This window comes from Podarcis tiliguerta (genome assembly GCF_965153285.1).
Source record: "Podarcis tiliguerta genome assembly, chromosome: 3".
Taxonomy (NCBI): Eukaryota; Metazoa; Chordata; class Lepidosauria; order Squamata; family Lacertidae; genus Podarcis; species Podarcis tiliguerta.
Window position 1 is genome coordinate 39,567,719 of NC_139536.1, and position 263,506 is coordinate 39,831,224.

At 42.1% G+C, this 263,506-nt stretch overlaps 7 protein-coding genes and 3 long non-coding RNA genes across 31 annotated transcripts; 6 read left to right on the forward strand and 4 right to left on the reverse strand.

Moving 5' to 3' along the window:
• The first annotated feature begins 462 nt into the window (after positions 1 to 462).
• Positions 463 to 31,317, forward strand: LOC310673741 (interferon-induced, double-stranded RNA-activated protein kinase-like). The gene is given in 26 exon segments (XM_083432332.1): positions 463 to 1,377; positions 2,764 to 2,882; positions 3,116 to 3,205; positions 4,625 to 4,751; positions 5,190 to 5,284; positions 6,215 to 6,371; positions 7,990 to 8,119; positions 10,615 to 10,920; positions 12,218 to 12,358; positions 13,072 to 13,192; positions 15,006 to 15,256; positions 16,348 to 16,474; positions 17,452 to 17,549; positions 18,885 to 18,962; positions 20,307 to 20,403; positions 21,526 to 21,560; positions 21,725 to 21,796; positions 23,038 to 23,140; positions 23,144 to 23,157; positions 23,862 to 23,987; positions 25,452 to 25,632; positions 26,252 to 26,386; positions 27,146 to 27,244; positions 29,997 to 30,059; positions 30,144 to 31,224; positions 31,269 to 31,317. Coding segments are annotated over 25 exon segments (3,072 nt in total). The 5' UTR covers positions 463 to 1,178; the 3' UTR covers positions 30,252 to 31,224; positions 31,269 to 31,317.
• A 211-nt stretch (positions 31,318 to 31,528) lies between these two features.
• On the forward strand, positions 31,529 to 33,682 carry LOC310673681. The gene is made up of 2 exons (XR_014509184.1): positions 31,529 to 31,875; positions 32,091 to 33,682. It is a non-coding gene; the product is annotated as an uncharacterized lncRNA (long non-coding RNA).
• Positions 33,683 to 34,055: 373 nt separating this feature from the next.
• Positions 34,056 to 46,103, reverse strand: GPATCH11 (G-patch domain containing 11). 2 transcript variants are annotated; one of them, XM_083432263.1, is made up of 9 exons: positions 46,008 to 46,103; positions 43,098 to 43,182; positions 40,736 to 40,962; positions 38,515 to 38,556; positions 38,306 to 38,426; positions 37,271 to 37,361; positions 36,634 to 36,744; positions 35,857 to 35,938; positions 34,056 to 35,388 (listed from the first exon to the last, which is right to left on the reverse strand). In XM_083432263.1, the coding sequence occupies exons 2-9, from the start codon at positions 43,145 to 43,147 to the stop codon at positions 35,333 to 35,335; spliced, it is 780 nt and encodes a 259-aa protein (XP_083288389.1). In that variant the 5' UTR covers positions 43,148 to 43,182; positions 46,008 to 46,103; the 3' UTR covers positions 34,056 to 35,332. The 2 variants fall into 2 exon arrangements, with proteins under 2 accessions (XP_083288389.1, XP_083288390.1); XM_083432264.1 differs by lacking the exon at positions 46,008 to 46,103 and having other exon boundaries at positions 40,736 to 40,984.
• Positions 46,104 to 46,110: 7 nt separating this feature from the next.
• HEATR5B (HEAT repeat containing 5B) lies at positions 46,111 to 94,002 on the forward strand. The gene is made up of 36 exons (XM_083432082.1): positions 46,111 to 46,267; positions 49,301 to 49,467; positions 49,970 to 50,181; positions 51,894 to 52,002; positions 52,516 to 52,665; positions 53,416 to 53,587; positions 54,085 to 54,242; positions 56,101 to 56,350; positions 57,207 to 57,362; positions 57,913 to 58,163; positions 59,058 to 59,169; positions 59,999 to 60,151; positions 60,957 to 61,056; positions 61,680 to 61,789; positions 62,765 to 62,928; positions 63,775 to 63,950; positions 64,863 to 64,968; positions 65,509 to 65,699; positions 66,284 to 66,443; positions 67,959 to 68,148; positions 69,645 to 69,814; positions 71,733 to 71,877; positions 72,862 to 73,101; positions 75,081 to 75,332; positions 78,122 to 78,303; positions 78,859 to 78,927; positions 80,531 to 80,710; positions 81,931 to 82,165; positions 82,835 to 83,095; positions 83,440 to 83,567; positions 84,650 to 84,794; positions 87,406 to 87,678; positions 89,222 to 89,446; positions 90,194 to 90,345; positions 91,718 to 91,931; positions 93,438 to 94,002. Exons 2-36 carry the CDS (start codon positions 49,342 to 49,344, stop codon positions 93,740 to 93,742), a joined length of 6,222 nt encoding a protein of 2,073 aa, XP_083288208.1. The 5' UTR covers positions 46,111 to 46,267; positions 49,301 to 49,341; the 3' UTR covers positions 93,743 to 94,002.
• A 5,935-nt stretch (positions 94,003 to 99,937) lies between these two features.
• STRN (striatin) lies at positions 99,938 to 153,616 on the forward strand. 3 transcript variants are annotated; one of them, XM_083432160.1, is made up of 19 exons: positions 99,938 to 100,367; positions 111,097 to 111,200; positions 113,769 to 113,842; positions 114,863 to 114,941; positions 116,252 to 116,419; positions 121,813 to 121,948; positions 122,361 to 122,496; positions 126,236 to 126,346; positions 130,148 to 130,234; positions 130,753 to 130,896; positions 135,395 to 135,531; positions 137,440 to 137,615; positions 139,013 to 139,060; positions 140,355 to 140,476; positions 140,914 to 141,081; positions 142,594 to 142,734; positions 143,806 to 143,913; positions 146,458 to 146,544; positions 146,634 to 153,616. In XM_083432160.1, exons 1-19 carry the CDS (start codon positions 100,074 to 100,076, stop codon positions 146,801 to 146,803), a joined length of 2,490 nt encoding a protein of 829 aa, XP_083288286.1. In that variant the 5' UTR covers positions 99,938 to 100,073; the 3' UTR covers positions 146,804 to 153,616. The 3 variants fall into 3 exon arrangements, with proteins under 3 accessions (XP_083288286.1, XP_083288288.1, XP_083288287.1); XM_083432161.1 differs by lacking the exon at positions 130,148 to 130,234 and having other exon boundaries at positions 99,941 to 100,367; XM_083432162.1 differs by lacking the exons at positions 126,236 to 126,346; positions 130,148 to 130,234 and having other exon boundaries at positions 99,940 to 100,367.
• A 1,420-nt stretch (positions 153,617 to 155,036) lies between these two features.
• Positions 155,037 to 191,583, reverse strand: VIT (vitrin). Of its 9 annotated transcripts, none has more exons than XM_083432170.1 (18): positions 191,368 to 191,582; positions 179,665 to 179,729; positions 178,984 to 179,046; positions 178,410 to 178,566; positions 176,764 to 176,897; positions 174,532 to 174,606; positions 173,835 to 174,056; positions 172,651 to 172,701; positions 171,321 to 171,359; positions 171,139 to 171,195; positions 170,342 to 170,404; positions 169,226 to 169,273; positions 165,667 to 165,729; positions 161,819 to 161,966; positions 161,042 to 161,145; positions 159,842 to 160,068; positions 158,077 to 158,590; positions 155,037 to 157,497 (listed from the first exon to the last, which is right to left on the reverse strand). In XM_083432170.1, exons 2-18 carry the CDS (start codon positions 179,696 to 179,698, stop codon positions 157,319 to 157,321), a joined length of 2,178 nt encoding a protein of 725 aa, XP_083288296.1. In that variant the 5' UTR covers positions 179,699 to 179,729; positions 191,368 to 191,582; the 3' UTR covers positions 155,037 to 157,318. The 9 variants fall into 9 exon arrangements, with proteins under 9 accessions (XP_083288296.1, XP_083288295.1, XP_083288299.1 ...); XM_083432169.1 differs by having other exon boundaries at positions 191,216 to 191,582; XM_083432173.1 differs by lacking the exon at positions 172,651 to 172,701 and having other exon boundaries at positions 191,368 to 191,583.
• Positions 175,387 to 225,772, forward strand: LOC310673684. The gene is made up of 3 exons (XR_014509188.1): positions 175,387 to 176,041; positions 223,214 to 223,334; positions 225,685 to 225,772. It is a non-coding gene; the product is annotated as an uncharacterized lncRNA (long non-coding RNA).
• Positions 205,428 to 227,158, reverse strand: LOC310673639 (visual pigment-like receptor peropsin). Its single transcript, XM_083432235.1, has 7 exons — positions 225,525 to 227,158; positions 221,415 to 221,620; positions 211,505 to 211,604; positions 210,522 to 210,626; positions 209,017 to 209,240; positions 207,163 to 208,470; positions 205,428 to 207,010 (listed from the first exon to the last, which is right to left on the reverse strand). The coding sequence occupies exons 1-6, from the start codon at positions 225,826 to 225,828 to the stop codon at positions 208,027 to 208,029; spliced, it is 1,383 nt and encodes a 460-aa protein (XP_083288361.1). The 5' UTR covers positions 225,829 to 227,158; the 3' UTR covers positions 205,428 to 207,010; positions 207,163 to 208,026.
• A 797-nt stretch (positions 227,159 to 227,955) lies between these two features.
• LOC310673674 lies at positions 227,956 to 229,819 on the reverse strand. Its single transcript, XR_014509176.1, has 2 exons — positions 229,721 to 229,819; positions 227,956 to 229,593 (listed from the first exon to the last, which is right to left on the reverse strand). It is a non-coding gene; the product is annotated as an uncharacterized lncRNA (long non-coding RNA).
• On the forward strand, positions 229,587 to 261,568 carry LOC310673627 (microtubule cross-linking factor 3-like). Of its 11 annotated transcripts, none has more exons than XM_083432188.1 (9): positions 229,587 to 232,582; positions 234,208 to 234,432; positions 236,549 to 236,707; positions 242,208 to 242,279; positions 243,675 to 244,850; positions 246,654 to 246,851; positions 249,248 to 249,347; positions 250,120 to 251,057; positions 258,036 to 259,074. In XM_083432188.1, exons 1-6 carry the CDS (start codon positions 232,361 to 232,363, stop codon positions 246,783 to 246,785), a joined length of 1,986 nt encoding a protein of 661 aa, XP_083288314.1. In that variant the 5' UTR covers positions 229,587 to 232,360; the 3' UTR covers positions 246,786 to 246,851; positions 249,248 to 249,347; positions 250,120 to 251,057; positions 258,036 to 259,074. The 11 variants fall into 11 exon arrangements, with proteins under 11 accessions (XP_083288314.1, XP_083288317.1, XP_083288316.1 ...); XM_083432191.1 differs by having other exon boundaries at positions 246,682 to 246,851; XM_083432190.1 differs by having other exon boundaries at positions 243,675 to 244,841.
• Positions 261,569 to 263,506: the final 1,938 nt, after the last annotated feature.

Consider the following 263,506-nt stretch of genomic DNA (forward strand, 5'->3'; position numbering starts at 1 on the left):
CATGCGGATAGCAGCCTGCTGCCCGGCGCAATAGGCGCCCTGAAGCAGAGCACCCCGCGCGCCGGGCAGACATCGGCCAGCCCCACAAGCTCGGGGGACAGCAGGGAGGCGCAGCGCCGCCATCCCGCTGTTCCTCGACCTGGTTCGGTTTCCCCGACCTGGTTTTGGGGGGGAAATAAAGGGAAAACTTTTTTCCTTTATTCCCCCCCCAAAAAACTAGGTGCGTCCTATGGGACGGAGCATCCTATGGGACGAAAAATACAGTAATTGTGAAAGATGGACTTTTTAATGTGTACCTACCAAAGTTCTGAGAGACAGGGGTTTCGATATTTTGTATTAAGAAATCCCAAATGTCTGAACAAACATTTAGTTTTATCCTATCTAGAAAGTAAAATAAAGCAGCTGCATCTAATTTACCCTCTTTGGCAAAAAAGAGAAAGGGGGAAACAACTGGGTCGGGTTGCAATTGGAAACAAATTATCAACCCTTAGTGAGCTGCTTCAGGCCAAATAATTGCACCCACAGGACAACTTGCATAAGCACAAATGCAACTTTCTCTCCCTCCTCTCCTTGAATGCCCCTCAAAACTGGGCCTTTTTAGTTCCATCATCTTTGAAAGTGGGAAAGTGGCTGCAGAACTGGCAAACACATTTTTACAAATAAGAATTTAAGTTCTCTGACGTTTCCAAGTTTAGTTCCAAGTTTATGTGCCTCGGATTGAGCCATGAAAGAATGCATTTTGCTTTGTGTTTTTCACCATGTTTATGGTGAAAGTTTGTGTCACAGGGTTCCCAAAGTATCCTAAAAGAAGAAAGGATGCACTCCCATTAATACCATTAGCTACTTAACCTGTCAGAATGGTTTCAGTCTGCTTTTCTTCCCCTACAGAGCCTCTGGTGTTGCAATGTCAAGTGATTTTTCCTCTGAGAAAGCACCCTGCCCAGCCCTCAAATATTGTGCAATTTACATATCCAGAAAATGGGGCTGTTCCAAGTCAGCGGCAAATAAGAACAGAGTTTGCAAACTCTCAGAGGTCAATGAGAGCATAGCGTGCGAGTGTTTGTGATTCAGAATTGCTTCCTCTTCTGCTATATACTTTTATTATACAACTTCTGGTCACGCAGAAGCAAATCTGCCTTTTAAAAGGGGTTGTGACAAGACTGTGGCAGATCAACAAGATGGCCCAGAAAAAGACAAATCTTGGGAAAATAGTAGAGAATCTTTTTGCTACGCTTAAAGTGGAGGAGAATGAGGAGCTGCTGTTTACTTACAGAGGAGTGCTGTATCCAAAACTTTGTAGTCCTGAGACCTTTGAAGCATTGGAAGCCATGGAAGCGAGAAAGGACGATAGGCTGATTGTTGCTTATCCAAAATGCGGTGAGTATCCAGCTTTTAATGGAATTAAAGGGGAATAGATTTGGTTACCAATTGATATCTGACCGCATACGATTTGTATGTTTATTTCCCCCATGTAATCTGGATTTACAGTTTCCCTGTTTTGTTGTGCTTTTCATAAATGGTAAATGGGGGTTTTGTATTAAAGTTTGAACAAGGAAACCAATGTTTATTTGATACCCAAAATGAACTGAAATGGGTCCCAGGTGAATACATTTTGGGGTGCCTGGATTGACTCTTTCCTCAGTGGCTGAGCACCCCACAACAGCCATGAGCAGCGACTCAAGGCCCTCTTTTATGAGGAGAGGAGATGTGTACCCCATAAGTCCTTGGCTACAACCCATCCTCTATTTAACTGGTGAGGCCTCTGAAATTGAAAGGATAGTCTCTTCCAAAGCCAGGCAGCATGTTACCAACAGCAGGTGGGGAGGATGCTGTGGCAAGGCTGGGCTGGGCTGGGGCCAAGTGGGGAGGAAGCTCTCTCACAGAAGAAGAGAGAATAAAAGACTGCAGTCTCCAGGGCCAGCCAAGGCAGCAGCCATTTAATCTGGATTTATCATTTCCATGTTTTATTGTGCTTATCAGAAATGGTTATGGGGATTTTGGAAGCTGCTGAAAACCTACATGTATGAGCACCTGCATCCACGATGAATAAGCTGTCATGTGGAAGTACCTTCTGTTGCAGTTAGAGCAAACAAACCTGTGTTGTTCCTTTTTTAATGGGGGGGGGCACTTTTGAAGGGGCAACTGGAGTATTGGTGAGGGTTTTCTGCTATATGTTGCACCTTTGTGGGAGAAGCAGCTCTTACTTTCTCAAATACCCATGCCCCCTTTTCACCTTCTTTTACTTCCTTTTATCTGCTGGAATTGTCTTTCTGGATCCCTCTCACTTTCTTTTGTGCTTTGTTCACTTTCATCCACCTTGTGCCACCTTCTCTGCCATTTTAATTCACTCCTCTGTGACTCTTGTTCCCACCTAATGTCAACTTGCCTGAAAACAAACAGGATTCATGGGAAAAGTTCCTCACCCTTAGAATGTAATGTGAATGACAACTGCTCTTTGTTGCCCCTTTGTTGGATGAAACATGAAGAAGGTCCTTGGATTCTCCCACAATGAAGCTTTTGTTCCAAAAGAATTGTTTCCCTTCATTTTCAAAGTCTTGACCCTTTACAGTTTGTTTACAGCTTGCATGATGGCGACAGCTTTGTTGTGACTTACCTGGCATCACCTTGTGACCCACCTGCAGGTCCCACTGGTTGAAGACCTACGATTTAAGCCAACTGCCATATATGAACATGACTGTGCATTTGGTTGTGCAGCTTATGCTCTTGTGATTCATATATGTCTCATTTGCTTTTATGTTGCAGGTACTAACTGGGTGCTCCAAATGGTAAATGACATGGTAGCCGCAATCCCAAGTAACAAGGACTTACCACCACTAGAAAACCTACAAATGCTTGAATTTGGACTGCCCACAAAAGTTCAGGTAGGGTAAAGGGGGGAGGGAGAGAGAATCAAAGAATTGTACAACTTGAAGAGACCCAAATGGTCATGTACTCCAAACCTCTTTGTATAGTTTGTTATTCTTCTTCTGTCAATATGTAACTCAAAGTTGTTGTTTATTTCCAATTATAAAGCTCAATAAAAAGAAGCGGGGAAACAACTCCTCTAGATCCTGAAACAACAACAAAGTTAACATTCCTCTAATTCTTATTCTAGGACATGGACAAGCAGCCTTCTCCACGTATTTTTTCTACACATTTTCATTATGATAATATTCCCAAATCTTTTTTTGAGAATAAGGTGAAGGTAAGTGACTAGCTTCACTACTATTATGATTGCCTAATACTCTAACAGCATTTAATCACAATACTGAGTACTTAATATAGGTATCTTAATTTGACAGCTCTTGTCATATTGTCAAAGCAAATTCTGCATCAGTTGGCCTAAATCCAGGCTAATAGAGCATTCCAACCCTCCCTCGGACTGGGTTGAGGATTTGTGTGAGGACTGAGCAGAGTTGGGATTGCTCTCTCCTGCTTTGGCTTAGTTACTCATGACTAAACCCATTGATTTCAATGGGACCTGGGTACTGTACAACTAAATCTGGACCCACTGCATTCTTTGCATAGCTGGAGGCTATCTGTAATCTCTGGAGGCTATCTGTAATCTCTGTGTGAGGTAAGGGACCTTTGAAACTGTTCTCTTCACATGCGGGTCTGATGAGCACAGGATAATGTAGAAAATCTCCTTTCCCCCATCTTCTTCCTCAGAATTTGTTGTTGTTTAGTCGTTCAGTCGTGTCCGACTCTTCGTGACCCCATGGACCAGAGCACGCCAGGCACTTCTGTTTTCCACTGCCACCCGCAGTTTGGTCAGATTCCTCAGAATAGATACTCAGTTTTACTTGGGGGAAATTCCAAAGAGGGAACTATGAAGCAAAAGCCATCCCCCAAGTCTCTCCAAGGCAAAGTGTTATTGGAAGTGTTATCTACTTTTGCTAAACTTTTGCCTTTTGTTGTGTCACTCCCCACAACCAGTTTAAGCGAGATGGGCAAGAACAGACAACATTATAAGGCACCAGCTTTTTCAACATTTCAATTTCAGTTTGCACTGATATGTTACTTTCAGTTCACTATGTCCACAACCTTTGTTCTGGGGATCTCACCTAATGCCAAAATTGCATATACTCAAAACACATTGGGTTCAATGGTAGTTGGGACTGTCGAAGTCATTTCCCCCAGAACCCTGTGCCCCCTTTTAATTTTTCAAAAAAATATTTTCCCACTTGCGTAAAGCTAAATGAGCTCAAGTTGCAGGCTTCCTCTATATAAATACTGTTGACTTGCAACTTGTCTGCGTTTAACTTGCGCAATAACAGCTTTACTTGTATGGTGGCTGGCCATCATGCAATGAAACAAATTAAATGCACACAAGGGAGAGAGTTCCAAAGCACTTTTCCTGTCACACAAAGAGATTTTAAGCTCTCAGCCTTTCTTACTGGGCTCTGGGAAGGCCTCGCATATGGGCTATGGGAGGCTCCTGGGAGAAATTGTGGGAGCCACATAGAGCCTGTGTGAGAGGCTCCCTTCCAGAGCAAGGCACGGAGTTTAAAAGCTCTGCCTTAGGTAGGGGCCAATGGCCTCCTTGATGTGTCAGCTCCAGAAAGCTGTTTGCACAGGGGAGGTTCCAACAAAATCTAATATCTCTTTCTTTCTTTTTAAATAGATGTTGGTAGTATTTCGAAACCCCAAAGATGCCGCTGTATCCTATTACCATTTTTACAACAAAAACCCTGTTCTTCCAGATGTCAGTTCTTGGGATGATTTTTTTCAAAAGTTCATGAGTGGTGAAGGTAGGTTAGAAGTTCTCACTTTCTGTATTCCTGAAACTTCCCTCAAAGTATTTGGGTAGAGCTTCTGTTCAGATGAAAGGCAAACAAGTTTCAGATCACCAGGACTCTTGATTGCAGGGAAAAGCCCACAGTCGATATTTCTTTTACTCAGACTTGCATCATTAGTAGATGTCCTTCAGATAGTGGTGGATAGCCAGACTCATCACTGATGGGTAATGTGAATTTAGGCATCTTTTCAACACCTGATGATTTGTGTACAGATTTTGCATGTCATAAAAATGGCTGGTTTTTATCAGTGTTGGGTTAAACGGAATGAACGAAGTGTTGTATTCTCATTGTAGGATATGTGCAGCTTTTGCCAGCAACTGATGTCATTTTTGTTTTTTATTCCCCCCCCCCCCCCCGGCTATGAAATATGCTGTTTGCATTTCATTTCAGTTTGTTGGAAGTCCTACTTTGACCATGCTCTTGCTTGGGACAAACATATGGATGACGAAAATGTCATGATCATCACATTTGAAGAACTGAAAGAAGTGAGCATTCTTAGAAATCGAGATAATGATTCTGTTGTGAATTCATTTTTCTTAGATGGCCTAATCTAGCTGTATGTGGAAATTAAGACAGGTGTATTGATGGTTGTTGAATTGGTAAAGGGAGAGGCATTGTTTTGCTTTTCTGTTTCTGCTCCCTTTCCCTCCCTCCTCATTGCCTTTAGTTTTCTTTTCCTTAATAAACCTGCAGTTAATAATTCTTTAAAATGCATTCATTTTTGACTGAGGTTTGGAAGTTCTTTCTCATCATGCTGCCAAGTACTTTCTGCTGTGTTTCTGATAGTTTTATATTTTGACTTTTCTTCTGCCACAACTAAGTGTGTGAGTATTGTGTGTGTGTTTTGTTTTTTCCCTTTAGCAGGTTTGGATATTTTAAATGTTTTAAAATTAAAAAATAAATGGCAATCCTGCAGTTCATTAAATACTAAGCACACCAATATGCCAGTCTGATTAAGTATTGTGGTGTAAACTCTCTGGGTGTGCTCATTCACAGGCTAAGTAAGTTTCTCAGAAGTAGTGTTCCAAACTTTTAATCATTTCAAACATTTCTGAGTTAAAAGGAATATAGATGATTGAACATGGCACACTGGAAATGGAAAAAAATGGGTAGCAGATATTTGTGAGGGGAATGCTTTTCAAGGAATATAAGTTACAGAAACAAATAGAAAGTTATAAATGATGCACCTTTGCTGTGACAATGTTTCTGTGCTTCCTTTCACGCTGCACTTATTTTGCTAATATCAGATGCACCTTTTTAGGGCAGTAAAGCACATACCTTACATTTATGAATATATTTATTCAGATGTTTAGCCTGCCCCATTCTTGAATCTTAGGGCAGATTCTAACTTAGAAATCTACCTTTGTACCAAATATATTTATGAAGTCATAACTAACTTTATTGTTATTTTCCAGAATCTTCACGAAGGAGTGAAGCGAATAGCTGACTTTTATGAACTACCTCTGTCTGATGAAATGATTAAGTCTGTTGCAGAGAGCTCTACCTTCCAAGCAATGAGCAGTAAATCTGAAGAAACACATGGTCGGTTTGCTCCTGTCCTTTTCAGGAAAGGTACTACAATATTGACTTTATGCCACTAGTTTGCAATGAATTCTGTTTCTTCCAGTAACACAAGCACCCTCTAGTGGTGCCATTTATGGAAAAAACCAAACCTAGGTCAATGCCTAGAAAATAGTTTTGACCCATTTCCTTCTTTCTCTCTCCCACATATAGAACCAAAGTTCAAAAAAACTAAGAACCCTTATAAAGCCTCTGTAAGACCATTCTCATTTTCTTGCTATCATTAGAACAAGGACGTCTTATGGTCCACAATAGTTTACACATGTCATACTTTAAATAGGCAAATTAGTCTGCAAAAGTGGAAGTTACTTGTGCTGTGACATCACAGTTTTCTGCATTCTCTCCTACCAATGATATCCAACTATGTAGAGCAGACTTCCTCAAACTTGGCCCTCCAGATGTTTTGAGACTACAGTTCCCATCATCCTTGACCACTGATCCTGCTAGATAGGGATTATGGCAGTTGTAGGCCAAAAACATCTGGAGGGCCAAGGTTGAGGAAGCCTGATGTAGAGTAATAGGCATGAAAACCATGAGCCCAGGGCAGCTCATGTTTTATTATGTCAATAATCAAACAAGACAGTTAAAACTCTGAATAGCGGTCTAGGTGATCTGGGAGTTGGTGGTCCTATTGAACTTGAAAGGTTCTAGGTGGACAAGCATAGGACTGCACAGTGGGATAGTTGGAATTCAGTGGGGCTTATTTGCAAGTAGGTTGGGATAGAAATAATGCCTAAGTGCTCTAACTGTAAACCAATTAGCCACAGTATAAATTACTTCACTGTGTAATTTAAACAACACTATTCTTTACAATGCTACCACATCACGTTTCTTTAACCAGAACCATTTTGACAGGGATAAGCTTCCAGTTTTGTTTTTGTTTTTCCATTGGTTTTAGACAACAGAATATTTCCACACATCAAAGCAAGCTTCTCTACTCTTTCTCGTGTTTGCATTTTTCTTGATTAGTGTCAGACTACCTGCCCCCCCTTCAAAAAAAAGAATAGGTTTTTTTAACCTGTTGCAAAGATAGGAGACATCTGCAGCAGGCGAGATGGTTTGAGAGTTCTACAAGTTTACAATATACTGAAATTATAAATATGATTCATTCTCTTATATAGCTACTAGAAGAGTAGCCGGTGCATTACAAGGAAGTTAGAATGCTATTTTTAAAATTTTGCCTTGAAAACATGTCAGCCATCATGCTAAGATAATATATTTTAGGATGCTTGTGTGTGTGTGCTTCTTTTAATTTTCAAAAATCTCTTAGGCTTGTCTTGGGAGGAAAAGCTGTGTTTCAATAATGCTGCTGCTGCTGCTGATGTTAAAGAAACAGAAATATTTAAAAAGAAAACCTTGCAGCTGCACGCACATGCACACATATACCCCGCAAATGTTTCTGTCACTCTTCACATCTCTAAACAGCCCATTCTGATGCAACCTAGTAATTCCCTTCCTTGGTTACTCCCAAGAAAGGGTGCATAGTGTTGCAGAATGACAATACAGTACAGCCATCTGCTTCAACATTCCAAAATCATAAATCTGATCTGTAAACCTCTATATAGGAAGGCATAAAGAGTGAGATTCATTTTTCATTGTTTCTTAATAGGTGCTGTGGGTGACTGGAAGACTTTGTTCACTGAAGCTCAGAGCCGGGAAATGGATGCAAAATTTGAAGAGTGCTTAGCAGGAACTAAACTGGGTGCAAAGCTAAAATATGACCAATATTGTAAATTTTAAACCTTGGATGTGGAGGCTATTATCTGAAGTCTTTTGATTAAGAATAAAATAATGTTTAAGTGCAGGAGACATTTATGAACAGAAAATAAATAAAATGTTCTCAGTCTTTCTTGCTTTAAAATCATGTACTCAAATTCCTAACATACAAAATGGCGACAGCATGGAGATCAACACATATGTGTTATGAAGTATTTCTGGGGTGGTGATCTCTTCTTTAATGGCTTTGTCCTACTTCAAAAGATATGCTGTACTTGTTTTACATTCTCAATCATACAGTGGTTAAGTACTTAATTCGTTCCAGAGGTCCGTTCTTAACCTGAAACTGTTCTTAACCTGAAGCACCACTTTAGCTAATGGGGCCTCCTGCTGCTGCTGCGCCACCAGAGCACGATTTCTGTTCTCATCCTGAAGCAAAGTTCTTAACCTGAAACACTATTTCTGGGTTAGCGGAGTCTGTAACCTGAAGCGTATGTAACCCGAGGTACCACTGCTTTGTGGAGCCAAAACCCACTGTCCCATTTTGGTATACGCAGTCTATGCCAATAACACTGACTCAACTGGCAGCAATGTTGCAAAGATGACTGATGTACTCTCTGCAACATGCTTTATAAGTACTTACTGTATAATACTTAACATTTACCGTATACTTAACATTAATACTCAACATTTACCGTATTTTTCTCTCTATAAGACACACCAGACCACAAGACGCACAAGAGGAGGAAAACAAGAAAAAAATTATTCTGAATCTAAGAAGCCAGAACAGCAAGAGGGATCGTTGCACAGTGAAAGCAGCAATCCCTCTTGCTGTTCTGGCTTCTGGGATAGCTGCGCAGACTGCATTCGCTCCATTACACACACACACATTTCCCCTTACTTTTTAGGAGGGAAAAAGTGAGTCTTACAGAGCAAAAAATACGGTACTTATTTCAACAAAACATCTGTCCTCAAAGACAGCGATCCTAGTCCCACATCTCACAACTGTCTACATGCACACCATACATTTAAAGCACATGGCTCCCCCAAAGAATCCTGTAAACTATGGTATATACCCCACCACACTACATTTCCCAGCACCCTTAACAAACTGCAATTCCCAGGATTCTTTGAGGGGAAGCCATGTGCTTTAAATGTATGGGCTGGATGTAGAATCGCAGGTGCATTTAATTCTCACAGCAACTGGCAAAGGCGTAACTCCTGATAGAAGCTTACCAGGCAGTGCATGAGGGTCCTGGATGTTTGAATGGCCTTCACAGTAACAACAAATGTAGAAAGCTACCATGACAAAGTATGGCAGGTGTGGGGAATCGTTGACCCTCCAGATGTTGCTCCCACCATCCCTAGCCATTGGCTGTGCTTGCAGCAACATCTGAAAAGACAAACATTCCCCGCACCTGAAGTAGGGAAACAAAGGCATTCTGTGCATGCTCAGAGGCACTTCTCTGTATTTCACTCTTTCAAGCTCAGCTCAGATATGATAAACATGTGTTAGGTTTCAGCCTCTAGTAAATCATATCTTAAAGTAAGCCTTGTATCAATCTGGCTTTGCCATTAGATGACACTGACAGGTTTATTTACCAATTCTCACTGACCCAGTTACTAGCACAATTACATTCTGGGACTGATTCTTCTAGTTTCCTTCGCAGTTAGACCTAACAGTGCCATTACAATACTGTATATTACAACCCTTCAAGGCTTGTACCAGATACATATACATTGCAACCTGAAGCACAGTTCTAACCATGTTTAGTCATCCCATTGACTTCATTGGGTCTTACTCCCAGGTTAATTGGGGTTAGGACTGTGGCTTGAGTTGTTCAACCTCTACTGATACACAATTATCATTGTTCATGGTCTTGGATATGAATTTGAAGGCACATGAAATAGCGACATTATGGAAACTGAGACGTGGAACCCGCGAACGTTAGAACAGGAGATCACCTGAGAACCCCAGGTGCAGTTTTTTTGTCCCCCCTGCTCAGTGTCTGCTGTCCTGGGCTCCTTTGGGAGGAAGGGCAGGGTATAAATCAAACAAATAATAACAATTCACATTAGTCGAGCCTTGAAATTGAGGCATGGGTCTGCTCAATGCCAGATTAAGCCACCTGACACCCTAGGCGTGGAAGACAGCTAGGATCCCTAATGCCATTACTCAAGCCAGTTTTGGCAAAACATTCATCCATTCATTTCTATGCTGTTTTATAATTCTAAGAAGAAGAAGAAATCTCCAAGAGGTTTACAGTCCACATCAAACTATCAGAGAAAGCAATGCAAAATAAAACACTGCAGAGGAAAGTCAAGTTATAAAGCAAGCATTCAAACAACTTAATAAAACGAAGACATCACCACAACCGTTGCAAAATAACACTTTATGAAAGGGAGTCAGATAAAGTTGGATGACTAATGATTCAGCCAGGTATGCCCCCCCCCCCCCCGCGATGCCTCTGAACCAGAACCCCTTTTGAGAGGCGGAGTTATAAAATCACCCAAGAAGTCGGGAGGGAACCCTCCTAGCGACCAGGCTGGGCGGTGAGGAGACCAGGCCGGAAGTTCCAAAGCCGACACGTTCCCGTTACGGCCAGCGGCGCGTTTCAGTTTCGATTCTCCGCGGTGGCCGCCTGTGCCAGGGAAGGAGCGGAGCCCGCTTCTTGCAGGGAAACGAAAGCGGAGCAGCAGTGCTTCCCGCAGACGGACGAGTCTCCCGCTCGGAAGCAGTCGTCTGCAGAGGGGGCTCCGCCGCTTTTGGCCCGGACTTGTCCCAAGGGAGAAGCAGCTGCCCACCGACCACCCCGTGGAGCCGGTGAGTACGCCGAGGTGGTCCTGACCCCGCTGACGGGAGGCGTCCAAAAGTCGGGGGCGCGGGAGGAATCCCACCCGATTCCTACTCGTGCCAGCCTGCTTAGTTCCAGCGGGGCTCCTTCCGAGGACGTGGGCTTTGGGCCGAGGCAGGTGGCATCCTTGCAGGGGCGCCCCGAGAGGGGTGTTTCTTGCCCGGGCAGAAAAATGGACTTTGTGGTCCATTGCCCCTTTGCTGCCAGGGAGGGCGAGAGGCACTTCTGGAAGGTTCTTTGCCAAATACCTTTCACGGCCTCGCCCCTTGACTTGGGCAGGTAGGGAGAAGGGCGCGCCGCTGTGCCCCAGGGCAGGCGGTCCTCCTGTGAACAGCATTGCGGCCGCTTTGGCCAGCCTGGGTCCAGGGGACGGCGCGGGTGACCCTGCTTGGCTTTCCCCCTGCAAGTTTGTTTTGGTCACAGCGCCACCAGTCACCGGGCGCTGTGTTCCTTATCAGTTGGTTAACGATGTCTCAGGTCACAGAAAAGCGAGTCAGCGTTTGAGTTAATCTGAACTCTTAGGCTAGATCGATAGAATTGTCGAGTTGGACGGGGCCACGACGGTCATCTTTCTAGTCCAATCCCATGCAATGCAAGAATCCTTTTGCCCAGCGTTGGGCTTGAACCCACCACCCTGAGATTAAGAGTCTCACGCTCTACTGGCTGAGCTATGCCTGCAGCTGCTCAGTAATAAGGAAAGGGAAGGTTGAAAATTGCCTATTGAGAAGTTTGTAATAGAATTCTTCTTCTTGGCATCTAAGGTCTTCTCTGCATTCTTCCCATAGAGCTGCTGACAAGCTTTCTGATAGGGGAATAGGGAGAGTGTAGTAGGGGCTCCTGTGATGTTTAGAGGGAGCAGAGAGAGCCACTCTCCTGTCCCTTTTGGCCCCACCACACGGACTAGCAGATTGGCGCTAGTCTGGGTGGTGGCGGAACAAAAGAAGTGTGAGAGAGTCGCTGTTCATTTCTTTTCTTGGGGAAATGCCTTTGCTTCCACTCCCAGTTTCCCAGTTGGAACGCTTCTGAGCAGTTTCCAGTTCTACAGTTCTTTGATTCTACGATTCTGTGTTTGTGTTGGGCCTCCTGGGGAAGTGGTGGTGGAAACCACTGTTGTGTACCACCAGTGCCATGGTGTGAATGGGGGTGTGGTGTTCCCCACAGTCTCTTTTCCAAAGTGCTCTGGTTTTCCCCCTGGTTTCTGTACTTATAAGGGTGGGTGGGGAGTGTTGTTAATAATACAGTGTTCCTTCTTTGAATTTATTTCAGTTTCCTAGCCTGTACCAAAATGGCAGACAACCAAGCTGTTCCAAGAATATACATGGCGAAACTTAATGAGTATTGTCAGAGAAGACGTTTACGATTGGACTATAAGGATCTTGGTTTCGATGGCCCATCTCATAATCCTGTGTAAGTGGATGAAGAATGTTGGGAAGTGGGGACAGGGAGGAGTGAGGAAATTCACACTTCCCTCCAGGTGTGTTTTATGCAAAAAGTAAACAGTCCTTCCCAGTTTACTTGTGTACAACTGAAACACTTCCTTAACCGTCCCAGTTTCTTGGTCCACTAAGATTTTCCAACTCAAGAGATAAAGCATAACATAGGACCAGGCTTCCCCCACCCCCAAGACCTGACATTGCCTTTTGTTTCTCATTCCAATTATAAGGGTGGGACAAAGTAGTGCATTTTCTGTGTTGTTTTGCTACGTTGTCCCTCTCTTGCAGATAGGTTAGTAAACTATCCTTAGAAGCTGCACTGTTGAACCCTCCTACTCTCCAGTCAGCTGCCTGAAACAGCATCTAATTTAGTAGGATGGCTTACTTGTGGCTCTCCAGATGTTTTTGGACCCTGGCTCCCAAGGCAGCATGGCTGATTGTCAGGGATAATGGGCGTTGTACTCTAAAACATATAGAGGGCACATGCTTGGTGAATGGAGCCTTATAGGACATAAAAGGGAAGCTAGCATTAGGCACACTTTACAAATAATAGGAATGAGAGATTTACAGGAGGAAACTATCCAGATATTTCCCATTTCTGTTTATCCAGCATACAAAAGCATAAAATTCAATCTGCAAGCATATTTTGAGGACTGTGGGCATTTAACTCTCTCTTTTTCATTGCAGATTCACTGTAGCAGTTGAAATAGATGGAAAGCAGTATAGCCGAGCAACAGGTAAAAGCAAGAAGGAGGCAAAAGATCATGCAGCATTCTTAGCTTGGGAGTCCTTACAACAAGAACTGCCAGTAAGTAGACCATAAAGGATACATGTCAAGACATACAAATAATCTAGAAAACAGAAAAGAGCCTTTGATCTTGAGGTATACTAAAAAAAACCCAATCTTTTACTTTGGTACCTCGGGTTACATACTCTTCAGGTCACAGGCTCCACTAACCCAGAAATATTACCTCGGGTTAAGAACTTTGCTTCAGGATGAGAACAGAAATTGTGCTCCGGCGGTGCGGCAGCAGCGGGAGGCTCCATTAGCTAAAGTGGTGCTTCAGGTTAAGAACAGTTTCAGGTTAAGAACGGACCTCCGTAACGAATTAAGTACTTAACCCGAGGTACCACTTTATCTCATTCTGTTTTAACATCTGCCTGAAGCTGCTAGGAAATGCCATCTGTGGGCAGGGGTAGCTGGTAACATTTTGAGCTGATATGGCCGCACTATTTAACCTTGCTGTTTCCATCACAATAGGGTTTAGGAAAGTGTGCCATTGCACATGTGCAGAGTGCCGTTGTCTCCTCCTCTCTTAAAAAAACAACTAGTTATTATCTATGGATAGGGGAAAATACTCCAAATACGATTTTCAGACAAAATTGACTTCATACATCTTATTTAGAAATTCAGCGATACCACATGTGGTAGGTTTTTGAATTAACTTCTATTATGTCTGAGATTTGGGGAAATATATTCCAAGTTTGTGGAAGGACGTGGCTTCATAGCTAAACAGGCATAGAAGCAAAACATTTTAGAAATTCACTGAGAAACTCACAAAAGAACAAAGTAAAAATAATACTGATAGGATTTTGCGACATCCCTGTGCATTTATGGTATACCCCCCACAGGGGTGGAGGAGCTTGATGAAAGCAGATCCATACAGCATATCTGGAAAATACTCTGGAACTGCTTGTGACTCAGATTTGCTCCAATTAGTCCTAACAAATTTTCTGCTTTGAGACTCATGGGAGTGACCTCTTTGCCATAGCTATGTTTCTGGATCAGGATTAGCTGAGTGCTGCAGAGAACAGGAGATTGACAAACCTGCCTTTGTAAAGTCAAGGAAGTGTATAATGTTTGTGGAGCAGGAAAGAGTTTATCTATACTACACTACTACTTCCAGGGGCTGCCTTGGAAGATGGTTTGGAAATTTCAACTATTACATACACAGAATGTCATATAATTCAAATTGCATTACAATAAAATGCAATGTAAGAAGTAAAATAAGCAAAAAAAATGCCATTAAAAATCAGTATTTAATGTGAGCATGCTATGGACCACCTGAATGTTTGAGAACCCATGTCCTTCTTATACAGCTGATGGTGATGAAGGTCTTTCAGGAAGCACTGCCATCTCTTAAGTTGTACAATGTTTCTGGGTCTGTCGATGCATACTATGTTGTCTCTCTTTGACCTGGACCTTTTGGTGCCAGTGTTCTTGCAGGTTGTGGGTGGCGTCACCACCTCTTTTGAAAACCCTTAGTGTTATTCTGCAAGTTTTTCTGTGGAGGGTCCCTCAGTGGCAATTCCAAGGGACGCTGCTTGGTCCCCTAGGTCTTCAGCCTATGGGGAGTTGGGTTCATATATACCCAGTACCAGGTCAGAACTAGGAATGACACGCACCTATCTTGTATCAGGTCTAGCCTTCTGGCCTTTGCCTTGTATGCGTATTGTTATTGCCATGTAACATTGCTAAATAAGAACAGTATTTTGTGGGGCCTGTTGCCAACTTAGAACATGAAACCCAAGGTAAGTACGGACCTCCCCATACCATGTAATAAGGAGGAATTCAGTGAGAAACCTCTCACTGCAAACTGACTTATACATATTGTTTACAGGCAGATCCTGTTTTAAGACCAGAGCAGCCGCTGCCTCCTCTGCCGCCACCACAATATCCTGTTTTAAGACCACAGCAGCCGCTTCCTCCTCTGTCATCGCCACTATCTCAGTCTCCTGAGCCTGCTGCAAATCTGGCACAACCAGCTTCTTCACTTAACTATCTTGGCTTGCTCAATGAATATTCATCGAGAAACAAAGTGGTGGTTCAATATGTTGTGGTTTCTAAATCTGGCCTGGATCACATGCCAATGTAAGTTGTCAATAGTAATTGATTTTTTTTGTTGATTACTACTCTTGGCAACTTTTTTTGGTTAAACCTAAAGCTCTTAGTGATTTGTAGATAACAGTAGATATTTTTTTTGTGGTATTTGGGTGCCAGCTCATACTGAGGTTTTTTTAATTCCGGCTTTTGGGAATGGTCTGTGACATTTAGTAATTTCACCACTACTATGACTACTACTGGGATGTGGGTGGCACTGTGGTCTAATCCACTGAGCCTCTTGTGCTTGCCGATCAGAAGGTTGGCAGTTCGAATCTGCATGACGGGGTGAGCTCCCATTGCTCTGTCCCAGCTCCTGCCAACCTAGCAGTTCGAAAGCACACCAGTGTGAGTAGATAAATAGGTATTGCTGCGAAGAGAAGGTAAACGGTGTTTCCGTGCGCTCTGGCTTCCATCACAGTGTCCCATTGCACCAGAAGTGGTTCAGTCATGCTGGCCACATGACCTGGAAAGCTGTCTGTGGACAAACACCCGCTCCCTTGGCCTGAAAAGCGAGATTAGCAACGCACCCCATAGTCACCTTTGACTGGATTTAACTGCCCAGGCGTTCTTTACCTTTATCTTACTACTATCACTACTATTATTATTGATTAAATTTATATACTGCCCGTCATTTATCTACCACTTTGGGATACCCTGACCTAAATAAAATAAAATGTAGGAAAATGGTATGTGAGACAGGTGGCAGTGCGTTTGAAGTTTTCCATAGCCAAAGAAAGGCTTGAGGTCCCGATGCAAGGGTTTTTATTTCCCTCCACTCCCCTGCAGCTTCCCACGTGCCCTCAAAATGGAGGACCCTTCAGAGATTTTTTGAGCTTGTTCAGGGTGGAGAGAAAATGGAAGTGCCAATCTGCCTGTGTGGACTCTGCTCTGGCCATCCAATTTGTGACTCCTGGCTATATGCTCACTTTTGTAACATGGACACCAAAAAAGTTTTGCTTGAGGTCATTAGAACTTCGTATGGAGATTGGGTTCCTGCCCAAGGTCTATAGGATTGCTGCCTTCGTCTACAACAGTGTATGCTAACTTATTTCCCCCCTCCCCTCTTTTATGCCTTCTAGTTTTCACTGTGTCTGTAAAATTGATGATAAAGATTTTGGTGAGGGAACAGGAAATAATAAACAAACAGCAAAACGGAATGCAGCCAGGCAAGCGTATGAAAAATTGAATGACCAAGCAACTTCCAGGGTATGTATTGCATATTCATCAGACTGTGTTTTTCATGTGTGACATTTAATGTATTTTTAATCTTTATTGGAAGCCGCCCAGAGTGGTTGGGGAAACCCAGCCAGATGGGCGGGGTACAAATAAATTATTATTATTATTATTATGTACTGAAGTTCTCACCCTGGGCCAGCAGGGGGATACTGTAGATAGTTCAGGTCCACATATGCAAATAAGGGATCGAAAGTGACGTTCAGTGATTGGATAGTTACAGAAAATGGTTACTGTTGCGTTCTAGTGGAGCTCTATATAAGCAGGCTGGCTGAACCCTTCAGTTCAGTTCTGTTCTGGCCTGTGAATAAACAAGAGCTGTTTGAAGATTCGCTGTTTTGTCTGATATGTTCACCCACAACTAAACATTGGCGACGAGGATGGGATCAATGGACAACAGAGCACAGCCAGATGCGGCCACCCTCTGAGTGGAGCTGAATCACTGAGCTGAAACACTGAGCGAAATCACTGAACGTCACTTTCCATTCCTTATTTGCATATGTGGACCTGAACTATCTACAGTATCCCCCTGCTGGCCCAGGGTGAGAACTTCAGTACATAACAATTATTTTTAATTGTCAGTGTAGCCATTTTCTTTGCAGGAAGTGGGCGTGTCCTATGAATAGTTTTGCCAGCTCTCACCAGCCCCTGCCTGCAATGTGATGCTTGGTGGGGTTGATGAGAATCATAGAATTGTAGAGTTGGAAGCTACCATGAGGGTCATGTAGTCTAACCCCCTGCAATGCAGGAATCTTTTGCCTGATGTGAGGGTTGAACCCATGACCCTGGGATTAGGGTCTACCGACTGAGATTTATAGTCCAGAACATCTGGAGTGCACTGGGTTGGCCAAGCCTGGTTTAATCCCTTTCATTTCGTTGCCATTGTTACTTTTTGTTGCAGTAGATTTTTTAAATCCACGGTTAAGGTATAATTCCGAATTGTTTTTCAGGCAGAAAGAAGTGCTTCCCTTCCAAATAGTTCTACAAATAGTTCTAGAAATCCATTACCCAGTAATTCCCAAGAATCATCACCAGAGGCATCTGGGACGTAAGTTAAACATTTAATGGTGTCTCTTTAAAGTACTCTTATTCTAATTTTTTGTTGTTGATTTAACAACAATGCTGTACAATATAGCATTCCATAATGAGCAAAAGGGACACTTATGTATAACATAGCCTTGTAAATGGAGAGGAAGGTGTGATTGGTAGCAATTGAAACAGTGCTTTATTAATGGTAGGATCACAGCTGTGGCCCTCCTTCCCACAGGAGGATAGATGGTCCTCTTATTTATTTTGCCATCTTCTAATGTATTTTAATCTTGCCTGTATGTGGATCTCTTATTTCAAGCCTTGTGGTCTAGTGTGTGAACTGGGCTGCTCTTTCACTTTATGCAGTAGTTAAAAGTTCTTCAAATGGATTTTATACCTGCCTAATCTTTTGAGTAGTCCGTTTTTTAGAAGTATGCTGCAGCTGAAAATACTTAAACAAGCTTAGAAAAACCTGTTCGTTATACACTTCAGTTAAAGTTGTTATCCCTGCTTGAAGGTTTTGATTCAGACATTAAATCCATGGACTTACCTTTTTTTTTAAAAAAAAAAAATCATAGCAAACAGCAAAATAATCCTCTGTGCAAAAATAGAAATCTCTTGGAGAATAAAATACAGTGTTGCTGCACAGGAACCTCTGGAAGATAACAATTGCTGAAAAAGGAACATCATAAATGAAATTATTGAAATGTACAGGCAAACCAAATTGTTTTTGTATAATATGTCATATACAGTGGTACCTCTGGTTACGTACTTCATTCATTCCGGAGGTCCTGAAACTGTTCTTAACCTGAAGCACCACTTTAGCTAATGGGGCCTCCCACTGCTGCCGCACGGCCGCGCGATTTCTGTTCTCATCCTGAAGCAAAGTTCTTAACCCGAGGTAATATTTCTGGGTTGGTGGAGTCTGTAACCTGAAGCGTATGTAACCCGAAGTACCACTGTATTGATATTGCATGGAAATCTGAAAGACAGGCAGTATGCTCATCAGCCTTAAGAATAATGGAAATTATGAAAACCAATCTGCTGAAAATGATTTTTGCCTTGATCCATCCCTGTAAAGTGAATGCTGTCCTCATCCTCTCTATGGTTTTCCCCCACAGGATATGCGGAAATGAAGGAAAATAATTAATTAACTTTATAACCCAAACTATTAAATAGAAACTTAAACGGTATTGAAGTGTATTTGAGAACCATTGAGAATTGGTTTTATGTTGTCATTTATTCTTTACTTAAATAGTTTTTGTTCCTTTTTTCCTTTCGTTATAAATTAAAACCAAAAGGAAGAAAAATACTGAGAGAATTCAAAACTGCTGTTTGGAAACTTGTATTTCAGGTCTGCTGAAGAGGCTGTGGACCTTGCTTCCAACAAATCGGATAGTATAGTTTTTCGGAGCTCCGGTATATATTCAAAGTAAGGAACAATTTCAGTGGCAATTTAAAAGTGGAGAAACAAATGGTGCTCAAGGAGAGTCTGCAGACTTTATCTAGTCTACAATTTCTGTCATTTTGGAAGGATTAGGACAGGGGTAGGCAACCTAAGGCCTGGGGGCTGGATGCGACCCAATCACCTTCTAAATCCGGCCCGCGGACAGTCCGGGAATCAGCGTGCATCACTGGGTTATTTGTGGGGCCTGCCCGATGTTTTTACATGAGTAGAATGTGTGCTTTTATTTAAAATGCATCTCTGAGTTATTTGTGGGGCATAGGAATTCATTCATCCCCCCCCCCAAAAAAAATATAGTCCGGCCCACCACATGGTCTGAGGGACGGTGGACTGGCCCACGGCTGAAAAAGGTTGCTGACCCCTGGATTAGGAGGAGCATAAGGAAAGTGTGTGTCCAGGCAAACAAGTTCCTGTAGTTCAAGGATACATTCCAGCCTAGGCAAAAGAACTGGGGGAGGATGTGGAGCAGAGCTACTGAGGGATGTCATCTGGAGAAGGGCCCAAGGGCCAGCTAGTGAGACCGGCACTAGTATACAAACAGACTTCTCTTGACTTCAGAGCATTTATGGCACCTGAAGTGGATTTCTGGTTGTTCAAGATTAGGAAAGACCTGAGTAAATGCACCCCTCCAGGCCTCTTGGAAATCTCCTCAGGCCACATCCCACATTGGCCCAGTTTCACGCCCCCAAGTGTTTCTGCCTGGCTGGAATACACCATTGAACTCTGGTGATGCCTTGTGCTAGTCTGGATGCAGGAGACAGACGTGCATGTATGTGGATAGAAACCAGCTTCCTGCACCAAGGTAACATTTGCATTCCTTGATCTGCCAACTCTTGCCTCTGGTGCTGCAGGCTGTGGGCATGTGGCCCTCCAAAGGTTGCCCAGTAGGAAATGCGCCCTCAGACGGAAAAGCAGTCCCCACACCTAAGGCAGAGGAGATAGTGAATGTGGAAGAGCAAGTGTTTTCCAAAAACGTGAACTAGAAACATAACCTAGGAGAGCCTGGGCACAACTGAGGCCTTAAAGAAAATGCTTTTTTAATGCTAAGTTACACTGTGGTGTTTTTCATATGCTTTGTCTTGCTTGTATAGTTGAGCAGGCTTAAGTAAATATGCTACGCTCACAGGGATCATAATGGGCATGCTTTCTGGCTTTGATACAAGAAATGTGCCTATATTTTATTTGGTGGACCGTTTTTATACTTTACCAAAACAAAAAAAACTGAACTACCTCCCCACCCTAAACTTCACTTCAAGATAGCCCTCCATAATTGGCAGATAATGCTGACATTCGTTTCAAATATTTCTGTAGTGGTACAGATCGGGATTCCAGTTGTAACCATGTAGCTGACAAACTTGCTAATCGGTTTGGTGCCATACAGCTCAATGAAGCTTCTCCATCCTCTCTGGTATGAAAACTTAATTTCTATTGCCATGACAGTATTAACTATTGCTCTTGTTTGTGTGCGCTAAAATATTAATCCTGCTATAATTTCTTATAGGTGAGTACTGAATTGAAATACATTGGTCAGTCTGATGTAATTTTAAGTATACTGCCTTTCTGCCAAATGGCTCCTAGGGTGGTACACCAAGGAAATAGACAGAAGGAAAACTGGCAGGCAACAGTCTGGTTTCCCTCAGTGATGAGCAGGGGATGGGCTCATTCCATTCCACTGGAATATCAGAATATGCCTTATAATGAGTTAGACCAGTGGTCCATCTTGCTCAGTGCTGTACACATTGACTGGCAGCAACCCTCTAGGGTTTCAGATGGGATGTTCCCAGTCCAACCTGGAGGTGGAATCTGGGACCTTCCACATGCCAAGCAAGATGCTCTGCCACTCAGCTACAGCCCTTCCCCAATTTCAGGTTACTGGCCCTCAAGAGTAGTCTGTTCAGTTCCATTTTGTGTGAAATTTTTAAAAGAAGAACACAAAAAAGTCTGTATTTCAATGGTCTGCCTTTATTCACACTTTTAATGTAAAACACAGTTTTTTTCAATGCCATTGCACCCATTTCCCTCTAAAATAGCATTTTCTACACATCTTTTGCCTAAAATAGGTATTTTTGTGTGCAATCTTTGTACACTGAAACGTCATTGCAAAGTGTGAAGAAGTGTGTAATCCAAATGGATGTTTTGTTCCAGTCAAATTCAGGCGCATCAGGTCAAGTCAGTCCATTACAAGAAATGGATCAAATCAACTTCTACATCCCTAGCTAAGGGGCAAAGTGCAGAAGCTATAAAGCAGCTAGTCACATGGGGTTGATTTTTCTGAGTTGTTTAACTCCTCAGATCTGGGAAGTTTGAGTTGAGGTCTGTGGAGCTCCAACCAGTGGGAGCTTCCTCCTAACCAGGACCTTGTATGGTTCAGGAAACAGGAAAAATTTTATTGACTTGCAGTGGTCCTGTTTTTGAACTCTGATGCCTGACAATAACTGCATTCTGATTTTGAGTGGTGTTTTTGAGTTTTAAGCATTTGGCACTGTGGTAGAACTTCAACATTAATTGTTTCTTCTTGATTTTGCCATAGGCAAGTCCCAAAGGTTCTGCTGTGAGACCTAAAAAGTATGTATTCATCTTTTGAAATGGATGCCCTTCATTCAATTGATTTATCGGTTAGTTAGGGGAAATGATTTAACATCTTAAAGTAAATGGGTACTTACAGATGTTCTTGTGTTTACTGCTCAAGTGTTACAAAGTTTCATTTCCATTTTTTTTTCTTTCCTAAGAAGAGAGACACCATTGGCACCGAAATTTTCAAAGCTGAATCGAAAGCAAAGCAAGTACACCATCAATGAAAAGTAAGGGTAGCCTTCAAAAGTGCTGCTGGTTTTTTTTTTTTTTTAAATAAGTTTCACCGTTTAAATCTTTGAAATTTGAATTGAATTGAGACTACGTGGAAAGATGGCTTGTGAAGTACTGACAAAAATGCAACTAGTCGTGTCCATGTTAGTGGTAGCTGGTGATTTTAACACACGCATTGGTCCCTGTCCAAGTACACACAGACCTTTCCATTTGCTGTCATGAAAAGGTCTGATCAAATTACAACAGCTGATCTCCTTTAACAAGCTGGTAGTTTAATTGAGGGACACGGGTGGCACTGTGGGTAAAACCTCAGCGCCTAGGACTTGCTGATCGCATGGTCTGCGGTTCGAATCCCTGCGGCTGGGTGTCCAGGGTGTGCCCGGAAGTGTCTGCGGACAGCCCTGGCTCCCGGCCTATAGAGTGAGATGAGCACACAACCCTAGAGTCTGGCAAGACTGGCCCGTACGGGCAGGGGTACCTTTACCTTTAGTTTAATTGAGTGACTGTTTTCTGTGTGTGAGCTATGCTGGTGTGTGTTGTTGTTTTTAATATTGTGTGTTAGGGTTTTTTTTGTTTTGTTTTTACTATTGATTATTGATAGCTGCTGTCAGGGAACTGCCATCAGCTCAGAGGTGAGAGATGGAAGGGCAGTTGTGTTATAGGGAGCCTCCGAACATCTTGCGAAGGAGTTCCTTTTCTGGAGAGGAGGAAAGCCCCACCTCCAGTGGAGAAGAGGGGCAAGGACCAGAAGATGCTAGGGAGAGCCTTAACACCGAGCCTGAGCAAACTGGAGAGGTGGGAAGCATGCCCTTGCCAGCGCCCATTCTGCGCAGCAGTCTTCGGCGCAGGGAAGGGCAGAAAAGGCTGGGGGTGATGCGACTTTTATGCTGGGAGAGGTACAAAGACCAACCACTCCCAGATTCTGCTAGCGATTGAGCCAGCCATGAACTTATGACGCTCTTCACTGTAAATGGTTTGCACCAAGAATAAAGCCTGGAAAAGGCAGGTCGGAGTCTTGCCTAGTTACTCTCGAGCAACCACAGCAGCATCTGATAGCTGCCTTGTGCATTCCATGAATGACAGCAAATAGACCCACTTCTAGTCTGCTTGGATACCTTGGCATGTGTGCCTTTATTTCATCATTAAATTAATAATTGTTGCGGCTATATTGCCATTGTAACACCTTTCAAGGATTTTGACATTTAACACTAAGACTTGCCTTCATTTTTGGAACCAGGTTTCTGGACGAATTTGAAGATATACAGAAAATTAAATCTGGTGGATATGGAACCGTTTTCAAGGCAAAACATTTCCTTGATGGTCGATTATTAGCTGTCAAATGAGTCAAGCTTCTTGTGTAAGTTATCTTGTGTTTGCTTATTGTTTTATTTAAGCTAATTTAAGCTTTAACAATTTGTGCTGTTTTCCACAAGTGAAATTATTTTAGTCCTAATTTTAGAGTTACTGTGGAGCACTGTTAGTCAATATTTAAAAGAGTTAGGCTCAACAGTGGCTCAGTTGCTAATGCAGGAGTAGTCAATGTAGTGCCATCATCCCTGAATGGGAGTTGAAGTCCATCAACCACTGTGCTAATGCATGAACAAGTGACTGGGTTAAGGACATGCCATTTGCCTTTCTGTTGCTGGGCTCTATGTTGTAATGAGAATAGATATGGTTGTATCCAACTAAATTCTATTCAGAGTCGACCTAAGCATTCCAAATCAGAAGCCCTTTTTTAAAAAGTGGTCTAAAAATAATCCTCTTTACAGCACAGGCCACTCTCAACTTAAGCTGGGGTTACGTACTGGGTACAGCATGTAGAACCAAAATCGCATATAGTCAAAATACATTGGGTCCAGTGGCGGGTGGCATTGCCAAAGTCTTTTTTGCCTGCCCCCTGTTATTTTTTATTTTAATTTGCCACACACATAACGTTGAATGGGTGCAGGTTAAATGCATGTAAGTTGTGAGTTACCTGTTCACATATTTAGGGTTTGTTTTGCATACATTTTTAACAATACTCTTTTCCCCTTCTGACCCCCTTCCCCCGCCCCAAACCAGAGGAGAAGAAGAATCCAAAAAGGAAGTACAAGCCTTAGCAAAGCTTGAGCATGAATATATTGTTCGATATTATAATTGTTGGATCGGGAAAGATAATATCCCATCGCCAGAGGATAGTGATCAGAGGTAATTCCGCTGCATAATTAGAATCTCTCTAAGGTGCAGTTTGAAAGCACCCTTAAGTGCAAGTAGATAAATAGGTACCGCTTTATAGCGGGAAGGTAAACGGCGTTTCCGTGTGCTGCGCTGGTGCAGGCTCGCCAGAGCAGCTTCGTCACGCTGGCCACGTGACCCGGAAGTGTCTTCGGACGGCGCTGGCTCCCGGCCTCTAGAGTGAGATGAGCGCACAACCCTAGAGTCGGACACGACTGGCCTTCGGGCAGGGGTACTTTTACCTTTAAGGTGCCATATATTCTTGTTTTTTGCGTAAACCAGGGGTGGATAAGATTTTGGCTTTATGGGCCAGATCAGCTTTGTGACATCCCATGTTGATAGTCGTGTTCTCTTGCCCACCTGTCAGAATCACTTGCATAGGGTTCAGAAGTGCCTGAGAATCAGCTGGCTGTCAGGCCTGTGCTTAGCACTCAAAGGACTGAGCAAAAGGCTGGCAACTCGCTTTCTCCTCCTCCACCGCCTCCCACTAGCTGACGTTTATTATTTTTTGTGGGTGGTCATTTTTATTGGGTTCCTATTCTAACTTTTGCATTGTTAATGTTATTGCCCTAAGACCCTTGGAGGCCTTTATTTAAAAATAGAGACAAATTAAAGACATAAATAATAAACTAAGCATTTTGGCAGTGGCTTCACTTTAGGACCTGGCATCTTTTTATTTATTTTATTTATTACTATATTTTGCTTGTCAGTTCACTGCCTAACTCTAAGAACAGTTGTAGCTGTAGGTAAATTCTCTTGGTCCCAGAATCATTTCCCATAAATAAATATGATGGTGCTAGGATCCAACTCTCTCACTAGAGGCCCTGGTGACCTCAGTGGCTAGGCGTACATTTTACCAGCTAAACAATAATAATAATAATAATAATAATAATAATAATAATAATAATAATAATTAATAATAACTTAGACTGAGTTTTTAGCAAACATGAAAAACTTAAAACAAATCCTTATTTCATGATGAATAGTCTTTAGAGACTATAATGTAACTTAAATAGAAAACTATTTTTAGAAATATTTTTCCTCCAAAAGCATTTTATTTTAAAAATCCGATTTATTTTTTTTAAAAAATCCAATTTAAATTTTAAAAAAACTTTGATTTTTAGCCTCCCTGCTTTGCTGCCTCCATTTCATCCTCATTGTGCCATCCAGCATAGATTTTCCAGGTAGTTCAGGGCCTCTTATAGTCTGGCCCAAAGGAGGTGGCAAAACTGATGGTAGCTGTCTCTGACTTTGCAAAGTGTTTTGAGGATAAAATCGCTTGCACACCCCACCCCACCCGGGATCATGACTGCTGTTACAGCAGATGAATCTAAAGGGTTACAGAGCACTGTTTAGTCTTGTTGTGTTGGATGAGTTAGTAAACCTTGAGGATGTGAACAAGGTGCTTGGATCAGTCATCTGTTTTATTTTTTGCAGGGTGGAAGCTGGCTGCCTTTTCATAGTGATGGAATATTGTGAAAAGGGCACACTTAAAGATTGGATTAGTAAGGAAAGTGCAAAGGAAAGCTATCATGAAGATGCCAAAATTAAATTCCAGCAAATAGTGGAAGGGGTCGCATATATTCATTCTCAAAACTTAATTCATCGAGATCTCAAGGTATGCAGATGTGACAATTACAATATCAGGTGTGAATGATAAAAAGTAAAATATGAACTATTTCATTCCTTTATTTCTCATAAATGGCAAATGGTAAGAAAAACCTCAGGAGAAATTTTTGGCATAGCATCAGTTTTTGGTTCCTCTTCTTCAATTGTCATCCAGTATTGCTAGGTTGGGTCTATGTAGGCTTCTCAGTATTGCAAGCAGCATGAATTCCACATGGAGGTAATTTCAGACCAACACTTCTTCATAACTTCATTACTTTTAGATCAATACTACCTCATCTCTTGCCGTGGCAAGGTATTTTAAAGCTGACCCACTTGTTTTATTTGCTCTCCTGCTAATAATTCAATTGATGTATTTATTTTATTTTATTATTTCAGTTGTTTTGGGGGTGGGCTTAATCAGGAATATACTTCGAGTACAAGGTAGACGTTTTCATCTGGAGGGGAACTTGAAAGGCACAGCAGATTCTTTAAAAAAGCAAATAAGAAGCTGAGGTGGTTCAGACCCTGCAGGATAACTGTTGAGTAGACCATGATGACTCACCCAGAGTTTAATGACTTTTACATCTGAATATTTTGTTTTTTTGTTTCTCTCTCTCCCCTCCCCCCAGCCAATAAATATATTAATGTCTAGAGACAATAAAATAAAAATTGGTGATTTTGGGCTGGTAACCACAGGTGTAGATGACCATTCAGTACAGCGAACAGAAAAGAGGGGAACAGTACTATACATGGCTCCTGAACAGGTAATACGTTTAATATTGGATCCATGCATTTGCAATGGCACTTTTCTCCAAGGGCAGTTGTAAATTTGTTCTGCGTACACAAGTACACACTCATAGTGACATCATCATCATCACCCCCACGAAAAATGATTATGCCCCTGTGGAGATGGCAATACCGAATCGGTGGCACATGCCCTTCTGGCTTACCCTCTTTATAAAGACTTGAGGAATGAGATTATCACCCCTCTTTTATTGCCTATTCTGGGGTGCCCAACCACTGCCACAGTGTCCTTTCTCTTGGCAGAGCAAGATGACAGCAAAGGTTGCAAGGTTTTTAGCTGGGGCAATCAGAATAAGACCCACTATTTGACTACTGATTCAAAACCCTAAAAAGTATTTTATATAATTGACTTTTTATTTCTATTCTTTTTATATCGTATTTATATCATATTGTTTTATTGCTATGGCCGATGGCTGCCACAAATAAAGATTCATTCATTCATTCATCACCATCACCACCCCATTATTATAACAACAACTCCTCTAAGTTAAGTTAGACTGAGAGGGAATGGCCGTCTCCAAGTCATTCTGCTAGCTTAATGACTGAGTGGAGAATTGGGAAAGAACCAACTGCCTTGATCCTGTAGTTAGTTTTCAGGAAAAAAAATGTCAAAATGTGCTTTGAAGTGCATAAGGCCTATATGCTTAAGCTCTATGAAAAGTTCCTGTTAGAGAGCATGTTCTTATGACCTAATGTGTTCATGTTTGCATTCTTCACAGGTGGGGAACAAATACGGAAAGGAAGTGGATATCTTTCCGTTAGGATTAATTTTATTCGAAATGCTTTACACATTCCAAACTTATCATGAGAAACATGAGGTAAATCTGAAAAGTTTTGTTAACAGCACATATTTTTTCCTCAGAAATGTATAGAAAATATGTATGCACAACCAGGGCTCCAAAAAGTTGAGTGGGTGAAAGGGGCAGGACAGAAGGATGAAGGGGCATGTTCTTGTGTCTATGCATTCTTGCTAATGGACAGTGGTCTAGAAAAGCTGACCTCTTGGCGCTCCTTCCTTCATTGTCTGGGGAATAGGGGGACAGGGGAAGTTTTGCTGGGGAGAACAACCAACTGGCCGCTGCCTCCTCCATCCACTTACCACAGAGCACACAGGATGCAGGTTTGTTGCCTTAGATGCTGGCAGTTGTTTTGCGTGATACAAATGCAGCTTATATAAATGGTACAGTGGTGCCTCGCAAGACGAAATTAATTCGTTCCGCGAGTTTTTTCGTTGTGCGAGTTTTTTCGTCTTGTGAAACACCACTGCATTTAAACACTAACAACGGCGGGGAGGGGCGGGGAGAAGCAGGACAGCTGCTGCAGCCGGTACCTCAGACTCACCCGCGCCTTGTGGCCACCGCGCGACGCGGCTGCTGGAGGGCGGCGGGGCTCAGGAGCGCAACTGGCTGCAACGGCTCTCTGAGGGGAGCGCGCGAGGGGGGTGGGCAGCGGCGCGAGGCAGCCGGAAGGTCGGCCGTCAGCCGGAAGGTGGGAGGGAGCCGGAGGAGCGGGGAAGCGAGCGTGCGTGCGTGCAGTGACCGTCGCCATGACAGGAGAGGCAGGGTCGTTTTGTCTAGCGAAGCAAGCCCTTAGGAAAATCCGTCTTGCGAAGCACCTCAGAAAACGAAAAACCCTTTCGTCTAGGGAGTTTTTCGTCTTCTGAGGCATTCGTCTTGTGGGGTACCACTGTACATCTCCATTCTAGGTTGCCAGAAAGTTGCTTTGCTCTTGTCTTTCTTGCTCCTGCTCTGTCACTCCCTCTCGCAGATGCACACCATGAGAGAGCAGGCCAGATAGAGCTTGTTGTGCAGGGAGATGAAAGGCATGGGTTTCAGATGCATTGCCTCCCCCTTCCCAATTTGAGACCAAGAATCTCCACTACACCCCAGCCCATAAAGCACCATGGTTTTTAGCAAGCAAATTATATTTTTAAAAACCTGTATCTGAAAAGTATTATGTTTAAGGTTACTGCTTTCTAAAGAAACCCAAAACTTTTCAGGAATTGCCACCAACTGGCCTGCTCAAGGAAAGGTTTGCTTCTATAAATTCAAGAGGCTGCTTCTGAGGCGTGTGCCTTTTTGCAAAAGGAACCTCAATCCAAATTTATTACCAGCCTTTCCTCCTGTTGAGGAATGGGAAATGCAAACCAGCCATTCACCCCTTCCTTCAAACAGTTCCTTAAGCAATGTTGTTTTACTAAATTGGAAAATGGAATTGAGACATTGAGAGTCTGCAAGTGCTCCAGCTGTTACGGAGTCCTCCTAAAGTTTCTCATTCTGCTCCCAAATGTTTTTTGAAAATGAAAATGAAAAATATCCCATTTGCAGACTTTGTTGTAATCATTACCTCTCCCTTCAGGCATTTTCCTCACTTGATTTATGAATGTGATGAAGGGGCAATGGCAGGCTGTGCCCCTCCCTTTTCATGTGTCCTTTGAATGCCTGAATGAAGCCCCTATGAGTACACACGAGGGCCCTCCAATAAATGTGTGGCATGAAGGAGTTCTTCATGTTTGTTTGTTTATTTAAGAAAGGCTCCCTCAAACTCGACCCTCCAGATGTTTTGAGACTACGATTCCCATCATCCCTGACCACTGGTCCTGCTAGCTAGGGATCATGGGAGTTGTAGGCCAAAAACATCTGGGGGGCCAAGTTCGAGGAAGCCTGATTTAAGACCTTTATATACTGCTTTTAATTTATAAATTCACACATCTCAAAGTAATTTGCTCTCTCTCTCTCTATATATATATATATAAACTAAGTTAAGTAACAGTGAGTGGAACAAGGGTGTTTATGTCTTCGGACACCAAACATTAGGGGTCCCCCCCCCCCGGACTCTTAACTCATTAGGAAGTTCCTTAACTGTTTCAGTATTCCAGATGTCTTGAACCCCAACTGAATCATGAGTTGCTTCCTTCATGTATCACTGCTACAAAGTTTTATCAAACTGCATTGAAACTTGGGGCATTGTGTGTTTGTAGGGAGAACAGGGTAATGAAATGCAGAACCTTCAGATACAGTGGTACCTCGGGTTAAGAACTTAATTCGTCTGGAGGTCCGTTCTTAACCTGAAATGGTTCTTAACCTGAAGCACCACTTTAGCTAATGGGGCCTCCTGCTGCCGCCGCGCTGCCGGAGCACGATCTCTGTTCTCATCCTGAAGCAAAGTTCTTAACCCGAGGTACTATTTCTGGGTTAGTGGAGTCTGTAACCTGAAGCGTATGTAACCTGAGGTACCACTGTACTTTGCAGTAAGTGCTGTGAGTCCCTGTTGCTGAAAGAACCCAGGCTTCATTTTGAAGAGAGCCCTTTATCCTTTTGGCATATCCCAAACGGGTATCAGTGATATTACTACACGATATTGGATGCTCCATTCCATGCAAGAAGAACGAAGTGTGTATGCACACTCAACTCCTGTTCCTTTATCCCATGTACAAATGTGGAAGGAATTCAGTTTTCCATGTTTGGGAACTTGGGCAGCTGTTTCTGTCAAAATGGCAGCTTTGAACTTGGCCAGTGAAAATTGCATCACGCGAGGTATTCTTAAGTGACACTGTGTATTATTTTTCAGAGATTCGAAAAGATAAAGAAAGGCGAATTTCCAGAACTGTTTACAAAGGACTTTCCAGAAGAGGTATACTGTGGCAAAGCATTTTTTATAGGTTGTCTTTTCCATGCTTGTTGTTAGAGTTTTAAACAATGTCTCCTTTGTTTGCAGGTATCTCTAATTAAGAAACTGCTTTCAAAAGTGCCATCTGACAGACCATCGGCACCTGCCATTTTGCATATTTTAAAGAAAAGGCAGTATAGCCCACACACTTGTTAATTAATACCTGTCCAAACACAATTGCAGAATTTTGGTCTAAAGGTAGTGGTTCCTTTTGCTGTTGCTAATATTGAAAATCTTGTCTGAATCAAAACTGTGGCACCTGGAAATTTAACTCTGGATTGCCTCTTGCTATATGTTCTTCTGTGGCCTTTGAGGGGAGCTGCAGGGTGCTCTTGTGGAGGCAAAATTTCTCTGAAGCCAGAACTAGACACCTCTGCCTTGTATGTGTGGCTGTCTTTAAAAACTGTCCTGCTTTCTCATGGGAGGCTCAGCCTCAGTGGCTGGAAGCCCATTTTACAAGCTGTGACAGATATGGTCATTCCTGGACTGAGAGAACTTGACCGCAGTGGTTCAGGCATTGGTGACTTCAAGGTTAGATTACTGCAAGGTTAGATTACTGCAGTGCACTCCTTGAACTTGATTCGCAATATGCTGTTAGTGCACAATGCCATTGCATGATTGCTAGCAGGAAGAGATCCTCCGCATAGAACAGCTTTGCTCAAAGAACTGCACTGGCTGTCCATTTACTACCAGGCCAGGTTCAAGGTGTTGCTATTAGGGGCAGGATCACCTTTCAAGAATGCTCCAATCTACATTAACCCGCACTGTTACAGGTGCCTCATAATACTTATAAGACATCAATCTTTACTGCAGCGGCACCTTCACTTTGAAACTTGCTGCCTGTTGACATCAGGCAGGTGCCTTCATCACATTCTTTTTGGCATCTGCTTAAAACACATTTGTTTACGCAAGCCTGTCCAGATACGTAGAAGCCACATGTGCTTTCTCTCTTTTTAGGTATGGGCTATTTTAAGCAACTTTTCAATGTTTTTAAATACCTGTGCTTTTTATTGAGAATTTTAAAGTGTTTTATTTCGTTTTTTTTGTAAACTGCATAGAGGTTTTCTTACAATCAAGTGGTATATAAATTTTGTGGTGTTTTTTTTTTTTTTTTTTTAAATACGGTCTGGTTTTCAGCTGAGCTGCAAATTGTTTTATTTGGTTTCTGCCAAGGAGAGTTCTTTTACTTTTTATTTGCAAGATTAAGTGTTTGTTTCCAAAATTCCAAAATTTTATTGATGGGTTATCGTATACATTTAATAATTACTAGTAATAAATAATAAAGGAAAATAATATGAGTGACATAATATGAGGCTTTTGAAGTAATAGAGGTTTTGGAGCTCTCTCTGCTTGGAAGCCTGTGTTAAAAACCTAGCTGTGTTTTGGAGCTCTCTCTGCTTGGAAGCCTGTGTTAAAAACCTAGCTGTGTTTTGGAGCTCTCTCTGCTTGGAAGCCTGTGTTAAAAACCTAGCTGTGGTTTGGTAAGACATAGGAAGCTGCCTTACACTCAGTTGACCCATTGGTTCATCAATATTGTCTACTCTGATGAGCAGCGAGTCTTGAGGGTTTCAGATGATGTTTTCCCAGCCCTGCTGGGAATTGAACTTGGGACATTTTTTGCATGCAGAGCATATGCTCTGCCCCGAGCCCTTTTTGTCTGGACACTTGGCTTTTAAGCGGAAGGATGATAAAGGGAAACCTGTTTTTCTGTCATACTTAATTCCTTTCCTGCAATACAGCCTAGAAAAAAAATGGAAGGTATCCAAATCAGAACTTTGTTGTTGTTGGAGAGCCAGTGTGGTGTAGTGGTTAAGAGCGGTAGTCTCGTAATCTGGGGAACCGGGTTCGCGTCTCCACTCCTCCACATGCAGCTGCTGGGTGACCTTGGGCCAGTTACGCTTCTTTGAAGTCTCTCAGCCTCACTCACCTCACAGAGTGTTTGTTGTGGGGGAGGAAGGGAAAGGAGAATGTTAGCCGCTTTGAGACTCCTTAAAGGGAGCCAAACTCCTCTTCTTCTTTTTAAAAAAATAATGATTTGGGATAATTGTATTCATAAAAAATATTTGTATACCACTGCATCATTTTTCACACACACACTGGTACCTTGGTTTGTGAACTTAATCCGTTCCATTAGTCCGTTCTTAAACCAAAACCATTCTTAAACCAAGGCACGCTTTCCCTAATGAGGCCTCCCGTCGCCGGTGCCCTTCTACCATTCAGATTCCGTTCTTAGACCAAGGTAAAGTTCTCAAACCAAGACACTAGTTCTGGTTTTGCGGAGTTTGTAAACCAAATCATTCTTAAACCGGACTGTTCTTAAACCAAGGTACCACTGTATATCAAAGTGGTTTACAGCAAAAAATAATAATAGAATAAAAACTTAAACAGACATCAACTAACCATTGTGGATGGATGTCTTGTTAAATGTCTTCATAGGAACAGAAACATTTTCAGCAGTCGTTTAAAAGTTGGCGGGATATTCCACAAGATTGGGCTGATGGCTTTTAAGGGGTTTCTTGTCAAATGAGGCTTACCAGCTTGGGGAACAACCAAAGATGCTCTTGCAGGTGATCTCAGTGATTGAGCTGGGATAAGAGCGTTCCAGGCAATCCCTGAGGTACCCTGGACCAAAGTTGTTCAGGATTTTATAAACACGCAAGAATCCTGAGCAGTAATGGGAAGCCAGTACAGTTGTTTAACAATGCTGTGTTGTGTGCTCTCAAGCAGAGCCCCAGCTGGAGCTTCTGAACCAGACCTAAGGGCAGCCCCACAAAGAGCAACATTACAGTAATCCAGCCTTGAGGTTACCAACACATGGGCTACAGTAGTCAGGCTATCCCTGTACCTATGAATAGCCATAGTTTGTGAACCACATGAAGCTGGTAAAAGGCACTCATAGCCACAAAGGATGCTTGAATCTCTGGTGACAAAGATGTGTCCAGGAGTATCCCCAAGCTACATGCAACCCCATCCAGAACTAGTGACTTCCCAAACATGGGAACTACCCATCCAAAGAGCCCCTGTCTTGCCAGGGTTCATATACACTTTATTGACCTCATCCAGTCCACCAGTGCATCCAGACAGCAGTCCAAAGCTTTCAAAGCCTCCCTTGATTTGGATTTTACAAGCCATGTGAAAGTAACTTGGTGAAATTTACAGAGTTTGTGCTGTGAATAATTCATTGCAAAGGGATGTTTTTAACAGCTAGGATTTGATGAGTTTTTTATACCATAAAGCTGCAGCTGTGTCAACTTACTCCTGAGTAATTCCATTGCACCTAGTTCACAGCTTTTCGGTGCCATCATCCAACACTAGAGGAGAATATTCACATTGGATTCCGGATGAAACCGAATCTATTGTAAATCTTTAACTTGAATTCTTTCATGGAACTTTGTAGTGAATATTAAATTTGTTTTTAAACCACTGGTACAGTGTTAAGAAGCACATTTTACAATATAATTTTTCAACCGAAGCATGTATTTCTCACATCTTGGGAAATTGTAATGTTTTTATTGTGTATGCATGGCTTATGCTACTGTTCAATAGCTGCTTTCTCTTTCCTAATAAATGGCGTGCATTAAAAAGTCCCCACATTGTTCATTTCTTTTAGAAGCTACATGGCATACAAAGGGAGAGGCATGTCTGTATGCAGGAAATATCTTGCCAGCAATCCTTCCCTTAGAATTAGCCTACATGGAGTTTGATTACCTTCAAGCGCCTCTTGGCCATGCACTTGAACAGAGGCACCTCTTGAGTGAAAATCTTGGTTAAAAATCTACCCCTGTGCGCAATTAGTAATGAAGATACCAAATGCAGCCAGTAATAGGTGCTACACTATGACTGCTTAATGCAGAAAAATTGTGTTCTATATAGAGTCTGGCAGGTGGTTCACTTTTAGACTACCGAGAAAGGTACAGTGCATCACACTGTATATAACAGAAAGGAATCAAACTGCAAGGAGACGGGTTATTTCCTTTTTAATGCACACTAGAACTACGTGCCACCCTTCTGCTTACATTATTACTGTCACCAAGTTCTTTCTCCTGATAACTTGAGGCACAGTCTAGCCAAACCTGAACACTTTGGCAAGCCATTGAGCGTTTCATCTACTTGAAACTTCCCCACTGAAAAATACAACACTTCTACTCAGGTGTAAGGGCTACTGAGTCCAATACAGGTTACTTCCATGTAAAGCTAGCGGTCTGGTTCACACTTTACCTTAATGTTGGCTTGATCATGCCATTTTCCATGGGCAGTAAAGTGGATTAACCTTAAATAGAAGCCCATCAACTAATTTAGCCAGAAAGGCATTTTTAAAAACCTTTTAACCAAAGAACCAACTCAGAAGAGAACGGGAGGATGGCAGAGTCAACATCAGATGGACTAACTTGTAACTGCCCACAGAAAATATCATTAGTTGCCACCTCCCGTTTCAGTACAGCTAGTTATTTTTGTTTTCAGTACTGTATGGGGTTCTCAGTGTGCCTAGTATAGTATTTATACATTTGAGCCAATTTGCAGGTTAGTAAAAAACCCCAGATATAAATCTGTTTAGACATATACATACACAACAAATGCATTCAGCTGTAAATAGTGATACAAACACCCATAGCTACTGAACAGTTCAACATTAACTGTTTTAAGCCTTCACTGACATTAGGAAAATGGATTGAAAGACCTTTGGTATAAAACACTGAAAATTACAAAACTGAGCAGTTTGGTCAACAGTAAAAGGCATATTTTGAATATTTACACTCAAGGTCAACAGGACATACTCCTAAGTTAGTACATGAAGGATTTTAACCTAAGTGTCCTGATCTTATTTCTGGCCTCTATATACACATTTTGGATCTTTTCAGCCCTCCTCTTTTCTGCACTAGATCAGTATTCCACTTCTTCTATAATTGATTGGGGTGTAAAGGAGCATCGACCCAATCCTGTTTGCTGTGTTTTTCACAAAAATAACAAATAAGCTTTTTTTTTGTTTTTAAGTACCTAGAGTTCACAGCTGACAGTCAACTGATTATGCAGCTCCTATAAGATCTTCTTGGTGTGTAGCTCCTTTCTATCCATATTTCCAAGTGAACAGGACTTCAGCACAGTTCCAGTGTTACAATATATACATAAATACATTTCAAAAACCTTTTCCCTACAAAAATATATGCAGTCTTCTGAACTGTTTGATATCTTTATGCTGGAGCGATCTTGCAGCATTTACTATTCTTGCTTTAGGAAAGTTATTCATGGTCTGCAAAAGTGTCTCCAGGACAGTTTGAGGATAAATCTTCTTTATCTGGAAGATTTTTAAAAAGAGCATTATACAGTTGTCACAAGAAAAACACACTGGACTGAGATACTAAGCCTTTTGGGGAGAGAGAGCTGTAAATTAGAAAAGATCAAACAAGCCATACACAATGATACTAAACAGGTTGTTGAAATTAGTTGCAGATCTGGCCTGCAGTTATCAAGAACGGGGGGGGGGGGGGGTGTTTCCATTTATGGTGAGCATCCTCAAACACAAGTACATTAAGAGCATCATTTCTTTTCCTCTTGCAAACAACTCCAAAGAAAAAAATTGGGAATACAATAAGCTTTAAGGTTCCCAAAGAAACAAATTTAGGTTTATATTTCATGGAGGCTTTCGTTGTGCAAAGGTGACTCATGCATCTTTTGGCCAAGGCATTAGATACTGTTAGTTTACATTAACAGACCAACTAAAGAAGAGGGCTCAGCTGTTATTAATACCTGGTATTTTTCTTACCATCATAGGTTGTTCCACACCAAATGCAGTAGAGGTGTTCTTCCCTTAGATACGCTGTCAACATGATTAACTTTTCTGATTCCTGTGTTTGACAAATGAAATACACCTTTAAGCACAAATGGATTATGCATTAATTTTAAAATTATTTTAGCTTATTAATTTAGACCAGGGGTCGGCAAACAAAGGTCTGCGGGCCAGATCAGGCCCAATTGCCTTCAGGATTTGACCTACGGACTGTCTGTGAATCAGCGTGGGGATTCTGCTCGTTTGGGCTGCGCCATTTCCCCCCCTGCGCCATTCCGTTCCCCCCCACACACACACATCGTGGTGGTGCCTCCTCCCTCCCTCCTCGTGGCTTCTCCCCTCCCTGCCTAGAGGAGGAAGGGGGTGGGACTGAGAAGAGCTGGCCCCTCTCTGGAGTCAGCCCTTTCACACTGCTCATCTTCCCCCCGCCACTGCCCTGGTGCGCCTGTGGGCAAGAGAGCAGAGCGGACGAGATCGCTTTGCCTACCCACGAGAAGCAGTGGCAGCGGTGGCGACGGTGGTGATAGCCCCTGGGAAGTTAAGTTCAGCAGCTGGGGCTGGGGGGTGGGGAGGAGGACTACTTGCCCCCCCTTGCCGCTTCTTCCAGCTCCCCCGCCCCCATGCCACTTCTCCGGCCCACCACAAGGTCTGAGGCACAGTGGACCGGCCTGCGGCTAAAAAATTTTGCCGACCCCTGATCTGGATTATTGAAGTGCAATGCAGCTTCCAATGGTATCTAAACTCTACACTTACGTCGAACTCATCTTCCTCTTTTTCTTCCTCCTCCTCCTCTGCATCCACGTCATCTTCCTTTTCCTCCTCTGGCTGTAACCAGAACCACATCTCTTTGGGGGATTCAAGGCCCTTTAAAGCAAAAGTTTGGCAGTAACAACCAACATACCCCACCCCATCAATTTCTTGGCAATTTGGAAAGAGAAAAAGGTGCAACTTTGCACACCTGGAAAAGCAAAATGCTCAAAAAATAACAACAGAAGCAGTCTCAGAACTTGTTGCATACTCAAACCTGAAAAAATGAAAATGCAGCACAAGGCATTATAGCAAAGGTTATATTAGCATTTTCAATTCACTGAAGCAGTAAAACATTTTCTGGAAAAGATGGGGACCATGTCTATGTTGTATGTAGTTCTTAGACAATAAAAACAGGAAGCCAGGCAGGGAAGTAAACCAGAAGAGAGTTGGTTCTTTTTTGCTTTCAGCCTGTCAATGCACCACACTTGACTTACGATGACGTGGGTGGGTGGACAAGCTCGTAAAAAAGTTGGTCTGGTAGGTTACGAATACTTACTTTCAGTAAATGATACCCATCCAAAGTCTTTGGGTCACAAAGGCACAAAAACATTTGAAAGAAATGTTTTTTTTTTAAACTTACTTTCTGCATATCTAGTTGTTGACAGGCTTTCTGACTTTTCACAAGGTCTCGTTTTACTTGAAGTTGCTCCTGTTTGGTCTTCAATCTCAATCTTAAAAATAAAATGAAACATGACTACCAAGAAACATAACTTGGACTGGTTGAGATATTACACTGATAGAAGAGAAGAAGAGGAGTTTGGATTTGATATCCCGCCTTTCACTCCCTTTAAGGAGTCTCAAAGCAGCTAACATTCTCCTTTCCCTTCCTCCCCCACAACAAACACTCTGTGAGGTGAGTGGGGCTGAGAGACATCAAAGAAGCGTGACTGGCCCAAGGTCACCCAGCAGCTGCAGGTGGAGGAGCGGAGACGTGAACCCGGTTCCCCAGATTACGAGACTACCGCTCTTAACCACTACACCACACTGGTGTATATGTATCTATCAATTTGTTTTGTTCACCATCGTGGGAGTTGTACGATGGGCAGTTTAGAAGTGCTACAAACCCAAATACTATATTACACACACCTTTTGGAACCCAGATCACTGTGAGCAGCTCCCATCATCCCTGATCTTTGACCATGCTGGCTGGGGCTTGTGGGAGTTGGAGTCCAATAACATGTGGAGGACACTATGCTAACTACCCCTGGTGTAGTTCATACTGGCAATACCTGATGGTGATATTTGATGGAGTAGCAGCCTAATTTGGTATGAGGCAGTTTCTTATGCACTGTGGGAAGGATAACCCCACACAGCACTGTTCCTCAACCCAGTGCTCTCCAGATGATGTGGACTCCCAACTCCAATCAGCCCCAGTCAGCATGGCCAATGGTTCTAGAAACCACTATGCTGGCTGTTGCTGGCCTCAGTTGACTGGAAGAAATTTTCAGAGTTTCAGACAAGAGTCTTGTCTGGCCGTATCTGCAGAGGTCATGGATTCAACAGGGGACCTTCTGCATGCAAGCACGTGTTCCACCATGAAGCCACAATCCTTCCCATAAACAATACAATTCTTATTTGCAAAGAGAAGACGAGGAATGAAGCCCTTGAACGTTACTTGAAGAGGTCAGCCGTCTGCTCCTCCGCTTGTTTCCTCATATGCATTTTTCTCCTGTAGTTTTCCAAGTTTTCTTCAGCTTTCCGTTTCTTTACTTCTTCATGGCCAAGCCCACTTCTGCCTGTTCCAAGTTCAAAGCGCTAGTTAACACATCAAGAGGCACCGTGTTTGAACTTTAAAACATTAAAAAGGAGAGAATGGACACAAACCTGTGGTAATGTTCAGAGGAATAGGCTCGACAATCCCCTTTCCTGCAGAAAACAAGAGCAGTCACGGTTGATAAAAACACACATGCTCATCACTATTAGACACATTTGTGTTCCTTTCATCACAGGAGCTCAGAGTGGCTTGTAATGGGGTTCTCACATTACAACAAACCGTGTGAAGTGGATCAGACCATGAGTTAATGACACACCTTAGGCTATCTACTTGGCATCTGAACAGAGATTTGAGTCTAGCCTAGTTAAAGTGTTTTGCACAGGTTCTCTGTATCTTTCATGTACGTGCATCATTTCAAACAACCAGAGAAATGAAATTTACTAAACAGATAACAGGCCTTTGCCATAACTTGAAAAAATAACTATTATATGATTCTACATTAATGTTGTAGAGTAATTCCCCTCAAGATGTAAGTTATACTGGTTCTAACCTCACAATAAATTTATGTTACTATTTCAAGATTTTTAATTTGCTTTGACATTCTGTTAATTAGCACTTCCTGTCTCCCAGGGAAAATATCAGGGCAAGAGGAAGACCAGCCGGGTCCAAACCACCAGCCAGAGAACAAGCAGCTCCAAGGAGATTGCTATTTCCTCCCTTCCAGAAAAAATACTCTGTTCCAACTGCTAGTTGGGCCTGGGACTGCAGAACTGAAGGGAATAATATTCCGGCCCAACCACTGGCCAGCAGACTCAGGACTGCTGATTCGTTTGTGAATCTGAGGTTTTTTTGTTTATTATTATTATTATTATTCCACCAATCTCTCCCTCTTCCCTAATTTTTTTTGGGGTGTGTGAAGTGGTGACTCACCCCCCCCCCCCCAGCGGTAATTCCAGGGTCCCCTCTTACAGGGGATTGCACCTTTATATGGGAGTCACTGGCCATACACTGAAAGGTTGTCAGCGAACTCCCCTGCATTGCGGGGATATGGGGTGGGCTGCCAGCATACACAAGCATCTTGCTGTGCACCCTCCCATGTCCCATCCACCCTGAGGAGCCCCAGTACCCCCAGCTGGGGGTCTGGGAGGGATACATGCCCAATGCCTAAGCCAAGGTCTTCCTACATCTGAAAGGTTTAATAAAGCTGTGGCCAATTTTTAATTCCATAACACGTTGTCACGGGTCGTTATTCCTTCTGGTGGTCTCTCAGGGCTGGGGGGTCTCTGCCTGGGCACGCAAAACACTCTGTTCCAACTGCTAGTTGGGCCTGGGACAGAACTAAAGGGAATAATGTTCTGGCCCAACCACTGGCCAGCAGACCCAGGGCTGCATATTTGTGTGTGAATCTGAGGTGCTGCTGCTGGTGGTTGTTATTATTATTATACCACCAACCTCTCCCTTTTTATCAAAGGGAAGGAAGAAGGGCAATCAATGAGATAGCATCCTTTAATATATATTTTTAAAAAACCTTCCTTTTTTATATGAGGGAAGCTATTTAGGGTGAACCAAAAATGTCTTACGCAGCAACTTTTTTTTTGTTCTTACTTTTACACAAAGAAAGGGGCTCCGTCAAAGTCTTTCCGTAAAGGCACCAGGGCACTCACATACACACACCCACACAGGCAGAAGGGGAGACGGAAGGAAAGAAAAAGAGTTAAACAACAGGGCAACATTTTTTGTTCTTACTATGAAAACAACCCCCGTTTCTTCTTTCATGGGGGTAAGGAAGGGGAAAGGGGGTTCCCAGCAAGCCCCAAGCCAGCATCTCTGTAAATCACACCTACTGGTCTGTCATGTTGGCCTGCTGAGCCGGGGCTTGCTGCAAAATCAAAAATAGTGCCATATTTTCCCGTGTATAAGATGATATTTTTTCCTTAGAAATAACAGGCAAAAATTGTGGGTCGTCTTATACATGGATAGCGGGGGGGAGGGGGGGGCAGCAGCCAGCAGGATTGGCAGCGGCGATTGGGCATGTGATTGGTTGCTGCGGCAAGGCCTGCTGATGATTGGTTGCGGCAAAAACTGAACGATATGTATTGAAAAATCACCCAGGTCTATTACACAGACATTGCCATGATCTCTCAACCCAAGAACTGTTTTAATTGGATTGTTTGTGTATTTTAATTTTATATTTTAATGCTTGTGTTCATTGGTTTTTATACTTCTAAACCACTTTGAAGCCTATTTTGGCATTAAAAGGTTTATAAAACAACAACCATAATAATACCATGATACAGTCTTATTCAGAAAAAGGGAAGCTGAGAAACTCACCACTTTTGCCAAGAGGTTGACCACTTTTATAACCCATCTTCTGAAGCATAGCAAAACCTTTATTCTCGTTTCCCAAAGCAATGTTTAAAACAGTATCACGTTGTTCTTTCTCCTGCTCTTTTATACTCTTTTGCCGACTTCTCTCGTTAGCTTCCTTTTGTTTTTCTTCTTTCTTAAACACTTCCTTTGTACGCCTCAGCATTGGCATGCCTGGTCTGATGTCCTGGCTGAACAAGTCCAAATATCAAACTATTATATAGCAATTACAGAAATAAATAAATAAATAAAGTTTTAAGAGCGTTTTCAGTGAACCACATGTAATGCTTAACAGTACATCCCTCAATGTTTTATGGGGCTCACTTCCAGGTAAGTGTACATAGATTGCAAGGTTAATACAGTTTCCAAACAGAATACCACCAATCTATTGTAATTATCATTCTTGCAAGAAGAATATGTTTCTCTTTTCTTCTGTGAAATGGAACAAGGATAGATTAAATGGTACGATAAAAGCCCCACACAGTGGTATTTCTGTTGCTGTAATATGCTCACAGAACACACTGGTATATGAAAGGCATGGCAAGGAAATTGAAGGGGAAACCTAGGTTGAATCAGTAGGGAGTTGTAATCCACAGTAATATATTCTGGAATATGTGTGGGAAGCTTTTGGCCCTCCAGATGTTGCTAAACTACAACTCCCATCAGACCCAGCAAGCATGCCCAATGGTCAGAGATGATGGGAGTTGTAGTTCAGCTACATCTAGAGGTTCAAATGTTCCCCATACCTGTTCTAGAGGCTGCTACCTCTGTGCTAGGTCTTACTGAAGGAGACTATAGAAGGGGAATATATTAGAGGCTTACCAGTTCATTCTCCACAAGAAAGGGCCGTGGGAAGAGCAGTGTTGAGAAAGAGTGTAGTCAAAGAGTTAGTCTATGCAGGGATGGGCTTAAAATGGCTTAGGTGGCAGTCTGAATCTATTCCGCCCTCCAGTTCAAGTTCATTTTCCTGGATTTAGAATAAGCAATTCCTATGCCAGTTTCATGGGCCACTTAAACATACTCCTCAACCACTTGAAGCCATGTAGCTTGGCTAGAATCATTGAGTTCAGTCACTGTGGCACAGAGGCAGGTATCCTACATTATATGAGGGTGCCAAACCCAGGAACTGGATAGCTCTGAAATGGCAAGAGGAAGGGTGCACAGTTCAGCTTTCAGTCCCAAATGTCACTGGTCATGTTTGATCAATCATCCAAGACTTCACAAACCATGGTTTATGAAGCTGTAGACAAGCATCATGGCCATGCATCATTCCCTTGCTCCACCTGATTATCCTTCCTCTAGCTGTGCCCCAGCTTGAGCACAAAGAGCCTGGGTTGCAGTAAGCCACAGTTCCTGATACACCAGAACTAGGAAGCTCTGGCTTAAAGCAAGCCAGGATCTTTACACCTCAGCCAGTATGCAGCCAGAGAGTGCAAAGCGATGGCACTTGGTTTATTCTTTATAAGGTTTTGGATGATCACACATATGCAGCCATTGTACCTCTTGGAAAGACCTTTTCTCTGGTTTCCCAAAAAAATGATACACCCAGTTCAGAGATAGATAAGTGAAATCTAAACTACTTCTGTGCTAGGTGTTCTTGGAGCAGAAAAGGGGACTATACAAGAGATTAACACTCTTCTTGTCCCAAAGAAAGGACTGGTGGGAAAGTTGTTGGTGCAGAAAAAGAGTGGAGCAGTCAGTACAGTTAGTCCATGCAAGACGGAGCTGTTCCGCCTAGCCTTCGGTCCGGGCCCAATTTGACCCCCCTCTATGGGACTCTGTAAATTACCTCTGTGGCCCATTTATCGGGTCATGTGGGACCAACATGGATAGCTGGCCCTGATGAATACTTGAGGTTCCTGACCCCTATGGTTGTAATTCATGGGCAGTCATTTAATTTTATCCTGATTCTAATTTTTAAGCTGTATTTTAATCAGTTGTTTGATTGTGTTTTCATGTATTTGATGTTAGCCACGCCGAGCCCGGTCTAGGCCGGGGAGGGCGGGGTATAAATAAAAATTTACTTACTTACTTACTTACAATGGTGTGCTAAAGGAACTGACAGAAGTCAGAACAACGTTTGCATGTGGTTTGAGACTGCAAGACCTGGGTCCCCAGATGGCCAGCTCTAGTCCAACAACAAAAGGGGACTCAAGGATGAAGAACCCTCTTCTAGGTGATATCAACTTGAAGCATTTTAGCCAGACCTCTTACTCAAAAAATAATTGAAAAGTTCTGTATCTGAAACACCACAAATAGCTTCAATTATTAGTGCATGTGTTAGGCACTGACAAGTTTGATAAGTTTAGAAAAATATTGCACTTACTTAACATTAATAAAGGAATCAGACATGTAGTCATCTTCTTCATCACCCATGATTGGTATTAATACTCCACTTGCAGACCTCTTGCCTATAAACAATATTTTTCTAGCTTTTAGAATGCATTGAAAATAGCTAAAGTTTTCACTGATTTTTGGAGGGGAAATTATTATTATTTCATGTAGAGTACCATATTTTTTGCTCTATAAGACTCACTTTTTCCCTCCTAAAAAGTATGGGGAAACGTGTGTGTGTCTAATGGAGCGAATGCAGGCTGCACAGCTATCCCAGAAGCCAGAACAGTGAGAGGAATTCCTCTTGCTGTTCTGGCTTCTGAGATTCAGAATATTTTTTTTCTTGTTTTCCTCCTCCAAAAACTAGGTGCGTCTTGTGGTCTGGTGCGTCGTATAGAGCGAAAAATATGGTATTTATATCCCAACTTTCTTCCAGCTTGTCAGACTTACAACAATTAAAAACATTATTATAAACTACAAATTAACAAAAACAAACTGTGACTTTGTTACAGCTAATAGTTGCCACAATTTTCAGAGTGCTCTGGTGGGAGGAACAGTAAGCTGTAAGCTGCCCAGAATGGCTGGGGAAACCCAGCCAGATGGGCATGGTATAAATAAAAAAATTATTAATAATAATAATTTCATTTAGTGTTCCTAGAAAGAGAGCAAACTTTAGGGGCACTGAACCTTTAAATTAATGTGGTGGCTCAGTTAGATGAAATCCCACCTAGAAACAACTGAAAAGCAAAAGCAACAAATAGCCTTGTGGCACCATAAATACTAGAAAAATTATTATGACTGATGCCCAACATCATCATGCCAGTCAGGCTGCTCACCCCAAAAGCCTTATACCTCAAGTGGGATTGTAGCCTGACACATACAGCACAATTCTGTGTTTATCTAGCAAGTGAACAAGTCCCCACTGGATTCAAGAGGACTCGCTCCCTGCTAAGAATGCACATTAGCAAAGAAAAGGTGCCATACACAGCCCCTCATGATTACCCCAGTCTCCCCATATTACCGTATTTTTCGCCCTGTAGGACGCACTTTTTCCCCTCCAAAAATGAAGGGGAAATCTGGGTGCGTCCTATGGGGCGAATGGAGGCTTTTGCTGAAGCTTGGAGATCGAGAGGGGTCGGTGCACACCGACCCCTCTCGCTCTCCAGGCTTCAGGGAGACATCCGCAGCCTAGGCAGCCCTGCGGGAGGTCCCGCAGGGCTGTCTAGGCTGCGGATAGCAGCCTGCTTCCCGGAGCGTCGGGCGCCCTGAAAGCAGAGTTCCCCGCAGGGCTCCCCACGCTGCGGATAGCAGCCTGCCACCGGCACGCGGGGCACCCTGAAGCAGAGCGCCCCGCGTGCCGGACAAACATCCGCAGCGTGGGGAGCCCTCCAGGAGTTCCCCGCAGGGCTCCCCACGCTGCAGATAGCAGCCTGCCGCCCGGCGGGCGGGGTGCCCTGAAGCAGAGCGCCCCTCGCGCCGGGGATACATCTGCAGCATGGGGAGCCCTGCAGGAGTTCCCCGCAGGGCTCCCCATGCTGTGGATAGCAGCCTGCCGCCCGGCGGGCAGAGCGCCCTGAAGCAGAGTGCCCCTCGCACCGGGCAGACATCGGCCAGCCCCACAAGCCTGGGGGGACAGCAGGGAGGCGCAGCGCCGTCATCCCGCTGTCCCTCGACCTGGTTCGGTTCCCCGAGCTGCTTTTGGGGGGGAAATAAAGGGGAAAATTTTTCCTTTATTTCCCCCCCAAAAAAACTAGGTGCGTCCTATGGGACGGAGCGTCCTATGGGACGAAAAATACGGTAACTGAATGTAATAAGAGTCCTGTCGAATCAGATGAAAGGTCTATATTCTAGCCTAACATCCTGCTGTGCATAGTAAAATAACAGAACAAGCTTGCTTAAGGACTAATGCATTAGTATCATTATTATTAATTCTTAAATTTCTATACTGCCCTTCATCCAGAGATCCTAGGGTGGCTTACAACATACCGTATTTTTCGCTCTATAAGACACACTTTTCCCCTCCTAAAAAGTAAGGTGAAATGTGTGTGCGTCTTATGCAGCGAATGCAGGTGGGAGGCTCTGTCAGCACTCCCTTTAAAGAGCTGCGTGGAGTGTGTGTGCGGCTCTTGGGGGCTTTTCTCCCTCCTTGGGAAAAGCCCCCAAGAGCCGCACACACACTCCGCACACTCTTTAAAGGGAGCGTGGCTCTTGGGGAAGCCTTAGCCGTGCGCAGCCTCTCCTGGGCAGGGGATGAAGGCTCCCTTTGCCCGGGAGAGGCTGTGCGCGGCTAAAGAAGAAGCCAGAACAGCGAGTGGGATCCCGCTGGCTGTTCTAGCTTCTGGCTTAGCCATGGGATGAAGGCTCCGCAGGGGAGCAGGAAGCCTCTCCTAAAAACTAGGTGCGTCCAATCGTCCGGTGAGTCTAATAGAGCGAAAAATATGGTACAAACACACACACACACAAACAAGAATACATACTACAATAACAAACAAGTGCAATTACACCCCCTGCACCTATACAGGTGTTATTATTAACAGCATCAGCTTTCGTGAACTACAGTCCACTTCATCGGATACATGAAGTCCTACCCTCTGTGCTGCAAGTACGCACACACACACATATATAGTGGTGTGGAGAACAGCCCTCTCTCCTTGCCGTCCCCCCAGCAACTAGTGTTCAGAAACACACTGCATTTCATCGTGGAAGTTGTATACAGCCATCCTAGCAGCACAGAATTGCAAGGGAGCCTTAGGGTCATCTAGTCTAAACCGCACCCCCCCACACACACAATGCAGGAACCCCACGGCTAGCAGCTGCCCATAGCCTGATCCAAGAAGCTGCCCAACATTCGCCAGCAACACTCAAATCGGTACAGCACCAGCTCTTTATCATTATTCCCTACCAGCCTCCGCGCGCCTCTTCCACCCAGTGAAGCCTAGCCCTCTTGCGTTCCAGTCTCTCGGCAACTGCGCAGGTGCGCATGCGTGCCTTCTACCGGCCAGCTTCCGGGTATGGAATGCGCTTGCGCGGCAGCCGGCGCTTCCTCAGCTGGTGGGGAGAGAGGGATTCGGTTACTGAGCGGTGCGCCATGGCGACGTCAGGTGTTTGCCCCTTTCTGTCAAACGTCGCAGTGGTCTGCGGTACCGCGAACTGTCGGAAGAGGTGGGTCTGGGAGAAGAAGGACTTACTTGCGGGGGGGCAGGGGGGGGAAGAGCCGCTGGGTCAATATTAAGGGATGGCGGTTGGGTGGCGTGGGGGGGGGGGGGACTTTAACTGGGTCCCTGTGAGGAGGAGGGAGGAGGGAACGAACAACGGCGGCTCCTACGGGTGGGCAGCGGGGTCAAGTTAAGGTGGTGCGCTGCTTTCGCGGCGGGGTGCTTCGGCCTTTAGGGCAGGCGGTCGCTTTCGAGAGGGGCGGGCAGGAGTTTTGAGTGGCGGCGGGTTTCCTTATCGCTGGGGCTGCCCTTGACACCAGGGTGGCAGGCCTTGGGGCTGGATATCCGAAACTGCCGTTTCCTCTGACTGGCAATGGCCCCTCTGGGATCTCTTACTACTGGGGGGGGGGGGGGTTTGGGAAGTCGCACCTTCTGCATGCAAAGCGAAGCACACGAGCTGATGGAGCTCCCTCCGAAACTGAGCGGGGCTTTAAAGCGCTTGGGGGCATCCCCAGCAGCTACAGCAGTTTCACACCATTTATGCAGCAGCAAGCATGGGGTTGCTGCTCGCTCTTGCACGCAGCAGGCAGCTGCAGATATTCTGGGCTCTCTGTCGCTGATTCCAATGGTGCAGTTCTCAGTTTATTATGATGTCCCATTCATCTCTCACCCTGTCCTTATTGAGGTGGGAAGCGATGAGCAATAGAGCCTTTTCAGCTGCAGTACTCCTGGCAGTGGAATCCTCTCCCGGTAGACATTTAACTGGTACTTACTCCTCCTAGCTTTCAGGCACCCAGTGACAGGCAATTTCCTTCCTACAATTTTGATGCTTGATGGTTTTATTCCGCCTTCATTGCCTGGCTGTTATTCTCCCTGCCCCTCTCTTTTACTTCCAAGTTTTATTTTGTTCCTATCCTTTTGTATACTGTATGTAAATTGATATTTGATTTTATTATGGTTGTTATTTGACTTGGAAGTTTCTGTGGAGAATATTTTAAATAAATTCAGCAGGGGAATCTGAGATCACAAATTCAGGTTTCACTTTCGTCTGAATAAAATTTTACTTATAGCAGTAGCAGAGGACAGGATTGGAGAGGAATCTCATAAAGTGGCAGCTCCTACAAGAATTGGCACTCTTAAAACATAGTCTTAATATTCCTATCTGTGTGTGACTTCTCTGGCATATCACCTCAGAGCAAGTGAATCAGGCAGTAAATGTGCTTTCCACAGACTTGAGATAATACTTCTGGCCCTTCTGAATGACAGAAATTCCAAATTACAGTACAGTTCTATGTCTACTGAGAAGTAAATCCCATCGAGTTCAATAGGACTTAATTCCAAGGTAAATGAATACAGAACTGCCAAAAAGAGGTTCCATAATCATTATTACTAGCCTGGCAATGCACTCTCTCTCTCTCTGACATTTTTTCCTCCATTGCACTTGATGAGTTGACTACCCTATTATCTTTAGTTAACCCATGTTTACCGTTGATCCTGTGCCCTCCTAATTGGCACCTCTGCTCTTTGTTATCCTATCTTTTTCTTCCTCTCTTCAACATTCAAATGCACCACTGTTTTCCTTATTAAAACAAACCAACTCTTGATCCCTTTTCTAGGTCTGACTACTGTACAATTCCTTCCCCCTCCCCTTTTCATCAAAGCCCTGCTTACTTTCATGAGCTAATCTTTTTTTCCCCAACTCTGTTGCTGGCCCCCATCTGGTCTGCCAGCTGCATGTCACTGCTTTTGCCTCCTCATCACCAAATCCAAAAGTCTCTACTCAGTTCTCTTCCTCTTTGATATCTAGGTACAGTAGATCACTTTCCCCTACTTGTTTCACTTTGCTTTATGTCCTAGATCTCCTTGACTTTGTTTTCAGATGGCTTTCTTTCTGTCTAGTTGATATTTTGGTGTTTCTAGAGGGGGAAGCCCTCTTTGTTTTCTTTCTTCATTGTGGTTTCTCAGATGTCTGTGCTTGTATTTGGCCATCTGCTATTCTGTCCCTATACAGTGTCCCTGAGTAACATTATCACATATCATGGCTTTCAGTACTATGCACTGATGTCACCCACCTCTACCTAAGAAGAACTTTCTTCATTCTAGTACAGGCATAGGCAACCTCGGCCCTCAATATGTTTTTGGCCTGCAACTCCCATGATCCCTAGCTAACAGGCCCAGTGGTCAGGGATGATGGGAATTGTAGTCCCAAAACATCTGGAGGGCTGAGGTTGCCTATGCCTGTTCTAGTGCATTTCTAAGTGTGTCTTTGATATTTCTGCCTAGGTATTGCATCGTTATTTCAAACTCAGTAGCACTCAAAATCGAACTTGGTTCCTCCCAAGCCATCTCCTTCCTCCTTCATTCTTAATCGTTAATAACATCACCTTTCTCTACTGATCAGGCTTGAAGCCTTGGTTTTCTCTATCCTTTGCCCTCCATTTTCATTGCCAAATCATTTCTTCTTTTACAATGTTACAAAAATATGACCAAAAATTCTGGTCCATGCCTTGGTCATCTCTTATGTTGACTACTGCATTCTTTTCATGGCTCTTCTGTTGTCTTGCATTCATCCATGCAGCATTCTGCTGCCAAAATTATTCACTCTGACCCTGTGCATCTTTTCTCCCTTGCTGCTCTCAGTGCCTTGAACTGCCTGCCAGAATGCCTCCATCTGACCACCTTCTGTATTTCCTCCTCAAAATGCATATTCTCTGGCAGCCCATTGGAACAACATCTAATCCCAGTACCCTATGGTAACTAAGCTGAATAATGTGTAATTAAATAGCAGCACATTCTCTTCCTTTTTATCCCTGTCACAATTTCCCTCAACTTCCTCTGTTGTAAGTCCCTTGGTGAAGGACCTGTAAAGTGCAATGTGCATTGCTGGTACTAAGGAAATAATACATCAGTGCAGATACTTCATGTAAGTGTTTGACAATCTGGGATATAATCAAATATTAAGTAAATGAGCTGTTTGTAAACTGCTATTAGGAATAAGAAAATAATAATAATTATTGTTCTATGTTATGTTTTCTAATAGGAAATAAGTACACCTGTAACAAAAGCAGATTTTAGCCAGCCATGGAGCTTGCTCACAGTTTGTTATTAAATGAAGAGGCTTTGGCTCAAATCACAGAAGCAAAGCGACCAGTTTTTATCTTTGAATGGCTGCGGTTTCTTGACAAAGTGCTAGTAGCTGCTAACAAGGTATGCCATGTCCCCTCCCACCAGTCTTTGGTTTTTATATAGTCCCTTTTCATTGAGTTTCATGGGGCTTGCTCCCAGATCAGTGTAAAGGATTGCAGTCTAACTCCATGACATTATTATGTAGTTCACTAATTCATATTTTTAAAAGATCTGATTTGCCCATAATTTGAGATGAATGTTATGTCCTGAGCTGTAATTCCCTTTCCAAGTTTGTTTTAAGTGAATTTGTATCAATAGTTTCAGAGAAATGCCAGAAGCATTTAGGCAAATGGGCCAGTGGATTAGGCCAGTACCGGCTTCATTAAATAAACCACCAAATATCACGAATGTCAGATATCTTATTGAAAAATAAAATGACACATGACGGGTGGTTATAGCTCTACTAGCAAAAATATCCCAGAAATAAAAATACTTGAATAGCAATCATCTGAAAGAATTAAGCATTTGAATGTTGAATTATGAAAATCAGAGCAAATACAATTTTAATTTGTTTTGTTAACAGACGGATGTAAAAGAAAAACAAAAAAAACTTGTTGAACAGCTAACTGGTCTTATCAGCAGCTCTCCTGGGCCACCCACCCGGAAATTGCTTGCTAAAAACCTTGCTGCTCTGTATAGCATTGGAGATACTTTTACTGTATTTCAGACACTTGATAAGTGTAATGAAATTATCAAAAGTAAAGATGATACATCAGCCTACTTACCAACCAAACTGTAAGTAACAGATCACATACAGGACAATAATGTTGTTACAAGTGATGGTTAATTTGTTAATTTCTTAGAACACAGAAGAAGTAGCTGAGCAGATTCGAATGATTTTTGTGATTCATGCTTACAGAACCCTCAGGGGAATATACCTGTTTAGAAATGAATGATGCCTTGAAGTAACAATGGAATCAATTTCCTACTGTTTTTTGTCACAATATTGGTTGTGACAAGAATTATGCAGCTGAGGGTGGAGGGGTAACTGGGAACATAAGATCCTGCTAGATCAGACCTTTTAGTTCAGCATCCTAGATGATGGGCAGTAATATTTAAAGCGGGATTATATAGATGCTGCAGGATATCAGTGGAAGAAAGTGTTCGTTGGATTAGCATTAGTTCGTTGGATTAGCATAAGCATCCACACTACAGTGGAACCTCTGGTTACGTACTGTCCCCCTTACGAATGCTTCGAGGAACGCGGTTCGCTAACCTGGAAGTAGATGCCCCTAGTTGCAACCTTTGCCCCAGGATGCGAGCGGAAGTCGTGCCTCATGTTAAGAACAGTTTTGTGTTAAGAACGGACCTCTGGAACGCATTCAGTTCATAACCGGAGGTACCACTGTATTATTGCAGAAGGAGGGAAGATGAAACAATTCTTTAAATGTCTACTTGGAAATAAATAAATTCACTGGGCCTGTAAATTTCTGAATATATTGCCCACTTCTAAACAAGCTCTGTTTAGTTTTGTCAAATCACTGTGCTGGCAACATGCAGGACTTGATAGTGTATTGTTTTGCATGTTTACTAAGAAGTAAGTCCTATTGGGGGTTTACAGGCAGGCAAATGTGCATAGGCAGGCAAATGCAGATGAGTGCTGCCGCATTCTGGATCTATTAGGTGCAGCCTCTGATGGAGAGGCTTTCTTCCACGTGAAGAAGCCTGCTTATTGTATTTCTAAGTCTAAACATGCCTAAACATACAGAAGAATTGCAAATGTTTTCTAGCTGGATTATCACAAGAAGTTGTTCTTGACTTGGCTTTTGTGCAGGAGGACAGCAAAAATAGAGCTTAATTGAGAACAGTTACATTCCTTCACATGCAGCAATCCAGACTGGATTGAGAACTTAGTTTTTCTAAGTGATTACTGCCAAGCAGTTTGAAGGAAACTAAGCCTACCAATTGCTTGACATAATTTTACCAGTCATTGTGAAAATCACTTAGGGAATTCTCAGGAGCATCTTTTAGGAACTATAGGTTATCATACTATTTGGAATTAAATTCCATGCTTTCAAGACTATTTTGTTAGCATCAGACATGCAAAGTCTGAGAAGACTGCATTCTATGCTCATAAAATACTCTTAAAATATTCCAAACTACAGTTGGTGAACATGCTATATTTATTTTGAAATATGTGAGAAATGTGATTCATTCTTTGGGTGAGAAAAATCCTAATGAGCATGAGAGTAGAAAAACTTAATGAAACTTGGCATTCGTTTTACCTGTCACTTAATTGCTAATCCATGTGAATTTTTACCTTCTCATTTCTAAAACTATATCTGTGGCCAAAATATAAGTTTGTAGTCTCTGATTTCCTTACAAAGTATACATACTACATAAAACTGCCTGCTTGCCTGAAGATGTTTAAGTTTTGATTTGATGCTTCTATTTACTAGCATGTTACCTAGTGAAAAAATACTAATGATGATTTTGCCTTTTTGTAGCACTGCAGTGGCATGTGTTGGAGCATTTTATGAAAAAATGGGGAGAATGCTGGGTAGTTCTTTTCCAGAAACAGTTAACAATCTCTTAAAGTCTCTGAAAAGTGCTGAGGTGAGCGAAAGTGGTGTTGTAAAAAAACACAAAATCATATTTTTCACTCTTTTACATATTTAGTTTGTTAGTCTATTTTGTAAGAGACTAAAACCATCAATTAAGGCTTGGGAATTTTTATTTAAGGCTATTCTGCTGTCTTTTATTTATATACTCTTTGTTTAATTAGGATGGCCATACGTCTGTAATTTCCAGGACATACCTGGAATACTGCAGTTTGAAGCAGTGTCCGGGCGGAAATTGGCAAAAATGTCTGGGAAAACCTGGACGTATGGCAACCCATGTTGGCAGTGTCATTTTTTTGCCAACTTACCATAAAAATACCTCAGAAATGCGTCATGACACCAGTTGTGTGGTATCTCTCTCTTTCATATATGAATTATGAACCACCTCCCTTTGCCCCTCACTTTTTAGATAATTCTCATAGTTACATTATGAAGATACAGAACAAGTTGTTTCTTATTTCCGCTTCATTCTCTCTTTCCCCTTTTCAAATCCCAATGCAATTTGTAGTCACAGGGCCGGAGTGAAATATTAATGAGTTTGCAGAAAGTCCTAAGTGGGCTGGGTGGTGCTGCAGCTTCTTGCCACCGTGATATTTATAAGAATGCGAGATCTCTCCTGACAGACAGAGCTATGGCTGTGCGATGTGCAGTAGCAAAGGTAGGTTTGTATTATTTTACAATTTATAAACATGCAGGGTTTGTTTGTTCACTAAATTTTCTGTTGGTATTTCCTTGGTGTGTTGTATTTTGACATTATTTCATATGTCACACAGTGTGCACAGTGTAGTTAGGATGTGGGTTTGGTGGCTAGCTTATCCAGATCACCTTCTGAAAGCATTTGGGCTGCCACAGAGCAGTTCCCGTCTGAATTTTTTAATACGTGGCATTAATCTTTGTAATGGGACTCTAAATTGTAGCAGGAAGGACTTTTTCCTCTTACTGAGGAAAGAATGTGACAATGTAGCTTTCTTCTCCCTTCAAAGCACTGAAACCTTTTACGCAGGGAGAGAGAAAAGTGGCCTGTTTCTCTATTTTTTCTGGAGCAGAGATTTTTTTGGCAGGGGCAGATTTTAAACTGAGAGGTAGGAGGCAGCCCCCCCCCCCGCAATACATCTGAAAATTAAATGCTACTGAAGTGTTTGTAGACAGGAATTGGACGCTTGTATCCTGTGATTCAGTATTACTCTCCAATCCCGTATCTCATAATAATGTTTTTGTATGAGCACCAATGTAAAGATAGATTTCAGTGTAACCTTTCTGAATGGTTTTTAAAAGTTATTATGCCAATCATATCTCATAAGTGGACTAAATGACAGTGATGATCGTGCTGGCTCTATTCCCAGAGTGGATGGGTAAGCATTTTAGAAATATTAAACAATTATTGGTATGTTCTTTCTCCTGCCCCCAGTGCCTACTGGAACTACAAAATGAGGCTGTATTTATGTGGACAGCAGAACTGGAAAATGTAGCAACACTTTGTTTTAAGGCTCTGGAAAACTCAAATTATGGTGTACGAGTTGCAGTATCAAAACTTTTGGGAACAGTTATGGCTACAGCACTGATACCAAAGCAAGCAGCAGGTATTAAATATTGAATTGTCTATGCAAATATTATTATGTAAGCTGGATATATTTTGTGTACTATTTGCAAATCTAGGCAGGGTCTGGTATGGTTTCAAATTGGATGGTGGACCGTAAGTTGAGATTCCTGAATTGCAGGGAGTTGGACTAGATGATCCTCAGGATCCCTTCCAACTCTACAATTCTGTTATTCTACTATAAAATTGTATTGTGGAGATTGTTGTTGTCTCTATTTTTACAGCTAGCCAAAGTTAAATCAATTAATCTACACAAGGAAAGCATTGAGATAGAAACCCTTTGTGAATGAGTTATGTAATCATTTGTAATTGTCTGAAGGCTTTTACATATATTTAATAATCATTAAACGCTACTAAGTTTTTGTTGCCTTTGTTCCTGTAACAAGGCAGGCTACTTGTCAAAATCACAGAAGTAATATGAGTCCAAGCAATTATTTAAAAGTATTCTATTAAATTAAATTACTATTTTTTTTCTTGAAGTGATGCGCCAAAATGTGAAGCGGGCTACACTGGAAGAGGTTTTGGAACTCATGGCCACTGGTTTTCTAAGAGGAGGATCTGGATTCTTAAAGAGCGGTGGTGAGATGTTGAAAGTAGGAGGATCTGTCAATCGAGAAGTGAGAGTTGGAGTTACGCAGGTGTGTTTGCTCTCTTATTCTTCAGTAATTTTCACAGTGTTGTTATCTCTGCCTAGGCAAGTGCTCAAATAGCTATTGTTCCATAGAAAATGATCATTCTTATATTCATGTCTGTTGACTAAGCATGTCACAAATGTGCAGTTTTTTCATGCCATATAAGCCAATCAGATGAATAGATTTAGCACATCGATAAATAAGTGAGACCTGTACAGGGACGTTTTTACCATTGGGCGTAGTGGCAGTGGAGAGCACCAGGCAGAGAGTCCGGGGAGGGGAGAGTGGGGAGGTAAGCGAGGTGGAGCGGGGGCTTGGTGCCTGCACGCCTCCGGCGCCCGTTGGAGGCAGGAAGGCTCCGGATGCTTTCCCGCAGTCCAGAGTTCTCTCTGCTGGCTCCACGACACACTACCTCCTCGGCTGAGTGGTGTGTGCTTGCATCCCAAGCTCTGCGCATAATAAACGTGACTCTACCACCACTCCCCCCATCCACTCCACCTTGAAAAATCCCCTCGCTCGAGGCTACACGCTGCAACTGCTGCCCCCATCTCCCCTCCCTCCTTCCCCTGCTTCTCCACCACCTTGCACAGAGCCTGCCTCCTCCCACTGCCTCCACCACCTCTGCACTCCTTCACATGAACCGCGTTTCCTTCCCCTGTCCAATCCCCTCCCAGTCATGCTCTCTCCTCCCCCCCCTTCCCCAAGCAAGAATGGTGAGACTCAGTGAGTGCGCTTCTCTGCTGCGGCGACAGCCCAACTCGCTTCGCCTGTCCCTGCCTGGACGAGACCCCCGCCTGCCTCCCTTGCCATCCCCATTGCGCCCGGCTGCCCAGCCCCACATCATGATCCTGCTGCGGGAGCCAATGCCCGGGTGTGTGCGAGCAGCACAGGGCAGCAGCATGAGGACGGGAACAGCCTCAACAACTTTGGGGTCCCAACTCTGGGAAATGGGGGGGCGTCGGAAGGATCTTTGCACCACGGCGCCAGATATGCTTAAGATGGCCCTAGACCTGTATAACCAATTGATGTACAGTCATACCTCGGGTTGAAGTAGTTTCGGGTTGAGCGTTTTTGGGTTGCGCTCCGCAGCGACCCGGAAGTAACAGAACGCATTACTTCCGTGTTTCGCCGCTTGCGCATGTGCAGACGCTCAAAAGGACGTCACGTGCATGCGTGAAAGCGGCGAATCGTGGCCCATGGAGACGCGGGTTGCGTTCTCTTCAGGATGTGAACGGGGCTCCAGAACGGAACTCGTTCGCATCCAGAGGTACCACTGTACCCCCAGCCTCTAAAAGGAGTACCTCTGTGCAGTGCTCCAGTCAGTCTGGACCAAAGGGCCTTGTAGTTCTCTTTTGAGCTTGCAAAGGTTGCCTCCCTCCTTCACACCTCCACAGAGGCCTTAGTCTGCTGTGCTAAAAGATAGAAAGGGATGTGAAAGACCTCTGAGACTCTGAAGGGCTGCTGTTAGACAGAGTAGATGCTTACTGCACTTGTCTGACTGGCAATTCCTGAAAATATTGTTATATTGTGGTGGGAGAAGGGGTTCTCCAGGGTCAGAAAAGGGGAAAATATCCATTTATTTTTATTTCGTTCATCATGAATCAAGGTAAGCGGTGAATCATAATGGTAGTGAGGACAGCGCTTCCAAAAGTATTCCTTCTACTTGTGGTAGCATTAGATAGAAGACATCATATATGTGAATCCATCCCTAAAATATGGTTGTTTTGCCTCAAAATCTTATAAAACCAGGGTCATTTAAGTCTTCTCTTTAGAGTTTCCCTTTGTTTGCCCCTCCCCTCTATTATGGAAATGTGTACAAATCCTTCCTTTCTGTGGTTGTAATATTTGTATTTTGAATTTGCAGGCTTATGTTGTCTTTGTCACAACATTAGGAGGTCAGTGGCTGGAGCGCAATTTTGCTACATTCTTGTCACATGTTCTAGATCTGGTTTCTCACCCTCGGGCAACGCAGACTCATGTAGAAGCGGTGTACTCTCGAAGATGTGTCTCCTTCATCCTCCGAGCCACTGTAGGAAGTTTATTGGGGGAGAAGGCACAGATTGCAGCTGCCAAAGATATATGCCAGGCAATTGGTAAACAGATGAAGGCAGTAGGTAAGAATGTTAAGGTTAAGGTCCAAATCAATATAATATATTCCTGTCCCATAAGTATGAAGGAATTTTTAAAGCTGTGAAAAAAAGGTTTATGACAGATAATCAAACAATATTATGTGCCCTCATAACACTGAAGTGCAGGCACAGTATGTAATAATCCGTAAATACACTCTAAAATATCTAGCTGTGCTGACTGAATATATATTTCAAATGCTAACTGCACCACAGCAATGAAATACAAAAGTATGGTTACTCAGAAGATGAAGAATGTTTAGGACAGCTCACCCACCCCCCAAAAAAATGCATATGCGGCATATGGGCATCAAGCTACTTGTGCTTGAGATCAGAGAGCTAATTCTTAAAAATATTTTAAAACTGGCAGTAAATAGGAGTCAGAACTTGGAAAATCAGTAATCGTGAAGAGAATTTAATGCTTTGGTTCTTTCCCTTCAGTTTTCAGACTCATCACTATTAGACATTTTTCATAAGCTAAGTTTCCATGGTGAAAATATAGAAACAATGGCATATTTCTTGATAATACTTTCTCATTCCTTCAGTAATTATCCGAAAGTAACTCTCTTGTGATGAAATATAAAATACTTGTGATTGAAAGGCGGCTTTTAATGTAGGTTGCCAGCAAGTCATCTGAATGTACGCTAAACCAATCTCTGTTCTGTAAGAGTTGTCTCTTAAATTCTGTGGCATCTCAAACAAACACATGCAGCTCAGTTTCTTAGCTACTGTGTACAAGCAACTCTTGCATTTCTATAGTTCTTTATACTGATACTCTTCTGAATACACCCCAAATTTACAAGAATGCTGGATGACACTCTCTCTTCTCCCACTGCTTTGCCAGAATCAGTTGTGAATGATGCTAATATTGAAAACAAATCAGGAGCAGCTGAAGTTGCTGCAAGTCAGCATGTGATGGTTTGTGCCCTTCAGGAGCTTGGGAGCCTAGTTCAGAGCCTAAGTGCCACTGCTTCACCTCTCATACAAGAGCCTTCTATAGGTAAGTTGTTAAGACTGTAATTTAATATACAGTTGCCTGTATAGAATTGTACTGTTCAGTATCCACTTCTGTCTACCAGCTTACTTGATTACCACTAGATTCTGGCATGAAAAACAAACCCAGCAAGACATTTGAAGATGTAATCTAGAAAAATGCAAGGGCATTTAACTGCCTTTGGTTTCAGCAGAATGTAAGCAATTCTGAGATTCTTTAGCCTGCTCCCATAACAGCTAAACAAATTGCCTAATAAAAATGTATTTGTGTATACAGTTATCAATATAGTTATCAATATAGTTTCCCCATAAGAACCTAGAGTCTGGAGAGTTCTGGTGAATGCCTCGTTGTGCGTTTATTGAAATGAGAAATAAAATGGAAATTTAAAAGCAAAAGTGAACTACTTTTAAATCTCATTCTGTTGAGTAAGATTTTAGACAGCTTAACTTACTATTAAATTGAGTGAAAGGGGACTGAGTGGTATAGAGTATATCCTAGTATAGAAATCCATTATTGATTTCCCTTTAAGACTCACTATTGTCTGTGTTGATTTCAGGATTGCTTGAGACTGTTACTTCAGTTCTTCTTCATCCAAGTATGGCTGCCCGACTTGCTGCTGCATGGTGCCTGCGTTGTGTAGCTGTGGCCTTGCCTTTCCAAGTGACTCCTTTCTTGGACCGGTGTGCCGAAAGGCTCAATAATTTGAAGACCTCACCAGAAGCCGTTAGTGGTTACAGTTTTGCAATGGCTGCTTTGCTAGGTGGAGTTCATCAATGTCCTTTGGGCATTCCCCATGCAAAAGGAAAGGTGAGATACTATGAACATATGTGGCTTTGCATATTAAGTTCAAATCTTAACAACATAATGGCTACAGAAATAAAATGAACTTTGCTTCTGCTGCCCTAATGCTAAACGCATTTACTTGTTAATAAACACCAGTTTGCTGTTGGAAAGGGTCTGGCTGGCTACCTCCTGACTATAAAATGCATTTAAACAGAAGAAGAAAAGATGCTACAGCAACCAGTATAATCACGTGCGGGCCATGACATATCCATGCCAGCCCAGGTGCTAATGTAAGCCCTGTTTGTCACTGTCGACATCATCATCTGCTCTTCTCTTTGGGGGGGCCCCTGTGCTGTGAGTCCCTAAACTCTGACCTCTTGTGTCAATGAGAGAAGAAAATAATTAGTGTGTCACTCCTTACAATACTCTTTCTCTTAAATCTGATTCCTAAATTTCACTATCCTTCTGCTTTCATTTGACTCAAAGAGTTCATTTGCATCCAAACATTCCCCTGGTTAATCTAGGCCACTGTTTCAGCTGCCAGATCCCTACTACCATTTCCCATTCCTTATTTAGTAATACTAGGATTCCTCATTTCCTTGCATCTTTAAAATAAAGTTGGTTTGGGTACCCTATATATACACGGGTTTTTAGTTTTCTTCACTCTTCTGTAAATATTTTATTTTTGTTGAGTAAAGTCACACAGCCATTTTATTCTTTATGCCATTTTGGCGTAACGTGTGTTATTTTGAACCCAAATTGGAAGTGTTATTGCTAATTCCTTAAATAATTGAGAATACTGTTTAAAGATTTCAAAGTATTGTGCCTCCATGGTTACACATGTAAACTTTTGTGTTAGCACGTAATGTGTGATTAGGAATGGGCACATAATTGGTAACAATCTCCTTTTGTTTTCAGATGGTTGTTAGCATTGCAGAGGATCTCTTACGATCTGCTGCACAAAATAGCAGATTGTCTTTGCAGAGAACCCAGGCTGGATGGCTTTTGCTTGGTGCTCTGATGACTTTAGGTATGTAAAACAGTGGCTGGCTTTATCACTGTGGTGTAGGACAGTCCTGGTATTCTTAATAAAGTTGTCAGATTAGTCTTGACAGTAAAAATTCCTTAAAGTTGTTATAGTCAGCAGAATAAACCAAGCTCTTCAGAAGTTCATATTTGTAATTGGGGAGAGGCATGTTTGACTGGCACTTTAATATGTGATGAGAGGCTCGAAGAAAACAAATCTAAAAGAGTCTGTTAAAATATAACTTTCAAGGAAAAGAGAAATTACAGTAATGATTACATTTCTCTATCTTTTGTTTCCCGGTCTTTTAAACATAGCTGTAAGTAGTAGATGGTCTGGAAAAAGACATTTTCTTTTTCTTTCGTCTTGTTTTCTTTGTTTGATTTGGGTTGGAAGCATTGTGGTAAAAATTGTGTCTTAAGGTAATTCCATTTAAATACAAATTGGACTTTAATAAAGAATTGAGAGCAGCATGAAGAAAAATAACAGTATTTTATCAGTTGATAGCAGTTACTATTTTCTAAAGAGTACTTGGCAGCCCAATATTCTTTAAATTAGCTTTATTTGATTAAACTTTTAATGCTAAAGACTAATACATAGTGTGTAAAAATACAAATATTCCTATAATCTTACATCACTTGCATTGGTTACATTGATTAGTGGCTACCTTTCCAAGTATAAATGGCCAAAGTGGCATACAAAATGTGACTTAAAAAAAGAGAAAAGAATAGCACACAATAATGGCAGTGGAGTATTTTTAGTGTCATTTGGTTATTTTTTGTTTGTTTGTTGAGAATTGTTTAAAATCTACAGTAATTTGCCTTCTTACCCTTAGGTCCGTCTGCTGTTCGTTACCATCTTCCCAAAATGTTACTGCTGTGGCGAAATGTATTTCCCCGATCTTTGAAGGAGTTGGAAGCAGAGAAAGCTCGTGGAGATTCCTTCACATGGCAAGTAACACTGGAAGGACGTGCAGGAGCTCTCTGTGGTAAGAATCTCAAAGATACAGTTAACAGTTCCTGAATTATTTCAATCGGTTTTACCTGTAACATTGTGAAAAGATTCATGTTCATATCTGAACGCTAAATGGCCTTGAACAAGTTCCACTTCCAGTCTCACAGGGCCTTGTAAAATGCCCTGAGATCCTTGGAGGAATGCTGGGATATAAATGTCGCAAGTAAATAGTGTATAAAGGTAACGTAAGAGTTTGGCTTATTCAGAAGGCTAAGAGAGTAAAAAAAAATAGGTTCATTCGTAGTGGTACATGTGACTCCTAAGGAAAAGATGCCTGATGAGAGAGACAAGTGGGGTAGTATTTGAGAGCCAGTGTGGTATAGTGGTTGAGAGCGGTAGTCTTGTAATCTGAGAAACCGGGTTCGCGTCTCCGCTCCTCCACATGCAGCTGCTGGGAGACTTCTTTGAAGTCTCTCAGCCCCACTCACCTCACAGAGTGTTTGTTGTGGGGGAGGAAGGGAAAGGAGAATGTTAGCCGCTTTGAGACTCCTTAAAGGGAGTGAAAGGCGGGATATCAAATCCAAACTCTTGTTCTACTATTTGATTCCATCTGTCCTTCCTATAGCAATGCAAGCTTGGCTGAAACAATATAGACAGGTAGCAATAGTGGATAGCATGGGTGGGGCATTGTGGTTCACCTGGCTTCTTGAATGTCTCTGCTGATTAGGGAAAGCATTGGCATTTTGCCAGCAGCTGAACTGCAGTTTCTTTTTGATAGTTAACATTTCCTTGTTTGCTTACATAGTTTAAAATGTGACCAATGCATTTTTCATTATTAGCTATGAGAAGTTTTGTTGCTCACTGTCCCGAACTTCTAACAGAGGATGTTATTCGAAAACTGATGACTCCTATAGAATGTGCTATGACAATGATGTCTCAGTAAGTATAGTTTCCACAATGGTGAAGCAATTTCCCCTCAAAATCCTCTGTAGTCTGCATAACCAGAAAAAGTCAGAGAAGTTCTTATTTTAAATTCAAAATGAAGAAACAATCGACACTAACTTCTTAAAGTTAATTTTATGTCCTGTCTTACTTTTTTGATATTTAACATTTCCATTTTTAAACTAAATATTATTTCTTGTTTTATGGGAGGCACAAATCTTCTTTAAAAATACTTTCAAAAATAATTTATTCTGCATAAAATGAAATTGTGTGCATATCACATAGCAACTCAGGGATAGACCTTGCTTATAACAGTATTAAAACTTAGACTTCAACCTAGTGCATCCTACCAGAAAGGTTACCACTAGCACAATGGGACTTCCCCCCACTCCCCCCCCCCATGTGCTCCCTATGCTGTCCTCAAATCTGTTCTAGATGGTTGGAGGAACCTCCAGAACAGATTTTGCAGGGAGCAGGGGAGTTCTGTTGTGCAAGGGGAAATCCTTCCGCTGATGGAACCTGAGTCTTAGTGTTATGTTGAATACAACCCATTGCATCAACAGTTTACTATGTCATGATTTTTACTAGTAATTAATCTGGACTTCTTTTTAACACAATAGCATTCCCTCTGTAATAAAAGCCCATGGAGCTCATCTGAAGGCTAGTGCAGCAATGGTCCGATTAAGACTTTATGACATCTTGGCTTTGTTACCACCAAAAACATATGAAGGTAATTGCACTGAATTGTTGCTTATTGCTCTTAATGCTTGGGTCCACATCCCTTATATTCTTACGTAGGCTTTTAAAAACTTTAAAGTAGTCACAAAATTGAAAATAGTCACAAGATTGGTAGCATTTCTATGAACAAATAATGTATTTTTCTGGAGGACATTTGGCAGAATCACAGTGCTCACATATACACATCTGCACACCTTTACAAAGATTAGAAATAACCCTATGCAGTAATATTCAGTAATACATATACCAGCTGTGCCTCTAAGCAATGGTCCTGGGTAACTCACAAAAACAATGTAGTATTGCTAATGATATCAAGCAGCAGTAGTCTCCCTGGCCTTGGAGTGCAGGGTGTCTAGTTAATATCTGAAACTTCAGATGCTCTCCAAGCCCCTCTACTCTATACACACAAACAACAACAACAACGTAATAATAATAAATAAATAGAAATAAAAATGTGCACTCCACCCCCAAGACCATTCCGTTATAACTATCCAACTCCTCTACTCTTCTGTTGACTGAACTCCAGCTTGGAGGATAATCACTGGATAGTACCTTTGATTTCTTCAACCCCTGTCTCAGTGAGGTTCAGTTGGAGAAATAAACTACCTGGGAAAGCTTTTACTTTTCTTTCTGGTATTTGGCTGGTTTTCCCAATAGATTTTAGTTTCTTGGCACCGTGCTCTTTGAGGGCCTCTCTGGTAGTACTATAGTAAAGCAGTAGAGTTCTCTTTGCCAGTGGACACTAGAATCGGTGCATCTAGCTGTACAAGACTACCTGACTTTTCAGGCAGGTGAATGTGGGCTTCTCATGGGTTATAGCTTCCCAAGAATAATATTAGTACGGATTTTCCTGTACTACACCATCCTTCTTTGGGAACTATTTCTGTTTCATATAATGCCTGTCGAATCACAGGATGTAAAATGTATTATATTTTGACGTTGTCCCCTTCCAATTATTTTCCTTCAGGGTCATTTAATGCACTTCTTCGGGAGCTGGTGGCAGAATTTACTTTGACAGACAACTCTGCTAATACTACTACATCTCTGCTTAGATCACTTTGCCATTATGATGACAGTGTTCTTCTTGGCTCCTGGCTGCAGGAAACAGACCATAAATCAATTGAAGATCAGGTATCAAATCCTTTAAAATCATTCCCCAAACATCTAGTTTTCTGTCTTTTTCAAGGCTCTTGAGCAAATCCACTGTTGTTATTTTTACAGTGCCCAGCACATATTTGTAATACTTCTCCTGATTTCTAAATATAGAGGTTTAAGTTAGACTCAATTATAATTTGATTTTCCTTAGAGTTATGAAAAATGTTGTGTCTTGTAGAGTTTCTGAGAGATGCCAGAACAGAGTCAACCCTAAACTTGAACTCTTAAGCATGCTATAGCAGAGCAGGCGAAGATGCCATAGAGTTAGAAAAGAATAAAGTCACATAATAAGCATGTTTTTGAAAAAGAAAAAAGGCAATGGACCCTGCTGCTGTTGCTGCTCAAAGTATTACAGTAGGGCCTCTAATAGTATAGTCATGGTGTGTGTTTCCTTTTCATACTTTCGAAATGAAACACTTATATGAGACTGCTTGATCTGTAATTGCCCTTATCATGTGTTCTGTGCAGTACTGGTAACCACGTGACTGGGCACAAGCAAAGCAATTTTACTTGAATTATACATACTGGCTTAAACCTTCCATGGATGTATTTAGTTTGATGAACTAAAGCTCCTTCCATTAATACACATACACTCATGGAAGAACCCATTCCTTGAAAACAAACATCACAGTGCTAAAAGCTAGGATCCATGCCTTAGAGTTGAATCTCCTTTTTTGTACTTGAAATAATGGAGACACTGCAGAAGTATATAGGTTCCTTTGAACAATAATAATTTAGAAACAAAAATCTTTAGAAAATGTATAATACAAAGCGAGAAATGTTACATGTTTATCATATTTCAAGTGTTCTGATGCTTTACAGCTCCAGCCAAACAGTGCCTCTGGAAGTGGTGCTCTAGAACATGATCCATCTTCCATTTATTTGCGCATCCCTGCTGGTGAAGCTGTTCCTGGTCCTCTTCCTTTGGGAGTGTCAGTCATAGATGCCTCAGTTGCTCTCTTTGGAGTGGTTTTCCCTCATGTTTCCTACAAACACAGGTCTGTTTATAACCAGGGTGGCTAACCTTTGTTGGCCTTAGAGCCACAGTGACAACCCTCTTGAACATGCATACACCATGCAAATTAGCTGGGGAGTGTCATTATTGCCTCCTCCTCTGCTCATCAAATGACCAATCAAATGACTGAGAAAAGGCTGACTCTTGTACCAGTACTCAGATCAGGGCGCTGGACTTTGCTCAGTGTAGCACTGTCTAGTTTAATTTTTGTTCTTTTTGCTGCTGCTACCAAAATTAGTAAGATCCCAGGGCCAAGGGGGCAGATTAGGGCCCCTGAACCTAGGTGTAGGCCCCGCAGCAAAGTCTGTTTGTGAATATGTCATTATGGTCCTATTTAATTAAATAGTATCAAGGCTTAAATCCTATTTAAACGTTAGCTATTAAGAAATTTTCCCACCTTTTTAAAAGTTTGTGTTATCTTTTTGATTTATAATCTGCATTATAGAGCATTTATTCAACACTTACTGTTGTGTTCACGCAACGTAATGTTTTCCCTCCTCCCTTCTTTCCTCTCCCCTGCAATGCCACACCCTCCAAAATCTTCTCCAGAGGGTTGAGGTGATGTTAAAAGAGGAAGGAAAGTCACATTATGTGAGTGGGGACAGTTATTGCCAAGCCTAGTTTTGGAGCTTCTGTATTGTAGCAGCAGCAGCAACACTACCAGCAGCTTGCCTGGTGAATACATTTGATGGCACTGTTAGATGAACAAATAGTCCAAGAGCAAATTTCGCTTGAAAACACAGTAACATAATTTGATGTACATTATATCACATTGTGGCATAGTCATTGGCCACACAGAGGCACCTTACAGTCATCACCTTTGAAGCCTGTGGGTTTTATAGCTCTTTTTCTATTACTTCAAGGAATAGCTTTCTCATAATATATGTATTTACAGGCTACAGATGTTGGATCATTTTGCGGAATGTGTCAAGCAGGCCAAAGGTGTTCGTCAGCAAGCTGTGCAGCTTAATATTTTTACTGCTGTTCTTAGTGCATTAAAGGTAAACCTGCTTTAAGAGGTATAATGCTGTCTTTTTGCTGTGTACTATATTTCCTATCCTACTGTAATTATAACAAGGCTGCAGTTGTGAGGCATAGAATGTTAATGTATGCATACCAATTCATTTCTGATCACTATTATTGCGCTAATATCAGTGCCCTCATATCAAAGGATCAGAGGTGCTGAGATAACTTAAAAATGGAGTCCATTAACACTGTTCCATAAACTTGTTATGTGAGCCTTAGTGGAAGACTTTGCACAATGATGTGTCAGAAGCTGTGTCATAGCATGCAAAATATGATGCATCACCTATGCTACAGTTTGAAGGTGTTGTGCCCTTTTTACTAAGTCAAAAAAGCCCCACTTTGAGTGGAAGAGCACCTTTATGCTTCTGGTTATGTGACATCTGTCAAAACGTGTGAAAGCTTAAACCTTTCCCTGACTGGAAATGTGGGAAAGTCATTTGCAGAAACAGTAGTTGTGAATATGGGTATTATATGGTGTGTATCTGTAAATCTTTATATGTTGTCTTCTGTTAAAGGGCTTAGCGGAGAATAAAAGTACTTTAGGGCCAGAAGAAGTTCGCAAGTCTGCCTTGACACTAGTTATGGGGGCCCTTGACAACCCTAACCCCATTCTGAGATGTGCTGCAGGAGAAGCTCTTGGCAGAATGGCACAGGTGGTGGGAGAAGCAACTTTCATTGCCAGAATGGCTCAGTACAGCTTTGACAAGTACGTTGAACTTTTTGCTTGAAGCAAAAGAAGAACTTTGTTTGCTACATCTCATTCCCCTGTGTGACAGGGGAGTATAGTTTTCTATCGAATATAGTTTTTGTAGAATATAGTTTGTTTTGCTATGCATGCAAATATGAAAATGTGCACAGCTTAAAAACTGCATATAATTTCTAATTTTGGTTCTTAATACCTTAAGAAGGAAGTAACACAGCTGTAAGCATTTAAGTGTAAGGCGCTGATTGCTTTTGCCTACCTTGGTCATTTGAAATGTTTTCTCTTTATATGATCTTGAAAAATAATACAGTACACATTTAACTTGTGCACATTCAGCTTTATGGGTGTGGCAAAAAAGGGGGGAATGGGTGGGGTTCCAGGAAGAATGACTTTGGCAATCCCACCTACCATTGAACCCAGTGGGTTTTGACTATATGTGATTTTGGCTTTAGGCACAATCTCTGGAAGGTAACCCTTACGTAAGTTGTGGACTTACTGTATTGGATTGTTTGTCTTTATTTGACATCAACAAAAATGGTATTAGCTACAGATTTAACAAAAATTAAACTTTACCAAAATCTTGATAGGCTGAAATCTGCTAGAGACGTGGTGGCAAGAACAGGCCATTCTTTGGCTCTTGGCTGTCTCCACCGCTACGTTGGAGGAATAGGTTCTGGGCAGCACTTGAAAACCAGTGTCAGCATTCTGTTAGCACTGGCACAAGATGGAACGTCCCCTGAAGTCCAGGTAAAGCAAATGTATAATACTCAGCACAGTATAATAAGGATTATACACTTTTTAATGCTTCATTCTGTATGCAGATGTTTTTAACAATATTATGAATGGCAAAAGAATCAGGCAGAAAATTCTGCAAACTTTTTTTAAACAAAGGTTTCTGAGCATAAGCACCCATGTTTTGTTGCTTCAACCACTTTTCTGTTATAAATAGCCATGCTACCTATTTGGTAAACAATCTGAAAATGTTTCTCAATAAGCGCTACTCTAAGCAGGTACTACGCACAACCCAGCCATACTTTATTTCTCTATTACTTTCTGTTCAACTGTTTCTATAATGAGCTCTAGGTAACGTATATGATCATTGTGTGCCCCTCCCCTTCATACGTTCCAAACAGTCCTGCAAGATAGAATTCTCTTCTAAATGCCTGAATTGGGAGACTGGACAAAGTAACTGGACAAAGTGCTTTTCACCCTCAATAATCCCCTTATACCTTTCTTCCCTCACCAGTCAAACCTGCTTGGATTCAGTCTCCTAAATCTTGTCTCATCCACACTCTGTTCCAGCTGAATTAACTGATAGCATTCTACTTCATTTCCCTACCATGAAATTCTCAAATCTTTCTTCAAGTGGGCATACTTAGAAGTTACACATGCTTATTTCAGTATGGGGGAGCCTGAAAATTATAACACATAGAGTAAAAGCATAATGCTAAAAAATAAAATAAAAATACTAACAGCTTGTTAATAGATAAGTTTAAATACTGTTGCTGTAGATGAAGCACCCCATTATCAAACTCCTGAAGTCTCGGGGAATAAAAATGCCTTCATAATTTGGGTATGCCCACTATTTGTTGAAGGGACGTGGGTGGTGCTGTGGGTTAAACTACAGAGTTCTAGGGCTTGCCAATCAGAAGGTCACCAGTTCGAATCCCCGCGATGGGTGAGCTTCCATTGCATGGTCCCTTCTCCTGCCAACCTAGCAGTTTGAAAGCACGTCAAAGTGCAAGTAGATAAATAGGTACCTCTCCAGCGGGAAGGTAAACAGTGTTTCCATGCGCTGCTCTGGTTCGCCAGAAGCGGCTTAGTTATGCTGGCCACATGACCTGGAAGCTGTACGCCAGCTCCCTCGGCCAGTAAAGCGAGATGAGCGCCACAACCCCAGAGTCGTTCCGCAACTGGACCTAACAGTCAGGGGTCCCTTTATCTTTACCTTTACTACTTGTTAGTGTTTCATTAACGTTAGTGCTGGTGGTCCACTTCACAGAAACGTAAACCATGTTGTGGGCCCTGATGGCTCTGCTTCCTCCCTTTTTAGTTCTGTGGGACATGAGCAGGGTCTGTGCTTCGATTTCCTTAATAATTGTCAGAAAGTGGGGCTTCAGAGTTACTTTTCCAAGCCTGAGAGAGAGAGAGATAATGTGATGAAGACTGGGAACCGCTGTGCTAAAGTGGCAACCATACCCTAGCATAGTCTTAGTGAACTGTGCCAAAGGTATATGACTAACCTGTTAATTATTCTTCCAGACATGGTCTCTCCATTCGCTTGCTTTAATAGTGGACTCTAGTGGACCAATGTACCGTGGATACGTAGAGCCTACTCTGTCTTTGGTTCTCACACTACTTTTGACAGTGCCTCCATCACATACAGAAGTACACCAATGTTTGGGTCGATGTCTAGGTGCTATAATAACAACTGTTGGCCCGGAGCTGCAAGGTTAGTGTACAAAACAATAAAAATGAGGGCCGTAATCCTCCTGTTAAGTTGCGTGCACGTTATATTACACATTTTAAAAAATAAATCCATTTTTTTCCAACTTCCAAACAAAGATACCTAAGACTGCAGCCTTAAAGCAAAATCCTAGTCATGTTTACTCAGAAGTCGGTCCTATTGAGTTCAGTGGGACTTGCTGCCAGGCAAGTGTGATTAGGACTGTGGCTTTAGTCCTGTTCCAGTCTCTCTCCATTTTATATCTTCTGCCTGAGGACATTCTGGTTGCTGGTGTGAATCCTAATGTAGCTGGTGGTGCTGTGGTCTAAACCACTGAACATCTTGGTCTTTCTGATCAGAAGGTTGGTGGTTCAAATCTGCATGATGGGGTGAGCTCCTGTTGCTCTGTCCCAGCTCCTGCCAACCTAGCAGTTTAAATGCATCCCAGTGCAAGTAGATAAATAGGTACCACTACAGTGGGAAAGTAAATGGTGTTTCCAGGCACTCTGGCACTCCTTGTGGAGTCCAGAAGTGGTTTAGTAACGTTGGCCACATGACCCGGAAAGCTGTCTGCAGACAAATGCTGGCTCCCTCAGCCTGAAAAACGAGATGAGTGCCGCAACCCCATAGTCACCTTTGACTGGACTTAAGCATCCAGAGGTCCTTTACCTTTTACCTTCTGGTCAAACAGGGACAACCAACAATAATGTCCAGATAGGTGTGCTATATATAGGAGATGTGGGTGGCGCTGTGGGTAAAACCTCAGTGCCTAGGGCTTGCCGATCACATGGTCGGCGGTTCGAATACCCGCGGCGGGGTGAGCTCCCGTCTTTTGGTCCCAGCTCCTGCCCACCTAGCAGTTTGAAAGCACCCCTAAGTGCAAGTAGATAAATAGGTACCGCTTTATAGCGGGAAGGTAAACGGCGTTTCCGTGTGCTGCGCTGGTGCTGGCTCGCCAGAGCAGCTTCGTCACGCTGGCCACGTGACCCGGAAGTGTCTCCGGACAGCGCTGGCCCCCGGCCTCTTAAGTGAGATGGGCGCACAACTCTAGAGTCGGACACGACTGGCTTGTATGGGCAGAGGTACCTTTACCTTTACCTTTAGGTGTGCTATAAGGCTCCCTTGGCTTCGATTTCTGGTTCCTTTCCAACTTTCTCTTTTTTCTTATATTTTTATTTCTTGGAGTCTCAGCTGCTCTTTTCTTAACATTCTTATTAGTGACTAAATATATCTAGGCTGGGATGCAGTTTTCATGCTCCTGTTTTGGGAATGTTGGTGTTTTCTTGTCTTTTATATGGTTGCTGATATTATTATTATCATCATCATCTACCTTGTGAGACCTATGCCCTATAATCAAATAAATAAAGCTTGTAGCCTTGGTATATATTACATTTTGAGGTAAGTGACAGGATAGAACATTAAATGCATCCATGGAATTGTGACTGAAATAGAAAATTATGTAGATATTTTAGAAGTTGATTTGATAAATTTAAATTTGATAGGTAATGGAGCTACCATTTCCACCATCCGTTCCTCATGTCTGGTGGGATGTGCAATTACACAAGATCATTCAGACTCTCTTGTTCAGGCAGCTGCCATTTCCTGCCTCCAGCAACTTCACATGTTTGCACCACGACATGTTAACCTCTCCAGTCTCGTTCCCAGCCTTTGTGTGAGTATAAGCTATGCCTCTCATTATGTTTCAGTACTATAACATTTATATAGTTGGATACTCGGGGGTGGGTGGGTGAGAAATTTTGTCAAAATGAGCAGTTGTATTCTCCAGAAGTGGAGAACACACAACCTTCTTCACGCATTAACCCTTTCTCTGAACTACCTGACTTCTTAAATAGCCATTGTCCAACCAAATAGTTAAGCTCTTAAAAAATAATATAGGTTTCATTGCAGATTTTCAAGAACATACATACAGAAACAGACAGGTCATTCAGTTATAATCAGCTGTACTCACAAAATAGCAGTAACTAATAACAATAAAGCTTTCAACCTAGCAATTACAGATCACATTGCCATTTCTCCCATGAGTATTAGGGGAGATGAGTGGAGGAGGTAGAAGAGGGGGAGGGAATCAAATTAAATAAAGTTATATGATTCTTATGAAAAGATATGTAGATGTACTTCTTTCTTTTATTTATTAATTGCATTCATATACTGCCTTTCAGCCAGGCAGCCAAGGCAGGTTACGGTTTAAAACATTCCTTCATTAGGAAGAATATATTTACCATAAACATTTGAATGTGTCTCTAAAGCATATTTAAGTTTGCTATAAACAGCAGTTTGCACTTGATAGTGAAGCCGTTGATAACACATCATGTGAACTTCAGCTGCTCTTTGTTGGTTTTCTTCATAGAGCAGTACTGTTCTTAGCTGATAGGATCATTCAGATCAGATGATGGTAAAATACTAACCCTATTCATGTGTTCAAAAGAATGCATGAAGGCATTATTGAGGGGGAGCGGGTATGCACACACTAGTCAAAACAGACAAGTGCCTACACTTGAACTCTGGTAAATCTCTGGTCATAAAGAGATAAAGTGCATCTCTGAAAGGATCACTTTATTGGTGCAAGGGCACAGCTATGGCATCATAAAGAGACATTTTAGGGGATGGGCTGTGGCTTAGTGGTAGAGCGCATGCTTTGCAGGCAGAACATCCAGGGTACAGTCATCCAGGGTTGGGAGAGACCATTGCCTGAAACACTGGAGAATCACAGCCAATCACTGAGATAGATGGTCTATTGGTCTGACTCAGTACAAGGCAGCTTTCAATGACCCTATGTAACAGGGGCACCATCTGGGAGGCAGCAAGAGGCCCCCAAAAAATTCAAGGAGGCATGACACGTCAGCATGTCACGGAGCATGCTCAATTGACCTTGGCATGTCCTGCGGCATGCACAAGTGATGTCAGCATGCCCCACAGCTCCGGCCCCCTCATTTCCAGGGGGCAAGCCAGTGCGCTTGCTATGTAAAGTGGTGCCTCTGACAGTGGAGGTAGAACTTAACCATCAGATGCATTGTTTCTTGAAGGCCTTGTCAGCATCTCTGTTGTCCACGTTCTAGTGTCCAGGCAGATAGACAAATTTCTGCCCTTATAAAGACTTTCAGGCTTGTGCAACCACAAGCCAGAGTTTCTTGAACAAAGGTTGCTTCTATTATACTCCATAGCTTGCTGTGGCAATCACCTTTGTCACACACCTAGAAGCCATCCCATCCCAGCCACTACCACGGCCACCAAATGACCCAAGTAATATGCACAAACAGCACACATACCCCAGGCCCCCTTTTCGCAGCAGTCATATTGAAATGTGTATTTGGTTTCATGTGAACGTAAGAAGAGCCTGCTGGATCAAGCCAGTGGCCCATCTAGTCCAACATCTGGTGTTCACAATGGTGAACCAGATGCTGTAGGAAACCCACAATATGCTAAACTGCTATTTTAATTGATTCATGTACTTTTTCAATTAATAAAAAGATTGGTTTACTGAGTAGTTAATTTTAATTAAGCAACAGTACCTATGGGTTCTTCCAAGTCACCCAGCTAGTTTGATTGCTGATTTATGACTCTGGTTGCAGGTTCACCTATGCAGCTCCCATCTTCTACTTCGTCGGGCTGCGGTAGCATGTCTGAGGCAGCTTGCTCAGAGAGAAGCCGCAGAAGTATGTGAATATGCCATGAGTTTAGCCAAAAATGCTGGAGACAAAGAAAATAATGGGATGAGTAAGTTTTGCTTTGCATGTTTACTTTCCTAAAGACCAAATGAAAACAGCTAATGCTGTAAACTTTTAAAGTGCATTTCCCATACTATATTTTCACCTGCATGTTGTCTGACTTCGTAAAAATGATATACATTTGTTTCATTCTAAAGTATTCACTTTTGACAGTTTTTCTCCAATGGTAGACTATGAAAGTGCACACTTTCCACATACGTTGGCCAGATTGGATTTGCCAACATTTTGAATTGACTTGATTCTGTGTAGCAGAGCTGGGAAAGATGTCTGCCTAAAAGCTTCAAGAACTGAGCTCAAGGCCTATTGTAAATTAGACTTGACAGGACAAGGCTAGAGGTGCCTTTGTTCTAAGTTTGTAGAAAGCTTCCCTTCCCCGCCCCCCTTACATTCTGGTGGCTAACCTTTGGCCTTCCAGATAATGATTTACTGCAGCTCCCATTATTAGACATGCTTGCTGGGATTGATGAGAGCTGGAGCACAACTTCATCTGAAGGGTCACAAGTTAGCTACCTCTGTCTTATGTCCTAAGTATGTAGTGATACAGTTTTTGATTGGGTGACCTTTTTTCTACTGTCGGCCATCAATGCTTTTTTGAGTTAGACTAATTCATGCATATGTTAATTTATGTAAACCTTTTAAAAGGATTTGACTAGGTTGCCCAAATATGGAGTACTTTATTTTATATAAATGATGAAATATGCAACAACTTTGGATGGGCAGGTGTATTTAAACAGAATTACATGACGCAATGATATATAGGTTACTTACTGGTACTTCCCTAGACTACTAACACCTTAGCTTCTGCATCGTTGGTGTTTTAGCATATTAAGTACTGCATTTTAATGCTGCAGATGTCATTGTGTTAGTTATTTGGATCATATGGAGCCATAGATTTTTTAGAAAAATCTCAAGTTGCTATTTTGATGAAAAGAATTCCTGTTAATGTAAAATGCCTTTACCATCTGTTTTGCAGATATGAATTCTTTTGCTCCAGGACTAGGCTCCCGGAGGGATATTCATGGCCGACATCAGGGAATCAATATCACAGAGACTGGACTTGAGGGAGTCCTTTTCGGAATGCTAGATCGGGAGACTGATCGGAAGCTGTGCTCTGATATTCATGATACCTTGGGACATATGCTTTCATCTCTGGCAGTAGAAAAGCTCTCGCACTGGCTGATGTTATGTAAGGATGTCCTTGCAGCATCCAGTGGTAAGTATCTGAAAATGACCATGTTTTGACTCTTGTAATTCCTTTAGAAGCTTTTTATTTAGCAGACCTTTCCATCAAGTATGCTTATGGCATTAAAGGAAGTCATGGTCCAGCCTCTACTGAAGAAAATCTTGTTAAACATCTTGAAACAACAAGTGTTCAATGTCTAATATTTATCTTTTGGGTTGTTGTTGTTGTTTAGTCGTTTAGTCGTGTCTGACACTTCATGACCCCATGGACCAGAGCACACCAGGGACTTCTGTCTTCCACTGCCTCCCGCAGTTTGATCAAACTCATGTTAAGTACTCTTTTGGGCAGTGGCGTCACAACGGGGGGTGGAGCGCCCCGGGTGTCTTGTCTGGGGGGGGTGACAAGAAGGCACCCCACAGGGGCTCTCAGCGGCACGAGCAGCCATCACTCCGCTGCGGCCGCATGTGGAGGATCCTCCATTCGAGGCTGCAGTTGTGAGCAGAGGATCCCGGCGCCATCCATACAGTGCTGGAGTGGCGGCGCCGGGCCCGGCAAACCACTATGTACAGTGCATGTGCGGTTTCACTATGTACCGCACATGCACTGTACGTAGTGACGCTGCCCATGCGCCCTACAAAGCAATGCCCTGCCCCGGGTGTCACGACGCCTTCGTTCGCCCCTGCTTTTGGGTACCCAGTCTTGTTAGATGCATAGGTCACGTAAGTAGTGAGGAGTGCCTTTTTCCAGCTATGACTGGTGCACCAACTGCTACACCCCCACCTAACAAAATTGAACCCTTCTATTCATGCTCTAGTGACCTCCAATAAGGCTACTGGAACATGCTGTAAGGACTAGATGCACAGTAATCTAACTGAGGCCTCATCCATCTGGAATTATGTATTATTGGAAGCTTTTTCCTCCAGGCTGTAAAGGTCAGCCTTTAAAGTTTTATTTAGGTGCTGATTTGTGTTTTCACTAATACACGAGGGCCTCATAATTTCAGTGGAGCCTGAGGCATATTAGAAAGTCACTGCTACAGTGTTTTATAGGTAGCTTAGGAGGTGCTTGGTGGGTTGATAAAACTGTCTTCAGAAGATTATTTATGAGCTACTAATATGCAAATGAAAGAACTCTTGAGTCACTGATCTGTTGATCCAAGTTTCTTCTAGGAACATTTCAAATAGAAATTGGAGCCTGGCTTGGAGCCAGGGTATGAATTGGGCTATTGACATCTCCTGAATTTTGTTAGCTTGTATTAATCAGTGCTGTGGAATCATTCTAGATTCTTGCCAAATATTTTCTTGTAAATATAGTGCCCTGCCAATATTTGTATCATAGGCCAAAAGAATTGTGGTGAGACTTTACATATGTTTTAAAAGGCCCTGATATTGTCTCGCTAGATTGACTTCAAAGCGCCATCTTCATCATTTTTGAGGTGAAAGCATGCATTTCTTACTATGTCTCTTTAGAGAAATACATTTTTGCTGTAAAATACCAAGATGTTTCTGGGCTTGATTGTGAAAAGAACTATAGTTCAACAAGTTTGCCACTGTCATTTCTTGCATTTGTTACCTAGTGTCAGTTTTCCCCAATGCAAGAATAAAAGGTTTGCTATTCCGATATCAGACTGAATTAAATTGATATGTCAGCTGATTTTCAGTGGGTCTACTCTAACAAAATTTAACTATTGTTCATAGGGTTTTAGTACTGTTGAACTGGTTTGGTATTTTTTCTGTAAAAAAGTCATACGGAAAGGTTTTGTTATGCTTTTTTAAAATAATTTTTCAGTGAAAATGAAGACAATTTTATTATCTCAAGCTTCTAGGTGGATAATTTAATACTGATTCTGTTGTTTTATTGCTGGTTTCCTGTTAATGCTGCTTTACTTTGTGTTTAGTATTGCATATAATTACATTTTATTCTTCTTGGGAGATGTCCTGCAAGTTGCTCTACTGAAAGCTGGGATAAAAATGTTTTAAATGAATAATAGATCCTTTCTTATTTTGCAGATATGACCACTACAGCTCCTTTGGGAGGTGAAAAAGATGAAGATTCAGAGAAAAAAGATGAAATGGATGATGATATGATGTTTACTACACTGGGTGAAGAAGACAAAACAAAGCCTTCTGTAGCTCCTCGCTGGGCTACTCGAGTATTTGCTGCTGATTGCCTGTGTCGAATTATCATGCTATGTGAAAATGCAAATAAAGCCCACTTTGATCTAGCTCTTGCCCGTTCTGCCAAACTCAGAAATCCTAAAAGTAAGAGAGACTGGTATCTTTTTTTCTCTCTGTGTGTGTGTTTCTTCTCTAGAATAACTACTTAATAATAGGTAACTAGAGCCCCTTATCTGATTCTACTCTAATAAAATCCTATAGGGCGAACAATTGAAAACTCAATGAGCCTCATCTCTGATCAGGGATTCGGTGTGTGTTTGTTGCCCATGTTGAGGTTTCGGGTGGCTTTTTCCTGCAGATGTAGACAGGTTTGCACTCATACAGAGAGGTCCATTGATTCTGACATTTTTATGAGCAGAGGCATTTTTTTCTCCAGTGGTCATCCTTTTCTAAGATCGGCAATTAAGAGACAGTTGGAATGACCATTAGTCTGTGAAAAACTGTTGTGCCTTTTCATCTTGACATTGACTTGCTTCACCTTTTGCCTGTTGTTGCTGTTGAGGGGTCCTGGGGCAAGGAAAAGTCCATTCTGTCTTTGTGCTCACTCTGCTCCTGGTTGCCTTGTCAGCCAGGATGCTGCTGATATTTCCAGAGGAGGAGGAGAGTGGAAACAGCTGCTGCTAATTGACTTGCATTCCAGCCCACAGACTGAGATAGGAGGGCCAAGGAAGTGCAGACCTTTCTGAGGTTGCTGTGAAGGCATCACCACATTTTATTTTGTACTGTTGAATGTGCTCAGTAGGAGAATGTAAGTAATGTATCATAGGGTGGCAACAGGAATTATATATTCGCTGCCCAGAGTAAGAGGCTGGGTTGCAATGCTTTTGTGTTTCAAAGTTGCTTAATACCAGTTTGGTCCTAACTGGGTGAGAGATGGGGTGATTTGGGAGTGGTTGTGTTGCTGCTTATACAATACTGCATTACCCTAGCTGGAGGTAGGTGAATGAGCTGGTTGTAAACTATACTTAACACAGGCGTATATTCTTGTAGACCAGATGTTCACTTTGTAATAAATAGTTAGGGATTAGCTGTGCATTATCTGTATGGTTGGTGGGAATGCATGAGGTTTGTTTGTATGTGGATGGTTGCTAAGAATGTATTTGAGATATGCTGCTGTGGGGGAGTGTAGGTGCAGCTTCTATTTCAGGCATTTGTGTGGTTGCTAATGCTGTTTTGTAGGGGTTTGTTGTATTTTTGTATACAATTTTAGTCTGTACTTTTTTATGTTTGAGAATTTTGTATTTGATCTTCATGTACAATGTGTTATTTTGACATTTTGTCATGCTTTACGTGATGTTTTAAGCTAGGTTGTAAACCACTTTGAGATTATTCTTATTTAAATAAATGGAAATCATTTAAATAAATAGTGGTAGGAAAACAAAGGAGTAAAAGGGAAAACCAGTTTGTAACCTGAAAGCTAAGCTGCTGTTCTGGGCATAGGCTGTGGCTACTCTTGTAAATATCTGGGAGCTTCAGTTGGTACATCATGATGACGTGGCTCCCTCCATTGGCCTACTATGTTTGGACATTGTTATATTGGTGTATTATGTATGTGTCTTGTGCATATACCCTTCTGATCTCTGATCTCTTATTTCATTTCTTCCTCCCAATGTGTAATTGAAGATATCTAGGGTGAATTAACCATTCCCTGTTATATCTGAACCAGGAAGCTATACTTACGAGATTTGGATGAAACAAGGGTCTGAAACCACAGTTTGAAGTTGGTTTCAGATCATGGTTTGGTCTAAGTCCAGTAAGCTCTTGTTCCTGGTTCAGAAATAATGGGAAATTGTGGCTAAATTGCCCTGGAAGTGTTCAATCACAGCATGACAAGAAGTGAGGACAAAATATGCAGGCACAACCTTCATGCAGATTTTGGTTTAGTGAGCTGAGATATATATGATTGAATTGGATCTGAAATATTTTGTTCTGGCATGTTAGTATTTACCATGAAGTCTTATCAACAGGTGTTCATAATGATTGCTGACTTATATGTCCAGATTCAGATGTGGTATGCCTCCAAATACCTTTTCCTGGGTGCCAAAAGCAAGGAGGTATAGCAGCGGGTTGCAAGCAAAGCAGTTGACTTCAGATCCTGCTTGTGGGCATTTCAGAAGCATCAGATGGGCTACTATTGATAATATGGAATGTAAAAGAATTCTAAAAAAAGTATGTGATACTTACTACAAAGTTAGACACATTTTACAATTTAGATGAAAATAATGTTGGAAATTTTGATTGTCGCTTTTAAAGCCTGCATATTGAAATAGGTCATTCCACTGACTCCTTGTACTGATGATTTCTTTTAGATTAAATAAAATGGTAATAGAATTATCTGCAAAAATCCTATGCGAATTAAGTTTAACATTTAATAAATTTGTGTGTGTATGTGTGTGTGAGAGAGAGAGAGAGAGAAATGCAACAAAGGTGATGACTTTATAGATTGTTATATTTTTCATCTTCTCTCCTCCTGGCATTCTTTCAATAGATTTGTTTATGGTCTGAATTAAGCTTTTGTTTCTTGTGGGAATGAATTGCTCCTTTAATCTAAAATATCCAATGGGTGAACCTTAGAAGTGATCACATGCTCTGTTGTAAACAATAGGCACTGTGAATTTGCTAACTGCAGTTTAGATTTTCCGTAGATGCAGTATTATTATCATTTCAAATCCTATTTTAAGGAGAATAGTTCAGAATTCATGAGAGATATTGGCTCTTAAGGTGGTACTTTTGCTCATTTTTTCTGTTTTGCTTTGCTTAGACTATATCATATGTCTATATTATAATGTAGTTCTTTGGGGTGAAAGATGTGTGTAAGTTTGAACCACGGATGACTTCTGAAACAGTCTGCTTTTTCTTGTGTCTATTTTCAGATGACCTTCTAGTTCTTCACCTCTCTGATCTTATTCGCATGGCATTTATGGCTGCAACTGACCACAGCAACCAGTTGCGAATGGCTGGTCTCCAAGCACTTGAAGACATTATCAAGAAATTTGCAGCAGTTCCTGAACCAGAGTTTCCAGGCCATGTGATTCTAGAGCAGTATCAGGCTAATGTAAGCTTATCTATGTGCTTATGCCATTGCAAAAAATCAGTTGTGAAACGAGATGTATCCCAGCTGAGAATCGCCTTGCTTTTGATGGGCATGAAGAGATCCTGTTTGTCACAGGTGCTCTGTAGGCATGCATGAAGCTCTCATACAGGTCTAGGCTCATTATATGTGAAGATTTACAGCTCCCCCTTTTAATCTTCTTAACCTACCAATTCACATTTGGAAAGTCATAAAAGTTGAGTCAGTAGCCATGGCTAGGTCAGCTTGAATGGTGATGAGCAATTGACTCCCTTTCTCCGTGATTTATAATATTACTACAATCAGCATTATCTGCCATAGCAATTGCAAAACGAAACTTGTGACTTCTTTGGAGACGCATTTGCTTCTAAAATTAGATGTCTTTTTCCACTGAAAAAAATGATTAATAGTGTCTGTCGTATAATCATGACAGTTACGAAGGTTAATTAGCTGCAAAGGTTAATTAATGCAAAGTGTCTAAATTCCTGTTACAAGAGTGGGTGTAGGGCATGGTTTCATCAATTTTCCTTTCTCTCACAGGTTGGAGCTGCTTTAAGGCCAGCTTTTTCACAGGACACCCCTTCTGATATTACAGCAAAAGCTTGCCAGGTACAAAGAAAATCATGGTTGTCAGATGGAGAGAGAAATGAATACTAGCCAAAACTGGGAGGGCGCATCATATTAAGAAAGCATCTTATCTCCTTGTGAATGAAGATAGGCCTGCGCTGGCTCTTAGGACTGGCATTTTTTAAAGGTTTTGCAGTTAATAGTTAGGTTTTGCAGTTCTTCAGAGTAGAGCCAGCTTGCAGCTAGTTGCGCAAGAAGGGGTGCGGAGTGCAAGAGCAGAAGACGAGGAGGAGAGGAATGGAGCGTGGAGCAGGAACAGAAAAGCAGGCGAAAAGGGGGCAGTGGGAGAGGAGGAGAGGGTGCCTGGGCCAGTCTCAGATAGTCCAATGTCTTGCACAGGGTCTGTGGAGGTGATGTGAAAGACTTGTGCCTAAGAACCTGAAGAACCACCTGCCAATCAGAATAGATAATACTGGGATTTGATGTGCAGTGATCTGACGTGGTATAAGTCATCTTCCTTTGATCTCTAGCCAGATAAGGGTTATAAACCCTCTGCATTGTTGCCCTTTCTTTGCCCTATGTGCATTTTCTGGTAAGATCTGCTCAGGGATGCCCACCAGGGACGGGATTGTATGGAGGAGGCATACAGTTCCTTGATTTATTAGGAGAATGAGGAATCCAGTTATATAGCAAATTCATGGTCTGACTTCAAAGTTATTTTATTGTGTTCAGTCATATAAAGGGCAGAAGATCCTTAAACACCCCTGGATTTCCCTTTAGCTAGCAGGTAAACTGTGCTTAGGATGCACCATCTGATCAAGGAAAGAAGAGATGCTTTGGAAGTAGGCTGCTCCCATGATGTACTAGTTTGTGTCTTGCTTTCATCGAATGCAATCACAAGTGTTTATGCTCCCTTGTTATTTGTCTTCAGGCTTGTCTTTCTGGTTGTCTACTTCCTTTTCACTTCTGTTTTATATTTTGTCTGATCTTTCTGGTTTGTCTTATTTCATGTTTTTTTTTTTAATCTACAGTATCATGTTCCTTCTTGGTCCACCCATCATTTTGGGTTGCACTGTTTCTCTCCTGTTCACCATTTTGTTTCTTCACACTTTCAAAAAGCATTTTAAAAACTACCAAAAAAGTTCATTTCCCCCCAGTTTATTGTTCACTTTGTGCCTATGTTTTTGGCCATTTACCCCCCCCCCCTTTTCCTTCATTACATGTGGTAAACTTGGTCTCTTGTTCCTCATAGTACCCAGCCAGTAGTGAATTGCAGATGGTATTATGTAATGCAGTCACATTAATGTTTGTAATTAAAAAGAACCATGAAAGTGTTGCTTAAAACAATTTGTCAGAAAATATTCCTGTGTTGAAAGTTCTTAATTTTTTCTTAAAACCTCTCTGATCAATGCAGATTTGTCTAACTCAATTGTATTGGAATTTCCCATGTTATCATTTGAACATTTTGGTGAGGTGGGCTAGGTTGAGAAATGGAAATTAGCTCTAACTCACGCTCTGGTCTCCATATTTGGGTGGAGTTTTGAGCCTAGACCAAGACTAACTGGTCTCTGTGTAGAGGAATGCTTTCTCTGTGTAGAGGAATGCTTTCTTAAAAGGCAAGCTGGCTGTTTATATTGATTTTTAGGTGTGTAGCACCTGGATTGGAAGTGGCGTAGTAAGCGACCTTAATGATCTTCGCCGTGTTCACAACCTCCTTGTCTCTTCACTGGACAAAGTGCAAACAGGCAAGGGGTCTTCCAGCCAGCTTTACAGGGAGAGCGCTACTACTATGGAAAAACTGGCAGTACTCAAAGCTTGGGCTGAGGTAAATGTTTAAGAATAATAATATAAAAGCAGTTGCTTATTCTTGCTTTTCTGTGGAGTGGAATGCAATAGATGAAAAAATCAGTTGATCTGATATATTGTTTATTACATTGTATGGAAGACATACAACTACATGTAATAACTTAACGGAGATATACTATAGGTGGGGTTGCTGCTCTTTGTAAACATTCCAATAATATTCTTCAGACTTTGAATGCAAGACAATGTATATTGAGGTTATTTTTAAAGGTTTCTAGCTGCTACTTGAAATGTCTATATAGAGGTTAACATATGAAGACATAAAACGATCCATTTATTACATATAATTACATTGCATATAAAAATAAAATAATATGTGAGCTAGCATGATCCAGTATGTGAAGTGTTGAATTCAGAACTGGAAACATTCTAGCTCAGGTGTAGACTTGTTGTATGATCTTAGATAAATCCCTTATCTCAGCCTTCCTTGCCTCTAAGCAAAACAGTGTCAACAAAACAGTGAACTACTTGCCAGGATGAATGGAAAACGGTTTATGAAATCAGTTTTTCTGGTAAAAAATGCTGAAACAATACTTTAACTATATGAAGTATTTCTACTGGTTTTTATATTTGCATAAGACACCTTATTAACATGTTATTTTGTGGTATTCCCTAGAGTTGCTGACATCATCAGCCAAGTTCTCTTTTTATTGTTTATAACAGGATATATTCAGTTGGAGGAATTCAATATTGCACTAAGGCAAATCATTTCAGCTTGCCAGTTCTAGGGGTTCTTCCAACATAAACATCCCAAGCCATGGGAAGCATACAGTGGGGAGGAGTGGGGCGAAAGCCCTATTGTGCAAGCAGAAGTCCTTGCACAGGGCTTCCAGTCAGGACTCATTAGGTGAACTCTGTCCAGGGACTTTGAAACATTCAAAAGTTCTCTTGATCATGACTTTTCAACACCTTGAGGATATATACTTCTTTTAAAAAAGGTTTGTTAAACCTTATGGGTTTGAGAATGGGGTTGAAAGTGTGCTGCAGAATTAATCTTTCTGACATACAATTTGGGTGACCATATTAAGAGGTGTGGGTTTTATTAGTGCAAAGAGCCTAGAATTTAAGGGAACATATATTTTAAGGATGGGTTACATTAATGACACTTAATGGCACACAGAGAAGCTTTATTTGTGTTGTCTGTATATGCTTGTAATACTTTGCATGGATCTTTATCTAAAGGTGTATATTGTAGCTATGAAAATTAAAAAAGAAGCAGAAACTAAACCGAAGAAAGCAGTGAAGAATGATGATGATGACGACGATTATAGCACAGTAGATGAACTGCCACCGGACAGTTTAATAACACTTGTGCAACCAGAGCTGCCCACTCTCAGCCGCCTCTGGTTAGCTGCACTTAAAGATTATGCTCTTTTGACTTTACCAGCAGAATTTGCAAGTCAACTTCCTCCAGACGGTAAGCTGTTAATTTAGTTTAGAGTACAGTTATTATAATAGTTTTGACATGTGGGTAGAAACTTTAAAAGACCAAGTTTAGGAAGGCTGAACAATGTCCATACCCTTGTTTTGCTATCATTTATAGGAAAAGACACAACAGCACATTCCCAATGCACAAAGCATGAGCCTAATTTCCTTAGCTCTGGAGCACTTGAGCCAGAGTTGGAAGGTTTCGCTGACCATGGTTAGGAAGCTGTCTCGAGTTTGTTTTTTCATGTTTGCAGAATCAAATAGTAACATCGAATGTCTGAATGAAATCAAACAGATTGTTCATATCGTCCTACATAACCTCAAACATAGTGTTCTTCACTAAATTTGGTTCCTGCAATAATCTCTGAAATGGAGTGATAAATGAACAATTCATGGATTTGTAATATATGAACTAGCCCAGGATGCCATGTTTCTGGCAGTGGGACAGTCAGAATGATAGACTTCACTGATAGTGAGCCACCATGTGAAGAATTCTATAAGCATGTGAGTTTGGGCCTAGTTTGCAGAGGCATGTTAGCAGAAATTCTAAGATGTAGTTGATATTAGCAAAATATTTAAAATGATAATGCACTTTTTACTCAGTTCCTTTCTGCCTCCATCGTCATGCTGAAATCTAGTGTAATATTTTGCCTGACAGGTGGAGCATTTTACACTCCAGAGACAATTGATACAGCTAGACTACATTACCGGAATTCATGGACCCCAATTCTACATGCAATTGCACTGTGGTTGAATAGTACAGGATTTAATGCTTCTGAATCAACAGAAGATGTGTCGGCAGCAATACCGAATCCACAGAAACGTGCCACATCCATTATGTTAAATCCAGCACCAGGAACACCACCATCCACCAAACCTTTGCAAGAGATAAACAAAGATCGAATGCATTTGATTTTGGGTAATATGTTGTGTTGTTGTTTCAGAATTCTGTGGTGGTGCTTTATATCATCAGGTAGCAATATTTCCTATTTTAATGGACTCTAGCTTTGTGACAGCACCAGAAACAGAAGCATTCTAGCTTTCAGAACTCGGGATGCCTAAGTGTTTGTGTTTCAGCCTGAGACTCTTGACTTGCTGATGGCTGCAGTAGTATTGTGCACAGTCATCTCATGTAAAAACAATTAAAACTAGTGTTTTATGTATGCACAGCAATATGCAATAATAGTTTTTTAAATACAGTAAACCCTTTACTAGTCACTGTTGTTCTGCTTCATCTAAAATCTAAAATAATTTGCTTTTCAGGTGTTAGTATACAGTTTCTCTGCTCTCCACGACCAGAAGAGCCTGTTGAACATGTTACATCCTGTTTACAAGCTCTGCACACTTTATTGGACTCCCCTTGTGCTAGAACCCACATTGCTGAGGATCAGGTATTATCACTGAAGTCTATAACTGCAAACTAGGATAGCCATCTGATTATGCAGAAAGTAAAGCAGATTGCGGGAACAATAAATTAAATGAAGGTTTCATGTATTGGTCATGGAATGGAAAAGTTTGTGAAATTGACAAATTGATTAACATTGACTAATATGTTTTGTCCTGATTTTTCTCAATTTAAATATTAATTATGAGGAAAAAACAGAACCAAATTTGTATTTTCAACCTTTTATTCAATAAATGCCAGCTCAGACATACTGAAACAGGTGCAGCGGTGTGAACCTAATGAACATTTGGGCAAAAACTAATCAAGTTAGCTGAGAGAGTTAAGCATATCGGAATTAAAAATGCTTAACTTTGGCTGAATGATAACAACAGTAAAATGATAAAACATTCTAAAATCATTTCATTAATTCAAAACAGATTAATGACAACCATTAGGCTAGAGTTCTGTGAGGATTGCCAAAGGAGGGAGTCAGGCTGTGCCCTGGCCAAAGGCCTGGTGGAACAGCTCTGTCTTGCAGGCCCTGCAGAAAGATGTCAATTCCCGCAGGGCCCTAGTCTCTTGTGACAGAGCATTTCACCAGATCGGAGCCACAGCTGAAAAAGCCCTGGCTCTGGTTGAGGCCAGGTTGATGCATATGGTTGCATGCATCTGGTTTATGCATTTGGTAAGTGCTTTATTTAAAGTGATGAATGCACACAATACAGTGGTACCTCGAGTTACATAGGCTTCATACACATACACTTACATACACTTCAGGTTACAGACTCTTCAAACCCAGAAATATTACCTTGGGTTAAGAACTTTGCTTCAGGATGAGAACAGAAATTGTGCTCCAGCGGCGTGGCGGCAGCAGGAGGCCCCATTAGCTAAAGTGGTGCTTCAGGTTAAGAACAGTTTCAGGTTAAGAACTGACTTCCGGAACAAATTAAGTAGGTAACCAGAGGTACCACTGTAAGTCTTTCAGATGTAGATTAAATGAGACATAAGGGATTACAGCAAAGTAGGATAACTTTATTATTAAAGCTTATGATCATATGCAACTTTGAAAAAAACTTTTTTTCTTGCTAGCTCCTTGGTGTTGAACTTTTGAGTGTGCTGCATCGACTACTCTTGACCTGCAATCCTCCTTCAGTCCAACTGCTAGTTACTGGTGTTGTGCAGCAGATTGTAAGAGCTGCTCAAGATCATCTACAAGAAAAAAGAAACACTATGAGTGAGATATGTTAACTTAATTTTGGGTTTCAGAAATAATGAAGTATATTAGAACAAAGTTTTGTTTGTGAAGATGGGATATTTCAAACTGTATCTTTCTTCATCCTATTTATATTCATTTTGCACACTTAACAAACCTAAACTAAGTTGAATCATTTAGTATACTTTGATGCATTTCAATAACACAAGAGAATCAAAATATTTCTATATTTCCTTACATTTGTAAAAGGAAACAGCTTTAACACTATTTCACTTGTTAATAATAATAATAATAATAATAATAATAATAATAATAATAATAATAATAATTTATTATTTATACCCCGCCCATCTGGCTGGGCTTCCCCAGCCACTCTGGGCAGCTTCCAAAAGAATATTAAAATACTGTGATACATCAAACATTAAAAGCTTCCCTAAACAGGGCTGCCTTCAGATGTCTTCTAAAAGTCTGGTAGTTGTTGTTCTCTTTGACATCTGGTGGGAGGGTGTTCCACAGGGAGGGCGCCACTACCGAGAAGGCCCTCTGCCTGGTTCCCTGTAACTTGGCTTCTCGCAGTGAGGGAACCGCCAGAAGGCCTTCGGTGCTGGACCTCAGTGTCCGGGTAGAACGATGGGGGTGGAGACGCTCCTTCAGGTATACTGGACCGAGGCCGTTTAGGGCTTTAAAGGTCAGCACCAACACTTTGAATTGTGCTCGGAAACGTACTGGGAGCCAATGTAGGTCTTTCAAGACCGGTATTATATGGTCTCGGCAGCTGCTCCCAGTCACCAGTCTGGCTGCTGCGTTCTGGAGTAGTTGTAGTTTCTGGGTCACCTTCAAAGGTAGCCCCACGTAGAGCGCATTGCAGTAGTCCAAGCGGGAGATAACCAGAGCATGCACCACTCTGGTGAGCCAGTCCGCAGGCAGATAGGGTCTCAGCCTGTGTACCAGATGGAGCTGGTACACAGCTGCCCTGGACACGGATTTAACCTGTGCCTCCATGGACAGCTGTGAGTCCAAAATGACTGCCAGGCTGCGCACCTGGTCCTTCAGGGGCACAGTTACCCCATTCAGGACCAGGGTCTCCTCCACACCTGCCCACCTCCTGTCCCCCAGAAACAGTACTTCTGTCTTGTCAGGATTCAATCTCAATCTGTTAGCCGCCATCCATCCTCCAACCGCCTCCAGACACTCACACAGGACCATCACCGCCTTCATTGGTTCTGATTTGAAAGAGAGGTAGAGCTGGGTGTCATCCGCATACTGATGAACACCCAGCCCAAACCCCCTGATGATCTCTCCCAGCCGCTGCATGTAGATGTTGAAAAGCATAGGGGAGAGGACAGAACCCTGAGGCAGTGAGAGCCCAGGGGTCTGAACACTCATCCCCCACCACCACTTTCTGAACACGGCCCAGGAGGAAGGAGCAGAACCACTGTATGACAGTGCCCCCAGCTCCCAGCCCCTCAAGACAGTCCAGAAGGATGTTATGGTCGATGGTATCAAATGCCGCTGAGAGATCCAGCAGAACTAGGAAACAGCTCTCACCTTTGTTCCTAGCCCGCCGGAGATCATCAACCAGTGCGACCAAGGCAGTTTCAGTCCCGTGATGAGGCCTGAATCCCAACAGGAAGGGATCCAAATGGTCCGCTTCTTCCAGGCGTGCCTGGAGTTGTTCAGCAACCACTCGCTCAATCACCTTGCCCAAGAATGGAAGATTTGAGACTGGGTGATAGTTGGCCATCGTGGCCGCATCTAAAGATTGTTTTTTAAGAAGCGGTTTAATAACCGCCTCTTTCAGCGGGTATGGGAAGGCTCCCTCATGGAGGGAAGCATTCACCACCCCACGAAGCCCATCGCCCAGCCCTTCCCGGCTAGCTTTTATAAGCCAAGATGGGCAAGGATCAAGGAGACAGGTGGTTGGTTTCACTCGTCCAAGCAGCCTGTCCACATCCTCGGAGGTAACAGATTGGAATTGATCCCACGCAATTTGACTAGACAGGACTCTAGCACTCTCCTACCCCGGCCCTGCTCCCATGGTGGCGTCTACCTCTTCCCGAATCTGAGCGACTTTATCTGCAAAAAACTTTGCAAAATCATTGCAGGAGATCATGTGGCCCATACTGGGCCCCGATGTAGCAGGTGGTTCCGCTAAATTGCGGACCATCTGAAAAAGTCTCCTGCTGCTGTTTTCTGCAGATGCAATAGAGGCGGTGAAGAAAGTCTTCTTCGCCGTCGCTATCGCCACTTGGTAGGCTCGACATTGAGCTCTAGCCTGTGTCCGGTCAGCTTCAGAATGGGTCATCCGCCACCGGCGCTCTAGCCGTCTCAACGATTGTTTCATTGCCCTCAGATCCGTGGAAAACCACGGGGCTGTCCGGGCTCCATGCACTTGTGTCACCTTTGATTCTGTATGTACCACAGTTTCTAACAGTAAACAGAAGCTGTCTAGTTACTAAATATTAATGTATACATTTTAAACAGTTTTATTGTTGTAATACTTTGTAGCTATATTTATACTTTCAGTATTTATTATGCATTATTTTGAATCCCTTTCTACATTGTCATCTGTGTATTCCGTATGATAGTCACATTCTTAATACATACTGCCTTTTATGTTCTTATTTTGTAGATGAAGAAGATGTAAAAGAAAAAGAGACTAGTACCATGTTGGGCGAAGGAGGAGAAAGTGGGGGTCTTGTGCCAGGAAAATCTCTTGTATTTGCTGCCATGGAGCTCCTAATGTTTATCCTAGTACGACACATGCCACATCTGAGCACAAAAATGTCAGATTCTCCGAGTCATATCTCCAGCAGAACCCAACAGCTTCCAGAAGAAAGTGCTCGTCTTGTAGCTGCCACAATTGGAATTCTGTCTGACCTGCCCACTCTCTGTTCCCCAGCTGGTAATGCAGTAGATCTTTCTTAAAGATCTTTCTTTAAGAGGTTTTGCAGAAAGTGTATCCTGGATAGTGAAATGAAAGCATGACAGGTTGAAACCTGTTTTTAAAATGTGGAAAGTGTTCGGAGAAATGTTTATGATGGTGGCACAGACAAGCAAAACAGGCTCTAATGCAACCTTTCCCAACCAGCATTGTGTTGGCTGAGGCTGATGTGAGTTGTAGTCCAAAACATCTATTATCTATTAAATTTGTATACCACCCGTCATCCAAAGATCTCAGGGCGATTCACAGCATAATACCCTGCCCCTCAGTGGTTCCTTGAAGGGACAGAATTTCCATTCCTTTAGCACTTGTTTTCCCCGAACTGCAGTCAGTTTATGGAGTACCTTTAAACCTCAGAGATTTGCTTCAGTAGAGCATTCTTGAAATCTGTACGCATTCATTTCAATAAACGGAACCCAGAACTTATTTGGTAAATGAAAAAATGATAGGCAGCTTTGAGTCAGATTTTTAACATTATAGCCATGCACAATCAGCAACGGCTGCTATTAGGACGTAAAGGTAAAGGTACCCCTGACAGTTTCCTGCTTGGCAGGGGGTTGGACTCGATGGCCCTAGTGGTCTCTTCCAACTCTATGATTCTATGATTCTAAGTCCAGTCGCGAACTACTCTGGGGTTGCGGCGCTCATCTTGCTTTACTGGCTGAGGGAGCCAGCGTTTGTCCGCAGACAGTTTCCGGTTCATGTGGCCAGCAGGACTGAGCTGCTTCTGGCGAAGCAGAGCAGCACACAAAAACACCATTTACCTTCCCGCCAGAGCGGTACCGATTTATCTACTCGCACTTGATGTGCTTTCGAACTGCTAGGTGGGCAGGAACTGGGACCGAACAACGGGAGCTCACCCCATCGCGGGGATTTGAACCTCCAACCTTCTGACCGGCAAGCCTTAGGCTCTGTGGTTTAGACCACAGCACCACCCACGTCCCCTGTTAGGACGTAGTTACTTCCAAAATGACACATATATGATACTTTAGTTTCACTAGGAAAGTGAAAGAGTAATAGAGTGCATAAGAAAAGTCCCACAGGAAGCCTGCAAGCAGGTGCTGAATGCAGTAGCAGTCTCTCCACTTGCGATTCCCATCAACTGGTATTCAGAAGCATGTTTCCTCCAACAATAGAGGTAGAACATAGTAATCATGTTTACTTCTATAGTTTGATATGAGCCTCTTTCCCTTTTATTCCACAATGGTAGTCAAGGCACCAGGACAGATTTGAAGCATCATGTGCAATGTTGTATTTTAACACGTGTGGGATGGACACACAAACAAAATCCAGTGGTTCTGGAGTGCATGGATAGCTGTGTGCCTACAGTGGCTTTTCTGTTATATGACTCCGATATGCTTCGTGTGTAACAGTGGGTACTGCCCAGCAGATAATACTTGCTCATGTGAAACACTACATAGAATATAGAACTATGGATCATGCCTATGGTGTAGCATTTTGTTCTTACACTCATGTGCAAGAAAATATGTTTTTTATCTTTCAGGATGCATGACAATTTTGCCCACAGTCCTGTTTCTAATAACTCAAGTGTTAAAAGATACTGCAGTGAAAACAACAGGGAACCATGTCCCCCCGCCAGTCTCCGCAGCACTTCAAGGATTGAAAAGTATTGTAACTCTTCCAATGACCATGAATGAAGAAATACACAAACAGTGGACAAATCTTATCCGCAGTACCTTGGCCTCAATTTTGGAATACCCTCAGCCAGGTAATTTGCATACAAACACAGCTACTAAAAAAATTAGCAAAAGGGACTGTTCTCGTAGGAACCAAAACTGGTGTACTTATTTCAATAATCATATGGCTATTTCTGTTAGATCTATAAAATTAAAAGAGAAAGGAATTAAGGATGCATATGGGGGTGTCCAAATCTTCTTTGGTGTATTAGTACTTCTTTGTAGGGTCCAGCATCCTCCTTTAATGCCATAAAAACCCCATGTTTGTTGAGTTTGAACTTCTTCATATATGGCAAGAGTATTAGGATGCATGAGCAATTCAGTTCTTTTATTAACAAAAGGGGACTAATTTGACAAAATAAAAGTGTGTTGCATATTTTTAATAACAATAAAAAAGCAGAACAAACAGAGGTATACTGGATTATTAAATATATCAATATTTTTAACAATTACATTATTGTGAGTCATTCTGTATGTTGCCTATATCTGTGGAATGTAGTTTTTAAAATCTCATGGGGATCAGAAAATCTTAAACCTACTTTCCAGAAACATATCAAGTGCAATCCTCTTCCATGTTATATCATAGGGTGGTGGTGGCTTTTACCACAAAAAACCTGGGCTGAAAGGGTTGTGCAATAAAACACTATTAATATTTAAATCAGAAATATTATGTTTATTTTCCAGTATTTTCTTACTTTGTAACTGAGCAGTTTCATTTTGCCTGTTTCAAAACCGTTTTAGTATAAGCTCTCATCCTGTTTTCACTGGATTTTTTTCAGAGGCCTCAAGGCCTATTCTGGATGAAGTCAGCATGCTTACAGCTATTGCACTCTTCCTTTGGTCTGCAAGCACAGAAATAATTGGAGTGCAGTCATTACAGAATGGCTGCATGAACAGATTCAAAATGGCACTGAACTCATCTGATCCTTGGGTGAGTATTCCATTTTCGCCCCAATGACCCAGCATTTATTAAAAGTTTACTCTCCCTAAAGCTACCATTTGTGCAGTTAAAAAAACCCTACATGTACTCTAATTCTCCCGTGCATGTAAGATGTTCGCAAGTGGGACCTCATTTACACAACTTAACCTACATATAGCCATATATCAACATAAAAAACATTTCTATTTTGACTTCCGGTTCAAGATTGGTTAATGTGGTGTAACATTTTAACAAACCAAAGCTACCATCTTACTCAAAAAGACAGGGATTCACTTTATACTAGCAGTGCTTTCTTACAGCTTTTTAATAGTAAATAAGTGATACAGGACCTCAAATAGGTAATAAACGTGAGCTATTTACAATATAAAAGTTAAAGGGACCCCTGACCATTAGGTCCAGTCGTGACCGACTCTGGGATTGCGGCGCTCATCTCGCTTTATTGGCCAAGGGAGCCGGCGTACAGCTTCCGGATCATGTGGCCAGCATGACTAAGCCGCTTCTGGCAAACCAGAGCAGCGCACGGAAATGCCATTTACCTTCCCGCCGGAGCGGTGCCTATTTATCTACTTGCACTTTGAGGTGCTTTCGAACTGCTAGGTTGGCAGGAGCAGGGACAGAGCAACAGGAGCTCACCCTGTCGTGGGGATTCGAACCGCCAACCTTCTGATCGGCAAGCCCTAGGCTCTGTGGTTTAACCCACAGCGTCCCATATTTACAATATAAAAACACAAAAATACTTAACAAACAAATAGTAACAGACAAAAACAGTACCACCTCCCCACACATTTTAAAAGGCCATAGATTGTTTAATTGGGAAAAGAAGAATGTTTGTTTTTTGCCTGGTGCCTAAATATATACAACGAAGGTGCCAGGGAAGCCTTCCTGAACATAAATCTGCCAATAGTGATCTAGGAACATTAGCAGTTGATGATACCATTTATAATAAACACAGAGAAAAATTTAGTCGGAATAGGAAATAATTCAGAACTTTAAAAAGACATTTTAGCTAATCTACTATTCGTCTACTATATATCTCTGTTAATTTAAAAAACTTGCCGTGTTACTAACTGATTCCTCAGCAGTAAATGAAGTTTTACCATGTCTTGAATTGTGATTTTCAAATATGGAACAAAATCAATTATCCCAAATTATTCGCACTCTGTGTAGTTCCAGAGTTTGTACCATGACAGATACTGTTTATTAAACAGACGAAATGACCTAGGACATAATTACCAAGTAACAGTATTTCTTGACCATTTGAATTGCCTTGTTTTCACTTTTCTTTCATGAACCGTTATTAACATTGTGATGGTTTCACTACCAACCCTAAACTAACAAAGCAATCTTTTTTTATTGTGATTAGGTTCAAGCCAAATGCTACCAGCTTCTGCTTTCTGTATTCCAACACACCAATCGAGCCCTCTCAACCCCCTATATCCATTCGCTGGCACCAATAATGGTTGAGAAACTGAAAAGTGTAGAGATCAACCGCCCAAACAACAAAATGGAACTTTTAGCAGTCCAGGAAGGAATCAAAGTTCTTGAAACACTGGTAGCTCTTGGAGAAGAACAGAATAGTAAGTAGCTTGAATAATAATTCTCAAATTGTACAGTACCTGCAATAGTTCTTTTTCTAAAGCTAATTGTCACAGTGGGAGGAATGGTTTCATAGACGGTGGCTGGGGAGAGAAGGATTAAACCTACACCTGGTATTTAATTTTAAATACCATACAGCATGATTGCTAATCATGTCATTAATGCTTTGAAGATAGGCTGTAGTTTCCTAGTTCAATGTCACTGCTAACAGATCTAGTGGACTCCCAAAAGCAACATCACCTTCAATTTTAATGAAGAAAAATAAATGCTCCCAGGTTTGGAACACACTACCCTAGAATGTAGGGACACGGGTGGCGCTGTGGGTTAAACCACAGAGCCTAGGACTTGCCGATCAGAAGGTCAGCGGTTTGAATCCCCACGATGGGGTGAGCTCCCGTTACTCAATCCCTGCTCCTGCCAACCTAGCAGTTCCCGGCGGGATGGTAAACGGCATTTCCGTACACTGCTCTGGTTCTCCAGAAGCGGCTTAGTCATGCTGGCCACATGACCCGGAAGCTGTACTCCCTTGGCCAGTAAAGCGAGATGAGCGCCGCAACCTCAGAGTCGGTCATGACTGGATCTAATGGTCAGGGGTCCCTTTACCTACCCTAGAATGTGGCATTTCCCCAAAGTAGTTTTTGGAAATTATGAATTTATAGATTATGGACTGTATCCAATTGTGTCCCTGCAATCACAGAAGATTATTTGATCCAGTAAAGGCTTCCATGAGTGGAAGAGTGAGTCAGCAAAAAATAGCTGCTCCCCTTTCCCACTGTGTGTCTCCACCTCTGCCAAGAAATACCAGCTCCAGAAGATTTGACTAACTCTTAGAAGCAGTGTAGGAGGAAGCCCAGGCAGCTGCAGGAGAAATGGGGGAGGGGTGTAAAATTCACTTTCCTCCCTTTTCTGGTCCCGGGAGATACATTTCAATATATCCCAATCACCTGAATCTGTAATAGGCATGGAACTCTCACACTCTAAAAAGCTAACCTATTTGTTTCAATTGGTGAAGCGGATGTTGCATTATTGATTTTTAAAAACCAAGATGGCTCTCTCAGTGAAAAGGAGCAAAGGCGGTCTGCACATGCACTTGTGCTTCAGAGTGCACGCAGCAAACAAATCTGTAATAGTGCGGGTTACATGCTTTGTGATATGCTATGATAATTCAACAGAATCAAAAAGAAGATATAATAAATGCCACCTGTTCTTCTGCAGGTTATATATTGCTAAATGTAGTTTTATCCTATATCTGCCCCCATGGTAACACAGTACCTTAGGGAAACATTTGGCTGTTCTGGAACTGAGCACAGTGTGGAGTTGCGAGGCGGTCCTAAAAATAGTTCTTCGGCTTTCCTTTTTGGATTTGTATTAGTCAGAAATGGATTGAGATTTTGGAGTTTTTATTCTTTAACAGAAATACGTGAACATGATGCTCTTAGTTCAAGTCCATAATTTTAAATCTGTTCTTTTTTTTCCCTTCTCCTTAGGAGTCCCACTGCTTGCGCTTCTTGTTCCCACCCTTATTTCTTATTTACTGAATGAGAATGCTTTCTCTTCTGCATCTGTGGTCTCAAAAGAACTTCATGAGTTTGCCCTCCAAGACCTAACACGCATTGGACCCCTTTATCCTCATGCATTCAAGACAGTCATGGGAGCAGCCCCTGAATTGAAAATACGGCTGGAAACTGCAGTGCGAGCAAGCCAGGCGAGCAAAGCAAAGGCAGCTGCCAGGCAACCACCACCCACAGTACATTCCACTCCAACAATTAAACTTAAAACTAGCTTTTTCTGATTTATTCTTACTGGAACCAATCATAAAATCGATCACCATGCAATATATCATTCCTTTTGTGTTGCTGAATAGCACTCTGTATTTTTGCATTGTTTGTCTGTGGCTATCCACTAGGGGTTTATGTTCCTAGGTGTGTGTTATAACTTGAAATCTGTGCATTTTAAGGGACGTAATATTATCTATATGTACATAGATTTTTATGAAATGGAATAAGTTTGATCATGCATCTGAGTCTGTGTTAAACTATCTCCTGTAACAAAGTGTTTGTGTATTACTTGGTGGCCTATATTTTTAGACTTTTAGAAATATCAGGTTCAGTGTGTGGTTATAAAAGCTGGGTATATATTTATTTTCCCTGGGCAAATTCACTGATGTGAGGGGGGGGGGGGAGGGCAGGCCTGCCCATAAGGCCAGGTGTGGCAGTCGCTTTGAATGCTCCACTGCTAGCAGAAAAGCAGCACTGGTTTCCAGCAGCACAGGTAAGGGAGGCTTGTGGGGTGGCAGTGGGGTATCAGCAGGGTCAAGCAGCAAAACAGGAAGTGCCTTCCCTGAGGGGGAGAGTAGGAAATTTGTGTACATTAGTATTTATCTAGTAATGTCAGATGCGGTAACACATTTTTGTACTAAACATGCACATACACAATATGTCAAGCCGGTTATGTCATGTAAAAAAAAAAAGAACCACTGGCTATAGCCAGATTCGACAGGGATAGCCATATTTGTCTTGTTACAACAGAAACAAGAAGACATCTTTGGTATATTTTAAGACCAACACATTTATTGTAGCATAATATTGCATTTACCTAAAATCCAGTTTGTCAGATGCATGCTATGGTGGATAGATACCTCTTTGTAACAGGCATAATGTGTGGATATAATTTACAAAAAATACACACAACATTGCAATCAAAACTCCATTGTGAAAAATACTTAATAGAACAAAAATGTGACAGAATTGCACTTCTTTTTGCCAAATGTTCCTGTCAAGACTACTATAGACCAAGATGACCCATGGAAAGACAAACAAGAGGCCAAGACCCTATGTTTCTTTTTTTCCATATTATTTGGTTCTTTACTAAAAGAGGTGTACTCTTAGGCAGCACGTTTATTGCCATTTATATGACACAAACACAGTCTACACTAGCAGCTTGTTATCTAGTACAGAAAGCATTTTCTATAAGGAGATAAACTTGATTTTCATAATACTTCTATGTCTTCTGTTAAAAAAAGGACCAGCAACTGAAACAATTTCATTGAACAACAGAATCTTCTGCTTCACAAAGGAGCCTTGCTTTCCTCTGGTAAAGCTACTACAGGACCATGAAGTGAATGGGCAGTGGATGGCGTTCATTCTCTGCTAACACTAAGCCCCTGTTGTCTGAGCTTTCCACAATCTAGTTTGATCTTAGAAACATTTTCATGCTTCTGGTTGAGAAATGTCTGCGGGCCTCGCACATTACGTAAGATCAGTTCTCTAAGTTATGGATTTTTCTGAAGGGTAGGGCTGTTTTGTTGTCATAGATTCCTGAACTGTTTGCAGTAATAGTGTGGGAGTTACTAAATTATCTTTATAACTAAAACAGGCTGGACAAGATATATATATATATATCTTGTCCAGCCTGTTTTAGATCATATATATATTTAATGATTCTCAAAACTTACGGATCCCTGACAATTTCAAAAATGAAATTGTTATTACCCAACAAGCCTGATAATCTATTTTCATACTTTAAACATACTGAAAGTGTTCTATGAGAAATGTGAACTATTGTGACCCACAATGAAGATAAGAGATGGATGCAAACAGCGCTTGTATAAAAGCCAGCTGGCAGGGGTTTTTTTTTTATATGCATAGAATTGCATCCAAACTGCACAAAGAATGCATGTAGGAGACAGAAGACTGGATATGGTTGTCACAGCAACTCCTGATACCAAAATAGTTTATTGGAAGGAGACTGGTTCATGACAGTGGTAGGCGTAATCCGCTGCCCTTCACCATCTCTGGTGTATAGCTTTGGTCTGTTCCTTCTGATTATGAGACATTATTCCAACTCTGCAAGCTTCCTAACCAAGCTTCCTTCAAGTAGGATGGGGGGGGGCAGGGCTTGAGGCTTATGAACACCCCATCCTACTTGAAAATCTCTGCTTGTCAGAGCTCTAATTGTGACAGCAAAGCACATACTGCAGTACTTAAGCAAACCAACTGTGACAGTAAACATATATTTTCTTAATAAGTGATCATTACGTAATAATTGCAACTCTTTGAAGTTAATTTTGTTTTAAACTTTTAGGCTGTAGTTTTTTGTTTGTTTTTAGTCTAGTAATACCAGTTTTCTACTTATCTCAGTAAAACTAAGAAGAGGAAGAAGAGGAAGAGTTTGGATTTGATATCCCGCCTTTCACTCCCTTTAAGGAGTCTCAAAGCGGCTAACATTCTCCTTTCCCTTCCTCCCCCACAACAAACACTCTGTGAGGTGAGTGGGGCTGAGAGACTGTGACTGGCCCAAGGTCACCCAGCAGCTGCATGTGGAGGAGTGGAGACCCGAACCCGGTTACCCAGATTACGTGACTACCGCTCTTAACCACTACACCACACTGGCTCTACCCTATAAAGTGGGACTATTTGTTGTTGTTGTTGTTTAGTCGTTCAGTCGTGTCCGACTCTTCGTGACCCCATGGACCAGAGCACGCCAGGCACTTCTGTCTTCCACTGCCACCCGCAGTTTGGTCAGATTCATGTTTGTAGCTTCGAGAACACTGTCTAACCATCTCGTCCTCTGTCGTCCTCTTCTCCTTGTGCCCTCCATCTTTCCCAACATCAGGGTCTTTTCCAGGGAGTCTTCTCTTCTCATGAGGTGGCCAAAGTATTGGAGCCTCAGCTTCACGATCTGTCCTTCCAGTGAGCACTCGGGGCTGATTTCCTTAAGAATGGATGCGTTTGATCTTCTTGCAGTCCATGGGACTCTCAAGAGTCTCCTCCAGCACCATAATTCAAAAGCGTCAATTCTTCGGCGATCAGCCTTCTTTATGGTCCAGCTCTCACTTCCATACATCACTACTGGGAAAACCATAGCTTTTACTATACGGACCTTTGTTGGCAAGGTGATGTCTCTACTTTTTAAAATGCTATCTAGGTTTGCCATTGCTTTCCTCCCAAGAAGCAGGCGTCTCTTAATTTCGTGGCTGCTGTCACCATCTGCAGTGATCATGGAGCCCAAGAAAGTAAAATCTCTCACTGCCTCCATTTCCTCCCCTTCTATTTGCCAGGAGGTGATGGGACCAGTGGCCATGATCTTCGTTTTTTTGATGTTGAGCTTCAGACCATATTTTGTGCTCTCCTCTTTCACCCTCAATAAAAGGTTTTTTAATTCCTCCTCACTTTCTGCCATCAAGGTTGTGTCATCTGCATATCTGAGGTTGTTGATATTTCTTCCAGCAATCTTAATTCCGGCTAGGGATTCATCCAGCCCAGCCTTTCCATCCCCTTCATGGATCACTGCCTTGCCGTGGCGAAGGGGCTTGAAGAACTCAGAGAAGCTATGAACTATGCCGAGCAGGGCACCCAAGATGAACAGGTCATAGTGGAGAGTTTGGACCAAACGTGATCCACCTGGAGCAGGAACCGGCAAGCCACTCCAGTATCCCTGCCAAGAAAACTCCATGGACAAAGACAACAGGCATATAAGTGGGACTATAAACTACCCTATAAAGTGGGACTGGATGACTAGGAGAGGCTGACTTAAGCTGTGTCTTTGTTGGCACAAAAATCAGGTCAGTTTAACAATGATTGCACCATAATATGCAACTTGTTGGGATCTTCAGGAATAGTGTTGCATGATCATCTTTAATCTTAGTCTCTAGATTCTAGAGTTAGATATTCCTGACCCAAAACCTCTGTGGTCCAATCCAGCGGGAAGTCTATTTCAACTCAAATATGCCCAATATAAATGGTGAAGGATCAAATTTTAAAGTAAAGGAGGCAAACGAATGCGGGTGTCTAACCAATTACTCCCTGGAAGTCTCTTCTTTTTCCTCATCTGAGCTCCAGAGCAGTAGTCTCTGCTGAAAAAAAGGCACTGCTAAAAGAAAGGCACAGAGCCACATCCTTTGTTACCTTAACAATTCTTAGCTAGAAGGCCACTATCACATCGAGAAGTGAGCCTGGCTGTTTCAGGCAGTGGCGTAGCGTGGGTTGTCAGCACCCGGGGCAAGGCAAGTAATTTGCGCCCCCTAACCCGGGGCAAGGCAAGTAATTTGCGCCCCCCCCCGCTGCACTGTCCCTCCCCCAGATAGTCCCTCGCTCTCTCTCCGTACCGCACCGCACGCCTGGCACCCTCCCCTCCACAGTGGGCGGCGACCCGGCGGCTCGGATCGGATTCGCACAGCCAGCACTGCAGTGAGAGAGAGTGAGTGAGCCAGGTAGGGGCAGAGCGCTGCGAGTGCGCCCCCCCCCCAGATGTTGCGCCCGGTGCGGCCGACCCCCCCTGCACCCCCCACGCTACGCCACTGGTTTCAGGAATTTGAATCCTGAACTCTGAATAGTTGCACTGGAGTGCAGGAGTTAAAATGTAGTTTGCACACTTTTAAAATGTCTTCATATCTGGTAGTACACAAAGGATAAGCAAACCAGAATAGCTGTTATGAATACAACCAAGTTTTTTTAAAATGTAGTATTTCTTGAAAACAAGGTTTAAATTACACAAACAAATATTAGATGCTTTGAAACTGCTTTGAGCTCAGTACTGCAGGAGGAGCTCAGTACTGTGGAGGAGGAGACGAATCCAGGAAATCAATATAGAGGAACAAAAGAAATAAAAATACCATAAGAATATCTCACAGCTGTTCTATGAAGAACTAACCCACAACCTGAAGGGTGGCTGATCTAATCAAAGAAGAATGTGAAATTCTGCATAGGATTGGTTCTCCAGACCTTCTCTTAGTCAAAGAAATGAACAAATAACTAGTGAAGGTTTTCAGTAAAGCGTCTGGATTGGGCTGCATTGTGAAGGGTTATCCTAGTCAGGCTGTGGTTTAGTGGTTAGAGTGTTGGACTAGGAGACCAAAACGCAAAACCCTACTCAGTCAGGAAGTTCATTGGGTGACCTTGGCCCAGTCTTAGCTTAACTCACCTCACAGGGTTGTTTTCTGAGGAGAAAATGAGGAAGAGCCGAGGAGGAGAATCCTGAAGGCCACCTTGAGCTTAGAGGAAAGGTGGATGTAAACACAACAAAGCATAGGCATCATTTATAGACTTGGCAATAAATGTCTTCTGTTTATCTAGGGGAAGAGAGGAATCAATAATCAAACAATGTCTCCATTGGACAGAAGCAGAAGCAGCTGCCTCAGGGAGTCAAGTGCTGGGACCAGGGGCGAGCTTATGAAGGACAGAGGTGTGCGCGCAGCTAAGTGGCCAGTCCTTCACCGGCAGTGGAGGACGCTGTTTCCGCTATTGCCAGTGGTGCAGAATGGGTCAATTCCCAGTTTGATCAGACTCTGTACTGGAAAGGGGAGACCTCGTGTCCTTTGCCTCTGCTCCCATCAACACCACGCCGGCTCCAAACATCGCTTGTAGCACTCGCCTCTTTTTTGCCTAATAGGACAAGCCCTGATTTTAGCTTCAAAGAGGCTCCTAGAGTATCGATAGGTTGTGTAAACAGGGATCAAATACAAGCGTCTGCATAATTACTTTTGTAAGATGCTAGTGCACGTGTAGCCCCCCCCCCCCACTTTTTAACAGATGTTTGCATTTTAAATATCTAAAATCCCAGTGCACCCGACCGTAGACTATTCAGAAGTAGCATGTTCAGTCCTCAAGGAAACTTCAGAGCTTTTAAGTGATATTTTGGGACGGGGCTTTCGCCAGCATATCTTCCTTTCTTCCTGACCACGAACGATGCACAGTCAACCCTCTCCTGTTTACAGCCATTTAATCCTAGGCAGAGAAAACGGTGCGGAAGGGCAGTTACAGAATCCATTTGCGACTAGCGACTTGCATAGAATAGCCTTCGGAGCCTCGCTCTCGATTCCAGAAACCGGACGGGAAACAAAACGAACTCCATTTCCCAGCATGCCCCGGGCCCGCCCTCTCAACGCTCGTTTCCCTCCCTCTGCCGTGTCCCTAGCCGGGCGCCGTAGCAGCCGGCGAGGGCGGCTGTCAGGCGTCTGACGGCGGGCAGGACGCGCCCAGTTTGTTGCTGCTTCCACTGAGACGCGGCTGCCTGACTAGCGGGGCGCGGGCGTCGTCGGCGTCGTCGTCAGCGGCGGCGGCTCCAGGGGCTGCCCGGCGGTGGGGACTGCGTGGCGGCCTCGGGCCGCGGCGACGGCTCCGGCCATGGACGAGCAGGCGGGGCCCGGGGTCTTCTTCAGCAACAACAACAACAACAACGCGCTGCTGCTGCCGCCGCCTCCGGGCGGGGCCGGGCAAGGGCTGGAGCCGGGAGAGGCGGCGGCGGCGGCGGCTGCAGCCGTAGCGGCGGCGGCCGGAGGCTCCTCGGCGGTCCCGGCTCCGGCCTCTGCGGCGCGGGCTCAGTACAGCGTCCCGGGCATCCTGCACTTCCTGCAGCACGAGTGGGGCCGCTTCGAGGCCGAGAGAGCCGAGTGGGAGGCGGAGCGGGCGGAGCTGCAGGTACCGTCCGGCCGCTTTCCCTTCGCCTTTCGCCTCGTCCGGGCCGCCGCCTCTTCTATGCAAACATCTCCACACGCGCGACTCTTCCTTCCCCTTCCCCGCCCGGACCTGTCTGCTGTTCTTCTCTCCTCCCTCCCTCCCTCCCTCCCCCCATTTCTCTCTTCTCCGTGCTTCCCCATCGGTTTAGCCTCGGAACTGTGGAAGAGGAGTGTGCCTCTGAGCATATGCAGAGCGCCTTTGCCTTGAGTGATTATTGTCAGCGCGCACTCGCAACCTGGGGGTTGCGGGGAGGCTTTCTAGCTGGCGGAGTCTTTCTTCTGAAGAAACAAAGCCCTGTGCTAGGCGGGAAGGGGCTAACAGGAGAGCTTCCTTTGACAACTGTTAGCTTGGGTCAGGCTTGCCTACAGGATGTACAGGTGCTTGGTGCCATGATAATATTATGGTTTTGGTCCCAGCAGAACATGAGTTGTGTATGTGCCTCCTTGCTCCACATGGGAATAGGAAAGGAGAGAGGATGTGATCTGGTAGTTGCTCTCCCAAGTACTACCCTTTTGAGAAGGAAATTATTAGAGATTTGTGTGATGTCTGTTACTGTAGTTATCTTTAACCAATATAGAATTGATGTGTCCCGCATGTAAAACAGCTTCGTTTTGGAATGTTGACTCAGTATGTGTGAACATTTTTCAAAGCACATCACATACATTGTCTGAGAAACACTTACAACAGTCCTGTAAAATGGAGTGATATTAATATCCTCAACTGCTGAAGGCAATTTCATTCAAATGGCAAGGGCCTGCTCCCTGTTTCTCTGTGCCCACTCACCCATCTTTCATGGAGGCCTGTAGTGGTTAGAGTGTCGGACTAGGACCTGGGTTCAAATTCCCACATGGCCATGAAGCTCACTGGGTGACTTGGGGTCTGTCGCTGCTTCTCTGCCTAACCTACCTCACAGGGGTGTTGTAGGGATTAAATGAGAAAAGGGAATATCATTTACAGATACCAATTTGAGCTCTCTGGCAAAAAAGGTCGCACCAAAGCCCCACAATATGTTGGCTGAATGGGATGCAAATTTGGCAGTTGGTTTATTGTGGGGAAAGTGTGAGGTCAGTAAGGGTTTTTTCTGATGCGGCATTTAGTTTCTTTGGATGGTGGAAACAGGGCTCCCTATTGTAAGGAGCTGTAGCAAGGTTTATGATTCTTAAGCATTTCAGAAGCACTTCTTTGATGTGTTTGTATCATGTGTGAAAAATCTTATGTCAGGCTAGTTGGTAAAGAAAGTGGAATGGAAGGATATACACATGCATGTTCTGTCAGTATGGGCATACATGTGCAAAATTAGACAAAACCTGCAAGGTGTGGAATTTGCTGCATGTTCTTACATCCTGGGATATTGTGTACCTCAACCTTATGATAGAAGGCTTTAAGATCTCCAAACAGCATGTTCTGTAGTAGACATGCTAGCTACAGTGGGAGTTTTGCTCAGTAGGTGATTCAATTACTGTGGCCTTTACTAGGTATTTCAATTTTTAGTGGGTTCTTAAAAACCTTAAATGTACAAGTGCAACAGGATGAAGATTCCTTCTGCATTCCAGATTGTGCAAGAAGCTACCAACATAACTTGGACTTGGTAGTACAGGCAACTCCCCATTTATGCAGGGATTTCATTCCGGGTCATTGCGTGCTTGCATGAAATTATATGAAATCGGAAACCCATTGGAAAAGTCTGCATAAAGGCCCCCCACCCCCAGTTCCTCCCTTTTAGTGATATTTCAGTGATGTCGTTATGACGTTTCTGGGTTACTTCTGGGTTCGGGATATGTGCACTTGTGCATGATCACGCACGTATTGGTTGCGTCCAAAACAGGAGCTGCCTGTAAATCTTCGAGCCTGAACTTGTCATAGGCTGCATAAAGTCCCTGGTAAAGCCACTTATCTCTGCTGTTTCTCCTTTTTCAGGTTAAGCAAAGGCTGATTGAGCGGTTCATGGTTATCTAATATTGTAGAATAGCCTCTGCTATTATTCCACATGAGAGGCTGTTGTGTCATTTGAAGCAAAAAAATGTGCACTTCACTATCATCCATAGATAGCATGAGTTCTGAGATGCTCATTAGCTATACAGCGGATGGTAGTTTGCCACAGAGATGGTTGGAAAAACAATCAAGGATCAACAACAGATTTGCATTGAAATGGCAAATGTGAATCATGTAAGCAAGTATAAGGCACATTGGGGCAAAACATTGCAACTTCACATATATGCTTACATGTGACTGGCCAGGAAAGACACCTTGCTAAATTCTGTGCTAGAGGGAATTAAGAAAGGAATTGAAAATAAAACTGCCCATGTCATAATGCCATTTTCAAAGCTATGATACAACCACACTTGGAGTCCTGTCCCGTCCTGCTTGCAGACTTCTTCTAGGTATATAGTTGGCCACTGTGAGAACAGGATGTACTTTTCATCTGACACAGCAGGGCAGATAAATGCTAGTATAGGTAGTTGCTAGCTAGCATTTGTGTATGCAGAGAATAAGGTTATAAACCCTTTCTCTCTCTCCATCATTTGCTATATTTTGTTTGTGCTGCTGATTGGTTTAAGTATTTGTTTATCTATTAGATGTTTTTCATAGAATCATAGAATTGTAGAGTTGGAAGGGACCCCAAGGGTCCTTAACTCAAATCCACTGCTTCCTAGCCTCTGGAGTTGGAGAAAACAAGCTTGTTCCATCCTCCGTGTGGCAGCCCTTTAGATATTTGGAGATAGCTATAATTTCTTCTCTTGTCTCGTCTTTACCAGGCTAAGCATACTCAATTCCCTCAACTGTTCCACATAAAGCTTGGTTTTGATCATGCTGGTCACCCTCCTCTGCACACATTCTAGCTTGTCAATATCCTTTTTAAATTATGACACCCAGAACCGGACGCAGTACTCCCATGTGTAGTCTGACCAAGGCAGAATAAAGCAGGAAAGTTATTTCTCTCGATCAGGACACTATACATTTGTTGATGCAACCTAGAATAACATTAGGTTTTTTTTGCTGATGCATCACACTATTAACTAATGTTAAGCTTGTGGTCTACTAAAATCCCTAGTTTCTTTTCACATGTACTACTGGCAAGCCAGGTGTCCCCCATCTTATATTCATGCAGCTGGTTCTTCCTGCCTCAGTGTAGAACCTTACATTTGTCCCTATTGAAATTCATTTTGCTAGTTTCGGCCCAGTTCTCCAATCTGTTATGGTCATCTTGAATCCCAATTTTGTCTTCTGTGGCATTGGCTACCCCTCCCAGTTTGGTGTCATCTGCAAATTTGATGAGCATGCCCTCCACACTTTCCGTCCCATATTGTGATCCTGATTATTTAAGCATTGAAAAGTGGAGGAATGTATCTCCATGTTTGCTCAGTGCTACTGGTTAAGCTTGCTGTAAAGGTGCAGTCCTTTATACATTTACTGAGGAGTAAGCCCCATTGTACACAATAGGTTTTGCTTTCAGAAAAGCCACGGGTACGATTGTGTTGAGACATTACCAAGACAGATAAGTAGTGACAATAGTGCAAAGTGTACTTTCTTATGGGGTTATTGTGTTCGTTAAAATTTCATAGCCCAAAACCCTACAAGGTACTACAATCGTAGCAGAATTAAGAGTCCTAGTCTGTCTGTTGCAAGCTTAGTATTTTTAGTTGCCTTCCTATGATTGAAAGTGTGCAAGTAGAAATAGAAAAAAAATCAAATGTTCCTATTGAACTAAGAAGTGAAAAATCAGGTTAAATTATGTTTCCCACCTGTGAAGAGTAAGTGACTTGCAATTTGTGGAATAGTTATGTGACTAGCTGCCACTTCTCTGGTATTCTAAACTCTGACATTCTAGATTTAGGATAATCTTGTTCAGTGGAAAATTAAATATTACTGTCTGCGCAGGCGAGTAGTGTCATTTCAGGCAGTGACAATAGGGTTTGACTGACATGTGCATCCATGTTTGTGTTCTTTGTATTATGTGCATGTAGGAATATAGGAAACTGCCGACTGAGTCAGACCATTTGGTCCATCTAGTTCAGTATTGCCTATGCTGACTAGCATCAGCTCTCCGGGATTTGAGGCAGGGTTCTCTCCCAGACCTACCTGGATATCCTGGGGGCAGATACTGTACCTACCACTGAACTACATCCCTTCCCCTAATGCAAATAGAGAAATCTCACATGTTATATTTCAGCTTATGCTGTGTTTCTCTTTCACAATTATTCTACATGAGCAAGTGAGACTTAATGGAGTGCTTTCAATATTAATTGGCTATAATCCAGGAATCTCATACCTTGTTTGGTACATTTTGCTGGACTACAGACTCCTATTTTCTGGGGAATGGCAAATCCCCATGCCATATGATCAGTTTTAAAACTTGAGGCAGATGACTTGGAGATCTTCTTATTTCTGGGAGATCCCAAGTCCCACAGGATTTTCTAAATTACCAGAAGTAGCTTTCAGGATTGCTGTGGTTGATTTACTGCCATCATCATACAATGATATTCTTTTGAAGTTGAAGCATCTCTGAGACTAAATGCAATTCTATGCACATTTATTTAGGATTAAGTTCTACTGAAGTGGGCCTGCTTTCTGAGCACTGCATAGAATTTCTCTACCTGCTAATGATTCAAGAATGAAATGGAATAAAGTAACAGTCAACACTGGAGATAGCATCTTGAAAGGTTCTGCTGGAGCAACTGCTAATTGTGCAGATTTTATTTTATTTTCTCCTTGGGAAAGTACATCAGATTGGAAAGGTGACATCTAAAAGTTAATTTTCCTCCTCTAGAAATAGCGCTCTGTAGATTACAGGCAGATGGTACTATAAATGCAGATGTACTGTTTGTCCCGCTGTTTGTGGGAGTGGGAAATTCTCATAATAGCAATGGTTTTTGAGAACACTGCTTGGTTTAAGCAGTCTTTGGTCACAAGTGAATGGTAATTTATGTCTTCAAAAAAAATCTTCTTGGCTGCTTTTGCTTCGGTGACGAGAAAATGAGTTTTTGGTAGAAGTTTATGGCCCTATGTTGGAATGGTGTATTTATTACCGGAGTAGAGCCTACTAACAGTGTTCTCTTGTACACCATCAAGCAAAGGGTTACTTCCTCTTTAGAAAGCAGAACAGAAGACAGCTCATGCAAACGGTATTGCCCTGTTTATTTACTTAATACATTTATCCCCCACTCTTTCACAGAGTAGCTTACAAAAAAAAGGTAAATCATCCATATAAAATACAAAACAACACAGTATCACAACAAATATTAAAAGCACCAGGGAAAAGCACTGCCATTTTCCAGGGATAAATATGTTTTTTAAAAAAGATTTCTTCCACCTGGCAAAAAAAAGACAGCAGAATTTCACCAGCAAGTTGCCATCACTCAAAAAGCCTTCTGTCTGATTACTACCTGCCACACCTCAATCAGCAGGCATATATGAGAAATCCATTCAAAGTTGACTTCCTTCAATGGGCAGGCCGACACTGAGAGGCACTTAAGGTACCTAGAAACTGATACTGTAATTACAACCTTTGACTTTCTTTAGTTTTTTTATTATTTTGAAAACATGAGAAAAAATAGCCTTTTATGAATTCTTTTATAAACTCTGTGGGTGTAGGAAACCAGCACACATTTATCAAAGATAGATTTGGGTTAATGCTTTCCTGTGCTGTAAAAAAATGAAGCAGATTTTTGTGTGTGTGTTTTGTACAGCAGCACATATACTGAAAACTCAAATTGCCATATTGTCTTTGTTTCTCATAATATGCATATTAGGATCAGTCAAGTAGTAATCCTTTCCGTTATTGAATTATTTTGTACTGACCCTTATTCAGACCTGTCCCTCCACTAATGGAACGGCTTCTTCCATTTGTGGAAGGGTTGGAGATCCAGCAGAGGCTCCCAATGGATGAAGCGAGGAGGTGATTTGTATTGATTCCCCCCAGCAGTGTATCCCATCCTTTTCTAGAGGGTCACACAATCCTTCTGAGCAGCACTGTAGGAGAAAGAAGGAATCAGTAACAAGGGCCTTCCCTTTCCTTCATTGAAAGTGTCCCATGAGCATGGCTACCTCAGGCAGCTGATTTTGGGTGTCATGAATGGGCAGGAAGTGGTTAGTTACCTGGTTATTTTTTATTGTGTATGTACTCTGAGGGAGAGGCACTTAATGAAATTTTCTGTCTCGGGTGCCAAAATGAGTTGACCAGCCTTGCACCTTGATGTGGGGTTGAGGTGCTATTTCCTATTCCGCCTGTGGCAGCATAATGTCCCTGCTCATGAGAACTCTGGATCTAACCCAGACTGTTAATTGCTTTTCAGATAAATCTTCAAACAATATAAATGCCTTGCGCAGGTGCTCTGCAAAAGCTGCATTTCGTATGCATAAAAACATACGAAAAGGACTACTAGAATTGAATACAATAAGATTTAAACCTGAACACTTCATTGATCACAGCCCTTTTAGTCTGAGGGGCTCTGAATGCTCTGCAAAAGATAGCAAACTACACTCTTAGATAGGTGGGAGGATCATTGGTTGATCCAAGAGATCATCATGGGAAAGCTGCACTTTGAATAAGCCTTCCACACATGTATCCACCAGGGTAGTTCCAAATCTGCGTCCCTGTTCTTATTGCTAGCTCACATTGGGGTTTCTGTCTGATGGAGGTGCATGCCCCTGTCTAGACCCACCAGTTTTTAAGCACAACTGAAAATGGGGCTTGTATCAGTTTGTGATTTAATGCTGCTCTGGCATATACTTGCTATTGATGTTTTGTTTATTTGATTTTATTTATTAAATTTATATCCCACCCTTCCTCCCAAATGAGCACAGGGTGGGAGACAGTAAGTGATAAAACATATTTAGAACTATTCCAGTACAGATGCAGAATGGGAAAGATGCTATAACCTGAGCAATTTAATGCACTTTCCCCCTTTCCAATGTGACACTTTGAAAAAACACACACAACTACCTGACCCAAGCCAAAGCTGTCAATAAAGTGTGCTCCACATCATTCAAAATCTTGTGTCTTGACTTAAAATGCAAATGTATTTGAAGCTTTTGCATGAACTCTTTAGATCGCAATTTATTCTGTCTTCTGTTTTGTTTTTGTAATCATTGCCTGTTCTAATAATACCACAGTCCTTCAGGCTATATATAATAAACACACTGCTGGCAAACAGCATTGATAGCACTCCAGTCATGTGATTCTCTCCCCCCCCCCCCAACTTTATTGCAGAAATGATTAAATGTCTAGAGCACAATTAAATGCATAGTATGTGCATATGTGTGTATGTATATGTGCACACATGCCTATATGCATTTGGCTAAATATGGAATCTGATTTGGAAAAAAGATTGAGTGCAGCAAAAGATGGCAAAAACCTCAGAAATTTATTAGTCTTACCAGCTCAGATTGCGCAACAAGTTATCAAGACATAAAGTGAAAGCTCTTTTTTTTTTTTTTAAGAGATTTAGGGTGATATCCAACTAAGCCATACTTTTAGTAGTTTCATTGAAACAAAGGGATGATTCTTGTTTGTGTCTCATCTAATCTGTCTTTTTGGGGTTGAAGTTTCTGACTGAATAGCTGTTCATTCCCACAACTCAGACCTTAAAGGAACTAAATGTGGGGTGAGGTTCTGTGTGTCCCAAGTGGCTCCTGGGCCCCAGAGAAACAGTGGCAATCAATATTTAAGTTCGCCTTCACGCTACTTCATCAGCAACATGTTTCAGGCAAATTCCTTGCTATTGATTCAGAGAAAGATTCATTTTCAAATTTTGTGCAGTTATTTTCCAAAATTACTTTGGAAATACAAAGTTGTTGGGAGCCTTGATCTGTGCACTCAAGGCTGCAGCTATTATTGCTATCACATCTGCAGGTGCATGTCTGTCTTAACTGGGCCAACAACTCTTTAAGTTAGAAAGGATGAGAAGAGCACAATGTGCAGTAACAGTTCAGTCCAACCCTGTGTTTATAGAACTAGCAGCATCGTACGTGGTGGAGAAGATTGGAAACACAGTGATAGATCTTAGTTTTTCTTTCTGAGTATCCCCATATGAAAGTGATTTGCTTTGAAAACTGATAGGCCACAAGTTTAACATGAGCCAACAGTGAGTGCAGCAGCAAAAAAAGCTAATGCTATTTTAGGCTGCATCAACGTAAGCATAGTGTCAACAGAAATGTAGTAAAAGTACCACCCTATTCTGTCTTGGTCAGACCACACCAGGAGTCCTGTGTCCAATTCTGGGCACCACAATTTAAGAAGCGTATTGACGAGCATGGGGCCGATGGAGATTGTAAACCTGGAAAGGTAGTCAATCTAGGATAAGGAAAACTCTGATCCTAAGCCCTGGGATATCTTTGGGAGAGGAAAAGGCTTAGCTTACACAAATCCAGAGTCGAGTCCCTAAAACAGTTGAATAGTATCTTGTACAACTCCTCCCAGCAACTCCTGCAGCCAGGCTGGTGCAGAATGTATTGCTCTGCTTTCCTTCGGACTGTATCAGTGAGGTTGAGAAGGAGGTCTTATCATATGGGCAGCCAGGACCTCCATACATGATGTACAGGCTTACGCTCCAGACGAGGTCACTTTGGTTCTGCTAACACAGCAAAAACAACACGAGAGGCAGCAGTTATAGGTTACTGGTCTCTGCAGGTGCTGTGATTCTCCAGTGGTTTGACTTTGGCCCCAGGGGCACACTCCACTGTCTCTTGAGACAGCTGGATACCAACAATTGGCAAGCTAGAATGTGTGCAAAGGAAGGTGACTAAGATGATCTAGGGTCTGGAAACCAAGCCTTATGAGGAACAGTTGAGGGAGTTAGATAGGTTTATCCTGTAAAAGAGGAGATAGAGAGGTGATATGATAGCCATCTTCAAATACCTGAAGTGCTGCCTCATGGAAGATGGAGCAAGCTTGTTTTCTCCTGCTCTAGAGGGCAGGACTGAACCAGTTTATTCAAACTATGAGAATGGAGAGCCCAAGTAAACATTAGGAAGATTTCTCTGACTGTAAGAGCTGTTTGACTCTGTTGGAAGGGAGTAGACTCTCCTTCAGTGGAGGTTTTTAAGCAGAGGTTGGAGGGCCATCTGTCAGAGATGCTTTAGTTGTGATTCCTACTTTGCAAGCGGTTAGACTAGATGATCCTTGTACAATTCTGTGATTATATGAACTGTATAAGGAATGCTGGATCTTAAAGCTTGGGCTGTAAACACATGTGTGCTTTAATAAATGAAATTTTAACGAGACTTTGTTAGATTGTTTTGCCCTTTAAACCTTTGTTTTAATTCTGAAATTCTTAGGATCCATTATTCTTCTCTCCCCACCCTCATCCCCCAAGGATACTGAGCTGAGCGAGATTCTAAGGTGTATTTTACCTTTGATATTATTGAATGAGGTCGGACTGGAACAAAAGGAGAAGACATGCTCTCCCCTGCCCCCCCACCCCCGCGCAGTGACTAAAGCAATTCCGTATCCCTGCTCCATCCCTTCCCCCCTTCCAGGCCTTTAGGAACTGCTGCAACTGACTGAGCGGTGACCTTATAGCCAAGAGCCTTTGCAAAACCTGTTGGTAATGTTTCTAGGGTGTGTGTATGAACTGGAATGTCGCGAGCAGCCTTGGGAGTGGCTGCAAAGCAACCTTAAGGGGCTGTTAGTCCTAGTACATTTCAGTTTGCATTCCTTCTGTTAAAATACCAAATACAGTACTAAATGCTAAAGTCTGATTTGGTTTAGGCATCTTGTGCGCAACCAGGCACTTGATGGTTAGGCCAACCTACTATATTGTAGTTTGCAAGTTTATTACCAGGTTTACAGTTTGCTTCATTATTGCCAGAGATAGACAGACAGCTGTTTATGAAAGCCTTTGAAGCTTGCTTATCACTGATGCACTTTATGTCATGTTGCAGTTAAACCATGTCTTCCCATGCTAATAACTACCTTACCAACGCTTAAGGTTTAGTCCATGGTGCGTTTGCATGTATGGTGATTACGGCCGCAGGCACACCATACATCTGAAGCGCGTTTAAAGCATATGGTTTCTCCCAAATTATTCTGGAAAGGTAATTTGTAAAGGGTGCAGGGAATTGTAGATCTGTGAGGGGTAAGCTACAGGATTCTTTGGCATAAGTCATATGCTTGAAATGTGTGGACACAGCCTAAACTATTGACCATGTGGCATTATAATACCACCTTTTACCTTTCTGTGTGCTAGGACTCAGTTGCTTTTTCTTAGTATAGTGACTGCATCATGTGAAGGCTTTTCCTTTAAACCTACTCTGAAAAGAGGTCTCCTATGGAGCATCTTTGATTTGTATTAAGTATTTCATCTTCCTTCCAATACATTGGGGGGGGGGGGAGGAATAAATCTTTGTTTCTTTTCCTTTCCTTTTAAAAATAGTAAAATATTAATTCCTACCACTTAAGCTTCAAATGCCATCACACCTCTTCAGCAATCTTTATATAGGGAAATTCATGTCAGTTTGGTAAATGGCAGGGCTTAGAGAACGTGAAGTCTGCTGTGGGAAAAGTATGCATTGCCACTGCTTGAGGTACTGCTACTTGCTTGGTTACAAGTGGGCAGACCCTCTATTTTGGAATATAACATGTTGAAGAACAACTTAACTTTCAGATTGCAAAATTGTCCTGGAATGTCTGTGGAGAAGCAAGTTGGTTTTTTCCTTTGAAAACTGCAATGTAAAGTATTGTCTCTTTCAGGCCCAAATTGCCTTTCTTCAAGGGGAAAGAAAAGGTCAAGAGAATTTGAAGAAGGATCTAGTGAGGAGAATAAAAATGCTGGAATATGCTCTTAAACAAGAAAGGTATGTGCCAGTTTTCTAAACCCTGAATTGTTAACTGTGAGTATAGGAACTGCTTCTCAGTTTTGGAAAGGCAACAACACTGACCTTCCGGTTTCTATTCATGCCTTCACCACAAAACAGCCTGTAGCTAAGTGCAGGCTTTTCCAAACTGTTCAGCAGAAAATATAATTTTCCCAAAAACCTCAGCAATACTTAGCTTTATAGATATTAATATTGTTGCCCATCCTTGAGGCTTGACTTAAACTCTTTCCTGGTGAGAGAGAGGGAGCAGAGCCCATGTGTCAAGTTATTTTAAAAATCTCTGGTAAACTAAATGCACTGAGAAGGACAGAAAGTACTGAGTAGTCAGTCTGAAGATGCAGAAAATATAGATGTGGTATGTAAGGAATCAATCAGTTATTTTAATTTCCACAATGTAATTTACGAGTATCTTGATGTGCTAAAATCCACAATAAAATGAGAAGAGGCTAAGTCAAGATGGGAAAGTCAACAAATAAATTACTAATGTGCTTTTAAGCCAGACAGCTGACCAGTGCACTTGTTTATAAGACAATGTTGACAAATGCACATCCTGTATCAGAATAAATCAATTGAACTGCTATATTGATGTCAGTTGAGCTGCTCATTGCTGACTTGCAGCTGAACTGTGTTTGGGAAAAGACCTAGGGCATAATTAGACTTTTAGAAAATTACTAGTCCAGAAAAGGCTTCAAAAAGCACACAAGCTGTTAGGTGATGTGGGAAATAACTAAGAAAAAAATAGACTCATAGAAACCGTAGAGTTGGAAGGGACCACAAGGGACATCGAGTCCAACTTCCTGCAATGCAGGAATCTTTTGCCCAGTGTGGAGCACTTTGCTTCCTTCCCAGAAACTAGGGCTGGATTCAGAGAAATGTCCGCTTCACAGAAGCTTTCAGAATGTGCTCCGTCCAGTTTCCTTCCTCAGTTCGTCATGCCATAGTCCACCCCATTCAACAGAACCCTATAACCATTGGGAGAAGCTGACTTGGCTGCTTGGAGGGGGACACTTTCCCCCCTCATCACGACCCTTTGAAGTAGGAGCTGCTGAGAGTTAGTCAAGGCCACCTACTGAACTTCATGGATGAGCGGAGATTTGAACACCTGTCTCCCACCATTTTCCAGGATGTTGGCTAGTTCTGCATTTTGCATGATCGTTAGGTGACTGGTCTATCTCTGTGTTGTGGAAAACTTTGAGTTGCAGCAATCAAGGAAAATGCAAGCTTTGGTATTGGTGTTCTATCTTTTCTAATGCCTAAACCCAGAATGCTCTAATATAGCTTAGTTTAGGTTTAGTTTATTGTTTATATTCCCATTTATATCCAAAATTGCTGCTTTCTGGTTACCGCCAAACTGAAACTGGCATCACCTCTGTGATAGACAAACAGTTAGCAGTTATGTTCAGATGGTCTCCAGGCAGGAAACTTAAATTGCTTGTGTGAACTCTCAAACTGACCATTTCTTTTGGGGTCATTTAGGGTGACTAATTTTACTGAATATTTTGAAGATGCATAAAGGACACAGTTTGTAGAAGTGGGTGTTTTTTTTAAAAAAAAAACACTTTATAATTTGTGACCCAAAGAGCTACTTTCAGCAAGCCTGTGGACTTGAGCTAACCAAATAGAAATGTTGACTTGGAGCAGCAGATTGTGATGCTGTCATAAACTGCCTCTGTAATTTTCAAGTTCCATTAGAGGGAACTGTTTAATTTAAAAGTTTACTTTCCATGAGAGCACAGAAGTAGCTGCATGGCTCTTTGGATTCTGGCCTATATTGTTGGTCTTGTGAGTAACACATTGATAAATTATTATGCATTGTGTTGGATCCAGCGTTTCTGTGAGCAGAGCACTGATCCCAGGATGCTCCAGCAAGTTGCAGTACTATATCTGTCCTAGTACATTTCAAAGCTGCTCTCATGTATTTCTGTGCTAACATTGTCAGGAGATTGAAATGTAACAATAACCCTTAAAAGACTCCCATCTTTTTAGATGTCATACATGCCCACAATCAGTCTCACTCACTTTCATACCTTAAGTACTATACTGTACTAAAAAAAACCCCAATACCCATATTTGTATGTAGGCCTTTTGGGTTGTTTCTGGTCAGTGCGAGATTAGAACCTTCTCCTTGAGAGCTCCTGCCTCAGTGCTTTTCCTGGCAGCGTTGCTTGTTTATGTCTCTTGGTTTGGCAGCAACTCCTGCATGTTTGGCAGACTTGGTAAGCACAGCTGGATTGGATTTTTCAGGTCTTTAGATTGCAGGTTTGGCAAACTAAACTGGTCCTTTCAGTAGGAGCCGGCCTTGTGAGATTAATTTGCCCATTGTTAGTAATTCATATGTCAAGCATATATGAATGACAAAAAACAACAGCAAAGGCTCATAAGGCTTCTGATGTTTAAAAAAGAATGATTTAGAGAAGGCATTCCTAGGGAAAATGCATGTATTTTACACTGAAGAAACAAGTGGGAGCAAAATATTTTCATGTCCTCTTTCTAAAGGACAGGTAGCATTTTCACACACTGATTTACTCCTTTTCTTTTCCTTTATAGAGCTAAATACCACAAGTTAAAATATGGCACAGAGCTGAATCAGGGAGACATGAAGCCTCCTAACTATGATTCAGGTAAGGGTTGATTTGTGTAAAGGAAAACGAGACTGGGCAAAAGAGAAAAAGCTGCCGTTTTGTGAAATGTATTGACTTAGTCTGATATGTATGATATGTAATAGAAGGCTTTGAGGGGTTGGGTGTGACTACTGGCCCTGCACATCCTCTGTCTCTTCACGTGCAAATCTCCCTCTCTCTCCAATTAAGTCTGTCTAAATTTAACCTTAGCCTTCATAGCTGTCGTCCCCTTGGCTTAAAATGAAACCACCTGTATGCTGCCAGACCCATAATATATAAAACAATGTTAAGGAGGATGCTTATTGTTGGTTTTAATTCTTGTGCTCTCTTAACAAACAGTTTGCTGGCCCTTCTGTCCTTAGTGGGAGATTTAAGGAAAGTTACATTAGGAAAATACTTAGTAGTTAAGTATTCTCCTGTGCTGGCATGCTACATATGCACCCATTGCTTCAAAATTTCCTCATTACCCAAAGCAACTTGGTTTCTTTCTCTTTTTGAGGGAGCGTGAAACTGTGACTAGGTGGAGAAGGTATACTGTTGTTAAACTTATCACAACTTTTTATGTTCCTGTTCTGAATTCTTATGTACAGTTTGCATTTGTTCTCCTGTGTTGTATAGGTCATTGCAAAAACACAGATATACAGTGGTACCTCGGGTTAAGTACTTAATTCGTTCCAGAGGTCTTTTCTTAACCTGAAACTGTTCTTAACCTGAAGCACCACTTTAGCTAATGGGGCCCCCTCTGCTGCCGCGCCGCTTCTGCGCGATTTCTGTTCTCATCCTGAAGCAAAGTTCTTAACCCGAGGTACTATTTCTGAGTTAGCAGAGTCTGTAACCTGAAGCGCATGTAACCTGAAGCATATGTAACCCGAGGTACCACTGTATAGGAATTAAATGTGCAATATTCTATAGATGTAAATAATTAAGAGTGTAACTATTTTATTTTTTTAAGCATGCTGTAATGCACAAGACTGCTTAAGAAAAGCAGGTTTCAAAACTATATTGGTTTTAATATTTCAGATGAAGGGAACGAAACTGAAGTTCAGTCACAGCCAACTAGTCAGCTAATATGGAAACAAGGACGACAGCTGCTCAGACAGTAAGTGACCTAAAAACGGGTTTCAGATGAGGGTCTTTCCTATCTGGGACTGAACCTTGGACCTTTTTCCAGACAAAACACATGCTCTCCTGCTGAGCTATGCTTCTTCCCTGAGGATAGATAGCAAAATTATAACGAAGGCAGGATGAGGTATTGATTAAAACTTGAATAGCTTGTGATGAGAAAAATAGGGTGGGGTTAAAGCGTGTCACACTTGATGGATGGTTCTTAAATTAGTTCTGGGCTGTCCTGATAGCAATAAGGATTGGCTGTGGAAGGCTCCTCCTTCCACTCCTCCCCACTTGAAAACCCCATGTTAAGTGTTCCTGTTTGGAACTTCTGGTTCTAGATTGAGAGAACTGGAACTCCTTTCACCAAGAGCCTTGAGTTTACTGGAACTTACCAGCAGGGCTGGGTGACAGATGAGGGAATTCAGAAGTGTGACAATATTTATTCTTTGTGGTCATTGCAATAATGTTTGAAACCTTTTTGCTCAAAAGTTTAAGGATTGCAAAAAGACTAAAAGCAAATTTACCGTATTTTTCGCTCTATAAGACGCACCAGACCACAAGACACACCTAGTTTTTGGAGGAGGAAAACAAGAAAAAAAATATTCTGAATCTCAGAAGCCAGAACAGCAAGAGGGATCACTGCACAGTGAAAGCAGCAATCCCTCTTGCTGTTCTGGCTTCTGGGATAGCTGTGCAGCCTGCATTCGCTCCATAAGACGCACACACATTTCCCCTTACTTTTTAGGAGGGAAAACGTGAGTCTTATAGAGCAAAAAATATGGTAATCAATTTCTGACTTTATTGTAAGGCAGTAGTCATGTGAAAAGGGAAGCTAGAAGGAAATGCTGTTTGGTAGAATAGACAGTTTTGAGACAACACAAATTCTTATAAACTTGTCTAATGGCCAAGAACGCTTTGGTAAGGCATTGGTTTTGATTGTGGAAAATTTCTTATTAAAGAGTTGCCTATATAAAAGTAACTGTATTTATAGAGAGAAAAAATGGGTTGAAAATGCACGGAGAACTTTTGTTTCTTTTGGCAAGTATAATGAATAAAGTATTGTGTATATGCAGACAGCAGAGCTCTTTGCCTTTCTTGGGGACTGTAGAGACTGGTACTGCAAGAGACAATCCCCTCTGAAACTGGCACAAGAAGATTTGTAAGCCTGTTGTGTCAGCACACAGCTACATTCTTCTTCTTACCACAATCTATTGGTTGATTCTGGGTGGATTGTGACGATTGACTGTAGCATCTTTGCTGACAGCTCACGAGCAATTGGCATGGTTTCTATATATACAGATATCTGCAAGAGGTGGGATACACTGACACCATACTGGATGTGAAGTCAAAGCGGGTACGAACTTTACTGGGTCTCTCAGGTGATGGTCCAGACAGGGAAAATGACAAAAACCAAGAATCAATGGTGAATGGCACAGATGCTGAGATTAAAGAAAAGGTGATGATTGGGTAAGTGCTTTTGACAGTGGGATGCTTCCAGTGGTACAAATTATGCTTCTGAACGTAATGTACTTAAGTAAATTTTCCAGTGGTGTCATATACTGCACCAGTTTATTACATTTCAACTTTGTGTGTATATTTGCTGAATTTTTCATTCTGTTCCTTGTAAGCTAAGCAACTAAATTTGCTTAGTCTAGGAAAATTAGTGGACTCCTCCTTTTTTTTTTTTTTTTTTTTTTTAGTACTTTAGTAGGTTACATCAAGCTCAGTTTAGTTCATTGTTAGGTTTGTGAGTAGCCTGTTCTTCTAAGCAGATATTATGCAAGTCTTGAAAGAAGTGTCATGTCCTGAGATGTAACATGCTCCTTGCATCCCAAACTGTAAACACAGCAATTGAGTGTGCTTTCATAATGTATGTTAGTAATTTTGCTGATGGCTTAGATTTGGAAGGAAACTGGAGGGAGAAAAGACTTAAATTGTTCATATGCACTTTGGGTTCAGGGGATTCCACTCCTGTGGAATTCTTTATTTTTCTTTGGTGACAACTCTGTTGATAAGAGTGTGTTCTTATTTACTATTATGAGAGTAGTTCTAAATCAGCAAGGATAAAAAACAAAAGACAATAAAACATTTTCAAGAGCATTTTTTTTTAATTTGCTGCTTTCTAAGGTGATGTAAAAATGTCATAATGCTTCCTTAAAGAAGAATTACTTGTTCTGTCCATGGAAAATTTTATGCAAGTCAATGTATTTGCTAATGTACAGATCCCAGTGAAAACTTTTGCACTCAAGAGCATCATGTGGACTTGGGATGTATCCTGGAAGATATTGAATCCATCAGTGGAAATATTATCTTGATAGTTTGACAGTTATAATCTTACTCACACATGTTTCATAATGTTTACTGAAAGAAATGGTTCACTACTTCAGATCAGCACACTGGTGCTATAAAAGATAAGTACCACAGCTCAGCATGACTGAACTCAGCAGGGGACACTAAAATAATTAACCTTTGTATTAACATCTAGGATTTCCAGTGTTTGCCGTGGATGTAAAAGATGCACTTTGTCATTAACATATTTGGCAGAAGAAAAACAAATGAAACCGGGTGTAGCCTTGCGTGGGATACCAGTTAGTTCTCATTTTAATACCTGCTTCTTTAGTTTAATGATGTTACTTTTTCCTTTGCAAGTTAAGTAAAAAGTTGGGGGAACTGCATTGTTCTGCTATCTGATGCACAGTGTGCAGTAATAATGCCCAACCCATGTAACATTTCTGATTTTCAAATTGACTTTGAAGCAATGTTGTAAACATTTGTAAATCTTATCGGGTAATATGTTTAAGGTGTTTTTCAAGCAATAAATGCTTTACTTCTTCTTCATGAAAATGCACCTTTCAACTGTCTTGCAAATTGAGTTTTATAATTGATAAAAGTTGTTAGTTGACTCAACTCCAACGTGGAATTCCTTCTAAGAGGTTCATGGTAAAGCTGAAGGTACACAAATATCAGAACTTGTTAAAGGATCTTGCAGTAATAGTAATGTTAATTTTAAAGTTCTCTATTCTAGAAAGCTGAGACTGATTTTTTTTTTATGCTTACATTTTAAGATCAGGGTTGTGCCAGGTATTTTCCAGTTCATACTAACATGCCCAAGGACTAGCGCTTTGCATATATTATTTTCATTTATCTGATTGATTCTATTTATGAATCATTTCCCATAAAATATGTCAGAACATTTCACAATGAGAACTTCAACAATGAAACTAATTAAAAACAAATTCTGTATATAAAAACAATTACAGATCTGATACAGACTGGGATTAAAACCTTGAAAAAGGAAGGTCTTCAATAGGCTCCAAAAGATGATAGAGATGGTGCCTCTCTGTTGTGTAACGGGAGGCAGTTTCAAAGGGTAGGTGCCACCACTCTGAAGGCCTGGTTCCAGACTTCCTGTTGTTATTTGCTGCCTGTGTTTCAGCTAAAACAAAACAACTTGCATGAGCTGAAAACACTTCCATTTGCCCAAGGTGTGACATAGGTTTCTGCTGATCTCTCCCACCCTGGCCAGTAGCTGCAGATTCTTGTATAATATGAAGTGTGCTCTGAGGTCACAAGATGCTGCTCAGGCGGGAGGAAGTGGGAAAGCCACTTTCTTTGAGCAGAACTTTAGGGTTCTATATTGCTATTTTGGTGCTTTCCCCGCCTTATTACTGCCACTTGATGTTCCTGGGACTAACCAAAAGCCAGTCAAGAATCATGTTGTAAATGTGATGACATCACTTAACCAATCAGATTTAGCTGCATTGCAGCATCAGAAAGCCAATTCAATGTGAAGATCATGTTTCCTGATCTCACGTGGAATGGTCTTAGTGATGACATCATGCGACAATTAGATTTGGCTGTGTGACATCACAAAGTTGATTTGCCGAATGCCAGAAGGGGTGCTCTTGTTCATAGCATTATTGGGAATATTAATGAGCACTTAGGCTTATAAATTGATTTAAAGCACAAATAATAAAAGTTGTAGCTGAATACGATTCTCTTCCACATTTGCGCCCTAAGGAAGACCTAAGAGATAAGACCTAAGGAAGGTGTATAGAAAAGATGTAACAAGCCCTTTTCTGTGTAACTCATAAGTATGTAATAGATGAATAAGTGTACCTTATGAGACTTCCTGGATTTTTCTGTGTGATGTTATCTGATTTTCAATATTAAGATTCTGCACATTGTGATATTTCTGTTTATCTGGGCAGTAAACTGTAACCGCATTTTTAAAAGAATTTTGCATTAATCAATGTGATATTTGCTGGGCAGTGTGTATAAAAGAATTCAGAATGTGTTCATCACTTGAGACTTGTATGGGACAGTGAATATCATTTCTTTAGCAAGATTTTCACTTTAACAGTGTTAGTATGATTACTGTTGCTTCATGCCCACCATTTATGCATACCTGCCAGTGTGTAAAGTCTGCATAAAGTGGAGAACAGGATCACTTTGTGTGCACCTATCACTTCCCTGGACTGCCTCATGTTCACATAGATATCTTTACCTAAACTCAACTTCAAATGTATGCGGGCCTCATTGGCATTAGCCTTACCCCTAAAATTATGTGTGTAGGGTTGCATTTAAATATTATATCCAATTCATAGATTCCAAGTAGACATGACTTAGGGGCAGGCAGCTATTATAATAATTTTCTGCCACCACATGCAGAAATATTCATACATCTCTGAAAAAGGTTATATTGTAATGTTTCTACAATATGGTGCTAGTTAGCCACAGAAGGCAACATGTTTTACAACATTTATAGGACACACGATAGCAAAGTTCTCTGGGTGGCTTACAGTTAAATCTGAATGTATGTTTCCAGAACTTTTGAGACACTTAGGCTGCAATCTTATGCACTTTTGAGCATAGGATTGCCTATTAATATATTGACAAACATGCATGGGATTTTTTTCTTGAAATTTCAGATTTTAAAAATTGTAGCCTTTGCTAACTTTCCTTTACATTTTTCTATACCCTGACTGACATGGCATTAATTATGACCTGGCCCGTTTTCCTTGTTTTACTGCCTTTTGTTGCATAATGAAAAATTGCTTGTCTGCACTGCCTTGGTTACCCACACAGCCTCCTAGTATGCTTGAAGTTATATTTTAAATGAAAATGCAGTGTAGAAATAATAATGAATCCTCTCTCATTTTAGTGTTTAACTAGTAATCGGAATCAAGTGATGGGTTAAATAAGAGAGGCTTGTAGCTGGAAACTGTGCACATTTAAGAGCAAAATAACAAATTCTAGATCCAGCAGTGTTTTATTCTCAATTTTCTGCATAGTTTCAGAAAAAGAAACAATACAACTATCTGGATAAGAGAAAATGTATTTAATAGTTACTAAGTGAATGAAGAAAACTGCAATTAGTTTCTTTAGGAAAACCTGAAGAAAGTATCAGTAAAGTTTGGGGAGCTGCAGTTGCGGCTTCATTTATTTTATTCTTGTCCAAGAAGGTCCACCTCACTGTGTGTTGGGAATCTTGAAATCCAGCAAGTTGCTTCTTTTTTTAAAAAACAAAACAAAACACTCCCCCACCACTGTCCCAAGCAGTTATCTAGAAACTGGAGGTTTAAGCATCTAACTATATCAGTGAAGACATTGCTTTCTAATCTCAAGAAAAAAGAAGACAATTTCGGGTATCAATGTGAGAATTGTGATACTGCTTATTAGTAGTGGTTGGCTAGTCTGTTGAAATTCATATATGCTCATTTTCAAAAGTAGTGCTGCTTGTGGTGCTGCGTGTGTGTTTTCTTCTAAAAGTGGATAATTTCAAATTTTCACTTTTCAAAGTGTTTGCTCAAGTGGAGCCCATGTTAAACGAAGTGTGGTAAATAAATTTAAAGAGTTTGGATCAAGAGGTAGCCTTCTGCAAATGGAAGAGCTGGCAATCCAGTGGAGGCTGCCATTCACAGAAAGAGGAAGAGGGGATTCTAACTTCCTGAGCACATTATTAGGGACAGCAGGGGACTCTGCTCATACGATCTCTGGATCCAGCCCAGAATGTAATAAAAGGCCCCTTCACCCTCATTTTTCATAGGAATAGCTGTTAAAGTCTTATGGTTCATTCAAGACTAACGAATTTGTTATGTCACAAGCTTTTGTGAACTCCAGTTGCTTGAATTGCAATCCTAAATAGACAGAGGAGTGTGTATGTGTGTGTATGTACACACACACACATACACATACACACATGTGTAAAAGAAAATAGGGAAAGCTGGAGTTAAGTGGTAATGAAACACATTAATGGAAGCATCTTAGCTTTGTTGAGTAATCAACCACTTGCTGCTGTGGTGAAGTATCACTGCATATTTTGCATACATTTAAGTTCTAATTGAATTATCAGAATATACATTTTATATTTCATTGTAATTTAACTCAAAACATTTACAGTTTTTCCCTTTCCTTGTGTGTGTATACCTTCAAACCGAGAGTTATGCTTTGTGCATTGAATGGAGTGGACTGTAGTCTATAAAAGAGTGTGTACTGTCATTATTTTTAGTCCTGATGGTGCCATGAGACTCATTCTAGTTTTTGTCATGCACCACAATTTATGAATGTGAAACTGAAGTTCCAGTAGCACACACAGAGAGATCGCTTGGACTAATGATAAAACTCTTTCAAACCAATGCTGTGTATAATGACATGGATGCCAAATTTTATATTGTTGTAAATGTTTGGTTTTATTATGAAAATAAATAAGAACATTTATATATTAAAAAGAAATTGTAGATCCATTGGAGAATTATAGCATTTTCCCTATATTTTTTATGCGTTTGGCTTTGTTAAACATAATGAAGAGAGAAAAACAGACAAAATAACCCTTTGCTGCTATTTTAATTTTTATCTAGGAAACCAGATTTGACAGACTCTGCTTCGCTGCTAGAGACATTTAAATTCCTTGAAAATGCTGCAGCAGAATTTAGTGATGAGGACGAAGATGATGATATTGATGGAAGAGAGAGAACAATCATGGACACTTCAACGGTGGGCTGAGAACTCTTAATCATAGAACAAGACTTTCAGTGATGGGATCTTAAAAATCATGATATGGCATATATTCCAATCATGTGTGAGCAAATGCAAGGATTTAATCGTGGCACATTTTTGCAAGTCGGCCTGATAAATAGTATTCTAGTACTGTATTGCTACCTCCTGTCCAATTAAAAGAAGCCTAGCTTGGCCTCCTCCTCTACAATTTACACACGGCTTTGATTAAATTAGATTAAATTCCCTAGTGTTCTAAAGATTATATAGTATATTAGTATTTAAGTTAGATTTAAAGCGAACAGTGATGTATATATATCCTTCTCTTCTGTCCCCCCCCCCCCCCAGAGTGCAGGGATATGTAGAAATAATACAGACACATATGTTTCATTTCATTTCCTGTCCTTCATAGATTGTGAGGAAAAGGGTGCTATCAGATAGCAGTGAAGACCGAGATACTGAAGAGGCCTTGAAGGAGTTTGATTTCTTGGCTACATCCGATGAAGGAGATGGAGAGTCAAGAAGTTCAGGAGACGGCACAGACTGGGGTAAGGAAGTAAAAAGGAATTCTTCAGAAATGCAGGAACTTGGTTAAATGCAAAAAAAATGTAGCAGTTGTAATATTGTTGAGGATATGCTGCTGTAGCGCTGGGGTGACACAAGCCCTGCCAGATCCTCCCCACCTTTGTATTTTATCTAGATAGAATAAATAATTTTATTGAAGTTATCATTTTCTATGAATAGTTTGAGTTAGTTGTAAGATGTAACTTTTAAAACTCTGTTCTGTAAGGAAATTGGCTATTCTTTGGGGATGCCACTAAAACATCATACAAAACCTTCAGACTCCTTAGGAACATGACAGATACAGTGCCTTAGCCATGCAATGCTACGGAAACTGGCTGCAGAGGTAACCCAGTAGGAGAATGTTGTAGGTCATGTGCCTGACATGACTTGTGTTTCACTGGTTGGCCAAGAAGGAAACAACACTTGGTTCAATCTCATTACATAAGAGAACGACCAAGACATAGACCAACTTCACTTCTTGATACTTCTTGGCGTTCAAGCCCTTGGGCCAGAATAAGCCCCACAGAGTCTGCTTTGGCATTAGCTTCATGACTTCAGGTAGTGAAATGGTAGAGTAAAAAAACAGAATGAAATGGCAGACAATGTGAGCCTGTGTCAGGGCAAAGTGGCCAGATGGGAGTCTGACATGCAGTGTTGGGGCTTCCCATTCCTTCTGAAGCCAGTTTTGCATGTTGGGTTCACTTTCATTCTCCGCACTCCCTTTGCCTACCAGACCAAGATTTATTTTTAAGAATGTATAAAATGCTTAATATAGAATATCTGTGAGTGGTGAACAAGAGGACATAAGAATAAATAATATAAGAGCAATCAAATAAAAACTATGAAGCATAATTTAGCTTCTATTGTAAATTGTAGCAAACTCAAAATACAACTGGGGAAGACCAGAGTAAAAAGAGAAGTTTTCAGCAGGTGTCTAAAATGCAGAATATCTGTCTCCTATCTCCTTACATGTCAGTTGTTATATACATTATTTTTACTTGGCACTTCCTTGATGGCATCCTTGATGGCATTTCACTTCTTTCAGAGTGGCCAAATACAAATAATTCGAAACGGGATTGAAATTGTGCCTTTGCCTTTACAATCGGTTTCTGAAGGGTCCATCATACTAACCCATTTCCTGCAGATATTCTTGTAATCCTTTATAAACTCATACCTATCCATATTTACTGTTCCTCTGGGGCTGTGTGTGTGTGTGTGTGTGAGAGAGAGAGAGAGAGAGAGAGAGAGATGCTCTCCTTCCTGGCTGATACTCCAGTTACTTCACTCTTAGCCAGTTTCTGTTGCAATCATGATTGGTTGGTCCTTCTTATCCGGCATTGTTGTTGTAAACTCTGCATCTATTCCTACTTTATTAGCTACTTGCTTCCTGACGATCACTTTTTGCTTAGTTTCCCAGCCTTTCGATTTTGTAACCGCCATTTGCTGAACTTCCTCTGCTCCATCCTGTCCCCACCTGGCTATGTTTTGTTTTTCTTCTCCCACACCTGTTCAAATGGCATAGGTTGAATCCATCATACCTTATGCTCCACTGACTCTGGCAGCCCAATCACATGCATGCTTTACCTGGAGGAAGTCCCACCAAATTCTGTGGGGCTGAATCCTAGGTAAGTATGCATATGCTATGAACGTGAAATCTGAGAGCTGGATACTGTTGTGCATCAGTATTCAGAAATGGAAGAAAGAAAACATATGTGTAATCTATATAGTTTATTAGAGCACGATTTGCCTCATGTGACAAACTGACCTTAGAAACAAAACAACACAACGCTGGAATGGGTTACTTTTCAAAAAGCCACTTGAATGAATTTTTAAATGTGTTCTCACAGGTGATGTATAACCAGAGGTAAAAACACGTTAGGACAAATCAGAATGCCATTTCTACACAATATCTGGGGTTATGTGTAATTATAGCAACTCCCTTCTCCTTGTGACCCTCCCAAAAAGGTAACAACAGGTGGAATGCCATTTCATAAGATCTGCCGAGGTAGCAGCAGTGTTGTGAACCTGACATGAACACAGTCAGGTGGTTGGCACCAGGGACGTGAAACACAAACAATCTGTACCTTTTTTATTGGCTTCTTGCTGATGAGAGTAAAGAATAATAATTGGGGGGTGTATTAGTTTTTGTTACTATGTTATGCATTTTTGTGTTTTTATATTGTAAAATGCCCTGTGATCCTTGGGTGAAGGGTGGTATAGAAATTTTAATAATGATGATGATGATGTTGATGATGATGATGATGTTACAATGCTCCATGTTGGCTTCATTGTAATACAGACACTCTTGTATAAGCAGATGGCAAGTTGCAAAACTCTTCTAAAGTTCAGCCTGCACTTGGAAAACAGTTCCCAAAACGCTGTGTTACATGTCATTACAGAACGTACATTTGAGTGTGCTTTCAGATAGAATCCTTTGCAAGTGTTAAGCATGCTCACTTGGCTTATGCGACACCAGCATGGCGTATGAAAATGTGCCAAGTCCTGTGGTAGACTTTGCTACTCTGAATTGACTTACAGGATCAGTAATGTGGCAGTCTCCAAATCAGTTATTAAATGAACCTATTATTAGATGATACCCCTGGGCTTAAAGTACCTTCATTCCACTTGCTTTCTCATGTTACACTAGTTGGGGGGTACTTGTCATTTTGATGCAGCCTAAGATTCAGCCTTGGTGTAAAGTGTGGTTTGTGGAACCACAGGACCTCTGCGTTGTGTGCCTTCTGCTATCTATAGCTGGTGTAAAATGTCATAATTTGAACTGTATGAATGAGACCAGGTTATTCTTACAGCTCTTGAACACCATTATTGAAAGGAGACACACCCGCATTGAAGAATAATGCCTAGATTTACTGTTTCTGTTACTATCTAATACAGTGGTGTGCCCATTTTCTTACTAAAAAAATTTAGTAATTTATTTTTATCTATGTTGCGCAACATAAGAGAAACCCAGTCAACAGTAAGTGGGTATTCAAAGACTCAAGTAACATAGACAGTGAAGACTGAAAGAGGAAATGTTTGAAGTAATTACAAATTACATTAAAAATGAAGTATTTTCACTCAGAACGAATAAAGGGTTGGGATCAGAACCTGGCTATTGCTAACACCAACCCCCAATTACATTTTTGAAGACTTCTGAACAAGTGAAATAGAATGGCACTTAGGCGCAATTGAGCTGTGGTGGAGCCAGCATTCATATTTTGGCTCAGTCCATTTATAAAGCGGAGAGGGGTGGGTGGATCTTACTTTTAACAGTACAAGCTGTGCAGCGAGGGGAGCACTGAACTCTTTCCCCACTTATGCGTTATCTGTCTGCAATCAGTTGCTCTAGCAGCTTTTATCCTATTTCTGACTCTGATAACAGCAGTGAGCTGAGAACAGAAAAGGAGCTGGAACAACACTGAGGGAAGGCATGGCATTGAGTGGGGAGGGGTTCAGGGCTCTTCTCCTGTTGCTTTGCTAAACAACACTCCCCCTTCCATATGAACAAGGTGAACATGTGAAAAGAAGCACATACCGTTTGGCCTTCAACTGCAGCACTGTTTATTGTTGCCTTAAAAAAACCCCAAATGTATAGATCAGCAACTTCTGCCGCCTTCGGTGCAAAATAAATAAATTACTTATAGATCAGCAGCTGCTGCCTTCTTCAGTATCAAATAAATAAATGACATAAAGAGGATGTTTCATTTGTTTTACTTTGTCTAGAAAAGGAAGACCAGTGTCTCATGCCTGAAGCCTGGAATGTGGACCAGGGAGTAATAACCAAACTGAAGGAACAATACAAAAAGGAGCGCAAGGGGAAAAAGGGGGTGAAGAGTAAGTGGAAAACATTGCACCTTAAAATTCATAAATTCCTGCCTCTTTTCACTTCACCAATACTATCTTTCTTTCAATGTTTTCCTCAAACTACTTACTCTTTTACTTTGCTGCTCCTGACTGCTTTCCTGTTCACAATTACCAGGGGTGGAAATTAATGATACTTAAAATCCAGAGGTGTTGGGGTCATTGCTTTTATCCAGTTGGATAAAGTATTGGGGGGGGGGAATGCTTTTAAAATATTAATATTTAATTTTTGGCTACCATAAAACACTTCTTGTTAAGGTTTGTCCAAACCAGCCAATTTTTGTTTGACTTAGAGACCATAGAGGCTGTAGTTGATTGTGTGATCTCTCCTGGTTTGTACTTCTCGGAATCTTTGTGCAGAACTTAAGGCTTCAGTAAATGATTGCTAATCGTTCCATCTAATTTTTGAAGTTAGTTTAGTCTGTGCGCGCACCCTGTCATTTACAGTGGGCAATGCAACTTGGATCAGGAGAACCATTCAGCTATTTTCATCTACCCAAGCATTTGGGCTTGCATTTGCTTTTATTGAACAGCCTTCCCCAATGCTACCTGGCAAAACGCTTTTGAAACTGAGGGAGACTGAAAAATGCTCTGATAGCATGCAAAAAGTTACTTGCCATGCACAGGCCTTTGGACTAACCTGATCCCATCACTCGATACCTTCAACTGTTTATTTCCCTTTGGCAGCCCTGAGACAACTCCTTCCAAACAAAGCAAACAGCTTTGTATGAAGTTATAAACTTTGCCATCCAGGGGAAATACCTCACACGCCCCCTCAGCACATCTGAGAAGTTAGGGTGTGTATATAGGAGGGTGTACAGTGCATATATTTAGCAGTTGTTGATTTTTTAAAAAAGAAATAATTTAGTTCTGGGTGAAGAAGAGGAGACGTATGTACTGCAAACCTGTAAAGAGCAGCTCATGAGACAAGCAGACAACTGAATCTTTGGTCTGGACATACCCTTAACTAGAAGTGAAAGATAAAAGCAAATTAATTTCTACCCTTGTTTCTTTGTAATGTTTGCTACATGCAAGTCATGCTATCCTCATAATTTGAATGCAGGGCTCGAAATGGGGGGAGGTGGAATCTTACCAGGCTTTTAATAATATCAGTAAGTCCTCATCAAACTTCGCCTAATTCGGTTGAGTGCTATTTTTACACCAGGCAAACAATTGGATTGGTATTTGAAGTTTAATTTCTAGCCCTGTGTGTCATACTTCCTTTCTGTGTTACATCTCTTACAATATAAATTCATTACGTAGAAGCTGTGTGCTCAGAATGTGCAATGCAACCCTTTTGGATGTTTACTATGGAAATCCTAGGTTTATATGTCATACACAGCAGTTGTATTCTGAAAATTTGGGTAGCAATTATATGGAACAAATGCACACAGAAATCAAGATTTACAAAAAACGTGTAAGATGCTTAATTTTTAATGTTAGTCTTCACAAAATTGATTACAAAATTACAGTATTAGCTTTCCCCATTATTCTTGGGGAGGACTTTGCTAAATGCTAGCTTTCAGCATGTTGCAGAGGCTTTTGGTCTGTGCAGCCTTGTAGTGTTAGCACTGTTAAGATCATAGAACAGATAATTTTTCAGCTAAAAAAAATATTATGATTGGATCACAGTACCAAATTTTGGTAGTGTTAAAATGTATTTGGTGATTACTTGTGGGCCTAATGGCAAAAGGCACGATAGAAATTTGTGTGAATACATTTTATATATTCCTCTTTTTTGTTGCTCAAATTGAAATACTCATTCATCATGCATTTACAAACCTGAGAGAAAGCTCACCTAACATCAGCTATTTCTTCCGCTGTGTTTACTATGGTAAACTCTAAAATATGATACCTGGCAAGTTACCTGTATTTCCCCTAGATGTTGTAGGGAGAGTAGGAGATGCAGGTCTCCCTCCTTGAATTTTTTGAGAGTGCTTTACTGAAGCATAACCACTTCATTGATTCCCTGTATTCTACATCTGAGTATTGAAAAGAAGGAAGTGGATAATCCTATTTATTAAGTTTTTTGGTTATGGAAAAATGCTTCAGCAGCAATATCACAAGTAACTTGTCCCTGTCACCTTGCAAACCATTCTTTCAAAATGCTGTACATCGTGTATTCCTCCAAAACATCATTTAATGGTTAGCCACTTTTCTGGGACAATGTCCAGATCTCCTGGCAGCCTGCCACATTCTGTTTTGTTTTAAAACCCCAAGGCTTCTGCCAGCCCACCCAATTCAGCTAATGGGACTGAGACAGGCTTTACTTTGGCCGAATGAAGTCCTATCCACTGATCCTAAGGCCTACTTCAGGAATATTCATTCTCCTGTTCATCGGTGCTGCCCCATAGTATGAGGGGATATGCTCTTGCCTTAGTCATTGCCACAAGATCTAGTAATTCAAGTTCTTTACTAGATTCCTCATTGTGAGGTTTGGCAAATTGCTTTTCCCTTTTCCATTCATTCCTTGCCACCCAAAAAATATCAGAATTTGAGACTTACTACAAGCTTGTTAAATGTTGAGACTCATGCATAGAACATGGATAGATACGTGGTCTGAATATCTTAGGTAGCATAGGCTGCAGGAGTTTATGGCACTTTGCATTAGCGCATGGGCCTCTTCAACTGAATCCAGCCCACTAGCAACATAGGCTGGAGCTACATTGATCTGTAAAACCATTAATTAAAAATAACATTATATATCACTCAATCCATTTTTCCATTGCTGGCGACTCGCAGCTTTGCAGCGCCCCCTGGTGTCACATTTTTATAACACATTTTTAACGTTATAACCTACCAGTGTAGGTTAGTCCCTAGTGTAGCCTGCCAGAGGCTCTCACTTTAAAACTATTTTTTGCTCCCTACCTGAGACTACAAGAACTGAGGTGGGGGCTGCCAAATGCCAAGCAGGTCATGATTGGTGGAATGTGTTTCATTTGTTGAGTAGCAAACTATTGATCAGGATGAGATAAAACTAAAACATGGAGGACTGCATGAAGGTGGTGCTCAATAGAGTGGCATACCTAGCAGAAAAGAAATAGATTTTTAAATTTGAGATGAGGCATTTGTTTTGACTGGAAATTATTATGTGTATAACCAAATTGGGTTTAAAAACCATGCCACTATTCTTTCTGAACTAAAGAGCTAAATGTTTAAACAAGAGTGATGGATGAAAGAATGGAATTTGCTTCCCCCTCTCCCAGCTTTTCCCGATATGAAAAATAACTGGTTATGAATCTTAATTAAATGAAATCAAGTAGCGTTTTGCCATTACAGAAATTAAGCATCTGCTCAGGGCCAACACTCTTGGAAGATGCATCAGTTATGCATAATCTAGAATAGTTTGTAACTGTGATAAATCAGTTATATTTGGTGACAGAAAGGTTAAAAGTGGAAATCTAGGGGCATGAATGTTCAGCTGTAAAGCATATATAACTTTAATGAATGTGCACACCTATAGAATTTTGTATATTTGCAGACAAGCACTTCTGTTATAGTCTTGCGAAATCCTGAATTGTTTGTCTGAAACAAATATCAGTCGTTACAAATCGTTGTTATTATTACGGCAGGATTTGGACCGAATAATTTGAGGAAAGTGCTGTGATTTTGCTAGGCTGTTGTAAAAAGTCCTTGTGAAGTGTGCTAAGTTCAGACCTGTCTTAGAATACACTTTAAGGTGACTAGAAATAGTTATTATATTTAGTAGATTAGGAAAAACGGTTATGGACTGTGGGTAAGATATTTTCCCATTCTTAATTAAACTTACAACAGGAAAAACTACCGAAGATATGTTTCAGCCTCAGTCCTATATAAAACAGTCAAAACAGGGATGTGGGAAAATGATGGAGCAAAATGCAGGTAAGTTTTGAGAAGGGCATGGGTTTTCACCACATGTAGTTTCAGGAAGAACAAAACCAGCGACTCTTGCTTGATTGTTTTTGTTTTTCAATTTTTTAAAAGTAATTGTCATTGTTTACATTGTGGCACGGTCACAGTCCTGCACAATTTTGTGAAAGTTTGAAAACTTGTGCAAAAAATTTAACTCACAAGTGTTACAGTCTTTGGAAAAATAAAATTATTTTTTGTTTTATTTGCTGTCACTTGGATGCATTTTACATTTCTCAAGCAAGTCCATGCAGTGAACAGAAGTGTGTGTGCAAAACCTCAGTTTTCATCACTTCCTTCTTAAAGCACTTCATTTCATGCCATAAATTTAGTTACTGGTGGAAGTAGGAATCATTATTTGACTCACGTTCATCTTTTTCTTTTGCTATAAATAGCACTCATTGTCATTATTGTTGGTGCAACATGTTAGTAACACTACTTTTATTAATGTTTGCAAAACTTTCCCCCCACATTTTGTTGTTTTTGGCCAGGGCCCAACAGGTCAAAACTACAAGATATGCTTGCTAACTTGAGAGATGTTGATGATCTGCCTGGATTACAACAGTCAGCCATGTCTCTTACCAGATCCAGTACTTCACGGCTTATTGAACAAGAAATCAATAGAACAGATGAAGGTGAGGGCTGCTGTGTGTGTGTGTGTGTGTGTGTGTAAGGGGTGCATTAGAGCTATTGCTTGAGAAAACAAGGCCTAATCAGACCTCTCTGTTTGGCCAAACTACACCCTTTGGGGCCCTAAATTGAAAGGGTGTTTTGCAGGCACCTTTGATGGGTTGATAAAGTGGTGCTTGCAAAATAGGGCTTTGGAAGGTGCTTCTGAAGGCCTCTGCAGCCATTGTGACATTCAGGCCCAACAGATCTGATGGCTGGGGAAAATAACAATCTAACATTTTTGGCCAAAAAGGGTCCCTACTCCTGAATTAAAGGAATCTGAACTAGTTGATATTTGATCTTTTGCCTATTTTTCTGTCAGCTTTGTATATGTGTTCTGACGCGAAGATGATTTTTAGATGATGCATGATAACCTTACAAGAAGTAATAATCCTTCCTATGTGAAAACAAAGGGGAAATCACAGAATGGAGCTTCCAACTTTACTTTTTATAATTATTTGTATTACAAATACATATGCTATACACTTCTCTTTAAAAAGAAATCTCCCCCCAATCTGTTGTCCAAATATATGGGGGCATCTTTTTAGCTGATTAAATGTTCTTAATCAGTTACTCCAACTAGGAGTTGATTAAATGCTCCATCCTTTCTTTGTATACATACTAGCCTTTCAGTTTTGCAAATCTGCTGTTGTGCATGGTAATTCTTATGAGTAAAGTGCCCTGGGAAGATCTCAAGACTACTGTGTCCTGAAATTTTTAACTTTGCTAGTATTTCTCAAGCACATGGCAGATTACAGAACCAACTCTTAATGCACCTTACCAGTACATAAAGCAGGAGTGGATTAATGGTAGATCTGGATCTACTGGAAGCTCTGGATGATTTGAAGCAGAGTGACAAGGATTCTGACTAGTGTTGTTGTTTAGTCGTGTCCGACACTTTGTGACTCCATGGAGCAGAGCACACGAGGCACTCCTGTCTTCCACAATGGCAACAAAATGACCTTCTTAAATTATGCTGCTAGAATGAAGAAAATTGGAGGCAAGGAGTATATTAGAAGAAAGAAAGGAAGGCAGGTGGGTGGGTGAAAAGAAGCAAGCAGCCAGGAATAGATTTTTGTGTGGAAGGACTGTGAGCTTACATAAGTTTTGGTGCTCAGAATAAATGTTTGGATTTAGAAGACTTTAATTCTAGGTGCTTATCTTTTACACCAGTCTCTAGTTGATAGATATTGGAGGGGAAAATTAAGCAAAGTCCTGAAAACCTGAAAACAGTTCCCCCTTGGCTTATGTTAAAAACATCACCATTCCACTGTCAACAAGCTAAATAATTGGTTTTCTTTAACATGTCTTCCAAGAAAGCCCTTTTGATTTCATGTTAAACTTAACCTTTCTAAGTTTGAGGGGCAGTTTACACTCGATGAGTATCTCCTGACCAGCATTCAAATGAAGGTACCATTTGTGTAGACCAGCACGTCCCCATGGGGGCTTTCCATTTCAGTTATTGTGGGTGACACTTTTTGAGAGGCTGCAGTTGCAGAAGCTGCAGCTGATTCTGCCTCAGAGGTAATAATGCCTCCATCGTGAACTCTGCCAGATACCGGCCCTGAAATCTCCCGGTTGCCAATTGCAAAGCCACCTCTAATCGTGAACTGGATCCAACTTCCTCTGTTTAAAACTGCTGTCTGGGCATATTTATAAATAGAAAATATGTATTTGTCACGTAATGGCTACTAGTCTGATTAAAACAGCTTCTGCTGGCTGCATTTTAAGAAGTGGATGTAGCACGCTACATGGAACAAGTGCAGCAGAACATTGAACGATCAACAGCCCACATGCTTAAAATATATGCTTTGAAAGACGAAATGTTACTTAGCAACACTTTGAGAAGTGGGGGGAAATCTCCTTTTGCTTGGAACATTTTTCCCCCATCCCACGTTGGGTTCACTCCTGGAAAGGCCTAGGTGGTAGTTTTTCTATGGTTGCTCAGTTGGGTGTCCTGAGCTTTCAGTCTCAGCAATGCTTTGACCTTCACACAATTGAGCTGAAGGCTACCTTCGATTTTTGAATGGGTGTTCGATGTTTTGGCAAGCGTATGGCGAAATTTAGGGCTTTTACAGGTGATCCCCCACCCCTGGCCACCGCCATGTACTGTTTTTACTTTGTTGCATTTTCCTAGCATTCAGAATGCAATCTTTTTATTTTTAGGAAAATACAAATGTGACCCACCCCCTTTTTTGGCCCCATTGAATTTTGGGCTGAATATTTCATTCTCCCTTTGGAATCAATGGGACTACCTGAAAACATCAGAGTGAACTTGGGTCAGGCCCATCTAGTCCAGCACTCTGGTCCCACAGTGGCCAGCCAGATGCTCCAAAGGATGCTTACAAACAGAACCTGAGCACAGAACTCATCCCACCCGCGATGCAACTGGTATTCAGAGGGCGTGGTGGAACTTGGCCTCTATGGCTAGTAGTCATTGATCACCTTTCCCCCTATGAATTTGTCTAATCTTTTCAAGTCGTCAGAATTAGAGGGGCCACCCCTGCCTCTTGTAGGAGTGGATTCCATCGTTTAATAACAACAACAACAACAACAACAACAACAACAACAACAACAACAACAACAATTTATTTGTACCCCGCCCATCTGACTGGGTTGCCCCAGCCACTCTGGGTGACTTTCAGCATATATAAAAACATAATAAAACATTACACCTTAAAAAGCTTCACCATACAGGGCTGCCTTCAGATGTTTCCTAAGTGTCATATAATTACTCATCTCCTTGACATCTGAAAGGAGGGCATTCCACAGGGTGGGCTGAACGATGGGGGTGGAGAGGCTCCTTCAGGTATACAGGGCCAAGACCATTTAGGGCTTTAAAGGTCAGCACCAACACTTTGAATTGTGCACGGAAACGTACTGGGATCCAATGTAGGTCTTTCAGGACTGGTGTTATGTGGTCTCAGCAGCTCCTCCAAGTTACCAGACTAGTTCAACTATGCATTGTGACTCAGTTGGTAGAGCATGAGGCTCCTAATCTCACGGTTGTGGGTTCAAGCCCCACATTGGGCAAAAGATTCCTGCATTGCAGGGGGTTGGACTAATTGGCCCTTGTGGTCCCTTCCAACTCTACAGTTCTATGATTCAAAGTTCTTTCCTGTGTCTTCCAACATTCAATTTCATTGGCTGTCCCTGAGTTCTGAGTGTTATACAAGTAGGTTCCACCTCTCAAATCAATTATATGGATGCCATTCTTTTCTTCCTACTATCCCAAGTTTACTTTTCTTCCCCTTAAAACCAGTGCAATTAGTGTAAAGGCCATCTCCAGACACTTGCTTTCTCCTCCTGCCCCACTGTACATATTACCAGTTTTGTATTGGATCTAGCACCAGTGTTGTGCCAAGAACGCCCTAAAATTTTGCTGTGTGGAAACAATTTGTTAAAATATTTATATCCCCCCACTTGCAAAGTATATTGTAAATTTAAAATAAAACATAAAATACAAAATTATAAAACACACAAAAGAGGAGATGCATAAGATCAGATAGGAATAACAGATATTTTGTAGCAGTATTTTTTTATTAAAAAAAGCAGCACTGTTCATTTAAAATAGTGGTTATAAGATTTAATGGCAACTTCAAGTAAGCAAAATAAAAACTCAAAAAATGTAAAGCAAGTATTAGCTCTTGTACAACATTGATATGAAGATTTAAATTGGATTTATATTTGATACAAATATTTTCAAATAGTTCAACTTTTGTACATACAGTTTGTAGTAGTAGTAGTAGTAGTAATAATAATAATAATAATAATAATAATAATAATAATAGACATCTAAGCAAACTGTAGAGGGTGTACCATACAAGGTGAGCCACCACTGAAAAAGCTCTGCTAAGAAAAATCTTTAGTTGGGTTCTTCTTTCTCTTGAGTTACTAATTTCCATTAACAAAAAATGAATGTCGGTTGTGGTTTTGTTTTGTTTCAGTATTCTTTAAAAAAATAATATCTAAATTACTTCTCACCTTTATGTATGTATTACTTTTTTACTCCTTGCCTTCCTTCAAAGGGGCCGAGGGTGGCAAATAAGTAAATTCAAAAACAATACAATTAAAATATATATCCTTCCCTAGAACTACAAAACACTTGAAGGAATTGGGTGGGAGAGGGGTGGGCATGCAAGAGTCAAATCCAGACCACCGTTTTCCTTTGTAATGAACCAATAGGCCCTGGAAGTCTCTTGCACAAATATTAGTGCAATCAGCCAAACAGTATTTCCTTTTTTAGTGCTGAATTGTTTTGAACAATTCTGAAGAAACCAGCTTCCGAGGTATGTATATTTAAGAACTTTATTTCTGGCAAAAATTGGATTCTGCTGGTGCTGATTTGCGCATGTTAATTTCACTTTGTTTTGTAAAGAGCTTACTCTACTGAATTTCAATTGAACTGCTTATGCCAAGCTTCTGATTGTATGGAGTACTTAACTTTCATTTCTTCTCTTTCAGTGGAAGCCTTAACATTCCCTCCTTCATCCGGAAAGTCTTTCATTATGGGAGCAGACGAGGCCCTTGAAAACGAGCTGGGTCTTGGGGAACTAGCAGGCCTAACAGTAGCCAACGAGGCAGATTCTCTGACATACGATGTAAGTGCTAGTTTGTCACTGTTGCCTCTATTTTTCAACAGGTAAAAATTGTGATAGGAAAATAGGAAGAAGCTGCCTTATAATGAGTCATTGTTCCATCTAGCCCAGTCTGTCTACACTGACTGGCAGAGGCTCTCCAGGGTTTTGGACCAGAGTCTTTCCTAGCCCTATATGGAGATGCTGAGGCTTGGACCTTCTCTATGGAAAGCATGTGCTTTACCACTGAGCTATGGTCCTTTTGATCTACCTTATAGGATTGTTACAAGGACATTTCCTTAAGGTAGGAGTGCTGCATGATGCTCTGAAAGTCACAATAAGCCCAAAAGTCTGGCTCACAGGCTGCTACAGCCTTCCCCACTCCCTCTGTCGCTTCCATGATCTCTGCTTCCTCCTCTGCTTTTTCATTCCCTCTTCCTCCCCACCTTTTTTCCTGATTTTCTTCCGAAACCCTTCCATTGGCACTGTGGCAACAATAGGGCATCTCCTACCTCTTTGCAAAGACTCTTGGAAGCAACATGGCTGGAGTGGCTGCAGTGCCATCTATAGGCAATTCTGACCTCTGCAGCTCAACCATTTGAATGCAGCCGTGTTCCTTCGCTTTGCAGTGGGAGGGAGAATGTTCTTTCTCTATCCTAGGTGCCAGACCTAATAGTATGGTTCCTTTGGTGACCAGACTTCTGGAATGTTGTGTTCCTGTACAATGCGTAGTTTGGAAAAATCATAATTTAACATGTAAGATTAATAAGACATGCAAACATGCAAGAATATGAAAGCTTGCATTCACAAGGGTGCTCTGCCATTTATCTCTTTTGCAATCGATTCTGATAAGTATAATCTGCTTACAGTCCTACAAATGATGTCTATGCTGTGCTGATCCCTGAACTACCCAAAGCTGCCTTAAGTAGAGGATGTTCTTTTACAGGACAATGCTCTGATGTGGCAGTAGTTATTTTAAAATTGGAAGTGGCTGCTCTTTCTAATGCATGGCCAAGATAAATGATTTATTGCTGACCATTTATTGCATACACTTCCAAAAGCTTTTCAGAGGCACTGAATACTTTCCATATGAATTTATCAACTTGTTGGAGTCATCAGCCGAGGCCTTCCTTTCTATCTCACTAGCATTGGTGTCGCCTTGAGACAGGGCTTTTTCAGGAGCAGTGTTCAGACTTATTTTGCCAGCTGTTCATTATTGATTAATGATTGCATTGTATTTTGCTGTTCCATGCTGTACTTGTATTACAGTTTTCATCTGGTATTTTAATGTAGTGATTTCGGATTGTATCTTTCCATTTTGCAAGCTACTTGGGATGAAAAAGTGGAATATATATATGAAATAAATGGTGAAAGCATGTTTTAAAGAAGGAATAAGAATGAAGCTATTTTTGAAGATATTTAAAGAAGCCACCTCTTGTGTGGATGAAATAGTAGGGAGGAGGGCAAAAAGTGTGCGGACATCCAAGAATATACGCAGGCTTTTATGGGAAAGGGGAGGCAAGCATAATAATTCAGAGCAAAGAGAAATTGATGAGAAGAGGGGAAGAGGAAAATGAGGGGCAGAGCTTGAAGTCTATTGATACAGCTGCCAACTGTTCATAAGGCATGCTGTGTATTTCTTGAAAGAGAATGCTTGTCCCCTCAAGGTTCCATCTCACGCTGTTTTGCAGGCAACACTGTTAGAATGAAGAAATGCAGGTCGTGCAGCTCTTGACGGTTTTTTGTTGTTGTTAGTGACTGGAGGGTTAACTTTAATAGGAAAAAACAGTTGCATCTCTATTTTTGCTTGTTACTTTTCCTGCCACATAGTCTGAACTCAGCATTTGATAGCAGAAAAATGAAATACCATCTGTTTTGATAGTCCCCCACCTCACATTGGCTAAACTGAAGCTTTTGTTTTTATTACCACAGATAGCAAACAATAAAGATGCACTGAGGAAGACCTGGAACCCCAAATTCACCTTACGGAGTCATTTTGATGGAATAAGAGGTCTTGCTTTCCATCCAGTTGAACCTGTGTTAATTACGGCATCCGAAGACCATACATTAAAAATGTGGAATTTACAGAAAACATCTCCAGCAAAAAAGTAAGATTGTGATTGTTAAAAGACATGTGGAGATTAATTTTTTTTTTCATTGTAGAAACATGGTAGCAACATAATGACTAGTTTAGGCCTGATTAATCCTCTCAAGGATAAATATTACCTGCTGACTCACTTATTGGGTTAAGGAATATTGTTTCTCTTCCAGAATGCATGCCAGTTGGATTTAAACCTTATAAACATTTATAAGTCTTATAAATGGCGCATGTATATGTATATATGTGATCGTGTATCATATCAAATTATATAAAAGGTCCTATTTAAGTAATAACTTGTTGCCATTATAAGAAAAGGGAACTTACTCATAGTCTTTGGTATTCTCCTATATCTCAAGAATCTTAGGAAGGATCAGTTGGTATTTACAGCAAAAAAGAAAAAGGCAGCTGTTGCTGCAACAAGAATTGCTTGGTTCTGTGAATATTCATTAGAATGCTGCGGGTAGACCAGTGATGGGGACAGACACATGATACTGGTGTTAAAAGACCTGCACTGGCTTCCTGTGTACTATTGGGCCGAGTTTGGGGTTCTTGCGCTAGTGTACAAAACCCTGAATAACCTAGGCCCAGCATATCTTAACCCCAAGTTAATTACTGGGATCATCGGGGGGAAGCCCTTCCCACAGGAAGTTCGACAAACACCATCTCTGCCCCTACTGAATCTTGGGACTCTTGGTCAAAACTGTTTTATTTAAGGAGGCCTTTTCACCCTGAATGCTTCTCAGATGTTTTACTTTGAAAAAAATGAAAATTCTTGAGTTTTTAAGTTTTAGAGGTTTTAATTTATGTTTAAAATTTTGAATATTGTATATTTTGTTGTTTTGTAAGCTTCTTCAAGACCTACATGATGAAAAGTGGGATATACATAAATACATACTGTATATACATACATAAAATAGCTTTGCAATAGCCACATTTTTTGTCTTTTTCCTTACACAGTATATAGGCTATTGGTGGTTGGCCACTGAAATCAGCTCTTGCTGATTCTTCCACAGTCCTTTTTTATTCTTTCTTTGTTTGATTATGATTTTTACAAGGACACTTTGCAGAACAAGAAATGACTGCCTGTGGCTTATAAAAAGTGGGGCAAAGACGAGGAGTCAGGGACACTTAGTGTGCATGTAGAGGTAAAAGTGTTCAAAAGCGTCCTGTCAGTTTAGGCCAGGCATAGGCAAACTCAGCCCTCCAGATGTTTTGGGGACTACAACTCCTATCATCCCTAGCTCACAGGACCAGTGGTCAGGGATGATGAGAATTGTAGTCCCAAAACATCTGGAGGGCTGAGTTTGCCTATGCCTGGTTTAGGCCAACCTGGAAGCAAACTTTTTCATGCCTTAACAAATATTTTCTGAACCTGTGATTCTGCTTTTTTCTTTTTTCTTTTAGGAGTGCCTCTCTTGATGTTGAACCTATCTACACTTTCAGGGCACACAAGTAAGTAAACATTCAGAAACTTCTTTCTGTTATCAGAGAATATAGCTGCAGCACTTGACAGAGTTCTCCTTTTATGGGATAAACAGTGTGTTGACTCAGCCTGTCGAATGGTCATGTGGTTTCTTCATCTTGTGGCTCGAGCTCAGCTCACCACTCCTCTAGTATGCTAGTGAACTCTTCCTTCCAAAAGGGGTGGGGCTGGTAAAAGCTGCAGCCTGGCAATGTAATGGTGCAATCTGAACTGCAGTTCAGCCTCTGGTGAGGCAGATTGCATTAGCCTTCCTTTCTTTTTTTGCTTTTTTCGCCTTCCGCCTTTCGCTTGTGTGGTGCTAGTGTCTTGCTATGTACCACGCGGAGCACAGATACAACACTTACTTACCAAGAGGGACTTAACTGTCTTCAGCATGTGAATTGGAGAGGAACGGCCAAAGAGGTTGATAAGTGTGCAGCAGGGATAGGGAAGGGACAATTTAAAAGTGGTTGAGAATGGACTAAAAAGCAAGGTTATGGCCAGAGCCATCCCACAACAATGCGCCCCCCCCTGAGGTGGGCTGCTGCCACTCCCCCCCCCCCCCGAACGATCAGCATGAGCACCACCAGCACTTCCAAGGCCATCTCATCGAAGAGTTCTTCACAGCGCAAGGCATTGTGTGTGACATGGCCCTGGAGGGCAGCTTCACTACCTCCGGTGTTTTGTTGCAGTATTAGCACATACTGCTTAAATTCTTAATGTTAAACAGTATTCCCTGCTGTTGCAGCAGAGCCGTGCTCTCTGAAGCCACCTCGCCCACAATGCTTTGCTCAGAGCGAGGTGAAGACCAGCACTCAGGAGGCAGCCTATCTGAGTGCTGCTGGCCATTTCCCTGCAGAAGCAAATGCTGTTTTACTTACCACAGCAGCGAGTGAAAGTGGCGCTCTGCAGGTGGATGGCAGCAGTGGCAGATAGCGCCATGGGCTGCTGATGGGGGGGTGATCTGCTGCCAGAGCCCTGTAGCTTATGACCTCATTGGCCCCGTTATGGCAGTTCCGTAAATACCTTGTTGAGGGGATCACGTAGAGGAGGAATGCATGCCAGGGGGCAGAAGGAAAAAATGTTTCCTGTTAATTATGTTGCTTTGAAGGTATACGCCACATTTCATTTTCTTCAGTAATGTTTTATTGTGGATTGTTTTATTGGTGTTTTAATGTGTTGTAAACCACTCTGAGATTTTTTCCCCTTAAAAATATAAAGCAGTATAGAAATGAAAATATTTGAAATAAAACTCCACTAAATCAGTATTGCTTCCTCTTGCAGCAGTCCTGTGCTTTGTGTGGTAATGAGTAATACTGGTGAGCAGTGTTATAGTGGGGGAACTGATGGCCTCATTCAGGGCTGGAATACTACAAACCCAAATATTGACCCTTATGATTCCTATGGTAAGTGTTCCCCTCCCCCCCTTTTTTACAGGTTTCTCTTTTGGCTATGGGCAAGGGAGCACGTTAAAAATGCACAGCAGCTTATTGAATGCAGTGCAATTCACTATGAAAAAGGAAAAACGGTTCTATTCAGAAACAAAATGCAGCTTGAACCGGGTGAAAGAGAAATGCCTGATAAGAGATCACACGAGATAGTTCTGTAATTTGGAAGCAATCTTGGCTTAGGATCCCAGTAATAGGAAAAAAGATATGGAAGAGGGTCATGATGTATTCTTGCTTTGGAGGTAGACTGAGTCAGCAGTCAGTGTTGTCAGGAATTCTGCAGTTAAGGAAGGACTAGAGGGTTTGTAAACTGCCATTAGAGCATCTTTACAGCACTTAATATTTATAAAGAAATCCCATTTCCCCTTGTATTGTGCATTTTTTTCATCCCACAGATCCCTCCGTCTTAAGAGGTGCATTTGTAGGCCACACGGATGCAGTGTGGGGCTTGGTTTACAGTGGAGCACACCAGCGCTTGCTCTCCTGTTCAGCAGATGGCACTATCCGTTTATGGAAAGCTTTGGAGATCTCTCCAGCTCTGAACATATTTAATGATAATCAAGGTATTTAATAAGTCTCCTGGATTGTAACACTATCAAAAGGAACGTCGCTTTTAATTATCCATGCTTCTGTTTATAAGCACACTCTGACATAATTGTGCAATACAGGTAAGTTGATTTTAGTATGCCATCGGGTTTTAGTGGATTCCCAGCATCACTACATTGACGCTTGCTGGGAAAGCGTGAGAGGAGAATCAAAACCCCACTTGCCGGTTGCATTTGTTTTGAAGGATGTGTGTGTTGCAGAATCTCACAACTGTTTTTTTTTATAAAGTAGCCACTGTTAATAGAACATGTTGATTGCTATATTTGGGGCATTATAATGAGAGACTCATTTTTTAAGCAATAATGCAATAGTAAGTTACATAGCAAACCACTATATTTGAATCTTGCTGTTTTCCTTCTGAGGCAATACATTAGAAGTTTTTAAATGGAAAAAATGTACAACTATTATTGTAGCACACACACTGGAGAGCACTGAACACTTCTTCATCATAGATTCTAGGGTTCATGTTTAAGAAATATTTTGGCTTCAGGGAAAGCCTGGGCAAAAAAACAAAGCTTCACAAGATGTCTGAAACAGTTGACAACTGCTTTGCATATGGAAGAATGAAAGGCATTCCATAGTCAGGGGCAATATGAGAAAATGCCTGATTTGCGTCGGTCAGAATCCATTCACTCGTTGGGTATGATCTCATCCGGTGACAAGAGCACAGCATTCTGGGAGGCTGGCATCTCCTCTCTCCGTTTTTCTCTCCTGCCAATGGAAAATGCCTGTTTCCATTCAGGTCACCGCCCTATGATGTGTGATGCATAGTTTACCAGTTTTCATGAGAGATTCTGCTAGATGACATGGGCCTTACAGCAGAGCTGCTATAGCCTAGACCCGAGCTTTCCAAACTGTGTGTCAGACACGTTAGCGTGTCGGCTGCAATGTGTTGTGCGAATGTTCCCCATGCTCTTCCCAGGACTGGAAAGGGGTTAGTTTAATCTCCAGTTTGCTAGTAAAACTGAACTACTGTGTCGTGAAATGATACATGTCTAAAAAGTGTGTCACTAATATGAAAAGTTTCCAAAGCTCTGACCTAGATTCTCTTTCTTGTCTACCTAGAGCCCTTCTGCCTTCCTTTCTGAACCTTTGTACTTGCCCACCCAATATTAATCCATAAGACATTTGTGGTGCATTAGTCAGTATACTAGCTCTTGCTACTCTGCTCTTCTTGGGCATGGTGGGTGCACTGCACATCTCAGGTTACAGCAGGTCCTGATACCTATGTAAATGTAACGGGTTTGAGGATTGATTGGCTCATTACTGAAACAGAGTTCTAATATTCCAACATTCACACATCTGTTTGGACACTTGAGAAACCATATTTCTTGCTTTTACCAACTTGGCTGGAAAATTTGAAATGACTTCTAGATTTGTGCCAAGAAAATGAATGAATGTGGCTGCTTTCAGGTAGTGGCTAATGGACCAAGCTTCCTATTCTTCCTAACACTCTTCTGCTTTTGTAGAGATGGGGATTCCATCTTCTGTGGACATTGTGAGCAGTGACCCAAGCCACATGGTAGCATCCTTTAATAGTGGCCACACAAGCATATATAACATGGAAACAAGACAACGCATCCTTAACTTGGAGTCCAACGCAGATACTAGTATGTATCCAAAGGGGTTATTTCCATGTGTTTTCATTGTTCGTGTTTATATTGATAAAGTCTGAGACCATCATGCATAGAAGGGAATTCAATGAAGTGTACTTCCATTTAGGTTACCGATGTTTGTACCTAATCGTCTTTGATGGACAGCTGGCGTCAGTCCACATGGGACTGATAAATCCAGCCAAAAATGTACTCTATTACAAACAATTCTGAAAGAACAAATATGAGGAAATAGCAGATTAGCTCTCTTATTCTCCCTGACCCTCATCACCCGCTTGCCATGCTTCCTTATATGATCCATAGGTATTTTGGGCTTCCTTAAATATTAGGTTTTCACCATCCCCTATGCAACTGTATGGTGTTCCTGAATTATACGTAGGTTAGTTTGAGAAGCAGGTTGACAATATATTGAATGAGCATAGTAAGGTACAAGTAGATTGAGTGGACTGAACATGTTGGGATTTTTGCACCAGATTGGCCTGCTAAATCAGGTCGTTAGTCTTTCCAATAGCTTATTTCAGAGGTTTTCAACCTTTTTGGGTCCACAGTTTCCTTGACCAACCACATGCTTTTTTGCAGCACCCCTGTGGAGCTCAGGAGCCCAGTTATGCCACCCCTTGCCTGCAGAGCCAGCAGCCCCTCACCCTTTTTCGAACACCCTCCCTTGTGGTGTGTCCCCTCAGCCTCCTCTCTGCTCCCTTCTCCTTGGGGCTGTTCTCTGGGCAGCTGCAGCTGCCACTCCTGGTCTCTGAGCTGCCACCCCGGCCCAAAGAGAGGTGCCTCCTCACACTGCCCCACAGGGGCCTGGGAACCACCCCCTGGCCAGCCCCAGGGGTACCTGGGGAGCTTGCAACAAACAGCTGTGCAAACCTTTGGGAGGCAGAGATGCAAGAGGCCATCAGAGAAAGGGAGGGAAGGAAAGAAGGACAGAGGCCAGTGTTGCCCGTGGCACACCTGATCAGTCAAGGCACCCCAGGGTGCCACAGCACACTGCTTAAAAACCACTGACTTATGTGAATGAAATAATTTTTCTGTGTTGACTGTGTTTGCACTTGTTCATTCCTTTAGCAGTCACCTCTTCTTGCCAAATAAACAAAGTAATCAGCCATCCAACTCTTCCAATTAGTATCACAGCCCATGAGGATAGACACATCAAATTCTATGACAATAACACAGGTAAGCATAATTCTTCCCTCAGTAGATCGTAACATAAAAAAACAAAAATATCATGAAATTGTCTGAAGTCCTACCCATTTAGAGAGAAATTTTGAAATTGAGGTTTGACAGTTCTATCATTTGTAAAACAGATGAGAGGAATACAGTGGTACCTTGGTTTACAACCATAATTGGTTCCGGAGGTCCAGTTGTAAACCAAAACAGGTTGTAATCCAAGGCGCACTTTCGCCGATGGGGCCTCCCCCCCCCCAAAAAAATGGTTGTTATAAAAAAAAGGGTTGTAATAAAAAAATGGGTTGTAATCTAAAAAAAGGGACACACGGTTCCGGGTTTGACGTGGTTGTAATCCAAAGTGGTTGCAAACCAAGGTACCACTCTAAAGGCTTATTGGCTGTGCAGAAGGAATTGGTGTGGCTCAGCATTTGAGTTACAGCTTTAACATCCTTCCCAGCCAATCCCGATGTTTGTCTTTGCTACAGAAAAGCGGATGATCCACAGGATCATGGAGGGAAATTTATGCACCCCTAATTTCCACACTGCACAAGATGGAATTGCTGCCAAAGCTTACAGATGCTTGTGTGTGTTTGTCTTTGTGTGTGTGTCTAAATATGGATGCAGGTGGCGCTGTGGGTAAAAGCCTCAGCGCCTAGGACTTGCCGATCGCATGGTCGGCGGTTCGAATCCCCGCGGCGGGGTGCGCTCCCGTTGTTCAGTCCCAGCGCCTGCCAACCTAGCAGTTCAAAAGCACCCCCGGGTGCAAGCAGACAAATAGGGACCGCTTACTAGCGGGAAGGTAAACACCGTTCCGTGTGCTGCGCTGGCTCGCCAGATGCAGCTTGTCACACTGGCCACGTGACCAGGAAGTGTCTCCGGACAGCGCTGGCTCCCGGCCTCTAGAGTGAGATGAGCGCACAACCCTAGAGTCTGTCAAGACTGGCCCGTACGGGCAGGGGTACCTTTACCTTTACCCCTTCTAAATATCTGAAAGAGGAGCACTTAGACTCTTTACCCTTGTTCTTAAAGCTCCATGTTCTCCATGTTCACCCACAGTGAAGGAAAATATGTAAATCATAACTGTTAGAAAACTTGCAGTCATTTCGATTGGTATCTTAATTATGTGCTTAAAACAAAAACACACACAATGCATCATATTCCAAAGCTAGGCACCGTGTTAATGAACTCTGTTATTTAATTCTATAAATTTTGGTCCAGGTGTTTCCTGCTTGGTTTGGCAAAGGATCAGTAGGCAGAGTTAATACAAGCATCTTTGTTAAACCTGAGCCACTAGATAACTTCAGCCTTGTGACTTGCAAGGTTTGCTTTCAAAAGCTCATATCTAAGCTGCCTAGGAGTTCAGACTCTGTTTTCCGTGAATTGAGCTACCTTTTCTTTGATGTAGCAAACTGAGCTCAGGGTAGGTTTTGCTTTGCACTTGGAACAACAAAAAAGTGGGGGTACATATGAATGATTAGCATACTGTATCAAAGCACTTGTAGAAATCTCTGCTTTACCTCTGCATATCTGCACAATATATGGATATGGCAACTAAGGCAGGATTGGGTCATTGCTTCCATTTTAAAGGGGAATGTTGAAGGATTTATTTGCAAGTATTGAGCACAAATGATGGGCGGTCGTTATCCATTTTGTATCTGATTATGTGAGAATCCACCCTTCTGCAGTTTACTTCAATTGATAGTAACGTTATTCAGGACAGGGATTTCTAAGATATGTGCCAGGACACACCACTCTGCTGTGAAAAATGCTGAAGTGTGCCTTGTAAAAACTCACGCACTGTGATGGGTGCATTCTACCTTTTCTCCATCAGAGTGGTGTGACCCCGTGCATTGTTAATTCTCCCACCCCCATTACTATATGGGCAGTGACATCACAAAAGAGTGAAAAAGGGTGTGCTGGGATGTCGCCTGTACAGGGAACTCCCAGAAGTAGAACCATTACCCTGAAACAACCTGTTCCACCCCTGATTGACTGGGCAAAGTAGGGAAGTGGGATGCAGAGCAGCAACAATCTGTGTGGCAGCTGTAAGGAAGATGCCTGCTTATTTCCGTGGGAGCTAATGAGTAAAAACTCATTTCCACTCTTGCCCCTAAAATCGGCTCCAGGCCCCCAGAGCTGATTCTGAGGGTGTGCAGGGGCTGGAAGGGACAAGAGAGGAGCACATGCATGCGCAAAAATATGTGCAAGTGGAGCTGCAGTGTTGGACCCTTTGGTGTGTTTTTTAGGGTGAAAGTGAATGCTACCTTCACTTTTTTAACTGCGGGAAGGCACCTGAACCAGGTACCAAATTTGGGAAGCTGAGCTCTAGGAAATAACCAGGAAAGTGAAAGTGACCAGCACAGAGACACAGTCAGGCGATCACTTTCCAAAGGGAAGGGGGCTGTGCTCATATTCAAAGATCCTTTGTTTCAGTGAGAATAGTTGCTAGTATGCTTGATATCAATCATTTCCCATAAGTTCTGTTAAAGCTCTGTATTGCATTAACTGATGACAAGTTGTTTTTTAAAAAAATAATCTTTTATTTCAAAGGAAAATTGATCCATTCCATGGTGGCCCACTTGGATGCAGTCACAAGTCTCGCAGTTGATCCTAATGGCTTGTACTTGATGTCCGGCAGTAAGTACATCCCACATCCACTCTTAATCCACTCTTAATTAAACGCAACTGCAAATCTAAATGTTTTTCCTCTTCTTTGCCTAACCTAGGCCACGACTGTTCAATACGCTTATGGAACCTTGAAAGCAAGACCTGCATTCAGGAGTTTACGGCTCATCGCAAGAAACACGACGAATCCATTCATGACGTAGCATTCCATCCCTCGAAATGTTATATCGCCAGTGCTGGAGCAGATGCGCTTGCTAAAGTCTTTGTATGACGCAATATTTCTCTTCCTCTCTAGCTGCCGTGTGTGTATATATATATATATATATATATATATATATATACAACAAGCTGTACAAATGACAAGGGCAAGATCCTCCTCTTCATGCCCTTTAATTCAGTGAATGTTAGCAAATGGTCTAGGGTTATATTTCTTTCTTTTCTTTCAGGGTGCTCTTTTCTAAATAAGGGGTTCCTTGGGTTATATGAGCTCAGCTAGTGCTGAGAGCTGGGAAACCCTCTGTTTCAAATGGTCCATACAGAAGAACCGTTTTTATTTTTGAAGGTGTCAGTATTTGTCCAGGCCGGCCTTGGGCAAAATGAGATCCTCTGTTAACAATATGTGCAGTCCAGTGTGGGCAATAAGGAAGCAGAAAATCCAATTTCTGTAGGATGTGGGTAGATAGAAACTTTTCTGCCTGTTTTTCCCCTCGAGAATATTACCCATATATTTCTGTAAAATAAGCCTGAATTTGGTGATGTAACTCTTAGAAATACAATATAAATATTATTTCGTCTCTTTTTTTTACGTATTGTACGGTTGAATGATGTACAGGAGAATAAGGCTTGATTTTGTCTCAGCCTGCTGGCTGTTACATTAGGTGGATTGGGTTTAAACATCAAATATGAATGCAGTTTCCCTAAATTGTATTAAAGCAGATATTAACAAATGCTTTAAAAATGTATGTTTTATTTTAAGCCTTTGAAAGAATTTGTTAACAAGTGACTGGCACCACAGTTTACAACAGGGATGAGGCTTAATTCAGATGTTGATGACTCTTCCATTCATAGCTGAGCTCAGTAAAATTATGAAACTCTTCCCTTTTCAATAAACAAGAAGTGATATCTGTGTAGGCTTTAATAGGCCTTACTGTTGAAATGCATGTTATTGGCATCCTAATAATTTTCATTATCTTGAATAAACCTGCTTGGATACCCCTTCCCTCTCCAAATCTTACTCACACACTCATGCATAGAAGTGACCTCTCTGTGAGTCAGTCTTTGGCTGCTAAGAATAGTGTGTCTATATATCTAGTGAGAGAGTTATTTAATCAACCATGTGGGTGGGGCCTGCCTGGAGGAGATATTCTGCTTGGTACTCACCCTTGTAATAGGGTGGTGATTGGCAGGAAAAGGGTGTAGAGTTGGCCAACGTGGTTGCCAAATTCACATCCTCCACAGCAGCAGGAAGCTGTTTTCATGGGGTGTGGGGGTGTAGAGCAGCCTTCACCAATTTGGTGCCCTCCAGATATTTGAACTACAATTCCCAACTGCCCCAGCTGACACAATGGTTGGAATTGGTTTTTGGAAGAATTTGGAATTCATAAAAATATGGCTTCATTTTTTTGAAATAACTACCACACAATCCAGAAAAGAAACCATTTATTCTCTGTCATTGCATTACCAGCCTTAGGTTTGAACATGTTTTCTGCATTTGGTACTAAAAATATGTGGCATACCTATTTGTAGAAGTTTCCACTCTTGCAGATTTTGATGTGCAACATGTTTCCCTTTAATGGAATCAAAAAAATTACCAATAGATCTCAAAATGTTCAGCGTTCGTTAAACCCCAATTTTGAGTCAAAGCAGAAAGACCAACTGCATCAAATATACTTATCTATATGTGACTTCTGTGTATGTATCCCTTCTCTCTGTGATCTTATTTTTAAAAGGATATTGCAAAGATTTATTTAGAAAAACAAATACATAAAGTTGTGTATATTGTGTGTGTACATATATATATATAGATATATATATATAGAAAGAGAAATTGTAAACAGTATGTATTAAATGTGTCTTAAGGGAAGATTCTATGGGTAATTTTAATGTTTTAGTATTAAAAATTCTCCAGACTTTGTTGCGTACAAAGGATAAAAGGTATGGTTATTGTGCTTTTTGCTTAAGCAATATAATACATAGTTGCTGATGTTTAAATTGCTGTACATACAACTAATAGACCAGCATGCTTGTTTTGGAGACTCCCATTTTGATTAAATTATGAATGTAAGAAAAAAGTTGCTATTCAAATGTGGATTGGAAGTTGTTCAGTCCTGCTTAGTGAATTCCTGATCCAAGTGAAGCAACTTTGAAAACAGGCAAATAGCTAGAGGCTGAGGTGCCTTTTGACAAACAAAAAATGTAGCCTTACCACGAGGTTGTGGACTCTGTATTTGTGTTCTTCTCTAGACTCTGTTAGTGTCTGTCAGTCTTCTCTGCTTGTGTACTATAGACTGCATTGTACTGTGCACAAATATTATAACTTCTTCAAGATGCTATCTTCAGTTAGAGATGAAAAAGACCCTTTCTAACCTTGACCGACCTATTCTGTTTACCTGCAAGTATTGGGTTGCACCACCATTGTGGATTTATAAGCATTTGGTTAACCTCCAGACCACATTCTTTCCTTTCCCCTTTTGCCTTTACATGACCCTGTCGCAACTGGCCAGGTGAGCTGCCTTCATTCGAATGTTAAGATCATGTCCAGTGATATCAAAGTTCTGCCTGTGGGTTTGATCTCTGAGGAACCGTTGTATATATGCCTGTTATCTGATGCTGTGATCGTTGAGCGGTGAACCTGCATGCATGAGCTTAATTCTAGAAGAAACTTGTGAACCAACAATGCACAGGTACCTTCTCTGATTTGTTACAAGAACACACCATAGCGTAACTTCCCCTCCCTTTCCTCCTTCCTTTGTAAACAAGAGGAGGAAATTAGAGTCTTAACAAAGCACAATTTTCCATTTTCCCCCCTGGATATGAGAAACACTGGTTTGTTCAAAACATGGATGCTTTGCAAGCCAGGATCAGAGCCATAGTTGGATGAGACAGTTTGTTATAAATCACAAACGGATGCTTAAAATATTCCCACACATAGGTGGGTAGGTGGGAAGGAAACAGTGCTTCATCCCAAGGCCCACCCATTGCAGCACATTCTCATAACAACTGTGCATAGTTGATTTTTGTCAGAGTCTTACATGTGTGTGCAAGTGTACAGTTAATGTAACCCTCCTGAGGTTGATGGACTACAACTCCCATCATCCCTGACCATTGGCTGGAATTGTTGGGAGTCAGGAGTTCAACAACATCTGGAAGGCTAGTAGTTGGCCACTCCTGATTTAGATACAGTGAAAAATGTAGGAAAATGCTGAAGTTTAAAAACATAAGAAGCACTACACACAGACAGAAAAGGTATGTGGTATAGTCCTTCTGGTTATGTATCTTTTCAGCATGCAGATAGGAAATTGAATATTTCAGTGTTACCCCACGCCAAGAAACCTGCAAGTAGAAATATTCAAGAATAAGGCTGGGCTACAACTCTTCTTGAGACCTAGATTTTCCACAGGGAGGGTTCTTGGTGTGCAGAGCTTCGCTCACTGACATTCTGAATAGGTACATATCTCTGTCATAAAGCCCCAGGTTCAATAATTTGAGGAATCGGGACTGGGAAAGTCACCAGACAGCTGCTACCAGTTATTATCAGCAGACTCTGTATAAGGCAGCATCAGATGAAGTGTAAACGGTCCAGAAAGGTTGTACCAGATGCTGCTCTTGTGCTTTGATTGACCTTAAGATCTTTAACCAAACGACTTTGAAGTCAAATGTATTGAAGATTGAACAGCTTAACTTAACAGCTTAACTTCATAGTTGCCATATTAAGACAAATCTTACGTGGTTTACTTTTAGAGTCTAAGCACCCTTTTTGAACCCTTACTTAGAATCTACATCGCAATGAATTTGACAAGTTGTGAGCTTAGAACAGAGTTATCTCAGACCTGGGAGCCCAAGCAGCCCCTACAATCCTCGTTCCCTGGCCTTGGGAACTCTCCCCAGCTCTCGCTCTTCCTGCTTTGCCTAGCAGGAATATGTGCTTGAACTCTGATAATGCCTCTTTCTTTTCTGGATGCAGGTGAGGTAAAATTTACCTTTGCTGCTCCTTCCACTTTTATTTCTGGCCCTGCACACCACTGGCGTATTGCTCGGAAGAGCTGCAAAAGTTCCCCCGTCCCTGACATAGAGTATATTCAGTGGAGTGCACCTCCGGGGCTGAAGTCAAACCACTGCGATAGCAGCACTGAAGTGACCTCCCTAGGGCACAGGCCTGGGCTGCCCAGACAACAAGACTCCCCTCGGCGTTGCTGATATGGTCCAAAGGAAGACAGAGCAATACATTTGGCCTAAGCAATGATGAAAATGTTGGCTGATTCAGTAGTCTTGGGGGTGGGGGGAGCAGTTTTAAAAATCAGAATCTTCTACAGCATAGTGAATGCCATAATATTTTAAAAGTTCAATTTCCCCCAATAAGCTTTTCATGCATAGATTGATAAATTCACACTGCAGTTGATCAGAAGATACGTTTTCTGCTGTTCATGTATTGGATACACACTGAAGTTGACATAGAACTTAAGTGTTTCAGAATTGCCTTTAGGTTCTGAGTGGACGAGGTCTGAGAATTCTAACTTTTTTGCACTCAGTTTGAATGGGGAGATCCTAATTTGATGTGAGTTCTGTGGCATATTTGTCCCAGTACTCAGAAAAGTTACACAGCTTTTTGCCAAGTAAAACACACCATTGCTTACATGGATAACTTAATGAAAACCAACCAAATTATATAAAGAATAATTGGAGGTTTCAGACTGAACCATTTTTCTTGCTCCTTTTGGAACTGGTGTTCCAATATAAGTTGGCTTCTAGGTGGACACCTTCCAAAATATTCCCTGCGATAGTCAGATGTCCATGATAAACACAGATTTTAGTGCCACAGCATCTGTGCCATTTTATATAAAGTACAGGACAGCTTTTGAAACCAGACAAAATATGTAACATCTTGTACCTGGGCAGCCCAAATTAACTGAAAGGGTCTCTTGTACTGTGTTCTTGGCTTTCTGAAACTCTGCAAGCTGAAAACACAGATTGACAACAATATTTCACAGTAATGTGTGCTGGGCAGGTTTACCAATAGCAGTTCTTTTGAAGGGAAAGGAAACTATATTAGAATACTTTGTCTTACTGACTAAACTTATTGTGGAGGTGGGTTAGATCTGCATGTTGCTCCATGCAACTCTGGAGCCAACACATTGTATTTTAGACTGAAAACTTGTATTAATCTTTGTTTTATATATTGCGAGATCATCTCCATTTCTTTTAATAATCTAGTTTGTATTTTCCGCATGTTGGCCAGCTGTTTTCTTTTTATACATGCCTCCATGCTAGATGTTAGCAAAATTGCTAGGCCACCACTGGCTTTTGTTCTCCTGCAGTGGTTTTTCCTACTCTTCCAAACACTAAAGAAACTTGAATTTAAATAATTTTGATTTTTACTGCTTGTTCTTTAAACACTTGTCCCATTCTCATCTTTAAAGTAAAGGCTGCTGATAGTAGCCTGGAAGTGCAAGGTGTGTTCTTCATTCCTGACAAGGTAACTGTACCTTGCTTCCATTGCTTAAATACAGTTGAACTTAAATCGGAACCAATTTTGAAAAGGGATGTGGAAACTTAACGGAAGTAGCCATCCTTCTGCACTTGCATAGTGTTTTGTTTCAAGGGAATGTTCCAACTGGTTACTAGGGATCATAACATTTGATGCTTTTATCATGTTGGGAATAGCAGCAAGATAGATGTGTATATGGGAATAGCTGAAATATGAATAGGCTACAGAATGCATGTGTGGAGTGGATCAAATTAGGACCAGTGTGAGGTGTGTACTATCCATTTTCTGATGCATGAATGGTCAGTTGCACCACAGAGTATGGCTGGTTGCTTAGTCTAGTCAATCTTTCCAAGAACAGTGATGCTCACCTGTCCTCATGGTTCCTGTCTTTATCATGGGTAATAAATTGCATATTGTTCATAGATCAACCGAGAATAGTTCTTGTAGTAAAAGATGGAGGGATGCTTCTCAACGAGCATGTGACAGTACTCTTTGGTTAAATACAATCAGCCTTTTTGCTTGTATACAGAATAGTCATTTTGATAGAAAATCTCTACAGTGCAATCGTATGCATGCATACTCAGAGGTAGGCCCCACTGCGTTCAAAGGGGCTTACTCCCAAGTCAGTAAATATAGGACTGATACCTTAGTATTGAGGTGGAAGTTTTAATGTTACAATGTGATATATTGATTCTTCCAAATTTTGACCAACATAAGTTATCTAGGGGTGTGAATCAGTGTTGCCATTGTTTTCATTGCTTTAGGAAGATTGAGCATTAATGGGGAAAGCAGTGTTGGTAGTACAGTTTAGGCCCGAAGTTCTTACCTGAAAAAGACTCTTTGTACTCTAGAGCTGCCGCTTTCCTATGAGAGACCATTATTTCAATCCCAAAAGTTCAAAAATCATTAGCAGCAGAGTAATGTGTGTCTGAAGAACCATTTTCAATATTTTGCCATTTTTCTCAAAACCAGATAAGTTGCAAAAGCATCAATAGTACCTGGTTTTTGTTTGTTTTTCAGTCTTTTAATATTTAACTGCCTTTAAAAGTAAAGAACAGCAAAGCAGTTTGTGGAAGATTTTGAGTAAATTTGTTCTGGAGGTTGAGAAAGTTGTTCTCATTATTAAATACAAAAATAACTTCTGTTAATACCTCACGTAAATGAGGCAATGCTGAGGTACTAATAAAGGCAGTGGCACTGAAGAGTTGCAAAGTGAATTTCTGTGTACAGTACCTGCATTCCATGTTGAGTAAAATCAAATGGACCTTCCTGAAGTAACACTATACAGAGCAGCTTTACTAAATATTACCGCAGCAAATAAATGTCCTTTGTACTATGTATTTATGTAAATTGGGTGCTAATAAATACTATTTTTCAACATCTTTGTGTGTGTTCTAAATGTATATTACAGTTTATAGAACCTCTCCAAAAATACAAGCCATAGGGTGAAAAAAGCCTCTTTATATGTCATCATTTGCTCCACAGACTTTATGAATTACATTTTTACTCAGAGGTAACCATGTTGGTCCACTGGAAAAGAAAAAAATCAAAAGCTGCCGTAGGGCAATTATTTCTTTGAATTCTTGTTTTTGTTTGTTTTTATGTTATTTTTATTTTATTGTTATGTTGTACACCACTTAGATTTTTTAAAACATTAAGCAGTTTATAAGCACTTTTAAATTTAAAAACCCTTTTAATCACTATCAAACAGAATATCTTAAAGTAGTAATTATTTGAATTCTCCAGAACTCTTAATTAAGTTGGGTATTTGGCAGAACAAGGGAGTAATCTTTTTTTTAAAAAAAAAAAAGTTATGCAGGCTAAATTAATTAAGGATCTGCTAAATACAAAACAGATTGCAGTTTTCATTGACGGCTGCTGGATGAAAGTGTCAAAATGGTGGTTCTCCCTTAAAAAAACACATGTTCTGCCTTGTCACAAGAGAAAACTGTGTGATGTAATAAGTAGACACTTCCATTCTCTTGGAATTAACTGCTAAAGTGGAAAATACTGGTGTTTGTAACTTGCCTGAGCCATCCACAAATAATGATAGCACATAGGAATATCTTGGGTTGTTCTATATTGCACTTCAATACAGAAGTGAATAGGATATTTCACACAGATTATGAAGTACAAATAATTTCTATTGGCCCTTTCCCTAATGCTTCATGCATGTGGACCATAAATACTGCAAGTAAACAAAGTACTGCTGAGAGTAAACACACATGAAGGCACTTTCATACACTGCACCACGTTAAGGCCCATGAAAACATGTTGGGGTTGAATCCTGGCACACAAATAAGTTTGAGAATATGCTATTGGAATGCAGCCCCTAAACTCAGTGCAGGCTTGTTCAGCCATTACTTTAATCCCACTGTAAAACTTTCAGCACTAATGCAATGTAGAAAAACTCGGTGGTCCATCTAGTCAGAATTATAAGGCTATTTAAGAATGGACCAGTCCGGATGTTTGAGGAGGGTCCAAGCTTGGAGTGGAACACATGCTTGACTTACTGAAAGTCTCCCTCCCATTTAGGATTTCCAGTAGTATTGCTGCGAAAGACCCTGGCGGCAACCCTGGAGAGCCAGACTGAGCAACATGAACCAATGGATCTGATGCAGCACAAGGCAGCTTCTTATGTTCACAATCCTAGGAAGCAAAAAGGGTCTACTCATGCCTTCTTTACAAGGGAAAAAGTCCATACGCAGGCCTTAGTTTCAGAAGTTGGGGGGGGGGGGAGGTTTATTGGGTTTGTGTAAGCTTTCTTTTTCCTCCAAAGCAAATGAGATCTAGCACACCCTTTTTGTAACTTTTATTGCAAAAGGGTACAGCAAGTTATTTTTTAAAAAGCTCTTTAATGTAGGTGCATGTGCAGAGAGCGGAAAGTTAAAATAACATTTACAAACTCATGTTTCATCCACAAATCCTTTGCAAATGTTTGCATTCAGCTGCATTCTTTGCACTTGTCTTCGTTGCAGAAGATGCGGAGAAATACCGTGTGTAAACTGACTTTTTCAGGGAGGCGAGGCGAATGATGATGATGAGATAAAGTTCTAAGTCCTAATGACGATTTAAAAATAAATCTCCAAGCCTGGATGGTGTAGACACCCAAGAGTTCTTAAAATAACTCAGATGCGATATTGCTGCTCTTACGTAATAATATGTAAGAGGCCTCTGTACCTGAGAGCTGGGAAATAGGCAACACAGCACCACTTGGTGGGGAGGAAATCCAGGAATTTACAAGCCAAAAAACCGAACATCTGTTCTAGGAAAACTGATGAAAAACATGAAAGATACAACTAGCAGATACACAATTGGTAGGGAACTTTGGACCCTTCAGCTGTCGCTGAGCTTCATCTCCCATCAACCCCAACCAGCATGGTCAATACTCAAGGCTAACCATGTAGCTGTAGTCCATATGCAAAGCCAAATGCTCCTCAATACTGATATTTAGACTCACAACAATTTTTTTAAAGGCTGAGTCCTGTCAACAAGCACATAGGTGTGATCCACTAGACAGTAAGCACCACAGTTGCCATATTTCAAAAAGTAAAATTTCTGGCACCTGCAAAGGTGTTGAGCTTTTTTCAGGAAGACCCCAAAATGGAAACCTCCCCCCCCCCCCCAAAATAGTCATTTTAAGCTTTTGGAGCTGCGGTGCATAAACACCTGGGTTTTCTCTGGCATTTTGCTGGCAAAATTCCCCCTGATGCCATTTTTACACCCGAAAACATGGATATGTCAGGAATTCTCTTGACATATGGGAAGCCTAGTGAATACTCAAGACTTTTTAAAAGATCATAAGATCACTCTCCAAAGGCTCCTGAGTAAACTTAGCAGTCAGGGGTTAAGAGAACAAGCTCTCTTGTGGATCAGCAGCTGGTTAAAAAACAGGAAGCAGAGAGCAGGAATAAACATCTATTTGACATCTTATGCAACACACCAAAGGTCCACTTTGCTGATAAAACTATTCTTGGGCCTGAGTGCTAATAGCTGTATATTAAAATCAAAGAGAATTGACAGGGTCCGTTGCTTGTGACAGCAGTTGTAAAATCAGCAGAGGGCATTTGATGCTGATGTCCAGTGATAAATACTCTGGCTTATGGGATATAGAATAAATAATAGATTGCCACTTTTGCTTTTTGCAATGCATCACAGCACCAACCCTAGAAGCATCTGTAAAAACTGCAGATTCCCTCTTAGGCTGAGGCTTGATTTTAGAATCTGAAGAGATGGAAGGAATATGATGTCACTGAACTAGGCATGTAGGAAGCTGCTCTCTGGGCTCGTTTATGAAGACAGGAAGGAAACTGGTAGGAACCATATATATAATTTACTGCCTTGCTCTTTTGGTGCCAGGTTACAGACTCTGTCTGCCTGGCCTGCATTGCAACTAACTTCAGTTGAACGTTCTGTGATGTGTAATTAAACAATCTGTAAGCTTCAATTTCCCCCAAACTATTCTTTCAACACTTGTGCTGTTATGCCCAACAAAGCAATTGTGGACAGCTGGTGTGAGTGCCATACTCCATCTTTGTTGATACTGATCCCCCCCCCCACCAAATCCTGATCTGCCCTGCTTGTTGTAGTCTCTTGTCATTTGCTTGCTTCCTGTCCTCATGTGTTTGCCAACAACTCTTAATTAAAGGCCGGGTTCCAAAGCGCCATGTAATATTTTAAAGCCAGCTGTTGGTTAGCCATTCTGCATCACTGGAGAGCTGAAATGGGATGGTACCCAACAAATGCCATCTCTGGCATGCCCACTAAGTCCAGTGCATCAGGGTTACAGCCTTAGACCTATTAGTCTCCTATTCTATGTGGAAGTTAACTCCAATCTATAGATTTGAGTCAAGTGAATTATCTAACCAAGGACTGTAGCCAGCTCCTCTACTGAATCAGTTTTGAAACCAGCAAGGGTGGGGGGAAGGAGATTGATCAGTCTACGCCCATTATTGCCATGCATGGAGAATAGAGCTGACATTGGCTCTTAGCCACAGATGCCTTTGAGCCTCCTGGCTGGCATTGCTTGCCAAACATTTTCTCATGTAGTGATGCAGTGTTTCCTGGAGCCTGCTGCTGATTTCAGTTCCGTGGTTGCGAATTAAACTCGGTACAAATATTCTGGATGATCCTAGGAACAAATCTGTAGAGGCTGTCAAACTCGTCCACAAAGAAGGAGTGTTCTTTGTCGGGGTCAGTAGCAATGGCTTCCAGCTCGTCTTGGGCAGCCCATGCAATTCCGACTGAATAGGCTATGACTCCTGAAGTGAGAAACATGAGTACATAATGAGGTTAATGCCTTATTTGAAACAATATTGCATTCAAAGTAATATCCGTATAAGGGCCCAAAAATATTATCAGAAGTGGTGAGGTGTATAAACTTAAATAAATGAGGCATTCCAATCCCCAGACTTGTTGTTCCCCTTTCCCCATTGTCTTGTTGAATGACTCATACTTCCTGTGTTTCAAAAATTGAAGGGCTTAATGTTCACCAAGAATATACAAATACACTACTTTTTTTTTTATTATACCAAATTTGGATTTCTGGCTTGCAAAACGTAGATGCCATATTCTAGATCCAGAGCCCCATTGTTTGGGTGCTTTATGCAAAGCTTTTTTTAAAAATAAATGAGGGGTTCTGGCGTAGATGGGCCTTGGTCTGATGGAACAGAACTCTTCTGTTCTTCAGTGCTTTCCAGATGTTGCAGGACTCCAAATCCCATCACCTCCAGCCAGGATAAGCTATGGTTGGGAATGATGGGAGCTGTAGTTCCGTGACATCTGGAGGGCTACAGGTTGCCTACCCCTAAAGTAGGTGTTTATAGGGTCTTCTGGCTTACCATTCTGATGTGCCGCTGCAGCCGGCCCCCGGACATCATCGTATGATCTGCCATCTGTAATAAGAATCATTATCTTCCTCTTGTTTGGTTTGGATTTGCTGAAGAGCTGTTCAAAGGCATAGTTGATGGCTGCTCCGGTGCTGGTTCCTCCGCTCCAATAGTTGATTCTCTTGATAGCGTTTAGGACATCCTGCTTCGTTCTGTGCTTGTCGAAGCCAAACTCCAGCCTCTGTTCGTAGGTGTACTGCACAGCTCCAATGCGGGTGTCTGTATCGGAAATCTCGAATTCCTTGCTGATGTTAGCGACAAACTGGAGGAGGGTGCGGAAGTTGCCAGTGCCAACGCTGCTGGACCCGTCAATGACAAATCCAATATCTGCTGCATTGAGACAGGTCTTGCTGCATGCCAGGCGATCAGAGTCACAGACTCGCTTCACTAACTGCTGCACTACTTTGTGTAAGCTGAACCAACTGGGCACATTGATGGAATAGTACCCATTGGTCCTGCACACAGCCTGAAAGAGAGGAAACAAAAGCAATGAATTTCAAGAGCAGTTACAGCAAAATTCATGAAGGCAACTTATTACTGTCAGTCATTGATTTCACCTTACGACAGCCTTTTTATAAGACAAATTGGTATTGCATCAAACTGGTAGAAAACACAGCTGAATAATAACCACCCTTATTGTTTCTTAGATGTTGAGGTCTACATCCAACTTAAAGGCAGCTAAATGGTAGACCGTTGCATTTATAGCATCTGAATTGACTCTACTTCTGTCAACAGGCTTAACATTCATTGCAGGCGTGTTTGCTCTCATGTCTTAAAGTTATTTCCATTTTCTAAGATACAGCTACCATTAAGTCACTATGTATGAACACAGGGCTTCTTGCCTCATTCTACTTTCCCAGTCTGGCAATTGCACAGAGGCTTACTGTGGCTCTTCCTCCATTCAAACCTAAAGGAAATCGAGACCATCAGCCAGTCCAATTCAGTCTGGAGGCTTCCCAGGTTGAAGGCATTAAGGGGCTTTGAAGTTCATCGGAAATGTATTTCATGGCACAGACACAGTGGAAAGTGCACAAAATTATCTGAAAGGGTGTCCAGAGAGAGGGAAAAAAAGATGTATTCTGAAGGACAGTTCTCAATGTCCACTTTGCTTCCTGAACTTGGGCTCATTTGCCAACCTTCCAGGAAAGACTACATACATGCCAGACTAACACCACTCAGTTGAAGAGGCATTTTGTCATGAGTACCTGACCTATACTACATAGCTTGTGAGAATGAGTTCTAACTGAAGTGTATCCAGAACTTTTGTGTGTTTTGGAGGAAAACTGGAGGCAAGAGTACACAGCGTTCAGTAAACATGATCTAACACTACACAACTTGATTGAGGCTTTGAAGTGAGTTGATTGCTTGAGTCTTGCAGTCCCACTTGCTGAACCTTCATAATCTGCCCTGTGTGACTCCACGGAAGAACTAAGCGTACATAGATGCATCCTGTTTATACCGGGGATCTTGTAAAACTTTGCCGTATTGAGTCTCAATATGGTGACTAGCATGTGAATATTTCAAAGAGAGATAGCTGGACATTGTTGGAACAGAGTGATAGCCAGTTTGCTCACTCACACTTGTGGGTTTTTGGCCAGGCAAGGATGTCTCACTTTTATATTGACTCGCCTACATGTGATGAAGAGTTCAGATCCCACCTTTCATCAGAATCAAGAAATCTTGCCTCTTTCTTGATGGATCCCAATATACCCCTTACCTTGTCCACAAAGTTTGTTTCAATAACATTCTGCTTTTCATTTTCATCTGGTCCTTCAATGGTGACAAAGAAAATGTTGATGCCGGATTCCCTTGCTAGCCGAGAGGCCTCTTCCACTTTATCTGTAGGCCACCCATCCACCATCACTATAGCAACGTTGGGTGCACTACCTCTGTTCCCATTAGCATCCTCAAAGAAGTTTTTGTTAACAAAGGACAGCGCTCTCCCTGCATGAAGATGGGGGGGGGGGGAGTAACAGTTGTAACTTGCTGAGCAAAACAATGAAAAGGAACGTTAAAATCTCTTAGAACCTGAGCTCCTTGCCATTTATATGATTGTTTTGCCTATTATTGTCTATAACTAACAACAGAAACTATAAAATTGAGGACAGGAGCAACAACATTTTGAGGATTCTCTCAAATCATCAGTGGCCCAGATCTAGTTACAGGCAACAATGCTGGTTGAGGATACATTTTTCTATCCACATGGAAATGGACTTTTATGCCCCCACTAGAGCCATGTGATGTCAAAGGGTTGCCTCACATCCAAATGTGCATAACAAAGCTGATGCAAATCTCATTTGTGCATTCACATCCCACATCTGCATGCGATCCCTCGTCCAATAACGGAACCTGCCGTTGCATCTTCTTATATGTGTGTGTCTTCCTTCTTTGCTTGCTTGGTCAAATGTGTCTCTAACTTCTGCCTGATATGTTTTAAAAGCCAAAAGAGGGAATAGATTTGAAATAAGGGATACTGAACTAAAGTCAGTGCTTTTTTTCTGGGGGGAGCAGGGGTACACATACCCCTAAACATTTTGTGAATCTAAGTTTGGCCTCAATGAGGGGCAGTATTTCAATATGAGTGGGAAAATGGTAGTACCCCTAAACATTTTTAGAAAAAAAGCACTGACTAAGGTATTGGATATTTTACTTTCTGTTTGGAACTCTATGGTGGTTGATGTCTCACCAATGTGCTATATTTGTACTGTGAAAGGGACAAGCTATTCAGAAAAAACTTTCAGATATTAAATCCTGATTCTCTGGAAGACAAAGTATTTTCCAAACTAAGGGAAGAGGAACCAGAAATGAGTGAGGACAGTTTGTGGTCTTGACCTCAATCTGCCTAGAACATCTAGCATACCAACATCTTTTGATTCTTAAACTGATTAGCTGTGGATGTATTGCGCAGGATACATACCAACATTGGACAATCCTCCTTTCTGTAGTATTTTCTCTATGGCATTTTGCAGATCCTTAGAGTTTGTATAGGTCTTCAAGTTAAATTCAGTTGAAGGGTCATCACTATGTGTAAAATGAAAATGGAGCAGTTTCGTTTTGTGTTATCCCCAGGAAAATAAGTTCATACACAATATGACACTAACTCTTAACATATTAATGATACTAATTGTAATTTATAAGAATTTCCTGTGTTTTCACAGAAATGTGTAAACATGTCATACGTGAAACTTACATTTGTGGCTGCTTTTTAAAATCAATTGTTTGACAAAAAAAAGTATGTAGGTGGGGCAACTGCCCTTGATGGATGAGGGGTGAGGAACCTGCGGTCTCCCCCAGTGTTGTTGGACTCACATAATCCCTGAAGTATGGGCTATTAGAGAGGTTCTCAAATTGTGGTCTAAACACTCCATTCAAGTGATCTGCGGAAAGGTTGTGGAACAATCAAGAATCTCTATACTTGGAAATCTTTTTCTGACAATGGAGATTAAGACTGAATTTTGACCATGGTTGGATATATCAAATAAGCTAACAAGGTCCTAACTTAAGATATATGATTTTTATGATGCAGTGCTGGTGCAGTCTAGTAATGTGAGATACATATCTGCTTCAATTTGTATAACAAAAAAAAATGGTGTATTAAGTAGTTTGCCCCAAGAAGTTCCTGTGGTGTTGCTACAGACATGGAGATGGATGTTAGACAGCACAGGTGTTATGAAAATACATAATACTCTCTTACCCATACTGGATGATGCCCATAAGAGGACCAGCTGGGCCCACATCCAGGGCTTGAGCAACATTTTTGAGGAACTGTTTTTGGATCTGAAAGCGGCGCTTGCCAATGCTCCAGCTGCCATCTATCAAGAAGGATAAATCAACTTTGCAATCTGAAAAATAGAATAGATTACAGTAACTTTGGAGATCCTTTTGGATATATTTTGTCTTTTTCCTGCATGACTACAAAAACACACCTCAAACCATGATAAGAGAGCATGTACTCAATCATTCACAGAATTTACCAAAGATTACAAAGCTTCACTTGACATAGATAACAATAACCCTACTTGGCAAGGAGAGAAGAACTAGTGTTTCTGTTTCTGTTCAGAAAGAATTCTGTTTCTGTAAATGTTCCATCCACAGAGCTGGGGAAACTTCAGGATTGTTTAATCTACTTTTCTTCCCCCCACAACCCCCCCCACCAATTTTTACCAACCAGAATTTAGTATAAAGATATGCACATGAACATGGTGCCTTGGAGCACAGTCTGAGCTTTGAAACGTGTTTTTATTACCAGAACTGAACCAAGTTTACAGTTCTTAAACCTAAAAGTTCTCTTGTCTTGGTCCACTTACTTCATTTCAGCAGGCTAATCTAGGTGGGGAAAGTTGTTTGGCTGTTGCTACGGTCTGACAATCAGAAGTCAGAAACCCTTAATGATCTACTACAGACTGCATCCATATCTACCAATGGTTCCCAATATGCCAAGGTTGCAGGTTTGATCTCTATATGGGACAACAATATTCTTGCACTGCAAGGGGTTGGGCTACATGATCCTCAGGGTTCCTTCCAACTCTATAATTCTATGATTCTTCCTTCTACTTCTGCTACCTCAGCTGATACAGGCCACCTTGAAATCACACAGACCTTTGAAAGGAAAGCTTAGCTCAGAAGGCACTTTTAGGAGTCCCCACATACACTACGGATACAGTCGTATTATGCACATTTATCTGGGACTAAATCCCATTTGAACCTAATGAGGCCAAGTTCTCAGAAGATGTATAAGAGGGTTGAGCTTCATGTGGGCTATTTGAATACATCAGGAGCAGTCATATTCAAATCAGGTCATTAAATGATTGTGTAAGATTTGACAACTTTGCAAGACTTGGACATATGTGACTCATGTGGACTGAGCTACTTCAGATGAGCATATTGTGAGTTAGCGACAGTAGCATTTTCTCCTCTCTGCTAATTTTCTATATGCACCGTGTGTTTTACAGGAAGGAACATTCAACTGTTCTACCCTCCTCTCACCAAGTCTGAAGTGGTACAGTCCAGCAGCAGTCTTACCACATGAAAGTTTTACCACACTGAGTGCCTCTCTTTCCTTCCTGCATTTTAGTGTGCATTGTGGTTGTATTCTCTATTCCTGCATTCTGACTTGTATAGCTATTTGAAAAAAGCAACCCACCCCCCATACAAAAAGTGTTCTTTAATTAGTGCTGGAACAAAAAATTTCCTTCTTTATTGAAGTGGGAATTGCTATTTTGCCAGACATGGAAGTAATTCAAAGAATGATAATCTCCTTTGTGGCTTTCAGATCTGCCTCTCCAGTCTGGATATTTAAAAACTTGATTGTAGTTTTTTAAATGCACGTGTCCTCACTCATCTTGCTATTTTGGCTCGCAGAACAGTAGACAAACACCCAAAGCTAAAGCAACCTCTTCTCTCTATTTTTTTTTTTAAGTAACCAAATTTATTCACTCTGACCTGCAAGGAGTGTCTTCAAGAAATAGCAGTCTATTCTTTTGCTCTAAGCTGCTGAGAAAATACTTGTTTCCTTGAAAGGGATCAACATTTGGATAAGTTTAAATGGCAATTAATGGTTTTTGTTCCTAGTCAGGCTTCTTGTATGGTTTTCTTTGAAACTGCTCCCACCAAGACAGGTGTGCCAATAAAGGTATATTTCACTGAAGAGGTGCCAGGCTTGCAAAGATTCCCCGTGCCCTTTACAAAACCCTTTGTGAGTAATCTTGTTCCGAGTGTGTTCCAACTTCCTTACTCCGAATCAGGATTTGTACTGTGTGCTGAGATGGTTCCTGGCTCCTGCATGGCATTCCTTTCATTACAAGATTGGCTCCAGAAGCATAAACCCCTGACAAAATCCAGCAATTATTTGCGGAGAACTGTGATAAAACCTGGTGAGGCAGATACACCCGCCTTGCTATTTTAGGAGGAAAATTAGCACTTTCCTGCAGCTATTTAAAGGTGATTCATTAATTTTGTCCCTGAGTAGCCATAATCTAAGATTGATATTGATGGCATTGAGAGCAAGAATTAGGAGGGCACGTTTTGAGAATGAAATTAATGCCTCTGGGGCAGGGAGAGAGGATAAACAGGCTTGTGGCCCATGATGGCTATGTTCTGCCTCCATAGCTGGGGTTGTGTGCTTCTGACTATCAGTTGCAGGTAGAGTGCTCCTCTGCTTGAGTCCTACTTGTGAGCTTCCCATGGGCATCTAGTTGGCCACTGTGAGAACAGGATGCTGGACCATTGGTCTGATGGAGAACTCAGTTCTGGCACCTCTCAGGTAGATGACATTGCCATTCTAAGACAATGAGGGAGGCATTCATAGTGAGTTCCGGCACCTGTCTTTCTAGTAAAATGGCACTTTTATTATGATATTGTATTGTAAAAAAAAACCCCACTACCCTTGCATATAAACTAACTCTCATTCTGATTTGCCTGGCAGAAAAACCTCCACGCTTCCCTACACCAGGTAGCTTTTTCTCCAATTGTGTTTGTACTTTAAGACAGGAATGGGGAATCTGTGGCCCCCTCCAGATGCTGAACTCCAAATCGCATCAGCTCCAACCAGCATAATCAATGTTCATGGATATTGGAACTGCAGTCCAACAACATAGCGGTTCAACCCCTAAGTTAGGATAAAGCGTCACTTTAAATAGAATTCTATATTGGGTCAGAAAAAAGAAACCCTACTGTATAATCAGATATATATAATGCCTGCTCAGGAGCCCCTGATGGTTTTACCATGGCAACAGAGCAAGGATAGGGGACCAGTGATCCTCTAGATCAGGGGTCAGCAAACATTTTCAGCGGGGGGCCGGTCCACTGTCCCTCAGACCTTGTGGGGGGGCGGACTATTTTTTTTGGGGGGGAGAACGAATTCCTATGCTCCACAAATAACCCAGAGATGCATTTTAAATAAAAGCACACATTCTACTCATGTAAAAACACCAGGCAGGCCCCACAAATAACCCAGAGATGCATTTTAAATAAAAGGACATTCTACTCATGTACAAAACACGCTGATTCCCGGACTGTCCGCAGGCCAGATTTAGAAAGCGATTGGGCCGGATCTGGCCCCTGGGCCTTAGTTTGCCTACCTTTGCTCCAGGACTAAAACCCTGTAGCTAAAAGGGTGGGCTGCCCGTTGAGCATGCTGTCTGGGGCTGAAAGGAGTAACACCCTGGGCTGCTTCACTGAATCTTTAGGCAAACTTTTGCAGCTCTTGCAAATGTGTGCCTCAAACATCCAGTTTATATTATCTTGAAAATCACAACTAGGTTAAACAGCAGCTCAGCCCGCAGCAGTAAAAACCAATAACTAGTCCTGGGTGATTTCTCTTCAGCAAACTTAGGAATGGATTCAGCAAAAATTAAGCTCATTAGCAAAATGTGGATTCCACTGCAACCCGGATGACATCTTTGAACCCTGATACACCCATTCTTTCCCTTCCCCCAGAAATCACAATGGGGAAGCCCTCTAAGAAGGCTCTCCCTTCCTCCCAATGGCTGAAGCTTTGAAAGGGCAGACTCTCAGGTGCCAATACTTGGCTGGTGCACATACTTGGGTTTCCCTGTGAAACTGGTTCCAGGGGTTTGGGGACCACGTCTTCCTTGGAACTGAAACCTGGAATGATCAATAATGACACAGTCAGTTATTAAATGCAAAGGGCATGAGATGATGACATCATCATATTTTTGAGGGCCTTCTCAATAGTGGAGCCCTCCCTGTGGAAAACCTTCCTTTCAGATGTCAAGGAAACAAACAACTATTTGACTTTTAGAAGTCATCTGAAGGCAGCCCTGTATTGGGAAGTTTCAAATGTTTCATGTTTTAGTATGTTCTGACATGTGCTGTGAACCACCCAGATTGGCTGAGGAAACCCAACCAGATGGGCAGGGTATAAATAATAATGTACCACATACATCTGAGATATGGTGGTAGCTACTAACTTTTTTGACTTCAGAATTCATGGGTGTTAGGCTGTTATATGTGTGGTTCATTCACCTACTGATTAAAATTCACAGCCCTACTTGATGATATAAGAGGTGGGATAATTACATGTGCCATGAGGAAACACAGAAAGGAGTTCTTGTCTCGCCACAATGAACTGTAAATTATCACCAGGTATTCTTGCACTTTGGGGCATACCACAAAATGGGGCTAACAAGGTTCTGTTCCGCACATTAGACTGTGTTTATGCACTGTGTCATCCTACATGGAATTTACCCCACAACAATTTCATTTTGAAACATGAACAACATGGTCCATGTGGTGTTTATCTTTATTTGAACTTTACACCTCTAGAAAGCTGAAAATTAGATCAGCAGTAGGAAATCTTCACCTCACAGTATGGCTTGGCTCAATCCGTGCCCTTTACCCTCCCCATCCATACCAGGTGTCATGGACAGGTAAATTCACAAGATAAAACTGAAAAGAAAGCACTGAGGGTGTGCTCTAGCTGCACTCCTAATTCTTCCTTTTTGTGGCTGGTCTGGTGCTTTTTGAATTTGGTGCTGATTCACAGCTGGAAAAGAGCCGGGAGTGCATTCTCATTTTGACTTTGCAGCCACGGCCATTGTCTGAGTTTAAGCTGAGGCTGCAGACAGAGGTCTTTCCTTTGCAGCCTGGCTTTCAGGCCACTGCTTGAATGCAATTAGATAATTATATAGTTCTTTTTAATAAAAATGCCACCCATCATGTATCACTGAGAAAAGGCAGCCCTTTCTAGTGAGCCCTTCTAGTTTCCCAGGCTGGCTTGAAGACTGTATTGTCAGTCCTGGGAATATTCCCTCACTCTGCCTTGGTGCTTCACTGCAAGCCAATTAAGCTTTTTCACCACTGAGTTGTCACAGCTGTCCAGGCTCATTAAATCTCCACTCAGGCAATACTTGTCACATACAAACTAAAAATAATTCTCTTTGAAGTGATAATCAGCATGCATCAAACTTAATCACTGAGCTAATTTTTTATTGTATTCTGGTCCCTTGGAAAATTTCCCCTTTCTCACCTCAAGCTGTGTGATGAATAATCTTGCCTGCAAATAGGTACCCAGACATCCACCTGAACATTTAGAGTGTTTTTACTTTCTGTTGATGGGTAATCTCTTAACATTCTGATACATGTGCTGAGATTCAACTTGGAAATGTAAACTTTTTGGCTGTTCTGACCTGTGTATATGGATGCATTGCCTATGCAAGCCCATCCTCACACAACAACTCTCCCACTTAAGCAAACAAGAAAGGGCAAACCATAGCTAAAACATTATGGAATAGGACAAAGGTGTGTTTACAAGCACATGTACTCAGTAACTGCAACATAATGACTTATACAACCTGCAAGATTCATGTGATGAATCTGCTTTTGGGTAGATTAAGTTAAAATCCCTTTCTGTTTCATGTATGGCAGGATCCTCCATAACGTTGACCCCTCATCTGCAGATTCATCATTCCAACCTCACGTTTCAGCTGTGACTCTCTGCTTTCTGATTTTTAGAAAGGCTTCATTTCATAGCACACACATGCAGACCTAAATATGAAAACAAATTGCCTATCTTGCCATAGCTTAATATAGGCCTCTCCTGGTACGGCCTGCGGAGGACCTTAAGGTCCACAAACAATAATACTTTGGAGGTCCTGGGCCTCAAGGAAGTTAGACTGGCCTTGACCAGGGCCAGAGCCTTTTCAGCCCTGGCCCCAGTCTGGTAGAACGCTCCCCCACAAGAGACCAGGGCCCTGCGGGATTTGGCATACTTTTGCAGGGCCTGCAAGATGGAGCTGTTCCGCCAGGCCTTTGGTCTGGGCCCAGTCTGACTCCCTTCTTTGTATAGGACCCTGTATGTAAGTGGCCTCCTTGGCTCTTTCTATATGGGACCAGCTCTTTCCATATGGGACCAGCACGAGTGGCCGGGCCTGGTGAGCTTTTAATTCCTTAAAAGGTAAAGTAAAGGTACCCCTGCCCGTATGGGCCAGTCGTGTCCGACTCTAGGGTTGTGCGCTCATCTCACTCTAGAGGCCGGGCGCCAGCGCTGTCCAGAGACACTTCCGGGTCACCTGGCCAGCGTGACAAGCTGCATCTGGCGAGCCAGCGCAGCACACGGAAACGCCGTTTACCTTCCCGCTAGTAAGCGGTCCCTATTTATCTACTTGCACCCGGGGGTGCTTTCGAACTGCTAGGTTGGCAGGCGCTGGGACTGAGCAGCGGGAGCGCACCCCGCCGCGGGGATTCGAACCGCCGACCTGACGATCGGCAAGTCCTAGGCGCTGAAGTTTTACCCACAGCGCCACCCGCGTCCCTATTTAATTCCTTACCCCTATGGTTGTGATTCGTGGGTTCCCGCTTAATTTTATTTTGATTTTAAATGTGATTCAAATTGTATTTTAAACTAATTGTTTTGAATGTATTATATATTTGGTGTTAGCCTCCCTGAGCCTGGCCTCGGCTGAGGAGGGCGGGGTATAAATAATAATAATAATAATAATAATAATAATAATAATAATAAATGAAATTTTCTTTTCCTACATTCCATTTGCTCCTGTCAGGGCTTGTCCACCCTTTCCTCCACACTTTCCAGGCATGGTCCATACTTTAAAGCTCTATGTCTGAGTGGCTCTGTTTTTTCCTCTGGAGCTTTCCCCGCAAAAACCCACTCCTCACCATTGGATTGGCACAAATACCAATCCATTGGAAACCCAAACTGAATTGCAAAAGAAAGAGTGCTTGGACACATAGCTTTGAAGTCCAGACCTGTGCCTTGAAAGCCCAGGCCAAAAAGTAAGTGTGGATTCGCCCAATTCATACTCAGGATAGCCACCATTCACAACATTTCTGTGGAAGTTTATAATGTGTGTGATGATCATACAGGTAGATTTCTTGCATATAGCATGCAAATGCTTCTCATGTAAAAAGGGCCTTGTAATTTCTTCCTAAAGCAGCAGGTGGGGGAGCTTCTAGTCTGTGGACTTAATTAGGTCTTGCAATTAGGGGTGCTAATTTGGCTTATGAGGCTGTTTCTTCCAAGCCACGCCCACCTACGTCTGGTGTGAGGCAGGTAAAGATGGAGCTCCAATCGAAAGCCTTAAAATAACAGAGTTGGTGATTAGAAAACATTGCGTAATACTACCTGTGTCAAAAAGGCTTGATCCCAGTTTCCACAAGTCTGTTTCTATAGCTTCCACACACAAGAGGGGAAAAACAGTAATTACTTAAAAGTAAAAGAAACAAAAGCAAACCACTAACCCAAACCAATCTGAAGTTAACAGAACAAATGCTGTTCCTTTAGGCGAGACACTTTGTAAAATGAAGTATATGTGAGAATAAGCAGAAGTATATGTAAGAAGCAGAATAAATAGAGCATGACATGGATATGACAGATCCTTCCTTAAGTGAAATATTAAGAGACATTCTGTGCCAGAAACAAATGATTTTATTTTTTTAGTTTTGACATGAACTTTTGAGGAGGGTACTTATGTGGCTTTCTTCATACTGTTTGTTCCAACAACAAAAAAGTGACAAGCCAGCTGTTTCCTGGGTCTTTGGCTTGTCCCATTTCTTTTAATGATTGTTTCTCAAAGAAGGGGCTGATGCACTATGGAAATTGCCTTTTGTGTTGTTTTTTGTCGCCTCAATTTCCAGTGTTTGGGCAGATACTGTGATGTGAGACGGGTGATTTGTGCTCATGATGCTATTGGGGCAGTCATATGTGACCTCCTTTTCAATACTGTTTGCATCTGCAAAGGTTTTTGGGTTTTTGCTTTATTTCCAATAACCGCATATCCTGCCACTTCCTGATGAAATCCCATAGCTTTTTAAACCAGAAATGTTCTGATTTATTTTTCCTTTTGCTTTTATTGCAGATAGCAATAATGTGATAGATAGCTTTGGGAAACACTGCAGAGCAAACCAAAGCAGGCTAAACCCACTACTAATGCACTATGATCATGTCAAGAATATGTTGCAGTACAGATCTGCAATGAAACACCAGGCCCTTAGAAACAATACTTTAATCAAGACTAAAGTTTATTCTCCTTATATAGGAAACTGCCTGAAATGAGCACCAGACATAGGGAACTGGATGTAAAAGAATACTCAGATGACTCAAGCACTGCTCTGTTGAAAACAATAGATTTTTTGCATACGAGGTGAGAGGAAGTAGTGCTTCTGGTTCAGACTAACAAGCCCATAGAAATCTAGGTGACAAATCCTGTCAAAACCTGCCTTGGTTTATGGGGAAGCTTACCCAGATTGGCAGGAGAGGTGGAAGGCTTCCGGAATGAGACAATTGGCTCTTGCCGTTGAAGACCTGTGTGGTTTGTTAAAAGGGTCAACTTTAATACACAGAGGCATAATTCTGGTGAGTCTATTTCATTACCTGAGAACCGCCAGTTTTAAAATGGGGTAGTATTAATAGGGACTTCCCTGTACGTCAAGACAGTTTAGCTTCAGCAATTTTTAATAGGATGGGCACTCTGCCCCTCAGCATTTACAGCCTGAAATGCTATCATAATGTCACACGGAAGTCAATTGACGTTTCTTGGGCTTGGGTTGCAATCTATACATAATTTAATCAGGTCAGTCCTGTTTACTTTATTAGAACTGCTCTGGCGATGTAAATGGGTTATGGATTTCAACTCCTACAAAATAACTTGACTCAAGTAGTTTGAACTTTAGAGGATAAGTAGCAGACCACTACAGGCCTGTGGGTATAGGGTGGTATATAAGTTTAATAAATAATAACAATACAGAAATGCTGCAAAATCAGAATGGCTGCAATCCAGCCAAATCTTTTTATTTTAAATCCCAGCGATTTCACAGGGAGAGTCGAGCATGTGTTTCAATATCTTCTACTGAAATAACAGGGAATTAAAATTCTTAACTTGGGCTAAATTGTATCCAGTATTTCTTAGGCGTATTTCCTAAGTAGTAATTGTAGATAACTCAGGGAAACTAACTTCCAAGAAAACGTCTTTAAGAGTGGGCTCTGGTTGCTGCTTTTTATAACCGGAAAACATTTTTAAAATCATATGAAGGTTTTACCTGTATTAGGTCGAGCGATATTTCTGTTACTTGCATGGCTGGAACTGCCTCTGAATGCTTTAAAAATATTTTACTGGTCAATATATAAACTTGAACATAAATTGTAATTAGTAAATATGATTACTTTAAAGTAAACTTAGCATAAATGAAGAAAATATATATCCATTTAAGTTAGGACATACCTTGATTCTGGGTTCTTCCTTGTACAGCTTGAACCTGCCCTAAAATATGCATTAAAACAGAAAATGTTATTTGCAGTTCCCAAAACTATTTTTAAAAGACATTTCTTTTTAAAAGTAATAATTTTATAGCTGTAGGAGGTAAGAGACTCTTGTCCTAATCCTTTAGTTTTTAACATAGAAGCACACAGGTCATCTAGTCTAACCGCTTGCAATGTAAGAATCTTTTGCCCAACGTGAGACTCAAACCCATAATAGTAATAATAGTAATAGTAATAATAATAATAATTTATTTCTACCCCACCCATCTTGCTGGCTTCCCCAGCCACTCTGGGCGGCTTCCAACAAAAGATAAAAAATACATTAAAACATCAATCATTCTAAATTTCCCTAAACAGGGCTGCCTTCAGATGTCTTCTAAATGTCATATAGTTGTTTATCTCTTTGACATCTGGTGGGAGGGCATTCCACAGGGCAGGCGCCACTACTGAGAAGGTCCTCTGCCTGTTTCCCTGTAACTTCACTTCTCGTAGTGAGGGAACCGCCAGAAGGCCCTTGGCGCTGGACCTCAGTGTCCAGGTAGAATGATGGGGGTGGAGACACTCCTTCAGGTATACTGGGCTGAGGCTGTTTAGGGCAGGCATAGGCAAACTCGGCCCTCCAGATGTTTTGGGACTACAGTTCCCACCATCCCTGACCACTGGTCCTGTTAGCTAGGAATCATGGGAGTTGTAGTCCCAAAACATCTGGAGGGCTGAGTTTGCCTATGCATGGTTTAGGGCTTTAAAAGTCAGCACCAACACTTTGAATTGTGCTCAGAACCCATAAACCTGAGATTAAGATTCTCAGGCTCTACCAACTGAGATTAAATATAGGATTTATGAAACAATAATTACAAAGAGATATATATTTCTTAGCAGGAATGGGGAACTTGTGCCCCTCTAGGTGTTTGACTCCAACTCCCATCAGTCCCAGCAAGTGTGGCTTAATAGCAGCTGGAGTCCAACAGCACGTGGAAGTCCAAAAAAGTTCCCCACCCCTGTTATGTAGAGATGGGTCTAGTCACAAGAAAGATTCGAACTAGTTGAACAGTCATTATCTTTTTCCAGGGAACCTTGGGAACTGTAGTTCTATGGCATAGATGGAAGGTATGGAGAACATCTTATAAAACAGGGATAATTGAAGTTAAGCTGCTTTTTCCTTAGTGAAAGAGATAAAACAAAGGCCATTTAAAGACATTCCCATGGTGTGTAACCAGACATAAGCCCACTGATTTCCCTGGGCTTCCTAGGATTGCAGTCGTGGTATGACAATGCACTGCCTCTGTACTTACTTGATGCTACAGCTGCTACTGAGGAGTAAGCTGGATGGACGTTGCTAGAACCTAATAATAATAATAATAATAATAATAATTTATTTATACCCCGCCCATCTGGCTGGGTTTCCCCAGCCACTCTGGGCGGCTTCCAACAAAATATTAAAATACAACACTCTGTTAAACATTAAAAGCTTCCCTAAACAATTCCCTAAGAACAAACCAGAGAAGCCCTCACTATAGCAAATGGAAAAGGAGAAAAATCAGTATGCAAAACAGAGAATGAGGCGATGGAAAACAAATGGCCAAAGTTCACTGTTCTTTGAAGATGATGATCCTTCTTTAAACTGTAAGAGTAAGAGCAGAGGATGGGGAGGGGGTGAACGTCAATGCACAGGAACCAGAGCAGCAAGACCCATTACCAGAGCCAGAGGGGCCCCTATCCCCATGAATACAGCGGGCTCTGAGGTGTAGGAAGCAGCGGGAGTGGCACTCTAGGAGGCTGAGACAGGCAAGGGCCCACAGCCCAGCTCCCTACTTGGCCAGGTGGGGCTCACTAGCTCTGGGAGGAGGGGTGTGATTCCTCAGCTGAAGTAGGCTTGGAGCAGGTGAGGGTCACCTGCCTCATCAAGCCCAGATGCTGCTTGATGGAAATCAGCATGGAAATTACAAAAGGGAAGTAGAGCTGAGGAGCTGTTTTTTCTCAACCGCCCATGTCGATGGGCTTTGACTTGGGTGTTTCTGGACCGCCACAGGACTGAGCTTCAGGTTTGACTCTGTATTGTATCCTGACTACTGGACTTTGGACTTGGCTTGACCATGAACCTTGTTTCCTGACCTTTGGATTTTGGACTTTGCTTGTGTGAGCTGACCCTCAGACATTGATCTTGGCATACTGACTTGCTGCCTGGTATGGCCACCTAACTGTCGACTAAGCTGACATCCCATCCTACGGCATCAGGTAAATTATAAATCCAATCCTTTGCAGCCTTTGCTTGACTTCAGAGTTTTATGACTTCACAACATGGCTTGAACACACTCCAGAGTCTTCCTTTTGAATTTAGCTGTGCTGAGATTTTACTCGTCACACTACAAGTGACAGCTTGGGGAGGCCTAACTAGACCCACAGGTTGAAGTTTCCTCACTCCTGTTATAGCACAAACACATTGTTAAGCCATTATGACCTCTGCCATTCTGCTCACCTATGTCCCTGACCTTGTGAATCACAACTGGAGGCTTTGTAGCTACACCAGTAGTTGCCTGGATAGTGATGGTTGTCATGATTGTAGTTGGGATTGTTGCTGGCTTTGGAGTTGTGCTGACAAATTCAGTTGTCCTGATAGCAGCTTTTGCTGTTGTAAATGCACCTTGTGTAGTTTGTAATGGCACTGCAGTTGTCCGATAATCTTTCCGTTGGGAACCTCCTATATTAGTATAGAAATATCGTGAATTAATATCAAAGAAAATGCTATCTGCCATTTGCAGAGATGCAAAAGTATAGGTGCTGTGAATTTAGTGTCAGCCGCACATTCCTTTGGGATGCTTGTGTGTGGTGGTTGCTACCAGCTTTATTGGACACTTGGCATGGTGTTGCTGAGTCTCATATGGCAGCCTTTGCTCCCAGTCCCTAAAAGCTCTGAGAGGAGAATAGGGCCTCTTAATAACTCTCAGTGCACTTAACAAATTTGAGGACTCTGGATTATTTGGGGGAAACCATGACTACTTAAAGCAGTAAGATGCTGCTTTAAATGTATAGTGCAGGTGGAGCTGTATATGGAAGAACACAACACACACACACACACTCACACACTCACTCTCCTCCCTCCCTCCCTCTCTCTCTCTCTCTCTCTCTCTCTCTCTCTCACACACACACACACACACACACACACACACACTTGCCTTTAACAGGTGTGTTTGAGGAAGATGAATATTCAAGTGTTGATGGGTACTGCACACCTTTTTTGGGTTTGCCCTCTGTGGAAAAAAAACAAAGAAACAAAAACAAACAAGAAAAGCCAAATTGGAGAGAGTACATGACCTTGCAATAAAGCAAACACATTTTAACCCAGTAGATCTACAGCATATATCTAATGCAGAATAAGATATACATATTTAGCATAATATAAGTTCTTAAATCAGCCTTCAGGTAATTAGACCTTTGCAATTTCCCTCAGGGCTTTCAATTATTCACCGCAAGATCTGCCATGCCAGCTGCTCTGTGGTACAAAAGAACATGTGGGTGGCCTAGTACCTTTTATGCGTAAAACTGCTTTAATATTAAAGAACAAGCAACTTCATATTGCTTTGCCATTCATGTCTCCTGAGGTGGTGGTTGTTTGCAAGGGTAACATAACAAAACTCATTCCACTGAACTAACCAAGATTTATGTCATGGATGCAAGTAAAACCCTACCTCACAAAAATACCCCATGCCTCTAGGTGGTTCCCCTTATTTACCACATACATAATTTTTAATCAAGTTCCATTTCATTACAGATTGTTTTTAGAGCCCATGATTTACCATGATAATAGTGAAAGAATTCAATGTGTGTGTAAGCTACATTTGAGTTCACATTTAAACCACATATGGGATCGTGACAGTTATAGTCTGGTACAAACCATAAACCTTTCATTGTGCCACACCATATGTTACCTCTTGACATTTCCCACATCAAACTACATTATAAAGCAACATTTTTAGAAACGGTAAATGTTTTTAACATTTACAGTGGTAAGTAAATGTCTTAAGAACTTTTATAGTAACAAACAATCATATGCCAGACCTAGCCAGACTTGTAGATGTGTTTAAATCACTATTGTTAATTTTAACTATCTTTAAATCTGTTTTAACTGAATTTTATCTTACAGTTTTAATCTCTCGTGTATACTGCTTAGATGTTTTACTGCAATCAAGTGGTATGTAAATTTTGTTAATTAAATAAATATACCCAATAGGAGTAAATCCCACTGAACTCAATGTGGCTTACATCTGAGTAGGCATGTATAGGACCGCACAATCAAGCTCCTTAATTTCAATGGGCTTAAATATACACAACTGAAATTCAGGCTGATGTGTGATAAAACTGCAACATGCCCAAGACTAAGCATGTAATTAATCAGAGGGAGTGAATTAGATTGGCTTGCCATGTAGCATCTAGTCCTTGGTTTTTCGTTTTAACCCTAAATGTGTAAATACATTCTTTTTAAAGAAACAATTGGCAATATAGTTAGTTTTGATCGTTTTTTAAACGAATACTTTAATTGCTACAAGGAAAACTAAGATGAATATAATGTCCATAACTTCCCCAAAGACATCCAGAACAGATTGCGTTACTTTAGCAGGGAGCTCTCATTGATCTGAATGGAGTCATTCATTTGCACGTAAGCCAGCACATTTCAATACTCTGAAAGTGAGTACCAGCCCAATTTGCATACCTCCTAGTGTCCTCATCATTTGAATCCTGTGAACTTGCCTCTCTTCTTCACGCTTCACAATATCTTGCTTCCTAGCTTGGCTTCCTAGCCCTAATTCTTTGTTTTCTATGGGTCTCTGTACAGATCCTGATTGGCCAAGCTGGCAAATCCCACACTCCTAATTGTTTGCTAAGTGGAAACACGCTGCCAGTATGGTTTTTGTTTTAAACTTTGAAATGCCACTATTTTTGGCTTGTAGACAATGAGCTCAGTTGCAATGGCTACGGCTCAACTGCTCAAGCTTAGCTTGGCTTGCTATTGAGATGTCACTCACAGATGACTTGTTGCAATTTCTGTATTTGCAGTGGGAATTACTGAGTAGAGGGGAAGAATTTCAAGTGATTCAGACTGGTTTCAATCTCTGGCTTGTCTGAATTACTTGAAAGAATACCCCAAAGCAAAATTATTCCAGATAACCCCTGCAGACTTAAACCACATCTGCATTATACATTTAAAACACTATATCACTAATAACAGTCATGACTGCCCCCAAACAATCCTGGGGACTATAGTTAAGGATGCTAAGACTTTCCCATCATAGAGCTATGTTTCCAGAATGGTTGTGTATCAGCGTTTCAGTATCAATAATCGGATCATCTGATTTTTAGTTTTCAAAGTATGGCAGTGCCAAAAACAAAGAGATTAGCTATAAAAATACCTGAAACAATGAAGGACTCCCGCCACCGTGGTAAAGACAACGATCGGATGCCATTGGAGAAACTACCCTTGTAGCCAGATTGTCCAGCAACCTTTTGAACCAGGATTTTCCCTCCAGACTTGTCAATTGTACCACTGCAAAAATAAGGCCTTCAGTTCAGAAACACACTAGAATGCTGAATGGCTTTTGAATGGCAAGCCTAACCCACACAGGTGCAGAATTCCAGGTGCCTTACACATTTTCTCCAGACTCCCCTCAGAACTGGACTTGTTCTAACCCAACAGATAGTTGTTGTCGTTGTGTGTGTGTGTTTTTGTGCTTTCTGGTGCTCATTAACTCCACAGTGCAGCGCTAAAGCCATTTGGCAAGCAACTTTATAATTACAGGACTAAGGATAATTCTTAGGTGGAATGTACCTAGTCTAAACCTCTGATGTGAATCACTTCCACGTGCTTAATCTACCCTGATGCGCAAGAAAAAGATTTCAGAGTTTCCAAATTAAGATCAACGAGTTCTACCCACAGCACATACCGACCAACCAAGGCCCAAACATGGAATCCATCACTGTGGTTCCATTGTTTGACTTGCTCCTGTGATGTTTGCCAATGCACCTCCTTCCACCAACAGTAGTTTACATGGGGCTGCCTCTGAAGGCAGTTTAGAAACTTCAGCTGGTGCAGAATCCAGCAGGTTGCTCACCGCAGCAAGACAGTTTGAGTATATTACAACAATCCTGGCCTGCCTGCACTAGTAGCCAGTTAGCTTCCAGGCTCAATTCAAAGTGCTGGTTTTGATCTATAAAATCTTAAATGGCTCAGGACCACAATACCTCAAGGACCTCGCCCATATGAACAGAGCCAGAACCTGCAATCTTCATCTGAGGCCATTCTATGTCAGGCCCCTCCATGAGGTCCAGAGGGTGACAACACAAGAACCACCCTTTTCTGGAGTGGCTTCCCTCTTCTGGAATGCTCCCCCCAGGGTGTTCACCTGGTGCCTTCATTATATATCTTTAGGCATCAAGCAAAAATATTTCTCTATAACCAGACCTTTGCCTGATTAAACAATCTATGGCCTTTTAAATGTGTTTATTGGAACATGGTTTGATTTTGCTTTTTCATTTGGTTTGTGTTGATATTTTGTAATTTTATGTTGTGAACTGCCCGGGATACAGGGCGGTATACAAATGTAAATAATAATAATAATAGTTTTGCATTTAAACTTTTCCAGTTTTAGAGAAATTCCTCTTAAAATAACAAATGAGATAAATTGATGAAAGGTAAAGCTAAAGTTTGTCTGAAGGAGAAGCAAGACGGATGTTCATGCCAGTATTCAACCTAAAGGTATGCACATCTTTTGTGAGAAAACCAAGCTCATTCTGTGGCTGTGAACTCTCTACAGAGTGCTTGCTGTTACCCTGAAAAGGTTGCTAGCCCAAAATAAATGTGCTACAATATATACCTGGTTAGCTATCAAGTGCAGCAAAGTTAAAGGGAGAGAAGGGATTATTAGTTTTAAGCGACTGTGGAACTACTAAGCTTGTAGAATTATTCACTCACACCTTGTGAGTTTCTACCACTGAAGCAACAATCATATTTCCCTGTGGTTCTGTGCGCTGTCTTAGATTGAAGGGCAACCCTGCTGACCTGTGAATAGCAGCGCCACATATACTGGAAAAAGAAGCATAGATATCAGTGCCGTAGACACGATATTTGACATCCTGACATCCAGAGGGACACTTAGCGATAAATTCAGGGTTGATGATCTTTGCAGCTTTGATGTCACAGTCGATCTGAGGAACATCTGTGAAGGCACAAATGGAATGTTATTTTTAATATTGGTGCTCTTGGTAGCATTGAAACCATGCAATTAACACAGAAGTGTTATGCCAGCAGCTGCTTGTTCATATACACTTAATGAATGCCATTTTTGTTTTTAGTACTTAAGTGGTGTATATTTTTAGGCAAAGAAGAGTAAGTCAGAATTCTGGACTAGACGGCCCTTTGTCCTAATCAAGCAGCACTTTTCTTACTTTCTTATGTATTTAAAGCTGTGTGATACAACCCCAGTTTTGGTATCTTGCTTTAAGCGGAAGAGATCTGGTAAGCCCCCAAGATGTGCAGTGAATACCACACATGAAGCCTCTCCCTATTGTCACACAGGGTTGAGGTTGAGAGCTCCCATCTTCCACCAGTCAGGTGCATTGCTTTTTTCACTTACATAGTTTGGACTTTTTCTTCTTCGTGGCTTCTTTGGTGGCATAGATACAAGTCAGCAACAGAGCTGAAACAGAGCAAGTTGGACAATGTTAGAGAAGCAGACATTTGCAGCATCAGTTTGCATGACATTGAATGTTTTCTGGAATTTACAGTGCAGTCCTATGCATGTGTACTCAGAGATAAGCATCCCTTAGTTCCATGCTGCTTACTCCCAGGTTGTGTGCTTATAACGGGTAGCCAACATGATGTCCTCCAGAAATCCTTGAACCCCAACTTCCATCAGTCCTAGGCACTGAAGCCAAAATTCAGGCGTGATAGGAGTTGCAGTCCTATCATTCCAATAACCCTGGTGTATAGGACTGCAGCCTCCTATTGTTTATGTTGTTGTTGTTGTTTAGTCGTTCAGTCGTGTCCGACTCTTCCTATTGTTTATACTGGTTTTAAAATTCTCCAAATGAAACATCACTACTGTTATAATCTACCTTTGTTACGCCAAACCTTGTATATCAATTATCTTAGATTTTAAACCCTTTTGGAGGCAGAGGCTCATCTGTCTTTTCTGATGGATTTGGTGTAACCCAACCTGAATCTGTGGGATAGGGTGGCATATATATAAAAGCAAGCAAGCAAACAAAGCAGAGATGGTAAAATATGAAAGTATGCCCCTTACTTGGTTACTTACCAAATATTGTTGCAATTGTTGTTCTTGACTTCATGATGAGAGTCTTGGAATTTTAATCAGGTTCACTATAAAGTAAAAATAAAACATCAAATACTTCCTCACTTAGCTTAAAAATCTCATTTTCTTACCATTCATCTGTGGTTTGGTTTATCATTGTTTGAGTAGATTGAAGTTATGTTTCTTGAAGTCCTTTCAGAGAACCCTAGTTTCTTCCAATGTTTGCTTACTTATTTTTGAAACTGACACATTTATCAGAGGGACGTGGTTTTTTAAATTATTTTTCATTGAATGGATATGTTACATGCTGTTTTTTAAACATAATGTTTTTTTTTTGTTGGATTTAAAGACTAAATAATAGTAGCAGCAGCATCAGCATTCTAAGGTTGAAGTCAGTGATGAATGCTTTTTGGAAGGACATAGGTGTGGGAGAAACACAACCAGTGTGTAATTCTGTCTAGAGAACCATACAACCATTCCAAAACCTTGTGTAGATAAATCCTGGGACCCAACAAAAGGCTTTTTTACCTCCTTACTTGCTTCATGTTGCTTCTATCACACCAGAGTATCAGTATTGGAACCCAAACAGCAAGCATACCTCGTAGAAGAGAGGCTTTTGTGGAGATTTTGATTTATTGTAGCTGATTTGGGGCAATCTGAAGATGTGTGACAGGACAGGAGTTCTGATTCATAGCACTGATGACCCACAAGCCCACTTGGCTGAAACTGCCCTAAAACCTGGAAAGGTTGTCGCTTTGAACACACTGATCACACAATTAGATATCTCTTTGAAAAGAGATTTTATTTTTAAAGCCATCATCTTTTTCTTCTTTTGAAGAATAATATTGGGAAAGTTCTAACATTTTAAAGAAAATAGATGTTTTGAAACCACACCTAAGCCACAGAATTCTTCCTTTTAAATTATGTTATTGATAGTCTGACTTTTAGAATGCCCTTTGAAGGAGCTGGAAGATTAAAGAGCTTCTACCAGTGAATTGTTTAATCTCTCAAGCAGTTTGACCATGGCTAATCTTATGTTTTTAAATGGAAGTGCTGGTTTTCAGTATTTGATTTCCACCTGTGGATTACATGTGCAAACAGAAATTCTTTCTGGGCATGATGTGATTATCTTGGGCAATGTAAGCGGTTTACTGTCACTAATCTTCAGGAGTAAGTTTGCCCAGTATTTTCTACAGATGCAGATGTTTTCCTTCTCTCGCTCTCTCTCTCTAGACTGGTGATAAAGCTGCTTCAGTAATAGCATAATAAACAGTGGGGGACTATGGTCATTTTAAAAATAGTTGGAGGAAGTGACTTATTGGAAACACTCTCAGCTTTGCATGCAGGGCTGGAAGTTAAATATAGTTTTATATGGGATTCAGAGAATGCCTAGTATGGGAATAGGTGATTGAGAGGTAGATTGACATATGTTTTGATTACAGCAGACCTGCACAGCTAGTGATACAGCCACAACTTCCACACTGTAGTCTGCCAGGCGCTTAATAATTCCTGTTTTTGCAGTCCCAAGAGGTTTGCCAAGCATGAATGATTGGCTGCAGTCGGTTTAGAGGGTCACAAGATGTGATATTGGAGCCTTTATACCTGTGTGGGTCTTATATGGCTTAGGCAGAACAAAATGTGCAAACATTTAAGATGAGCAGTTTCCTTTAGTTGGAACTATACTAAATGGTGCTGAAACAGCACAATAAAGGAAAAGCCCACCAAGACAGAGGAGATTTGTTTAACACTTGAACAAGACAAAAGTCCCTCTGATTCCAAAAAGGAAAATTAGGCAATTATGGCTTGCAAACTATACAGCCTGCCAGTCCGAGCATCTTTCTAGGAAAGTCAAATGGTTAAATGATTAGGGCGGCCATTGAATCTATGGCATGGGGGCATTTACCAGTGCTGTTGTGACAATGGACCCCTTTGCTGGTGCAAGGAAATAAGTCACTCTTTTGGATCCCATTTCTCAGTGCTGTGGCTTACATGGCCAGACCGTTGGGCATAATCTCATATGACACCTTAGAGACTCAATGGTTGATTTGGCATGCGTTTTTGTAGGCTCAGAGAGCCAAGAAATTATCAGGATTGTTGATTCAGTTACAGCTTGGCCAGAGAAGGTGGCTTAGTGTGTCAAATTTCATAGCCTATAAAACTGGAATGGCAAAAGAAAATACACCATTCAAGCAAGGTGTGAGTTTTCAGCTGAACTTTCAGTTGCAAGGGTTGAAAGTGTGCAGTTGCAGAATAATTAGTTGGTCCATTAAAAAGGTATACATTTGCCTGCTGTATAGATCCCATTTTGGGGGACCTGCATGGCTATAAACAACTCGATCGCCTTCCTCTTAGAAGTTAGTCCTACACATCTGCTTCCAAGGTAGAGAAAAGCAGTTGCCAGACGTAGTTTTGTATCTGTGAATATAAGCAGAGCTCAGCCTGGTAGCTCTATAAAAGAAGAAAAGACTGGAACAAAGTAGAACACACACATATCACTAGTAAATATTAAGCATTAGTATAGCAAGCTTGCATTTTGCAAGCAAGGATTGTATGCTTCTGGCTACTACTTGGAGGTGCTCCCTAAATTCAAGTTGTAGGGTTGCTAAAGCTTCTTGCTTTAGCCAGTACTGCCCTCTGTCTTAAGGGCTGTCAGAAGACAGTCTTCTATTTGAAGGCATCCTCTGTTTCAGGCATAGTCAGTGTGGTCCCTCCAGATGTTGTGGACTACAATTCCCATAAGTTGCACCAAGCATGACCAATAGCCAGGGATGGAGCTGTAGCCAAAAATACCTGGAAGGTACGAAGTTGTCTACCCTTAGATGAAACCTTTGCATGACTATTGCTTGTGTGGGTTGGTCTGTCCTTTGCCTTATCACACTGTTGAGGACTGCTAAATGACACCAGGATTCCATCCTTAATCATGGTGCACTGACTGAAGTTGAATTGGCTCCAGCCTGGGCTGCACATGAAAAGAGCCCTTGTTAAAGCACTGCCATGAAAGTGTCACAAACACTCATTCAGAGTGTCAGCTGTTTTCAAGCGTTGCCCTAAGCATGGGCTCTGCTATAGGATTTCATAGGAACACCTGACACTGAACTTATGGCTCCACATAGCAAAGTTCTAAATGGCGGAAATGTGAAATCTCCTTAGGATGATTAACTCCTCCTCCAGCCCCTGCAGGCATTCAGCTTCCATCCCAACTGGCCAACACCTGTGGAATGTTTATACTTTTATTCAAGCATCACTCACACACCTCCATTCATTATACACATCATAGGAACTTGCATGCTTCCAATAATTCTTGCCTAGGTAGTCAGGAGGGGAAGTGTACATTAATTCAAAGCAGTTAAATGACTAGTCTGCCATGCGTTCAGAATGCAAAATCCATAAGGTTTTTTTGGCGTAATTTTCCTTTGATCCTGCAAACTACCTCACTACTCCTTTTCATTTGCATATAAAATATTTTAAGGTTGCTCTTGCAACTACCCTGTGTGGTATGATTCCCATTTTACAAATGGGGAACTGAGGCAGAGGGAGAATAATTGGCCTTGGGTCACTCTGCTTCCCCCAAGTATTCTAGGAATGAGAGACTGTGAGAACAGTGCTTAGAATACATGACTAGAGAGGTACACAACTACAGGTCCCAGAGTTTCATGGGAGAAGGAAGAATGATTAAACCAGTTAAAGAGCTGTCCAGGCCACAGTTCTGGGTTCTACATTTTAAGGACATTGACCAGCTGAAGAGGGAGGGGTGATTGGGATGGTAAAAGGATCTGGAAGTCACATCCTATGAGGAATGATTGAAGGAGTTGGGTATGTTTAGCCTGGAGAAAGAGAAGATTAAGGGTAGATGATGGCAGTCTTCAAATAACTGAAGGGCTGGAGCAGGCTTGCTTTCTGTTGTTCCAAAGAGCAGGACTAATGGGTGGACATTGCAGGGATGCAGCTTTCAACTGATTGTATCCGTTCTATGAGTCTAAGTGTATGATACAGACATGTCCAATGGATCCATTGCAAATGTATTGCTTTAACCTGAGGGCAACTCTAGCCCTACTCAGGGGTTTCTCTGCTCATAGGATGAGGGGGACTTCCCAGTAGTTCTGCCACTTCTCCCACATCCTAGTCCACAGTCCCACCACTGTCCAGGAAAATGCCTGTATTGGGGACCCTGTTGTATTATCCATTGTGATTTAGAACCATACACAATTGGGGCTCTACATTGCACAGGAAAACTCTCCAAATGCATTGGATTCCCCACTGCAGACCTGTTTGCCCTCCAGTTCGTAGAGGGTGGTAAGGCAAGGTGGTGGGAGTACAACAGAAGGAGTGGATCTCACTAACCCAGCCCCACTGGTTGTCATGTGATTCTCGCCATGCAAGGGGAACACCTGTCTCGGGCTTCCGTTTTCACTGGCTGAAGTCTAAAATGTCACATTTCTAACCGTTTTCACTCAAAAGGCAGTATAGAAAGGCACCCAATACAGAAATGAATGTGTAGTTATTAGATTTTTCTCTGGCCATGAAAGAAAGCAAAGCCTTGTACTTGCATTGTACTTTTTTGCAACCTAGGAACGATTTTGCAGTGCCAGCTTTCCCCTGAAGGTACATATTTAGTCTAGGGGAGCAAAGAATTCACGTCTAAGACTTTTTGCTCCTTGGAAAAAAAGAAAACACCCCAGGGTTGATTTTATGAATTTTTCTTACATGTCCGCACAGAGCTTGACATCCTTCTGAAGAGAAGGGCTTAAGAGCAGAACTTCATACAACTCTGTGTTGTTTAGACAGTCTCCCCTCGGTAGAGCTAATCATACACTATAATTGTCTCTAACTGGCTGAAGCAAAATGATCTGTCTGGGTTCACCTGTTTTGTGCTAAATTCAGATTTATTAATAGAGCATCTTCCATGAACCAGGATGATGTGATATTTGCTCATACTTGTTGCATATGCATCCAGTTAGATGGATGAACATGAAGCTAGGGAGGCTCCCATCTAGGATGTGCCTCAGGCTTTATGGGGCCCTAAGAAGCAGCTGGTAGTGAGGGGAGAAGCTGAGCAGAGGCCGGGAACAACAAGCTGCTCTTCAGAAATGGCTCTGGATCAGCAGCTATGTCCAGATAACACAGAATGGTGGGATGGTACAAGAGCCTATGTATTGGTGTGAAAAAATAGCAAAGGAAATCTTCTTCCTCAGTGCTATTTTTCTAGAAAAAGAGTGCTGGATCTCACCCTGAGGACCTCCCTGGTTCAGTTCCAGCTGGAAAAGAAAATGCCCTGCTCCTCTTCATCTCCTATACCACTTCCATGTTTTCCTTCTCTTTTGTTCTGGAAATGTCTGGCAGCCATTTTGGAAAGATCCTCGCTGCTGATTCATAGAATGGCACTGTCCTTCAGTCAGCTGTGGCCACATGAAACTCTGGGACCTGTAGTTGTGTACCTCTCTAGTCATGTATTCTTAGCACTGTTCCCATAGTCTCCCATTCCTAGAAAACTTGGGGGAAGCCGAGTGAGTAGATACATTGTGTGACCCAAGGCCAATTATTCTCTCTCTGCCTCAGTTCCCCTAAACATTTTTTTAAAAAAAAGCACTGGGCTTAATGAACCACTTGGGGAATTGCAGCTCTGTGAAGGGAATAAAGGTCTCCTAATAATTCTCGGCACTCTACCAGACTACAGATCCCAGGGTTCTTTGTGGGAAACCATGCACAGAGTTGTACTGTAGGGATACTTGAACAATGAATAGCATTGGCAGGAATCAAGTCAAACAGGTTCTTTCTCTGGTCCCTTAAAACTCCCAGATAATTTATCACTGCAAACATGGGTGCAAACTAATAATTAGGATGGCAAGGTAGAAATGGGAATTGCCATGGAGCCAGGACTGGATCTTTCTAAAAATTACAAGCAACTACGTTAACCATTTATATGGAAGTATATAAAGCCAGAATGTATAACTAGTCCGGTTAATGATTTGAAACAGGCTATCATTAAAAATGTATGAATAAATGTGGCTTTATGCCATAATCAAGTTCTTGATCTCCCTGCCATCTACATTCACACCTTTGGTTAGTTAATTTTTACTGGAATGTTTTTGATGGCCTTTAAGAATCTGCCTAAAACAAAAAGCAGGCTTTTGAACATTTAGCTGCACTTCCATTTTCCAGAACTTTTTAGAAATCACAGCTTGTGGTATGACACTGATTTGGAATGGGCTCTTTAGCTGACGTAGGGGTGCAAGTCATGGTTGTTACTGATTCGCAGAGATTTTGGTCACCTGTCATATTCCTTTACATAGGAGTGCAAAGGGCTGAGCCATCTCAGTTAAATAGGTTTGTTGACTATAGATACATGATGTCACAGGGTGTGACGCAGGAAGCCTGAGCCAATTGGGAGGTGCTGGAAAAAAGAATCCACAGGATAGGAGCAGGGCTGCCCCTGCCAAGTGAGGTGGGTGCCTCAGGCAGCAGGTACTGGGGGACAGGCAAGAGAATGGTGGTGATTTAGATGACAGAGCTGTGGGTGCCATGTGGCTTCCTTGCTAAAACCCAAGCTAGCCTGCTGCCGCCCTCAGTGGGTGCTTTGCCACTGTGTCAGACTGGTGGTTTTCTGTACTTTATCTCAGGCCGCAAAATGTTACGGACTGACCCTCGAGAGATGTCAACTATTTTTTAAAAAGCTAAGTGAATACTGAATAGTCTATAAACTGGGGCATTGGCAGATAGATTAGGGTATCAGTTTCTGATGTTTCTGTTTAAAGAGTCAGGCATACTTTTATATATTAGGCCCTTCTCTCTCCCCCCCCCCCGCCCCCCTGGCATGCCACCAATCAGATTTTATGACAGCTTTCTAGCCTCCAGAAATAACATCACCTTCCCCTCTGCTTGGCATTTCTTCTAGCTGGCATGTGTGGGTGTGGGTGTCCATGTTAAACAAGAATTATATTCTTAATTTTTGTATATCATAAATGAGCACACAGGTGCTCTGGGAAATGGAAGAGCTCATGCTATCAATTGTATAACATGAGTTATTTACCCAAGGTAACTAACTGAGCCAGGAAATGAAACTTTTTTTCGTAATAGTGCTCCGGCTTACTAGATGATGCTAAATCTCTCTCTCTCTCTCTCTCTCTCTATATATATATATATATATATTCTCAACCTTCAGGTTTGGTGGAAGGTCCTATGGGAGTGTGAGAACTCAGTGTTTACTAAATCCTCATCAAACAAAGCAGCAGACACCCTCCTCTCCTGTCCACTGCCCTGGTAACGATACACAGCTCTCTCCATGTTGGTGGGATAATAACTGGCCACCTACACAGATGCCTGCTACACACTAGCTGGAATGTGGTAAGCTCAGCTGGTAACTGGCCAAACTGAAAAACTCAGCTCAGCAGCAGTTTTCACAACCATCCACCTGTGAAAAGGTTATGCCTCTCGCATTGAGAACTGTATCCCAGAAAACAAACAGCACATTCCAGCTATAGGAAGCATCAAGAAAGGGGTGGCAGGTGCTAGATATACATTGATTCCTGCAAAAACATCACATGATGAATGGGAAAGTTTCTTTGCCCATATATTTTTGACCAAAAATATAAAGCATCTAGATGTATGATATTAATAGCTCATTAGACTAACTGGATGCCAAATCAGACGAGTGGAATGCTTGCGCTTGGCGTTGCCAGTAACAATAAGTGAGCCTAATCTCCCAGCTATTGCTCCCACAAGTACCACATTTTTTCCAGTGGAATTTGTGTGGGAATAGCATATGTTGGATTGTGCCCAATATATTTAGCATTGTGCAAAAAGGACTCCTCGGTGGAAGTGTTAACAATCAGTGAAAATTTTGGGTTGTATTTATACCAAGGTGTGAACACGTCCTTTGAGGTTTCCAAAAAGTGCAGCATAGCTTACTTTTTGCAGGTTTGAAAATAACATTTAAGAAGCATTAAACCTACAAAAAATAACCTTGAGGTTATATGGCGATTGCAGCCTAGGGAGCAAGAAGGGCAGTTCTAAGCTCTTCGTTTTAATAGCTTGTCTTGTGAATCTGTCACACTGTGAGGAAGGTTAATCTAAGAGACACTAACTGGCCGAAAGTCACCCAGCGAGTTTCATGGCTGGGGGTGTGCGGTTTGAGCCCTACTCTCCCAGTCCTAGTGCAACATTAACTACTATACAGCTATAGCTCTCAATAGTTATTGGTATCAGAAGTAAGGTATAGAAACATTCTGATAAATTGGATTAGTAAGGAATAGGTTCTGAACGCAACTACAAACCATACATGGCATATTTCTTATTTTTAAAAATTCCATATCTGCCAATGTTTTGTTTGCAAACGCAATTGAACTGATTTTCAAGAGTAGGCATACCATGTTTCCTGGTGTCAACGTTGCATTGATATGTTTATATAAAAGACATATGATGCACAGTTGAGAACGGAGCATGAAGAAATGGAGCATAAAAGCAGTCTGAAAACATTAGGAACACATGATTTGAACTGGGTAACACTTCCATCGTCTGAAAATGATATAGGCTTAATTTAAGATGGAGCTCATTGCTGCTGTGCTTATCCTTATAGCTTGTCTTTATGTGAAGAAATGATGGACAAAAGTGTAGCTTTGAGCAACCACAAGCCCTTACACAACTGAGATTAGGGTTGAATATGGACATTCATTGGCAGGCGATTATGCCATTGTGCATGGAATAAATGTTGAACGTGCAAAGCTGTTTGCCTGAATTTCCCTTCCAAATGGTGAGGAGCATTCTATCACACCTCTCTTTCTAATCAGGTAAAATTCTCCTGATTGCTTGGCAAGGAGATGCAAGTGCTGGCACAAGTGCAATGTGTTAGATTACCCACATGCTAACTGTTTGCATTCATCCCAGGGCTCTCTGGAGGGAGGATCCTCTCAGTGACTTAGTGCTATGTTGACTACATCCCCAAGGCAGATTCCATATGCATCTACCACTGGCACCCCCAACCCAGTCTCCCCAGCAGCCTTTGGCATGAGACAATTCAAGATACTAGTCTATCCCCTCCAGAACCAAAGTTATTATTACATATATATGATAAGTTTTAGATATTAAAAGTGTATACTGTGTAATTTGGTTAAAAATCTCAGGGCAGATTACATAAGAACAATAAAATACAGTTAGCGACAGTCAATAAAGTCCTAAAAACCAGATTTTTTTAAAAAAAGCAAATAAAACTGAGCAGTGTACTGAACCAAAAAAAGAGAGGTTAATTAAGTAATTAAATTAAAGAAGTTTAATTAATAAACTTAATGGAATATTTTTAAAATGTACTTTTATAGCCCAACGTGGCTTTTAAAGCACTGGCAGGTATGTCCAGAACTTGGCAAAACTGAAATTCGAAGCTGTTTTTGCCTGGCCCACATCTCTTTGCAGACATTTCCAAGAGTTTGTAGCAAAATTTTGTACTTTTGCCTGGCAAAAAAAATCTAAACCAGCCTTCCCCAACCTGGACCCTTCTGTGATGGACCGTCAGAAGAACCAGAACAATCTTCCCATCTTCTTTGGTGAGGCTGCCACCAATATAATGAAGGAAGATCAGCCAATGAGAGGGTGGGGTTCCCAGTCCCCACCTTATAGCATGAAGGGACCTTCAAAAGGAAAGTTACTTTAATCCCAGCGAAATAGCTTTACATCTACTCTCAGTACACAAGAAATTGATCCACTTCAAGCCATTGATGAACGCAACTGGTGGCAAACTTTCTAAATACCAACAGCAACATTAAAGTGTGGCGATAATTGTCCAGGTGAAAGAGGAAAGTAAGGAGATAATCCCCCACTTCTCCAACAACTCTGAATAAGCTCGACGATAGTAGCTACTGACTGAAATGTTCGGTTTGGGCAGAGTTTTGATAAGCAGCAATGTGGTCCTCCCTCTGGCTGCTTCAAGCTGGCCAAACTCCTCATAGAGGGTTGGTGTTTTACTCTACCACATCAGCCATGACCAGATCTCAGCAGCACTTGCAAATGGCAAAATCCCTACACAACTCTTCCCCTGCCCCACATTTGACACTGTGTCCTCCCAACCCTCATTTCAGCCCATCATCAGGGTCACATTAAATCATCTTGATACTGATGTTTTCCCCATTTGTTTCCTTTTATGCATGCTTTTTTAAAATAAAGAAATAAGACGTCTAAATGCATTTCCCTTTTTCTCCCAGAACCCTCACCTCTGCCAAGCAATTTGTCAGATCACATTAAAATGAAATGAGAAACAAGTCTGTTCAGAGTCTGGTAGCAATCCACATTCAGATGTTATGATGTTGTCTTTTGAGCAATTTGAGTAATAATTTCAGTAATAAAACTATCTGTATTTCCTTTCACCTAATTACACACACACACACACACACACACACGCCACCACACACACCAATAAGAATTGCAGGAACTCACTCTTTGTTTAATATACAAACACTCTTTTTTTTTAAAAAAAATGTTTGTATCCATGGCATGGTGAAATGGAAGCTGGCTGATTCTGTTTGCTGTAAAATCCCTTTTGAAAACCTTGTGACATTGACTGAATTCCTTTTGGGGCAGTTTGACAAGCTAATGAATGATGGGATTTTAGCTGCTTTCTGATTTGCCAGCCTCTGAAGGATCTGTTTTGTTTTCTAATTAATGAAAGGCAGAAAGAAGGATAACTGCCCAAGAACCCATCCCCAAAGTGTGATTTTTTTATCAATCCAAAAGTACTAGAATTACAAAAAAAACACAACCCCAACTTTTTTAAAAAACACACAAAAACCTTTCTTTCTCTGAATTTTCGCTTGGGGTGATTGGTACATGTTGCTACTGGCCTGACACAAATCACATTGCAGAGACTTATCAAGAATCCAATCTCCCTGGGAGAAGGTGAGCTGCTGTGACAGGCTTGATAATGCTATTGCTCTTTAAAGTCTTACTAGCATAGCAGCCATTCAACACAAAAGGATATTGGGGGCGAGGCAGGGAGCACAGGGGTGAAAGGAGAGGCAGAGAGATGATTCCAGTGCCTTACACACACACATTGCATTATCAACCCTCTTTTTCCACATAAATTTATATATCAACCAGTGAGACAATTAGAACCCCCAGCAAGGAGAAAAATATATCAGTGCCCCAAGTTAGCTCAATATTTGTGCAATTGTAAACTAGTGGTGCTAGTTATTAAATACGGAAAGAAAGAAAGAAAGAAAGAAAGAAAGAGGAGAGGAAACCTACTTGAGAAAATGAATATGGTTCTTAAAGCATTAAACAAATTACAGACACCTTACTTGCCTGTAAAAGTATTTAAATGATGGATTTATCAAAGCTTAGTAGACATTGTGTGTGTCTGTATGTGTGCATGCACTTTGTGGGCATATCAATAATGCACAGAAATGATGGTATTTGCATCACAATTTCATTTTAAAGACACTACTTACCCTCAGGGCATCCCCCTAACATGCAAAGCATTGAATTATCCAAAATATAGAATTATGTGCTTGCTCTCTCCCTTCCAAAATTAGATCTATAAATGAATCATACATAGGGAAACAATCAGTATTACCTTGCCGGAGGTGTGTGAATTTTTAAAGAGAAAACTCCTTGTCTCCAACCAGTATGCCTGGGTTATTTTTTTCCAAGATATTCTGCAGCACAAACTTCAGACAATATTACTCTAAAGAATCAGAAATGAGCAAGAAAAAAAATCCAGGGCACCTTTTTCCTTTCTCATCAAATATTCCCGTCAAGCTCCCAGTAGTTTGAAAGACACAGTAAACTCTCTCTCTCTCTCCACAAACACAGAGCTCCTTAGACTGATGTAGCTGCTGAATTAGGCGGTGCTCTTTTAAATTTCTTCTCCCTCCCACTTCCCCCCTCCTTTTCCTCTTGTGGGGATTTTTATATTGTGGAAACTAAATTGGCATGTGCTGTTTTATTCAGAGTGTCAAACCTTGAGGAAAAGTAAAACTCGCTTGCCTCTATTTTGGTTCTACTCAGGGTGTGTGCGTCCATGTATACCTTTATTTTACCACTCCTGAAATCGATACTTTGCAACCTCTTTGGTAGGAGAGGGATTAACAAACAGAATACTGATTAGAATCTAATCATCTTTAGCTCACTTGGTAGCACATGAGACTCTTAATCTGAGGTTTGTGGGTTTGAGCCCCACGTCGGGCAAAAAATTGGACTAGATGATCCTCATGGTTCCTTCCAACCCTACAATTCTGAGTCTATGAAATCATAAACAGAGCATGCACACAAAAAAGAACAGTTTTCTCAGACAAGTTAGACCTTCTTTGAACAGTTAATATAGACCCATTTCTTGGGTTGACGTCAAGAGCAGCAATATATTATGAGGTATAAATTCACCTGTCTTATCTGCCTCATTAGCTTCCATGGAGATCACCCTGAAGCTGCTCCACTTCCATTCACAAGGGCTCACAAGGGTGACTAGAAAAATGGACTGTAATTTTTGCCAGGGATGCAGAACTATATGACCTCATGCCTGGCTATTGGCCATGCTGTCTGTGGCTGATAGGAGTTTAACAACAACATCTGGAGAGTGACAGGGTTCTCCATCCCTGTTCAGTGTCGTCTTCATGGTCTCTTCCAATGAGCAATAATAAATCTTTGTGTTCAAGCTTAGAATCTAAAAGGCACGGCACAAAAGGAAAGGTTATTGGTAAGGAGGAGGAAGAAAGCAAACTTGGACCCCAATTTTTACTTACAAAGTAATTAAAATTGCTCTGATCCATGGGGCTGGGGCAAGGCAAAGCTCAGCACCTTGGAGAGGTACCTAGGTGGGGGTTTCAGGACCACACTTAGTGATCCTGCAGCTCAGGCAGAGCATGCAAATTGTCTCAACATTGTCAAGGAGCAATGGACAGAGCATTGTAGCTTAGTATTTGAGGACCCAAACCCTGCCCATTAAAGGACCAGTGCCCTTGTGTGCAGCCATTGGCTTATTTTAGTCCTTGGGATTTTAAAATGTAGGAATATATCCTTAGGGCTCTTCTGATCTCTGCAAGCAGTTTGTGGACCAACCAGCATAGCCTGGTGAAGGAAGTGCCTCCTCAGGATTCAGGGAAGGAAATTCAAGCTCTGGTGACTGCAGACCAGGGATCATCTCCATCTCCTCCTCAGGGCTACTGTCATTGGAGGACTGCCTCCAAGGACTCCTGACCTGGGACCATAACAGTAACAGTTCAAGAAGGAGACATTGCTGGTCTCAGGTGAACCAATCCCTTCTCTCCTTGTGCTGCATGGGATGGCAGGGAGGGAAAAATCTGAAGGCTAGATGCATCTAGAGCATCAATTCAACACAGACCAGTCTAGTGTCACTTCTGTTGAGCTTCCTCTCTATCATTTCTGTTCCCTGTAGGAGCTGTTTGTGATGCAGCTAGGAAGTAGCAGCTGGCACATTCTTGCCTCTTCCCAGTCTACCACACTCCATGGCTGCAGGAGTCAAATGTGACTCATTGGAACAAGAGTGACTTTGGTGTCCACCACTAAAGACTTGTTTGTTCTGGCTGACTCTTGGTGAAGGGGGCTAGGTCAGGAAACTGCAAGTCTTTCCCAACCCTACAATTGTACCAATCTCTCTCCCTCTCTCTCTCTCTCCCCCTCTCTCTCTCTCTCTCTCTCTCTGTGTGTGTGTGTGTGTGTGTGTGTGTTTGGGTTGTTTTGCAGCCTCAAGCAATAATTGAGGATGGAGATTTATATGCTTAGACTCTGAGGCTTAAAGTATACTTAGCAAGTCGCCTCAACCATGACTGCTACCATGGATGGTGTTTCTTGTTTAAAAATATAAGGGCTCTGCCAGAGTTCAGCAGCGGAGTATTTTGTTGATTTTGCAGGTTAAGTTTTGCACATGCTTAACAGTGCAGTTACATGCACATTTAGTCAAAAGTAAGTCCATATAAGTTCAATGGGACATCCTCTCAGGAAAATTTGTAGGGCCGGTAGCCAAACCCCTCAAAATTTGGTTTAACTTGGACTGAAATGCTGTTTTGGTCAACAGATTTAGGTAAAATGTGTTCTAATCTTGAAATGAACTTGTATTACTAGGGTGTGGTGTATTTTAGTCTGATTTTTTAAAAAAAACATTCTTATTACAAAATTGAAATAAACACACACACACTTTCTAGAAAGAGTTTAAAGCATGGGAGTCTAACCCCCCACTTTGGGAATCTGAACTGCCCCCCACAAAGCATTTTTTTCTAGCCTCCTATAAAACCCTGTTATGGTGACTGCAAAAAGAAAAAATAATAATAAAAAGTAGGCCCAGCTCTGTGATTAGCTGAGCCCGAGAAACCTGATAGGAGGGAGTACAAGATGCCATCCAACCATCTTAGGGATTCCTGTCTGGATTTGTGTAGAATTTATTCCTTAGCCTTTTCTTCTATGTTCCACCAGGCAGCGGCTTTGTAGGGTTGCAACCTCATAATTTGGACAGTGTCCATATGTTTTTAGAACTCCTGGTAAGGCGGGAAAGAAAGCAAACTGCACCTCCTTCAGCTCATTCCCTCTGCTGCCCAGTCAACCTCCTCCCTGCCATATTTGAGACTAGCATGCTACAGCAGGTAAGGGCTGGGACATGTGTCATGGCTATAGTTGAACTGGGTGGAAGGAGGTGTGACTGTCTGTCTTTCTGCTTTAGCAGAAGATTAAAAAGTGCATGAAAGCTGTCTAGGATGTGAGGTTAGAAAACAACAGAGATGGCAAAGACTAGGTTGTGACTCCATGTGATGCATCTGCATGGTGTTATAAATTAGATACAATTATGCAAGGTCTGGATCCTCTGCATAGCTGTCAACTTTTCCCTTTTCTTGCGAGGAATCCTATTCGGAATAAGGGAATTTCCCTTAAAAAACGGGAAACGTTGACAGCTATGATCCTCTGTCTCTCTCTCTTTCACACATACGGAAAAAAACCTGTAGAAAGTTTTAAATATATAAGACGAGGAAGGAGGGAGAGTAAAAGATGACAGGGATATTGTGCGATAAAAAATTTAGTGTTTTATAAATGATGGTGCCATTATACTGTCTAGTTATCGCAAGATGACACTGGACTTACCTGGACAGAGTTAGGTGTTTCCTGCTCCTGCTGCTGCTTTTCCATTCTGGTTTTTAGAGGGACAATAAAGTTTTTCTCTAGCTTCTTGACTGGCGTGTCCATGACAGATGAGTAAACTCACAACACATAAGAAATATTGCATATTGTCTATAACCTGTATAATGAGCTACTTTGCTATGAAGAAATTTGTCAAGGATGAATGATAAAGTGTGGGCTGCCCAAGCTGTTTACAGTATATGCAAAATGAGCCAGACTGGCCAGCCAATTTTGGAGCATTGACTATAACAGGATAGCTATGGTCACATATTTTAGCTATTTCCCTGACAATGCTGATCAGTTAGAGAGGTCATTTACTTTCGGTACAGAAAACTGGGGCACTGAAAATTGCAGAGCAAGCACTGACCTACTGAATGAAGCGTGTTCTGGAGAAGCTGCTTTTCCCTAGATGATGCTGGACTTTGTACTGTATTTAGAACTTGAAATGCCCACAAATTCCATGTTGTAACTTAATTACCATTGACAGCAAGAGTCCAAATTTGAATGGTGCCCATTAAATTTGGAATCAGGAAATACCATAGGGTAGAGTTGGGGTGGTGTTGGTGTTTTGGGGTCTTTTTTCTTCTTCTTCTTCTGAGGAAGTTTGTGTTCATTATAGACCACAAGCGTCTTGTTAAACTGTTTGCAGCTTAGAATGAGGGTGCCAACTTCAGAGGCCACTATGGTGAGAGAAGTCAGGCTGGGTGTTGCCTGCTTTTTATATAGGCTTCAAGCAAAACTTTACTAACTGGGTGAAACATTTTCCTCAGTTAATCCTTTCGAAACCTTGTTTTGACAAACAAGGTGTAAAGTGATACCAGATTGCATTTGATCCTAAGTTTGCCTAGGCCAGGGTGCGGATTCCTCTCAAGGGTGCCAAATCAAATGTAAACAAGCTTCTTTTATGCAAAGCAAACAAGGGATAACAGAATGTAAGAAAACAGAAGCAGAGGTTCCCAGTTTTTGGAGCTTTTTTGTCCAGTGGTCACATTTGGAAAGTAACATGGGTGCCAGCCACAAAATAGCTGCTCTATGGGATGTGGTATAATAGAAAATAGCTGCTGTATATAAAAGAGCAAGAAAAGGGAAAGGAACATTAAATGAGGGGGAGAGCATGTTCAGTGTAAGAGAGTCCAAGCCACGGCAAATAGGAACTGAGCAGGAAGAACAAACAGTTTCTCCTGCATTGTGGAAATTTGTGGGGATATTTACTGAGATCTTTTGTAGGCACCAGAGGATGTCCTGGTGGATGCTGAGGTGCCCATTGGCACCTGGCTGGCAACCTATTGACCTCTTACCAGAATCCAAAGAATTACTTTAGGCACATCCAATAGCTTGTGTGTGTTTTGTTACATTTTTCATTGGTTAGTAATCCTCATGACATAGTCAAAGCTCTCTGTGGACAAACACCAGCTCCCTTGGCCTGAAAGCGAGATGAGTGCCACAACCCCATAGTTGCCTTTGACTGGACTTAACCGTCCAGGGGTCCTTTACCTTACCTTATGATGAACTGCTTGTGGACCTCCCCTCATTTTCAAAAGTAGTTAATTAGTGTCTGACAAATTAATCTCACCCAATGGACTAGAATGTGGCGTAAACCTCCCTTTAAGTCCGTAGCAGCCAAATAAGGAAACTCGCTCTGACACTCACCTGTAGGTGGTACTTAACACCATGGAAACTGGCACTGAGATGCCCAGGAACCTTATCAAGATGTTGGAGAGGCTGCACCTCCACAGGCACATACTTCCACATGTCATGGAAATGCCCTAAAACCCTACCCTTCTGGACAGCAGTCCTACAAGAGATATGCAAAATAACTAAACAGGTATTAGAATTCACCTCAGAACTGGCCCTACTGAACATCTTCCAAGATCATAATGACCACTCACCATTATACAGAGCTTATAACCCACCTATTCTCAGCAGCCAGAAGCTTCATAGCCAGACACTGCAGAGACATGTCAGGAGTAAACATGGACCAATGGTATCAAATTGCATGGGAAACGGCCTTACTAGAAAAGCTAACCAATAAAGTGAAACTCACACAGGGACAAATAGAAGAGGATGCTTTCACCCCAGTATGGCTCCCTTTATCACATACACAGCCCAACAAGACAACAATAAGGATCCACCAACAGCATGCAAATCAATCTGGCCTACCTGACCCTACAAGCTCTTCCACACTCACAAATGCAAACAAACCCCACTGTTGCCAACCACAGATAACCAACCACACCCTTCCCCCCAATACCTCTCACTACTGACACAAAACCCCACAAGCACACTTTACAAAAGAATATGCCTCATCACACCACCCCTCCTCTCGCCCCTCTTCTTTCCCAACCTTATACTGTACTCAACATCAATGTCTCACAACAAATGTAACTGATTTGTAAGAAATATTGTACAACCTGAAAAAAGAGGCCAGGTGTTCTTTTGTAAACCAAGAAAATCTTTAATAAATTTTTAAAAAAGAAACTTCTAAAGAGTTGACCAATTGTTCGTCTAAGCAACTGAGGGAACATCCAGTGGTCTTCAAGCAGGACTTCAAAACTAAGATTTGATGTTACTATATTATTTACCAGTGGGTACTTGCTATTCATTCTCTCTCTCTCCCTCTCCCACCATTATGCACAGTGAGGTGACTGACTTACACAGCTGATTTTGGCTTGATTTATTATTGCTGCATTTTTACTGTTGAGGAGGGACTGGTGGGATGGTCCGTCTCAGGTGCCAAAATAACTTGGCTGCACACAGGTATTCTGCTCCTTGTCTTGGAGGGGAGGGTGCCATTTGCTGCTTTGCTTCAGGCAGCAAGATCTCTTGGGCCGGCCCTACCAGTGGTGTAAAAATATTTGCTTACCAAGCATTGCACAATCATACAACCACAAGGAGTTACATAGTGCAGGTCCTCTAAAATATGGGGTCCTTCTGCCGTAAGCAATCTTATGTAGTGCTCAGGCAGTTAATCAGTTGCTGGAGCTTCCCGTAACGTTGAACCAAAGTGGAAGAGCACAAAGCTAAGAAGAGGTTTTGTGGTTCACAGCTGAATCTGAGTGACTTTTACATATTGCTTTGCCCTTCGCTGTAAACCAGGCTTATGAAATATAATTCCAATAAGGGCCTCCGTTGTGCTGCTCCTCAGAACTTTTCCTACAGGGCTTCTGCTGAGATTCCGTGTGGCACCAGCCTGTCAAAGCAGGTAGGCAGTGCCAGCAACAACTACTTAGTGCCTGCTTCCATGAAACTGAACAGATCCTCTCTGTGGTGTTCTTGTCCCTGGCTACTTCATTCAGTTCTCTAGGGATTAAACAAAATGCAGATTTCCCCCCTTTTTTTCTGGAGGTAACACGCTGGAACTGTAGTACAGCACTGGCACTTTTACATTTCCAAATAGTTGCTGCAGCCAGAACTGCCAATGTCATCAAATGGGAGATTAATTTATTTCTCTCTCCTGATTTTGAGATAGTTGGAACCCTTCAAAAGAAGCCACATCTCCCCCACTCCTCCTAAAACCCACACACTTCAGCTGAGAACGCAACCGACTGTAGTTTTCCTAACCGATACGGAAAAGGGATTTATTTTTCTGAGAGCTTAACTATATGCCATGGACAACCCACCTAGGTTGTCTGTAATGGTTTTATGGTCACAGTTTTATAACATGGCTCTCATGGGAGAAACGGTGTCCGAGTTCATCACATAAACTGTGCTAGAAATACTGGCTGTTTCTAGTCGAGAGCACATACAGGCCAAGTGTTGTTTGAGGAACCAGCTTGAGATCTTAATGAATGGCTGGCACAATCAAAAGCAAAACTCGACACTGGAGGCTCCTTCTTTCAAGATCTCATCAATATTGCCAAGTGTGTGCCTTGCTTTCATTTTGGGTGGCCCTCCTGAGCTCAGAATAGCTCGAACCTTTGTTAAGTGGGAAAGCCTGAATAATTCCTAACAGATAAAAGTGGGGAAAGATGTTGAGGGCTTTGTGTGTTTTCTCTCTGTTTAACAGTTGCACTGCATAGCGGATGGAATGACGTGTGAAACTTTCTGCGCCTTTATATAATGTGCTGAAGATGGGGCATGCTCTCCACTATCGTAACACAATCTTGGTGATGATAGGCTGTTTCAGGGAATAAAGCTGGGATGGTGCAGTCAGGTATACCGGGACAAATATTTCTAGCAGCCTTCCTGGAAGGTTGGGGAAGGAGGGGTGGAAAATGTTCCTTCATTAACTTCCTTAGGTTTGAATCCAAGCCTGATTTGAGGCAATTCCCCTCTCCCACATCAGTCCCTGGCTTGTGTCTCATTCTTCATGGCCGTTGTCTGTTCAGAGAGGGGGGAACACAAGTGCCTGCAGAGGAGAACAAGGGAGATGAAACTCTGAATGAACTTCCTTACTTCACTTTAAGTGGTTTATTAAGAGAAGCAGATACGTTGCTAAGTGTCCACACAAACATTAGCCCCAAATAAATAGCCACCTTGCCCTGACAAGTTGCACATAATCAAAAGTAAGTCAGAAAATATGAGAATGGGCAATGCAGCCAAATTGTTAGTGTGAGCGACATGAATGAGGCCCAGCATCTGTTTACAAAGCTAATAATATGGAGTGGCACATGAACAAAGAATGTCACTCATTCTCAATTTAAATTCCCTTTAAGATACTTAGAGAGATCAAAAAGAGTTTAAAAGCCTTCTTTGAAAGCTCACTTTGAAAATACCTGTTCCTTTGTTAGGTCTAAAATGCTGAACATAGCTGTCCAAATCTTGTTAGAGAGATAATGCCTTCTAAATATGTCCCTGACCCTCCTGCTCTGACACTGGCCTCTGGGCAGTGTCTTACCAGGTAAGTCCTCTGTTAGATCATTCTGATAAATGCACAGCCAAACTATGGAGAAACACAGGCCCAGAGGTGACACAATGGTGTCACCATGTTCAATCCTCTCTGGGCTAGGACAGAATAAACCAACAACCAAAATTTCCCTAAATATTAGACCATATAAAGCCAGTTGGCATCTGTCTGTCTCGAGAAACAATGGAAGAGTCCACCATTGGGGGTTGAAGTCAAACCCCTGGAGAGTTACAGTGCCTGCTGTGGCTGTAGAGACCAATGCAGGAGAGACATGTTTTAGTGCAGCTTGGGCAGATGATGGCGTCCAGTTTCGCTGTTACACCTTAAAAACCAACAACATCTATTATGGACTTTAACAGACGCCAGTCCACTCCATCAGAAGTATGGAGCCTTAACCAGAGCTGTATTTTTCCTGCATGGATTGACTGAGAGTACAGTATGGTGAATCAGCCATCTTGAGCACAAAGGTCTCTATATTAAGTGAACATAATTTGTTCTTGCTCAGTTAATTCAGCCTCTCTGCTATCACCACCTCATATGAACCCCAGGAGATCTTCCAAACCGCATTAATGTGAAGTCTTCCAAGTTGCTTTTGTATAATTGGAAATCCCTCCCACACCCGTAACCTCATCTCCACCTTGCCCCATTCATAAGGACGATGGCACTGCAAACAAGCCATTCTTAGAGAAGTGCTATGTTGAGCTCTACCAGTTTAGTTTGTCAGTGGTGGTCAACAGTCCCTAGCTCTCAAACCCTGGACAGGTAGACACAGCTAGTGTGTCTTCAGAGGCTTTTTGAAGGAGCTGTAAAAACCAACTTCCTAGCCTAAGGGTGTTTCACATTACCACCTTAGAAATTACCCCCTGCTCCACTGGTTTGTTTCACAGCTTGCCCTCCCACCCAGCAAGCTGTCCACATTACAGCTTAACTAATGTCAGATTTGTTTGTTTGTATACATGCCAGGAGGTGTTGGCGAGGCAGGGATGTCAAGAGATGAATCAGGAACAGCTTTAAGGATTCCAATTGGTGTGAAGCTGGATTGCCCATTGTTGCCTCCAGCATACCCTCTTCCCTGTAGGGATGGTGGTTAAGGTTGGGGTGGTACCTGTAGAACCAGCACTGGGAATCTGATCCTCTTGCTGATACAATCATGACACTTACCAGTCCTGTCCTGTCCAGGTAACAGCAATGTTGCTGGTGGGAGGAGGGCTCTATGGCTGTTCCCACCCATGCCCACTGTCTGAGTTTAGTCTACCTAATGAAGGGATCATATGACAGGACTAACCTATCCTCTAATCCAGGCATCCCCAACCTTTGGCCCTCCAGATGTTTTGGACTACAATTCCCATCATCCCTGACCACTGGTCCTGTTAGCTAGGGATCATAGGAGTTGTAGGCCAAAACATCTGGAAGGCCGCAGGTTGGGGATGCCTGCTCTAATTCACCAAGTTTTCAGCACTTAGGGGTAATAATGCTGTTTCAGCAGATGACAGTATAGCGGTTGCTGTGGAAAAAATACTGACGTGCTCCCCTGTGTTCCTCCTCTGCTACACTACTGGTCTATCTTCGGGGGGGGGGCATGATATAAAACTTTGATTTTGATAGTTTCTTGGGTCATACCTTGTGTGCTTTGTTGCGATATGAATTGTTCAGCTCCTTCAAGGAATGAGGTCTAATGACTTGATAAATCTTTTCTTGGGTTGTATTATTTTTTTAAAAAAGACAACAACAAACAAACCTGTTAAATCAATCAGAAGAAGTCAGGAGAGTTTCTCCTACTTAACCTGGACTCCTGCTGGTTTTCTATACAGCTGAGCAGACAACCCTGTCACAACATTATAAGGCCAATTAACATCTCGGCTGGATAGGGGAACCATGCAGCGACTTTTTCAGCAAGCCACAGACATTCTGGCAAGGCACACCAAGACTTATTGAAAGAAGCACCTTCATTCTGAAAAGGGCTAGGAAAACTTCCCTGACGTCCTTGTGACTGTATATTAAATCAGAAGTGAAGTATTACTGTATATATGCACTTGTGGATGGAAGGAAGGCCTGTATACAGTGTTTGGGGTAAAAGCAACTTGCCAATGTTATTATAATCACCCTACTGATGTGGAATAGGGCTGAGGACTTTAGAAAGATTTGGACAAATATGGTGTCAGGCTATTGCCCTCATGCCCTGCTCGTGCACATCATATAAGGCTCTGTGAGAAACAGGATGTTGGACTAAGCAGTGCTTTGATCCAACAGATCTCAGGGGAAACCTGCTCTTTAGTGCTAAATTGGAACAAACGTCAGTCCAGAGAAAACTCAAACTGCTGTTTGCTCTAACTGAACACAAAAGAGAAGTTTTTCTCAAGGGAAAGTTGCAGGACAAAAGGAAGTGTGGCTGAGCCCTCAAAGGTGCTCATAGCAAATGTTTCACCTTTCTATTTGCCACCTTAAATGCTGAAAAACTAAGCCCATTGTTACTCTTATTCCTTTTCTTTCATGTTTTATATTAATATTCTACAATTACCTTACCTCCCAATAGTCTCCCATCAGGGAACAGATCAGATCCGCACCTGTTTAGCTTCAGCACTTAGGGAGTAGCAGGTGTTCCCTGAGCCCAAGTAAATGTTGCGTTTACTAATCTACTGACTAAACCAATTAAAGTTTGCAACTATGTTTGTAGGTGAGGGAACTCAAATAACACCCATCTAATCTGGCTGGGGGAAAGATAATTTTGTGGAAAGAGTTATAGACATGTTAATTAAAACAACTAGTTTGGATTGATTTAGGGAACTCAGTTAAAAACAAAAGTCATTATACCTCACATGAAGTCTCCACGGAGAAGGTCAATGGCTTTAGGCCTCTCTCTGCAAGGAAAATGGCTAAAGAATTAATTTCTGAGCACCAGTTAAGATTAAGCCAGTCACAAGGCATCTTAATCACAAGACTTTTTTTGCACAGCGAGGGTCATGCTTGGAGAAACATTCTAAGGGAAGCTGATCCAAAACCCATCTATTTCCTTGGTCCAGATGGGACAAAGAGGTGTTTGGTTCCCGAAAAGAGACAGAGTTGAATTAAAAATAGCAGAATTGGAATTAAAAACACTAAAATAACCACCCCCATCACTACAAATCCTTGTAAGAAAGCTGAGTCTGTAACACAGATGAACTGAAGTTGTGGTTCATAAACTCCTTCTCCTTCCCACCTTAGAAACAAAAGCTGCATTTCTTAACAGATGACCTTTTTTGATTATTCACTAACAGCAGTCAGCTTGAATAGCTAGGGAAATGTTACATAACCCATTGCTGTGAGTGCACTGTTGAATTCGAAGGAATGCCATTCCTGAAGTTTGTTTAATTATAGCCCAGCACATCAATGTGGTGTCCATCTTTGCGCGCTCTCTCTCTCTCTCTCTCTTTGGATTGCCAGTGAAATGTCACAGCTTTGGCTTTTGTGGAGGTCAAACACCAGCCTCACTGTTAAGTTAAACAAGGAGGGCTTCTCAAGCAGCCATTGTTCAGAGATTCTTTCCAGGAGGGAGGTGCCGCTGACCAATTATCTGCCCTGTTCCCAAATACTCCAAAGCACTTTTACACTCTGCTTCTTTCATTAATTGGATTATTTGTTTTCAAGTATCTTGCTGAGAAAGTCAAATTGTCCCACGCCTGGTTAGCAAAAGCCTAGGATAATTGTGATTGGTTTGAAATGGTTTGAAGTGGGATGAACAGAGCATAGAGGTCTGTTCTGGTTCCTGAGCCTGCTGTGACCATTTAGTACATGCTGGGCTTATCCCCAGATGCCAGGGGATCTGAATCAGCCATCCTATAGTTTAAACATCATGCATTGCACACATGTCGATCCACTTTTAAAGAAGAAATGAATCCAGTCAAACTACTGGCAGGACTTCCAAAATTAACCACATCACCACTGTGGAGAACACCAGCCCTGTGTGTCCCCCACTGCAAATGAACAGCATTTAGCACAGAAATCACAGCCCCAACATTTAAAAAAATGTAAAAAGTCTGCAAATTAAGCAATGGTGGCATGGAGACACAGCACAACTTACTTGCTGTTAGAGAGGGAAAGGGAGGAATTGGTGACGGTGGGAACAATAAAATGGATAGGTGTCAATGGTGGGGATAAGTGTCGACGCAATAATGTGGGAGCATTGGGAAGCATTGCAGAACAACTGATAAAAGTGGGATGTGGATGATCTGGTACAAATGTATTTCAAATGCACTATTAATGCAATCAGCAACATGTTGCTACATACGTCTACAATAAAGCAGCAGTCTGGATGGGTTCTACTGCTATTTTATATATTGCTGTCCTTGCCATGATCTAATTCTAGTCCTCATTTTCTATCTCTGTGTATCTTCTCGGAGGTTAGAAATAATTGTATTGCCACGCAAAACATTCCACACACCTGAACCACTTGGCAAGATGAGATAGCGAGCTCACTGGGGTGGGAAAGTTCACCCCATCATTTGTATGTGCTGTCAGCCTCATTCATAGGCTTGTGGTACTCTACAAGGCCAAGTATGCCCCCCCCCCCAACAACAAATGTGCTTTGCATCTCTTCTGCTTTCTGTCTTGATAATAGCTGTACTTCTCCACATTGGTTTAAAAGCCACTCCATATTTAGCCACCTATTGCCTTTCAAAATCTTCATCTTGGCACACAACTGGCACACAACTGAGGGCTGGTGGCCAGCCTTTGAGCATGATAGCACTGAGCATGTGGTGCAGAATTAGCTGCCTCTAAACAACACCAAAAGAACATTTGTCTGCTGTTAGATGAGTGGCAAAGTTGTGTTTAGGAGCCTGCACACTTTATGATTGATACAATATATGATCAAAAAACGATAGCTATGAATTTCATACTTATATGAATAGTGGAAGGAAGGAAGGAGGGAAGGAAGGGAATTTGAAAAATACTCCTGTTTGACAGCATCTATTTTAAAAAGTACAGTTGCCCACCCTGGACTGTGGTGAGGCCTTAAAAAGGTAAAGGTAAAGGACCCCTGGGGTTGCGGCGCTCATCTCACTTTACAGGCCGAGGGAGCCGGCATTTGTCCGCTGACAGTTTTTCTGGGTCATGTGGCCAGCATGACTAAGCCGCTTCTGGCGAACCACAGCAGCACACGGAAACGCCGTTTACCTTCCCACCAGAGCGGCACCTATTTTTCTACTTGCACTTTCTGGTGTGATTTTGAACTGCTAGGTGGGCAGGAGCTGGGACCGTGCAACAGGAGCTCACCCTGTCGTGGGGATTCAAACAGCCAACCTGATTGGCAACCCAAGAGGCTCAGTGGTTTAGACCACAGCGCCACCCGTGTCCTTAGTTATGGTTATTATGGACCTCACTGCTCTAGCCAGGGACTGTGGCCTTTGGCCCTATACAAACAATGCCTCACATGCAAAGACTGAGGCACAGATCTGGTGGCATTCTCCATACAAAGAAACAAGGGGGGAAAGACAGCTTTTGCTGCTAGACCAACAGGTGGGCAACTGAAAGGATAATCTGTCACAGACATAATAAGTGTAGCATTGTGTTGAACATCAGGAGGGAGTGGCAGGACCATTTTTTAAGCCATCCTATGACCTCCTCATCCTGCTTCAGCTTCCAAGGAAAAGGAAAAGACTTGGCTATTGGCATCATTTGGTTCATTTTGCTTCTGAAATGAACCCAGGATGAAACACACTATATGCGTTAGCTTTTCATTAGTCATGGTAATGAAGTCCCTCAAGAAAAAAATCTCCTATTTTCTCCTAAAAATGAATGTGCCCTCAGTTCGTCTATGGCCATGAAAGACATCATAGTCCTCTTTCTTATTGCTTATAAAGTTTATTTGTTTTAAAATTGAAATTAGAGATGATAATCTCAAAACAAACATGCTGAGGGAGGAAAGGAAGGTTTTTTTGTAACCATCCCAAGGAATACAAATAGAAAATGTAGCTTTTGCAAAGACACATTAGGCTCTCCCCCACCCCCTCCCTTCATGCCAGTGAGTGTAAAATTCCACAAGTTTTAAAAATGATAATGACACCTCCCCCCCCCCCACACACACCACATTTGGTGGTCAAATGTACAAATATGATTCTATGGGTGCATGAAAAAAGAATATTCCAGAGCACAGATCTTTATCACATGTGCCCACTCATGGATACTGTGCTGTTGTCATGGCAGTCTTTGTATAAAAAGCCAAATGAGAAAGAAAGTTGTTCATATCCATGTTGAAAATGCTGCACCAGGGCCTGAAATCCACGCCAAATCATTTTAAAAACACAAAGAGCTCTCTTTCTCTCTCTTTATATAGTGAAGCAGTGTGCTTTTCATGGCGCATGACTGCAGGCTCCTGGTCTCATCACTGGCATTTTAAGGGCTCTCTGATAGAAGGGCAAGTAAACCCCTCAAATGCTGATCATAGAGAGACCCTAGGTATCCCCCAAAATTTGTATGCCCCAGATTTACTGCTAACTACAACAGCAGTTCCTACTTAGCCTTAGCACCTTTGTATAAATATAAGACCTCTCCTGTGAAATTTCTGTTTATTTCACACAAAAAAGTATGCCTATTAGGGTTTTACTGGGGATTTTCTTCCCCCCTGCATGAACAACACCCCCCTTTTCAGTGGAGAGATAAACAATACAAATCCCAATCTCTCTCTTTTATTAATATTAGGGTCTTGTCCTGGTTGGCAGAAGGTTTAGAGAGAAGATAATTCTATGAGGGCCAAAATAGGGACATAGCATGCAGCTGCATAACTTCCTATTCCTCAAATGTTTATAAAGGAGCCTCATTCTTACTGGGATGGCAACCCATGGATGTCACCGGCCTCCCACCAATTATCAGAAGAGTCTCCCCCACTCCCATGTATTTTGGAGCCTTGTTTAAAAAAAGAAGTATGTCTTCCCAGTAAGAATTAGGTTCTTCTGCACCTGCAATTATTTAAGACAAAACAAGGTACATACCTTCCTGCTACATATTAAACTCATTTCTTGGTGTGGTTTGATCTGTTGTGGTTTTGCCATGAAGCTGGTGTTGGCAATTAAGAAAAAAACCTTCTGCGGTAGTTGATCTTTGATTTGTCTTTTTTAAATAGAATAATGGTTTGTATTATATGGTTTTATGTACAATGGTTGTAAACTGCTGTGATTTTTTTTTTTAAGTGGCGATATATGGATATAATTATAAATCAGTAAAGCTAGGTGAAGCTGCTTCTGAGGACAAAGAGGGATGCCGTTTCCTCGCCTTGATTTGCCGCCACTACATATTACCCAAAATTAGCAGGGCAAAGGTGTCATTTGTACTTCTTAATTCAGGTGGGAAAACATGGTAGCAATAGCAACAGGCATGAAAAGCACCGGGTCGTCAATATGGCATGCAGGGCAGTTTATTACATCTCACCTGTGGCCAGTGGCGTAGCGTGGGTTGTCAGCACCCGGGGCAAGGCAAATAATTTGCACCCCCTAACCCGTGGATTTGCGCCCCCTAACCCTAACCCCCAGATGTTGCGCCCGGTGCGGCCAGCCCTCCCTGCACCCCCCACGCTACGCCACTGCCTGTGGCCTGAGTTTCTGTCAAAGTGGGGCTTTGGGGAAAGAAGCCCAGGGTCCCATTCAGAAGAGGAACAGGAAGGCCCCTTCTCCCCACTGGCAGGCAGCGTTCGGAAGTAAGTGAATTGATGCATGTTACCATCTAAAGAGGGCTTTCCCCCATAAGACCGTTAAGTCCGGAGTCTAAAATGACCTAACTGCACCTTCGATTAAGGACTCAGGACTTCGGCTCTAGTGGCTCAGCGGCAGCCTTCAGACTTAAGAACAAGGGTTTTGGTTCTCATAACTGCTCTCCAGTAGGCAGCACCTGGGACCTGAAATGTTTAGTCTCCCACAGGGAGTATGTTAAAAGACTATCCACCCTCTGGTGGCTGACTGTGGAGCAGCATTGCAGTGCTATTTCCTGACCGGCCCCTGAGTAAATGCACTGTTGTGAAGACTGCAAGCAAAGTGAATAAAGCCAGGATTTTAAGCAAGAAATAAAACCAGCCCAAAAGATACGTAACTTCTAAATTATATTATTTAGGTGGAGAAAATATTGGCGATTTTGTTTTTCTTTTTTTACATGCCAGTGAATGGATTTTCCCACAAAAACGTCTTTCATTTGCAGCTGCAGAGGGGGAAACAAATCCCTGCTCAGGCTAGATGTGCTGCTCACCTTTATATTTAATCAGTCACTCAGCAATTTTTAGGAGTCTCCCCTATGTACCGCACATGCTTTTAGTGCTTGTTTTATGTGTCCTGCTTCACTGGAAGTCGAGCTGGTATGTTATGTTAAGTGCTAGAGGAAAGGGCAGGGGTGAAAGAAATTGGGGCAGCAGTATCCTATGGGTTGTGTTCACCGGCTGCACATTTTGAACAGCCGGGTCACAGCCTGTCGCATTCGATATCAGGGTTGTTGGACGGGGTATCAAAAGCACCAAGATACACCTCCCTGTTGACAGGGGGCGGGGTGTTAGAACGACTCCCCACACCAGAATCAGGACTCAGTGCAGGATGAACTTCCGGCGCGTATTTCTCCTCTCTCTGAGAAGGCGAGTTCTCCTGTTTCTGCTTGAGGTTCTTGAACCGCTTGAGCTTCACGGGGTCCTTGATCTCTTTGGCACAGTGCAGCAAGACGAGGATGTCCTTCCGGAATTTGGAGCTCATTCCAAAGTAGATGATGGGGTTGTAGAAGCTGGCAGATTTCGCAAAAAGGCTGGCGAGGATGCTGGTTAAATTGGGCACAGAGTAACCATAGGCGGACCACATGGAGATGACCGCGTATGGGGACCAGGCTGTGATAAAGGCTGTGCAAATGACTATGGAGACCTAGAGGAGAGAAAACAAGACTTGCCTGTTTCCACTTTCTTGCCCAAGGGATCCCTGTAAAGAAGGTGGTCCTGGATAACTGGGAGACCTGGATCGTATTTCCAAGTGTCTCATTGGCCCACAGACCTAATAAATAGGTTTCAATCCTCTAGAATTATCTGCCTCCTAGCTAACTCACATTTTAAGGTTGTCTAAAGCTTTACATGCGTTTTAAATTAGAAAATTTAGTTTGCCTCTCACAAGCACTGCATTTCCCAGCACCCTCAACAAATTACGGTTTCAGGATTCTTTGGGGGGAAGTCACGTGCTTTAAATGCATGGTTTGTATTCAGCCACACTGTGTGCATGTGTGTTTGAGAGGGAAGGGGGTGGCAGAGAGAGAAAAGGAGTGTCCGTCCCGCTTTTGACTTTAGCTCCCATCCACCACTGGCCTCAATTCCACCCACCCCTTGTATGCTGCTCTGACCACTTCTCTGAAGGAAATGCAGCCCATGGCTTTTAAAAGTTTCTCCACCCAATGCAGACTAAAGAAAAGCCCAGACTGACCCTTGTGACGCTTCGTTCCATTCTCCTCTGTCTATCAGTTGGGTCACCTGCTCCGCTTAATGCATGGCTCGACTTGACAGTATTGATGATGGAGACGTAAGCAAAAACCATGACAGACACAGGCAGGAAGAAACAGCAAATGAAAATGGACACTATATAAGACTTGTAGATGGTTGAGAAGTTAGCTTTTGCCCAGTCTATTTCACATGTTCCATACATGCGATCTAGGAAGCAAAAGAACTTGGTTAGTCATCCGGTTGTTGTTTTTAAAACATACAGCTTGCTGCGATTTTCCAGTTTTAAAATTCATCAAGATTAATTTCTCTTTAGAATTCCAGGTGGAAAAGAAAATTGAAATGTCTTAATGAAGTCCAAGAATTACAGCAGAGTTATTGCTGTAATCTTCACTTTAGTTTAGCTTTCCACCAGAGTAATAAGCAACCACTTATTACTTAGGGATGCGGGTGGCGCTCTGGTCTAAACCAGGGCTTGCCGATCAGAAGGTCGGCGGTTTGAATCCCCGTGACAGGGTGAGCTCCTGTTGTTTGGTCCCAGCTCCTGCCCACCTGGCAGTTTGAAAGCACATCAAAGTGCAAGTAGATAAATGGGTACTGCTCCAGCAGGAAGGTAAACGGCGTTTCCATGCGCTGCTCTGGTTCGCCAGAAGCTGTTTAGTCATGCTGGCCACATGACCCGGAAAACTATCTGCGGACAAACTCTGACTCCCTCGGCTTATAGAGCGAGATGAGCTCACAACCCCAGAGTCGTCTGCGACTGGACTTAACTGTCAGGGGTACCTTTACATTTACCTTTAATAAGCAACCACCTGCAACCTGCCCTTTTTAGCACAGAAATGGCAAGTGTTGCACCACCACCAAAAGTGGCAATAACGAAACAGCCATACGCTGTTGTGGGGGTGTAGAAATGCATAAGGAAAGAGCTTCCCAGCCTCCTTTGGAGATATTTCTTCTTGAGTGGGTGAGGCATGAAAGATGCACAATCACAGTAGTGCTACAGTGCTCCTATGGACAGTGCTGACAAAGTGACCCCCCCCCCACCAACTGGAGTTCCTTTGAAATAGTTCCCACTGAGCAATGCAAAATGCTAAGTTAGAATTTTAAAAATCCATATGGATTTTCAGGATAGATATATGTGACTCCTTCAGTGAGCTCTAGTTTGGGATTTTGAAGACTAAAAAAAAACTGAGATTAGTGATGCAATCCCAAATATGTCTATTGGACTCAGAAGTAAGGCCAATGGGGCTTACACTCAGGAAAGTGCATAAAGGGTTGCAGTCTAAATTGTAAAATGGTGATGCCTACATCTAGAATGCTTGGATCTAGAAAACTGACCTAGATTCCAGCACTATTAGACTAAAATAGTGTAAAAATAATACCTGATTTAAATTGCTCCTTGTAGATATTGGTTGTTGTGTTTCCAGATTCCCACAAATACTTTAGAGAGAAATTCCCACAAATACCTTCTCCTAGAGAGAAATTAATTACCTGTGTAACTGCCCCATCCCAGGACTGGAGCTACTGACCAGAAGAAAGCTGCTATCCATATAAGAAAAAGAGCCACATTGATGTTGCTATTGTTGATACAATGCCCTGAAATACACAGCAGAAGATTGGTGCTTAACTCATTTTGCTATTGTACACTTAAGGCACACAGTCATCATAAAGAAAATTGCACTGGTACATTTGTGCGACCAGGAATCCTTGTAGATTCCCTACCTTTGATGGAACTATTGGGATTGCAGCCCTTAGGTTGGAAGATTTTGCTGTAGATTTCAATGAAGAAGAAGAGTTTGGATTTGATATCCTGCTTTATCACTACCCTAAGGAGTCTCAAAGTGGCTAACGTTCTCCTTTCCCTTCCTCCCCCACAACAAACACTCTGTGAGGTGAGTGGGGCTGAGAGACTTCAGAGAAGTGTGACTAGCCCAAGGTCACCCAGCAGGAAGAGCGGATTCGCGAACCCGGTTCCCCAGATTACGAGACTACCGCTCTTAACCACTACACCACACTGGCTCTCAATGAGCCACAGATTAGCAGTGTTGCCAGAACCCTAAACTGTGGTTAATCTTAACAATGGTCAATTGAAACAAGAAAGCTTCATAAACTATAGTGAAGACTAATTGCATTTTGTCCAGGTTTAGACAAAAGGCTTAACTGTGATTAGTCTTGAGTGGAAGCAAAATTCTGAAATTCTCCTGGCCCTGCTAAAGGAGAAAAGGGTAAGTTCGTGTGCACAAGTTTAAGAATCACTGCAGCTTGCTACCTTAATGATAAACCATGGTTTATTGTTACACTCAAATTAGAACAATGCGTCTATAAGAGATTCTCTAGAATCACGATGAAGGGAATAACCCAGTTTTCTTTTAAAAACATTTAAATTAGGGCAAGTTTGGCCTATTGTAAGAAAGGAATACCTGTGAGACAGGATATCAAGCCTTAATAATTTTGTGTTGTCCAAAATACCTTACCTCTGTCTGGATGGCATCCTTTTATATAGCGAGTCACACTAATCACTGTGAGTGTGTTAATGCTAGCAAGACCAAACAGCAGTGTCAGAAATCCATCAACCTGGAAAAACAAATAGTAATAGGGTTGTTCCCACATCTAAGTTTCAGAATGCCAGGAGCAATAACAAATACTGGGATGGTGCCAGTGAGCTCATATGTTCTTTAGGGCATACAAGCATCTTAGATATCAGTGAAATATTGAATGTCAGGGAGAGTTATCATCCATATGATCAGTGAACATGTAGGTATCTGAAAACCAGGGATAAATCATGTGGTTGAGGAGTACATTAAAAGAACAAGCAAACACATGCTTTAGACACACACTCCTAAGCTCCTGAATTACTGAAACGCAAAATGAAGAATAAAAGTACATTTAACATTCGGTAGAGAGGAAGACTATGAAGCAGTCAATCGAAGTATGCCATTGATTTCAGTGGAAGAGGCTCAGTTAAGTCAGTGGGGCTTGCAAAGCGCTTAACTTTGGGTGGACTGTAGCCAAAAGAACTAAGCAGAAATCAAGCAGCTGAAACTTCCTATGCCAGGGAACGATTCACCTGCTAAAATATCTTAGCTACAATGATCCACACTTGTCTGCCAATGTTGGACAACTGTATACGTGGAGCTGCTCGTAAAGATAACTCAGAAGTTTCAGAATTTAGTTCAGAATTTGGCTGCCAGAATTCTGTCACGTGGGTAATTATAGAACTTCTTAAGAGTATTTCAATGACTGCCCATTCACTTCAGGTCACACTTCAAAGTGCTGCTGCCTACCTTTAAGGTTCTAAATAGAGCCCTGCATGCCCTGCCTTCTTCCATACTATCCTGCCCTTGCATTAAGTTCTTCTCTAAGAACTGTCACTTGTTGAAGTGTCTTATGCTTGCATGTAGGAAAAGACCTTTACTGTGGTGGTGCTGTGATGGACTAGCATTGACCTTACAGTCGTTTGGGCACAAGGTTTAGACAGGATTCTTTGCCCAATGATTAGAAAGCGACTACATATATTTGGTTTTCAGTTTCTGTCTCTTAGTTTTATTATGGTTTGTTTTCATTTTTAGGATACTTTACATCTTGTTTTTATTGCATTGCGTTATTGTGCCCTGCTGTCCATTTGGATTTACATGTTCTTGGAATTGTGTACTATTTCATTACCCCTATTCTTGTGGTTTTAACAGCAGCTTGACAACAGCGTGCAATTGTTTATCAATAGGGATTTTCAAATAATGCAATGAGCACATTAAAACTTAATGTCCAAACCATGGTTTGGTGTTCCAAGAACAATTCTTGAAGAACATTGTGTTTGTGGGCTCTTGCCTTCCACAGCAATCATTCTTGGTTTGCAGAAAACTATGGTTTGAAGAAATTAAGGAAATCAGCCCTGAGTGCTCACTGGAAGGACAGATCCTGAAGCTGAGGCTCCAATACTTTGGCCACCTCATGAGAAGAGAAGACTCCCTGGAAAAGAACCTGATGTTGGGAAAGATGGAGGGCACAAGGAGAAGGGGACGACAGAGGACAAGATGGTTGGATAGTGTTCTCGAAGCTACCAGCATGAGTTTGACTAAACTGCAGGAGGCAGTGGAAGACAGAAGTGTTTGGCGTGCTCTGGTCCATAGTGCTCTGGTCATGAAGAGTCGGAAACGACTAAATGACTGAACAACAACAAATGGTTTGAAGAAAATAACAGACTATGACTTTAAATGGCAAAGAACTATCATTTGCTGTAAAATTTTCTAAGTGCTGAGCATGAACAGAGGAGGGAGGGCATAAGCCCAAAACTTATTTAGCTTATTTGACTACTTTATTTACTCATTTGGTCTGTGTAGTTCTCTTCTTCCATACATACAATAACTGCTCAAAAATCCTACAAATAATATCCCATTAACAAATTGGGACTATTCAAACATTACACCAACAACCTACATTGGTGGCTGGAATATTATTTGTTGGACTTTTGAGAAGTTACCGTACTTACTGAAGTGTGGAATAAAATAACCACTCAGGCATCTAAACTGGCAAATTAACTCTGACAACTTTACTAAACATCAAGGATGTTTAGCCAATCTCAGTATTGACTCTGTCAGCTCTTCTTACCAATTAGAAAATATTAGCAGATTGTCAGTTTTGCTTCTCATCCCACAATTACATCAATACTGTTGTCAGCAATTTAGAGAGTAACAAATTTTTGTTCACTGACTGTCTGCGTGCTAAGACATGAACACAAGGAAGGGTCCCATCTTATAAACTGCAATATGCCCAGAGTACCCTATATCTATATCTCAATGTGCCTTTGCTTGAGGGCAATTCCCGTTTAACTCACAAGCAATTACTTCCTGGTAAACATGTACAGGGCTGAGCTGCTAAATATGGAATGTAAGTTTTTGGGGAATCCAGCTTCAGACAGCAAATTCATTTATTCTTCAACTCTGGTGCATGTAACAAAAGCCTAACACACAGAAATATTGTTGTTGTTTAGTCGTGTCCGACTCTTCGTGACCCCATGGGCCAGAGCACGCCAGGCACTCCTGTCTTCCACTGCCTCCCGCAGTTTGGTCAAACTCATGTTTGTGGCTTCGAGAACACCGTCCAACCATCTCGTCCTCTGTCGTCCCCTTCTCCTTGTGCCCTCTATCTTTCCCAACACCAGGGTCTTTTCCAGGGAGTCTTCTCTTCTCATGAGGTGGCCAAAGTATTGGAGCCTCAGCTTCACGATCTGTCCTTCCAGTGAGCACTCAGGGCTGATTTCCTTAAGAATGGATGCGTTTGATCTTCTTGCAGTCCATGGGACTCTCAAGAGTCTCCTCCAGCACCATAATTCAAAAGCATCAATTCTTCGGCGATCAGCCTTCTTTATGGTCCAGTTCTCACTTCCATACATCACTACTGGGAAAACCATGGTTTTAACTATACGGACCTTTGTTGGCAAGGTGATGTCTCTGCTTTTTAAGATGCTGTCTAGGTTTGCCATTGCCTTTCTCCCAAGGAGCAGGTGTCTTTTAATTTCGTGACTGCTGTCACCATCTGCAGTGATCATGGAGCCCAAGAAAGTAAAATCTCTCACTGCCTCCATTTCTCCCCCTTCTATTTGCCAGGAGGTGATGGGACCAGTGGCCATGAGCTTCGTTTTTTTGATGATGTTGAGTTTCAGACCATATTTTGCGCTCTCCTCTTTCACCCTCATTAAAAGGTTCTTTAATTCCTCCTCACTTTCTGCCATCAGGCTTGTGTCATCTGCATATCTGAGGTATGCAGAAATATAGATGGAGCTTTTTCTGGTATGGATATAAGGGGTGAGAAAAGCTTCACTTGCTAAATTCCTGTATGCTCAGCAAAGATTTAATACACAGGAACACTTCTCCCTAAAAGTTGATAACCATAGGAAGCCCTTGCCTTTTAGAGGACACACTCCTATCTGAAACCCCAGAGAGCTCCTACTAGTCAGTGTATAAACCTTTTGAGATCAGGACATCACCTCACCCCTTAAATACCTGGTCAATTACTGTGTTCTTGGGGGGGGGGGCTCCTGCAGATACCATTTTATCAGGAGGTGAAGGAATCAACCCACAGGAATTCCTTTCTGTTAAGTGTTAAGACAGGTGCCATCTCTATTGACTTTTGGGTAGCTTTGGAAGATCTCCCTCTTCCAACATAGCCATACCTTTGCAGTATGACTGGCAACTATAGATCCAGGTCCTTCGGACACTGAAAGATTCAGGCATGGTAGTCACACAGCAGCAAATATTCTAAGATTGACAACATCAGAATTTGTAAAGCAGATTTTTGCGGGGAGGGAATCTCCCGCCACAACCATCTTTCCTAAGCAGTAGTAGGCAACAGGAAATATTAGTAGGGGGAAAGCTCTCTCCACCCTTTCAGCTTTTGGTTTTGCTCCATGAGTTTATTTTAAAGAGACTCCGTTGTTAATTAACCAGGATGCTGAGGTGAGCTTACACAGCGTGTCTCCTCAGCACTTTTACCACCTGCCTTATCTGTTAATGCTCTTAAGGGCTGTCAGTTCTATGGTTTGGTTGTTATTTATTTCCATCTTATACAAATGTCAGGAATAATGAACTATATATAGGCATGAATCCCCAGGAATACCTGTGCTTCAGCTACTACTTAATTAAGTCTGAGAGCCTAATTCTCAACCCCCATTCCATTTAACAATTTCCAGAGGGGTATTTGGGTTAGGCTGCTGTAGCAATACCAACAAATGTTCCTGTGGCACTTTAAAAACTGATATTATTTATCCAGGGGTCAGACTCTCCATCCCATCCATGCAGTGTCATCCTGAGTTATAGGTAGGCATGGAGGAGAAAACGGATGCATTTGAAGGTGAAGCTACATAATTCATGATAATAATAAAAAACAGCTTTAATTTGAAATTTGTACTTTTGGAAATCTTTCAATGAAGATCTTCAATCACGTGGAATGTGCTCTATGGGCAGCTGGCTTCAGGCATGAGGCCCACTGGCAGACCAACTCTGCGCTACAAAGATGCCTGCAAACGTGACATGAGCCTGGTAACATCAACCCTGCTGTGTGGGAATCACTTGCAGACGACTGCCTGGAGCCTGACAGCCAGGTCATGTATCCATAGCAGTGACCAGAGGAGGAATGGCCACTGGGAGGAGGGCAGAGAGAAGAAACACCATGATGTATCTGCAGCAGCACAAGCAGACACCTACCTCTGCCCCAGCTGCAACAAAACATGTCTCCCCCATATTGGTCTCTACAGCCACAGCCGGCGCTGTAACCTTCCAAATGTTTGACTTCACCTCCAAATGTGCATCCTCCATTGTCTCCCAGGACATATGGATGTTTCCCAGTGGCTCCTTTTTGGCAATAGTCCTGTTGCAGCTCAACGCCTGAGTTCTCTATTAGGAGTGATATGGTCCACCAGAATCCCAAACGCTGCTCACGGAACACTACTTTCATGAACAAATGTGTTTTGGTAACTCACGATATGAGAAGACTCACCAGATGAGACATACGCAGAATACCAACATCACTGTGAGCGCAACTCTAAAACATGTTGCTTACTCAGATGTAAGTCCCACAATATTATGTGAGGCTGCTCCCTAGTATGAGCATTTAGGATTGTAGTCTGTGTGCATTTTGATGCTTCGGGGGATTTTTTAAAAGTCAGTCTGAGTTTCAGTCAGTTCCCTTGCAGCTGACATGACTAATTAATCCATGTTGGCAGCCTCTGCCAAGGCAAAAGGTTAAACACGTCCAGGGAATGAACTGTTTCTTGAGGACCGCTGGGTCAGTTTTGACACATGCTAGCAGGGTGGACTGAGGAGATAAATAGAGTACTTCTATCACCTTCGGCTGATACACCAGCTGCAACCATCCAGCAGGATAGAGAAAGCCTGGCCACAGTTACCCATGCTCTGGTATTTAGACTACAGCAATGCATTGTGGGTGGTGTTGCCTTTCTTTTTTAAAAAAAAGTCTAGAAACTGCAGGTGGTTCAATGTAGGCTACAATACTGTTAACTAGGACTTTGTCTTTCACTGCCAATGTTTCTTCAGCTCCACAGGCCCCCAGTCTGTCCGCAGTTTCAACTTAAAAGTGCTCGTCTAAAGGTTACAGAGCCCTTAATTTCTTGGAACTTAAAGGATTACCTTCTCTTATATATGAATGCTCTCCTTAGAGGCTGTGATCTATGTTCCCCTCCAAGTGAAGTGAGTAGTGACTAAGGAAAAGGACTTCTTGGTGGTAGCACCCCGGCTATGGAATAGCCGCCCCTTGGAGACTCATCTGGAACTTTATCCAACGTCTTTTCAGCACCAAATGAAGACCTTTTTATTCTCTTGGGTTTATATTTATTTAGTTGATTTGTATATCGTCTTTTGCACAAACCACAGAGCAGTTTGCATAAGAATCAAACAAGGCAAAAACAATGCATAAAATTCCACTAAAAACCCACAACTCCTAAATGCAAAACATAGCAACCCACAACCGTTTACTAACTGCAGCAGAATCAAACCTTGTACTGCACACTAGAGCTCCTGGCCCTCCTGTCTGATCCTCTTTGGTGATCTTAAGAGCCTTTTAAAACCTCAAATGTTCGCATGTATTCCTAGTCCTCTGGCTACAGCAGATGGTCCTGACTCCCTTCCTATCTTCCCCATCTCTCTTGGGCTGCCAACTGGCTAGAATTATATTGGCCCAGACGGAATTTAATCCTTGATGCTTGTTGCTGGAACAGCAGTTTGTAAATCCATGTGCATGTTAGTCGGTGTTCCTTGCTGTTCACTGTACAGTAGTTAAGGTGTACAGAATGTATTGAATCATGAGCGTTCCTGCCGCAGTAAACAAATTAAGCCACAATCCAGTGCAGATGTAGGTGGATTTTAAGGCCCCACTATTCCCTAAATCTTTCTTTTTCCCCCTTTTCATTTATTGTCACCACAGGCCTCTTTCTATTGCATGTCTTAACACTGCTATTTTAAATAAATCCATTAGTGAGATCCATTTTCAAAACACCAGCTGATTTCCTTTATGGGGGAAAACACTGAACATACTCAGAAGCACTGTACCTGTACTTCCTCTATTCTGTACCTTTCCAGCTCTATATTCTGAACTCAGTACTAATAGAGAATCTGTTCCCATTTTGAAGGAATATTTAGCCATGCAGCCTAATCCTGTGCAGGTTTACTCAGAAGTAATTTCCTCACTGATTTTAATGGGACCTTAGATTTTCTGGAGATGGCCCTGGCCTCTCCAGCCAGATCCTGTCAGGGTGCCATAAGAAGAGCCCTCTTAGATCAGACCAAAGGCAGTGAGCAGTGAGGTGGCAAGTTTGCAGGTGGCATTAAATTATTCAGGGTTTGTAAAACAAAACAAAAAAAACAGGGTTACAAAGAGCTTTGAAAGGATTTCTCCAAACTAGATATATATGGGCAATAAAATGGCAATTGTGGTTCAGTGGAACTAAGAGTTAAAGAGGTGCACATTGCAGCAAAAATCACTAAGCGGTAACTGACCAGAGAACTTTGGATAGTTGTGGCTCTCTCAGTGAAAATATAGTCTGTGGCAGCTATGAAACTGGCAAATTACATGGTAGGAATCATCAGGAAAGGTATTGGAAAAATAAAACTGCCAATATTGTAATGCCTTCATACAAATCTGTGATGTGACAACACTTGAAGAAGGGGTACAGTTCCAGGGATCACATCTCAAAAAGGATTATTGTAGAGATGGAAAGGTGCAGCCAGGATGACCAGGGGCCTGGAGCAACTCCCCTGTTGGAAAAGATTACATTGCTTGGAGACTTTTAGCTCAGTAACTAAGGTGGAAGGCCACACGTGATAGAGATGTATAAAATTAGAGGTGTACAGAAATGAATTGTGCATGGTGTGGCTAGAGAGAAGTTTTTATTCATCATAACATCTGAACCCAGCGAAGTTCTTCATACCTCATTATTAAACGATGGAATTGGCTACCACAATATGTGGTGACAGCCATCGACTTAGATGGCTCTAGAAGAAAAGTAGACAAATTCATAGAGAATAAGAAGGCGATCCATGGCCACTATTCATGATGGCAACACGCTGCCTCCAGGATACCAGTTGCTGGGGGATAGCAGTGTGAGAGAGCTATTCCTCTCATGTCCAGATTGAAGGCTACACATAGGCATCTGGTTTTCCACCATGGAAACAGGGTACGAAAGTAGGCCATTGGGCTGATCTATCAGGGATTTATTATTATTATTATTTAGCTAACCATCCTGTTTCCCAGCCTACATTGGGTGTTTATGGTTCACTATTGTGTACCATTCTATTGTGTAGAATCACTTATTCAACTCTTGATCGTCAAAAACTTGCTATTCATGTTTCACCTCACCCTCAGCAACATCTCCTTATATTAGAGTTTTCAAACACAATTAGCAATCTTGTTTACATGAAGGTCTGATGAAATGAATGCTTAGGAACTCTTCCCAAACCACTGTATATAAAGTTTGTTCGCCAAGTATCACACACATCAAGTATTAGGTATTTTAAATTAAGGGCAAAAATATGTTTCTATACATGTAAAGCCAAATTGTAAATTCTGGTGTGGTTTATTTTCCTTCAAAATATTACCAATGATTTCAGTATTGGTCATTTCATGGAAATCTGATGGCATACTGTGACTGCACGTTCTGAAGTCTGTTAACACAATTTTAGTTTCCTCTTTGCAGGTTAGAAAAATAATTAAAAATGGAATGTTGTTGTTGGCAAAAGTTTGTTTTGTGAAGCCAGAGGTCTAGTCAAAATGACAGCCAAACAAACACTGACAGCAGAAAGACATAATTTTTCTGTCACCTGATATATCTGGCATACCTCTCAACAAATTAGGTGGCAATTAACTCATGCTACACTTTTAAGAAATGTTGGCAAAAACATTTCTTCTATAATTTAAAAATGGACAACGTTCCTCATATGTTCTGTTTAAAGCTCTGTTATGGACATGCATTTGTTTTAATAAAATATTTACACAGTCACTCGACTAACATTTTTGCATGAAAATTGAATAAAGGGGCATTTGTTTCAGCATCTCTGCCCAAAATGTGGCCCAATTTGGATTTCCATTACCTGCTAAATGGTCTCAGAAACACTATCCCTCAGTTTTTACGGGCAAAATGAAGCCAGAAGTTGACTATAAAATGAATAATCCAAAGGAAAATGTAATCCCAAATTCAGCTCAGTTACAAAAGAGAGTGCAAACCTGCACTCAATACAATTGCCTAAATCTTACTGGATATTTGATTGATTGATTGGATCTGATTTGGGATCAGTGGGATTTAAGCTACCTAACTGTGCAGGCCTATAGCCTAACTGTGCACAGGATTGCAGCCAACTGACAACTTTTCCATGGGGGGAAAAAAAGATTACATGCTACCTATAACTGAAAATTGAAGGCCAATGTTCAGGTACTGCAGTAGCCCACTGCACATCAGTGTCATCTGGATATCCAAAAGTTGCATTATCTCCCGCTGGTCTCCCAAGCTTTGAGCAGAGATGTCAATGATTTTTCATTGCACCTTTTAAATTTTATTTATTTATTTAGCTGGAACAGTTCCAACTTTTTTCCCACCAAAGGAAGCACTTGTAAATGCTGGAGTAAAACCACCCCTCTTTTTCCTGCATTGATCTTGATTTAGCACAGAGTGCACCCAACAGAGCCTCACCGACACATATCACGACCTGCCAAGTGCTTGATGACTCCTCCTCCTGTTTTTTGTATTGCACATCAGGGAGGAAAAAATAAATGGGAAGTTTACTGAATGCTGGATACTTGTATGTAGTTGGTGAAATGTACCGTATTTTTTGCTCTATAAGACTCACTTTTTCCCTCCTAAAAAGTAAGGGGGAAATGTGTGTGCGTCTTATGGAGCAAATGCAGGCTGCACAGCTATCCCAGAAGCCAGAACAGCAAGAGGGATTGCTGCTTTCACTGTGCAGTGATCCCTCTTGCTGTTCTGGCTTCTGAGATTCAGAATATTTTTTTTTTCTTGTTTTCCTCCTCCAAAAACTAGGTGCGTCTTGTGGTCTGGTGCGTCTTATAGAGCGAAAAATACAAAATTTGGTTTAGTGATTCACAACTTGTGCAGCACTGGTATGGGATTATATCTGCCCTAACCACTTAACCAGGGTTTGTAAACCAGCTTCCAATTAATGAATAAGATGCAGGATGTGGTTAGCATTGGTGCAGATGTAACACTAATCCATGATTAAAGTGACAAGGGAAGAAAGGTGGTTGAATTTGCTCTGGAGAGGTGAGGAGGGAATGTATTGCCAGAATTGTGTCTGTACTAGGCCATGGATTATATATGATATTTATGTTTCATGACTGGCCGAGCCACAGAAATTTAGTTCTTACCTGACAAGTCCATATGGATGTGATCAGAAATCCATCGTCTCTGAATACGTTGAAGATTTCAATGATCCCGCGGGAATAACCAAAGACAGACACACTGGCATCAGATACAGCTAGGTTAAATGTCAAGTAGTCCGTGGGCTGAAGGGTAGCCCGCTGTCTATAGAGTACAAAAATTACAATGCTGTTCCCAAACCAAGACATCCAACCTGGAAAATAAAAGGAAATGCTCAGAATGAAAAGCTGCAAAAAGCAGTCCTTGTCAAGTAGGAAACACTTCGCAGCACGAACACACAACATTATAATTATCGCGACTTCTACACTGGAACCTTGTAGTGCTGCAATCAGCTGAACGTAAGTGAGAAATGGGACTGTGTGTTCCTCTTAAATGTCTTTTATTTGCTTTTTAATGAACATGCAGGAATATGTTGTGGTACCTTAAAAAGTAACAAACTGTATAATAGCATACGTGTTGGTGAGGAGGGTGAGGTCAGAAGGAAATTAAATGCCAATTGCATTGTTAAAGCCAGCTGTTCAAGAGCAGTTGACAATAAGTTTGTAAAGGATCCATAGTCAAGCCTTACTAATAGCCCATTGAACATCATAGGACTTAGTTCTCAGTAGATAATGGTAATATTGTGTCATGCTTAATGAGATCACCAGGGACATCCCATCAGGCCTCAGATTTGGCCCTGAAATCAAGGTCTGGGATGCCCCTGCCCAGGAAACCCTATAGAGGAGATAGGAGCATACCATCAAAATAAATGCATGTAACTTCTTCACAGACATGGGAAAATAATAGTGGTAGACTGATGGATAAGATGGTCATACTAGCAAAAGTAGTTTCTTCAAAAAGCATTGATTGAAGGGTCAAAGAGACTTGGCAAAGGCAGGATTTAGAAAGTGTCACCACAGGGTTGAGGGACCTTTGTTCATCTGAGTGTCAGATTCCATCATACAGAAGCCTTTGGAGGCCACGTTGGTGGGAGAGATCAGAGGAGGGAGAGCTCATAGTGGGGCAGATCAGAAGCAAAAGTGCATGAAGCCATGGAAAGGGCTCTTACCTTTGTACAGTGGGCTACATTCTAGTTTCCATGTGCATCTTTTTCCAGCAAGGCAAGCAAAGAGGCCTCGTTGCAGATCAGAGACCCATTCCAGCCAGGGAGAAGCACTCAAGAGGGCACAGAGCTGGGCCAGTGAGGACTGTGGCATGGACAAGGAAGGGCTGGATGAGGAGGACTGGAGGGCTGCATCCTGCACCCAGGCTGGAGGTTCCCCACCCTTACTCTACAACGTCATTCTGCGGATGGAGACCATCTGTTTATCAAGAGGCTTTCAACCCACTGGACAACCATTTTCCTTTCCTTTTTTGAATTGGGCATCCTTGAGTATATCTGAAGATAATTTTAAGAACACAAGGAAAGCCTGGTATGATCAGACCAAAGGCCCATTTAGTCCAGCATCTTGTTCTTACTGTGGCCAACAAAATACCTTTGAGAAGCCCATAAGCAGGACCTGAGCACAAGAGCGCTCTCCCCACTTGGGATTCCCAGAAAGTGGAATTCAAAGCCATACTGCCTCCAAAGCTGCAGGGCAAAGATAGTCATTGTGGCTGATATCTGTATCTGATAGCTTTATCCTCCATGAATTTGTCTAGCTCTCTATCATATGTCTGGTTTTCTCTTCTTTCTCCACAATTCTGCTTTGTTTTTTTGGTTAAAGAGGAAGTGGCACATATACAAACAATCAGCAAATACAGACTTTCAGGTTTAATTTTGTGTTCATTTTTTATGACTTTCTAGTTCATTATGTTTTCCACATGCCCATCCAGACTGAAGAAGATGAAGACTGCGGTTGTGGAACGTAAGACAAGCAAACTGCCCAAACTCCAGTTAAGACAAATCAAGGGACACTGTTACTTCAGTAAGTACTGGTTATATGCTAGAACAACAATTAAGCACATTTAAACAAACACAGTGCACTAATGACACTTAAAGCCCTAATTACTTAGCAGCTGATGATTACAAGGACAAAAAAAAAAAGGTTTTAAACTAAGAGGTGGTTGTCAGTGGCGATTAAACATTAGGGAGCATCTCCTATAAAATTCTGTCAGGGATGCATCAGAATCTTTTTCTTATTTATCTATTTAACAGGATTTATATACCACTTAATCATCAAAACCTCCAAATGGTTTACACAAATGTATTTCAAACTCGTACCTTTCTGAATCTGGCAATGGTGTTCTCTGATCAAAAAATGTTTTCAAAAATGCACATATTGGGGAAATGTGCATAAAATGTATATATTAGTGAAAACAGTTTACAAAAATGCATTATACATATTGCATACAGAAATGTATTGGGCAAAATTGCATACATAAGGTGAATATTGGGAGAAATCTGCAGTGAAATGCTGATCAGGTCTCATGAGGACTTTTAAAATTTAATTTCACAAACTGATGCAGAGATAGGGAGAACTGAAGAGTAGAAAAATGTGAAACTGAGAGGAACTGAAGTTGACAGATTCATCTATTCCTACCATAGTAAGGCCAACATCTTGGATGGTTTACAACACACTACATTGTGTTGGAGGTGCTCCTTCTGCTAAACACAGGTGAGAGGTGAGGTTAGGAGACAGCATTCCAAACTGTTTGCCCCGACACTTTCGTGTGTCAGTTGCAGTGCGTATGTCTGTCAGGCAAAAGCTCCCCGTGCTCCTTCCAGGGCTGGAAAGGGGTTAGTTTAACCTCCAGTTTGCTAGTAAAACTGAAATACTGTGTCATGAAATGATGTATGTCTAAAAAGTGTGTCACCAACATGAAAAGTTTGGAACGCTCTAGGTTAGGGCAAATGGGTATTCACATTCTCTGTGTGAATTAATTTTAACAAAGCACTCCTATAATAGAAAAGAAACACTTCAGTTTTGAATTATTGTATTCATGTGTAAAACAAAGTTCTAATCAGCTAAAGAAAAGTTCTAATCAGCTAAAGAAAAAAAGAAAAAGTAGAAAAGAAAAGAACAATTCAACCAGCTGTCCTCCCATGTTAAAATTATAGGAGAAACTGCATCAATAATTTTGACCATTGCCTTAGAAAACACATATTTAGTTCACTAATACCGATGTAGAACGTTATCTAGCAACTTCGGAATATCGAATGCATTAAAAATTAAGAATTAAGAAGATTCTTACTCTTGATAGTGTCTCGCTTATTTAAAATGTTTAAAATCTTGACACTAGGACTCTCTAAAATATTGGGTCTATAAGAACAGTGATATTCCTATGAATATCATAGGAATAGCCTCAGCTATTCACCAGCTTGTTATATTACAGGGTCAGTATCTTAAAGGGGGGGAAATGCAGCACTGCTGTTTTATTATTAAGTAAGCACAGCAGTGCCAGTATGTTCAAACTTCTGTACTCAAATGTCTACAGTTTAATAATGCTTGTAACAGTAAATGTTACACAGTGTAGATTACTTTTTTGAATGCAGAAACAGCTTTAAAGTCTTACAAATTTAATACGGCAAATGGCATAATTTATTAGTCTTTTATTGTTCCACAATATTTTTATATTTGCTGCAACAGACTAACACAGTAATCACCCTGGAAATTATCAGCTACATACATCACACACAAACTTTAATAATCTGAATTATTTTTAGCATGCAAAGCAAATACATCTTTTAGTTAGCAAGAGGTGTAGAGTATTGGAACAGTAAATAAGTGACAGTAGTATTTTGCTAGGATAATATGAGGTCATCTATTTCTGCACATGATTCTTCTCCCATCCGTTTTATTTCTTTGCCAAAGAATCTTCAACTGCACTTTAGTAGAGGAGCAGCTTGGATTATATGTAGGCTGGTTAACCCCAAGTATTTGGACTCAAGCCATTTTAATTCCATTTGAAATGAATGGGAGCTAATCCAGTTAAAGTCCAGCATTTCATCTTACCTGGACTTAACAATATTGTCTTCCCGCTTCCAAATGTTTCAATGTTTTCTTTAGTAAAAATGCACCACTGTTCTGTTTCAATAAGAGCTGCGACTAATTAGGCTCAACAGAAGTCCCTGTGAATTTTGCAGGCATGCTTAATCCATAAATCCATATACATACCCAGAGCCAGTAGATAGAAGCCAATGATCTTCTCTCCTTGTTCTGAGACAGGAGCGTCTTTGTTCAAAAAGGAGATATTGTTGTTTCTCCATGGTGCCTGAGGGGAACTCTGAAAAGACATTTTCTGTAGTTTCTGACCCAGAACTTGCCCTTTCCCCAGGTCCTGGTGCAAAGAGAAAGAAACCGACCTCTGCCGTCCTGAAACCTCTGATCGCTCTCTTTCTATGGAGCCCTGAGACTGATAAGGCAGAGGGGAATCTAAGGAGACAAGTAGCAGCTTTGCAGCCTGCTGGCCTGCTTGCATTTGCTAATCCTATCTATTAATACTGGTGATCACCAATCTGTGACTAGACAAAGACCCTGGCGCTTTGTCATTTACCTGGGGCTAAAGTATGCAGATGGTCACTTCAGCATGTAAAACTGTGGCATCAAAAAATGGAGCTCAGCTTGAGAAAAAATATGTAGGAGGTAAAAATCAGGCGTACAATATGAAAACACAAGGTGCCCACATTCATTATGTCCAGAGACACATAGCCATAAATTGTTCTGAAGGAATTTCATCATCATAACAACAGCAACAATAATAATACCCCAGCCACCTGGGTAGCTTCCAGCATGTATAAAAACATAATATAACATCGAACATTAAAACCTTTCCAATACAGGACTGCCTTCAGATGTCTTCTAAAGGTTGTACAGTCATACCTTGGAAGTCAAACGGAATCCGTTCCGGAAGCCCGTTCGACTTCCAAAACGTTCAGAAACCAAAGCATGGCTTCTGATTGGCTGCAGAAAGCTCCTGCAGCCAATCAGAAGCTGCGGAAGTCCCATCGGACGTTCAGGTTCCAAAGAACATTTGCAAACCAGAACACTCACTTCCTGGTTTGTGGTGTTCGGGAGCCAAAACGTCTGAGTACCAAGGCGTTCAGAATCCAACTCCTTGACATCTGATGGGAGGGCATTCCACAAGAAGGGTGGCACTGCTGAGAAGACTCTCTGCCTGGTTCCCTATAACTTCACTTCTCTCAGTGAGAGAACTGCCAGAATGCCCTGGGAGCTGGACCTCAGTGTTCAGGCTGAACGATGGAGGTGCAGACGCTCCTTCAGGTATACAGTACTTTTACTACTAATATAACATAATATTTTACCCAAGACTTCCACAAACGAGTTCATATAACAACAGATTGGTGTTCATGAAAGGAAAATTTATCTTAGATAAACCATGAAATTAATGTATTCCTTGTTTCTGTACATTTTAGGGGGTAGGGATTAACAAGTGCATTGCACAACCTTTTCAACCAACCATTTGAGGGGTGGGGTAACCAAATATGCCTTCAAAAAGGGTGGGGTGCAAATTATGTTTGGATAATTATTTGGGGGGGGGGGGGACATTGTCACATGGGCATCCCTGGGGGTGCTGCTGAGCTAGAGGCCTGCCTGGAGAGCTGTGAGCATGCATAACGTTTTATTTGCACAGTGTTTAAATAAAAATAAAGACTCCCGCAGCCACTTTGCACACTCAAATAAGGCAAACACAGCTCTCCCCATTCTTCAAAAAAAAAAGTTCTTGCCAATTTGCACTGCCCATACAAAAGGAGCAGAAAACAACGCCCTCATCCTAAAGTTGCAGGGGAAGCAGACCCTGCAGATTTGGGTAGCAATGTTGGGAAAGATATAAGGGTACAAAGAGAAGGGGGCAACAGAGGACGAGATGGTTGGACAGTGTTCTCGAAGCTACCAACATGAGTTTGACCAAACTGCCGGAGGCAGTGGAAGACAGGAGTGCCTGGCGTGCTCTGGTCCATGGGGTCACGAAGAGTTGGACATGACTAAACGACTAAACAACAACAACAACAACAAAAAGAATACCTTTCTGATCCTGTCACCTGCACACACAGTATATGGCAATAAACATGGCTGCCCCCATAAATCTGTGGGGGTGCCATTCTTTTTGCTAGCTTCTGTGCGAGGGAAAGGACATCACCATACCTTCCTCAGCTATCCCTAGCTGCAGCTGCTTCTTTGGGCAACGTTGGGGGCTATAATTCCCAGTCTGGGTTGTGGCCATTTTCTTTCTCCTCAAAGCTGAGGCAGTGCTGTACAGAATGAAGTAGTTCTAGTGACAGTTCTAGTCTGCCGTAGTTGAAACAAAATAATTAGTTTTTTTAAATTCCTTCCAGTAGCACCTTAGAGACCAACTAAGTTTGTTATTGGTATGAGCTTTGCATGCACACGAAAGCTCATACCAATAACAAACTTAGTTGGTCTCTAAGGTGCTACTGGAAGGATTTTTCAAAATTCGTTTCAGGAATAAAGTGGGTTTAAGATTCTATCCTGTCTGGGGGGGGGGGGGGGAGTACCGTACCGGTGATTTGCTTAATTGTCTGTCTCTGATACTGTACAGTTGCAAATTTGACTTTCTTTACAATAATTTGTCTTTTTTTAGCTTTTACTTGTGCAGGATGAGCAGCCTCAAGGTTAAGCTGCCATTGTGGATATGTCACATTATACAGTGGTACCTCGGGTTACATACGCTTCAGGTTACAGACTCCGCTAACCCAGAAATAGTACATCGGGTTAAGAACTTTGCTTCAGGATGAGAACAGAAATTGTGCTCTGGTGGTGCGGCGGCACCAGGAGGCCCCATTAGCCAAAGTGGTGCTTCAGGTTAAGAACAGTTTCAGGTTAAGAACATACCTCCAGAACGAATTAAGTTCTTAACCCGAGGTACCACTGTACCACCAAAATTAGAGATTTTGGTGTTTTGTAAAAGAGATTGAAATACTAAGCACCCTCAAGTTACATAACGACATAGTTCCTTTGTTGAACAAGCTACATGAATAGCCCTTAATATTTGTATTTTGGAAAAATGACCTCCACCTTTTGGGCATCCACCTCCCCCGCCCTTCCAACACGATGGGAAAGGAATCAGCAGTGCAGTTTCTGGGAAAGCAAACTGAGGTTTGGCTTAGCATTGGATCGCCCATGGTTCTTTTGCGTGCTCGCCAAAAGAATTGTTTATGGAACGCAGGCATTTAGGCCATGTGGTAAAGAATATGAATTTCATCACAAGGCATTATTTCATCACAGCTCAATAGATGCATCATTATGTCACAGACAGGATATAAGTATTTTGTGTAGAAACTCCATTTTTGGCACATCATACTGGCTGGCAATTTGAAGCAACCAGCTTTCCGCTAATATAAAGCAAATATAACATTTTATAACCAAACCAATAGTGCAGCCTTTGTATGTGAGAGCTTTTACTCCGAAAGTTACTCGACTAATACTGTCTTACTGGAGTGCTCAGAAGCCATTAACCTTTTAGTAATTAGGAAGACACTAATAATCTTGTTCAACAAGCTAAATTAGTCACTGGAAAATCCCTCTTCATACTAGGATATGTTGCTATGAGCCATGATGTCCTTTTATGCTATGGTTTGGACAGGTTATTGAAGCTGGAAGGCAGGGGGCATTGATGCACATATGCTTGCAGGCAGAAACATTTGGTTCCAAGAGAGCCAGTGTGGTGTAGTGGTTAAGAGCGGTGGACTCGTAATCTGGTGAACCGGGTTCGCTTCCCCGCTCCTCCACATGCAGCTGCTGGGTGGCCTTGGGCTAGTCACACTTCTCTGAAGTCTCTCAGCCCCACTCACGTCACAGAGTGTTTGTTGTGGGGGAGGAAGGGAAAGGAGAATGTTAGATGCTTTGAGATTCCTTCGGGTAGTGATAAAGCAGGATATCAAATCCAAACTCTTTTTCTTCTTCTTCAAGCTTCTTCAAGCATCTGAAATGTTCTTTGAGTCATACTTGAACACAGTTTTGACTAGTTTGGCAGCACTACCAACAAATTGGGGGGGGGGGGACGTGGCAACATGGCAGCCTTCTGCACCTCCTTCTTCAAAGCCAACTGCCATTGTAACAATTATGGCCAGTGAGTCTTTTGATCACCTTTCCCATTCACTGTTGAGGTTTTGATCAGGGCTGCATTTGCTGCCTATCCTCATCCCTGCATTCATGGGCAACCTAGGGTTTATTTCTGGCCTTCCTTACCAGCACAAATCCTCTTCTGTGGGGAGGACAGAAAGAGAAAACAACAACAAACGAATATAAGCTTAACTTGTTTTAACAATGTCAACATAGCAATAGGACATGGGGAATATTTTCAGACTTAGAAACATCAATGAACAACTCACATTTTTGATAAACTGTATGAGTAGACTTCTTGTGCTGACATGAGAAATGGTTTGTGAACTTCTGAATGGAACAGAATAACAGAAAATCACTTTTCATTTGGAAAACCGTCTGTACCTTAAAGCAGAGTTCCACACTTGGAGAAGGGACTAGATTACCCTCAAGGCCCCTTCCAACTCTACAGTTCTAGCCCCTTCAACTTATCCTTTAGATCAGAGTGCCCTCTAGAGTCTTTTAGCATTTTCTGCAGTCCTCTGATTGTCAGTTGCCTTTACCAAATCCTGCTTGGTTCCTAAATTAGCCCCCCTCTCTCTCTCTGGGGGCAATGAAGAGCTTCAGCCAAGCTTGTACACTATCTTTACTGTACTCAAAATAAGAAGTCTTCCCCCAAAGACAAAAAAGGTTTTGAATAAATACCGCCAAAGGGTAACAAACACCATACAGTATAAGCCAAATGTCAAACCCCTCCAATAAAAATGGCCACAGTTGAAAAGTGCTGGAAATTGACACATTAACCCTTTTTACTGTTAAACAAGCATGTGATTATTATTTTTCTGTGAAAACTATTATTCATTTAGAACATTATAAACTGCTTGATCCAAAAACAAACAAAGAAACAAACAATTTCCAAGGCCCAGATCTAACTACATAAAAACAAGACTCAAATATACAGGGGTACAGAGTTATGGAAGAACAAGCACCATGTGGCTTAATGGGCATGTGGTTAAAGGGCTGGGAGCTGCATATCACACTTTAAAACTCCTGTGTGGATGCACCCTCACTGACCAGCTCCGATACTTCTGGATTGGAGAACTATTTTGGGACAAGTGGTTTGAATGAGGCTGAATGGGGCATCTTTCATGGATGCTTTTGTGATTCCTGCATTGCACGCGGTTGGAATAGATGACCCTTTAAGTCCCTTCCAACTTTACAATTCTGATTCTATTATGAGAAAACTGGCATTAGAAAAGCTGCCCTCTTAGCCTGCATTTTGATCTGCCCAGCCTTACAACAAAGGAAGCAAACATCCAGTGAGCGGACTTCTGGTTAAAGCTCCTTCAGCAGCAGGAGAGGTACGATGGTGCTGGCAATGATGATGATGATGATGGAGGGTGAGATCAAAGCTTGGCTGCAGAGATTTAAAAGCAAGTTCCGCAGGCAATTGCCTCTGCCTTGGAAGACAGCCCTGCAGCTTCCTACCTCAGGAAGCCTCATGGAGCAGCTCCACCCTGCACCCTCTTCCCTGTAGGCACCTTGCACCGATGGGGTCAAACAGGCTTGCCTGGTGCTGCTACAAAACAACCCCTCTGAAGTGCCACAAATCCAACTCAATGGTGTAACATTGGAAAGTGTCTATCACTTCTCCTACCTGGGCAGTTATCTTTCCACAAGGGTGGACATTGATGCCCAAATACAGCATCGCCTGAGCTCTGCGAGTGCAGCTTTCTCTTGAGGACAGGGACATTCGCAGGGAAACCAAAATGCTTGCTTACAAAAGCTATTGTACGACCAGCCTTACTGTACCGTGAAACGTGGACCACTTATAAAAGCCATCTCCTTGAAAGATTCTTTCAACAGTGTCTCCGAAAATTTTTACACATCACTTGGGAAGACAGGTGAAGTAATGTCAGTATACAGGGTGAAACAAAGATCACCTGTGATTCTTCAACATCAACTTCGTTGGACTGGTCATGTTGTGCGGATGCCCGATGAGCGTCTTCCAAAACAACTATTCTATTCTGAACTTAAAAATGGAAAGCGTAATGCTAGTGGTCAACAAAAGAGGTTCAAAGACTCTCTCAAGGCAAATCTAAAAAAAATGTAGTATAAACACCGACAACTGGGAAACACTGGCCTGGGAGTGCTCCAGTTGGAGAACAGCCTTTACCAAAGGTGTCATGGGCTTTGAAGACGCTCAAACTCAGGATGAAAGGGAGAAACGCGCTAAGAGGAAGGCACGCTTGGCAAACCCTCACCATGATCAACTCCCGCCCAGAAACCAATGTCCCGACTGTGGAAGGACGTGTGGATCCAGGATTGGCCTCCACAGTCACTTACGGACTCACTATTAAAACCGTGTTTATGGAAGACAATCTTACTCGGCTACGAGGGATCGCCAAAGAAGAAGATGAAGACCCTGCGCGGGGGGTGGGGGGGCTCCCTTACAAGAACCCCTCAGGCGTGCTTCTCTCAGCCCCGGCAACATCAGCCAAGCGGAGGCAGCGCTCCTTGTCCGAGGGGAGCCTCCGCCGAAACGAGCAGCAACCGGCCAAGCACCGGCCCTTCCTCACGCCTCCCTCCTTCCCAGCCAGCCTGGGAAGGGCAGTGGGCGGGGACCGCCGGCTGACAGGCAGGCCGCGCCTCTCGAAGGCGCCGAGCTCGGGGCTCCCGGCAGCCCCCCAGACGGAGGGCGGGCGGCTGGCTTTGCGCTTGCTCAGCCGCCGCCCAAGTCCGGGGGGAAGCCGGCAGGTCTCTCTCTGCAAAGCGAGGGAGGGAAGGAGGCAGCGCCGGCTCCTCCATCTTCTTGTGGCGCAGGGAAGGGGCAGGCCCCAGCTCCTGGGAGGAGGAAGGATGCCCGCCAAGTGAGCGCCTCGCTTTCCACCCCAGAAAGAGGCCGGTGCTGTCGGGGGAGGTCGGCCCAGATGCAAAGCAACCAGGGCGACGTCGGCGCCTCAGCGGAGGAGCAGCCCCAGCCTGCGCCTCCCGCCGCCTCGCCGACCCCTTCTCCAATGGCGCTGGCTGGGCCCGAAGAGGGCAGCGGCCGCGGCGGAGCCCCGGGCCCCGAAGGCGCCCTCAGCCTGAACCCTGGGCAGCAGCTGCAGGAGGAGATGGAGAAGCTGCAGGAGGAGAACGAGGCCCTCAAGGTGAGCAGGAGGAGAGGAGGGCGGCGGGTGTGGCCCAGCCGGGAGGGGGAGGGGAGCCCTTTATTCTGCTCTCTCTTCTGTTGTCAACCCGGCTTGTAGGAGGCGAAGTGATAGAGAACAGATAACCCCCCATCTCAGCAGCAGGTGCTAGGAAAGGGGAAAGAAAGCAGGTTCCGTCCTTTGGGTGGGGGGTTGTACAAATGATAGTCGTTTTTGTGTGCCACCGAAAAGGAAAACCATTATATTCCATTCTAGTTCTTCATGGTGCAGCTTCCTGCTGTTCTGTTCCCTTGGTAAAATGTGGGAAACTTCTGCCTCAGAAAAGTTGAGCTCCCTGGAGGAAAGTAGCCCTGGCCATTTCAGACCTGATGGTAGCCCACAGACGGCGAAAAGCACTATATAGGCGGCCGTGTGTGCCTTGCCTCGTAATCACTCCCTGCGGCATGCTTCTCACATGTCACATATGTGTTTTCCCTTCAGACTCTCTGAAACATGCATGGCTGACATGCTGTGCAATGGTAAGGCCCTGGATTTTCATCCAGCAGAGGAAGCCATCTATCCTGTTTGCTGCATGCACTTGTCCCTTCATACTTTATTCTGAATGTTAAGGGAGAATGCTTAACATAACAGCATAACAATTACTCTTTTCAGATCACATTCTCTCTACAGTTTGTCTCATCCGTGAGGGAAGGGTCTTGCATTCCAGGCATGTCTTAAGAGTACATCTACACTTTTACAGTTAGTGGTAAAATGTTCAGTGGAGTAGCAAGCCATCATTCCGCTAGCTATGGCTATGGCTATGTCTAGCTATGGCTATGGTGTGTTGAGAAAGTGAAGACTCAGCACACAAAATTGTGTTCCTATGTAGAACTGGTAAGCTGTATCACAGGGGTGGGGAACCTTTTTCAGTCTAAGCGTTGGATCAACTTCCAGGAGCTGCATGACACCAGAGGGTATGGTCAGGGGCAAAAGTGGGTGGGAGAACGGATATGACTCTTGCTTTTTTACAGGAGTTTACATCCAGTCACTTGTCAGAAGTTGTTCTACACTAGTGTTTTCCAAACTTGTGTCTCTGGCTGTTCCCATGATCCCTGGCCACTGGTCCTGCTAGCTAGGGATGATGGGAGTTGTAGGCCAAAAACAGCTCAGGTTTGGGAAACACAGCTTTACACACACACACACACACACACACCTTTCTCCATCCAGGCAAGCAAAAGACCATCCCAGCAAGGGAAAGCCACTTGAGGAGGGGGTGGAGCAGGGCCAGCATGGGTGTGGCCTAGTGAAAGGGGGTGTGGCCTTAGAAGGGCACATGGCTTAGAGAAAGTTCTGAGGGCCATATTTGACCTTCTGTTCCCCACTCCTGCTGGTGGAAGTGGTGGCAAAACCAAGTTCTTCCCACACTGCATAACTCTCATCCACCCATGATTTTATCATTGATTACCTCTTGGTATACATGTCACACATGTGATGTTTGAAGGGCAGGCATAAGATAGTGATTGATGCTTTTGGTTGTTGTTGTTTTAAGTGAAGATCAACTTAAGTCCCATTTTTCCTTTCATTTTATTAATGTGAACTTGCATTGCCTGATGCATTTCCGACTATCCTTTCTGAACGGGTGCCAGAATGAGATAGATGAGCTGAGGACTGAGATGGATGAGATGAGGGACAGCTTCTTTGAAGAGGATGCCTGCCAGCTGCAAGAAATGCGCCACGAATTGGAGAGGGCCAACAAAAACTGCAGGATCCTTCAGTACCGTCTTCGAAAGGCAGAGCGCAAGAGGCTCCGCTATGCACAGACCGGGGAGATTGACGGAGAACTTTTGCGAAGCTTGGAGCAAGACCTGAAGGTAAACAGGACCAGAAGCTGGCAAGTAGGTGGGAAGGCAGTGAGGGGGAAGTACAGGTAGACTATGAAAGTATCGTAGGCTCAAGCTGTTCAACGGAAAGCAGAGATCTGATTTGTCTCATGGTTCTAAGAGTCAGTAATTTGATGACCTGGATCCTGACTCTCAGAACTCACTTTCTAGATAGCTCACTTTCAGATACAGTGGTACCTCCAGTTGCAGACGGGATCCGTTCTGGAGGTCCGGTCAGATCCTGAGGTTTCCGCAACCTGAAGACCGCTACTGCGCATGTGCACTCGGCGAAACCTGGGCAAATACTTCTGGGTTGCCGCTTTCGCATCCTGAAGTTTACGTAATCGGGGTTATGTAACAGGAGGTACTACTGTATTTACCCCTTTTCCAGTTATCAGAGAGTAAATTCCTAGGTATATTACACTCTGTTGCTTTGACAGTTGTTCCATTGAGCTCTGTGGAAAGCGTGATGAGGCTGTGCTGCTCACTTGACCTCTCTTCAGCCCAGCCACTACTGCATATTGGGATGGAAAGGAGGGAGGACAATGACAATGCAGTAGAAAAGGCCAACTGGAGTGACAGGTTGGCTCCACTGGCATGTTTGCACCTCACTGCCTGACCCCTTAGCGACTCGGCTAAAAGAGAGGTTAGGTGAGTGGTGCAGCCACCAACCCACCATGTTGTCCACTGCTGCTTTAAACTAATTCAGTTAATAAACTGAAATACATTTCTGTAGTGCCAGAGCCTCTTAGCTTGAAATGAATCTGCCCATTGACACATCTTGAAAATATAACTTAGAATTTAATAGAGGTTTGAATCCAATTAAATTATACTTGCAGTAGAAAACAATGAACTTTTAAGTTGTATCGATTGTTTTCACTGAGTATGCTTTAAGTGTGATATAAGTTGGATACAATCCGTAATTCATCACTCATTATTAGAAAGAAAAGCCATTTTAAGGGTTTCCTTTGCATTCCATTTTGCATACCAGAAGCAAAATAGCTAAAAAATAAATGTTTGCCCTTCTAGAGCAACAAGTGAAAATCGGTACTCACCAAATAAAATTGCTACCCATGATTTATCTACTAAAGTGTTACTTGATTAATCAAGTAATTATAAGGTGTACAGTTCCAGTTGTAAAGAGGCTTTTCCACTGAGAAAGCAAGTGAGACTCCCATGTTAAAGTCCAACTTTGGGTAGCATTGTGTCCAGTGTTCTAATAGATAGAGAACTGGTCTTTGACCTAGAAATTCCATGTACAAGTACAACCTAAGTCCTGTAATCATGGGATACTACCAGTGCTCAGAGTCACACTGTCTGGAAATAATCAGGAATAAGATAGAGTGCATGTGAACTGAGTAATAATAATAATAATAATAAATAATAATAATAAATAAATTAAATTAAATTAAATTAAATTAAATTTCCGTGAAACCCTTCACCCAAGGATTACAGGATGGTTTACAATATATATAAAAAAGAATGCATACCATAGTAGCAAACGGAAACAATACCCCCCACAGTTTAAAAGGCCATATAAAGTATTTAATTAGCCAAAGGCCTGGGAGAAGAGTTTTGGCCTGGTGCCTAAATATTTGTAATGAAGGCGCTCATGTTTTTAAAATCAGTGGAGACTTCTAATGGAATTGGATTGGAGACAAAACTAATCAGAATGCCATTCTGGCTCTAGAATACACTAATCAGCTCTGTTTTTGTTGGCTGAAAACAGGATTATAAACATCACATGATCATAGGGTTGTATCAAACTTAAGAGTAGACCCATTGCATCAATTGACCTAAGTGATTTATGCCTATTAATTTTCATGTGTCTATGCTGAGTATGACTAACATTGTATACAACCAGCGCTTTTTTTCTGGGGGGACGCAGGGGTATGCATACCCCTAAATATTTTGTGAATCTTTGTACTTTTGTCCATTTACTGTATTTATTTCCCCCGATTTGAACTATAAAATGGTGATTTTCTTGAGTCAAAATGAGAGTACCCCTAAACCTTTTTTTTAAAAAAAAAACCAGCACTGTATACAACCCATAATTATCTTCGCCACAAAAATGTTGTCTTTAAATTTTAAAATTCTGTTACATTAGGTTGCAAAAGACGTTTCAGTGAGACTTCACCATGAGTTGGAAAACGTGGAAGAAAAACGTACCACCACAGAAGATGAAAATGAAAAGTTAAGACAGCAGCTGATAGAAGTAGAGATTGCTAAACAGGCTCTGCAGAACGAACTTGACAGGATGAAAGAGGTTAATGTTCAGTATTTACTTTTGGGGAAATGAGTTTTTATTCTACCCTGAATTTTATAATGGTTGGAATAGTAGTGCATGCACTTAATGGAGGAGGACGTCAGAGATTCTCAGAATGCTTGACTAAGTAAGGATCCTAAAACGGAATGAATAATTTGCTTTGTAGAAAAGAGAACATAAATGAGGGAAACAGTAAACATTTCCTAGAATTAAAAATGGCTGCCCCTTTCGTACCTTTGCTCTTGGTCAGTTTTTGCCTTCTACTGTGAATTGTTGGTTTTCATGGATGAGTAGAAAAGATTTGTATTTGTTAGCTACTATGTGTTTGTTTGCTGAAAAGCATTCCCTGTACCTGTCTTTGAAATGAGATACGTTTATTCTGGAATGCTATTGAGAGTGCTCTTGTACTCTTGTTTTGTTGATGAAATTCTCATAGGTATCTGGTAGGCTGGACTGGATAGACACTTGATCTGATCCAATAGGACTCTTCTTACCTTAAAATAAAGCATGTCTGTGCTACTGGATTTTTAGAAAAAGTAAAGCCAAACAAAGCTGCTAGTTCAACCGCTTACACTCCCATTGAGTTTAGAGAACATAAAACTATGGACCATAATCCAGTCGTCTTTGTAGGTGTATCCAACAACCTGCATGAGTCCTATGAGATTTGTGATAGTGAACTCCAACACCCAGTTCAAACATTACTAGCCCAAATTTATTTCTTACTGCCGTGCTTCCTTATACCTACCTGTGCTATTAATTAGCGATAGATAAATCTACATAGCCCTTCAGGTTTACTGAACTATTTACTGGTTTGTATTTGGATAATGAAACTGCTAATGAAGTGCTCAAATGGCTATATTAAGAGTTGTTAAAATTTGGCCTACATTGTTCTGGTGTGGCCCAGTTGCCTTGTGCCTCATTACAAAAGGGTCTAGATCATTCACTGGCACCCACACTGTGAAAGGGAGTGTTTGCATTGGCTTGCATCTTTAGCTGTCAATCTAAATTGACTGCAGAAATATCCTATCTCTTAAATGACGATATTGGATCCTGATTGGCAGCTAATTATACACCAGGATTTATGATTCTCTTTTTGTGTGTGTTTCTGTTAAGCCAGCACCCATTTTGAATATCTCTGCTGCTTTCCCCCCCCAACCCCTCCTCCCCACCCTGCTTTGCTGTTGTTTTGGGGTGGTGGTAAATGGTATTTATTCAAATTCACGTTTATTGTTTTGCCGTATTGATTGGTTGATTACTTACCTTTGGGCAAGCTCTCACTGGAATTATGTATGTTGGTGCAGAGAACATTTCATTGGTAAAAAAATTGAATAGTCCCCAGTTTCCATACCAGGAAGAATTATTTTGTGGCTTCCTGTAATGGAATAAGGAGCCAGAGAAGTATCTCTTCAGAGATTACTGAAATAAGATAGATGGTGATACCATTGATTAATATTTTGACACTCAGGGTATTGGAAGAAAATAAATGAGACTTTTTTCAAGAGCTTGGTGTATTACAGGTAATTTCTGGGTGACATAACACCTCAGTAGTTGGTATTACATCATTCTTTTCTTCTCTCATGAGGAGAAGTAGAATATGTGCCAAGTGACACTGTACCACACTGATTAAATGGTTAGTTAGGCAACAGGGTATAGATCTGTATGTATTAAACACCAAAAAATGTAATATTTGAATGTATGCAGGGATTGGGTTACAAGTGCTAATAACTGCTCCAAATTATGAATAGTTCCTCTCGTATCTCTGCTTGTACTGCTGCTAATAATGATTAGCACAGTAGTTAGGTTTGTTTTTATCATGTCTATGGAATGGACAGGGAAAATTTGGTTACAGTAATTCATGCTGTGGTAACTTCAGGGCTGAATTATTGCAATGTACTTTATGCTGGGCTGCCTTTGAAAATGGGTTGGAAGCTTCACTTACCTTCAAGAAGCTTCAGTGTGTCTGCCCAACTGTTGACACGTTCGAGGCAAACCCGCTCTGTCGTGGCTACATGTATGCTTCCAAGTCCAATTCAGAGTGCTGGTTTTGACCTATAAAGCTTTTTCTGGCTCAGGGCCCCAATAACACCTTCCCTGAACCCTTAGATCTTATTCTGAGACCCTTCTTTGGTTCTGCCCTTTGCAGAGTCTCAAAGGATGGTGACAAGAGAGGAAGGCCTATTCAGTTGTGTTTCTGTATATTCAGGCGTTGCTTCCATGGAATGCTCTACCTAGTGAGGTCTGCCTGGCATCTTTCCTAACTGATTTTGTTGTGCTGTTTGTGTGCTGCCCAAGCTGCCTGTGGCTGTTATTTGTGTGTGTGTGTGTGTGAATGAATGAATGAATTGCAGGTGTTTGTATACAAATACTAAATTCACCACATTTGTCAGATAAGGAATTTGAAATTTAATTTTAGTTGAAACTTGCATATCCAATAAATTCCTTGTTCTAGTTTTCAGATGACTGGCCATCATGCCTTGGAAATATTTGCTCTGCACATGCTACCATTCTGGTTGCTTATAATAAACAGATACTTATATTAATTTAAAGTATGATTGATAGTGTCTGCCCTAGAAATCTAATTACCAGAAGCATATGACTATGCCTTTGGTTTGACTCTGCCTTTAATTGGAATAGATGCGAGCAGTTTAGATTACAATAATGTGATTTAGTTCAGTGGTTATAAAAATGACAGTATACCAGGAAAGTAGGCCTTCCTGATATTGGTGGAGGGAGGTAGATTTCACACAGCTCAGTTGGTTGGAGTGTGGTGCTAATAACGCCAAGGTTGCAGGTTCGATCCCCATATGAGACAGCTGCATATTGCTGCATTGCAGGGAGTTGGACTAGATCCTTGAGGTCCCTTCCAATCTGCAATTATATGATTCGATGTGGTTGACTTTCATTTGAAAGATGCAAAGTCTGAGCAGGAGGATTTTCATGAGAGCTTAACACAAGTTGGTTAGTTCCCCACCCACTCAAGCACTATATTATTCAGCATAATTAAAACAGCTGGAGAACATGTAGCTTGAATGTAAAAGGGGGGAAATGGATCTCGACCCTATAACAGCACAAAAGATGAGAAAAAACAGCACCTAGCGTCTCACTGAACAGAAAGGTGTGTATTTGATACATAGGGTCATATTCCTCTTCTCCCCTGCTCCCCAGACCTCTGTATGTGCTCAAAATCAGCTGTGGAGTGTTGGGTCACCCTCCAAAGCAGATCTGGAGGGAAAGCAGGCAAATGTAAAGTCCTATTGTGCCAGCAGTTGTATGTGTGTGAAGCATTGGATACAACCCATTGCTTCCTTCCTCCCCCCGCCCCCACCAAAGTGTGCATCTAACAAACAGGAAAGCAGGGCTTTTTGCCTCCCTGGTGAGTATAATGAAGAGGCCGATCCAACACTAGGAGGGAGAACCACTGGTGCTTTTTTCTACTTCCATTTGAATTCTTAGCTGGGCTACCATTTAGAATGCTAGCCTGTCATCTTCCACTTACTTGCAGTGATTATGGACAACTCTGGATCACTGCCAGTAAAGATGAATACTTTTGCCACTTTTAAAAAACCAGGATCACATGATTATGATGCGGACATATAGAAGCCCATCCTTAAATCCAATTCAAGTACCGTGGCTAAATCAAGTTGTGGGTTGACTATTGGTTTTTCCTCTGAATTTTCATCAACTTTAAATGACGGTGAAAGCAATATGAAGTTTGTGTATTCCATATATAGAGAGGTAGAAGAGTGGTAAACAAGTGCTATCTCTTTCTACTGAACTGTTGATACATTGCTTGTCAAAACTGCCTTTAATTTCTCTTGAAATTCAAAGAAAGGATAAAAATGCTTTGCTTTTTGCAAACCTAAAAACATCAGACAGGCAACCGAGGATATTAAACTTGTCATGAAATGTTTTTCACAGAACACTGGGCCTCACAAAGCTGTAGGGCATACTGGGGCAGCAGGAACACAGCATTCTTCAAGTCAAAGATATAGAACTGTAGGGGATGACAGTATCCAAAGGTCGTCTTGTCTACCTCTTGCCTGCAAAGGAACCGAATGTTTTGCATCTGGCCACAGTTATTTATGTACTGGCAGCATCTTGTTTAGTTCACTATAATGCTTTCTACGTGGGGCTGCCTTTGAGGTCTGTTCAAAAATGACACATTTTGCCAATTCCTTAACAATCAAACTGGTTCCTGGTCTGTTTCCATACACTGTTCAAAGTGTCCCTCTTGACCTGTAAATCCCCAAACAGCTTAGGGCCAGGCTACTTGTAGGACCACTGCTTCCACTTGAAAGCACCTGGGTGTTAAGATCAGCTTTGGAGGCGTTGCTCTGGTTTTGTTACCCTTTGAACTGGTTGGTGGCAGGCCTTTCCCACTGTGGCACTTTATATTTGCAACTCCCCTTCTGGGAAGTTTGCTTGCCACTTTCTTTGTTTTCCTTTTAGTAAGTGGTGAAAAGCTTTTCATACCCCCAGCCCTTAAATGTGTTTCAACACTTAAACCCATATGGTGGTGTGGAACTCCCTCCCATCAGATGTCAAAGAAAACAACAAATATCTGATGTTTACAAGACATCTGAAGGTAGCCCTGTTTATGGAAGTTTTTAATGACTGATGTTTTAATGTATTTTTAATCTTTTGTTGGAAGCCGCCCAGAGTGGCTGGGGAAACCCAGCCAGATGAGCTGGGTATAAATAAATTATTATTATTATTATTATTATTATTATTATTATTATTATTCGGTAGGCGTGTGTGTGTGTAATGCTGAGGTTTTATTTCCTGCTTTCTCTTGTTTTGAGATTTTAAAAAATATTCTGTTAAACTGCTTTATTTTAAATCATGCTAAGAGCATTTGCTGAAGACCTCCAAAGAAATAAACAGACCTTCCCATTTTGTGAGGGGAAATGAGTTCATTTATTGCATCCTTAGATCTTCAAAGTAGTATCAAAATCATTCTATTTTAGAATCATGGTAAACAAAGGGCACATATCTGGGAGACAACTATTTACAATTATCTTGGGTCAGTTACTTCCAACTAAAAAGTCTGTTTGCAGTTACATTGAATATGCTTTTTGGTTCCTGGTGAGGTTTTTTATGTTGTTGTTTTTTTGGACTGTTTGTGAATTATTATTTTTAATATTCAAAGTACTCCTAAGTATGTTATACAAATGAACAACAACAACCTGAATTGTATAAAAATATCCTGGTCTCTGAATTGTGGAGCAACCAATATTTGGGGGGGGGGGAACATCTGGTTTTTGAAAAAGCTTTTTGTGATTTCAATGGTTTAATGGATTTATATTGTAGTCAAGCCTATTGAGTTGTTAACTTTTCTCAGGATTAGCCAATTATTTTTTATTTTGCATTGTTTTAACAGTGTTAAATGTTTTATTGTATTTGTATATATTGTTGTGTATTAGTTGGAGATACATGACTGTTTTAAAAAACAAATATACATTTAGTAAAATGCATAATATACTTTATCTTTCTTTAATAGCAATCCATGAAAAGAAGAGGAAGCAAAGACTTGCAAAAATCAGAAAAAAAGTCACAACAGACACCCACTGAGGTAACCTCAAACTGTGGAAAACTGTGACTATTCTTATGGCGCTCATTTAGTAGCCTGTTAGTAACCAAATTTTTAAATGTTATTTTAGTAAGCTAGTTATAGAAGCTAGTTATAGAGAGGTTCCTAGCATCTGCACTCCTGAAATTTAAAGTTGGGGCTATTCTTGAATGGCCTGGCAGGGATCCCAACGCTGCGGATGTCTGCCCAGCGCGAGGGGCGCTCTGCTTCAGGGCGCTCCACGCGCCGGACAGCAGGCTGCTATCCACAGTGTGGGGAACCCTGCGGGGAACTCCTGCAGGGCTCCCCACGCTACAGATGTCTGCCTGGCGCGAGGGGCGCTCTGCCTCAGGGCGCCCCTCGTGCCGGGCGGCAGACTGCTATCTGCAGCCTAGACAGCCCTGCGGGAACTCCCGCAGGGCTGCCTAGGCTGCGGTTGAGTTCCCGAAGCGCTGGGTGCTCTGCTTTCAGCGCGCCCGGCGCTCCAGGAAGCAGGCTGCTATTCGCAGCCTAGACAGCCCTGCGGGAACTCCTGCAGGGCTCCCTAGGCTGAGAATGTGTTCCCGAAGCGCCGGGCGCTCTGCTTTCAGCGTGCCCGGCGCTCCGGGAAGCAAGCTGCTATCCGTAGCCTGGACAGCCCTGCGGGAACTCCCACAGGGCTGCCTAGGCTGCGGATGTCTTCCTGAAGCCTGGAGAGCGAGAGGGGTCGGTGCGCACCGACCCCTCTCGCTCTCCAAGCTTCAGCGAAAGCCTGCATTCGCCCCATAGGACACACCCAGATTTCCCCTTCATTTTTGGAGGGGAAAAAGTCCATCCTATAGGGCTAAAAATATGGTTATTTTACTTGAAAAGCTGGCACTGACCATGTCCCTGCTATATTGATGTCCTTTATCTCTTGGTCAGAGAGATTTTCAGCTTTCAGAATCTTAACAATTCTCATGAGCAAACTCAGTGCCACTTCACACATCACTTGCTTTTAGGTGAACCCTTGTACTTAAAACATAACCTGTGAATGCAATAAACACAAACGTGTCTGACATACAGGTGTACTGTTAAGGGAGTTAAGATAGGTTGCAGCTTCCTGTTGATAGTATATTGACAAATGGTTGGCAGATTGTTTCTGTGTACTGTGTGAAATAGCCCTTGGTAGAGAGTAAAACCTGCTACTGAGTAGGTTTTGAGGTGTAATGGTTCAGAACATGGAGTAATGATTTTTAAAATAGGTTTAGTGGCACATTTTGCTTTTGTTTGATATTTGAAATGTGTATCAAATAGAACCATACCTTCATGGAGTTCACTGGGGCTATTATTTTATGATTTGGAATTTTCATTTGCTGAATTGCCAAATGGTGTCATCACTTTTCTAGTAACTGTTGGATCTTCTTTCTTTTTTCTAAGGAGGACAATGAAGATCTGAAATGCCAGTTGCAGTTCATCAAAGAAGAAGCTACCCTGATGAGGAAAAAGTTGGCCAAAATAGACAAGGAAAAGGACAGATTTGAACATGAACTACAAAAATATCGGTCATTTTATGGTGATCTAGACAGTCCCTTACCAAAAGGGGAGGCTGGAGGCCCACCTACCACAAGAGAATCAGAACTCAAGCTTCGTCTGAGGTTAGTAGAGGAAGAAGCCAATATTCTGGGAAGGAAAATAGTGGAGCTGGAAGTAGAAAACAGAGGGCTGAAAGCAGAGCTTGATGACTTGAGAGGAGATGATTTCTCAGGGGCAGCCAACCCGCTGATGGGGGAGCAGAATGAATCACTCTCTGAGTTACGGCAGCATCTGCAGCTAGTTGAAGATGAAACGGAGCTGCTGAGAAGAAACTTGGCTGATGTAGAAGAACAAAACAAGCGCATCACAGCAGAGCTGAACAAATACAAATACAAGACTGGGGCTCATGACAGTTCAAGGCATCACGACAGCGCCAAGACAGAAGCGCTCCAGGAAGAGCTCAAAGCTGCTCGCATGCAGATCAATGAACTCAGTGGTAAGGTCATGCAACTTCAGTATGAGAACCGAGTCTTGATGTCCAACATGCAGCGCTATGACCTGGCCTCTCATCTAGGGATCCGGGGCAGCCCCAGGGACAGTGATGCTGAAAGCGATGCGGGGAAGAAAGAAAGCGACGATGATTCTCGTCCTCCACACCGCAAGAGGGAAGGTCCCATCGGTGGGGAGAGTGACTCAGAGGAGGTCCGCAACATCCGTTGCTTGACCCCCACTAGATCCTTCTACCCAGCACCAGCAGGGTGGCAGAAAAGCTTCACAGACCGGCAGCAAATGAAGGACATCCGCTGCGAAGCGGAACGCCTTGGCAAGACGATTGACCGCCTGATTTCGGACACAAGCACCATAATAACAGAGGCAAGAATTTATGTGGCAAATGGGGACCTGTTTGGACTTATGGATGATGAAGATGATGGCAGTAGGATACGGGAGCACGAACTTCTTTACCGAATAAATGCCCAGATGAAGGCATTTAGAAAAGAGCTCCAGGCCTTTATTGACACACTAGAAGTTCCAAAGTCTTCAGATGATCGAAGTACAGATGAACCTTTGTCAGTGAGTCAGGTAGACTTTTACTTCATAAGATGCCTAGGTAAAAACTTTCAGCCCAAGGTGTTGTATGGATGGTTGACTGGCATTTCCCTTACATTCTTATATACCACGAAAGGCACATTGTTTAAATTTGCTGTGGCTTTCTTAGTTTGAAGTTTGTAGCGTAGTCCTAATAACTGGGTTACTAGCACCACACAGGGCTGGTATGGGTTGGCATGACTTGGCAACTGCCCACACCTCTTCTGTGAGCCCATTGCCAAGAGCCCCCTCTTCCCATCTGCTGCTTCTCCCTGTCTGCTTGCCCTTTCCTTTGGACTCACCGGCGACAAATGAAGGCAGCGTGAAGGAGAAATACCAGACACTTCCTGTGATAAGGAGGTAATACAGTGAACAGTAAAGCGGAAGTGGTCTCATAATAAAATTGTCGGCCAAAGGTTCTGCTGCAGTTTATTCTGGGGGAGCGGATCATATTTTGAAATATGCCACTTGTTAAAACCATGGCCAGCTCAGGGTTTAGGGAGCCCCCATCTGCACATTAAAATTGAGAAAGTAACATGGCAGAAATGATTGGATGCCTGGCTTAGGGGCAGAATGTTTGACTAATTATCATTTGAGATGCAAAGAAGTGACCTGGTTATATAGAATTATGTGCCATGAAGATGTATGGAAGATGGATACTGAATTTTAACCAATACTTTCTAGGGCAGTTCTGATGTTCTTCTTCCCTGTCTTACAAAATGCACTTATCTCTTCTGAACCTGAAACTATACAGGTCCCTATCCATAGCTGAAAGGACTTCCTGTTACAAATTGTATAGATACATTGAGATACAGTTTGTTCCTCTCTTAAAACGCTGAAACTTGGGTTAATTCAGTGGAATTGGTTGGCAGGCATTTCATAACAGTCATTTTAGACAGCTAGCTTCAAAGTGACCTTGTACATATTTGCTTTTTTTTTTATTGTCAGGCCATTTCTGTAGCGCTTAATATATAAAAATATCTTTAAGCACTCTACAGAAACCAAAAACAACAGCAAGAGGCAATTTAACAACAATACAATTTAATACAATTCAGCCTCAACAGTGTTAAATATACAACTGTTGCATTAATGCAAGTTACTAATAAATATAGACCAATATCCTTCTCCTGACACACGTCCTCTCAGCTACAAGACTGTACACATCCACACTTGCTCTCATTCAGGGCCGAACAAACAGTTCTCCCACAAAATCTCACAATAAAGAGGGTTCCTGGAATCTGCTGGCATCATCCTAGTTTCTCACTCTAGTCGTGTTTTGGAGGACCAGCACCAAGGTGGAAAGAGCTTCCTCAGAACTGCCTGCATCCAGGGGCGTAGCGTGGGGGGTGCAGGGGGGGCGGCCGCACCGGGCGCAACATCTGGGGGGGGGGGGCGCTCGCACTTGCAGTGCTAAAATCCACGGGTTAGGGGGCGCAAATTACTTGCCTTGCCCCGGGTGCTGACAACCCACGCTACGCCACTGCCTTCATCATTGTCCCATGCAACCCTCAGCTGTACTGCACACACCCAGTTCACAAGACTAAGCCTCAGGTGTGGTTCTTTCTTTTCACTTGAAATGTTAAGTTTGCTGCTTCATTAACATAGTGTTATCTTGTCTTTGTATTTACCTTCCCAGATGTTCCAGCCTATCATTTTACTTATTCTCATCCTTGTATTATTTTCATCCCTTTCTTATGCAACAATATTTAAACTTGTCTTCCTTTTCACATTGTTCTTTGTGCTGTAGTAAACAGACCTTTTTCATCATTTTGCCATTCATTGTAGTATTCTTTTCAGTTTGTTTTGTTTTGTCCATCCTTCCAAGATAAGAAGTGCAAGAGCTGTAGTTTCTGTAGTAATCGCTGCTGTAAAAACACTGAAGACTACTCACCGGAAAGAAGGGATGCCGGCCCTCACAAAGTCAAATAATACAGAACACTAAAGAAACAAAACCCCCCACGACTGAACCAGAATTGTGCTCAATCAAAAAGCTAGGTAAGCATGTGAAAAACAGGTCTTTATTCTTTTTATAATAATCTTTCTTTTTTAGTAAGTTTGGGATAAAAATGAGGCTGAAACTTATGCAAAAGTTGGCCTTACAGTATTTGAAACATAATTTAGAAAGCTAGAAATGTTGTATGTTCCTCATCCCAAATTCTTACATTGCAGTCGCAAGCTAACTAAAGGTTCCTGCAGTTTGTGCTATGCAAATATACACATTTGTATAGCTGAGAGATAGCAGAATTGTTCAAAAGAGGGACTTTGAGTTTATAATAATTCTACATGGAGCTTGCCTGACTTCTACTCCTGACAGTTTAAGACACAGAACTTCTACGGATATCCTTTGGGAGCAAGGCTCTCAAGTCCACAAACAGCCCTCTGGCACATGAGTGGCAGTTAAGAAACAACAACAGTGAATCTCTTCTAGTCAAAAGCTTGTCATATAAATTATTAGAAGAAGATTGAATTGTAGGTGGGTTTTTTCCCGTGTGTGCTTTAAAAAAAATATATTCATTCCCTTGAGGAAAAGTTGCTTTGAGAGTCACCATTTCCAGTTTCTGAAAAGCAATTAAAAAAACCCCCAAGAGCAGGCTGCTCTGCTTACTCTTCCTTACTTCTGTTAGGCTGGGCTGCTGCTCAACCCCCAGCACAATAAGCTTGACAAGTTTAAAGATTTAAAATACCACTGGAATGGCTTGTGGATCATGATGGTGCTACTGCAAATAAGTAGAAGGTTCTCTCTTAAAGACTGCAATATTGCCTTGCTCTGAAGAAATTTGTGCCCAGAACTCCTGATTACAGTCATAATAAGACATGACTCCAGCGACATGTGTCATCAACCCTTTGGAAGCAGAGAAATACACAGCCGTTGGATAACAAGACATTCACAGAAACAGTGCCAAAGTCTGTCATGATGATAAAGAGAAAGAAAGCTAGATAGATGAACTGTAGGTGACCTTCAGAAGTTGTTTACAGCATGTCTACAGCCTTAGGAATATCACACTCCAGTTCCTTTGCTTGGCTTGTGCTGGATTAATTTCAGGCTGCTGCTATTGCAAGGGAAAACAAAAGCCCCCCCCCCCCCCCGAATTCTAGGTGCTGGTGCAAAACCCTTACCAGCAAAATGATTATGTGAATGCTATAAATAATCATTTAGTGAAAATGATAGCCATCCATTTCCAATAGGGCACATTAGAAAAGCTACTGTTATCATAGCTATTACTGTTCATTAGATTTATATCCCACCCTTTCCTCTCAAAGGAGCCCAGGGTGGCACACACACAAGTGATAATACACTTAAAACAGCTATTTAAAAAGTGAGTACAGATGCAGACTGGAAAAGACCTTTGCTTAAAATGCTTGTTGAAAAAGGAAGTTCTTCAATAAAGACTACAGAGATGGCACCTTTCTACTGTTTAAGAGGAGGGAATTCCAGTGCTTAAAGGCCAGATTCCTGTACTGATAAGATGGTATCTGTGGGAGGCCCACACCTGCAGTATGCAGTGATCAGTTGAGACTAGCTTTTAGGTATCTCAAGGTGCCCACTAAATAGTACAAACAAGTGCAACCCTGCATTAAAATGTTGCAGCGTTGAAGGCTTCTATTCAGAATTCCAGACCACCCCTCTTCCCACTCCCTCTCAGGTTTTCCACCTGCTTCCTGCCTATCTTTTTTACTTGAGTAAGTCTTTGGGTTCCCCCAGCCTTGATTATCCCTTCCTCTTGTATGTAGGTGGTGCTGTTGTGACTGCCTAGGGACTAGCACTCAAAGATTTAAAATTCCTATTGTTACATGCAAGCGTAACTACATGCAGCTTCACCCAAATGTTGTAGTTTAATGTGCATGTGTTATCATGCATTATTTGAGCCTGTGTCTATGGGATTTAGAAGAGGTAGAGTCTTAACAGGATCTGGAGGACAGAAAGTTTCCTGGCTGTGCAATAGATGGCCTTAATTTTGTTTTGTTTTTTGAAAAGCTTTTTTGTTTTTGTTTTGTTTCTACATATGATTGATCATTGTTAAGATAGATAAATGGAGGAAGGTTGATACCAGACCTGCACTGAAATATCATACATACATGGACCAGTAAAAGAATGCTCCCTTAGAAAAAGACCACTACATTTTATAAAAGAAGTCTTAAATGTTTTGCACAGGCTGCTTTGGCAAGGTTTTAAAATGATCTGTCTATGAAACCTAAACATATCATAGACAGGAAATTATTTTTACGTAAACTATGAGAATATGCAATGTGATACAGATGGCAGAGACTTCTGACGTTACATGAAAACCAGTTACTAGAATGATGTTAAATTGTCTTCAGTTGCAAAGTTAATCTAACAGTGTTCCAAGGGTTTTCCTAGTTGATAAGCTGATTCTCTCCTTTCTTTGAAGGATATATGTGTAACTGGAGCCCTTTCCTCTCTTCACTACATTCACTGCTGCGTTACATCTGAACTGAAATACTGCTGAAAGGATTCTTCCTCTTCAAAAGGTTGGTGCACAGTTTGTTTTTCATCATAAATTTTATTCTTATTTGATGATAAGAATAATTTCAAATTGAGATGGGTTTATGCGTGTGTTTTTTGTACATCTGTCTAGTTTCAATCCTGATTTGAATGTAGGTCAGTAATCATGATTATTATTTTTAAGAATATGCTGAGGCATTCCTACATGACTTGACACCACATTTTGAATGTTACTTTTTAAATTTTCTTAATGTGAGTGAGTCTTTGATGTGTACGCACCATAGCACAGAAGCTTGGGATCCAAACTAACAAATATTATTGTGAGTACCCCAAAGTCTGGCACAGCTGGATGACTAGGTCACTCGTAAAGTAGGCTGCACATATCTGACTGCCTTTAACATCCACTGCTTTCTGCATTTGTCAGACTAGAACACTTCTACGGCTGACATCTCTGCCATTATTTTTATGCTTTCCATAGGCCATTTATTTCAAACAATAAATGGGATATAAACAAAATGGGATATAAGGATAGTTTAATGCTAGGCAGCATTTTTTTGTTTTGTTTAAGGAGAACATACTTATTTCAGAGAAGGGCGAGGAAAGCAGAGCTGATACTTGGGTGTGGCTCTTTGTACAGTACTTTTCATCAAATAGATAAATAAATGAACATAAAAGAGGATAGGTCTCCACTTCAAATTCTACACCGACCATAATGCTTGCAGGACTGATTTATGTGGTGCGAAGTAATGCAGATGAAAACACTGCTTATCACTTAACATGCTTTTCTCATTTGTGCAGAAAGTATGTGTTTCCTTTCCTGGGAGAATATGCAGAAAACTGAAATTGCACTAATTACGCAAGAGGTGAAACGTGTCCAGCAAGAACACACAAGCAGATTCGATTGCATTTGAAACAGGAGAAGGAAATAATGGGAAGGACTTGACTGGCACCAGCAGGTGTTGAAGGAGATGCAGTTCTGATGCTCTTGCTGAGGTTGATTAAATAGACAAAAAGGAATAAGGTGGGGGAGAGCAGCGAGGAGGGAAATACATCCCTTCAGAAGGCATTTCTCCCTTGTTCAACAAGCTTTCTCTGCACAGGTTTCTGGAGCATTAGCAAAAGACACAATGCACAAAAGCAGTGGCAAGACCCAAGAACGTCCAGATGGAAACGAATTTATTAATCCATCTTCTGCAAAGCAGGGTCCTGATTCAGTGCCACTAGTGAAGAGTGGGAATGTGTCAGTGGTTCTGGAGTGGTCATCTAAGAAAGGGATCCATCCTTTGAATAAAAACTGCCAGCAGGATTTTCTCACTTGTAGTCTTGCGATGCTAGCAAATTTGGGAAGTGTTCTAAAAATGGCTCTTCCCCTCGCTCTGTCCAGAAGATGTTTGGGGAGACCATGAACCCAGATGACATGACAAGCCAAGATTTGTGGGTTCTTGCTCCCAAAGCAGCATGGCCAAGAGCATGGGAGAATGGAGACTTCGGAGCATAGAACTCTTTGGCATAGAACTATTGGTTAATATGTGCAGCCATAGCCAATGTGTGATATGGAACTGGAAAGATGTAAATAAAACACTGGAAGCAAAAGTGGATGAGTAGGCCTAAAGGCCTAAAATGGGCTGAAATAGAACCAGAATGCTTCTTGCACCACCTGGAGAACCAAATGCCCACCACATATAGCAGGACTGTATGACTAGCAGAGCACCAAATGAATAGTCTTCAAGAAAGAGGTACCTGTGTGTGATGGGATGAAGAGCTGCTTGTGTGTAAACTGCAAATCCCTCAGAGTTTGAACAGTTTCTCAAACCTCTGCCTGTGACGGAGCCCCTCCAGCATGGCTGCGTCAGTCGCTAGCAGAATCCGAAAGTGGTTGCTTTCGGAAACGTTTCCAACATAAAAGCTCCTTAACGGAAACACGTCTTCTGGACTCTCTGCGTGACAGTTTCCGGCGAGGAACGGGTGTCCCTATAGGAGGACCTGAGACATCCCCACTGTTTTCGCTGGAAGCATCTCTGAGCCATTCCTCCGCCTCTCCTTCCCTTGACATTCCTGTTCGCCCCCTACTGGTTCCCTCTTCAGGTGTTACGTCTCTCTCTACTTCAGAGAGCCTTGGCACCTCTTGTGCTGCCGATGGCAGTTCCCTGACATCCACCTCCCCTCCAGGGCCCCCTTCACCCCCTCCCGTCTCCTCCCCTTCGGGTTGGGAGGAGGCAAAACCCCGGAAAGAACCTTCCTCATCGTCTGAAGTTTCGAACACCTTTCTCCACTTGTTGCGGTTCCTAGTCTCTCGGTACTCCTCGTCGTCTGAGTCCGTTCCTTCTTCCAACTCCGACTCCGCGAATCCTTCCAGTTCCTCTTCCTCGTCTGTGGTGCCGAAATACTCCCTCCTAAACCTTGCTGCCGGCTGTGGTTTCCTCGGGAATCTTTGGTGGAACGTTTCTGTTAAAACCTCGTCATTGACCTCCTCTGCTGTCACCCAAGTGTTTTCCGACTCCGGTTCCCCTTCCCACGCCACTAAATACTCCACCTGATTGCCCTTCCACCTGGAATCGAGGATTTCCGCTACATGGTTACTGCTCTCCCTCTCTTCCAAGACTGGTCCCCTGTTGTACTCCCCTTCACCTCCCCCCTTGTACGGTGACAGTAACGACCTGTGGAACACTGGGTGCAATTTCATGTGGTTGGGTAACCGGAGTTTGAAAGCCACTGGGTTGACCTGCTGAATGACCTCAAAGGGTCCCAATCTCTTGGGTCTTAATTTCTTACAACCCCCTTTGAACGGCAACCCTTGGGTGGACAACCACACCTGATCCCCCACCCTTACTGTTTCACCTTCCCTCCTGTTCTTGTCTGCCTGCTTCTTATATTGTGCCTTGGCCCTTTCTAAGTTGAGCTGAAGCTGACGATGGATCGCTTCCATCTCTTCTACAAAATGTTCGGCCGCTGGGACGCTCCATCTCTCGCCTCCCTCCCCCGGGAATGCCCTGGGGTGACACCCGTAATTGGCCAAAAAGGGGCTCATCCCTGTGGATACATGCTCCGCATTGTTGTAGGCAAATTCTGCCAGCGCCAGCTTTTCGACCCAATCATTCTCTCTGTCATTGACATAACACCTCAGATATTGTTGGAGGATGCTATTTGCTCTTTCCGCCTGCCCGTTGGTTTCAGGGTGCCGGGCAGTCGAGAAATTGACTTCCACGTGCAGCAAGCTCATGAGCTTCCTCCAGAACCTGGAAGTAAATTGTTTCCCGCGGTCTGAGATAACCCTCAAGGGGGCGCCATGCAGCCGGAAGATGTGTTCTACAAACAACTTCGCTGTTTCTTCCGCTGTGACTGCATGTGAACATGCTACAAAGTGGCACATCTTAGTCAACAGGTCCACTACTACCATGATGGCCGTTTTCCCTTTGGATTTGGGCAGATCCGTCATAAAATCTATTGATACCGCCTCCCAAGGCCGTTCTGGCGTGGGTAGTGGTTCTAATAACCCTGCCGGCGCCCTTCTTTCCCCCTTGGCCCTCTGGCATTGGTCACACCCTCTTACATACTCCTTTACATCTTCCCTCACCTTGGGCCACCAAAATTCCCTGGTGACCATCCACATGGTCTTGTGTTGTCCAAAATGTCCCGCCGTGGGACTATCATGCAACTGCTTGAGTACCCTCCCTCTCAATTCACCTTCTGGTATATACAGTGCCCCTTTGTAATACAATGCCCCATTTCTTTCTTCAAAACCCTCCGGGCTCTCACCCTCTCCCCTGAGACCTCTGAGCTTATTTTGGGCATATTCGTCATTTTCCGTTTCTTCTACCAGTGCTCGTCTCCCCACCAGCGCCGCCCCACACACCCAGCGGTCCTCAGGAATGACATGTCTTTCTTCGATTGCCCCCTCCCCCTCCAAGTACTCTGGTTTGCGTGAGAGAGCGTCCGCCCTGACGTTCTCTGGGCCTGGTACATAACAAATCTCGAAGTGGAATTTGGAAAATTCCTGTGCCCATCTCACTTGTCGTTGGTTGAGTACTCGAGCTGTTCTCCAATACTCCAAATTCTTGTGGTCGGTGCATACTTGCACCTTGTGTTGTGCCCCAATCAATAAATGTCTCCACCTCCGGAACGCTTCGTGAATGGCGAGTAGTTCCCTGTCATACACCGTGTAGTTCCGCTCGGACTTATTCAGCTTCCTCGAGAAAAAGGCACACGGTCTCCACTCCGACGTATTTCTTCCCGGCTGAAGAAGCACCGCCCCCACCGCTCTGTCTGACGCGTCTGTCTCCACTCTCATGGGCTTCTGTAGGTCCACATGCAGAAGTTGTTCTTCCGAAGCGAAAGCCCTTTTCAGTTCTTCAAAAGCTCTCTCCGCCTCCGCCGTCCAAACAAATTTCTTCTTGCTACTGAGGCAGTCGGTGATGGGCGCTGTCAAGTGTGCAAAATTCTTGATGAACTTCCGATAAAAGTTCCCAAACCCCAGGAACCTTTGCACATCCTTCTTGGTCTTCGGTGTCTTCCATTCCAGCACCGCCTGGACCTTGCCTGGATCCATGGCCAATCCTTTGTCTGACAAGCGGTACCCCAGGAATTCCACCTCCTTGGCATGAAACTGGCACTTCTCCAGTTTCACCCACAGCTGATTGGCTTGCAGCCGGCCCAACACTTCTCTCACGTCCCTCACATGCTGCTCTTCATCTTCCGAATACACCAACACGTCATCCAAAAAGGCCACACAATTCTTGTAGAGCAAAGGTCCCAAGACGTGGTTGATAAAACTTTGAAAACATGCGGAGCCGGCTTGGAGACCGAAGGGCATTACGAGGTATTCAAATGCTCCCAAAGGGGTGAACATGGTGGTCTTCCATTCATCCCCCTTCCTTATCCGTATCAGATTGTACGCCCCCCGCAGGTCCAGTTTTGTAAAAATCTTCCCCTTCCTTACCCTGGTCAGAATGTCATCAATTCGGGGCATAGGAAAAGCCAGGGGTTCCGACACGGCATTTAGGGATCTGAAGTCCACTACAAGCCTCGGCTTATCTGTGTTTTTTTTGTCCACAAAAAACACTGGGCTGCCCCCCACCGCTCGGGACTCTCTGATGAAACCCCTCTTCAGGTTTTTGTCAATGAACTCCCTCAGCTCCTGCATCTCCCTGTCTGACATGGCGTACAGCTTGCCCACTGGGAGTTGAGCCCCAGGGAGTAGGTTGATTTGACAGTCAAAGGGTCTATGCGGCGGCAGTTTGTCCGCTTCCCTTTCGCTAAATACGTTGCTCAGATCTGCATATTGCGGAGGCACCTCCCCTTGCTTCATTACCTCCATCCCAGCTAGGGTGAGCTTGGCTCCCCCTGGATCCTTTCCCTGCTTGCAGTGTTCTAGGCAATGCGCTGACCCAAAGGAGACCACCCTCTGGTGCCAGCCCACTAGAGGATCGTGTAGTGCCAGCCAGCTCATCCCCAAAATTATGGGAGCTCCTCCCAAGGTGGCCACATTAAACGCTATCCGCTCGGTGTGCCTTGCCACCCTCATTGTCATGGGGACTGTCTGTTGGTTCACTTCTCCTCCCAACAACTCTCTGCCGTCAATCGTGGTTACCTGCAGGGGTTTACTTAAGGGGAGGGTTTGTATCTGGTGCTCAGCTGCGAACTCCTTACTCATGAAATTACAGGAGCTGCCTGAATCCAGAAGGGCCTTGATCTGTAGAGGATGTCCGTTTGGCAGCTCTAGCAACACCTCTATCACTAGAGCAGGTCTGGGAGGTTCTGGTGCGGGCACTCTCACTGCTTTTGAGCCTGGCTGCTGTGCCCCGACGGCAGCCAGGCGTTGGCTTTTACTTGCTCCGTGCTTTCCTCCTCCTCTCCCCCAACAGCTCCTGCCATGCCTTGCCATTCCTTTCTCCGTGGACAGACTCTGGCAAAGTGTCCTGGCTGTTGGCAGAGATAACATTTCTTCCCGCCCTTTCCCTCCTTCTTCCGCCCTTCACCGATGTTTGAAACTGCGCGCGCACGCGCTGTTCCCACTTCCATCGGCTCTGCCGGCGGGAAAGGCTGCTCTGGAATGTCTGGAATGCGGAGCTCCCTCCAACGTTCTCCTTTCCCCTCCCGCTTCTCCAAAGCCCTCGCTTCCTGGCGCGCCCCTATGGCCAGCGCGGCTTTAGTCAGCTGGTCCATAGACTCCGCTCTGGGGGTCCGGGAAAGTTCATCTTTCAAGGACGAAGACAGACCTTCTTCGAAAAGCATCTGAATGGGCTCAGAAGACAAGTCCCACCCCAATCTATGAATCAGCATAGTGAACTCAGTCCAGTACTCACGGACAGTCCTGTTTCCCTGTCTGCAAGCCATTAACTGCCTTCGCACCCCTCCCTGCTCAATGTCGCTGGAAAACATCAGGTCCATGGCACGAAAAAACTTCCTTGTGTCCTTTAGGATCTCATTATTTGCTGCCATCAAGGGTCTAACCCAGTCCTTCGCCCCTGATTCGAGATGGCTAATTACAAAAGCCACTCGCGATTCCTCATCAGGGAAGTCATCAAATTGCAGATTGAGAGCGTATTGCATCTCTGTCCTAAAGGCATGATAGTTTCTGGGGTCCCCCCCAAATTTCTGCACCAATCCTGGCATCTTTCTGTTGAGTGGGGTGGCTTTCTCCTTCCCCCTTTCTGCATCCTGAGCCCTCCTCTCTTCCAGCCTCGCCGTCTGCAAGGCAAGCTGGATCTCCAACGTCCTGTACCTTTCTTCCAGGCTTGGACCTCCTCCAGCTGCCCCTCCAGTTCCGGCTGGTTCGCTCATGATGCCTCTCCCTGGCACAAGCTAGCTGTCGGTGACTTTCGGATTGCTGTGATGGGATGAAGAGCTGCTTGTGTGTAAACTGCAAATCCCTCAGAGTTTGAACAGTTTCTCAAACCTCTGCCTGTGACGGAGCCCCTCCAGCATGGCTGCGTCAGTCGCTAGCAGAATCCGAAAGTGGTTGCTTTCGGAAACGTTTCCAACATAAAAGCTCCTTAACGGAAACACGTCTTCTGGACTCTCTGCGTGACAGTTTCCGGCGAGGAACGGGTGTCCCTATAGGAGGACCTGAGACATCCCCACTGTTTTCGCTGGAAGCATCTCTGAGCCATTCCTCCGCCTCTCCTTCCCTTGACATTCCTGTTCGCCCCCTACTGGTTCCCTCTTCAGGTGTTACGTCTCTCTCTACTTCAGAGAGCCTTGGCACCTCTTGTGCTGCCGATGGCAGTTCCCTGACACTGTGCAAACCCTGCAAAGCTTAACAGAGCAACAGAAGTAACTAAATTGATTTCTGGGTGGCTGAGCTTGACTGGTTACCCACGATCAGCTGACTCACGATCCTGCTAGGTTGTGCTGGAAAAGCTTCAAAAGAACTGGGGATTGACTTTCTCCTGCAATTCAAAGTTCCATGAGGAGCAGTGAGTACAGTCAGGTTCTGAATTTGCCAGAATGGTAGGAATGAGAAACTGGGACAGGAAGGTTGAGGAAAGCAGGACCAGCAGAAGAATTCAGCCAAGTACATTGGACTTTGCTCCAAGTATGGCAAAGAGAAGCAGAATTTTGCATGAGGTATAATTTACTTTTAAAAAATGTATTCCATTTTTATTTTGCCCTTCTTCCATTTTACATATTCTGCCATAGTAGAAAAATCTAAGAAGAGCTCTGAAGGATGATTTAAATATTTGGATTCTCATATGGAAGCTGTCAAAAATGCTTCCTGGTTGCAGGGATTGTTTTTCTGAGGTGAAGCTCCACAAACAGGGGCCACCACTGAAAAGGTCTATTCTCACGCCTTTCTTGGATGAAGCACCTATACCACTGTGAAAGAATATGCCGCTGGTATATATCTTGTCAGTGTTCCATTGGATGCATTCTAATTCTAAAAAGTACAAAGACCTTGATGCAAGCATATGAACAATGATGACAAGTATGTCATTCTCAACTAACTGCTTGTCTTTGGTTTAATTATTTTTCCACTTCCTAGAGTGCAGGGTAATTTTCTGATATTCATTTTCATAATAGTAATAACTTTTAATTCTAGAACTTAGCCTTTTTACTCTAAGAGGATAACATGGCATTAGAAAAGGAGAGAAATAATCTCATTATGCTATTGTAAATCCTTTGCCATAATCTTCCTTTTGAACAATGTCATCAGGCTGCTATGAACGCAATCCAGATAAAATTACACTCTTTTTTATCCTGGGAAAGAAAGAGAGAAGAAAAAGGATTAAAAATAAAAGCAACACTAGGTTATCAAACTGGGTTGGAGAAGGAAATATTATTTAATGAGGAAGAGATTATTATTTCATTATATTTTTCTCTTTCCACCCTGGGAGAAGGCAACAGAAGTACCCTTCCTGTGTAGAAACTAGCCAGCTTCCCTAGTGGCAATAAATGGGCATATTTGGTTGTGCTCTGATTGTCTTGCTAGGTTGCTCCAAGGTTGGGGCTCCTGACCTGAAAGTGGCCTTCTCTAGTGGTAGAAATCACCAGCTCTATTATAACATGGCTTATGGGCAGGGATTATGGGAGTTCTCGTGCAACAACATATGGAGGGGCAGATTTCTCACCCACTTTAAAGTCTTTCTGCCTCAGGCATTTTGTGTGTTCCTTAAGTTTCTTGACACATACAAGACTTCCGTCATTTCATCTTTCTATTACATGGTTGTTGAGGTTTCTTCTGACCTTTACCCAAGAAGCTGCCTTTTGTTTTCTAGGTGTCTTTGTCAGCTAAACAGTCAATTGGGGAAAGTTTCTCTCAGCCAACTTGACAAGCGACTAGATGGGACCTGCAGGTCAGCACCACATGCAGTGTGAAGGATAGCCTGGAATTGACACACTCCTGGGTTTTTATTGCGAGATCCCAGTGGATGCAAACTCAAGAGTTGATTCAATGCTGTTGTGAAATCTCCATACCTCACCTGGACTCTCATTTTCATGTTCCTAACCGTGGCAAGCTCTATTGCAATCGTATGTTGGTCAATGATGACCCCATCTTTTTGACTTTGCTGGAGAAGCATATTTGAGTCGTAGATCATCCTTAGAGTCTTCAGTGTTTTTAACAATAAGATAAGAACGCCCTCCCCCCCCCATGTGAATATATCCTTTCGTAGCTCACAGCCGTTTTTGTTTTCAATTACACGTGCTGATGTTCATTGCCTCCATCATTTTTTGTAATTTAAATAATGTACAGCTCTGTATATTCTGACTTTCTCTGCAAACAGCGGGAAGAAATGCTGTACGCATGGTCATGTGTTTGTAAGTGCATGTGTTGGAATAGGAAGTATATCAGTCTGTATTTAGAAGAGACAAACTCAGTACTAGTACTGACACTGAAATTATAGGCCCACACACACACACACACACACACACACACACACACACACTTTGTGGTTTATTTTGAAAGTTAGAAAATACATAGCTCTGGTGATAATTATATTTTGTATATATTTTACAGGTTTCACAGGTCTAATCTAGTATTTGATATACAGAAACTGACAATAGGCTTTTTGTTTTTGTAAATGGATAGCAGTGATAAGGCATTTGCACAATATTTACCAGAGGCAGAATAGCTCATTGGATCGATTCCTCATTCATGGTTGATGCTCCTTTTTTCCTGCTTCACTTCTCTAAACATTGCAGTGCTAGGTCAAAGTCAGCTGGGCCTATTTTTCTGAATTAAATGAACTGCTGCTCGTAACTGCATTAGCCTACATACCTAAAAATGGTCAACTTTCATAAAGCGCTTATACCTGCCATTCGTTGTCACATTGCTTGGAGACTAAATTCCAGTCCATTTTTATTTGCAGTGTGCAGTGTGTGTGGCACAGAGGGGAAAGGACAAGACGGATGGCTGCACAATGTCTTTGTGGAGAACACACCCTTACAAGAAATTCAGAGCTTCTGCTACAACTGGCCCCAAGTCTTGAGATGCCCATTTCCCTGTCAGCTGATAAGGAGTTGGAGGTTACAGTGTCCAGACAAGTTAGATTATATCCGTAACATGGCGGGGGAGGGACAAATGTTCGCTTTCCTCTAAAATTCTGCTTATTAAGATGCAGCCAAGCCATTTAGGCAATTGCTGTCAGGGTTTGCTGAACGTCGGGGCTTAAAGCTAAACTGGGTGGATTTTGTACAGCTCCTCCCCCTCCCCGTTACATTGGTCCAGACTGCAGTCAGAGGTCTGGCAAGGCAAAGTTTGTTTGGAACAAAAGTAGAAGCTGTTGAAGTACAGTGGTCTACTTCTCTTCTGCTTTTCTTAATCTCCAGCTGGGCTTCAGATGTCCAAGGCAATTGCACACATTCTGCTCCCATGGGTGATACAAGCAGCTCTATGCTGTGAGGTTTGCTTGCATTTTGGCATAAAGTACATGCTGAATCCAGATAACTTTTCTGACTTGCCAGGATATTTAGACTGATGGCATTAGAAGTACCTGTTTGTCATAACCCGTCTCTATGTTTTGGGCTATTAGTGTGCTGTGTACATGGCCTGGCTTATTTCCCTTCCCAGCAGTTTTAATGAAATATAGAGCCTGCTGAGATGCCTTATTTTAAGTATCATAAAAATGACTTCTTTTTATCCTTCTTAGAACTACATAGGAGGAGCAAACAGCAATCCACTCAGCTTACTAGGAACAAAGAGGCAGTTCTGTTAGATTAACCTGGTTTCTTCCATTTCCCTCCCCAACTCCAACTCAGTACAGGCAATATGTTCACAGACATTTCAGGCAAGCTTTCAGCATCCACTAATAGCTCAGTTGGTTAGAGCATGCTGCTAACGCCAAGGTTGCAGGTTTGATCCTCATATGGGTCAGCTGCATATTTTTGCATTGTAGGGGGGTGGACTAGATGATCCTCAGGGTACCTTCCAATTTGATGTTTCTATGATACCGTTTTGCTTAATGGGCATTTTCTTAAGGTTGCAGAAGAGAGGGACTTCTGTTGTCTTGTAAGGTGACTGTAATACTCTTGGGGAAGTTATTGTGCTAATCCAGATAGTGATTCTATTACCGTCATTGTGTCAGTAAAAGAACCAGAGAATAGACTAATTTATATACTGCACTAAAGTTTGTTGTATTTTAAAAATCAAAATTCTGTGCTACGTAATTCATGCCAACAAAAGCGTTTTCTCCCTTCCCCCAAAGAATTATATCTTTCTAATCTACATAACCAGATATTTGAATTCTATAAATAGGTAGGTAGGTGGTCGATTGTTTGATTTTTGGATATAAACACTCAGCCTGATAAAACAGAGCTCCCATTGCAAATAGTACCCAGTGGCTGCAAGGGAAGCTTCAGTGCAATGTGTTATCTATCTACATCTCTTTTAAATGGATAATGGTGTGAAATGTGTTTAGCATTATATAAAGAAAGTTTGTGACTAAACTTCTTGTAGCGTGTGGGTTCTGGTGTGTTGTGCTCTCCTGCTGGAACTTCCAAGGAAACAAAACAGACTTATTAAGACTTTTTCTCTCCCCCCCCCCGCCCCGGTTGAGAAACTGTACAAACACTGGTGATGGGTTTATCATATTGGCATGGCTTACTTCCTCCGGCCTCTTGTGTTGGTCTTCTGGCTTCCACTGCTCTCTGGACTAGGAAGAGGAGCTGGTAGTGGTAGCAGAGAAGGATCAAAGGAAAAGCCAGGCAGGAGAGCAAGTGGTGCAGTCCAGAGATGTTTACAGAAGGACAGACAAGTTGCAGCTGAGCTAAATCTTGATGCTTCAGTTTCTGTAACCCTGTAGGTTTGTGTCAGTGGGAAGCTAGCAAACATTAGGCACTAAATGTCCATTTTCTGCTTGATCAGACCTTGCTGAGTGCTTCCCTAGCTCTAGAAAAAATTCTGAAGTATATTAAAGAACTGCAGTCATATGATCCCTTACTTGGAGTACACTCTGGCAAGCAAAACAGGATTTACTTTCAAGTTAGGATTGGTCTGACATGCTGAAATCCTGAGCATAGTTACTCGGGAATAAATCCTATTAATCACATTTGGACTGATTTGGGAGTAAACATGCCAGGGATTTGGCTGCACCTGACTTTTTTTTTTCCCCTAACAGACTTTCTAAACTACTATTTTTGTTTTAGACCATCATGATAGAATTCCTTTTCCATCCTGTGTCTTGGTAAAATCTCAATGCTTTTTTTCCCAGCTTCACAAAAATATATTGAGGCATTCCTTTGCTGCCCTGCTTTTGAGGTGTGTCTTTGTGTTTGGCATTGCCATTGAAATAAACCAAACGTGTTTTATGAACCTTGCATCAGAATGAAGTGAGACTGTCTAAACTGCAACAGAGCCAGCTGTCTTCTTGGGCACAGAGGACTCTGTCATCAAGTGGCTCACACTCCCAACTATTAAAATGTTAGTATGGTGAGGCATGTGGGGAAACCCTGGAGTCTGAAAATAGGCTTGATGTAGGCACCCCACTATTTGAAAACTTGGTTTATTTAAAAAGTAGGCTTTTAGGGTGCCTGGGAGCAGAAACAGTGGTTGATAAAGCTCTGATATTTGGAATGGCAAACAGCCCAAAGTTCTCTCCAAATTTGCAGTCGCTCAGTGCATATTTGTGTGGCAGGTGCAGCTTGTCTGTGCAACCAGCATCCAGTGCAAGATTTTGGAAAGCCCACAATATATTTAGTTGTCTTGTATGGCCAGAGGGGAAGCCCCTGGAACCTGAGAACAGGCATGACCCCCCTTCCGTTGTTAAAACACACAAGGGGAAGATTTTTGCCTAATTTTGCACTAACCACATCTCTGTAATATGTAGCTCTTTGTGTGAAAACAAAAGCATACCTCACAGTGGTTTCCAAGATGAACAGGACTGGACAGCAACATGTGCTCCGGTGAGGAGTACACCTCCTGGATGATAGCTCCCACAGTCAATTTCCTAATTCCAAAGTTGACTACAAGCTCCCAGCAGCACTTCAGGGTTGCCAGCCACCATCTTGAAAATGCAACCTGCTTCTCAACTGGAATGGCTCACCATGTGACTAGGGTTTATTTGGAGTGGTGGCCTAAGGAGATCGGCCATCTCAAAGCTGCACAGTTCATCCGAATGTTAAGTCATCCTATTAAGTTAACATTTTGTATAAGAACACATTTAGTTTAAAAAGGCTGCTGTTGACTAAAAGACAGACTTTCTTTTGAGGAGTCACAGTTGTCTTTGGGGTTACATAAATCCAGCACAAGGAACCTCAGCTGGTGGTAAGCATTACTTTCTGGGCACATTGTCTTCAATTTGCCTGAGTGCTAGGAACAGATGCTGCAAGTGAACACTGCCACCGTGTGGACGTGTTTAAATATGATCGGGGGGGGGGGGATCACTGCTAATGAAATTATAGAGGCAAAATTTTCCATCTTCAAAATACTAGGTTAAGGCCTGATTCAGAAATAAGATGTTACACTTGAACACAACGCACTATTTGCTTTTTAGTCATGTGGTACAATATGAAGGTGCATTATATAGAACTTTGCTGAACCTAAGCAGTCCTGGGCCTAGACCATGGCTGGATTGGAGGTTGCTAGGAAAGTTTATACAGTGGTACCTCGGGTTACATACACTTCAGGTGACAGACTCCGCTAACCCAGAAATAGTGCTTCAGGTTAAGAACTTTGCTTCAGGATGCGATTAGAAATTGTGCTCCGGCGGCTTGGCGGCAGCAGGAGGCCCTCCAGAACAAATTAAGTACTTAACCCGAGGGACCACTGTATATTCTGCTTTCAGCTGCATGGAAGACGATGGGATATTAGTGAGTTAATGACCGATAACATTTTGTTGTTGTAATGTGAACAATGGGTAAAACTGCACAGTGCTTGGGCTCATGTCTTGAGGTGCACATCCCCCATGCCTGGAAGTTCTGAGATAAGATGCCAGGTGCACTGGGTTACCATAGCAACACCAGTGAGGCCAAGTCATTCACCCCCCCAATGGTTTGAAATATATGCCTACATGTAGAGATGGGTATAATAGTCTCTAGGGTATCGATTTCATTATGTCTCGCCATGTCCTGTCCTGTTTGCTGTCAGGGTCTAACTCTGAATCTGTGAGAGTCAGGGGAAGAGGTGGTGGGTTTTAACACAACAGCATTAGCTAGCGTGGTGTTAGTTGATCTCTCTGTACTTATGTATCTTTATTCCAAAGACCAAAAGAACTATATATTGTAGATAATAGTGTCTAGCTTTGTCTTGTGT

Bases quoted from the DNA above. Each gene is read 5' to 3' on its own strand.
- VIT (XM_083432170.1), bottom strand. From the start codon at position 179,698: ATGAAGTCAAGAACAACAATTGCAACAATATTTG. The intron at 171,196-171,320 runs GTATGTCCTAAC...ATATTTTTAAAG, and splicing joins AGGAAGAACCCAGAATCAAG to CATTCAGAGGCAGTTCCAGC. The intron at 157,498-158,076 runs GTAAGCCAGAAG...TTCTCACTTCAG, and splicing joins TGCAGCGGCACATCAGAATG to GAGTCATAGCCTATTCAGTC.
- LOC310673639 (XM_083432235.1), bottom strand. From the start codon at position 225,828: ATGCAAGCAGGCCAGCAGGCTGCAAAGCTGCTACTTGTCTCCTTAGAT. The intron at 221,621-225,524 runs GTATGTATATGG...TTTATTTTCCAG, and splicing joins CTTCTATCTACTGGCTCTGG to GTTGGATGTCTTGGTTTGGG. The intron at 210,627-211,504 runs GTAAGGTATTTT...TGTGTATTTCAG, and splicing joins AGGATGCCATCCAGACAGAG to GGCATTGTATCAACAATAGC.
- STRN (XM_083432160.1), top strand. From the start codon at position 100,074: ATGGACGAGCAGGCGGGGCCCGGGGTCTTCTTCAGCAACAACAACAAC. The intron at 113,843-114,862 runs GTAAGGGTTGAT...TTAATATTTCAG, and splicing joins GCCTCCTAACTATGATTCAG to ATGAAGGGAACGAAACTGAA. The intron at 130,235-130,752 runs GTAAGTTTTGAG...GTTTTTGGCCAG, and splicing joins AATGATGGAGCAAAATGCAG to GGCCCAACAGGTCAAAACTA.
- GPATCH11 (XM_083432263.1), bottom strand. From the start codon at position 43,147: ATGGGTGATGAAGAAGATGACTACATGTCTGATTCCTTTATTAATGTT. The intron at 40,963-43,097 runs GTAAGTGCAATA...GGACTTGTTCAG, and splicing joins GATTCCTTTATTAATGTTAA to CCAGGACATCAGACCAGGCA. The intron at 35,389-35,856 runs GTAAGAAAAATA...AAAATCTTCCAG, and splicing joins GTGTGGAACAACCTATGATG to ATAAAGAAGATTTATCCTCA.
- LOC310673627 (XM_083432185.1), top strand. From the start codon at position 232,361: ATGCAAAGCAACCAGGGCGACGTCGGCGCCTCAGCGGAGGAGCAGCCC. The intron at 232,583-234,207 runs GTGAGCAGGAGG...AACGGGTGCCAG, and splicing joins AGGAGAACGAGGCCCTCAAG to AATGAGATAGATGAGCTGAG. The intron at 234,433-236,548 runs GTAAACAGGACC...CTGTTACATTAG, and splicing joins GCTTGGAGCAAGACCTGAAG to GTTGCAAAAGACGTTTCAGT.
- HEATR5B (XM_083432082.1), top strand. From the start codon at position 49,342: ATGGAGCTTGCTCACAGTTTGTTATTAAATGAAGAGGCTTTGGCTCAA. The intron at 62,929-63,774 runs GTATCAAATCCT...GATGCTTTACAG, and splicing joins ATAAATCAATTGAAGATCAG to CTCCAGCCAAACAGTGCCTC. The intron at 84,795-87,405 runs GTGAGATATGTT...CTTATTTTGTAG, and splicing joins AGAAAAAAGAAACACTATGA to ATGAAGAAGATGTAAAAGAA.